Source organism: Ambystoma mexicanum, chromosome 3q (assembly GCF_040938575.1).
Source record: "Ambystoma mexicanum isolate Mex_15411 chromosome 3q, UKY_AmexF1_1, whole genome shotgun sequence".
Lineage (NCBI taxonomy): Eukaryota > Metazoa > Chordata > Amphibia > Caudata > Ambystomatidae > Ambystoma > Ambystoma mexicanum.
The window spans coordinates 951,550,212-951,838,569 of NC_090926.1; positions in this window are offsets into that span (position 1 = coordinate 951,550,212).

Below are 288,358 nucleotides of genomic sequence, written 5' to 3' on the forward strand. Positions count from 1 at the left end.
TTACACGAAAAGCTTGCTGAGTATGACATATGGGGGGGGAGCGGGGGCTGTTAGTCTTGATCCCCTGCCATTTCCACATGCCGTCATAATTCTCAAATCTCATCTAAATTATATCAAAAAGAATTCAGGCCCGACATGCTCCTTTAAACCGAGGACTTTAATGCGTGAGTTAGAACCATCATTTACATGGATGAGGAGAGCTTGCCAATTCACAGATATACTTTGGCAATACCCTAACGGGTTTTCTTTCTTTCTTTCTTTCTTTCTTTCTTTCTTTCTTTCTTTCTTTCTTTCTTTCTTTCTTCCTTTCCTCACTCTCATATGCACATTTCTCGTTGTCATTGTGACTTTCACCCTTTCTTCTTTCATGCACTATCTCCTTCCTGATTTCCTACTTTCCCTTCCTCTCTTTTTTCTTTAGTTTTGTCTTTTTCTCCATCTACCTAAAGCACACTCTTTCTTTCTCTCGTTCGTGGTTTTCTTTTCTACCTCCAACAACTCCTTCAATCTCTCTTTCTCACTAACATTCCACTTCCTTCTTTCAATCTTTATATTTATCTATGTATCGTCTAGCTCTTTTTATATTTTGTAAATACTTTCGATCTTTCTTAAATTCTTAAATAGTTTTGTCTTGTTTTATTTTCTTCTTTCAATATCTCTTTCATTCTTTGGTTCCTTATTTTTCATTTTCCTTCTTACTATTTTAGTTTCTTTATTTCATACGTTCTTCTTCTCTGTGTTTGTTTGCCTTTCCTTTCTTTCCATATATCGATTTTATTATTTCTATTTCTACGTTCCCTTCTCACGTTCCCTTCTCATTTCTCTTTCTTTGTTTCTTTCTTTGTTTCTTTCTTTCTTTCTTTCTTTCTTCCTTCCTTCCTTCCTTCCTTCCTTCTCTCTTTCTCCTCATCTTTCCTTCTCAGTTACACCATTTATTCAATACTTTCTTTTCTTTTACTTTTGCCTTTGTTTCCATCTATCCATTCAATTCTTTCTCTTTCTCTAATCTTAAGTGCCCCTCTATTCTTCCTTTATTTCATACGTTCTTCTTCTCTGTGTTTGTTTGCCTTTCCTTTCTTTCCATATATCGATTTTATTATTTCTATTTCTACGTTTTCTTTCTTTCTTTCTTTCTTTCTTTCTTTCTTTCTTTCTTTCTTTCTTTCTTTCTTTCTTTCTTTCTTTCTTTCTTTCTTTCTTTCTTTCTTCCTTCCTTTCTTTCTTTCTTCCTTCCTTCTCTCTTTCTCCTCATCTTTCCTTCTCAGTTACACCATGTATTTCAATACTTTCTTTTCTTTTACTTTTGTCTTTGTTTCCATCTATCCATTCAATTATTTCTCTTTCTCTAATCTTAAGTGCCCCTCTATTCTTTCTATGCCTTGTATTTCTATGTCTTGTTCTTACGTTTTCTTTGCCTTATGTACATAGACTGTGAAAAGTGGTATATGCTTGTATTGCAGCAAACCCACTACGAGGTCCCTTTGCGGCTCCCTACCTTAACGGCTGGTCTGGACCAGCCGTTAAGGTAGGGACCCACAAAGGGATCTTGAAGGTAATTACGGTACCGCAATTTGCGGTACTGTAATTACCGCCTTCCCCTTTCCCATTGAGCCCTATGGGGCAAAAATGGGAATGGGGAAGGGCCAATGGTAAATGGGGAAATACCGCCCCGCCAACCTTGGAATGGGGTGGTAATTCCCCATTTCACATGGCGGAATCGGTAAGTTACCGGCGTTAACCATGGCGCTGGGGTTGTAAGGAGGGCCATTGTTTTCGGTTTTTACTGATTTTGTACATATGATATCACTATGGTTTCTATTTGTATTTTAAAAATCATGGAAAAAATGGAAAACAGGTCGTTCTCCTGAGTTCCCTTGTCTGTCAATCATTCATCGTAGGCCAATAGCATTGCAAGCTCGGTGCATGGAGAGTGTAAAGGCTACATGAAAAATAGTATGAGCATTCTTCTAATTGCTGACTGCATGCATCTTAGATCCGGGGCAATCACAGGAGCAACCTTGTGCAGTTATGGCAAAACATTGATCGGATTCTGATGTGGAATAACCCAGTTCCATGTGTGTCCTGTAAGGCTGCTTGTGTGTTTTAATTCATGTAATGTTCCATTTAAATATATGCAGAAAGATATGTGTTGCAAATTATATTTTGCTTTTACAGGCAATACATATGGAAACATATAGAAACAACTGTCAAACAAGAAATATGTATAAATACAGACAGAACGTACAGAAAAATAAATAGCATACAACTGGAGCCTTAAGGGTAACAGCAGTTGCTAAAGAGTGAACCATTGTGTTACGCAATAGGCTCCTTGTTACAATACTTCCATCCTTCATTTTGTTTGAGGTTAGAGGAATGATATGCCTTTGCCACACGTCATAGAAAGAGCAGGTATGTGATCTGATTATGCTATTTCGTGATATGAAGTAAGGGTGCCTTCCCGAAAGACAATTGGGCGTTTTCAATACAGTCTTTCAAATCTTTGATTGGATTATCCCTGCGATAAATGCAGAGTTTGCAGAGAAGGGAAGATAGTTAGGTATGATGGAGTGTACAGTTAGCATTGGGAGACGAAAAGAAAGACCGATTGAAATAATAGCAATATAAATTAAGGTGAACATAAGAAAGAAAGAAAGAAAGCGAAAGAAAGAAAGAAAGAAAGAAAGAAAGAAAGAAAGAAAGAAAGAAAGAAAGAAAGAAAGAAAGAAAGAAAGAAAGAATGATTCCTAGATAAAGCAGACAAACTAACAGAGAAACACTCTCGAGAAGGGTTTTCTCAAGAGACAAGCCATCTTGGCATACGCTTTCAGACTCTAAAGAGTGCTCCTCTTCGCACTCAGGCTCAGCCCCTCTGCCGCTCATCCCAGAAAGGAACGGTTCATCCATATATTCAGACCATCAGCCCATCGCCACAACCATCCAAAATGTCCCAAAGATCTAAAAATCAACAACTCTCAACCCCCATCCCAACAGAACCAAATCACGACGCGTGCCGACCGGACAACACAGATTTACCCAGCATTACATACCTCCCTGTTGTCACGTCTGGGCTGATTCCGCACAGTTTGCTAGCACAGTGATATTATTTTACATTCGTGAAAACAGCTAGTGTCATCCAAGTGAGTGTGTGTAGTTCTTTAATGTGACAGGGGACGGGCAAGTTCCTAGACTCACTGTTTATTATTGGCGATTCGAGGCAGCCATCAATCAGTTTAAGGCTGTTTCAGAGTCATGTTTCTGCTGCTGATGGAATCTCATGCCTGTTATTGTCAGAAACTGAGGGAGAGGTCAAGAAGTTAAACACCTGACCTTCCTCCACAATGTCCTGTATGCCACTCAAATGACAGGCCAGGTGTATTTGTAGGCTGCAGGCAAGCCGGAAAAAACTGATCAGCTCATGTCTGCCTTTCTGGAGGCTTACAACCCACCAGAAGTAAGGACATGTTCAGACTTCAACTTTGCCCATGCAGGAAGGAAAGAACCAGAAAACAGGCCTCCTCTATTTACACCCAACGACTCTGGAAACTCCTTCCCTTCAACATCAGACTCGCCCCCACGCAGTTCAGGAAGGCGCTCAAGACCATCCACTCCAAGGAATGGCTCCTCCCTAACACCCATGTCCACTCAAGCCTCACACAGCACCCTGCCTAACAACCCGTGATCTGCTCCTCATTGTCCACCCTTCCCCCCTCCCGGTTGCTTGTAGAAACCTTGCTGCCAAACTGCCCACTCTCCTCTCTCGCTAGCTCCCCTCTCCAATGTTTTTCTGCTTCCCTCTCCTTGTTCTTCCACCTATGACTGTACAGAGCTTCACTGTTTCCCAATGCTAGGTTTCAATAAATACCCTAACAATAATAATTATAGTAATACCACTAATAATAATAATAATAATAATAATAATAATAATAATAAATGCCAAGAACTCCAGTGATAGCCTCAGTTTGCTTGGTTATTGCTTTATAGCCACTCTCCCTGCCCTCCACACACTCTGCGTTTCTAAACTCGCAGATATCTCCACACTTTTAATGTGTATGTATTTTTTCAGGTAAAATCCCATTAACAAAAAATGGTAAAAAGAGGAGTATCATAAGGTGAAGAGCAGAGCTCTTGTGGCAAAATTGTAACCAAAATGTTCTCTATATCATACATCCATCCAGCAGTTAACACTCTTGAAAATCAATGATTAACTAAGTCGGAGAAATGGCCTCATTGTTAACAAAGTGAAAACATACACATGCATTGTTGTTCCACGAGAAAAACAGGTGAGGAGAGACCCCTGCTGGGCACCATTGATCAGCTTGTGCTAATGATTTGTAGACAGAAACCACAGTTGCCTTAGTTTGAGAAAGATATCAAAGACACATATGGTCTTGGGGTACTGATTCTATAGAGGGATCCTTTCACCTCTAGTAAATTGGTTCAAGTACAACTTAAATAAGGGGATTGTGGCTGCTTCGTTATCAGTATGGACCATCTGTGTATATGTCCAATTCTGGCAACATGATCTTGTGGCATTCCAACCACAAACAGTATACCTATAGTTACCATTGCTCACCAACTAACCTGGCAGTACACACTTTTCAGCTCAAAATATAATGGGTAAGGCACCAAAGCAAGTCTGAATGTGTGGCTTCCTTTCTGTGAGTATTCCCGAAATGCTATTGGTTTAAATATATCAACAGTCTTCCTGGAAATATGAATCTTAGTGGGGAAGAGCCAAGCTTTATCATGCTGAGTATTCTAATTTAACAATTGATAAGTTTGCATGGAGAGATAACATTGATGATCAAAAAGTCAAGTTTCAATATGTGGAGGCTCTTTGTTTAATAACAAGTGGATCTGAAATGCTACTGGGAAGAATATAATTGCCTTGTATCTAGAGCAGAATGAATTGGGGGGGGGTACAGTTTTAATGATGAATTAAATAAATGCAAGTTACATTCTGGTGAAGCAGTTATGTAGCATACTAAGGGCATGATTCATATAAAAAGTGCAAAGTTCCCGCAAAGTACTTTGCACCTACTTGAGCATCAGAGTTTTTTTGGCGTGTTCCATGTATTCATGGAATCAAAAGTGCAAAGTAACCTGAAGCATACAAAAAATTGAGTTGTGCCTGGAACGCAAACAACACGCCCCCACACAAGCAAAAACCAGCAACAAAAAACAACCTTTGTGTCTACCTTTTGTCCACCTTGCAGTACCCCGGCGAAACAGTGTGCTGTCTCCACGCAACTAAACGCAGCACCCAGACGAAACTGCGGGCCGTTCCCACGCAACTGAAGGCAGCACCCCAGCATATCAGCATGCTGTACCCACGCAACTCAAGGCAGCGCTCCATACAAAACTGCATGCATTTCTTACGTAACTCACGGCAGCACCCTGGTGAAACTGTGTGCCATCCCCCTGTAAATTAAGACAGCACCCCAGCAAAACTGTGTGCAATCACCACGCAACACAAGGCAGCCCCCCATCCAAACTGTGGACCGTCTCCACACCACTCAAGGCAGCACCCCAGCAAACACCTGTGTGCCATCATCCCTATATTCAAGTCACCGAAACAGTTGCCTTGCCTACACTCCTTAGTCATAGCAGTCCCCTGAAGTCCTGACACCAACACCAACCCCTGACCTCCACCACAACCCCAGGTAGTCCCTTGCCAGTACTCCTCCCTCCCCACACCCCCTGACCTCTTTCACCACCCCCAGGCAGTCCCTGCCAGTATAACGCCTTCCCCGCAAACCCCTGACATTCGACAGAACCCCCAGGCAGCCCCCTGCCAGTACACCCCCCTCCCCACACACCCCTGACCACTGCCACAACCCCCAGGCAGTCCCCTGCCAGTACACCAACCTTCCCACCCTCCCTGACATCTGCCACAACCCCCAGGCATCCCCCTGCCAGTATACCTCTCTGCCCACCCACTAACCTCCACCACAACCCCCAGGCAGCCCCCTGCCAGTACACCCACCTTCCCACCCTCCCTGACATCTGCCACAACCCCCTGGCATCCACCTGCCAGTATACCTCTCTGCCCACCCCCTAACCTCCAGCACAACCCCCAAGCAGCACCCTGCCAGTACACCTCCCTGCCCGCCCTCCCTGACATCTTCCACAACCCCCAGGCATCCCCCTGCCAGTATACCTCTCTGCCCACCCCCTAACCTCCACCACAACCCCCAGGCAGCCCCCTGCCAGTACACCCACCTTTTCACCCTCCCTGACATCTGCCACAACCCCCAGGCATCCCCCTGCCAGTATACCTCTCTGCCCACCCCCCTAACCTCCACCACAACCCCCAAGCAGCACCCTGCCAGTACACCTCCCTCCCCGCCCTCCCTGACATCTATCACAACCCACAGGAATCCCCATGCCAGTACACCCCTCTGCCCACCCCCCTAACCTCTGCCATAACCCCTAGGCAGCCCCCTGCCAGTACACACCCAAACCCTTGTGACCTCCGCCACAACCGCAAGGCAGCATCCTGCCAGTACACCGCCATGACCTCCACCACATCCCCCAGGCATCCCCTACCAGTACATCCTCCTCCCCACACAGCCCTGACCTCTGCCATAACCCCCAGGAAGCCCCCCACCAGTACACTCCTCCCCACTGACCATTGACCTCTGCCACAAAACCACAGGCAGCCCCCTCAAGTCCTGACACCCTCAATACTCACCTCTGCCCACTACCCCAGGCTGCCCCCTCAATTCCTGCCCCCCACCATCCCCACTCACCTCCACCCACTACCCCAGGTTGGCTGCTCAAGTCCTGCCACCCACCACAACCCCCACATACCCCCACCCACTACCCCAGGCAGGCCCTGCTATATCACACCCCTATCAGTTCAATGTTGAACAACTACTTACCTCAACTCCTCCAGCATGCCTCCAAAATGAAGTACACCGGCACACATCCTCCTCCAACCTGAACAACTGGGAGCACTGCTGCATACCTATGTCTGTAGCTCTTTACAGGACTCCCTGGTACATCACACTCAGTTGCACATCAACAGGAGAGCATAAAGTAGCACCAGCTACACTTTGACCAAACCATGTACATGTGACATAGTAATGCAATGTTACATATCATGGGCCATTGCAATGGCTTCAAAACGCTGTTGGAGAATGCCCTTGGAGGACCCAAGTCAAAGACATTGTAGATTGTACTAGGTCATATGTAATGCGTGTGTGCATGGTAGCCTGTAGAAAGGAAGGAAGGCGGGTAGTCAGGAAGGTAGGCAGGAGTAGCAATGTCCCTGCAAGTGACACAAGTAGAACAGGCTATTGTTGGGTGATGTGAAGACTGCCAGCGAGTGTGTGAGTCAAGGAGATGGATAATGTGTTCATAGTGACAGAATAATCAATCATGTGAATATGCAGCATTTGAGTGGCAGATGTGCATCATGATATGAGAGCAGGTAGTGAGTGATTGCAGATCTGTGCGGGTCTGTGGCTATTCTTTGGGAGGGATACAGTGACCGAATAACGAGTACACAAGTGATGAGCTTAGCCCACCCATCCACAGTGAGTCCCCAACCCACGTGACAGTCATAGAAGAAATGCATTTGGAAAAAAACTGAAAAAGTCATTTTGCACATGGACAAAGAGACTGCAAAATGTGTGCTATCAAAATTCAGACACTTGTATTCAAAATATGTACACTACAATAACACCATATTGGAATGGGTAAAAGGACTAGGGATGAAAATAAAATAAAAGTCCAAAATTAAAGCTTACATTAAGAACTATATGCACAGGCATTGGCTCAAATGTCTGTCAATGCTTCCACCAGGGCAAAGTCACACTCCTCATTCTTTGTCTGGTTTTGGGCCTCTGTTCTTGCCTGGAGTGCTTGCAAGCCCTAAACCATCCGCCTCTTCCCACATTTACATCCCAAAAAGCCTCTTTCAGGATGGCGGCCCGCCTCATTGTCCACCTTACATCCACCTTAGTCCTGTTCCTGGCAATGGTTGCCTACCTAGGCCAATGTATCTCCAACAGCCGCTGCCTCTCATACTGTGCTCCGATGTACACCACCTGCCTCAGTCAGCTCCTTTCCTGCTGCCAGATGTTTACCATGTGTTGCCTGATTTGCCTTCTTGGGGTGGAATGATCTTGCATCCATTGCTTCCTCGCAATTCTCATCTGCCGCTGCCTGGCAGAGTGTAAGCTGTGTAGGTACCCCCTCCGACTCGAAGACACATATTGGGGGGGAGGGAGGACACAGCACCTGCACTGGCCTGATGTGCCAGCTGGCCCTCCACTGCCTGTGGCTTTATCAGTGCCTGGGCAGGCACATTTACCACCTCATGTGGCATTTGTGGGACTTCCACCACAGGCAGGTATGTAGGAACAACCAGACCAGGCAGTGTGGGTGGGATTGGTGCACAGGGAGCCGTGGTGGTATGTGGCACAGAAGGCACCCTGGAGGATGACTGCCGTCCAGATGAGAAAGTGGAGGAGAGGGCAACTGCATGCACATGCACCAGCGTACAAAGACCACCCGAGTGCAGTGCAGTTGCCAGTTGCCCAAGAAAGTGGATCATCAACTTGTGATGCTGAGACAGCTCCTCACAAGTACCTGAAACAGTATCCTGAATTGAGGAGGTCTGCCCGACGAGAGCAGCCAGCAGGGTCTGGACCACATCTCATCTTGCCAGTGGTGCAGCCTGACACCCTCCTGGATGCCCCCACCAGACCCCATCGGCTGGCCTTCAGTGGCCTCCTCCTCCTCCACCTCCACCATCCTGATTGACTCGAGAGAGTTGTCTGCCCTCAATGCCCCCCGTGTCTCTGCACCCTGTCCCACACTGCCCAGGTGTCCTCACTACAATCACCTCCTGGGACTTATCATAAGCAGCCTCACCTGATGTCACTGGGCGTTCCCCCAGCCAAGTCGACCTCAGGAGAGGTAGTGTCAATGAGGACTGGCTGGGGTGTGCAATAGGTCTGGTGGCCCGGATACTGCCCTTCCACTCCACAGCAACACTTCTGCACTCTTCACAAGCTGGAGGAACTGTGGAAAATGGGATAAACAACATTGAGATCAGTAATCAGTGCCAATGCATGTGTGGTATACACAACATTAACAGTAACATTCAGTCAGCATGGGTCAACCAGCAACACACACACAAACACACACACACACACACATTATTTGACCATCTGCTGACTGATGATGACTGCAATATCGACCACGAGGAAGAAGATGGACGGACAGGATAGGGACCAATGGGCTGGCATCCCCTATGGAGGAGATGACCTATGGGTAGGTTCTCACGAACCAGCAGAGCAGATTTCTACTGTATGTGATGATGTCAGTCATGACGCTATGTACCTTTTTAATGTGCTGCTCATGCAGATTTTGGCAGAACGTCCCACAGCAGCAGAGTTCTTGGTTGGCGCTTTTTCCGTTTGTATGGAAATAAAATGTGTTATCCTTCCTTAATGGGTTGTATTTCTTCTGGTGTGAGTGTCTGGTGACCTCAAGGTGATCCCAGAAACCCCGCAACAATGGAGGCTTTCAGGCTGCTTCGCTGATGGGGCCGTGCCCACCTGCAGGGACCAGTCCCAAGCGTGCAAAACCGCCAAGGTGTGCAGGAGCCATTTTCACAAAATTCCTGTCTGCTCTTTGGAGCGGGGCACGACTCCTGGGAGAGTGCATGTCGTTATTGGGACCATGTGACAGAGGAGCTCGGGTTAACACGCAGACGTGAGTACACTCCTTGCCAGGGATACCAATGAGGGGTAGAGTGTATGGGGGAATGTGGTTTGCATGAGTAAGAGTGGAGTGTGGTGAAGCTACGAAGCGAGATTTTGTTTTTTAATATTATTATTTAAGAGGATTTTACAGAGGAAAAATAGGAGTGTAGGGAACCTTTCAGAGTGAGGGAAGATGATGGCACAATTTGCTTTGTGACAAGGAGATAATGGAAAAACTAAGAGCTCCACATAATTTGAGGGAGCTCGGTGGAAGTAGTGATTGTTATAAATTGTTATTTTAGCTTTTTTTGGTGTATTACGATTTGTTGTGCAGGAGGCAGAGGCCAGAGGTGGGCCAGTGTTCATAATTTGTTTTAAGAGTGTGTAGTGTGATGGTGTGTGTGTGTGTGGAAAGGGAGAGGAGGTGGTGAAAGGAGTGACAGGGGGCAACAGGGAGGTGGTGACTATGGACTGTTAGCAATCTTTGTAGTAGCAGTGTGTGCACCACATACCAGTAAAGGTTGGGGTGGATGTTGTGTAGTGAAATTGCAAAGATGGGAGGGGGGATGCCACTGAAATATATGTTTAGTACATTACCATTGTATCGAGACAAAATTGAGAAGTATCACAAACAGTGGGTAGTCGAGACACAAGGGGAATGCCCCGCCCCTGGCTAGAGCAGGGACCCCATAATAGAGGGATATTAGGTCGTATGGGCTTGTTCTAAGCAGCAAAGTATAACATTAAACAACTTCAAAAGAGAAAGGAACTACTACATTTATGAAAGATGATAGAGAATGTGGAGGACCCTGATCAGGAGCGGGCGCCAACAATAGAGAGCGTAGCTAGAGATGTAATGTCTGAACAAACACAGGAGAACAAGTCTGTACTCACACACACAGGGCTCTATTCACTCACCACTCGTGCAGCCACAGGATACACAAACCAAACATATGTGCCTACCCGAGCTACTGGCCCACCTCCCTACATACCTATACAGAGTGCTATCCTGCCTTAGAACAGTAAGGTGCAGAAGGAGGTGGAAGAGGCATTGGAGGCTCTATGGGTGGAATTGGCACAATTGATGGCAGCCCAGGGAAGAGGAGGGAATAATGGAAATGGGTTAGATGAATGGAGTGCAGGGGATATTTTGTTCATGTCGGACAGTTCAGCAATAAAGAATGTGCACATTGAGAAGGAGGGAGGCAGCAATGGACACGCAAGAAGCACAGGATATGGAACTGTAAGGTCGGACACGGATACGGACAGGGAGTTAAGCGAAGATCAATAGGATACTAAAGATGAGTTTGAGGATGATGAAGGGAATGAGCAGATGTTGGAGATTACACTATGGGTGAGCAGCTTGTGGGGACCATGGTTAAGGACCAGGTTTGGCTGAGGGGCAGTATCAAAGAAAAAGTGACATTTTGAATGGAAAAAAGGAGGGAAAAATGGTACTCAGAGTCTGTTGCTTCACAGAGGCATAGGCAAGACCCAATGAGTGATCTGGATACAAATGGATAAGAATAATTTGATCAGGCTGCTCCCACCCCTTACTTCTTGGGCCGAGAAGTAGATCAATACTTTCGAAAAAAAGACAGCAAGGATTCCCTTAGTTGTGGGGATATGAAAAGTTTGCTTGTTGCAATAGTGGGGGCCCAAGCTGGAGATTTGTGGGTTAAGGCATGGTATCTGCGGATAAAACTATATGATGACACAAATTGTGGTACACCCTTTAATAACATCAGGGCGCAGATGTGGGATGCACACAGGAGGGGCAGGTTCAGATAGGGAGAGGCTGATTTGGAGGGATGGGACCTTGGGGAGCAGATATGGGTCCCTCATAGTGTTGGAGCTGTGGGAAATGGTGGCTGTTCATAAGGGAGTGTAGGAGCCGACAGAGGGTGGGATATCATCTAAATAACAACTACTGTTCACCACCCCTTTCCCAACCACAGCGGTCAACCCCCAGGCTAACCTCCATACCCTACAAGATACACAAGGCCTACACTAAGCTACCGCCACGACCACCAAGTGCAACACCAACAAATGACACAACCATCAATGCCCCAACAGAACACCATGTATGGGAGTAGCATGCCATCGTCCAATGTGGTGACGAATGGCACTGTCGTACCCTACCGAGTTGAGCGTGCTGGGAAACACCTTCACCTTCCCCAGTACCAATGCATATCTTGAATAGAACAGTCCAAAGAGAACTCTTACATGCCCAGTCCTGTCTATGATAGTCCACCCTGATGAGGAACCCTTAGTGGGTGCTGAGATGGGTAAAAAGCAATTCATCTTTATTGTTGACACAGGTGCCACTAAATCATGCATCAGTGAGGGAAACTTCCCCCTAACAGGTGAAACTCTTGACACACAGGGCTTCTCTGGGGCTGTCGCCACGGTTCCCTACACAAAAGTACCTGACATCAAAATAGAAGGTAAATTGGTGCATGCACCTTTGTTATTCTCTGACAGTTCCTCAGAAAATGTATTGGGGCAAGACCTGATGATTACATTGAACATGACCATTTCTTTTACAGATTAAATAATAGTGTGTGCCACTCCGGGCATTTGGATCCTACAAGCAATGATCATAACACATGCAAGAGTGGAGAGGTTGTAGTTCACGGTATCCCTGTGGACCCTGATTTGTTTGTGTATGGCATAACAGTGCTTCTTGAAGCCATGCCCCATGTTGGCAATGCGTGTTGGTGAGTTTCATCTGATTTCATTTTTCAACCTGTGGTGTCACCTGAACTGGTAGCAGGTACAATTTTATACCTAGATTTGCATGGTCTAGTGATGTCAGCTAAATGGATTGTTTTAATTGGACTAGACTCAGATAGATGCGATTGGCACACAGTGTTGTGTATCAACCCTACAAGGCCCCTCAAAGAAGTGAAAGATGCGTATTTCATTGAAAGTAGACCTGGCAAAGGCGAGATTGTACTTGCAATATCAATCACTTACATCATCATGGTGCAGTATCAGAAAGTGCAGTGTCCATTAATGGCCCTCTTAGCTCCACACCCCTTCACTGACACAGACTTAGAACAGGTCCCTCAGCGATTGTTGACGACAAATGCTCATGATTTTGGGCTCTTGCAAGGATTGACACCAGTTTGAATATCCCTCAAGCCAGGAGTGGTGTTGCCTTGGGTAAGACATTGCCCCTTGTTGAGGAAGACGAAGGAAGGGATAAGAGTCACTATTTTTGCCCTAATAAATGAAGGAGAAATTGTACCTTCTACTTCCCCATGCAACACTGCGATCTACGCAATAAAAAAGGCAAGTTTGAGGTTGATTCTTGATTTGCGCCCTCTTAATGACATTGGGTCTCATTACAAGTTTGCTGGTCCGGTAACTACGGTACTGGTAAGCGTGCCGGTACCGCAGTTACCGGACTGGCAAACTACGAGTTCTGCTCGCAGGTGCCTTTACACCCACCAGGTCAGACCTGGCGGGTGGAACGGCACCCGCGAGAAGAGCATGTTGGATGCACCGGCACCATTCTGAATGGTGCCGGTGCATCCAACCTCCCCGTTCCCATTGAGCCCAATGGGGCTCAAAAGGGAATGGGGAGTAACCTTTTCTGGTCCCTGGCAATGCGGAAATACAGGGTCTGCCAGGGTTGTAATGATCCAGTATTTCCCCATTGCCAGGGGCCAGAAAAATGTGCAAGTTTGGTGGCAGCCTGCTAGTTTTACTGGCAAGGGTACAGCCAAACTTGTAATGAGGCTCATTGTAGAGTCCAAATTTCCAGTGGTCCTACCCTTTGATAATACTTTGCAGCATCTCCAAAGAGGTGACCCACTTTACTGTGGTGGATCTTAAAAATGCCTTATTTTCTGTTCTTCTGCAGCCCGACTCACAGTACCTCACTGCATTTACACATGGGGTATTTGTTTTGAACAAGTGTAATGTGGTTCCCCAGCATTTTCAACATGATACAACAAGCTGATTTAGAGAATATTCATGTGCCAAGTACCATCATTCAATATGTTGATGAATTACTAGTGTACATTGTCAGCAAGCACCAGTGCAGACAGAATTCCATAACATTCCTACAACCCCTGGCCCACAAGGGATACAAGGTGGACAAGGCAAAATTATAGTATTGCCTCCAGGAGGTTCTCTATTTTGCCAATTAATTTCTGTCAATGGCAAAAGAGTAATGCCTGATGGTGCCGCCTCTGTGTGTGCCACCTTAGAGCCCAAAGTAGTGAAGGAAATGCAAACATTCTTGGGACTCTGCAAATATTGTGGGGCATAGATACTTGATTACGCGGATTACACACAATCACTGTTGCATGGCCTTAAGGAAGGTCAGAAGAACAACTGACAAAATAATATGTACAGAAGAGATGTGCACAAACTTCAATGACCCCAAGGAGATTTTTTCATCTGCACAAGTGTTAGCAACCCCAGACTACACGCAAGAGTTCTACCTATTCTCCAATCCTAATGGACAGCTGATGACTGCGGTAGTGACGCAGAAAAGTTCCATAGGCCACAAGCCATTGGCCTACTACAGTGGAATCCTAGATTCAGTGATGCTGGGGAAATTAACCTGTGAGCAAGATCTTGCTGCAGCGGCATTCGCAATTGAAACAAGCTTGACTCTTGTTATGGGGTGCTCCGTAATGTTGTACGTTGAGCAAGCGGTGTTTATCTTAGAACACTCTAAATGCACACTGACTATACAGCGAGCATCCGCATACGAGATAATTCTATCCAGTACAGACATTCACATCGTGTAATGCAAAACTGTTAACCCTGACACTTTCCTGACCAAAATGTACTCTGATGAACACTTGGGCAACTATGACTGTGTAACATTTGAAGGTGAGGAAGATGATATCCCAAAGCACATGACAGAAAACCTGAGGGGGAGGGGGTGATCCTCTTTATTGATGGATCAGCCACAATTGTCCAGGACACAGGTTTACGACACACTGGGGTGGCAGTATTCCGCCTAGTGAATGGGGATTATGAAACACTATTGCAGAAGAGATTACCAATGTATTTCTCGCCTCAGGCAGCTGAGCTCATAGCTCTTATTGAAGCACTAAAAGCATCCCAAGGGTATCATGTGAACATTTACTCTGACTCTGCATACGTTACCACCACAGTACATGCAGGTCTTGCATGGTGGAGGAGAAGGGGATTCAGGAGGGCAGACAGATCTCCCATGCAACATGCTATATTGTTAGAGAAGCTCATACATGCACTTTCCTAACCAGCTGTAGTTGCGGGCGTCAAATGCAATACCTGCATGAATAACATAGATGAGGTCTCACTTGGTAACACTGCCATGGATGCAGTGGCAAAAACCACAGCATGCCACCCAGTCCCTCAAGTGACAGAGTATCCCGTGCTGGCATCTCACACAGAGCAGTTACCCACTCCATACAATGCCCTATCAATTGCACAACTGATTGAGTTACAGGGACGGGCACCACAAGAGGAGAAAGATCTTTGGGTGAAGAGGGGATTTAAACAGTCTTGAACAGAACTCTTCTGGAGACAGAAGACATCAGGGAAAGCGGTGATCCCCAATGAGTTATTACTAGTAGTGCTTGACGAGTTACATCATCCATCACACAGTTCCAAACAACACATTGCAGCAGACATTGAGGATGACTTATTTGTCCCTAACCTACAAAAAAAGTTGATGATCATGGCCACACACTGCACTACGTGTCACAGTTATAACACATGCCTTACACTAAGCTCTATCAGAGGCACCCTGACCAAGGGGCCATTCTCCGAGCTCCAAATTCATTATGTGGACATGGGCTGAATGTGCAACAGATCTCATTACCTCATTGTGGTTGTTTGTCCCTTCTTGCAATGCATGGACACAGGACCTTGTGCACATCCAGATGCTAAGTGCACTGCCAAATATTTAGTGTGGAAGGTTTTCCTTGATGGGGTGTGTGTGATGTATTAAGGTCAGATAACTGCACACCATTCTTTAACTACCTTTTAAGGAGATTTCAACATTACTGGGCATCAGGCATTGGATCTGCACCATTTACCACCACCAGGCTGTTGAGGTTGTGGAAAGGATCAATGACCTGTTAAAAAGGAAGCTATTGAAACTGTGCACCACATTAAACAAGAACTGGGTGCACTGATACTGCTCGCATTATTCAGGTAAAGCACACAGCCCTGGAAAGACCACCATTTATTGCCCCATGAAGCTTTATAGAAGGTGCCAACCCCTGCCCGCTCAACTGAATATAGATCAAATGGTAGGCAGATCAAATATGTTCACTCTCCCAATCATTCTTGCAGAAATCAGGATTAGACTGCCTTTATTTAAGGTAAAAAGTGCACATGGTACTGCGCATATTTGGGTTGGGATGGCCCAGGAAATGAAGGGTACTTTTAATGTGACAAACATTCCACAAGTGCACACAGATACAAGGTGAGAGATGCTTAATTAAATAACTAATAGCTCCCTGAAGAATAAATACAGTGGCAGACAAAAATATATTTCAAAATGGATAACTAAAGTACAAAATGGTTTTGAGGCCTCAGCCAGGTGTGAGGGACTATGAATGATGCCAAGAGTTTTCAGACAAGCAACAGGGGCTGATATATTGGAATTTGTGTTTGGCAGCATCTCACAGTGAGTTAATTAGGTTTGTTAGGTTAAAATTGGAAATTGGCAGAAAAGCCAGCCAGGATTGTGATGTAGCCAGATAAATAAGAAAGCTTAGATACATGTATTTATGTTCATATTTGAAGAGGGCACAGCGTGTGTCATGCTGACTATTCTGGAAGACCAGCTGTATTATTTGGCACCATATAATAGAGTATATCTATTTCTCCAACAGTATAAGGCACTAACTAACGTGGCAGGACCTCATCAATCAGCTATGGAGTAGACATTTGTTCAGCCAAGTCTAAAATAAACGTATCAGTTTTATGCGACAGGGAAAATGTTGCATCATCCAAAAAGAGCATAAAAGAAGGTTAAGGAACAAATATCTTTGAGAGTGTCTTGTCATTACAGCCAATAAAGACTGCTGAAAACTCCCCGGCATCTGATTTTCTGTTTGCCTTCTGTCTGGATCACTGACATGTTCATGGACGCCTGGGGCTTGATGCAGGATGGGGACCAGGTCCCTCAGTTCATGTGGCATCCAACATCGGGCCCTAAAGACTTTCATAAGATTCAGGAACAATGACCCAAGACTCTTTTTCTTGATGGTGGTGTGCTGGCGAACAGGAGGAGATGCCTGAAAAGGTGAGTGGTAAACTGCAGTATGGTCTCATATCTGTCAAGGGCATGTCCCCATGACCGTCAGCATAGCACACCTGGCATCTATGAATTATGGTAGGCATTGCGAAAGACAGAGGCAGGAGAATTGTAATGATTCTAAGTAACTGGAAATGCATGTAGAAATAAGAGAGACCACCTAAAGAGAAGGGAATTGGAGGAAGTCATCTCAAACCCCTATGGGGGTAAGGTGAAACATAAAATGTGTGGTCAGGACTGTATAAGGTGATGTCTTAAACCCTGTACAGGGTAAAAAAGTAAAGGCGAGGGAAGAGGTAATGATTTAAGTTAAGATTGAGGCCATATTTAAGGGTCTGCTAAGTATAGGCAGTCAAATGTGACTTGTCATTATGGAGGACACTCTTTCCATGCACCTATGCAAAACATCATTTTGTTACACTTTTTAAACAACGGATTGACATCAAGTATGGGGTTAAAAATAAATTAAATCAACATACATACAAAATCACATTCATCTCGAGGGGGCGAGGGCAGGAGCCCCCACCAGCCTCTGAAGCCCCAACTACTTTGGAGATCTGCTGAATACAAGCCGTGTTGCCCAGGGTGACCAGAAACCCCAGCACCTGATCGAAGAGCGTCTACAGCGACCTTGCTCCGGTGAGACCTACACTCCCAAAGGCTACTCGGTGCCCCCAAGGTTTGCCAGTCACCTCCATCTACCTTTTCCTGCCTCTGTGACCAGTTTTGTGCCCTTTTCCACCCTGCATTTAGTTTGCCTGCTCTGAAAATTCTGGGCGTGACGCAGTACCATAATGAGGCTCCACAGCGTCCACTGCCTAGCAACCAGCATGCATAAATTGTATAAACATCCACTGGCAGGCAAAAGAGCCAGCCACGACGAAGGCCAGATAAATGCCTTGTTTGCCTTTTTCACCCAGAATCACATACATCTCGGGGTGGCAAGGGCAGGAGCCCCCACCATCCTCTGCAGCCCCAACTACTTTGGAGAGGTGCTGAAAACGAGCCGCATTGCCCAGGGTGCCCGTAATCCCCAGCATCTGATCGAAGAGCGCCTACCGCAACCTTGCTCCAGTGAGACCTGCGCTCCCAAAGCCTACTAGGTACCCCTGAAGGTTTGCCAGTCACCTCCATCTACCTTTTTCTGCTTCCATGACCAGTTTTGCGCCCCTTTTCACCCAGCATTCAGTGTGCCTGTTCTGAAAATGCCAGGCGTGACAAGGCATCATAACGAGGCTCCACAGTGTCCGCTGCCTAGCAACCAGCACGCATAAATTGTATCAACATCTGCCAGCAGGCAGAAGAGCCAGCCACGACGAAGGCCAGATAAAGTCCCTGTTTTCCCCTGTTCGCTGCGGTGAGCCATGCCAATGTACATTGTCGAGGTAAGCTCGTCCTCACACTATCCTGCCATGAACATCCATATATTGCACTCACCCATAGCCGTGTGTCAGACGCTTGCCAACAACCTACAACTTCAGCGATCATGCCCATGCTCAGTGCTCTGTTTTCCGCTATTCGCTGACACTGTCCACTTCACATCGCATGTTGAGACTCTGTCGCCATAGATAAAACACCCCCTGCACTCTAACCTGAATATAAATATTCTTGATCAACCTCTACAGACTACTGCATTCCGATAAAATCTCTAGGCAGATTCAGCCTGCCACTGCCATTACAACGTATTCCGCAATACTGCATACGACACCGCTTTGTGTCAATGCAACTAACCACTCCCTACCTGCCTCTGAGTTGAATCTATATTGCATTTAAATTGATCTAGCCTGAGTGTTCCTAGTGAATGTATTTAAATTGAATATACCAGACTACTTCCTGCCGCCTCTCACTCCCACACTGAAGCATACATTCTCAATCAGCAAAGACACCCAACACATGTCAGAACCTATATCGCCAGCCCAATGGATCCTACTCTTCGCAAGTAAACCTAAGCCCAACCAACCTTGCTCCACCACCTGGAGAAATCACAGATTAAGCTCTAGACCTACCAACCCCTCCTCAAACTCAAGTGAGACCAACCAACCACTGCCCAGGCCGAGCGTTACCAATCACAATCCTAAACCTAATCACGAACTCGACCACTTACCACTTACTCACAAAGACCCATCCAACAATAGGACTAAGGAATCCCACAAAATTAGTGGAGCTTTCATCAACACCAGATATCTTGTAGCCCACGCCACAAAAATCGGTGACATCATCACAACCAATCAGCCTGTTTCCTAGCCGTTACAGAGACATAGCTCCACAAAGCTGCTGGGCCTGCCCTCTCCCTAGCTGTCCCAGAAAACTTAAATATCATCAGAAGAGATAGAGAAACGTCCAAAGGGGGAGGCTTAGCATTCATCTGTAAATCTAATCTTGACTTGAGAACAATTAAATCTAGCACTCTGCTCTCCGCTGAACTACTCACAGTCAAACTACATTTATCAGCCTCTCTCACGGTCTCCATGCACCTTGTACACTGCCCCCCAGGCCCGATAGGGAACTTTGAAGAAGACATAACAATCCTCCTTAACACCAACACCAAACCCAGCTCCCAAACTATTATACTCAGAGACTTCAACCTAGGTTTGAACGATCCCAGCGACACCAACACCACCATCCTAGCTAATACCAGCACAGAAGCAGGCCTCACCATTAGGAAAAATTGACCCACACACACAAAAGGTTGCACTCTGGATTGGATCACAGATATCAACTGCACATCCTGCATTACGAATACAGAACCTTTTGTGTGGACAGACCACCACCTAATCTCATTCACCATTCAAAATAGTCCTCAGACCAATTCGCCTAGACCATTGGCCCCACCTGCCCTAACTAGAAATTAATAAAACGTAACAGTCCCCAACCTCTTATCCCTGATCCAATCCATCACCAACTCTGCAAACCCACCCTCGGACCCAACAGACCTGGTTGATTTGTACAATAATACCATCAACTCTGACATTGACTCCATTGCACCACTTAAACTCAGCAAAGAGAAACCTATAGCTCATTTGAACTCGTTGTTTACTCCTACACTTAAAGCTCTGCACAATGAGAAAAGACACACTGAAGCCAAATGGAAAAACAAACTGACTGACCTGAACAAGCACTGTCTCACCTCTCTGGCCGACAGCTACAAAAAAGAAATCATCCCAACTAAAAAAGATACATTTAACAAAAGAATAAAAAAGCCAGTTCTGGCACTAGAGAAATCTTCTCTATCCTAAGAGAATTTGAATCCCCGCTCACCCCTAGTGACTTGTGCATCAAAAACTAATCTTGGTGCACGGACATCCAAGATGCCCTTTGCAATAAAATAACCATGCTCCAAGAGAAAATTAGCGCTAAGAAAACCACCCTACATAAGATTATCTCAGAAACACAAGAAGCCATCCTGCTAGAAACTACCTGCAAACAGTTCAAACCCAGCCACCATTTCAAGTTCAATTCTATCTCAACTACTGAGGTGGTAAAGATCATCACTTCTCTCAAAGCTTCTAAATGTCTAGGTGACAAATGCCCAGCACCAATTATTAAAGAAGCAGCCTAGGACTTAGCTCCTTTCAATACCACATTCCTCAACTCCTCCTTTAAATCGTGCTCAGTTCCCACCAATATTAAAGATGCCAGGGTATTACCCCTACAAAAAAAAAAACTTAGACCCTAGCATTCCCACCAATTATAGGCCTATCACAACTGTACCTTTTCTTCTAAAAATCCTCGATAAAGCTGCCTATCTCCAGATTCAAGCTTACCTGGAAATTAACATTCTATTGGGTAATCGGCAATCAGGCTTCAGAGCGAGACATGGGACAGAGACTGCCCTTATCGACCTGAAGACCAACTAGGCGATCAGAAAGATCCATCCTTCTCCTTTTGGACTTATTCACCGAGTTTGACTTGGTCAACCACAATGTCCTCTGCAACCACCTAAAATCAGCCACCCATTACACCAAGGAAGCTGCCACTTGGATAAACTATTTTCTGGATAATAGATCTATGAGAGTTTTCTCACCCTCTTCCTCAGCAGACCCTGTACCTATGACATGTGGAGTACCACAAGGTTCCTGTGTCTCTCCAACCCTGTATAACATATTTACCAAGCCCCTCTTTGACATACTTGACAGTTTGGGTGTCTCATATATTAACTATGCCGGCGACACCCAGACTCTCATCCCCATCCAAGTAGACTACGACACAGATGCAACTATGATTAACAAAATCTACTCAACTATACAAACATGGATGGCCACCCATCTCGTATGCCTCAATGATGAAAAGACGGAACTCTTAATCATCGGGTCTCCAATCAGATTGTCGAAACTCTCTCCCCGATACAACTCTGTCATCATCGATGGAATTAAGATCAAAGTCTCTAAGGAATAAAGACCCTAGGATTCTACATGGACTCTGCACTTAACCTCAATAAACAAATTAACTCCACAGCCTCTGCCAACAGTTTCACATGCAAACTAATTCATGCATGCAAACCTTTCCTGTCTACAGATAGCTGCATTATGATTGTGAGGGCTCTAATCCTCTCCAAATTGGATTACTGCAACACCCTATATTTGGGCAACAGTAAAAACGATACCAATAAACTCCAGACACTCCAAAACAATGCTCTAAGATCTGCCCTAGGCATCCCTACAACTCAGCATAGCTCCCAAGTGAGATGATCTACCAACTGTCTCTCTCTCAATGACAGAATCAAGTTCAAAGCACTCAACCCTACTCACAAATGTCTGTCCAACAATGCTTCATTATATTTCATTGATAGATTTTCTAAACACACCTCAGTACGACCCATCAGAAAGGCACAATCCAACAGTCTTAGAATACCCAATTTCAAACTCAAAAAAACAGGTGGCTCTAGCTTTTCAGTCTAGCCAGCACAACTATGGAGCTCGATCCCTGACTCCTTAAGAGCCATCTCTCCCTTCCACTCCTGTAAGACCAATGTTAAGAGGTGGATGCAATCCCAAGACCTGTGACGAAATGTGCATACACTTATCTCTGCACCAAATCTTGTACATTATACCAAAGTAAGAAACTGTAACTAATGTGTCTAATGTAAATATGTACATGTCTACTTCAATATCTATGTAGAGCACATCAGGCCCATGGGCCTGATGTGCTCTATAAAGGAATAAACAATACAATACAATACCTTACAATACAGACAGAGATACAACTCTTGACATATTGGAAACCCGAAAACAATGTAAATCTGATTAACAGAACACGGAAAACGTAAGACCAAGAGTAGGAGATTATGTGGACATTTCTCTGGCTATGAAAGCATGCAGTTAAAAACAATTCAGGATGGGTTGTGAGCCAAAAAACACTGATTCTATTTTTTATTAATGACAGTTTAAACATGGCATGCCCTAGGAGTGAAAAGAAGATAAGAATGCATTTTAAAAGCAGGATATGTGCATGGTTGATAGAAACCACTCATATTGTGTCAAGATTTATGTCTCAAATGGATACAGCATTCTGTTGCTTTGAAGTAAACCAAGCCTCTTTTTCTAAGCTGAGATAAGGGCTGACACAGAGACAGAGTGCTTAATAGTTGCAGAAAAACAGAGCTGCATGCATTCGAAAACAGGTGGTAGTTCTGGTGGCAAAGCAGCTATGGATCAGTTCTGCATTCGAAAGGAGGAATGTGCTATTTTTATTTTAGTAAAGTGTCTTACCTTTATAAAACACTAGCAACATTATGGGAAGCTTAGAGAAATGACAAGTGTATGTATATATGTATATTTACATTGAAACAGAAAAATAAATAAAAAATCATGAAAATATGATTACAATGAGTGGGTATGAGTGGGGCCAGTGCTGATGCATGTATGATCATACATGGAATGAATTGGCAACATAGACAGATTTTAAAAATGTGTGTCTTTTGGTTTATTGGAACAAGATAGTATGTTTTGTATAGTAGTAGAGTGATTTTGGATCAACATTGTTAATAGAGAGAGAATTATAAATATTGACTTCATATTTTGTATCCAAGCTTGTAAGTGAGCCAGGGCTGACTCACACCCTTATGAAATTGTAGCCTTGTACCAGAACTCATTGAACTGACTTTCGGATTGTAGGGGTTTTTATGACACACACATGTAATACATATGTTTCTTGAGTAGGGAAGCTCAGCTCTAGGTCCATATGACAAAACACCAGCTGAAGAAATTGACAATTGGGTAGGTTTTGAAGACAGCATTTATTGTGGTTTTTGTGCATGTTATTTTGAAGCCAGCTGCTAGAAGATTGAATTATACAAGATTATTGGGAAGCTAATCCCTTGTTTGTTTAGTTAAGTAAAGGTATATATTTTGAAATATTGCTGTTTACCAAATAAACTATATGTGACCAAACCATATTGTGAGTTTACTGTTTTACACTATAAATGGTCAGCTGCCATTGCACATATGTGAACTAGGTTGGTTCCATTAGGTAACTTTTTATAATTACACAAGCCACTTCCCATTTTAAAGGGTTTGTTAATTATTTTGAAATTAATGCCAGAAACCTTCTCTGTTAGGCACACACTAGACTGCCTTTGATTTGATAATCTCATTTTAAAGCAATATAGGCGTTTTTTATTAGTGATAAATGGGACATTTTGAAAGAGCATATATCAGAAAGCATGCATCGGCCAATTACACAGATGAGAAAAAGTCAATGCAAAGAAAGCACTAAAAATATATATACACATTGCTGGAAATTAATTGGGGAAAAGGAAAGGTGCTTCGCTAAAAGGTTTTAGTGCGCTACCAAAAGGAAGAGCAGATGCACACCGTTTATTTCGACAGAATTTATAACAAAAGGCAAGGAAGTATGTCAGCAGAAGGAAAAGCGAATGTGATTGCAGAAGGAGGGAAGGATGATGAGAAAGGGAAATGAAAGCACAGGAGAGCCCCAAAGTAACCAGAAGATTGAGAATATTGATAATTACAGATAGAGAGAGGAGAAATGAGATATGCAGCATAATACCATACAGAGTCACAAGGATATTACACATGCAGAATGAAGCATATGCGCCAATGCTACAGCAAATTAAGCAAGCTTCAAGAGGGGGGACAGCATGTCCCCCACAGAACAGCATAGAGCATTAAAAGAATGTGCCCAAGATCACACAATTTGTGAGACATGTAAGTAGTTATGAGAGAAAATTACATTTGAAAGTAGCACATGATACTAGATTAAGCCTGGTAAATATTCATGGGGAATAGCAAGAATTAATAAAATAGAACACCTTTACTCAGCAACAATGTTAAAAGTGCATGGATCAATGCAAACATTTGTATTTAGAATGAGGAAGCAACAAGTAATGAAAGGAAGTACTCTCAAATGCACCAGGGCTAAGGTTACAACACATTATAGGTAAGAAAACATGATATATTTTATAACAAATTAACCAGTGAATTGAGGAAGGATCACAGTAAGTAAGTAGTAGATAACATGCACTAGTTTCAGGGATTTGTTATAAAACACACCAGAAATCACACTGGTATTTCTAAGGCCTGAACATGTAAAGGAGTGTGCCATTATGTTAAATGAGTATTTTTTATATCACAAACACCCTGATTAGTATGATTTTTCAAGAATAAAGCGTGCATTATTTAGAATTCTTGCAGGCTTTGTTTAGATGAAACATATTCATGAATAATTGCAAGCAGGCTGGAAGCTGACAAGGAGAAACAAGGAGGTCTTACATAGAAACACACTGCAGCCCTGCAGACTTTTAGAAACCTTGAGGCGTAGCCCAGGAACAATGAAACTAGGTTGTATACACAATTTCCATTCATTCTATTCATATTTCTCTCACTCTACTCATAACTCTACATTTTGTGCATGAGCAATTAAACCCATTTTAGCCTGCAGGAGCTCTTGACAGACAGCAGGCAGCTGGTGAGTCACTCCATGTGCTGCGAACACCGCAAAGCCTGTAGTCCAATTGTAGCACAGACTGCATTCTTTCCGGTAAGGGAGGGGGAGTTTTTGACTCATATCGTACTAAGATTTTACAAATGTATAAGATTTGACATTACAAATCTATCCAGCTAATAGTTAATTGTGCTTTATATTATAAACAATAACTGCCTGCAATCAGTGCCTGCCCATGTCTGTGTATGTGATTATATTTGCATTAAAAAACCTTCCCAGTGCCCCTCCTTCCCTAATCCATTTTAGAGCCTAAAAGAAGTCAAAGGAAGTATTCCTAATAATAAAGTGCTTGGGGGTGTGGGAAGATCCTAGTTCCTTCCCAACATTCCCCACTTTCGTTACTTCTACAACAACAAAATCATCCCACCCGACATAGCTAGAACCCCAGAAATAGAAGTTTGAGTTTCACTGTTTATTGTATGGCAAGGTGTTTTAGATCCCCCAATTGATACCATCAGCTTTGCACTATTAAGAGCTATATTGACACAACATCGGAGACGGAATTTTCATGTGCAGAAGAGGACCAAGAAGAATACGATAACATGCATTAGTTTTACTGCTTCTCCCAGCCATGATTGGACCAAATCAAAGGCAAGTGAAAGCCAATCCGTATACTGAACTCTGCCGTCTTTCTTCATTTGAACACCTAGATTGTGCACTGCCTTGATGATGTGGGTTAGTGACAAATTCTCAGCATCTTCCAGGGGTAAAAAGTACAGCAGCTGCTTCCCAACTTTTTACACACTCCTTCTATGGCTGTTAGCAAATCCAGCGTGTAGCAATTTTGCATCGTCATGAATCTCAATGCACAGAAATCTACTTTGATGGCACTGAACCCATTCTCTTTGTCATTGGCCAGCTGGACTAGCTCCCATCTGATATCTTCACCCACTTGGCATTAGCAGCTGCTTGTACCCGAGGAGTCAAAAAAGATGAAAAGAAAGTCACTGCTGACCTAAAAAGTCAATACTCATCAGGTGTTCCTCTTCTTTCCCCACTGTTGAAATCATTCTTTTCTGTCAGCATACCAAATTTTTGTGTGATCTGCAATTTTCTTTCTGCTTCTCTAGGTGCAGTAGTGGCGGTTAGCACCTTGACAGGCATTTCTACTCCCTTCAGATGTTCTTCCGGGATTACTAGTAGCACTGAGTGCAGGGTGGCCAGTGAACACTTGCCCCTCTGGGAGGGTGGGAGGTGCAAGTAGGCTTGTCGGCCACAAACCCAGTAGTAATCCATCAATGCTGCCGTACCTTTCATCATATCAGCGATCACAAGAGTGTGGTTGCACTGTGTGTTTACGCCAACAGGAACTGTTCTTTCATTGCTAAAACAAAGTTCATAATCCATATCTCTATGCATTCAATATGGCTTCTCCATTGTTGCAATCCATGATGGACTTGTGATGTATTGGGACCATATTTGTGCACACACAGTCTCTACTTGGGCTATTGATTCTTTGCTGTACTTGATCAGTCCATCTGCCCGGCATGTTACTGTGGTGCCCTGCCATTTGCCGTTGATATGTGAGTAACCTCCCAAGGAAAAATATTGTTCTTGTAGATACTTGCAGTATTTCATGTTGTCATTGCATAGCACTGGGTCTAGATTAATGCTTCTCACCTGCACACTGTGTGCCTGGAATATGTCCTTTATCCTACATAGTGCAAGATATACCAGGCTTTGTACCTCTGTAATATGACCTAGATGTGGAACTAAAACCTTAGGAGCCTCTGATGCATGTGGGATAAGTGCACACACGTAACAGCTTTCGTTGATCACTTTCCTTCCAGCAGTACACATATCGGAGTACCAGCAGTTGGAGGATTCTGAGTATTCAATGTCAGAAATGGCATCACAGCCTAACTCCTTATATAAATCATTTGACATTCGTACTTACCATTTTATTTGTCTAATAAACATGAAGGGTGGGTGGCATAAATGTAGACATGGTTTGATTCTTTATCATAGACATATTCATACTAGCATTATTTTCCAACTGTCCATCTCCCCCTTTTATATGGCCACCCCATATAACAGGCACACCTTCATATACTACAACAACCAAAACCAGTGTCACACAAAACAATGTAATACTAAAAACATATAATCCATAATTCCTAGAACAAATGACATTCATTTTAACCTCATCCCTACATAGCACAGAGGTATGAACACATTGGTCAGGTATCCTTGCTTAACTCTGGAGAGGAGAAAAGGTTATCAAGCAAGAGAGGAAGAGAGAAAGAGAGAGAAAGAAAGAGAGAGAGAGAGTGAGAGAGAGAGAGGGGGAGAGAGAGAAAAAGAGAGAGAGCGAGAGAAATGAGAGAAAAAGAGAGAAAGAGAGAGAGAGGGGGAGAGAGAGGGAGAGAGGAGAGAGGTGAGAGAAAGGAAGGAAGAGGGGTAGAGATGGAGGGGAGGAGAGGGAGACCGACCGGGTTCTGGACCTTCATAATTTGAAAAATCATAAAAATTGAAAAAAGATAACAAATAAAAGAACAATAAAATGAAAAAAGAAAAAAGAAAGAAAGAAAAAAGAAAAATCAGGCATATGCAACTGCGCTCCACCCTGGCATGGATCCTTTACTTAAAATGTTACGTCTTTGGCTATGTCCTTACTCTGTTGATTGAACTTTGCCTTGTCCCAGGTGCTCTTCAGACATCTGAGAGATGCACCCTATGCAAACAGTGAGATGCATACAGAACACCACCTCATATGGACCTTCGATTCTGGGATTGTTCCATAGACACATAAAGTTTTTTTTTTTTTTTTACATAGAACAGCTCCCCAGGCAATAATGGTCCAGTTTTGGCAAATATGTTTTCAGTTGCTGTCCCTTCCGGCGTGTCCTGTCCTTCGCAGCTATGTTGCCCAATCTGTCAAGAGATATATTTGATAGCATGTGTTAGTGCTGTTAAATATTCCCTAAATTCCTCTCCTAATAGTGTCACTGATTGATGTGCATCTGACGCTTTCCTCACAAGGGATATAGGGGTTTGCATGCACCTGCCTGTGACTATTTCATGTGGTGTGAAATGGTGGTCCTTACTGGGCTGTGTGCGTAAACTGAAGAGGGCCAAGGGGAAACAGTGTACCCAGTTTTTCTTTAACATGGAACACAATTCTGACAGTTTACTCTTCAAAAGCCCATTCAACCTCTTCACATTGCCATTAGCCTGAGGGTGGTAAATTGAGCACATTTGATGTTTTATGCCGAATAGTGCTGCGACATGCTGAAATAGTGCATTAGAGAAATGTGTGCCATTATCTGATCTCAATACTTCACACACGCCCCATTGTGGAAACACCTCTCTGACCACGAACCGTGCTGCACACTTTGCATCTGGGTGTGCACATGGTCCCGCCTCCACCCAACTTCAAAAGGGGCAAACCACCACAAAAGGGTACCTATATCCGTTGCACCTTTCCCCCATATCTGCATAATCTATATGCAGTTGACGGAACGGCCCCATAATGTGAGGTAATGCACCTCTTGATTTCCGTAATGTCATCCCTGTGCTGAAACTTTGGCATATCAAACAATGTATTGCTTTTCTGAAATGCTCTCCAGGTGGGTTGGCAAAAAACAGTCCTACTGAATGAATCTCTGCCACAATATGTTGTTTGGAGCTGTAGGAGGGGAAATGTACTTGCTCAAATGCCACAGAGAGTAATTCATGAGGCATCACCACCTTCCCAGAACACTTCTGCCTCCACAATAGATCAGTTGGAGACTATTTGCATCCCCTCTGCAACCAGAGCTCCTTTTCCTCCCCAGGCGCTTTCCCTTGCAACTCTATAATCTGTGATATAGGCAATGCTGTGTATGGTACTGTGGTCTCGCTTTCTAGAGGGGTGTTCACTATATACTCTGTTAACATTGTATCTGAGAGATAGGCTGCCATCTTGGCCGCCTGGTCTGCAGCCAAGTTGGCCTTAGAGATTTCATCTGTGTCATTAGTATGGGCAGCACTTTTAACCACTGCCACAGCAGAGGGCCATGATAAGCTTCAAACAGTTCTTTCAAAAGATTTGCATGCTGCACTGGAGAGCCAGCTGCCCTCTGAAAACCTCTCCTCTTCCACTGAGACAGACCTGCATGCACTGTTGTTGTGACCTATGCTGAGTCTGAGTAAATAGTGACACACTGCCCTTGGGAGGCTCTCAATGCCTCAATGAGAGTGACAAGTTCCGCTGCCTGAGCTGAATAATGCATAGGTAATCTTCATGCTTCTCCCCTATACCACGCACCACTGCCTCCCCTGTTGGCTTCCGTCCTGGTCAATTATTGATGACCCATCAAAATATAGTATCTCCAATTCTGTCAATGCACTGTCTCTAGCTTTGGATTTGCCTTCCTCCTCACCCTCGTATGTAGCACAGTCATGCATTTTCAGGTCATCATCAGTGGATGCCTCTGTCAAAATTGTGGCAGGATTCACCGTCCTACACGTTACTATATGAATATGAGGTTTGGATATTATAATCTCATATGCAGAGGATCTCTGTGTTGTCAAGGTTGATTTAGATCTTTCCAAAATGGTGAACAGTGAATAATCCACAAACAAGGTAACAGAGCACCCCATGACAATGGTGAAACGTTTTTCTATCACAAATGCAGCAGCCGCAAGTGCTTGTTCACACGCAAACTGTCCCTGCATAACTGAGTCGAGTGTCCCACTATAATAAGACAATGGCTTGTGGCCCACTGTACTCTTTTGGGTCAATACTGATGCCATGAGCCGTCCATCAGATTGGGAAAATAAATTCAACTCCTCTGTATAATCCGGAGTTGCTAAAACAGAGGCCATGCAAATAGCTTCTTTCAAGTCCTCACATTTTCTATTAATTTCTTCAGTGCATTCCAATTTACAATTTGGTGTCTTCTGTCCTTCCCTGAGACTTTGTAACAACAGCCTTGTGTAGGCTGCGTAGTCTAGGTTCCATGCCCTGCAATAATTACATAAACCCAAAAATTGCTGCATTTTCTTGACATTACTGGGCGTAGGGGTGGCGCGTACTGCATCTGCCCTATCTGGTAATATTTTGTTCCCGTTTCCAGAAATAAGTTGCCCCAAATATAGTTCCTGCTGTTGGCAGTATTGTAGCTTCTTTTTATCTGCCTTGTACCCTTTGTGAGCCAGAAATTGCAATAATGCAATCAAATCCCTCCTGCGCTGATATTCATATTCAATACATACCAGCAGATCATTCACATACTGGATGATTGTGCTAGGCACCTCAATATTTACCAACTTGGCATGCAGTACTCTATTGAAAATACTTGCACTTTCACAGTAACCTTGGGGCAATCCCGTGTGCTCAAATCGCTGTTGACCATGCGTAAACGCAGTGAGATACCATGAATCAGGGTGAAGTGGGATTGAGAAGAATGTATTCTTCAGATCCACCACTGTGAAGTATGTCACTGTCTTGGGAATGCTGCACAGGATTGGTCCCGGATTTGGGACTACCAGAAACTCCTTCTGCACTACATCATTAAGGAGAAGTAGTTCCTGGATCCTCCTTAAACTACCCCCTGTTGCTTTTTTGACTGGGTATATGGCTGTATTACCCTGGGACTTGGATGGCACAATGATACCTTGCTCTAATAGAGACTGAATAGTGCCTTTTAATCCTTCCTCTGCTTCCCTCGACAACGGGTATTGCTGCACTCTTGGGAGTACTGCTCCTGACTTCAATGTTTTCTGTACTGGGGTCACCTCTCTCAGTAACCATCATGTGGATTAAAAGTCCATAATTGTGCTGGCACATATCACATGTCCTCCTAAAAAAATAAAGACAGGATCACCACTGCCATCAGGGGGCACTGTACCTTCCTATACTGCACCATGATTTCACAGGGGATGCAGATTTCCAAAATGATCTCTCCATTTTGCTCACTGTCCTCAAATAACTCCTCATTTGTCATTTCCTTCAATTGTACTGTCAGATCTACACAAATTACTGTGCGCCACTCCCACCCATCCTGGTCTGTTCCAATCAGGACTACTCTTTTGTCTGACACTACTAGTCATTGCAAATCTAATGACGATATTTTCCCTGCCAGCCTCTCGGGTGGCACCATGGGTGAAAAAATAAAATCTCTGGGCACTATGCAATATTTTGTAGCAATTTGAGGCCCTGCTTTTGCTAATACCTTGATACCATAGACAAATATGTCCGAGACCACAGGAACCCCACGGACTACTGACTCCCTACCATTGCTCGACCTACACACATCCGTGTAGTGGAACACACTACCCCTTGATTTGCGAATGATATAGTTACATTTAGTTTACTGAGCAGATCCCTACCCAACAAGTTAACATGGGAACTCTCAGAATATAACAAGGGGGCTCATACTACCTTCCCTCCCATTTTCATATCCAGCTCCTCAGTGTATGGAAATGTAGACATAGCCCCAGAGAATCCCTGCATGTCAAGAGTTGTACCTGATAATGGAAGGCTACTCTCCATAATGCCTGATTTAGTTGCATCTGAATCTGCCATAAATATAAATTGCTTATTTCCTATTTCAGCCTCCACCAATGGCTCCTCAGGGTGTGCGTATGTCAATAGGATTTGACACGTGAGTGCTCTCTCTGGGCTGTCCTAATCAGAATATGCATTTGCCCCGGGGAATAAAAAGGGCCACACACCTGCCATTGTAACTCCTTGGAATGGGGTGCTTGTTCCCCCAGACATCCTGTTAAACTCACCCTGCTGTTATTTTTTCCCACGTTGCCTTTGTCTGACAGCCCCATAAGGGAACTGTTTTTGACCCCTTCACCCACATTTCTGTTGTTCCATTCCTTGAGGCCCTTAGAATCCCTGCCCTGGAGGCCCATAATTAAATCCCATCCCATGCCTGTTCCTGAATTCTCTTGCGAAATGCCCCCATCTCCCGCAAAACCAGCACTGTCATGTTCCGAATCCTCCTTCCTGAGGCCCTATCCCCCCAAAGCCACCTGATCTTGCTCCTCAAACTGCTCCTCTTCCCCTTGGTGCTACTTCATACTGCCATTGTGGGTTGGGGTCCTGTCCCCCACCCCAATGTCCCTATCCCTCTTCGCCCAATAGTGCTGCAATTGTTGAGTGTCTCCTGTCCTTTCCCCCTGAGCTGGTGCCGTCACTGGTGCTTGGATGACAACCTTATTTAGTTTCTTTTCCAATAGTTTTAACTCGTCCATTTGCTGCTTCTGAGCTGTCTCCCTGTCCTGCTCCTTGATTCTCTTACAGTGGTGGACTATTATACTTTGTACCTCCACCCACCCTTTGGCTTCAACTCCCTCAATTGTATCTAGTGCATTCTGGACCTCTTTTGGTAATCCCCTCGTTACGATAAAGTAGAAAAATGCTACCAAACGGTCCCATTGCCCCCCTGTCTCAACTCTCCACATTTTCTGTAACTTAAGAATAAACCTAACTGGGTCCTCATCATCACCCATCGTACACTGCATTAAAGAATATAATTCAGGGGTATCTGGGTACATCCTTCATAGGGCATCCCATATCCTTGCTCTTATCTCATTAAAGGCTCCTCCATCAAGATCATTATTTGCAAGAGACTTACCCCAGGGTACCCAGTCCTTGTTCTTATTTCCCCAGCTTGGTCCCAATCTATCGCGACCAGTACACTCTTAAGATCCCCTAGTGCTAAAGCTACCCCTGCTGTTTTTTTTTTTTTAATTCATTGATCCATTTACTGGCTACAGCTGTAAACTGGGGGAGAGCTTTAATAAAATAATTATTTTCCATTTGAGGCCATGGCAATTACTGTGGTATCCCTACTCCTTTATACATCTGTATGCCTATTTTGTTTCCTACCCCTTTTTAAGTATTCTTCTGATCTTGTGCTACTACCATTGAATCTGGTCTATTTCTTGGTCTATCCCACCTCACTGCCTCTTGTGGCGGGGGTGGGTTTCTCGCCGCCTCTGCTCCTTGATCTCTTTCTTGCCCTACCTCTTCATTATTTCTGCCACCTTGAACTTCCCATTCATTTTACCTTGCTTGTCCGACTTCTTGTCCCAGGACTGTCCAGACCCTCTCCCCATCATTCTTTTTAGTACAAACATTTCTTATTGCCCCATGGTTGAATCTAACCAAAAAATCTCCTGACTTCCAATTCCTATTTTTTGCACTGGTAACCTTATTTCTGGTGATACTTCTTAAGGTTCTTGTAACCTGACTAGCCTTTCCCGCATGTTCTTAATTCGTTCATATCTGCTTGTGAACCCCCTGGGTACAGTGATGCTATCCTATCCTGATAATCCTGCTGTTGACACTCTCTCTACCACTGGAGGCTTATAGACTGGATTTGTATACCCTACTGCACCTTTAGGCATTACAGGGTATATCCCCTTACATTGGATCTCTTTTTCACCTTTCTGATAATCCATATCCTCGAATATTCACCAGAGATCTAGAATCTCTTTTCTTTTTTGGTATTTTTTCCCCTTATATTTCACTGCTAAAACAATTGACATGTTGTCTAGCATGTTTCTGTTATGGGAGCACTGCTTTGGCCAGGAGCAGGACATCCTCCTTTCTTTGTGTCCAACACCCACTGTTTGTGATATTTATTTATCCTGTCACAATACAGTGGTAGGATCCTATGCATGTTTCATATTGGAGTTTCTTCCCCCATAATGTTGTGTGTATCCCTTATGCTTTAATTAAACCTTACTGCTGTTCTGCGCACGCTGCTGCTTGTTACACAAAAATATAAATCAACCCACTTTTCCCCCACCACCTTTTATGCTTTCCCACTTTGTTTTCACACACACACACACACATACACACACACACAACTCACCCACCTTCCTTCATGTTTTATCACAAAAGACAGCAAGATAATATATACAAAAATAATTGGCTAAGATCCAGGCTCATTCCTTATACCGAGCCACTACTTATTTTCCTTGTATCCTTGTAATACCACCTTCCCATCTTTATTATATGCTGAGAATCCCATTGCTTTTATCGTCATAAAAGAATAATGCATGGTACTACCTTCTCAACCTAATATGGCTGAGGATCCCTTGCTTCCCAGTCTTTGTACGCTGAGGTTCCCTTTCCTCTCAGTCCTTTATACGGAGAGGCTCCCTTTTCCCATTATAAAAAGTAGAAAAACAGAAATATGCGATAATTCCAATGCATAACACACACCCTATCTGATCTATACCTTAAGACATCACCTGAAATCCTATCCAATCCATACCATGACACATCACCAAACGTCCTGTTCAATCTATTCCATTAAACATCACCAAATGGTCCTATTCAAACTGTCATTGACCTCATACTTCATCTATTCATACTGTTATAGATACATGTTCCCTTGTTGTTATCTCTTACAAGAATATACTGAAATGTGCGTCTTCACTCAAGTGTCCCTCAGTTACATAGTCCCAATACTAGCCTGTTTTTCTTTCTGGAGCCGCGCCCGCTTAAGTGAACAGAGAGGATTTCTATTAAAATGGCTCCTACTAAAATGTTTCAGGAAACACGTTTCTTGATTTAGGGCACCAGTTGCTATAGATGGGTGTAACTCCTTCCTGATGACTAGCCTGAGCTTCACAAAGTACAGAGGAAAGACTGAGATCACCTCAGGAATGTAACCATTGTAAGGGCGTCCCTAATTGTAATGGTGCCCCTAATTACACTCACACCAGAATAAATACACCACTCTAAGGAAATAAGGCCAAGAGTCTATCTTGTAAGAATAACACATTTAATTTGCCAGAAATGAGGATGGGGCAAATAACTCTGCTCTGTGAGTGTGCTTCTTCTGTCCCTCATCTATTCCTTTCTCCTGCCACAGTGATGCCAGGTAGGGGTTTATATAATCCTGGCTTGCTGCAGTTGTGTCACTGGAACCGGGCCATGGCTCCATCACAAACCGTCCTGCTTCCATATGAGAGATGGTCCAAAGTCTTCCTCTCTTCATTGTCAGTGATTTCTGTCAGGACATGCTACTTTACATATTGCTACCTTACGTAGAAACACACTGCAGTCCTAGCGACTTTTGCAAACCTTGAGGCTTAGCCCCAGGAAAAACAAAACCATTTTTTAAATATCATTTTCATTCATTCTATCCATATTTCACTTCATTCATGTTTTTATCTGGCCCTATAATCTCCTTTTAAACCTTATTTTCATAATTCTGCATTTTGTACATGAGCATGTAAATCCCATTTTAGACTGCATGGGCTCTTGACAGACAGCAGACAGCAATGAGTAATTTCGTATGATGCAAATACCATTAAGCCTGTAGTCCAATTTTAGCACAGGCTGCATTCTTTCTGGGAAGGGAGGGGAGTTATTGGCTGATGCTGTACTAAGGTTTAACAAATGCGTAGGATTTGACATTACAAATCTAAGCAGCTAATAATTAATTGAGCTTTATAATTTAAACTACCTTTTTTCAGTGCCTGCCCATGTCTGTGTATGTAATTATATTTGCATGAAACAACCTTCACAGTGCCCCTCCTTCCCTAATCCATTGTAGCACCCAAAAGAAGTCAAAAGATATCTTGCCTAATTCTAAAGTGCTTGGGGTTGCAGGAAGATCCGAGTTCCTGCCTAATAATATGCCAAGAAGAAAGAAGGGGAGTGGCTGAAGAAGACAACATCTTTTTCTTTGATAGAACATTTTAAATGTGTTATGTTATCTGTTTTGTCTTTTATTATTTTTATCATAAAGAAGGAGCCAGTGTAACTATGGTGGGGTGAAGAATGACACAACCACAGAGAAAAAGTTTCCTTTGTCACTTAGAAGATAAGCAAACTATGAGGAAAGAAAACATTCAAGTGTGAGCCAATTAGAAGATGGGGCAAGTAAAAGAGAAACAATTATGTATGTGCTTTATGAAATCATGTCATAGACACACCCAGGTATCAGTCAGTAAAAATAAGCATAGATTACACTAAGGTATGCATAAAAGGGAGACAAAGCAGCCATTCATTATATTAGGAAACAAGGACATTCAGAAGCAATTGTTTTCAGGTGGTAGGAGAGCTGTAAAGAAAGCAATATGGTCTCTATAAGGTTTACGTTTGAGGAGGAAGCACTGATGATAAAAATGTACTTATTTTTCAAGAAACTCACTGAGTTTTTATATTACAGATGGACGGGCACACCTGCATTCCGTGTGATTATAGGCAACCAATCCTGCGAGCAGGGAGAAAAACCCACACTGTCATGAAAAGGGTTTTTGTGGGACCCAGCCAGATGCCCCTTTACAACTAAAATGGAAGATTTTCTTTATGAAACTCCCCCATCCTTGTCTTCCCCAGAAACAATCTAATGCCCCCCAACCAACTATTCTATTCGAATCAGAGAAGATTGAGGGTTTGAGTCCTCTGTAGTCACACCCAGTGAAATCCTAAAACACTGGCCTACAAATTAAGAGCCCTTGAACTTGCTGCAAAGCAGCCCAGAGGACAAATAAAATAAAGTATGGATTCAATTGAGAAAGTCCTTGGGCATGGAATTAGGAAATTAAAGAATCGTGTGGAAGATGTCAGATGGAAGACGAATAAGATAAAGACAAAACTGGACGTGCTTGGGGAGAGGGCAGGAACCAAGGAAGTGTCATGGGTTGGGAGGATAAAGAACATGTATATACATTAATAAAATGTTGCACGTGGCAGGAACAGTAGAAAATGGGCTGGTGGGTTCCCTCAAGGAATGCACAAATGTTCTAATGATCTCTCTCAATTCTCATGGTGGCCAAAATAACTTGCTGTGCAAGTTATTGTAAATTTTAATTGATTGGGTAATAGGGGTGGAAACCAGATGAGAGCAAAAAAAGTTACTCTTTTGCGGATATGTACATACAGGATTAAAAGAGGGCTAAACACATGCCATAACCTTTTGACAGAAAAGAGATACATATATATATCTTAGATTAGGAGACTACAATATGTTTGAAGACACTATAGATTCTTTAGAAGTGTTTTTTATGACACCTCCTTTTAGGGAGAATTCTCAGAAATGTGCTAATTCCCTCCACCTTAGAGAACCCCAGCAACTTTGCTGTATTTTGAGGACTTGATTTATTTCAACCTAGAGAGAGTGAGACCATTTTTTCCCCACTCTCTCATGTATTTTAATTTGATTTCTGAGCTTTGTGTTTCTTTTGGTTATGGAGCCTGGCAAACTCCATAGGCATCATCTTTTACACTGTGTCACAGAGCACCTTCAGTGCAGTGCCACATGGAAGTCTTTCAGATTTCCCAAAGGTTTAAATACCTTCTCTGGGATAAACTATTGTTTCCCATAAAAGTGAAGTGAAATTGACTTTACTTACAATTGGAACTTTCTAGACCCAGTACACACTATCTTACAATAGGGTGCTGGAGGGGTTACCTAGTATGCCCTTTGTCTAGCTTCTCGTAATATTTTTATGTTACCCTTTCCTCACTGAATGGTTGATGGCAGTGGTTTCGTTTTAACTACTGTGGTGTGCATTTACTGCTGGCTGCGTTGACAGGTGCAGTAAAGCACCCAAGGGTGCCATTTTTGTCAAAATAGCCCGAGTCTTCTTTTTTCGCCATTTCTTTGTGGAAAGGTCCTTCTTGAGATTTACTTTGCCCACCAAACTAGGTTTGGTCTCATTGTTCGCTTTGCCTTTGGTGGGATTCACGAGTGAAGCCCAACTCGGGCTCCAGGGTGTCTGGGGTAGGCAGGAAGCGAGGGAGGTGCCTCAAATGCACTCTGTAGTGATTGGCCAGCTGACTGTCCGGCAAGGGCAGCCACGCTGCTGGATGACTGACAGCTTGGCTGGAATGAATGGAAGAGAACTGAATAAAAGATGAAGCTTTTGGCTTGGAAGACAGAGTCGACCACTGGACAAAGAAATGAAGTAGATCTTGAAGAGGACACCTGCAGTAAATCTTGTATTGTTGGTTTGCAGGGTGAAGCCCTGCTGCTGTGCTGAAACTCCAAATTTGTATCAACAGAGAAGCTTGTGCAAGGACGACTTCTCCCCATGAGTTGGTGGGACCAATCAACTCCAAAGTAAGCCACTTGGACATCCTTCTCGGAGCTGGTTGAATTTCCACAGAGTTGCTGCTGGAAACTGTATAGCCTGGGAGAGGAACACCAGATTGTGAGTTTTGCTTTTAAGCTGGCCTAGAGCTCCAGGAAGATCCTCCGGACTCCCAAGATGCAGGACTGGCCAAGCCTGCCACCACCTCAACACATTGCGGGACCACAGAAGGAAGGAAAGCCCATCTCGACAGCCAGGAACCACGGTGTTGCTAACGGTGACAGTCCCATTGCAGTGCAGGAGTCCCCAGAAGTCCTGCCTCTTGTCCCCATGACTGAGTGCCAGGAACAGTGAGATCTGCAGAGCTGCACAGGAACAGAAGTCATCTGCTGCACTTTTTCTTCAATTCAAAGGTATTGTACAAAGTGTTGGAGAACCTATCTCTTGCGGTAGAGTTGCTTGCATCTTCTACCACTCACAAGTCTAATGACTTGTGACCCTACATTTGATTCTTCTTTTCTTCAAAGACTTCTAAAACATTGTGCAAAGACTTTTCTATTTACCTACCAGATGTGCTTCATCCTATATAAGACTTTTGCCCATTGCCTTTGGCCTAACCTGTTATACTGAATGACTCTGCTGTGGGGATCCAAAAGTACTTGCCTGCTTAAGAATATTTATAGTTTCTTATTGTTCTAATAAGCTTTTCCTTTTACCAACTTATAACAGTACTCTAAATGCAAACAGTAAGGTATTAATGTCCCCAGCACCCTAGCTATTGAAGTCACCTGAGGGTGTATGTTGTGTCTGTGGGCCATCCCAAAAGGGTCTTTACTGATTTAGAAACTAAGAGTGTACAGCATTGAAGTGTATTTGTGTGTTACTATTATATTGCTCCCTTCTGAAGAAGGCTTATTCTATCTGACTGATAAATACATTAATAATTGTTTATGCAAGAAACCTTGAGTGTAAGAGTTTATTTGAACACTTGTCACTGTGAATCTCTGTGTAACTCGTCTACAGCTCAGATTGACCCCTCTTAAGATAAGCCTGGCTGCTCAACACGCTACCAAAACTGTGTAGTACAAGCTTAAACCAAAGGTCGGGTTTCCTATATCTGTAGTCAGAGTTGTTTGTAGTGTTCCCAGAGGGAACTGCATATAAACTTTGCATAACACCTCCCATGTTGAGTTGCAGATTGCATTGAGGGGGAGGGTGGTAACTGAGATAGGGATGCATAGGTGTACTGAATATGGGGAGAGTGGACACTGGGTGTAGTGGTCAAATATTGCACACTGGTCAAATATCGACCAGAGTAGAGAAATGTATAGGAGGTCCCAACCACTGCCCCCTCAAATGAATATACATAACTCGGTAGGGAGATCAAAGAAGTGCACTCTCCTATCCATTATTTCAGAAAAGTGCACATTCCACTGGGCATATTTGGGTTGGGATGGCCAAGGAAATGAAGGGTACTTTTAATATTACACACACTCCATAAATGCACAAGGATACTTGTCCTCTCTGTATTACAGTATCTATCTCTCTATATGTATCTCTTCATCTTACTTAATATCCCTCCACTGCTTATCTACCTCTTACAATTAAAGATTCCATTTTAGGTCATCATCGCAATGGATCCAGTGACCTCCAACAGTTTGATTAATATTAAGCAAAGTAACGTGTAAAGTACTATGTCAAGATTTTACTATTTGTATATATGTGCAATGCATTACATTGCCAGATTATTTGCAATATTTATGTTTGGTTTAGGAATATATTTGTGATGTCATTTTATATGGGGAGGGCACCAACAGGGAAGTAAGGATGTGAATATGACCAACAAACTTTACACACATGACACTGTGACCACAGACACCAATATTGTCGCTCAACTGAGAAGTGACAGCCCCATTTCGGATACTATTGATCTTAGTGCTCCCTCTACTGCACGTTTCGATTTGATCAGGCCTCTTGAAAGTGTGTATGACATAACTTTAACGTGCAAAAAAAGGCAATTTAGAAAATTTAGATATGATAAGTATAGCGGGCTAGGCATAGACAAAATAGAAAATGTACATCATCCAGAATGTTCAAATAGTTTGTACACATACATGATTTTGAGGGGAAAGTGAAAAGTGAAAGAAAGTTATTATGTTTGTTCATTGATATCAAATGTGTCAGGGGCAGCAAAGGTATTAATGTCACAAGATATACCAATTTTAGAGGCTCAATGCCTAGTTCATCTGGCACTGTATAGGTTGTGAGGCACCTTCCAGTCACAAACTGTGCAATTCGAAATTATGGGTCCTGATCAGCTGCAATGCAAGCAAAACCCCCAAAGCACCAAGGTGTCTGTAGAGGCCATACATGAACTGACGAAGAATGTTGTTCATAGACAGCCAGTGGCAAGAAACATCAATGTGTTGCACAGCAGGGGGATTACTGGGATTCAGAGATGAAGTATTGGCTCAAGTGAATAAAGTGTGTGCAAAATTCTGGAATTAACATGTCACAAAACTAACATGGTTTAAAACAATGAAAATGCCAGTAACAGTGCAGCAGCAAGAAACTCATGAACTATGCTTTTACAATGAAAGAACTATTTTGTGGTGGCTAATCTCAAATGCAATAAAACACTGTTTGTCCCAGACCTCAAAAATGGCACCACAGCAGTAATAGACTACTACTCGGTGTGTAAATAGCAGGCATTCTTGCACCGCCCACCATCATGAGGGGCTATTTCTCACTGGCCACGCTGCACTCAGCAATCCTCGTGATCCCTGAAGATCACCTTGTGGTAGGATCGAAGACTTTGCCTACCGCATCCCCAGCTGAAGCCACAATGGAGCCCGTCAGAAACCTGTTACCAGGCCCCATCTTCTGTGTCTTGCCTGAGTAAGAAAAGAGCAGCACGTTATGCATAAAACGAAGATCTAATTATCTGTTCCAAGACTCCTCTGAATTGCTTGAACAAAAACCAAATAAATATAGACTGGTCAGTAAACAAGACATGTTCTTTGCATCTCTACCTCTACTTCGGGTCCTGACAGCCATGAATGCCAAGTGGCTCCAAATTATGAGGTAGGAGGTCGTACAGTTGGCAAATGAAATGGAACACGGACTCAATGCAATAAAGGTTGAAATTCGTGCTATAGCTTATGGCGATGGACAGAGTGTAATACTGGAAAATGTGCCATTCTTGCGGCAGATTTGTGCCTCCAAATTATGCAGAGAATGGCTACCTGATGCAAATAATAGGAGAACTACAGTCCGTTGGATCACAAATGCAAACTGAAGCTGACATACAAAACAATGACTGGTTTGATGGACTTTTTGCTTGGGCATCAAACTGGATAGGGGCCATTGTGAAGATGCTGCTCCCTGTAATCATGCTCATATTGGTTCTTTTTTGCACCTGCCAATTGGGACTTCAATATTGTGCCAAAGCAGTATGTAGCAGTGCCATGATGATGGTTTCAATTGGGGTATCAAATGTACCCCACGGTATAAAAGACAGTGCTGTGCAAACAGATTACCCAAACAAACCATGCATGGTGGTGGAAGAGCAGTGTTTGCACTCTCCCAGTGCTATAACTACACCCGCACCTGATCCTGAGAATGATACAGAGCATTGTGTCAATCTAGCAGGGGATGGAGTTTGTATATACATGAGGAGAATTCCCAGTCTGACCAGAGTATTACGTTGACCAGAGTATTACGTCATGTATAAAGAGCATGAGTTCCAATGGATGGGTCACCACCTTTTAAGAGGCTGAGCGGTTGGAGGAGGAGAGGCGGTATGGGCCAAATAAAGGTGAGCTTGTTGGGGAGTTTATTAATGTAAAATTAATGAAAGGGGGGAATTTTGGGAAGGGGACATGATCTTACCAGACCCCCAAGTGCTTTGAATAAGGCAAAGGTCATCATCGGTAATGTAAAAGACCAGGGGGAGAGAGGGGCCCTTACAGGCATCTACACAATCATATTATTATACATTTTGTAAGTGTTGTATACATGTGGGAATAACAGCCATCTTAGATACTAGGAGCCATATTGTGATGAAGCAGAAAGCAGAAAGCACCGCAGGCCTAGGCCACAAACATAAGCAAAGGAATAGCTTGTGTCCCAGACACTGAGGAGAATGGCCAGAGCCATACAGATCCATAAAACCCTTAATTGTCCCAAAATGTTGACAACCTGAAGGTCCTGGAAAGAATGTGCCCTGTAAAACCACAGGAGGAGGGGTGTGTGCCTGTGAACAGTGAAATCCCATGGGAAGGAGGGCATGTGTGTCCAGCCCCCACCAGTCCCAATGCTAAATTATAGCACCCAAATGCCCTGGCTTTGGGACCCCCGAATTCCAGTATACCAGATAAGCCCAGACCACTGACCATACACCTGCTGGACCCCCGATCGATCAAAAGATCAGAAAGCCAGGCCTTCCTGGCATCCCCTATGGAGCAGCTGACCTATGAGTAGGGTCTCACCAACCAGCACCGCAGGTTTCTACTGTATGTGATGATGTCACTGATGACTCTATGTACCGTCTTAATGTGCTGCTCATGCAGATTTTGGCAGAACATTCCGTGGTAGCAGAGTTCTTTGTTGGCGCTTTTTGCTTTTGTATGGAAATACAACTTGTTATCATTGCAAGAGGTTTATTGTGCCTTTTTCCGTAGTGGCTTGCATTTTATCTGGTGTGAGTGTATGCGGGACTTTCCTACAGATCTAAATTCTTCTCACTCCAGTGCCCTCTTCTAACATTTCCTTCCCATTGAAGTTTGTCCCTTGTAAACAAGTGCGCTTACGCACAAATATAACATTGAGCACAAGGCTCCAATCTTCATAGGGCTGGACTTCTTAAGTTAGGGATATCCATTTCTGGAGTTGACCATTGTGATAAAGATTGTGTGCCTTCCATCCTTGCAGGTTTTGCCGGGAATCCTCACTTTACTGCATTGACCGAAAGTGACCGTATTATAAGGCATTGACAGGAATCCTATAGTTATGGTGAATCGGACTCCCATAGGAATCCCTCAATATTCTATTGTTAATAACTTTTGATTTGAGTAACAAATTTGACCAAAATTGCAAAAGTGTTTAGGGATGCCCTCTCCAACCACCCCGGAATGCAAAGGTTCATAAAGATACATGATTGGAGCTCTTGAGGAACCTTAGAGGAGAAAGTGGGGCCTCTTTTTGGCATGCTTACTCTTTGTCAACAGAGATGTCCCTCAACAAGGAGTTGTTTTTAGTTCCTTTGAACTTCTCTTTGGTCACCCAGTCAAGGGACCGCTGGCTATGATTAAGGAAGGATGGGATGTAGTCCAAAATGAATGGACTATGTGCTGGTATTGAGAAAGACAATGGGCTTACTGATGGCTCAGGACAGTGACAAGTTGAAGGCTGGTCAGGCCTTGGTCAAACATTGATATGACCAGAAGGCTTCACTTGTAAATGTTCCCCCTGGTCAAGAAATACTGATTATGATCCCATAAGGTGTATGGCCCTACAGGATACCTGGTCAGGCCCTTACAAAGTTGTGGAGCAACTTGGTGAGGTGAACTATTTAGTGAACCTTAGAAGGCCTGGTCAAGCCCTGGAGTGGAGTAAAAGTGTGTTTGCGTGAGGATTCCTCTATCATACATTTCTGGGGCATTTGTTCTATGTCCTGTCACCTTCACTTCCTGTGAAACAAAGGACTCTATGCATCGTATCAGAATTCAAGGGACACTTGTTCCAACTACAGAAATTGGTCCCCTTAAAGCATATGATTCAATTCCATATGTCCTTTACCCTATACAAGACAGAGTCTCCCACTCTTTCTTTGATTCACTATGGACCTTGATGAACTTAAGAAATAATTAATGTGGTCCACTTTTTTTAGAGTTTCCAAAACCCTTGGCAGTTGAAGTAAGGAAGGAGTGCTCAAAGGCAGAGACAAGAACTGCTCCCTACCCACTCCCTACAAGTTTCTAGGGCACATTGGGGGTGACTCTGCCAGCAAACCTCCATGGGCTGAGAGAGCGGTGACTGAAAAAACTCATGTTGTCCTAGAGCCCACTGCAGTGGGATTCACAGCATCTTGAGAGTCAGAAAAGCGAGGATCTCTGTTTTTTCCATCTTAACTGATTTAAGCCACCTTTGAACCATGTTTGACACCTTCAAAACAATGGAACCTTCCAGTATTGCTTTTGAAAACCACTGTATCAAACCACAAGGACATCATATTAAAGAGTGACTAGTTAACCATTGCATCAGTCATCGACATCAACCAGCGGTACCCATCACTTCAAACCAAACCCGATCATTGGGCTGCTGCTGATGATCCCTTTCAACTGCAACAAACAATAACATCTTTGAATATCATTGAGCCCCTGCTTGATTCTGACTCATCACCGACTCATCACTTGGGACCAACATGACTCAACACCTTCAAACCATGTTCAACCCACAATCACAACAATCTGAAACATGGATTGACACCTTTGAATGACCTAATATTGGAATTATGTTTTTTCAAGTTGCAGAATCTCCCTGGTCCGCCTTTGTGGCCCTAGAGACTGGTAACATCCCTTTGACACATATTGCCATCAAGACATAACCTCTTGATCATCATTGTAGCATTTCTCACCTGTTTCCTCCCTTATCCAGAGTGTTTCTACATTTCTGTTGCTGCGTCTTCTGTCTTCTATTACAAGGAGGTATTTTGATAGTGGTTTTAATAGTCAGTTGTATGATTGATGAGTTTAAGTAAAATATATATTGTTTTAGAATCTTGATAGGGACAATCTATTTTTTCTAACAATTGTACTATTGCTTTTGTATTTCTACTGTTTCACATTAACACCCCTCCTGAGAATATAGCCGTTCCTTGGCTCACGTTACGACAAAAGGAGAAGGGGGTGGATCTCTTAGCTCTGCCTGTTTTACCTTTATGATTGGGATCACTGTTGGTTTGTAGAAATGTGGGGTTGAGTGGGATGTTGCAACACTTCCCATCCTTGTACTCTTGCTGAGCAGAAGTAATTTCATTATAGTATGCATATAATCCACTAAAAAGTAAAGATCATTTCCACGCCCCCTGCCCTCTCCCTGTCAGCCTCCGATTGAAAGCACAACTCTCCAAATCAATGAATGGCTATGCTTTGGGGGCATCAGTTATTTGCAAAGAGCCTGGCATGTCCACTACCCTAACGATGAACAACTGGACCCGCAGAGGTACAAGCCAGGCTAGGCCAGGATGGATGAAGTTGCTGGCTCAAGCTTGACTCTAGATTCAAACTACTAGCTTCCTTAAACAAGGGTTGTAACCCACCTGCTCATGTAGAAAAAATGTTTTAGAAATTGGTTGCATGATACTACTCTCAGCACAGAAACCCACTCATGGGTACTGCTTGGAAATTCCCTTCTTTACCTCTGCCTCATGCTGTTAGGAGTCACACAGAGCGGAGCTGCAGCCCGAAGTCAAGCTAACAGCATCTGTTTGTAGGGGTACACCACCCTCTCGTAGTCCAAGTGTCTTGTATGGCAAATTCCCTGACCTTCATGCATCAGCTCTGTTGTCAATCCTTCACCGACGGACTTTCATGGAATCTCTACCTAAGCATGCAGGAATATGGCAATAGGCGCCGAGCCGGTGGGCTATTACCGCCTAAGGTAAAGCCCCTGGGGCCTTAACGGTGTCCCCGGGGCATTACCTTAAGCTGGCAATACCCCGCCGGCAAGACGATTATTGCCATTAGTATTCTGGGGTCTGCAGTCTCGGGAAACCACTTTTCCTGAGTTTGCAGCGCAGGAAGACTAATGCGCTGACAAAACCTTTTCAAGTGGCATTTCTTTTGCCATTTGAAAAGGTGTTGCTGCAGTATGCGTTAGTTCTAGGAAAACTTGAACACGCATACTGCTTCATTAGTACGGAGCAACAGGGCACCATTTTAGGCCAACTTGCTCCGCACTAATGAATGGGAGGAAACTGGCCACCTTGGAAAAGGGAGAAGGTGCCAGATGTATGTATGTGCGTCCAAGGGATTACACTGTGGTATGGCTCGAAAATGTTAAGTGTATCCTGTGGAATGTTGCTGCTGGGTTCTAATATAGAATATATAGAATATAGAATGTATAGAAGCCATCACAACAAACATCCCATCCCTCATGCCTGCACCACAGACAGCAGACAAACCTTGAAAACCCTACTCATATTCTAACCAAAAAAGGGATGGGTGGAAGCTTTTGAATTAATCTGAACTACTGACACTGATCTGGGCAACCTTCCACATCATTTTCAAGCCTGTCTGCACCATTGCAAAACTGTTCCAGCCATATGCAAATTAGTGAGGTACTGCCACCAAGGGGATCTAGCAGCCCAAACTGCTTTGCCAGGTCCCCTCTGCATGGAAACATAAGCAGACCCATACATGTTTTTGCCTGATTGGGCCTCAACAGTGAGGTGCAGCTTGGTTCTCTGTTGCGAAGTAAGCAAGGGACCCATGTCTTACCATCCTCTCTCTCATACAGGGAGACAAACTATAAATCTGAATCACTGGCACAGCTCTGGGTAACCTTACCCACCGACATTTTTTAGCACACTTGCACCATTGTAAAAGCGGTCCAGCAGTATGCAAATGAGTCAGGTACTGCCACCAATGGGAGCAGTGCAGCCCAAACTGCTAGGCAAGATCCCCTCTGCATGGAACACAAGCAACCCCAGACATGTTTTGGCCTTGTTGGGACTCATATTCCACACCTGTCTACCCTCAATACCCAATGCTCTTTTTAAGACACTCTCAACTCTCACAGGACTATTCCAAGGAGCAGCACCTTTCCACTTCACCACTGCCTTCCAGATCTGCAACCTGACTCCCACACAAACTGCCATCTCTTCCACATCGTTCCTATAATCACTTCCTGCCTTTACCTTTCTCTTCTTCTCCTCATCTCTCCTCAGTATGGCACCCACATTCAGAGTCGTATTCCTTACCTTTTCTTCCACAGAAGACCCACCAGGGAATATCCTTTTCTTTCACCCACCAATTCAACTCGCGGCACCCTTGTCACAGCATGGGAGATAACATTTCTACCTCCATGCACACATTGGCCATCAGTAGGTTATCCATTATGCTCCTGATCAATTTCTCCACTGCCCCATTCATTTTAGGGTGTGTAGGGGAGACATGGTATCTGGGGGATCATGCCTCAAATGGCATTTTTGCCTTCGCATGGATAGTAAAAGGAATGAGTACCACTGTCAAACTCATCCCTGACACCCTGATTGCTGCAACTTACAAGTGGACTGATCTTCCTATGGAATTTACCTCATCTCAGATCTTGACTTATTTCTACATGCCACACCATTGAATGAGACAATCTAATAGGATGTATTTCAGACCTGTGATAACCATCCGCAAATATTTTATAGCTTTCAAATTATAATTGTGGCAGTAACACATGTTTATGGCTGTGCGCGTTTGACTACATTCCCAAACCAATTTGGAACTTCATACTAAACCTGAGCCTTGTTAGGGGAGGCTCCGTGGAAATCTACACACAGCAAGCCATTGTCCTAGCTACTTTTTTAGGTGGATATTATAGTGCACAGGTACTTTTGTCAAACCCTTTATCCCTAACCAAGTTCAATCCTGGGGTTGAAGGGGATGTCACGTTTGCATAAGGTAACATCTAATCAAGCACGGTTCCATAAATGTGTTGCCCCTTGCCCCACAAAAATTCCATCAGCAACAAGACTTTACTATTCATTGCTAATTCATGTGGCCCATAGGAGGTACATGACATCACTGGGAACACTTTATCTTGGCTTGTCCGAATGTCAGAAATAATGAGGCAAGGCCAGTATTTAAGAGTGAAGCTGACTGGTGCTATCAATTGGAAAATGCAGGCCAGTCTCAAACACTTCTTTTTATGACTTGAGGTGAAGCGTCATGGAAAGAAATGGGCCCAGTTACACTCTATTACATTGGACAAGTGCACAAGTGGAGAAAGGCCTACTTGGAGCATTATAGTACTCATGTTATTTCAAATGTTATATTAAAGACAGACATTACAAATGGACAGATTAAAAACTGTGGCAGAACACTTGGAAGGGAAATAAATAGTTGTGCAATTGAAAGCTAAAAAGTAGGAATAATACCTGACATTTAAGAAAGAAAATGAAGGACAGAGTGCATACATCAGGGAGAAAGAGACATTAAGTCCATCATGTAAAATGACAGAATGAACAAAGAAGAGCCTATTTCGTTTGGTGTAGAATTGAATACTGCTTCCTTATGCAACTATGGACTATCTGTGTGGAGAGAGTGAATTTATTTCTGTTCATACAGTATGTAAAGAAAAACTGTATTTAAGAACATCAGGTCTAAATGTAAACGGAAATGCAACATGTCAAACATACAGTGCCAATGGGAAATGTTATTCCTTTAGGAACATCCAGGTAACTGGCTGCTGCTGGTTTCCTCCACTGAGCTGCTGGGTATCTGGAATCGAGACCCCGTCCTTTGGGACTGGGTTCACCAAGGCAACCGGCCTGTAAATTCAGTAAAATATAAAGAAATACAAAGCTTGAGATCGAATTTGTGGTGAATTGCTGATAACACAATCAACAGACACAACCTTTAAGGTCAGGTTCCCCATACAAAGTGCATTTAGTGCTGAACAAAGAACCTTTGAAATCTGAACTCCTGACCTGTTGTGGCTGGCCCCACCAAGAAGAATGTCTGGTTGTCAATGAGTTGTTGATAACAGGTCCTGCAGAAGTAATCTTGAGGTCAAGCTTCCCATAAACTGTACATTGAACACTGAGCAAGCCTTTGAAGCCCAGCATAAGAACATGTTAAGATAAACACACATAAACCAGATGGCTGGTCAAATGTCTTGAGAGAAATGAAACTTACAGGGGCCATGTTATGCAATGCCATGTATTAAACATTAAATACAGTAGCAGGGGGTGTCCTATAGAGCCCTCACTGTGTTCAAATTAAACAGGAGAAAAAGCACATTTTGACCCTGTAAAAATGTAATTTTTGTGATGTACATAATTTAAGTTATGTTTAAAAGTATTATATTTGCCATTTTCATACACCTGAGAAATGTGAAACTTGGCACAGGAGAAGTTAATGAAAATAAGGTTCGAATTGGAAATGGTCCAAATTTTAGCCATTTTGACGCAGCAGAAAACTGCAGAAAATGGCAGCTCCACTCAGGAAGGGCGTGCTGAAAAAAAATGAGTATTGTCCGATTCACCATAAAATATCGAACTCCTGAAAATATATATGTATCATCATGGGGTTATTTGAAAGACCTAGGGAGTTATTACCATATGAGATTTTTCAGAACAAAAGATGCACAAATCCTTGTCAATTTGAAATGATGCATCTATTCTCATCTCTCATCCTACATCATACATATCTCTCAACTCCTGGTCCTATCAGCAGGCAGGGGGTGTGGTGGGTGGAGGTGAAAGGAGGAAGCTAGCCAATCCTGACACTGGAATTATTACCAGGTTGCAGTGTTATCCACTATATAAAAGGGCAGGGTTGCATCAGAACTGGTCTTTTTGTGAATTATTCTGCAAGAGAGCTGCTGCTGAACTCTTGCGGGAACAACTAGCAGAGAGGCCTTAATCCTTGCATTGGAGACAGTGACTGGAAACTAGAGACGCTAGCTGGGACCCAAACCAGAGGAGCAGAAGGAGTCTGGGTGCAGGAGGAAATCCTTGTCTGAAAGCCCTTGATCAGACCCCTGCTGTCCTAAGAGGAGCCCTGCTGTTTTCCCTGACATAAGCCTCCCATTTAAGTAGATATTCCAAAGCCACCGATTGTGTGGGGAGCACCTGCTTTTATCCCTTTAAATTAGTGAGTCAAGGGGAGTGTGAAGCTGTATAGGCCCTTCTCACAATGTATTACATCTCACTCAAACTTATTTCCCCATAGAAAACCACCAATATGTTTAAATTGCATTGTGTTGGGAGCAGCCAGCCTTAATCCTTTCCATTAAAGTGTGGGAAGAGATGAAGCTGTGTAGATCCTTAGCACATTTGATTAAAGTAAATGAATGCATTCCCATATAGAAAATCACAGGATGTGTGTTGCTATAATTAGAAACTAACAAAAGCTCATGCCCAGTGTGTTCGAGCTGGTAAAGACTTGGTTGACTGTTTCTGAAATCCTTGACTTCCACATAGAAGGGAGTGAGGGGGAGGGGGGGGGTCAATTATGCCAAAAATAAGTAATCCATAAAACACCACTTTTCAAGACAGTGTGGAGGGTGTAAAACGAAATACCCCATTCGTTTTAAACCAGAATGAAGAGGTATTGTATCTAATATGCATGTGTGTTACAAAACCTACATTTTTCTTTTGTTTTAATTTTTCTGTGACCTCAAACTATGAAGTCCTGACTTTTATTTTCATGGGTGTTGAAAAATGTGTTCATTTGAGTTCCTTTTTCCCAACCTTGCCGTTTAGATCAAAGTTGCAAAATGGTTTTTCCCATTGTATTTCTTTCCCTAATATTGAATTTCCAGTAACAAGCCCAAACGATTTTTCCATTGAATTCCTTTCCCAAACAGTGCCTTTTTAAATCAGCAGCAAAGCGATTTTTCCATTGTGTTCTCACTCCCTGCACTGTGCCTTTCAATCAAAGGGGTCATAATAAATTGAGGCCTGAAGGGTGGGGATTGCTGACAGAAAAGTATGCCTGTGGAACCTGTATTGTATTGTAAATGTTTTCCATTTGTTAAATCGAAATTAAATCCTTTGTAAATTGTAATTGCATGTTTCAAAATGTCATCAGTGTTCTTTGAAGAATATACTTATTGTTGTGATATTTGGTGTTGCCACAGCATTGGTGGTTGATGATAGTCTGTTTGTCAAACATTGATTAAATAAATAAACACATATTCTGACTATACACCGGCCTGGTTCCTAGTCCATTGGTGACACAGGGTATTTGTTGGGGTTGGTTGCATGAGGGGTTGGAGACCTCACCAAATTGAACCTGAAATAAAAGTGCTTTATTGTGCACCACTGTGCTTGGGGGGAAAGAAACTGCCTGAGTTGAGTTTGACCACATAACAAACTGTGACATCCTGAGGGCCGTAAAAAGACCATGCATCCTGGCACAATCAGTGAGGCTATCATGCAATTTGTACAGTGGTCGACTTAATTTTGTCTTCCCAATTCAAGCCTGCAGTGGTTTTCCCACTGTACCATTTTAATGTGCACCACGTATAAGGTCCACTTGTCAACATATACCTGACCATCCAGTAATGTATAGATACTTAGCACATGTCTCACATTCTTGTTGTCCCAATCCACTTTGTGTGAGGTAGCGAGATTTCTTTAACGTTTGCCACTGCTTAGCTACAACTGCAGTCCTTTGTTTACTTCTACGCTAGCCAGCATGTACAAGGGTCCTTTTTCGAATCCCCATCACCTTTATCACTGGCCTGCCACTGCAGCTTCCTCAGCCGCTTGAAACACTGTGCTCATCAAGCAACTTGGCCTCCGTCTCTGTGGTCTGACAATTAATCGCCCTGAGCCGGAATCAGTGAGGCCCCAATCTGTATGCTGTCATCATGGTTCCTCAGCAATGCCAAAGCGGTAATATCTTCTTTTGCAAATACCGCCACCTTCATGCATCATCCCCCTATTCAATCCTTCATCAGCTGACTGTTGGTTTGAATCTCTCCCTATGCATCCAGGAATTTAGAATATCACCTCTAACTTTGACTTCCACCTTCCATGCACTAGCTAATATAAAAGCCATCACAACATTATTTTATTTTATAGTTTGAAGCAAGCACCTATATCAAGAACAGCACAGTGCTTTACAGAGGATGGGTAGCTAGCATTTGGGTTAGCATCGTTTAACAGTAGTGCAGTACCATAATGTGAGGTCTCTGCATCAGTATTGGAGTCCATTGAAATTAGTACTTGGTCAAGTCTTGTTGAAAGAGCCATGTTTTGACAGATTTGTACATTTGGATAATTGTGGGGAATTCTGAGGCGACACTGGCATCGAGATCCATAGGGTGGGTGTATGACAAGAAAAGGATTGTTTGCGGGTGCTCACTTTGCAGACAAGTTGTGATTCTAGCCGTTTGGTCGATTTGCTGCACGAGAAGTGTGTGCCACCAGTAATGTGGTGTTAAGGATTCTAACGGGGCGACACACACCAGACTAGGACTCTTTATACTTGCCTAGACTACAGTGCACAATTAAAACACTTTAACTTTATTTACTATGGATTCAGATTGAGATGACACTCAACCCGTCTCAGACCCCTTGTTACAAATACCCTGGGCCACAATGGACCATGAACCAGGCCGGTGGATGGTAATAAAATATTTATTCATTTTAAAATTCAAACGAAATCACACAAAATTAATATTGGACAGCAATCACCAGTGGGGTGATAATTACATGGTAGATTGATGGAATGCACTTAGTTAGACCTTTGCATGTAAGAAAAACATTACACACTTGAAAAAAAGCAAAATTCACTTTTGAATGGATTTTAAATGGTAACAAAGTTAATGATTTCCCCTACAACACTCCTTCACACCCCTATTAATCAAACTTTGCATGGATGGGAAGGTGTAGCAAGGAGTTAGGTACCCTATGCAGCAATCGGTATTAAAATCCGACCTACTCCCACTGAATAGGAGGCAGAAAAACTGATTTAGCTCACCCGAAAATTGAGCAAAACAGCGAGCAAAATTACTAAATGTTTATTTCCACACTATCAAACAATGTCCTAAGCATTTCAGAAATCGACTTGGAAATGAAAAACACAGTGCAGCCAAATCACATGTTGAAAACTTGCATTTTCTTATTTTTACAGGTTAAAATGTCAAAACGGTTTGAAAAACGGGTTGAATAGGCAGAGTAGGAATGCGATTTTTATGCTAAAGAATAGATATACATCACAGGAGTGATAGGTAAGTGAAAGAGTAACTCTAATTGAATGCCAAGCTGAGATTCCTAATAGGAAAGGAAATTCGGTTTGAAAATAAAAACAGTGGTCAAGAAAAATCGGTTTGCAAGGAATAACAAGTTTTACTTAAACTAGAATTTAGTGACTATATTTTTAAAGAAAGACATGATATACTCGAAGGTTAATTTGCAAGGTTAACCTTCACGCCGCGTTCAGCTCTATATGGGAATTAATTAAATTATTCAAAATATGACTAAGGATTTAAGCAAAGAATGGTAAGGAAGGAAAAAATGACGCTAACACCTAGAAATCAAGGAACAGAATACACAGAGGATTCAGATAAATTAAGCAGTTACTAGTGTACTTTCAGGATTACTTATGGGGTGGAACAAAGGCAAGGTATCAGAATGGGGTATGCTGTGTTTTGCTATGGGGTGGGGTGATACTCACAATCAACACTTGAGTTTGGGATTTGGGACGGCCAACCGTGTTTCTGGACTCAAAGTATCTGGTCACGGCACATCGGCGGGCTCTCCTAGAGTGGGACAGCTGGTAACCACTTGTTGTATAGGCGCGTTACAAATGCCATATCGTATCATAACCAGGGTCTAGTCTCAATGGATAGCGAGGTGCATCCGCTGGATAAAACAGGTGACATGGTCAGGCAGGCAGCGCTGGATAATCCCAATGAGGGTTCCACCACCTTTCTCCTTTCTCCCTGAATTAGTGGGATTTTGATATCGGGTTTAGTTCTGAAGGGTGGTTCTGCTTGGATAGGAGGGCCTCAATCAACTATCCCTTTCCTGGCAGTGGAGTCTGGAATCTTGCAGGGTGAATCTGGAATGCCTGGATCTCGGGATGTGCAGGAGCTTGACAATTCAGAAGAGTGTGTGTTGTCTCTCTGAGTCTCACCTTTTTTTAAGTTGGGTGACATCACAGGATAAACCCTGGGGTCAGGCCTTTGGCTTGACATGCCTCTAACAACTGGATTGGTCAGGGTTTACTGTTACCGCCATCCTGTCAACCGGTTGGGCTTCAAGGACATGATATCTGTTTTATGGCGTGAACTTAAATTGCCTATGCCCTTCCACAGTCATTTTTGGCAAAAATCAGTTATGGTATGAATTGCACATTTTTACAGTTGTAGCATTTTTGAAAATCACATAGGAAAATGACACATTTCATACAGAGTATGGCATTCTGACTCCCAAGTCGCCCTTCTAATAATCTTTCTCAATTTTCAGTGGGAAATATTTCACCTAAAATTCTACAATTTTATGTATGTGTATCTATTATGACAGAGCATGTTTTTCTTAAATTTTAAAGTTCAACCATGTACACTTTCCCCATGATTTTCATTGTTCTGCCGTTTGCGTTCCCTACATACTAGGGACAACTACTATGTCATGTTTTAATGATAGAATAATTGCATTTAAACTGTTAAACTTTCTCATTGCTACGTTGTCCGGTTGCAGTAATAAAAGTTTTAAAGTTTATTAAATAAATTAGTATTTTGCCACAGATGGGTCAGCTTTTGTCGTCCAAATAAAGAGCATTTCATTCCAACCCACAGCCAACTGTCAGCCCTAGTCCTGTGTTGCCATGGAGTTGCCTTTGAAGCTCCCTAGCTTGAGTTTGAGGGGAGGTGCTGATAAAAAAGTCACACCTATGTGTCCCAGAAATCCATTCTGCAAGGCAGGATCACAGCCACGGAGTCTGACAAGGGTGCACGATCCACCACCCTTGTCTATTTGGTACAATGTCCTTTCATCGTGGGATGTTTTTTCGTAGGGTATTTTATCGCACATTTTTTGCTGAAAAAACTCATCTAATTGTTGTTGGGGGGGTTAGAAAAATATATAAATTGGGTGTGGGTGTTCAGCAATATATAAAAAATGAAAGGGGATGGGAGTTTCAGAGGTAACCCCCCAAAAATATTTTTTTTAAAAAATTGATGAGTTTAAAAAATAAAAAATCTGCCGTAAAAAACCTGGCAAAAAATATCCTGCGATGAAATGACATGGAACCGTCTATTCATATGCCTTGGGGCTGGTCCACTGGAAGGGATGTAGATATTGTTCCCAGGAAGCAAATGTCCTTTGAAGCCAGGGCAGGGAAAACCTGTTCTGTGCCTTCAGCACAGAAAATACATTTGTGTATGTTTATTTTTTCTGAACCAGAAATCATATCTGTTGGAATTAAATATCCCATATATGTTTACAAACAAAACCACCCTCACATTTCTAAGCAAGGACAGGGCCTTAATTCAACATTTCACTTTTAAATAGCATTGTTTTGTTTGTCAAAAGCGCATTTTACACGTGGATTAATTCTGATGGGATGTCACTTTCAAATGCAGCTTTTCTTGGTATCTTTATTCTGAGCATGTCCATGGCCATAGTTAATTTCTCTTCCACACAAGGATCCTTTGAAACTGACATGCTAAGAGTGAGAGGGCTTCTTATGAAGAATTTACAGGCCGATTCATGGAATTAATGTGCGCTGAAATGTTCGGCGCAAGCGTGCGAAAGCATGCAAATCGCAGTGCCAGTGCGAAAATCGCAGCGAAACCCGCGCACAGCGATTCATGGAAGTTCGTGCGCATGTAAATCCCAGGAAGTGCGCCAAAATTCTGCGTGGCGCACGCTGGCGCACACATCTCCAAACAGCGTGCGCTACACGCACAGCGAAATCGCACATAGTGCGGCGCACACAACAAAAGTAGGAGGAACAGGGGGCGTGACACGCAGAATGGGGAACAACACGTGAAAATGTGGGCATCACGGGGGAAGTACAGGAGGCAAATGCGCAGAACGCCCACATGCACGTTCAAAACACGTATTCATGGATTCGAACGGGGCTAACGCGTGCACCAAAAAAGACGTGCTAATCCGGAAACACGTACGCCAGCAGGAAGCAGGCGTACGTGGACCCGCGCAGCATAAAAGACAAACAAGCTCAGATGCCAGGATGAATATACCATTCCTAGCAGCAGTGGTCGTGGGATACCGCAGGAGGAGGAGGATAGTCAGGTCCAGAATGGTCACACCCAGGACCAGCCTTTTTGGGATGCCTGATGACCAGGTGTATGGAAGGTACAGGTTTCCACCTCACGTAATACTCGACCTGGTGAGTGAGTGGGAGGATGACCTCCCATCACCCACCCTGTGCTCCCAAGCACTCAGCCCCTTGGAGAAGGTCCTCAATGTACTGCACTTCTTGGCCACTGGATCATTTCAGAGGACAAATGCTATAGTTGGGGGGGGGTGTCACAGGCCACGCAATCACGCTGCCTACACCAGGTCTTGGCCATCATGACTGCACGCCCATCAGCCCGCAGGCACATATACCTGCTCAGAACACCTGCAGAAAGGCAGGCTGCCATCCAGGATTTCTTCGGGGTGGCACAATTCCCCAAAGTCTTAGGTGCCATTGATTGCACCCATGTGGCTCCACGTCCCCCCAGGGCATCAGAGCACATCTATAGAAACCACAAGCACTGGCATTCCATCAACGTGCAGGTAGTATGTGATGCCAAGGGAATCATCACCTCAGTATATGCCAACTATCGAGGGTCCACCCACGACAGTTTTATTTACAGAATGTCAACCCTAAACTGGGACCTAGACGCTGGGCGGAATGGCGATACATGGCTGCTCAGTGAGTATAAATGCAACAGCACATGCATGCATGCCAGATACTGAGTAATGTCACAGCCTCACTAATGATACCCATCACCACCTCCCCAGGGGACAGTGCCTACCCTCTGAACACCCACATGATGACGCCAATTCGGAACCCCACCACGCCACCCGAGGTAAGATACAACACAGCCCACATTGCAACCCGGGGGATAGTGGAGCGCACATTCGGAGTGCTCAAGTCACGCTTTCGCTCCCTTGACTGTTCTGGCGGGCAGCTGTTATACGTTCCCCCAGTAGTGTGCAGGATTATAGTGGCAGCATGTGTCCTTCACAATGTTGCAACATGCCGGGGCCTGCCCGTGGACATGGTGGTGCCCCCATATCCCCAACCACATGCACGCCTGCTGTGCATGGGAGGGGAAAGGGCACGGGGTGAGTCAGCTCGTACGCAGCTGGTGGCCAATTACTTCACCTAATATCACACCCCTGTGGAGTGCACACAGCCCTGGCACATACCAGCTGACAATCAATGATGATGACATAAGGGACAGTCAACTGTCACAACCATACCAGCCTGAGATTGGTCACCTGGAAGTGTTACATTGTGTGCATCCCTACCTACACAAACACCACCAATGCTGTGTCATCAAAAGACACACTTCTATGCTGCTAAATTCATTACCCTTTTGCAAAATACAACATGGCAACAGTGCCATGTCACCCAACAACTCCCCAGCACCGCCACACAACACACCATGGCATGTCATGCTATGTGAGAGCAAACAAAGCAATCCCCAAAACCTGACACAAGTGTCACAAAGTACAGTGTCCCTAATGGAAACTGGCCACACATAATATGCTCCAAGCAATGTAGAACTAACAACACACATGACCAAATACTTACCAACAATACAATGCAGCTACACAACCTCAAACATAGCAAAAACATGACAGTACTAAGTTAAAGTAGTGGTAGTCTTACAACCTGATTATGCCAGCACATCGACCCCTTCCAACTGTACAGTGTTGCTGCCACGCAAATGTGTAAGTGCACTGCTTACAACATGAACTCCATCTCCAAAGTAGACGGCCTTCTGAAGACATGAGGAATGAACCTGCAAATTAGGAGGAAGACATGGATGCACAAGCACATATCAATACACCATGCAATGTACAATACAACAACAATATCCACTAGGAATGTATACACAGTATTGACTACAGACTGTCCACACAGCTCATGGGAGTCCAACGTCACTGTGTAATTCAATGTCACTTGGGCACACCCTTTGCAAGCACATGGAAATGGGAAGCAGGAGGGGTGTGTGTCTCTCGAACCCAAGCATCTAACCCAAACTCAGGACAAGCCTGCTTGTGCCCAGCCGGAATACAGTGGATGCCCACGGGAGCCACACAAGGCAACACACTAAAAAAAAACAAAAATCAAAAATCAAAAATGGCAATGTGGGGGCCAGGGGGGGCACCCAGGAGGTCCGAGGACAGGATGCGCACCAACAGCCACCTGTGTGGATGTTGGGGAAAAAAAACACCTCCATGGGCTCATGGCATGCAAGCCTATGCCAATGTGGGAGAACTGCTGCTGTCACTCTCATCACCCTCTGCTCCTGCCACAGGAGGTGGTGGTGCTATGGGAGGCAGTCCACGCAAAGCCCTGGTATGGTCCTCCATAGCAGCAAACATGCGGGTGTGGAAGGTCTCGTTCTGGAGGATTATAGTGCGGAGATCCCCATGCAGCACCTGACGTGATGCCCGGATCTCATCCCGAGTTGCCTGCATCTCAGCTGAGAGCAAACGTGTGAGCTGCTCCAGCTGCTGTTCTCTCCTCAAGTTAGTGGAAGCCTCAAGGTCAACAAGAGTCTCCCTGAGGTGATGGAGTTCTACCCTCAGGGCTTCCCTGTGGCCTGGGACTCTATTGATATCGATTGGCGTAGAGTCTCCAGTGCCGCCCGTCGGTCCCTGTTGGACGCCAACATGTCTTCCCTGTGTGATTGGCAAATGGAGTCTGTTGCCTGCTGTAGTTGCTCCATCTGCCTTTCAGGGGGGACAATGGAAGTGGCCACCCTCTCCATTGCTTGAGCCACCATCTCAATTGATGCTGCCTGTTGGCTTGCCATACCGTACATGGATTGTTCCCATACGGTATTGCCTGGTGGCGTACGGCCACCGCGTCAGCGGGCACCACACCTGTTTGGGGCAAGGCGATCTGCGCCTTGCTGTGCTGGCACTGCCTGAGGCTGCAGGAATGCATTCCCCCTCTGATCTGCTGGCCCAGGAACAGGATTAGATGTTGTGGAGTGTGACCCTGCATCCGTAACCGCCAAAGGCGGATTTACCAACACTGACATCCCCATAGAGGGTTCTACCCCTGGTGCAGGTGGGTTGGAAAGAACAGAATCCCTGCCAGAAACACTTAACTGCGACGGCACATAGGTCTCATCATCCGAATCAGCACCTGAATAGAGGTCTGGGGAGGTGCACCCAGAGACACCCCTGGACAGAATGGTCAGCAGCAAGATTGGGTTCTCCCCCACCACCACACCACGTCCCCCCCTGGTGCCCGGTCGTGCCTGAGATTCCTCCTGGGTCTGCACCATCTCCTCAACCTCAACAGCATCAAGTGCGTCATCCCCTGCAAAAACATGAAAGACAAAAAATGGAAACAGGCAATAGCACCATAGCACACAAATAGGCCTGACAAGCTACAGAACCAGTACATGATTTACACATGTCCCACATGACTATAACCCTCCCATGCATGCACTGTCACTGATTTGGAAGGGGAGGCAAAAGGCAGACACTGATGACACCAAGATGGAAGAGCAACACATTTGCTGAATGCTGGGTAGCACTGCCATCACACATTGGCCTGTGAGTGGCATGTCCAATACACATACATGACACATGCCATCACACAGATGGCATGTACCATAGCCATGGCACATTCCACAAGTACATCCATATGTCAGAGAATGAGTACTGTCAGCCATCCATGTGAGATGGACATGATGAGATGAAAAATGCTACATAGTGTGACAAAATACGCATGTTCCATACACTGCAACACATCCAGTGTATAAAAATACAGTGATTGCAGGCCGATGTACACATCAATGGTTGTGCACTTCAACATGACAGGAAACAACTATCATGTTCCACATTCAAACAGGCCCCAGAAATTCATGCGATCAGGCCAATACTCAATCAGCCTGAATGGTCAAATCATTCACCTACCAAGGTAACACATGTGGGCCAATGTGGGGTTCACCAATGACAGAAGCATGTCACAAATGTAACAATAGGGCAGAGGAATGTTTAGCAAAAGTGGGAGAATTGAAACAATCAGCCTGAACGAACACTGAAAAATTCAAACAATGTTGTTGCAAGATGCCACTTCAAGGGCAACTGCCGTAATGTTGCGCTAAATTACTACTGTGGGCAGAAGGGATACTGTCACACCCAAATCCAAGGCCGCTGAATGTTTTGGATAAAGCACATGGGTGACCCATACCACTTAGGCACACACACCCTCACCTGGAACTCAATCAGAACCCGTCACCCAAACAACACACACATGCATGGGCACTCACCGGACAATGCATCATAATCAGGTAGTTCTCCCACACCTTGGATCTGTTCCTCTGTGACGAAGGCCCCAGCAACAGACTCATGTTCAGCGAGTTTGTTGTCCTCTTGTGTGGACCCACCACCAGTCACCAGAGTAGCGGCATGATTTGAGGCCAGCTTGTTCTTTGCTCTGCGTTTCAGGTCATTCCACCGCTTGTAGCAATCATCAGCTGTGCGCCTCACAAATCCAAGGGAACTTATTCGGTCGGCAATGGTCTGCCATTGTGCCCTATATTGACCAGGTGTGGTCTTGCACCCTGCAGTCACCAACATTTCGCGGCTATGTGCCGACACATAGGACACAAGTGCATCAAGTTCTGCATCATTAAAGCAAGGCTTCCTTGACGTGCCGGAGTGTGTAGCCGTGTCTTGGGTCTCAGCCTGTCGTGCCAGAGCACCCTTCTTCCTCTTCTTTAAAGGTCGAGCGGAGCCAGAGTGGCTTACGCCGCTCTGGTCAGTAGGGGCAGAATCACCGGTGGACTGGGTAGTAGGAGTGTGGGAATGCACAATGACCATAGGTCTTGATGCAGGCATTGGTTGCAGGGTAATGTTGGCAGGGGGAACGTCAGTTTGATGGACCTGGACTGACACTGTCCTGGCTGGGAGAGTCAGAGCTGGGGCGGATGGAGCTGCAGCTGCCCCTGCAGCCTCCCCACCCTGCATACTTGGGGCAGCAGATGACATTGCTGCCCCAGATCCACGTGGCTTGGTGACAACAACTTGCACCACCACACGTGGCCTAGACTTGCTGACCTGGAAGTCAGACTGGGAGTCATCCTGTGCCAGGTCAGGTGCCACAATGGGCTGGTCCAACAGGGGCTGAGCTGGGATGGTGTCAGCCACGTTTCCCTCAACCATGGGGGGGCATGGGTGTCCCTGATTGTTCCTCCACACATGGGGGTATAAGGGTACCCTGCAAATCCCGTCCACGTCCCCTACCGTGCCCAGCATGGCCACCTTTTGAACGTCGGCCACCTTTGCCTCCCTTACCGCTTGGTCGCCTCCCAACCATGGCACTGATGTTGTTGTGCGTATGGGAGTTGCAGTAAACTATTGTCCTGGGAAATTGGGGGTCAAAGGGGTAGGATACTAGATGGAATTCGTACCCTAGTGCTCTAACAAGGCTGTCTGTGACCCCTGGGGGAAGATGACGGGTCACGCAACGCACAGGCAGCCCAAAATCATGAATTAACATGCACGCAACCCCTCGTAGACCATGAGCGTGAAAAAATGAACCCGCACTACGCTGTGGCACCCAGAAACACAAAAATAAGCGTACGCGTAATACACGCAGCCTACAATGACCTCTGAAGGGGAACGCGATACACGGGGCAAGCACAGTTGCTAAGTACATGCGGAACTCACCGTCTGCTTGGAAAAAGAACATGAAAAATACACGCATGTGCGCGTTGGCAACACCCCCGCCAAAAGAAGAATTGTACGCTGTCTGAGGAGACAGGACAAAAGGAGAAGTGAACTCTGTTTGAGGAAACAGGCCCAACAAAAAATCAGAAAAGAGCTGTCAGAGGTAACAGGGAGTATGAACTACAAACGTTGTGAAGTAATCGCGTGTGAACAGACAAGAAGTACAGATTTCACCCACTCGCTCTCCACAAAAAGCACGTACAAGGAAATGGCGTCCTACACGTAGCTTTTAAAGCGGCCCACACGTACACGTCAGATACACGTGTATGCGGGCCATTTCCTCCAATTACACACAATGACACTCAGACGTGCAGTTTTTCCATGTGTGCTCTGTCATCACGTGCTATGAGGGAAACGGCCGTGCGCATAATTTAACTTACGCGCCTACGCGCTAAGGGCCTTTGGTCAAATGAAATTGTGTGCGTGTGCTGACGCGCTTACACGCTAAGGCCCTTTCCTCGAATTACACACTGACGTGCAATATTTTCACGTGCTAAATCACTCCGTATCAAGCTGGCCACGCGAAAACACACGGAAGACCACGCTCCTGCCCAGAAGGCCGAATTACTGCCCCCTAGAGCCCCAAGCACGCTCCCACCTGCCATCTGCTGCTGCCTGACTGTCTGCTGCCCACGTGCCCTGCCATTTGCTGCCTGCACGTCAGCCAGGGGTGTAGTTGCTGTGACCACCCTTGCTGGAACCGAAGACTCCTGACTGGGATTCCATCGCTCCACAGCCCAGCCCCAGGACCCAGTTGCCCACCCACTCCTGCCTCTGAGGTTTCCATGTCCAGCACATCACCATCTGGCAGCACTGGCAACCCCCAGCCAGAGAGGCAGAGGGCCACCAGCTTCACTACCACCGAAGTTGGTGTCCTGGTGGAGCAAGTCCTGGGGCACTATGATGCCCTCTTTGGAGGTTTGCGCGCTGACAATGAAGGATGGACCAGGATCTGGATGGACATTGTGACTGCCATCAACGCGGAGGGGGTGGCAGTCCGCGAATTACATCATGTCAAGAAGCGCTGGGAGGACTTCAGGTCCAGGACCCTCAACTAGGCCCGGCGCCTCGCTAAGGCAGCGGATGCCAAGGTGCGCCATGGCCAGCTGTCGAACCATCAAATGAGGGTCCTGGAACGCATATGCCCAGCGCTCTACGTCCAGATCCTTGAGAGGCAGACCCATCTGGAGTCGAGCGGTAAGTGTACATGCATGTTGATAGTATGCTGTGCGTGTCGTGGTGTGCCAGTAGTGTGCAGGTGGTTGCACATGTGTTTATGTAGTGCCATGTAGGGATGTGTATGAACATGGGCGTGAGGCTGCCACATGTGAGTCCTCTCAGTTTTGAAACACATTGATGGTGTATGTGTTGGTAAGCATGCTGGGCAAATGCAGGTGTGGGAGCACACATGTTTGAATTTCTGTGTATGTACATTGGCATGGATGGGGCATGGATGGTGGTTCATAATGCATGTATCTGCACTGTGTACATGTGCATGTATGTGTATCTGACAAGGGTGCAACTGTGATGCAACATGGATGCACGTGACACTGATATGTAGAAGGATGAATGGCAGATGTGACATGTATGGCGATCTCATCACTGCAATAGTTGGAGGAGATGTAGACATGCATGTAAGTGTGGTGGCGTGTGTACATGTCTAGTGCACTCCTTGTGTTTCATGTGATGTCAAGCTCACCTTTGGATGTTGATGCTGTTGTATGTGTATGGATGGTGCTGCCTGGTGCAATATTGCTGTTGAAATGTTCATGTGTGTGAGTTAAAATGACATGTGTGTCGTGGAGTGTGATGCCATGTATGTAGTTAAACAATGCCACTCATGTGCAACTGTCATGTGTGCATCAGTCCATTGTACAGTGCCCTGATGCCTGTGTTTTATCTCTCCCTGTCTGCAGCATCAACTGAAGAAGAGGGCGGAGAGGGTGCTGTGGAGCACAGCAGCAGGGATCATCCCGCCAGCCGGAGACGCAAGGCCCGGCTCACCTCCCAGGTTGTCATCTTGTCGGGGAGTGAGGAGACCGGTGCCGCGTCCCAGGCTGCAGCTACTGAGGGAAGGTCCAAGAGGCAGAGGTCGAAGTTGGACTCCTCGACAGCAGAAGGGGCAGCTGAGACCCCACAGGGTCCGACGGAGGAAGATGGCACAGAGTCATCCAGGTTGGTGTGGGGTTTGGTGGAGGAGGAGGCCGTGCAAGTGACAGACACGGTGTCTGGAGGTGGGGATTCCACTGGTGCTAGTGGTGCAGTGCAGGGGCAGGGACAGGAGGCAGCACAGGTCACCGCAGAGGTGCCTGTGTGTAATCCTGTCCCCGATCCTGTGACTGCATCATCCTGCAACAGCAGGGATGCCCACGTCCAGACCCGTTTTCAGGGAGGGGATCCGCTTACAACAACTGGCCTTCCTCTCCCTGCGGTGTGGCTATCCGGGACCGGGTTGAGCCTGTCCTGGGTGGGGTGGCGTTGCAAGGTGACATGCAGTCTTTTCATGAGGAGACTGCACGTCATCTCGAATGGCTCGTTGACCGCTTTGACCTACTGGGACAGCTCACCAGGGCCGGATTCCTCCGTTTGCAAGACCTTGTTCCGACCCCCTCCTCAACTGAACCCCCTAAGTGCCAGTCATACTCCATGCCATCTTCTCACCCATGTATCACCTGGGTACCCTGTGGAGCTGCCTCTGACCCTGTGGCCAGGCTGGTGGAGGACACATCCCTGCCACAGTCGAAAGTCGGACGTCCAGCAGGGGTGGCCACATCAACAACTGCACCCCAGCTGGAGGAGGATGTGCAGGCAGAAAGAGCCCGGGCACAGGCAGAGGCACAGCAGCAGCAGCAACAAGGTGGGAGCCATGATGGCTTGGGGCCTTCGTCATCGGAGGGGCAGGCATCGGCCAGAGGGCAGGATGACCCAGGACTGGAAGTGTCTTCCGTGTGGCAGTGGTTAGTCCATGCTATAGATGCGGAGCGGCAGCGGGCAGAAGAGGCACGGCTCACGATGGTCAGAGCGGAGAACTCCATGCGGAGGACCCTGAGGCGGGCCGAGTGCCTCGAGGCAATTCGCAGGGAGTTGGAGGAGAACATTTCATCGTCCCTGCGATCCCTCGGGGCCATGGAAGAGGACCGCCTCCAGGACATTGAGAAGGAGTTCGATGATGCCCTGGCCCGGGACATCCAAAAGTGAGCCGTCGGACTAGCCCGCTGCCATTGTAAATAGTTTTTAGAGTTAGGTTTCCTTTTCGTTTTCCTTTTATTTGTTGTCAATGGACAATGCCACACACATTTGTATATAGTTATATTTTTAGGTAGTTTCTTAGGTAGGTTTCATTTTTTTAGTTGGGCATATGGACCCTTTACATCGTTGGACAATATATTGATTTATTTTTGGGATTTTTTACACATGGATTAATGGATATTTATTTTGGACAATGGATTGTAAATAGTTACATCATGGATTCATTTGGATTTTGTTTTCATTATGGACATGGAGTAATGTTTTTTTTTCAGGACAATGTATTGTAAATAGTTGGACTTGGATTGATTTGTCATTTTTATTTATCATTATGAACATGAAACAATGGATATCTTTTTTTTAACCTTTTTTGGATTTGCGTTGGTGGAGGGAGAGTTTGGACTGTTATTCTTTCAAATTTTTTGGCATTGCTTATCATTTTCATTCACTCATCTCTTTTCACTTGCTTTTAATTTCATGTTTGATATTTTGGTATGCTTTCATTTCATTTATTTATTTATGTACATAATTTTAGTTCCATGTGTGGGATTTGCTCATTGGGTTGATGCATGTGAAATTGTGGGTTTACACAAGCAATGCCAACCAGTGTATGTGTGTGATGAACATGTGTTGATGTACATAGTTGAGTTTTGGTATGTGTCTTGAGATAGGCATGTCAGTCTGGGGTGGATTGGGAAATCATTGCATCTCAAGAATTGGGTGGCGTGATGTGGTATTTTTTGGTGTAGAAGTGGGCCATGACTGTGCATCTTTATTTCATGTAGGGGGGGACATGAGTGGGGGCCTGCTGGCAGGTGCCCCTGACTGGTGGGGGGTGGGGTGCAGGGGGTCATGAGTGGGGGCCTGCTGGCAGGTGCCCCTGACTGCTGGGGGGTGGGGGTGCAGGGGGACATGAGTGGGACATGAGAGGGGGCCTGCTGGCAGGTGCCCTGCACTGCTGGGGGTGGGGGTGCAGGTGGACATGAGTGGGACATGAGTGGGGGCCTGCTGGCAGGTGCCCCTGACTCCTGGGGGTGGGGGTGCAGGGGGACATGAGTGGGGGCCTGCTGGCAGGTGCCCCTGACTGCTGGGTGGTGGGGGTGCAAAGGGACATGAGTGGGGGCCTGCTGGCAGGTGCCCCTGACAGCTGGGGGGTATGAGTGCAAAGGGACATGAGTGGGGGACTGCTGGCAGATGCCCCTGACTGCTGGGGGGTGGGGGTGCAGCGGGACATGAGAGGGGGCATGCTGGCAGATGCCCCTGACTGTTGGGGGGTGAGGGTGCAAAGGGACATGAGTGGGTGATCAGTAGTGCAAGCTGACATGTGGCTTGTCTGGGGGGCATGCCCATGGCAGATGGGCTGCCTGTGGGACATGACCAGGGGTGCAGGGTAGTCCCCTGTGGTGTGGGCTGCCTGCAGGGGCCGTGAGGGGTATAGATGGAACAACTGGGAGGATCCACACTGCCAATTCACGTGTAGGACTCCCCGCGCACCCCCGAAATTCAGTACACCACTCTGACAGCAAAATCACGTGTGAAACTTCCCGCCCACCCCAGGGATACACATACCCCACTCGCACAGGGCCAATCGCTTGTGAAACTTCCTGCGAACCCCAGTTATACACGTACACCACTCGCACAGGCCCTTTCGCGTGTGAAACTTCATGCGAACCCCAGTAATACACGTACCCCACTCGCACAGGCCCTTTCGCGTGTGAAACTTCCCACGAACCCCAGTTATACACGTACCCCACTCGCACAGGCCCTTTTGCGTGTGAAACTTCCCACAAACCCCCGGAATAAACGTACCCTGCTCCAATCGCATGTGAAACTTCCCGCGAACCCCAGTTATACACGTACCCCACTCGCTCAGGCCCTTTCACGTGTGAAACATCCCGCGCACCCCCAAAATACACGTACCTAGATCCAATCGCATGTGAGACTTCACGCGAACCCCAATTATACACGTACCCCGCTCGCACAGGGCCTATCGCGTGTGAAACTTCACGCTACCCCCAGTAATACACGTTCCCCGCTTGCCGTTTGCTGTTTGGCAGCCCTGTAAACTGGTCCAGGGTTAGCGCAGCCCTTTGCGCTGGATTGGGGATTTTGATGGCTTTTCCTTGGCCGAGGGCGTTCTTGGGGGCATAACTAGCGCTGCTGCAGAGTCGCTGCACCACTCTGCACCGCAGCTGGTTTTGGAGGCAAAAATCCATGAATACGCTGTGCGCAGAAATCGATTTTAGCGCACGCGGCTGGCGCAGACATTCGCACGCGCACTCTGTTGTCTATGAATTACCCCCTAAATTGGGAAAATGTTGTTGCAAAGTAAAGTGTTTTTCTTCATACGGCTTGGAGTGCAGTTCTTTGTTATTTGAAAGATCTTGCCTGGTACAGCCTGTCATTCAGTGACAAATGGCCCCTTTTGCTGGAGCACGAGCTGAATATGAATGGACCTAGCTGGGTCTCACTGGAACAGAACTGTGTACTGTTGAACAGATGAAAAAGGGCATCAGGGCGCATTCATTTTAAAAGACAGAATGTGGGATGTATTGACCCACTCTGCTATACTATGCGGCATCACTGAGTTATCTATTGGTGCAAGTAACAGCAAAAATGGCGGCAAAACTCTTGTGTGCACTAAAACCTCCAAAACCGCATTTTTCAACACACAAAAAGATTGCTGCACAACCTGCCAGCCATGGTGCATGTGTTGTGGCATAGAGCACACGCTGCAGAAAAAGTTCCAGTGGGCTCAATGACAAGCAAACATAGAGTACAGAGGGAGCAGCAGCACTTTGCAAGTGAAACTCCAAAATTTGCCTATAATGACATTTACTTTGGTGCTAAAAATTGAAAATTCCTGTACATAACACTTCTCAACACTCAAAATCTGGTGTGGCGCTAAAATTAATTTAACCTAAGGAAGCATTGTGAATGTACAAAGTCCTGAAAGGTTAAAAGCAAAACATTTTCCAGCAAAACTGGATTGCCTGTGAATGACAGTTCCTGTCAAAAATCTGAGTGCAGCACACTGGGCTCTCCTGATTAGACTTTAAAATTATCTAAACTAAAAGCCTGCCGGATTAGCAAATATAAAAGGATTGTTGATGAAAGAAACACAGATCTCAGATATTTTTGATTCCACAGGTTTAAATCTAAGAATGTAATTAACCTATGTCATCTGATGCAACAAGTTTGTTTTCTGATGGATTTTAAGTCAAGAAACTAAGAATAAATAAATTAGCCTGGCTGGGCCTGCTTGAAGTTGAAAAACAGGTTTTTCCAACGAAGAGGAGGGCCTTTCTCTCAGCAGATACTCACTGACATCTGATAATTGTGGGGTAGTACAGATGTTTGTCTGCAGCCAAAGACTGAACAATGGCAGATACTCCAGGCCAGGAAACGGACGTGTAAAAGGGTCGTAAACTGGCCTGCAGAAGGAAATAAAAAAAAGGTGGGGCTACTCCTTGCTTCAAAGACAGACAAAAGGATGACCATTTGCTGCTAAGAATATATAAAGAACATTTCTTTAAAGACTTATAACTTGCTATCTGAAATGGTAAAAATATAAAAAGGACAGATTTGTCAGTCTAATTTTTGGCTTTACATTTAAAGATGTAGTGGAATTGTGTGACATATTCAGAATGGAAAGGCAATATATGTGATTTTATGGGAACTGTATTTGTGCTGGAATTGTTAAACTTTGCACACACATTCCTATGGTAAACACACATAATTGTGGAAATTTTGAGAAAGTTTGAAAAATGTTTTCATGGTGAAATGGACAAAATGCTGCAGAAAGGCGAAACAAGATCTCACAGCTAAAGGATTTTTAGGAACAGATACTCCACAACATATGTAATCCTTGTGTGTGATTTTTGTAGAGGTTACAAATGTATAAATGTGTAGTTAGGACAAAATTCGATTTTGATACTAGAGGCTAGCACATATTTCTAAGGATTGTAAAAACAAAACCATAAATGTGACATCATCTGTTTTGGATCCAATCACTCGAATGCAAGGCGAAAATGAGGCTCTGATCCAATCCCACTCACAGGGGCGAGTTTAGTTAAGCCGGCCCATACACCCATTTTTGTGATGTCATTTGGAAGGATAAATAGAGACATATGACAACACATAGGGACTCACACACACACGCTCTCATCTGATTCCAGCAACACACTCTGACCCAGCATTCCACATCCAGCATTCAACATCCTTCCAGATCCAGATGCCAAGGACCAGGCTAAGCAGGAGCTGAACCATTTTCAGTTAGGCCTCAATCTTCAAACTAATTCTTACAACCCAGTGAAGCGCTGTGGTGTGAGAAAGCATCCTGAAACTAGCATGCTGAAACTATCTGGCTTGCTACCACAATGTCTGCCTGATGAACTTGCCACCCCGCTGATTTAAAATACCCAGAAACAAGAAGGGGAGGTCCTGTGACGTTCCGGTGACTGGCCTAGCTGATCCAGTCCTGCACCTGATGTGCTGTCTTTCCTTGTTAGACCCAATCCATTGACCAGAACCGTGACTGCCCAAAATCTTAAATCTCAGTGGATTGTGAGTATTAATAGGACGCTAGAGAACTATTGTATATCTTGCATTATTTTGTTCCATTCAGCTTTCTGAACTATCCCTACTTTCCTAACCCGTAACAGTGTCAAAATCTTTATTGCTATCTTATTCTGTCTAGTTGCTAAAGTGCCATTTTCATAGTCATCTTTATTTGTGTAACTCTGATCCATAAGTCCCACTTTGAGTCTTTGGACTGGTGCCGCTGGGGAAGGTGATGGGGATCTGTTACTGAAGTCATGAATCAATCTCAGTGTTTACTTTGTCCCGACTTGGTTGCCTAGCCTGAACGCTCTAGCCTTGAGTAAAAGCGTAAGACATATTTTCAAATTCTAAACTGAAGTTCCTGTCCAAACCTGTGTCCTTATTCTCGAAAAACACCTCTCACTAAAACCTCCATAACTCCCTCAGTTCATGAGATAGAAGCAAAATTTCAACTCCCACTTGTACCTAACATCCTCAGCTAAATTCAACTTAAAACCGAGGGCGAAACAGGGCGGTTGACCCGTTATATCAAAAATTGCATAAGTAAAAGTTTGCAGCAAATTTACCGTTAGCAAATGTTTTTACACGTGTGAATAGCTTTCAATTATTTCCCGCTTTGACTTTGAGATTCCAATTGTTTTCTTTTGATTAAATCATTGCTTTTGTTTGCCTGCATCTGTTCGAAGCGGTTCCCATAGGAATTTATAAGAATTTAAGCATTTTTGAACTTTTTTTGTGTTTTTGCTCAGCCAATTTCAAAGCCATGCTGACAGCTGAAAAGTCAAATCCGTTTTTCTCTTGTGTTTAAGGGGGGAAGGTGGGAGTGATATTCTGTTAGGTCTGTTTTATTCCTGAGTACCTGCTCTCTCCTCACACCTATTTACATTGCCTATTGGTGGGTTGAGGGTTGTTGCAGCGGGAACCCCTAACCATAGTGCTATCTGTTCTAAACAAACACAAAAGTATTCCTTTCTTTGCTGCATTCTTTTTGTGTTCATTACTTGATTCCTAGTGCATTAAAGATATTATTCATTGTTCCTGTCACCCCATTGGTGATTGTTGATACCTATTAAAAATATATTGTGCTTTTAAATTCTAAGTAAATAAACAAATAATTACCTTTACAGCTAGCATGATTCCTGGTCCAGTGTAACTTGGGGGTATTTTGAGAAGGGCTTGATATGAGTCGTATGTCATTCAGAATATTGAATTTATAGATAAAAATAAATAAGGGTTTCATTTGCGCATTACATGCTGGGCGAGACTTTGGTGTGTGCCTGATTGAAATCACTTACAAGAATATTTCCTTTTTTAGTGAAAAGCTTTGGGCTGGCAGCCTAGCAGCGCTGCCTTTGAATTATTTTCTTTTTTGTGCAAATTAACTTTTCTCTGAAGTCACTGAAGAAAATACTGGCAACAGTTATCTGGGTATTTGGTGTTTCATCTCTCCCCATGTGTGGCTGGTAAGACAGCGCAGCCATTATTTTGGTGACTGCAAAACACAGTTTTAAGGCAAGGCGATAGTGCTCAACAGCGCCAGTGCAGCCATTCTGCTGGTGACTTCTGAGATGTCGTTTGATGGTGTACGGGAGTTCTGCTGGGCGGGAAATGTATCTATCCCACAGTGGAGCTTAGCCGCCTGGTATACTGGTGTACTACTTGTTTGTGCTTTGTATATGATAAATGCAATCTTGATCAGTATTTTGACTTGTATTGTATTGTATTCTTTATTTATTTAGCACCTATACACAGGAAAGTGTTTCAAAGTGCTCAAAGAGAGTGGGTACATGTAGACAAAACAACAGTCGCTCAGAGCCCTTGAAATTCGGAGACGATAATAGTCTGCACAGGCAGAGTAAGTGTATAAGATACATTTAACAGTTTTGACACAGAAAAATAGGCCTGACATTGCTTCTGCAGTTTTACCAGTGCAATAAGGGGAGAAGATGATGGAGAACAGACAGAATATATTCAGGCACTTGCATTTGGTCCGTGCAAGTGCATAGACAGTCACAGGGAGGGGAAGGTCGAAGTGCACCCAGTTGGTGGAGACTAGGGTAAGTGCAGAGGGAGCCACTGTCTTGGGTTATTATAAGTGCATTGAATGGACGGTGGGTGTAGGACCTTGAGGCAAGTGTGAGAAAAGACTGGCGGGGATGCCCGGGAACGTTGATATTCTAAGTTACACCAGGCGGCCAGTCAGCAAGCTGTAAGGATGAGGGGGGAGAGATGGGGAGAGCAGGAGAGCTAGTTTAGTGGGGTAGAGGTAGAGTGAAGAAAGAGGAGAAGAGGAATGCCTTGAGGAGTTTCTCGAACTAAAGAAGGTCAGGCTCAAGACAAAGGGTGGCAGTGAGGTTATTCCAGAGGGAGGCAACTGCTGAGGATAAGGATCTCCGTCCAGATCTCTGGTTGGAGGTAGATGAGTAGAGGTAGGTGTGTGGAGGGCTCATCAGGGACACAATTGAAGGTAGAAACATACTAGGCCCCAGACAGCCTTGTGAACAATGCAGAGGGTCTTGAACTTGATATTTGCCACCACAGGGAGCCAGTGAAGGGATTTCAGTGCCAGAGAAATGCGGTCCCTGAGCTTGAGTCCACAGATAAGTCTTCTGGTTCTGTTCTGGATGAGGTGCAGAGGGTGTAGGGCAGATGAAGGGAGGTTGAGGAAGAGGCTGTTGCAATAGTCCAGCCTAGAGAGAACCAAGGCTCTGGAGACAGTGAGCCACTATGGGGAAAGTGAGAAAAAGGTAGAGTACCTCTGAGGATGTGTAGCTGATATGTGAGAGGAGAAGGAGAGAGTGGAGTCGAAGATGACCCCAAGATTCTTTGCTTCGCAGGTGGGTATGGGCGCAGGGAGGACAGCCTGAGTGAAACTGGGAAAGCGGGAGCCTGGGTCCCAATGCAAATGATCTCAGTCTTACTGGCATTGAGGCAGAGGATGTTTGCGGCACACTATGACTGAATAGCAGACAGTCAGATATGAGCAAAGAGGAGGAGGTGGCTGAGGGTAGCCTGAAAGATAGTTGCATGTCATCTGGAATTAGAGGTGAAAATGGCAAACACACGTGCAAAGGCAGTCATATAGAGGTTGAAGAACCAGGGGGTGAGGTTATATCCCTGAAGAATGCTGCAGGTTGAGAGAGCAATAGTCACGAGAAAGGCTCAGAGTTCCACCTGGGATGGGTGGCTGGGGAGAATGGAGATTAGCCATGCCATAGCCTGACCTGTGATACCAAGGGTTTCATGGAGACGTGCGATCAGGATGTTGTTGTTAACCATGTTAAAGGCTAAGGAGAGTGTAATGACTGGGCGAACACGGTGGGTGCTCATGTATTTTAAGTTTATTACGGCGAGCCCGCCGGAAAGGACCGTTCTGCTTAACACCGTCTTTCAACTGTCGCTGCCGTCACGCGAACATAGGTCCTTAGAAAAATAACAAGGACAAGACAGTTTGCGTGATGGCGCGCTCCACAAGCACTAATTCACTCTACATATCTTCCCCCTCAGGAAAAACAACAAAAGTTAGAACACAACTTAACATAACTTAAACAACGGAACATGCTTAGAACACTGTAAAATAAGTAACAAGAAATAAATTCCCAAAACACAAGAAAATTATTTCAATATAAAGAAGAAAACAAAATGTTTATAATCTGTTATCTCCACACCAGTTAACACTAAATATCTAAGACATATAGTCTTTCATCCAAACAGGCTTGTATCTTATTCTTTGAAGACAGCTGAACACATTCTCCACATCTTCAGCAGTTTCCTCACTCCTACTCTCACTTCCGGATACTTGTCCTTCCTTCTCCTGCTCCTCACCTAGACCATACACTTTTGCAATTCTCCCTTTAGACCACACTTCTCCACCTTCCAAAACCACCACACTATTTCTGACCGCACATGTCCTTTTAGGCCCCATAAACGTACTCTCGAGACACTTGTTCACCAACCTGGGATTTTTTATGTATACCATCTCTCCAACCTTCCATTCACGTTCCTTTACTTTTTCCCGGGCATCGAAACAGCCCTTGTTTTTCTCCTGACCCACTTTGATGAGCTTCATAATCTGATCCCTATCTACCTGAACAACCTTGGCCATCCCTAACCACCCGGGACAAAATCTGGTCCCAGTTTCCCTGCCCTTCAGAGACACAAATGGAGAGACTCCAGTGACTGAATGCGGCGTAGTTATATAATTCCAGGTCAACAGGTTTAACACCTCTCTCCACGGCTGTCTCTTCCTCATAGCCAATTGCAATCCCCCTTTCAAATATCGGTTGACTCTCTCTACGAGGCCATTGGCTCTAGGGTGGTACAACACAGTTCTAATATGTCTTATTCCATAACTGTTCAGAAACCTTTTCATTGCTTCTGAAACAAATTGAACACCATTATCCGAGAGTAGCTCTGTGGGCACACCCTCTCTAAGAAATATCTTCTCCAGGAATTTGATCAATTCTCTAGCCGTGACCTCCTTGACTGCGTCCAATTCAATCCATTTTGAATAGAAGTGTACTAGCACAAACAGAAATCTTAACCCTCCTCCTAAACCCTCAATGGGACCACTGCTACTTTGGACCATGGTTGATCCAGGATTTCATTTGGAACCAAGGGAGTCTCCCGCACAATTCTTGTCTTGTCGCTAGTTTGACAAGCCATACAGTCTTTCACCCATCTCACAGCCATTTTATCAATGCGTGGCCACCATTAGCACTGTCAAAGTTTCCTTTTCATTGCCCCTTCTCCTAGTTGTCCCTTATGGGCAAGTTCCATTAGACACGGTCTGACCGACTCTGGAGGAACCACACACTTCCCTCTACTTAACCTGCCCTCATAAATGTTCAAATCTTCCTTGATTTCCCACCATACATCAAATTTCCTATCCAAAGTCTTCCTTTGAGGCCATCCCTCCACAGTCCACTCTTTAATCGACTTAAGTTCCTCATCAGGCTCTTCTTCTTGTAACCATTTCTCCTGACTAACAGCATCTTCCACTTCTGCAACAACTGACTCATTTACTTCCACATCTTTACATTCTTCAAATTCACTGGAAAGGCAATCTGCCATCACATTCTTCTTTCCGGGCAGAAAGCTCACATCAAAGTTGTATCCTTGGAGACCTAAACCCCACCGACTTATCCTAGGTGAGCCCAAGGCCCATCTTCTACTCTCAAATAATTGCACTAAGGGTTTATGATCCGACCGAACTATGAAACGCCTACCCCATGAAAAGTATTTAAAATGGAGAATGGCCCAAAACATGGCTAACTTTTCCCTCTCAATCACTGAGTACTTAAATTCCACGCCTCTCAAAGCTCTCAATGCAAATGCAGTAAATCTCTCTCTGTTCTCCTTATCATACTGCACTAAGGTTGCCCCCAATCCCAACATACTAGCATCCACCACCAAAACACTACAATCCTTGGGATCAAACCTTCCAATTGAAGGCGCTTTACAGACAGCTTCCTTAATACTATCAAAAGCCATATCACACTCCTGAGTACATACAAACGTTGCACCTTTCTTGAGTAACATTCTTAGAGGAGTAGACACCATAGCAAAGTCTTTTACTAATTTATGATAGTATTCGGCCAGACCTAAGAAGGATCTCACTTGGTCTTTGTCTGTTGGTATTGGTGCATTCCTTACCGCCTCCACCAAACATTTCTTTGGTCTCACCCCATCCTCATCAATTTCATGTCCCAGATACTCTACACGCTCAACCGCAATCTTACACTTGTTTCTTCTAACAGTCAATCCTGCCTCAGATAGTCTAGTTAAAACTTGGGTCAAAATGTCATCATGTTCAGCCATAGAACTTGCATAAATTAGCATGTCATCTTGGAACACCACAATATTCTTTATCCCTTCCATAACAGTGTCCATCACTTTTTGGAACACAGCTGCCGCCGAGGCAAGGCCAAACGGCATTCTACAGTACATGAAGGTACCAAAAGATATCATAAACGCTGTCAAGTGTAGACAGTCTTCTTTCAAAGGAATTTGGTGATAGGCCTGAGAAAGATCAATTAACGAAAATATCTTGGCATCCTTAAGTGTCGACAACTTATCTCCAATTATTGGTAAGGGATGCCTGTCTACGAGAATGTTCTTATTGATCTCTCTCATGTCCACACAAAGCCTTATTTCTTCATTTGATTTTGCTGCCACCACTACTGGTGACAACCACTCAGAACCCTCACTTTTTTCTATGATCCCTCTCTGTAATAAGGTTTCAATCTCTATCTTTAGTTTTCCCCTGAGATCATGAGGTATTGGCCTCAGATTATGCATCTTCGGTATGGCTCCTGTCTTCAAACGAATCTCATGTTCAAATTCCTTAAGCTTGCCCAGTTCCTTTTGGAACACCATCGGAAATTCCTTGTCCCATTTGTTTTTAATTTCTGCAACTGAAACTGGTTCCTCTGAACTTGCTTGTATCCTAATTCCTAATTTGCGCTCTTCGCCCCACCCTAAAAGAGACGAGCCTTCTTGTGTTACATATACCTCTGAATCACAACTTCTACCTTTGTATTGAATAGCTGCTTGATATTTTCCCAGAATCTTAATCTTTACATTGCAATATGCATATGGCTCTATTTGGTGCTCCTTCAATTTGCTCACTTCACCTTGCAAGCAACCTTCATATGTCTTTTTTTACATCAATTTCCATGGTGAGCAGCTATCCACTTTCAATGTTACTACTCTTCCGTTCATCAAAAACACATCTGTTGGCGCATTTCCCTTATTAACAATTTCTGATAGTTCTAGCACATGTTTGGCTTGAGATCCTTGGCCAACAACGGAATTCTCTTCTTGTTCTGGAATTTTTCTTCCCGACTCTGTGCTCTGCACTTGCCCGGATTCCCTATATATCCTTGTAAAGTGTCCCTTTTTCTTGCATTTCAAACAGGAAATGTTCCTTGCAGGACAGAACATACTTGTGGATATATGTCGGTCACTACCACATTTGTAGCATTTAATCTCCTTGTTTATACTCATTTTCCTAAATCCTCTCACCACTGCCACCTCTCCTTCTTGTCTGTCACCCTTCATAGTTGACATGTACTTGTGAGTTTGCTCCATGCTTCTGGCTGTCTCCACTGCCGTTTCCAGAGACACATCCTTAGACAGCAATTTCTCTTGTATTTTCAAGTTGTTAGTACAAAGTACTAACTGGTCACATATAAGTGAATCTGTCATTGGGCCGAACTCACACGTGTGGCTCAGAGATCTTAAAGCTGCAATAAAATTCTCTACAGGCTCATGAGGGTCTTGAATTCTTTGAAAAAACTTATGTCTCTCAAATGTTATATTCTTCTTTGCTTCAAAATGAATTTCCAATTTCCTTTCAGCCACAGTGTATTGATCTATCTCTTCTTGTCCTTCTTGTGGGGGCTCAGGCAATCCATCATACACACTACGGCCTTCTGTGCCCAGGTTGTGTAGGAGTGTCGCATCCTTTCTTGCAGGGGCAAACTTTTCCCCACCAATAGCCACTAAATATGTATCAAACAGCCTTTTCCATCTGTCCTACCTTATAGGTGGAGTGCCTAGAAAGATGAGGCGGGGACATGCTTGCTGCAGCCATTCTTGAGTTGCTCAATTTCTAACACCAATGTTCTGTAAAAGTTGTCACAGTTCATACAGTTGTGAATAAAAGTCTCAAATTTGGCTTATGCACTCTTGTACAACACGTATGATCTATTGTTTTAACTCTCTCAGAGTGTTGATCGTCTTTACTGGGACTCTTGATTCTACCTATTGTTATTTCTGTTTGCCAATAGTCGAACCAAGTGGCGGTTGGGCTTGTTTTTACCTCCTTGAGACGTTGAAAGTTGTGTCTATCGATCTAATGGAAATTGTAGTTTAACTTAATACGACATCAACGTCGCTCCCAGCGATACGTGATTGAGTGGACAGCCCCCCTTGAATAAGTACTTTGCGATCCTCCCTATGCTCTCCCTTAGCCACTCCTCACCTTGAGGCTTGCTTCCAATGCAGAGCAGGGTGGGCGGGTCCATGGCTTGACGTCTGATTCGGCTACAGCCTCCATGTGCTTTGCTCTGCTGGGGAGACCACCGTGCTACAGCACTTCTCAGCACCTCTCACTGTGCCTTCTTTTCGGTCGATCTCCGGAGGACGAAGGCCTCCACGGCACAGTGGTGGCTCGTTACTCGAGAGCCAGTCTTGATGAACGTCAGCGTCTCTGGCTGCCATGCTGCTCCCCTCCGTTGCGGGCTTGCACAGATCACCTTGTCGCCATTGTAATGACTGGGCGGACACGGTGAGTGCTCATGTATTTTAAGTTTATTACGGCGAGCCCGCCAGAAAGGACCACTCTGCTTAACACCGTCCGTCAACTGTCGCTGCCGTCACGCAAACGTAGGTCCCTAGAAAAATAACAAGGACAAGGCAGTTTGCGTGACGGCGCGCTCCCGAAGCACTGATTCACTCTACAGAGCGGTCAAGGAGAATGAGGACAGAGGGAGTGTTAGTGTGAAGATTTAAGAGCAGGTCTTCACAGGTGTTCAGAAGAGCAGTTCCGTACCTCTGGATATTGTAAAGCCAGACTGATGGTAATGAAGCAGCCAATAGATTCAGTGTGGCGGGTCAGCTGAATGATAGCCAAATTCTCCAGGAGTTTGCCCAAGAAAGGAGTGATGGATATAGGGTGGTAGTTTTTCAGAATGGAGGGGTAGACAGAGGGTTTCTTGAGCAGAGGGTGCACAAGGGAGTGCTTAACGGCAGTTGGGAAAACTCCAGTGAAAAAGGAGAGATTGCAGAGATCAGTCAAGGCTGGGGTGCTGGAGTCAATATTGTCCTTAATGTTTTTTATGAGGCAGGGGTCCACCTGTTTGTATGAAGCCTTCATAGAGTGGACTTGTCTGGTGACCGCATCAGGTGTGTTGGTTGAGAGAGAGGAGAGGGTAAGAGGAGGGGGCGAAGGGAGGCTCTGGTGTTGGTGTATGCTGTGCAGTGGAAGAGAGGGAGGAAAGGATGCTTTGGGTTTTTGTAATGAAGTGTGCAGCCTGGGCTGAGAAAAGGTCCTGGGTGGGTGTGGCAGAAGAAGAGGCTGCTGCAGGATTGGCCAGTTCCTTGCAGACTTTGAAAAGTTTGTCTATGTTGTTTGATGCCACTGAGATGCAGGCTTGAATAAAGACTCTCTTCCTGGAACAGTTGCAGAGTCAGTATTGCCTTTGAAGGATGCGGAAGGCCAGTTTGTCAGATCGTCCACCCGATGAGTTCAATTTCCGCTGAGCTGCACTACATTTGCATTTAAGGACAGCCAGATTGGAGTTGTACCAAGAGTTGCACTTTTTGGAAGGCTTCAGTCGGATCCAGATTAGAGTTGTATCAAGAGTTGCACTTTTTGGAAGGCTTCATTCAGACCCTCATGGCAGGGACAAGAGTGTCAAGAGTGTTGGAGATAGAGAGGTTGAGGTTAGCGAGGGCTGTGTCTGGGCGGGTGTCAGCCACAGGAATGTAAGTAGCAGAGAAGGTGGAGGCAACGGCAGCCACTGTCACTTTTTACATGGCTCTGGTGACTTTGAAGCCAATTGGCAGTGATGGGTGTGTCGCTGCAAGAGGAGAGTGTCAGGTGTGTTCAGAGAAGAGAGTGGTTGGTCCAAGAGAGAGAGGTAGTGAGTGGAGTACTGAGAGGGATGTCATTAGAGATGAGAACATCCAAGCTGTGGCCCGCATTGTGTGTGGAGCCAGAGGGTAGGATAGATAGGGAGAGAGAGTTACTTAGGTTGCAGAAAGGTCCTGAGGAGTCAGGAGAGTCCAGATGGACATTGAGATCACCCATCAGGAGGAGTTGAGATGAGTAGGAGAGTAGAGATGTGGCCAGTTCAGCCCATTCCGAGAAGAAGAGAGTGGACTGTCCTGATGGCCGAAAGAAGGTGGCCATAGTGAGAGAAGATTTAGGGGAAAGTGAGAGTCTGGAAACTAGGCACTTGAAGGAGGAGTAGGCCTGCATAGTGTGGGATATATTGACCTACTCAACAGCATTGCCCCACATCACTGAGCTGCATTTGCGCAAGAAACAGCAACCTGGATGCGCTGGCTCCTGTGCGCACCAGGAAGTCTAAACTGTGTCTTGGCAGCAACAGAAAAATGGCTGCACCATCTTGCCTCACACACTTCATGCAAAATAGAACACGGGGACACACTGAAAAAGTATACCAGTGTGTTCTGAGACATATATATGGAATCAAAGGAACCGGCTGCAATGTATTGCTGCAAAAGCCCAAAATTCCTTTTCAGAATGAAACATGTTCACCCTTTCAAAACGCTGCTTTGGTGCCAATTCCACCTGTCATTCTGAAACCACTGTAAATAAAACGGTCCAGTAAAACCAACTCTCAGAGAAATCGAAAGCAACTTCATTTTTCACACGCATGGGAACATGTGTTTATTTCTTGACAAAATGTATCCAGGCGCAGCAGTTCAAAGAGACTTTTTACTCTCTGAGCCAGGTCAAGGATAAATGTATCAATACTTTAGATAAGAGTCCTGCTGCAGGGAAATGTACTACAGCTGCCAAGACAGTGGCAATCTGAGGAGCTGCAAACCGAATTAAAGAAAGAATGTGATGAGTTATTAACACATGTTAAAATGGGCTGTGCTGACTGAAGAGAAAAAATGGCCTGTTTAAAACTCAATTGTTAATTAAAGCCTGTTTACCTAGCAATATAAAGGAATTGTGTTAGTGGTGATAATACACATATAGGCTATCTTCTGTCACAGGTTTGTTTAATTCCAGAGTCAAAGTAAGAAATTAAACAGTTTAAAACACATAGGCTGGAGTTGCAAGATCTCAGAAAAACCTGTAATTCCAGTTGCCAGCCATGTAACTTCCAAAGGAAGGGAGATACACCCTAAATCCAGGACAAGTAGGTGTGAAGTGCCAGCTTGAAAAACTTTGTATGGGACAGGACAATGCGAGTTCACAAGCTCGTCAGACATTTGTCTGTTCTCCAGGCCGGGACAATAGCAGTCCTGGGACACTCACCTGTCAAGTGTGAAGGGGCAATAAAACCTTCAATTAAGACTGGAAACCCCCTTGCCTGAAAGGAAATGACAACTGTTTGCAGTTGAAGGAAGAAAAAAAACATGATCAAGTAACAAAGGGACTGCCTTTTGGTGCCAGAGACTAGGTCATAAAGAAACTTTAAAGACTCTTATTTCTGTAGCAAGAATTAGCAGACATGTACAAGTGTGCAGTGTTCAATCTAATTTTGTAGGCCATCTTTTAAAACTTGGTAGAACTCATTGCCGCATGGGGAACAGAAGTTACGAAATATGACAGATTCCCAGGAAAGTATTAATGTGGCAAACATAAGATTTTGTACATGCATCCATGGGACAATTCGAATTTGTGTTTGAAATTGTGGAATTTTAGGCCAAATCCTTAATGTGTAAAATTACCAAATGGAGCCAGAAAGGCAAAACAAGGTCGCACAGACTGAAGGTTTGGGCTAATCTGTGGAGCACATCATATGTAACCTGTGTGTATAATTTGCCAAGAGATTGCAAGTAAAGAAATGTAGGTTTTTGGCAAAATTGGATTTTAAGTAAAGTAAATGTGGGAGTGTAGGGACATTGTAAACTTCACCTCATAAACCTGACATCATCCCCTTAGAAATCCAACCAGCAGAGAGCAAGGCAGAGATTACTACCCTTGCCCAATCCTATTGTTACGGGTGTGAGTAGTAAAGTGTGCCCTTGTCATATACTGTGATGATGACACCTGGCATTATAAAAAAGAGCCCCTGACAACACACAGAAACACACTGATTCCTGACTGATTCCTGATTTCATATGCCGGCATCCTGTCTGTTCCTGTCTGTTCCTGTCTTCATCTTGCATCTATCCATCTAAGCTCCAGATCCCAACCACAACGCCAAGCATTGCTGATCTTGCTTCAGCTTGGCCTCAATTCTAAATTAATCCCAATAACCAAGGGAAACACTGTGGTGTTTTGGGAAGCATCCTGAACTAACCTGACTTGCCACTCACTGCATGCTGCTGCTACATTACTCTCCGGATGCCCTATAATATTCAGTAACCAGAATTGCCAGTCCAGAAGAACTATCCTTTGGTATCCAGTCCATGCCAACTGATTTTGTCGGGCTGTCCTGTGTAGACCAGACCCGTGTGGTGATCCAGAACCAAAATCCAAACTAAAAGTGGACAATGAGTATCAATAGAAACCATAGAAAATCATAGTCTACCTTGCTTTGTCCTTAGTTCTACTCTCTAAGTCATCCTATCCTTATCCTGATCATTGTAATATTGTCAAAATCATTCTTGAAACCCTGCCTTTGATTCTTTGTGCTAGTGCCAACATCTGTAATAATTTTGTCCTGTTAAATCCTGAGCTATTAATCCTGTTTGGAGTGATCAGACTGAGTCCACCAAGGAGGGCGTGGAGGTGCTAGGATTGAACTCACGAGTCAACCACGGGGCTCACTGTGTCAAAACTGATTTCTTTGCCTTTTTCGTGCCTTCATTTTCTCAAAAACGCACCTCACTAGATCTTGCATAACTCACTCAATTTAACAGCTAGATACCTCATTTTACTTGCATATTGTACCTATGATCCATAGCTACACCCCAACCATAATGCACCCGTTTTAATTTAAAACTATTTTGGTAAATTCAGGTGAATTTCTAAAAGTGTGTTAATTTTACAATGTATAATTTTGATTATAGACTGTTTTCAATCTTTCATTCAATTTCGAATTGTATGCTTTTGCTCGATCCATTGCTTGTAATTGCTAGTATCGTTCCTGTGTTGCTCCAGTAAAGAATAGTTTTTGTTTCAAGAGTTACACACATTCATTCATTTATTCAACCATTTCCGAGTGTCATTTTCGTATTGCCAGGGTTTAAAATCCCTTTTTCTCTCTTGTTTGGGGAGGGAAGGTCGGATTTCAATTCTGTTTCTTGTCTGTCATTTCTGATTACCTGCTGCTTCTGTTTATCCACTTAGAATTGATTATTTGTGGGTTGAGGGAACATTGCCGGGGGAAATTCTAACTCCAGTGCTATCTTATCTAAAATCAAAAAGTGCTCATATTCTCTGGTGTTTTGGAGTTGTGTCAATAGAAGGTTAAACTAAGTGCATTGCTTACATTACTATCGTTCTTATCATCCCATTGGTGATTGCTGCCCCATATTAATAATTGTATGATTTCTTTTGAATTTTAACATAAATAAATAAATATTATATTTTCTCAACCAGCCTGGTTCATGGTCCATTGTGGCCCAGGGTATTTGAAAAGGGGGCACGATATGAGTGGTGTATCATCTCAATATTGAAACTAATCTAACATAAGCATTTCAATTGCGCGCTGCATACTGAGCCGAGACTAAGGTGTGCATCGCCTGATTGAAATACTTAACAGTAGGAATGATGAACCCAATGGACAGGAACCCAATGTAGTTTTCATAGAAGAGGGTTGATTCAATCAAATTTCCATGCTCCCATAATCAGACAAGCTGCAGCGTGGTTGACAGCTTTTAGGGGAGACAAATGAGCAGCTGGGACCTTCTCAGGCGAGGATTTCCCCCATCAATGTGCAAGACCACAAGGGCCTGCACCACGGTCTGGAAGTCCTGTGGCAAGATGAAGGGCTTGATTTATTCGAAGGGTAAAGATTCTGGGTCAGGCTATTTGGGCCTTCTTGGCTTTTTGTTTCTGGAAGGACAGGCTGCTGTCAATGGTGAAGCCTTAGGATTTTGCTGAACGTAAAGGAAACAAAAATCACATTTTACCTCATGATAAAGCTATCTGCTCTTTTATTGGAAATCAGTTGATGATCTGCATGCACCATGGCTGTTTATGTGATTAAAACAAACAGCCCCACAAACAAAATGAATCAGTCATCATTGAAATGATCTCTATAGCTTTAAAACGTTATAATAAAAATAAATGGTTTAGTTATTCAGTACAATTGTTATGTTTAATTTTAGCTACACGGTTAAACTATTGGCATGGGAAATAAAGATAGGTGGGAGATGGGATGTGATATGGGACACACACCCTGTGGATGTTCTTTGGCCTTGACACACCATGTAAACACCATTGGCCAGGCTTGTCCCTATGGACAACCCCACTCATTACCTGGCCCTCCTTCCCCAAAACATAAACCCCTGCGATTTATTATGGAACTAGTTCAGTGTTTCTAAGGAGATTTACAGGCCGGTTCATGGAATTAATGTGCGCTGAAATTTTCGGCGCAAGCGTGAGGAAGCGTGCGAATCGCAGTGCCAGTGTGAAAATCGCAGCGAAACACGCGCACAGCGATTCATGGAAGTCTGTGCGTGTGTAAATTCCGGGATGTGCGCCAAAATTCTGCGTGGCGCACGCTGGTGCACACGTCTCCAAACAGCATGCGCTAAGCGCACAGCGAACGCGCACATAGCGCAGCGCACACAACAAAAGTAGGTGGAACATGGGGTGTAACACGCGGAATGGGGAATAACACGTGAAAAAGAAGGCGTAACGGGGGAAGTACTGCTAGGAAGTACAAGGAAGGCCCACACGCACGCGAACCACACGTATTCATGGAATCGAATAGGGCAAACCCGCGCACGGGCCTAAACACGTCCACCACACAAAGGCAGGCGGTAGCTCCCTGTGCATTACAAAAGTGTGCACAAATGAAAAGCATGTGTATACTGAGTGGGGTACGTGTATTACTGGGGTTCGCGGGTAGTTTCACACACGATTGGCCCTGTGCGAGTGGGGTACATGTATTACTGGGGTATGCATGAATTTTTACATGCGAAAGGGCCCTGTGCGAGTGGGGTACGTGTATTAATGGGGTTCGCGTGAAGTTTTACACGCGAAAGGGCCCTGTGTGAGTGGGGTACGTGTATTACTGGGGTTCGCGGGTAGTTTCACACGCGATTGGCCCTGTGCAAGTGGGGTACGTGTATTCCTGGGGTTCGTGGGAGGTTTTACACGCGAAAGGGCCCTGTGCGAGTGTGGTACGTGTATTCCTGGGGTTCGCGTGAAGTTTCACATGCGAAAGGGCAACGCCCGTGCATGATATGTCACAGATGCCCCTAGGCGCTAAGGGCCTTTCCTCAAATTACACGCTGACGTGCAATTTTTGTCACATGCCAAATCACTCTGTATCAAGCTGGCCACGCGTACACACACGGAAGACCACGCTCCTGCCCTGAAGGCTATTTTCCTGCCCCCCATAGCCCCGAGCGCGCTCCCACCTGCCATCTGCTGCTGCCTGACTGTCTGTTGCCCACGTGCCCTGCTATTTGGTGCCTGCGCATCAGCCATCTGCAGAGGTCCAGTTGCTGTGTCCACCCCTGCTGGAACAGAAGACTCCTGACTGGGATACCATTGCTCCACAGCCCAGCCCCAGGACCCAGTTGCCCACCCACTCCTGCCTCTGGGGTTGCCATGTCGGGCACATCTCCATCTGGCACCACTGGCAACCCCCAGCCAGAGAGGCAGAGGGCCACCAGCTTCACTGCCACCGAAGTTGGTGTCCTGGTGGAGCATGTCCTGGGGCATTATGATGCCTTCTTCGGAACATCACGTGCCAACAAGGAAGGACGGGAGAGGATCTGGGATGACGTAGTGTTTGCCATCAACGCGGAGGTGGCAACCCGCGACATCAAGCGCGTCAAGAAGCGCTGGGAGGACTTCAAGTCCAGGACCCTCCACAAGGCCCGGCGCCTCGTGGATGGGGGCCGGGCACGCATGAGTAACATCCAGATGAGGGTCCTGGAACGCGTAGGCCCAGCGCTCCAAGCCCAGATCCTTCGGAGGCAGACCCGTCTGGAGTTGAGCGGTAAGTGGCCAAGCATTGCTGTGTGAGACAGGGCATGTTGCAGTGTGCTGGTAGTCTGATCCTTGCCTGTATGTGTGACATAGGCCATGTATGGATGTCTGTGTGCAGGGACATCATGGTCATGCATGTGAGACCGTTATGTGTGAACCACATGGTTGGTGCATGTGTTTTAATGCAACATGGGGAGCTCTATGCGGAATGCACACATGAAAGCATGGCTCTCTCTGTTCCTGGACATGGAGGGGGGGTGAGATGGGTGCTTATGTCATGTACATGTGTGTGTGCCTGAGAAGTGTGTGTGACTTTGAAATGCCATGGATGCATGTGACTTTGAAGACAACATCTTGGTTTACAGGGGCCCTTCTACATGGATGTTGATGTTGATTGCAGGCGTCGGGACTGTTTCTGCATGTGTGTTGTGTGCATTCACCCATGTGTTGTGAAATGACAGGTTGGAAGTGACATTTGACAGTGCCACTCATGTGTTATTGCTTCCTGTCTAGGGTATTTTGTACTGTACCCTGATGCTTGTGTTCTATGTCTCCCTCTACGCAGTGTTAAGCGATATTCAATCAACACTACAGCTAAGTCAATGCCTAGTCTGGGATGCTGAGGAAAACCCTTATTGATGTATTTGTATGTCCAGTTCAGTACTCTGGATGACAACCCTTGTATAACACCCCCCTCTTAGAACCCCCCTGACCCCACTGAGCCAAGAGGTAGGTTTGTTTTACAAATTAAAAGGTTTATTTGAAAAATTAAACAATATATATATATATATATATATATATATCACACTTTTATAATAAATTAACATCTGATAGTACACTGAGACATATGATGTGGATCCCCAATGGGTAATGTTACAGTGGTACAGTTGATTACTTAGGAGTAGTATAGAGGATGAGGTAGCTGAAAATGCTTTATGGTTTCAAGGATATGCAAGGTGGAATAAAATGCAGTACAGCAAATAAACTTGATATGATTTCAACCAACAACAATGTAATCACTTTTTCTCTGGCAATTCACCCCCCCTCCCACCCCCCCTATGCAATGTAAGAAATGGAATGAGATGGAAAGAGGAGCACACAGTTCTCAGGAATGCAATCAAATACAATACGAAATTCAGTTCCCCCCAAGCAAGCTTAGAGGAAACAGGTAGAAGTTTGAAACACAGGCCCAAAATGCTTTTAAATTTGATGGCAATGGATGGGAAAATGTGCTAACTGATTTTAATTCCCTCTAGAGATTCAGGGCGAGTGAGAGATGCTTGTTGGTATTAGTTCAGGCTCACTTTAGCAATGCTCTATGAGTTATTACCAGTTTGCAAACGGATTTTAACAAAGGAAAGAATGGAGCTGCTATTTTGACAAGTGGAGAAATTGAACCAAATCGCAAATCGCGGTAAATTTCGCGAGTGCGTAAATCGCGATTGCGGTAAAAGTATAAGGAGTAGGTTCGTTGGAAGGCCGAGAATCCCAGCTTTAAAATGAAAGTTAAATTTCTTTCCTAGCCCAAACGGTTCAAGAGAACCGGACGATTTAATAAAGGTAGATTTTCGGATTTAAAGTAAAACTCAAAATGACAGGTGACAGCTTGCAGCTTTAGAATGACAGATGACAGCTCACAGCTTTAAAATGACAGATGACACGATTTCTAGGAGGCAGTTCTACTTAGGTTAAAATAGTTTGAATTAGATTATTTTAACTAAGATATTGGGTTCTGCACAGTTCTGGCGGATACTCACTCCTAATTTTGAAATGAATGGGCCTTGTCACGGATCTGGTAAACTGGACTGGACTTCGGGCGGTTCTGCTCACAGCGTCTGGGTCAGCTCTGCTCTGCTGGTCTAGCCTCTCTGGATACAGCACGGCTCCTGGTTCTGGATGTTTCTATCACAGGGTTCTAGGCCAGAATCAAACAGCTCAGGCCGGCTATTTGAAGAGTTCAATTGCAAAAGATTTTGAGGCCTGCTGACAAATACTTTTGCTTGCAGTGAGCCTTCTTGTTTCAAAGTTCTGTAGTCTCTGTTTAGCTTGGAAGTCTAAGTGTTGGATCTCTGGATGTGAAGTCGTCGGTCAGCATTCTCCGCAGCAAATGGAATTGAATGTCTCTACCTGTCCAAGCAGTCTCTTTTTATGTGTTTTGGAAGTGGATGTGTGCGTGGCATAACTGAGCCTGCCCCTCTCTACTTGTCATTGGCCCAATTCTCCCCTCTCCCATGATTGGGAGAAGGAAATGGATTGTCATCATGATGAGGTCTGTTTATGGGTCAGAGGACCCTCCCCTGGTCAATTTGCCCACAAATCTATATTTGATTCAAATACATATTTCCCAGATACACAATTTGTTGAAATTACATGTACACATTATATATTCCTTATGGTCCATGCTTGTCCGCCTCTGATCTTCCTGGGGGCTTGCATTCAAAAATGACAACATTTTGCGCTTTTTGACTGGTTTACCAATATCGGACATTTACCAAAATTTACACACATGTGCGCATGGAGTATGGACATTAATCGGTGAAGTGTCAGATTTTTAACGTGCAGACATTTGGAGTAAGACCCTATTTTCTGCTAGCAACCCCCCAGCATACACCACAGAGTCCTAACCTCTTAAAACGTGCACAGAAAAATCACAAGAATAATGATATTACTTATATAATTCTGACAAGTCCGCACTATGAGTTATCTATCTTTTTAAAATTATGCTCTGGCCCAGATGGGTGTGGTTTAGGGTACCAAAGCACATGGGGGAAGCTTCTGCCTGTCCCCACCTCCAGCTCGGGTGGCTCCCAGAGGCACTTCTCCTCCCACTTCTCCCAAGAGGAAGCCACTTTACGGCCCCCCCCATATAACATTTGCCTGAGTCCAGGACAAGGCTTAATGCAACCTCTTGCAGGTGCCCCTCCCCTAATCTAATCAGAGATGTGTCAACTCCTTTTGGTGGGGAAGCAGGATGCAGCTAGGCCTGGGAAGCGTGGCTGAGCAGGTTTCTCCTGTCGGGGGTAGTTGCAAAGCAGAATTCAGCTAAATGTCACTTTAGTTCCCAGTTTAAATCAAACTTACAATTTTTACATATGCATTAAATAATTACTTCCTTCAAGTCATTTCAGAATATAGTTTTACATTGTATCCACCTCTTAGCAAGTCTTTCCTTGGCCTGGTTTGGGTTCCTCTGTTCAGTTTTACACAAAGGTCTGGTGGTTTTAAAATGCCGGCTTTCTGATAGTGGTGAGTACCGGTATTGCATCCATTTTTGGGATTAAGAAAATGAATTCCCCACAGTTCTTAGTTGCTTTTTGGCAATCAGCATTGCCATTCCCAATGGTTTCAGGCTACTGTGTGTGTAGCCCAATGGTGGTTTTAGGCAGTGCCCTCCTGTGCTCACAACATAGGCAAAAATGGGTGGCACTATATTCTTCATGTTTTCCCTGTGCACTCTCTGGGGAGTTCTGGCCATCATGATGTTTTCCATGCCAGTACTGCACAGTTTTATGGTAGGGCTTGGATGCATGGGTAAAAACATCCCACAGCAGCGTCAAGTGAAGAAGAGGGTGGAGACGGCGCTGTGGAGCCAAGCGGCGGGGATGCCTCCACAGGGCGGTGACGCAAGGCCCAGCCACCCTCCCAGGAATTACCATCATCCGGGAGCGAGGGGGATGGTGCTTCGTCTGCCACAATGGCTGTGGCGGAAGGGCCGGGTGAGCCCCCACAGGGGCTTCCAATGGCGGAAGACGGTGTGGAGACATCCAGGTTGGTGGTCTCCACAGAAGAGGAGGAGCCCACTACTGAGTCGCACATGGGGCCTGGTGGGGGTAGTACCCCTGGTGCAAGTGGTGCAGTCCAGGGCCAGGGTCAGGAGGCAGCACAGGTCACCATGGAGGGGCCTGTGCATGTCACTGTCCTTGACCCTGTGACTGCACCACCATGCACCAGCAGGGAGGTCCCGTCCCAGGCCCGTCCGCAGGTAGGGGAGAGTGCCATGTCATCTGCCTCTCCACTACCGCGGACGAGGGGTCCCACGAACGTATGGGCTCCGTCCTGGTTGGTGTCGCGTTGCGCACACGTGTCATTCGTGATGACGTGCGTTCTTCCTGGGTGGAGAATGCACGCCATCATGGAGAGCAGCGTCGTGACGTGGCACTGCTGGGAGGGGCCCTGGTTGGTGGGTTCCTACATGTGTCACGCACTCTGGCGGACCTCTCCTCCTCTGTAGAGACTATGCGCCAGTCGTTCTCCACACCGTCTTCCGGCCCAGATTCCACCAGGGCCCCCTGTGGACCTGGCCCGACCAACACAGCCAGTTTGGTGGAGCTCATATCCCTACCACAGTCGGGAGTCAGCGGCCCAGCAGGGGTGGACACCACAACTGGAGACCAGCTGATGGAGGATGTGCAGGCACAATCAGACACAGCACATGGACAGCAGCAGCAGGAGCAGGCTCTAGGTGGGAGCAATGATGGCTCGGGGCCATCAACACCGGAGGGGCTCAGACTGGAAACTAATCTCCATGTTTTCCGCAAAAAACTTAAAACTCTGCTCTTCAAGTAATCCCTGATTAGAACCCTCGCCACTTACTGCTAACTTCCTTATGTGTCAACCTGTCACGTCCAATGTACTATCCTCTTTTGTGTCTCTGTCTCTTCGTATGCGCCCCGATGCTTGCGAGCGGTCGGCGCTCTACAAACAAACAAATAAATAAATAAATAAATAAGGGGCAGGCATCGGCCAGAGGGCAGGAGGACCCAGGAATGGGAGTGTCTTCCGTGTGGCAACGGTTGGGCCAGCAGATAGGTGTGGAGTGGCGGCGGGCGGAAGAGTTACGGCTCACCATGGTCAGGGCGGAGTTCTCCATGCGTCGGGCTTTGAGGCGGGCAGAGTGCCTCGAGGCAACTCGCAGGGAGTTGGAACAGGCCATAAGTGCCTCCCTGCGAAACCTCGGGGCCAGGACAGAGGCCCGCCTCTGGCAAATATACATGGAGTTCGATGATGCCCTGGCCCGGGACACCACAGAGTGAGCCGCTGGACTTGCCCGCCGTCATTGTATATAGTTAGATAGTGTTAGGTTTCCTTTCGGTTTTTCTTTATTTTGGTTGCGCTTGGACAATACACCACGTTTTTGTATATAGTTTTTTATTAAGTAGTATTTTTGATAGGTTTCATTTCATCAGTTGGGCTCATGGACCCTGGATTGTTCATCTGTACATAGTTCATCATTGGATTATTCTCTTTTTTTTATTTTCACCATGGAGCAATGGTTTTCACTTTCTTTTTCCCTTGGATTTGCTTTGTTGGACTGTGACTTTGGACACCATTTCTTTTGGATTTCTTTAGATTATGATTTCTTGTTTTTTATTCTTTTACGGACATGCAGCTTTTCTTGTATTATTCCCATTGTTGTGTGTTGGATTTTAATTACATTCATGTTGTGTTTAATACATTTTCTTCTTCATACTTCGATGTGTGGTATTATCTCATTGGTTTCATGCATTTCATGATATGGGTTTTCACATTCACTTGCACCCATTGTGTGTGTGTGTGACGGACATATGTTCATTTACATACTTGCCATTGGGGTTGTATCATGTAATTGCCTTTTCTATGTGGGTGGATGCAATACTTGGTTGGGTCTTTGGGCTGGGGAGGCTGGCCATAAGAGCCATGATTGAGGATCGTCATGACCTGGGGGCTGGGGGACATGAGTGGGACATGACTGGGGGCCTGCTGGCAGGTGCCCTGCACTGCTGGGGGGTGGGGGTGCAGGGGGACATGAGTGGGGGCCTGCTGGCAGGTGCCCTGCACTGCTGGGGGGTGGGGGTGCAGGGGGTCATGAGTGGGACATGAGTGGGGGCCTGCTGTCATGTGCCCTGCACTGCTGGGGGGTGGGGGTGCAGGGGACATTAGTGGGGGCCTGCTGGAAGGTGCCCTGCACTGCTGGGGTTGGGGGTTCAGGGGGACATGAGTTGGAGATCAGTAGTGCAAGCCTACATGTGGCTTGGCTGGGGGGCATGCCCATGGTGGATGGGTTGCCTGCGGGAAAGGACCAGGGGTGCAGGGTAGTCCCCTGTGGTATGGGCTGCCTACAGGGGCTGTGGAGGGTGTAGAGGGAACACCTGGGAGGACCCACACTGCCAATTCACATGTAGGAGTCCCCGCGCACCCCTGAAATACACGTACCCTGCTGAAATCGCATGTCAAACTTCCCGTGAACCCCAGTAATACACGTACCCCACTCGCACAGGGCCAATCGCAAGTGAAACTTCCCGCGAACCCCAGTAATACACGTACCCCACTCGCACAAGGCCAATCGCGTGTGAAACTTCCCCCGGACCCCAGTAATACACGTACCCCACTCGCACAGGGCCTATCGCGTGTGAAACTTCCCGCGAACCCCAGTAATATGTGTACCCCACTCGCACAGGCCCTTTCGTGTGTGAAACCTCCCACGCACCCCCGAAATACACGTACCCTGCCGAAGTCGCGTGTGAAACTTCCCGCGAACCCCAGTAATACACGTACTCCGCTCGCACAGGGCCTATCGCGTGTGAAACTTCCCGCAAACCCCAGTAATACACGTACCCCACTCGCACAAGCCCTTTCACATGTGAAACTTCCTGCGCACCCCCAAAATACACATACCCTGCTGAAATCGCGTGTGAAACTTCCCACGAACCCCAGTAATACACGTACCCCACTCGCACAGGCCCTTTCGCGTGTGAAACTTTCCGCGCACCCCCGAAATACACGTACCCTGCTGACATCGCGTGTGAAGCTACCCGCGAACCCCAGTAATACATGTACCCCGCTCGCACAGGGCCTATCGCATGTGAATCTTCCCTCGAACCCCAGTAATACACGTACCCCACTCACACAAGGCCTATCGCGTGAGAAACTTCCCGCGCACCCCCGAAATACACGTACCCTGCTAAAATCGCATGTGGGACTTCCCGCGAACCCCAGTAATACACGTACCACGCTCGCACAGGGCCTATCGTGTGTGAAACTTCCCGCAAACCCCAGTAATACACGTACCCCACTCGCACAGGGCCTATCGCGTGTGAAGCTTCCCGCGAACCCCAGTAGTACACGTTCCCCGCTTGCCGTGCTGGTATAGGGTTAGCGCAGCCCTTTGCGCTGGATTGGGGATTTTGATGGCTTTTCCCTGCGCGAGGGGCGTTCTTGGGGGCATAACTGGCGCTGCTGCAGGGTCGCTGTGCCACTGTGCGCCACAGCTGGTTTTGGTAGCTAAAATCCATGAATACGCTGTGCGCGGAAATTGATTTTAGCCACGCGGCTGGCGCACAGATTCGCACGCGCACACTGTGCGTCAGCCGCGTGCGCCACTTGTGCGCTAAATTCTATGAATTACCCCCATAATTGTTATTGACTAAGCAGTCATCAGAAAATAAATGGCTTAACTGCAGCTCTAAATACGCTTCTGGAGTAAATGTCTTAGACCCACTTGATTTATATGCAATATCTTTGTCCTAACATCTGTTCTTTGCGGTGAATTCCCGTTAAAATAACCTTTGACAAAGTTACCATATTGGCTTCTGTGTAAGCAATAGATAGGTCTTTGCCAGGCACTGCCATTATATCCCCAGGTACAAATACCATCTTCCATTTGTTGACATCCATTGGCCAGGTAGTACCATTATGGCCGTTCTCGGAAAAGCTAGTTCATGCCCACACAAATAAAACCACTGTTGGCTTTGCCAGCACCTATTCAGAAGCAGTTTGCTAGAGTTACTTAGGGCTCAGTGGGTTTGGCATTCAGATGCTAATGTGCCATCTGATTTCTAATCCCCAAAACATTTCACAATCAATGCTACGTGGCTAAATAATAACACACACAAATACAGTAAGCGCCAGGCTGCCTGCCCTGCCACCGATGTTCATGCAGCAACTACCCCATTGAGGAAGATTTGAAGCTGCCCTACTTTGAGCCCCGACTCTGAAGGCTGAGCTGCAATCGTCAATAAAATTATGTTTGTAGGCAAGGAGTCAGCTTTGAGCCTCAGTATTGAATGCGTAGGTCGCATGTTGTACGTTTGCCACCGGTTTAATGTCTCCACTTTCAAAGCTCTTCCTTGTGGAGCCTCATCCTCCTGTCACGGAAATCTCAGCCTGTATTTCTGGAAATCACGGAAAACACAGCTGTATCAGATGGCCCGATTTTCTTGCCAGGAGGCTGGGTCTCCTTACCCTTTACCGTCCTCTGCAAAAGGACGACCACCCGGGATCCCCTTCTCACACCCTCTGAAGTGATATTGTGGCATTTAAGTGCCGATTAATGGAATCGTGCGCATTTTTCCCACAGGTCCTGCACGCAGAGGACCAACCTGCACGATGTGTATTCATGGAATTCTATGTGCATTATACCCTATGCATAAGTCGCACCGGAACGCCTCTGTCACGCCTAAACGCAGAGACAAAACAGCCAGAAACTGCCACATCTGCGTGCACTAGACACGCAAATACATGCTCCCTGAAATCAGTGCCTGGGGAGCCCCGCATGCAGGCCTGCACCTCGTGGACCCTGTGCAGGGTCCCCCGTGACTGTCCCCATCACCCCAACAACATGCACAGCATTTATCATAACTCACGAAAACCTGTGTGCGTGCTCCATAAATGTCCCTGCACACTGCTACGCTGTGTGCACCCACCCCCCCCTAGAGTATGATCAGAACCCTGTCTGCTCACACGCACCCCTCAATCCGACAGGCAAACACACCTCGTATTTGCACATCCATCAGGTGAGTTCTTCCACCTGCTTTTGGCTGGCGTAGAGGTCGAGGGTTGTGCGTGTGGTTTTCGCAGGTGGGAGGATGTGCGCTCAAATCCATGAATTTGCTTTTATGTGCGCTGTTGTGGGCGAGCGTGGGACTGCCTGTAGACCGTCCCTTGCCATGCCCACTTTTGGGCAAGTTATTCCCCATTTTCCTTGTCCCGCCCACGTATCTGCACTCTGCGCAGGCCTCGCAAGCGAAGTCCCCTTTTTCCTGCACAGTTTATTCCATGAATCGAGCCCTACGTGTATTACAGAAAATTCCTAATAAAATAAAATGAATACACGTCTTTTACCTACTACACCAGAGAAGAAAGCACACCATCATGAAAGGGCCATGACATCGACTAATCAGCATTACCTTTGCATGCCAACATTGTATTTTTCCATATTGTAAAATAAAAAAGTTAAATAAACAGGAGTGGATGCACATTATGCATCTACAAGACTCCTGGTACAGGCCACTGCGCTTGGAGACATGGGACTGCATGACCAATATATGCAAAATGCACGAGCAATCCGTCCATTCAACCTATTTACCTATTTACCAGCTCATCCGGCTGCAGAAACTTTTTTAGTGAAAGGTGCGTTTGTAAGTTCAGTAGTGTAGGCCTTATTATGCTGACCACAACCGCTGTGCTGTGTAGATGTGGAATCGTCTTATGAACATTACACCTGTTTCTTGACACATATAAACTCAAGCCGTTTGCCCCACTACGCACAGCAAGCTGCTACTGGGGGGGTGGGAGGGAGGGGGCTGGATAGTGTTGGACAGCTGGTCACAGTTGTATCACATCTCTACTGACCTAGAGATACATCTGAAGATGTTTCTATTGGTTATCATTGCTTTCTATGCACAGTTCACTGGTCGCCCAGGCCTTTTAAGCGAGCATTGGCAAAGCCAAAATGATCGGATTGGGAAATCTAAAGGACACGATATTATTTTGTCCATCAGTGGTTTTCCAAAAAACACGGTCTCTCTTCCGTGTTTCCATATTCAGATGCATTGACGTTGATGCTACTTGTTTCTATTGTGTGGTGTTGTTTGTTGCTGTTGGTAAATATATCTAAGGAAAAATCCCGACAAAAAGGTATATGCATTTGTGAGAGAGGGAATCGCTGTGCAGTGCTATGCCCCACAATAAAATGCGAAATAAAATGAATTGCCTAAAATAAGATACCTCGACATCACCTATTGGCTGTTAACCGAGACACTTCACCAGAATCAAGCAAACTGAGTTCAACACTCAACCTCGTGCATCACATGCTACCTAAACTGTGAACAATTTAAGAACCCATGATTTTGGATGCAAAGAAGAAATACATTTGAATTACATTTCATAAAGTCGATTTTCACTCTCCAAATTGGATCAAGTTTCGGTTTGGCCCAGGTGAGGCTTACAACAGGGTTTAACAAAAGGAAGCGGCCAGGTAAGAGTGCTTCAAAATGCCCATCAACAAGAGGAAACATTTTTTTCAAAAATCGTAAGCATCACTGTTCTATAAAAATACAGTGTAGTAATTAATTCACACAAATGTATCACTACTCACGTTTTCACACGCAATGAAAACATGCTCTTATTGCAAGTAGAAGACATTTAAGAATTAGTCTATGAACATCATGATTTAGTTAAGATGCAAAGTCGCTTCATAATGTATTCTCTACATCACATAGCAGCTGGTTATTATGGCTCTATATTATTGTCTGTAACCACTCGGTAATTCAGCACAAACATGGAAAAAAAAATCATCCCTGCACCAAGCAGCATGGAAACAAAAGCATCTTTAAAACGCAATATTCAACAAGTCTCTTCCCAACCTACACTTGGATTAGCTTCTGCAAAATGACTGACACTATAAACCTTGCAGTATTTTGCACTTTTTCCCGCATCACAACGTATATTGCGCCTGTAAAGTAAGTGCTCTGGTAGAGAGCTAAAGCGCTGACTAGCTAGGCCTAAATACAAATTATAAAAAAAGGGTGGCAGTTGGATTGAGAAAGGTGGAGCAGGAAATGTCAAGTACCAACCAGCAGGCCTGCCGGCACGTCAGCAAGTGAAATGATTCCATGGTCAATTTCCAGATTCGTTTTGCTCATCATCATCACTCATCAGTTTCCTTGTCCTGGATCATATTTTCCAAGTCAGGCTCTCATGAAGTGGTGTGAGGATACTAAAGAACTGTGAAATGTTAATTTTGGACAGTTGCATACTACTAGCTGGCACAGAAGATTTTGGGCGAATCTTTATACAGACAGGCAGACAGAATAGTTGCCAGGTTGCTTCTGGGGAGACCATTAAATGGCATTTGTCTATGATTGCTTCTCCCACAACTTGTTTCTGGTTCCACCCTCTTAGCAGCATATGTTATGATGTCCGCCATATGGATTGTTCAATGTTTTGATCGTGGTCATTGGCAACCCCTTCCACACTGTTGTCATTGTCAGTAAAACTGACTGAGAGTTTATTGTTTTAATGATTTTTCAGATCAACGCATGAGTCTGCGTATAAGGTGATGTAGGGGATTCGAGAAGTGCTGTGCTGTAAAGCTAATTTGCTCTGTTATTAGAGTGCATTGCATGTTAAAGTGCAGCATTACATGGCTGGTCATAAGACCATTAATTAGAATTGTTTCCCAGTAACCCTTGCAAAAGCTCCCATTGTATGTCAACGGACATATATGGGCCATGTTTAAATCGAAGTGTGGTGCATATGATCATGTTGGCCGCCGTTTCAGAAGTTGCTTCCCCAAACCATCTTCGGACATCTGGGATTGTGCCTTCTTCACCTTTAAACACTGTTTATTCCCTTTTTTCTTCTAGTTTCAGCTCCAGTTTATTTTCCATTCTAGTCCTTGTCAGAGTTTGATCCAAGCAGAGATCCCAGGGTATTTCATACAGCAATTAAAGCTCATGTAGTACCTTAAAATGGTAGAAGGAGTAATGGCATAAATATGGCATATTTCTGATTGGTTGGATTTGCCACACTGAATTGACGAGCATGCGCATAAGCAGCTTGATTTAGTAGAATGGTTGGTGTAGGTACACAATGTGCAACAGAAGTAGCCACTCTTCAAAACCCAATACGAGATGTTGGACTCAGTGGGAGTATAAACACATTGCAAGTACAATAGCGACCATCACAGGAGCCAGCAGTCATTCTTCTAAGACAGGGGTCTGCAACATTTGGCTCTCCAAATATTTTTGAACACACTGCAGTTTCATCTCAATGCTGAAGGTTTTACCACTGCATGTGTGGTGTCAAAGGGTGTTACAATTAATTTGCATGTGTGGGAATTGTGGGAAACAGAAATATCTAACAATGTCATGGTTTTAAAATTCTTATCAATAACCTGATTCCTCCAACTTCTAAGCATTGTAAATATAATATATCTTTATAGTCTGAGGCATGGGCCCGTTATTGTGGGAAAATGACCCACTGGGTAAGGGTTATTATTTCAAGCAATAATGACCATTCTTGAAGTCCATAAGGCTATTAGCATATGATGGTAGTAACACTCATTATGAGTATGGCAGTGCAGGAACAAAGTGGTGGTAACATAGTTCGCACCACATTTCATACACCGCCATGCTACAAGTTTAACCCTCGAATGGGTGATGACTCCAATTTCATGCTGGAGGAAAATCCTTGCACTTTCCACCAAAAAATCGGCAAAATCGTCAGAATTACTGCTGCACTAATTCAGCTGATATACCCAATGAAGTCCATCGGGCTCCAAATTAATGGAGACTAACACTGACACTGTAATAGGTATTAAATCTGCCAGAGCTAGTGGCTTTAACAGTAATTCCGCTGGGCTGGTAGTCCAGGTTTAGCATTATTGCCGGAATACCGCCCATCCCGTAATGAGGGCCATATGTGTTTTGGAGTTTTGGTTTAGAAGTTTTAAAAAAAATGCTTCTAGAAAACTGAGTTAGTAAATTAAATGTCGCTTTATTTTTGTAGTACTTAAAAAGTGAACAAAATTCCAAGAGTTTTAGCTTTCTCTTTCATGTGTTAAAGAGCATGTTGCATAACAAAAAAAGGTTCTCCAAGAGAGAAAGAGTTTGCTGAAATTATTTCTTAATGGAAATTGCATTGTTGTTGCTATGTCTGCTTCTGAAGACAGAGGGCCTCATTACACGGATGGCGGTAGGGATTTACCGGTACCGGTAAAATACCGGTACCGGTAAATCCCTACCGCCTTACTACGAGGTCCCTTTGCGGGTTGGGGGATTTAATGCCTGCTTTTTGCAGGCGTTAAAATCCAACCCGCTAAGGGACCTCGGAGCTAATTACGGCACCGCAAAATTGTGGTGCCGTAATTAGCGCCTTCCCCATTCCCATAGAGCCCTATGGGGCAGAAATGGGAATGGGGAAGGGCAATGGCGGAAGGGGGATTTAACGCCCCTCCAACCTTGGAATGGGGCGGTAAATCCCCTTTCCGCCAAGGCGGTGCCGGTATTTTACCGGCATGAGCCATGGCGCTAATAGCGCCATGGCTCACCGCCTACCGGGTAATGATGCCCAGAATGTTGAAAATGCAGTCAATACCAGTAGTTGTTGACTGTAGTGTAAACATTCTGATTGGCTGGGAGGAGGTCAATAATGATCACCATAGTGGTATATTCACCTATTTTCATGATTTCAAATGTATCCACCCATTAGGCTGAAGTGGTCAGTCAACCCTTCCAGGATTCCAACTTCTGTTCTGCAGCCTTGGAGCAGATGTCTGGAGTGAGTTCTTTACTCACTTTGGCATACTTTTTGTGAAAAATGTGTTTTACCTTTTTTGTAAAACGTCATTTTACCTGTTTGTCATGAGATTAGCAAAACTTGGAACAAGGTTATGCCATATCTGAACACCGGTGATGGCATATAAGTAACCAGTAAGAAATCAATGCATTATAGCTACAACCCTCTCCCACATCACAGTTCTAACTCCATGAAGTATACCAACATTTAAAATGTTGAACTGGTGCATTCATGGTCTGCAAAGGCTTTATGCCTTCTGCACAGTTGGAGCAGTGGTCAGCCCATCGAGAGTCACAAGAAACTACCCCTGACAATGAGAGGGTGGGACGTTTGGAGGGTATCCCTCAAAGAGACCAACAGCAGAGCGGCATGAAAACATGTGCATTGGTAAGAAGCTTATATAAACCACTCAATAGGGCGATGCTAGTCTGTCTGAGGTGCCTAGCCTTCGACAGTGCACACCCAGAAACACCCAAAGAAACACAGAAGCACCAGGTAAAGACCAGGGAAGAAAGCAACTCTGGGCAAACTGGCAACTCACAGAGGCACGATGAAGTATTGAGCAAGACATTGGCTCAGCACTATCTGATGCATAAAAGGCAGATAACTGCAACAATATTTCCAGGGCAATATGATCAGGAAGATCCTACCACAAATACACCCATCCAAGAACAGTACACCAACATATAGCCAGTGGAACTGTGGGACTGCACAACCTTTGAAAGATGAAACCAAATGGACTAAAAAGGGCTGCCTTGGTTGAAGGGTAACGACTGAGCACCGGGACAAGTAATCCAAAATGAAACATGTATGGAGGCTGGAATCACATGCACATCACCACCACAATGGTCTTTGACCAATGAGTCATGGCCGCTGGTGAGAGGAAATCCCCCTGAATAAAGGGGCTTCATTGAAGTTCCCCTACTAAGTGGTAATTGCCCAAAAAAAAAAGAACAAGTATACAAGCCCAATACACTGCGGTCCCAAGAGTTGCATTTAAGGTAGCCTGAAGAAGCAGGCATGGAAGTTGGTTTAAACAGGTTCCAAAAGGCACAAATGCAGACCCCATCCACAACATTCACCATGTTGCCCATACAGATCCTGATTGCCACTACACAATCTAAAAGACTGAAGGCGGGAGCATAAGAGGGATCTTGGTGAATTTAGAGAATATCCTGTTAAGGATTTCAATCAGGCACACACCCAGGTCTCGGCTAGCATGTAGTGCGCAATGACACCCTTATTTATGTGTGTCTATAAGGTCAATATTCTGAATGATATACCACTCATATCACACCTGTCTCAAAATACCCCCCAGGTCACACTGAGCCAGGAGTCATGCCAGTTTGTAAAGGTAAATATTTATTTATTTATTTTATATTCAAATCACACATACATGTTAATATATAGATATATGGGACAGCAATCACCAAGTGGTGAAAATACAATTCAAAGTAAGTAAATCAATTGAATTCACTTATATAGCGTTTAGGTTAATATTTTCCCCTGCAAAGTATTTTAAGGCACAAATGAGCAATCCTACACAGATGTCAGTGATCAGCAAGTATTCAGGAATGCAAGATAATGTCTAGAGTTTGAAAGCAACCTTCGACCCCCAAACAAGAGAGAAAACCATTTTTGGAAATAGACACTTTTAAACTGACTGGGAAAAATGGCTTTGTGAAATACTGCAAAAGGCTGCAAAAATGTTTAAATGGAGAATAATTCTTAGGAAAGCAACTCTAATCAAGTCCTAACACACATGAGCTAAAAGATAAACAATAGTACACACTTTAGATCAGGATGGCAGTTGAGAAACACTTTGAATGGGAAAAAGACACGTGTAAACTTTGGAAAACTGCAAATTTGCGGCAAAATTTCACTATGAAATATTTGAAAAGAACGAGTCAACTACACTGTTCCGCGATGCGGTTTTTGGTTGTGGATGTAGCTAAGCGTCTTAGGTATCAGTAAGAGTTGAAATTCCGTTTCTATCTAAACATTTGAAGACGCTATGGAGGATTTAGTGAGAGGCGCTTTTGCAAAATAGGCATGAAAATGAAAAAGAAATTTGTTTTTAAAAATGACAGATTGGTTTTATTGTACTATATTACTGACTATGAAAAAGAGAATGCACCACATGAATCTTCACAGTTATGTGGCCAGCATAACCCTTCACGTGGTGGATACTCGATTCCTTTCAGGGATTTACTTTAGTTACTCAAAATCACTAATGACTTAGGGTATTGAAATACAGATGAGAGAACATTTCAGCGCAAGAATGGTTTTGAAGTTAAAGATGGGATGGGTCGAGATGGGATGAGACAATGCAAATATTCCATGGGTCACTGTTCTTCCTATTAATACTTACAGTCCCTTGTAATTAAAATTGGACCATCACGGTTCTGGTCATGGATCGGGTCAGGCCTACCAGCAGCAGGGCACTTCTGGAGGGATTGGATCAGGAGCGTGGTTCTGGTCAATTTTGGACTGCACCTCAGACTGGATTTGGATGGGCCCTTCTGGTCACTGGACACAGCAGATTGCAGGTTGCAAGTTTCATCGGTTAAGCCTTAATGGTAGCAAGCCAGACTGAATCAGAAATATTCTTTAAAGTTTTGGGATGGTTGAATTAGGGCCTAGATAAAAAGAGTTCAGCAATGCTAAGTCAAATCTGAGTCAGCTGCAAGGTGAAGAGTTCTGGACAAGATGAAGAAGTCAGGAACAAGACGTTGTGCAGAAATCTGGATGTGTCTCCTATGTGTTGTGAAGTTCCTATATTTATACTATCAAATTACATCACCAAGTTTATGGTGTGGGCAGAATTTCAAAACACACCCCCACGGCTGTGAGTGGCCACAGGCACTTGCCTTGTTTTGGTTGGCAATCAGAACAGAGCAGTCATCTTTATGATGGAATTTAGGAACTTCCACATTGATTTTGAGCAAAACTTAACTTTTGCACAAATGTACATTTCTAAAATGATGTTCCCTAATAAAATCGGACACATACATTTCACATTTGATGGTCTATACTCACATTCAATCCCCATCTCTGTGCGAGCTGTCTTTCTCATTCTATGGAATTTTATTAATTTTAATCATAACAGTTTGGCTTAATAATTTCTAATTCGGTACATCTCTGGGTGCTTATCAGTGGCTCATGTACATACAATCTTACACTTGCAACATTAATAGTTCTACTACCATGAGGGTTTTTTCGTAACTTTGGTTCCTTAAGTGGTACATGTTTCATCAATGTCTTCAAAGCAAAAGCCTGAAATTAGGTTCGCATCTACCAATTGTCCGATGTATACTTCTTTAGGGTGCACAGTTAAAGAGTTTCAAACTTAACCACAAACACAGATTTAAACACCAAAAAGTTCAATTGAACAGATTTTTATGCCTCTCCTTTCAACAAAAAGCAGCTGTTAGATCCCTTTGATCAGGGAGGGGTGTAGAGGGAAGCATCCTGCCCCTCCCCAGCAGAGCCTGTCCTTTGTTCTTGGCTCAGCCACAAGACAAATGTCTAATGAAGTCTATTGTGCTCCATATGCGAAAACCTCCAGCAGCCATTAGCCTTCCTGTAGCAAGGGGTTGACAAACTGAAGTGTCAAACTTTCCCAGGCTGGCCACTGTCCAATCAGAATTAAGCAGTTACTTAACTCCAATACTGGGTTGCTTTAAAATTCACAATAAAGAGGCTGATTCATGTCATGGAATTAATGTGTGCTGAAAATTCCCGCGCAAGCATGCAAAAGTGTGCGAATCGCAGCGCGAGTTTAAAAATCGCAGCGAAACCCACGCACAGTGATTCATGTAAGTCTGTGCGCATGTAAATCCATGGATGGGCGCTAAAATCCTGCATGGCGCATGCTGGCGCACACGTCTTCAAACAGCGTGCGTTATGCGCACAGCGAAAGCGCACATAGCAAAGCGCTCACAACAAAAGTAGGCGTAACACGAGGCGCAACACGCGGAATGGGGAACAACGCGTGAAAATGTGGGCGTCACGGGGGAAGTACAGGAGGCAAATGCGCGGAACGCCCACACGCACGCCTACAACACGTATTCATGGAATCGAACAGGGCTAACGCGTGCGCCAAAAAAGACAGGCTAATCCAGAAACACGGACGCCAGCAGGAAGCAGGTATACGTGGACCCGCGCAGCATAAAAGTGCACGCAAACAACAAACAAGCTCAGACGCCAAGATGAATATTCCTTTCCTCGCAGCAGTGGTCATGGGATACCGCATGAGGAGGAGGAGGATAGTCAGGGTCAGAATATTTACAGCCAGAACCAACCTTTTTGGGATTCCTGATGACCAGGTGTATGGGAGGTACAGGTTTCCACCTCACATAATACTCGACCTGGTGAGTGAGTGGGAGGATGAACTCACATAACCCACCCTGTGCTCCCAAGCACTGAGGCCCTTGGAAAAGGTGCTCAATGTACTGCACTTCTTGGCCACTGGTTCATTTCAGCAGACAAGTGCCATAGTGGGGGGGGTCTCACAGGCCACGCAGTCATGCTGCCTGCACCAGGTGTTGGCCATCATGACTGCACGACCATCAGTCCGCAGGCACATATACTTGCCCAGAACACCTGCAGAAAGGCAGGCTGTCATCCAGGATTTTTACGGGGTGGCACACTTCCCCAAAGTGCTAGGTGGCATTGACTGCACCCATGTTGCTCTACGTCCTCCCAGGGCAACTGAGCACATCTACAGAAACCGCAAGAACTGGAATTCCATCAACGTGCAGGTAGTATGTGATGCCAAGGGAATCATCACCTCAGTATATGCAAGCTATCCAGTGTCCACCCATGACAGTTTCATTTACAGAATGTCAACCCCAAACCGGGACATAGAAGCTGGGCGGCATGGTGATACATGGCTGCTTGGTGAGTATAAATGCCCCTGCACATGCATGCATGTCAGATACTGAGTAATGTCACAACCCCAATAATGATACCCATCATCACCTCCCCAGGGTACAGTGCCTACCCACTGAGCACCCACATGATGACGCCAATTCGGAGCCCCACCACATCACCCAAGGTAATATACAACACATCCCATATTGCAACCCGGGGAATAGTGGAGTGCACATTCGGAGTGCTCAAGTCACGCTTTCGCTCCCTTGACCGCTCTGGTGGGCAGCTGCTATACGCGCCCCCAGTAGTGTGCAGGATCATAGTGGCAGCATGTGTCCTGCACAACGTTACAACACGCCGGGGCCTGCCGGTGGACATGGTGGTGCCCCCACATCCCCAACCACAAGCACGGATGCTGCGCATGGGAGGGGAAGGGCACGTGGTGAGGCGGCCCGTACGCAGCTGGTGGCAAATTACTTCACCTAAAATCACACCATTGTGGAGTGCACACAGCCCTGGCACATACCAGCTGACAATCAATGATGATGACACAAGGGACAGTCAACTGTCACAACCATACCAGCCTGAGATTGGTCACGTGGAATTGTTACATTGTGTGCATCCCTACCTGCCGAAAGACAACCAATGCTGTGTCACAATAAAATACACATTTATGCTGCATGAATGACTACCCCCTTGCAAAATACAACATGAAAATAGCGCCATGTCACCCAACTCCTCCCCAGCTCTGGCAACCCAACACACCATGGCATGTCATGCAATGTGAAAGCAAACAAAGCAATGCACAAGACCTGACACAAGTGTCACAAAGTGCACAGTCCCAAATGGAAACTGCCCAGATACAATATGCTCCCAGTAATCAATAACAAACAACACAGATGAACAAATACTTACCACCAACACAATACAGCAACACACCATGAAACATTGCAAAAACATGACCGTACTAAGTCAAAGTAGTGGTAGTCTTACAACCTGAAAAAGCCAGCACATCGACCCCTTCCAACTGTAGAGTGTTGCTGCCACGCAAATGTGTCAGTGTACTGCATACAACATGAACCCCATCTGCAAAGGAGACGGCCTTGTGAAGACATGAGGAAGGAACCTGCAAATTAGGAGGAAGACATGGATGCACAAGCACATATCAATACACCATGCAGTGTACAATACAACAACAATACCCACTAGGGATGTACACACAGTATTGACTACAGACTGCCCACACAGCTCATGGGAGCCCAATGTCACTGTGTAAGTCACTGTCACTTGGTCACACCCTTTGCAAGCCCATGGAAGCGGGAAGCAGGAGGGGTGTGTGTGTCACGAACCCAAGCATGTAACCCAAACTCAGGACAAGCCTGCATGTGCCCAGTCGGAATACAGTGGATGCACATGGGAGCCACTCAAGGCAACATACTGTAAAAAAAAAAAAAATCAAAAATGGCAATGTGGGGACCAGGGGGGAGGAGGCCACCCAGGAGGTTTGAGGACAGGGTGCACACCAACACCCACCTGCACACCCCAGTAATACACGTACCCCGCTCGCACAGGGCCAATCGAGTGTGAAAGTTCCCGCGCACCCCAGTAACACACGTACTCCACTCGCACAGGGCCAATCACGTGTGAAAGTTCCTGTGCACCCCAGTAATACATGTACCCCGCTCGCACAGGGTCAATTGCATGTGAAAGTTCCCGCGCACCCCAGTAACACATGTACCCCGCTCGCACAGGGCCATTCGCGTGTGAAAGTTCCTGCGCACGCCAGTAATACACGTACCCCGCTCGCACAGGGCCAATCGTGTGTGAAAGTTCCCACGCACCCCAGTAACACACGTACCCCGCTCGCACAGGGCCAATCGCATGAAAACTCCCCGCGCACCCCCGAAATACACGTACCCTGCTGAAATCACATGTGATGATAGAGTTTTACTGGCGTTTTTGTGGTTCAGAGCCTGTGCGCCATGTACGGGATTTGTGCGCTGTGCATGGTACAGGGGGAGGAGTGGGGGGCGTAACTGGCGCTGCTGCAGGGTCGCTGCGCCACTCCGCGCCACGCCTGTTTTTGGATGCTAAAATCCATGAATACGCTGTGCACGGAAATGGATTTTAGCGCACACAGCTGGCGCAGAAAGTCGCACGCGCACACTGTGCGCCAGCCGTGTGCGCCACTTGTGCGCTGAATTCTATGAATTACCCTGAAAGTCTTTTCTTTAACACATATAAAAATAAGCACAGTTTATAAGGGATTTGGACCTTTAAAAGAATTAAGCTGCTCAAAAACATGCTTTAAATAGGCAAATTTTTAAATTTCTTCAGGAAACAGAAGCACTTTTAAACTGGGTTTGACATCTAATTTTCTTATGCAGCTGTCAGGCAGTGAGGCCTGGATTCCTCTGACTGTACTGGATGATCTGTGTTTTCAGCACACTTTAATTTCAATAGTTCACTTGGAAAATGCATGAAAGTAGTGCCAAAACAGCACTTTAAAGGTTGAAATGGATTAGGAAAACTGTATTTTAAATGAATTTTCGGATTTTAACCCTTCTGTGGCCTTGCTTCTTGTTACAGGTGACAGCACCCACTGGCATTCTCCTGCAGGGAGTTCTTGTTTTGACATCAACTTTGCCTGTGTGTGGCAAGGTGATGCAGCCTTCTTGTGATTTATGTACCATGCACAGTTTTGCAGATTTGGCGTGCATAGGGGTTAGCACATCCATTTTTGGCAGTTTTCTTTCCCCATTGGCAAAGGGATGTAGTAGGGTGCATTGGCATGGGTTGAAATATCCCACAATGCACTGCAAATTTACTTCAGCAACACTGGACCCAGCCCTCCAGCATACCCAGCATGAGAATGACCCCACTCTCCCAACTAACAAAATGGCGCCATGGGAATTACAAGGAGAACATAATTAACCATGTCCTGACATTCTACACATCAGAAACTACCATACTGCAAAGCCAGGCTATCTACCTTCAGCACTCATGGAGTAGGACAGTGGTATTCTAAATGTGGGACTGCCTCCCTAAGGAAGGGATTGCCCATAGGATTTCCAGGGGGTGGGAGCTAAAATGGTAACTGTGTCTAACAGAACATCTTAGCAGATCTGACTTGGGTGGGGTCTCCTTCCTGAAGTAATGGTCAAAGCATGGTCCCCAATGGCCTCAGGTATTGTTGTCTGTAGTTGCTCAATCCCAGGTTTCTGCCCTGTTGCAGGCATAAGGATATTCATCTGCAGTCACACACAAACCTTTGACAGCCTGGTGCTCAGACCAGCCGAAACTCCAAAGATGCCTCATACTAACCAAGCCTGAGGTCGCCAAATCTCCTGAAATACAAGCCCTACGAGGACTCTGGGGAAATCAAAAACTGCATCGTTAGACCCATAGTCCTGCAGTAGTGTCACACCTTTGGAAAACAAATAAAGCAAACCAGTTGGTCTCTGCAGGGTTGACTCCCTGGATGGTAAACTGGCGGATCATGGGATTTGTTAGGCGCAGGCTAGGAGGGTTAACATATGTTTTTGAAAGGTAGAGCATCTTCTTACATTAAGTGCTTTGATGAGGAAGACGGACATGGAGGAAATAGCTGCCACATGCAAGCACCAGCCACAGGAAGTTTGTGAGGGGCCCTATCACGCAAGTGCACACCATACACACATCAAGTTCACCAGAAAGAATCACTACCAAGTGTGAATAACCCTAACATGTGGCAGCATGATGTGAAAGGCAATTACGTCATAACATGTCCAAACAACAGAACTCATTGAAGATGACCGATGCAGTACCTGGCTCTGAGGCAACATTTTCTCCACTGAAATATGTTGTTGCCTTACATATGTTGGAGCACATGTGTGGCCACTGAAGCCTCAAGGTGAAAAACAACAAAGTCAAATTGAGTTGCTTGGGGTTCATTCTAGGTAACTTGACAATTGCAAGCACTACCCAGGCTTCAGTGGTGATGTAAAGGTGCCACAACTGAGGGAGCTGTGGATGATTGCCAGCTGGTAGGACGGCCACCATGGACAAAGTGACTATCACTGTATAAAAGGCAGTCAGATGTGTAGTTGATGACTCATTTGCACATGGACCCAGAACTGGCACTACATTATGATACTTCCTATGGTGTATGAAAAATCTGTGGGCCACTGTATGTGTGTGTCATGAACACACACCCTTCAATGGATCATGGTCCTAAAAAAAATAAGCCTTTATTGCTATTTTTGCCTATGGCACCAATGCATCATTAGCACATTCCACTGCCCATCGGTTAACTGTGTGTAGCAAACACTTAACACAGGAGCCCAAGGAGGATCACTCTGTCTCTTCTGCCCAACATAGGATATAATGCATTATGTATTGAGAGCACAGACATCATGAAAAAGTAGAACATATGTACACCATAAATGGTAAAAATGTCAAAGAAAACGTATGCCTACCAATCCCGCAATATAAAAAAATCCCATAGAAGGATGAACAAACATTAAAAGTCCATATTCTCTTGAAGTGCCACCAATAAAAGGGCCAAGGCCAACTTTTCCACCACAGTGGCCTCCCAAATTTGGGATTTCCTCTCTTTGTGGGGGCTTTTGTAGGCCTCCCTCATCCTTAGTTCAATGTCTAGGGCAGCCCTGCAAGACTCCTCCGCTATTGAAGGGTGAGCACGGCCATGCACTCCCAGCCCTTGCCCTGACAATGTCTGCCTCCCATGCTGCAGCCCTTGTTGACTGCCTTCCCCCTACTGCTGCCTCATATCTTCCAACACAGCCACAACTTGTGTCTGCACCCTGAGCCAGGCCTCCTGCTCATCACAGGCAATGGCTGTGACCTGTTGCATTCGTATAACTGACTTTATGGAAAAGTCCTGCCTTCAGTGGCACAATAACTACCGCTACCTGGCTGTCTTTCTCTGATGCTGTTTCTCCCCCTACACAGATGACCAGCCGCAGAGAGAGAACCCCATGTTTGCACTGTTCTGGACTGAATCTTTCAACACCACAGCCTTTGCCTCTGAATTGACCTCCACCTCAATCAGGGAGAAAGGCACATAAAAATAGGCTGATGGCAGGACAACTATAGATGAGACAAAGCAGATGTGAGATATGGAGGCCCCACTCGAGGTTGCCTGAGGCAGAGAAGTGGAGGAGGAGTCTGAAGAGGTCACCCCGGGATTGTGCATCTGCCAGGGGGGTGACGAGGGTGAGAATATCTCTGTCATGTAGTGCAGCCTGCTCCTGGGTGGCAACCTCTGCATCACAGCAAGCATTAGCCTCCCCCCCACAATCCACATACCAGCGGTAGCAGCATTGTCTTATGGCCGGTCTCTTTTGCCGAAGGACCGGCCGTAGTCTGGGTGGAGGCTCAGAGAAGATACATAATGCTGCAATAGATGGGACAGAATGTTGTGCTGATTCCTTCACAGGTTCCTGCATGTTCACCACCTCTGATCCTCCACCTGACACCAAGGGCAGGCCCTAATGTGCTCCTCTTCCCCCCCATACTAAACCCTGACACGCCAATTGAGGTGTATATTCTCATTGATCCTTTGATTCATGGGAAACACGTCCTTGTCCCTCTGCTACTGAGTGTCCATCAAAATGAACTCCCCATGATCCTCTTTCTCAGCAGCAGTGCCATTGGATGACACCACCCCTCAAGGCACATGCCCCTCCGAGGAGCTAGACCACAAGTGGTGGGCCTAGGGTCTATTATGCCATTGGGCAGTCTTACCCCTGGCCTGCACCTCCTCCAAAGGTGGGGGTCCATCTTCAGCTGCTCGAGACACTGCAAAAAAAGGACAAGAGGAAATAATTGCCTTATTAATCTGAATTCACATGACAATAGGTACAATTATCACATTTCATGGTACTAGCCATCCATAATAAGCCACTTGCCACTTGAATTCCATGCATACACAAACACACCATTACCTACTGGGAAAGAGTAAATCATCCCTAGGCAATGGGTAATGCCAAGTGCAAAGTATGAGCCCTACATGTCTACAGGAAGCCTTAATGTGATGCATTACAATAACATGTCTGAAATGTTCTTGGCTAAAATGCCTTTCTCTAATGATTTTCTGCTGACAGTTTCATAGAAAGGGCCCAAGGCCACATGGACACTTGACCTCTAATTCACAATGTGATGTCTTTCCTTCGTGTCATGAGCTTCGCGGACAGTCCTCGATAACTGTATGTATTAGATATGTAATATTCAGGAGTCTGTGGTGGATATCAGACTTGTGAACCGTCCAAGACACATACACTAAAGGTCACCATGTACCCTGACACATTGAAAACATCTGATTGTTTGCAACATCAATGGAGATTGAAATGTTTACCAGAACTGAGAATGTAAAACAAACAATGTTCATCCATGCATATTATTAACTTCGGACACAATATGCATTCCTGTCACAGTCAGCTATCACAGCACTCCATGGCCACAATCCCTCACATGCATGCATCATGCTGCACCACATGGGTGTACTGTGAAAAGATGACAAGAGGACATGTCCTTCAAGACTACAATTGTGTGAACATCACACCACCTCATTTGTATATAACATAGGAAAAGGACATGCACAAAGGTGTTTTCACAATTACATGTCCACGTGCCTTGAACAGCAGTCAGACTTGTGTCCACTACTTAAGCACTTGTCCATTAAAACCTATGTGCCACTTACCATTATTACATTGTACCAATAAGCCACTATGCAAGTAACATGTTTGAAAACACCCAGTTAGTTGTAGATGTACACATTGGCTCTGCTCATGTAATCTCACCCATGAAATTGTAACAATACAGGAGCCCGCTCACTTTCAGTACCTACCTGCAGCTTGGATCCAGGCCTGCAGGTGAAGGACCTGAGCATGTACTGCTGGATTCACCTTATCCAGAATCCACAGCTCTAACAGTTTTACATGAGGAGAGTCATGAGAATGCAACTCCGCTGTGTGTCCCTCCTCTATGGCTGCCCTCTCCTTCTTCTGACTCTGGATCCACATCTCATAATAGCTCTTCTTGATGTTCTGGACAGTATGGCTTGCCACCTATTCCACGTTGATAGCAGCCATGGAGTCATGCCAAATCCATCGACTGGCAGAGGCCACTAAATGTTTGTCAGCACTGAAGATAGTCTTGTATTTCCATAAGACCTGTTCATTCAGGATGCCAACTACTTTGGCTCAGAAGTTAACAGCACCAAGCCTCACCACATTGATGGTGTCCGATGATGGTGCTGTCATTGCACAGGTGAGGATGTTAGGGGTTTCAGTGGCTCGTGAGAGTACCGGAACAGAGGAGCGGAAATGGAGGTGTGGTTTTTCAGGTGAGGTGGCTAGAGTGAGTAGATGGTGAAATAGTGCACCGTGCACCAGCAGGTGATGACAAGCTGGAGCGGTCAAACATTCACTCCAGGACAGTTGAGGCAGCCAGTATCTAATGACAGACTCCCAGTCAGCAAGAGTTGTCCTGCAGAGAAGGCAGACAAGGCAGTCAGAGGCAACAGTTGAGGCAAGGCAGGAGGGCAGGCACGGTACAGGTGGCATTAGGAGTTCTAAGAGGCAAACATATGTGCTATTAATGGACAGTATGAATGCATAATGCAAAGAAAATGGGTTTACACAAGCACAGTGCAACAGATGGATATGAAGAGCAATTTGATGTTTCACTGCCCAAACACTGGGGTTTCATAACACATTTGCGGGGTGCAAACTATGGGATGTCTCAACCCACTAATCCAAGCCCTGCAACATCACTGTGCATTGCTTGCTGCAGAAGCATCATAATGGCCACTTGAAAACATGCTGCTCGCTAGAAATCACCAGAAAGTGCGCAGTGAAAAGCTGAAAAATAGGCCGCCATCCACTTTTGCCTATGTCAGTGGTAACACAGGAGACCACTGCCAAAACCCATCATTTGGCCGCCCACAGAGCAGAATCATTGCAAAAGAAGCAGAGCTGTTTAAAAAAATATGTTTTTATTTGGTGTCAAATTTGAAAAAATCATGGCTCACAAACCACCCAAAAAGATCCAACCTACCTATTGGGTGGTCAACATCATTCTCCTTCAAGAATCTACATAAATATAAGGTCCACAGAAGTATGTGTTATCTGAACAAAGTCCACTTTTGAGGATTGCTTGCTGGAAGAAATCTGTCAATAATGGGTGTAATACCGTTACTCACCTCCATCAGAAGCCGGCGATTTAAAACCATTTTGTGTAAAGTTGATGATTGAACCCAAACTATGCAAAGAAAGACTTGCTATCAAAAGCCTTAGAGGCGGAGACAATTCAAAACTATATTCTGAAAAGGCTTGAAGTAAGAAATTGTTTGATGTAGGCGTTAAAAATGTGAGTTATATTATAACATAAGACAATTTTTAGACACTGGGTTTAAGAGTAAAGTTTCCCACACTGTGCTTCAAACAAATTCCACACCTCTCCCTGAACAAGGAAACTTCCCACTGCCCTTGGCTAAGAAATTGACAGGCTGGTGTCAAAAGGAACTGGGAGTGGCACCCTGGCTTGTTGCTCTGAGTGCAGACAAAGGAGGCCTTGAGCTGAATAGAAATGCTAATTTGGGTGTGACTGACAACAAACTGCTGGCAGGAAGAAGGACATGTGACCCTCTGAGTCAGCCCATCTCTGGAGGCGGGCCGGATTGAGGATGTGGATTTAACATTGGATTAAATATATGTTTTAGAAACATGCTTATAACAAATTGCACTGAACTGACAAAAATGTGAAACTTTGAAATTGTTAAAATGAAAATTCACTCACAGTTTAAGACTAAGCTGGAATCGGTACAATGTTCTGAGACTAAATCATGGAATTTATTAATATTGTATTTATGCTAGGAACGTAAAAAATTACAGAAATGTGCCCAGATGGGGTGTGCATGCATATATAAAAATTGGTGCAGAATTAATATTGAGAATCCCACCAAAAGCACGAAAAGGTTGTCATTTCTTAACCAAAGCTCTTAGCAATATGAGAGTTGAACAGAAATGTCCCTTATGAAATCTGTCATGTAATTTATGTAGTATTAACAATTTGTGCCTATTGTAAATGTGTTTTTTATGAAAAATGAGATATACTGTACAGAGAAAAGGGGAGGGTCTTTCCCCTAAACCATAAACATGACACAGGATGACACGCTGCTCCTTTCTCCAATCAGGGGACAGGGAATCCTCTGACCTATACGATCCTTAGAGAGTTGGGCATAGAGAATCAGCCTCCCCACCCACTTTGGAAATACATAAATGGGGACTGCTGAGGACAGGCAGGACACACACTTATCCACTTCTCAACCAATTTCTTGGCGGAGCACCCTGCAGGAAGACCCAGACATAGATCCAGAAACCAGACTCCAGAACCAAGCTCTAGAAACAAACTCTAGAACCTTGAAGCAGAGAGGCCTAACCCACAAGCTGAACCTTTTTCAGAGGCCTTCAGAATCTTTTGGAACCTGATTCTAACCCCTAAACCTCCAAGGGGCATCTCGCATTCAACAGCCTGGCTGAGCTGTTTTGCTATTCTAGCTAAGAACCCTGTGCTAGAACCCAGATCCAGACCCAGAGAGCAGAGCTGTATCCAGAACCCATCAGATCCAGTCCAAGATGCCACGCAGACTAGAGTGCTGTGCAGAGAGCAGAACCCATTGCCTGAGACCTGTCCGGTGGTGAGAGAACTCCCAGCCAAAACCTTGACCAGATCTTTGACGGGCCCACTCCATTCCAAAGGCATAGGAGTGAGTATCTAGTCTAGAACTGTCTATAGTCATCTCTTAATTTAAAGTAAACTAATCCAACCACTCTAACCTATCCATAACTGCATTATTGAATCTCTGTTGTCTATCCTAAATTCTTCGTTCCTCCATATAATCCTTGATAATTGTAGCATCAATCATCTATGCGCTGATATTTTTCTGAAGAGGGACAAGTGTTTTGACGGACAGAAGTCAGAACGGAGGTGCCGCTGTTCTGGTGGCTGCCCGTTGAGTGTCTTGCTTCTTCATAGCTCCTTATTATAAGCCTATCCTTGTTGTTAAATCTTTAAAGCACATCTTTCCTTTTGAAATCTTGACTCTGTTTCTGAAAAATCTACCTTCACTAAAACCTTTGTAACTTTTAAACCGCACGTCCTAGAAGCGAAATCTAACTGTCATTTTGAAGCTAAGATCCTAAGCTTTCTAACAAACTTAAAACGACATTCCATTATTGTTTTTCCATAATCGTATTTCACGGACGCAGAAAAGTTGCCGCGAATTGCATTTTGGCTAAATTTCACCACATGTCAGAATAGCTATTTCTTGTTTGCAACTGTTGAATTTCGTTTTCAAATTGATAATCATTCATAATCATTGCTAGTGTTGACCTGAATCAATCCAAAGTAACTCACTAGTGCTGTATCCCATTTAGGGAATTAAAGATATTTTTAGCATTTTTCCCATTCATTGCCATCACATTCAAAAGCATTTTGTCCTGTTTTAAAATCATACCTGTTCTCTCTAAGCTTGCTGGGGTTACTGGGATTGAACGGCATTGTTGATTAACATTCCTGAAACCTGTGTGCCCCCATTTCCATCTCTTCACATTGCATAGTGGGGGGAGTGAGTAGTCACATGGGAAAGAGTAATCATGTTGTCTTTTGTGGAAATCATATCAAGTTTTATTTCTGTGCTGCGTTCTTTCCTATTGTTGCATTTCCTTGAATCCATGTAAAGTATTCTCTGCTACAGTATCCTTCCTATTCCTACTCCTAACTGATTAAAGAGATTGTTGATATTGTAATATTACCCATTGCTGATCACTGTTCATATTCATAAGTGTGCTATTCAGATATTCTTCTGTTCATAAAAGTGTGATATATATATTGTTCAGTTCTTCAAATAAAACTTTTAATTTGCAAAACAAACCTACTTCTTGGCTCAGTGAGGTCGGGGAGATCCAAAGAGAGGGGTGTTATATAAGGGTTCATCATCCAGATTTAAAGAACATTTGACGTAAAAATATAAAAATAAGGATTTCCATTGGGCATCCCATACTAGGCATTGACTTAGTTGGAATGCTAGATTGAAGTCACTAACAGATTGGGGGCTCGTAGCGGGACTTCTGGATTAGATCTACCACTTGTGCATCTTAATACAGTGTGCTAACTAATAGGAGACATAAATCCTATTGGGCGACCACGCTGTGTTACGCAGTAAAAGCACCGCTCGAAAAAGGAACACTCTCAGGAAACGGTCTGTTTTGCAAAATAAAATAAAAAACTTCTGTAAGTCAGGAAGGAAATCAATTTCCAGAATGGCGACATTGGTAGACATCAAGATAGCTAGAGAGCACCTTTTGCATAAGTTGTTTGTGAGAGGTGAATGCGTTAAGCGACTTCAATTCAGCACTCCAACTGAGTCAATGCCTAGTCTGGGATGCCCAAGGGAAGCCCTTATTTAAATATTTTTATGACAAGTTCATAGATCTGGATGATAAACCCTTGTATAACGCCCCTCTCTTTGAATCCCCCTGACCTCACTGAGCCAAGAAGCAGGTTTGTTTTGCAAACTAAAAGATTTATTGGAAAATTAAACAAGATATATATCACACTTTTATAAATAAATTAATATTTGATAGCACGCTTATGAATATGACAGTGAGCAACAATGGATAATATTACACTAGCACACTTTTCTAATTACTTAGGTGTTGGTATAGAGAGGATAAAATAGCAGAGAATGCTTTTATGGTTTCAAGGAAATGCAATGATGGAAAAGAATGCAGCACAGAAATAAACTAAGATGGTTTCCACAAGAGATAATATGATCACTTTTTCTTTTGACAATTCACTCCCCCTTATGCAATATAAGGGGATGGAAGGAGAGCACACAATTGTCAGGAATACAATCGAATGCAATACCAATTCAGTTCCCCCCTAGCAAGCTTAGAGCAACAAGGATGATTTTAAAACACAGGCATAAATACTTAAATGTGATTTGCAAAGAAGTGAAAATGATTTTAATTCCCTATAGGAGATTCAGGGTAGGTGATAGCTACTTAAGATTGGTTCAGGTCAACACTATGGCCCTCATTATGAGGTATGCCGGTAAGGGAAAAACGATGCCGGTATGTAAATACCGGCATCATTTACCGTTACGTAGCATTCCGACCCGCAAACCCGGTATTAGCGGCATACCAAACAACGGTGCCACTAATAGCAGCATAGGCGCGTACGCGCGCCCCTTCAGGGAGCCAATACCGGCATGCCGGTAATAGGGGGTAATTCCAACCCACGTATACATGCATATACCGGCATCGTGAAGCCGGTAATCACGGCCTGCACGATGCCGGCCATACAGGCATCTCAGACCACCCGCAAAGAGCAAGCAAGATACAAGGCACCTGCCACAGGTGCACACAATCCCCACAGGTGGAGTCAAAGGAGGCTGTGCCAGTATGAACTGAACACACCCACACACCACAACTCCCCCAACCCCCGCCCGGTGTAGGCAATGCAGAGTTACCCAGTACAAAAGGAGCACAACTAAACACCACACCCCTTCCTACACCAAAATGCCACCACTAGCATTTGCAAACATGGAGCAGGAGTACCTGCCTATACTGATACAACTACAGCAACAACTGCAACAACAACAACAACAACAACAACAGCAGCAAGAACAGGCAGCACAGAGGAGACACAGGAGGAGAAGGAGTTTGAGACAGGCCCATCCATTGCCACCAGCGCAGCCACTAGAGCCTCATAGGCAGCCAGCAATACCTCTCTCCAGACCCAGCCCATTCAACCCTACCTCATAGCAGATCCACACCCTGTACCTGTTGGACCGTGACACCATCACCACCAAAGTGCACATGATACAGAACGACATTGCCAGCCACATACAAATATGCACTGATATCCCCCCACTACTAAAGGTGGTGTCTGTGCCACACTCCCTAGCCACAGGCACCTACCAACACACAGTGGGCCAGCTGCATGGCATTTCACAACCACTATTTTCATGCATGCTGAACCAAGTGCTGGATGCCCTCCTGAAGCACGCAAGCACCCACATATCACTACCACGGACTGCCCAGGAGGTTGCCGAAACCAAAGTAGGCTCCCATGCACTGGCAGGCATGCCCAATTGTGTCGGTGCCATCGACTGCACCCATGTGGAATTGATAGTCCCCCATCCCATAGAGGCCGTGTACCGCAATCGCAAACAACACCACTCCATCAATGTGCAAATGGTATGTGACTCCAGGAAATCATCACCCATTGCTGGATCAACACATGATGCCATGTTACTGGGTAAATCCACGGTACCCCATCAAATGGAGCGACATGCTGGACCACGTGCCTGGCTGCTTGGTGAGTTGCACAACCATCCCATGGCAGTGCTTTGGGGTACTGATGTGTGGGGATGCATGAGGGGGGGGCAATACTGCACCTGGGTCGGAATAGCCGGTGATTGGAGAATGCATGCAGAGCCAAACACTCCTGACCTGAAACAGTCAAATGGTACATGACACTTCACTGGCCCACATATCACAAATAATGTATATCAATGAGAATAAGTAAGAGGCACAACCAGGCCACCATGGTTATGGCAAGCAATGCATGAATGAACAGGACGGCAAGTGTGGCTATGTGGGCAGTGTGAACATGCATAGTAAATAATGAACAGCATGAATTGGAGTCAAAACATTGTTGCACTACCACAGCATATCTGCCTCAGCATGCATGATTACACCCTGCATCATCTATTGAATGCCAACCAGACTACCACACCTCATGACAGTACAGATTGCACCTAGATAACATTTTTTCATGCTTACAGGGACATGTGCATGGCCACACCAAATAGCTGGTGGCATGACTGTGCTCCCTGAATTACGGGAGTTCAGAGTGACACATACCTATTTGAATCTGCTTGCTGGTGATGGAGGATATCCCTTGAGGCCATGGCTACAGACCCCTGCCCCTAATCCGCAGAATGGCCATGAGGAGGAGTACAATCGTGTGCACACCCGTACCCGTGTTGTCATTGAGCAGACCTTTGGCCTGTCGAAGTGGCGGTTCCGCTGCCTCAGCAAGTCTGGTGGGGCACTCCTATATAGGCCTGAGAAAGTGGCAAAGATCACCATGGCCTGTGTCATGCTGCACGACATGTGCGTCTGGAGAAATGTACCATTGTCACCTGACATTGACATGCATGGGCCGGGTGAGGATGATGAGGACGGAGACGGCGGTCAAGTAGCCCCACTGCCAGTACGTGATGCACGGGATGGTCATGCTGTACGGCAAGCACGAATTCAAGTATACTTCTGAAACACAGGGACTATGAAAGACTTGTGTCAGTCAGACACTGGGCCAATATGAACATGCACACAGGGAATGTTGGGAGTTGAGCACTGAACACCGTAACACATTAAATGGATGCACACGAAAGATAACAATGTCCAGCCATGGATTTTTCTTCTCACAACTTGTGTATTATTTAAAACTGCAAAAATATGCCCACTCCCCCCTCCCAAACCCCACCAACAAACTCCCTCACCCACCCCACAAACCCCAGAAAATACCCCAACAAACTCCCTCACCCACCACACAGATCCCAAATGTCCCCATGTGTGTAACAAACAGTGTTCCCTTCACCAATGTAGTTCTTCACATTGTCATTGGCCATTCTGTTATTTCTTTGAGACTTTTGGGTCTGGGGATGCCATGGCCGAGCGCCGTGCGCTCCTGCGCGTTAACCGCACAGGGCTCGATTGCACCGAGGTGGAAGGGGTTGTTGTAGTGGAGGCGTCTATTGTCAGTCCCATGGCTGGGCCAAGGTGTTGACCCTGCATTTGCGGGATGTTGGCAAGAAGGGCCTGTGTCAGTGACCCCATGCACTCCCGGAATGCACACATAGATGCCTCCACAGCAGCTGTATTGGCTGCAATGGCCCTCATGGCCTCATTCCCAGCGTCGACCTGTCGATGCATGATTTGCAGCATTGACTCTTGGCGGGCCTCTAACCTTGCCAGGCGAGCCTCGAAGGAGGTGTCGGCCGCAGGTGTACTGTTGGCTGGCAGGGTGGTGGCTGGCAGGGTGGTGGAAGGCACCTGCGTGGGCTCCTCGTCCGGGGCACTGTCCTCTGGAAGATCCCAATGCTTGATTCTCCTAGGTCAGAGTCATGGAGACACGGATCGTCCAGGCTCTCAGACTCCGCAGGTGGGTGGGGGCTGGCAATGGGGCTTGGGGTGGGTATTCTAGACATAATTCCAGCCTCATCATCCACCTCTGTGGACACAACATCCTTGGTGGCTGGCGGAACGGCTCCTGTTGTGGGTGGCTGCTGCTGTTCTGTTGCTGCAGGTGCCACCTGCAGGGTTGATGCCTTGCGTGGCACACTGGGTGTTGCTGCAGGCATTTTCTTGGACGGGGGGGGGGTGGCAGTGGCCCTGGTCCATTTGCGTGCACTTGATGTACCTGTCCTGTGTTCCACCTTCCTCATCAGTGCCTGGGAGATAGAAGAGATGCAGGTCATCAGTGATGTTGTCAAATGGCAGCTATGATGTTTTGCAGTGTGATATGTTCATACATTCAAGCATCATTTCATTACTGGTGTGTGGCATTTGGTGTACTGAGGGGACATGTTGCCAATCAATGCATGGCTGGTGGCATAGCATTGGTTTGGTGTCTGTGTGGTGGGTCCCATGGGCATGGTTGGGTCATGTTGCACCTCTGTTGGGATTGGGATTTTCACTCAGCATGCGTGTGGTGCAGGATGTGGCACTCATTATTCTATGCATGTGTTGATGTAGCCTTGGAACATGCATTGCCTAGCCTAGTCTAACTTCAACATCACTTGTGCCACATCATGTTTTGGTATACGTGGATGTGATGGTTCACTCACCTTCCTCTGTGGTAGTTGCAGCGCCGAACTCCTGGTCTCCTATTCCCTCTATGGATTCCGGGTCAATGAATGCACTTGCGGTCTCCTCCCATGCGGTGAGCTTCACCGGGGAGTGTGGGCCACCGCCTGTCGCCATTGCGGCCCTCCTGTTCTCCGCCAGGATCTTCCTGACCCTGGGAGGAGGTCATCCCAGCGCTTCCGGCAGTCACGTACACTCCTTGCGGTGCTCCCCACTGCCAACACCGTCTGAGCGACCTCCTGCCAGACCTGTTTTTTTTGGTTTGTGCCGCATGCTTGAGGTCTGTGCTCCTGATTGTGTCTGCATGCTGTTCGAGGGTGTCAGCAAGCATAGTCAGTTCAGCATCAGAAAAACGCTGCTTCCTCTTCCTTTGGGAGGATTTACTGGTGGCCTTCCACATCCTGCTTCAGTTGTGGCACACAACAACACAAGTGTATTGGTGGTTATGGAGGATGGCAATGGATTGTGTTTTTAAAGATGGCCGTCGGGTCATTTCCCGTTCCGGCGCGATGATGTAATTTCCGGGTCCTTTTTTGCGACCACGGTAATACCGTGCCGGTATTACCGTGCCGGTGTTTAGTGGTTGTTATGATGCGGTTACGGAATGGGTGGTACCAGCAATGCTGGTATAGGGGGGTTGGTGGCCCGTTACCAGCCAGGCGGTTTTGCCACTACTGGCATGGGGTAACGCGTGTGCTCGCGCACTCGTAATCACCCGCTATTAGCGGGTTCATACGAGCACGGACCCGCTCATTCCAGGAATGCTGGTAATGAACCGGTTTTACAGGGGAACTCGTAATGAGGACCTATCAGTGATTCATGAGGGATTATCAGTTTGACAACAGATTTCAGCAGTTGCCAGCAAAAGACAGCGATTTTGAAAGGTGGAGAAATTTGATTCAAATTGCAATTCGCAGCACTTTTTCCGAGGGCGTCGAGCGCGATTACGGAAAAACTATAAAGAGTAGAAAGTCGGTTTAGTGCTTGTGGGAAAGCTGAGGATCTTAGCTTTAAAATGAAAGTTAAATCTCGTTCCTAGCAGAAATAAAGTAAGATTCAAATGGCAAATGACACTTTCACAGGTTTAAAATCACAGAATGGACACACAATTTCTATGCAGTTCTAAATTGGTTGAAATGGTTTGAATTAGATTATTTTAAACTAAGAGATTGGTTTGCACAGTTCTGGCTGGATACTCACACTATACATTTGAACTAGTCTGTCAAGATCTGGTCAGGTTTGGACTGCGGTTCTCTCTGCTCTGCTGGTCTGGACCTCAGGTTCTGGCAAAAGTTCTTGGCACTGCACAGCGGTCTGGTCTGGGTCTGGTCTTCTATCGGCGCTGCACGGCGGTCTGGATACAGCTCTGCTTTCTGGGTTCTGGCACAGGGTTCTTGGCACTGCACAGCAGTCTGGTCTGGGTCTGGTCTCCTATCAGCGATGCACTGCGGTCTGGATACAGCTCTGCTTTCTGAGTTCTGGCACAGGGTTCTAGCCAGAATCAAACAGCTTGCCCGGCTGTTGACTAGTTTGGTTAGGTTGCTGGATTCTGAGGCCTCTGGAAAGGATTCAGCTTGTGGACTAGGCCTTTCTGCTAAAGGTTGTGGAATCTGGAGTCTGGTTTTCTGAGTTCTGGTCTGGATTTGAAGTCGTCCGGCAAAGTGCTTCGCAAGAAAGTGGAAAGAGCAGTCCCTACCTGGGTTTCAGTGGGTCTTTTTTATTTATGTCTTTTGAAAGTGGGTGGGAAGGCTGACTTTCTATGCCCAACCCTCTGAGGATCCTGATAGGCTATAGGATTCTCTGTTGCCTGACTGGGGAATTGAATTGTGAGTCATCCAGCATCCTTTTTATGGCATACAGAAAGAACACTCCCCTTGTTACTTTGCACACAAATCTATTTTTGACTTAAATGCATATTTATCTATGTACAATTTTTCTGATATTATATGTCCAGTTAACATATCTTCTGTAACACCAAACCATCCGATCCCTGTCTTTGTAAGATGTTGTGTTCACTTCTGACAGAATTCTGCCCTTTTCATCCAGAACACAACCTCTAAACTTTTCCAGAATTTACACAAATGTGTGCAAGGAATATGGGCATCAGATGATGAAGTGTCAGATTTTTAACATACATACATTTGGAGTAATACCCTATTTTCCGCTACTACCCCCCTGAACATACCACAGAGTCCTAACGCCTCTTAAAATGTGCACAGAAAAATCACAGGAATCATGATATTAATTATATAATTTTGAGAATTTCGTACTATGAATTAACCATCTTTTAAAAATTATGCTCTGGCCCATATGTGTGTGGTTTAGGTTCCAAAGCACATGGGGGGGTTCTGTCTGTCCCCGCCTCTAAGCTCAGCTGGCTCACAGAGGCAGTGCTCCTCCCAGTTCCTTCCGAGAGGAAGCCATTTACGACCCCCTGATTTAGCATTTGCCTGAGCCACGGAAAGTTCATTGTTCTGTTTCCTGCAGTCCCAGGCACCCCTGCCCTGATTCAATCAGATAGGTGTGATCTCCTTTTGGTGGGGCAGCATAAGGGAGGCCAGGCCTGTGAATACAGTTGCTGGGCAAGTTTCAACTCCTGTCGGGGGTAGTTGCCGGGCAGAATTCAATCTCTTTAAGCCAGGCTTCAGCCAAATGTCACTTTTGTTCCCATTTTTCTTCATTCAAATCAAACTTACAATTTTGACACATGCAGCTAGAACGCTGATTCTAAGTTCAAAACTATGACATTTAAACAGTTGCCACCTATGTGACACTCCAAAGTAAATCACTCATTTATTTTAAACATTTCGATTTTAGTGGCTTTAAGTCCAATTTCACTTAAGCTGCTGACATCCACAGCTCAGCCAGTTTTGTTATTAACATTATTTTAGGCTCTTCATCTTTTCAGATTTGGTATGCACACAAGTCTTCATTCTACCAGACGTCTGCTGGTGTTCAGTAAGATTTTTGAATATCTTGCAATGTTTGAAATAGGCATTTTGAGCTTGCATTTCAGAGAAACAAATATGATTTCAAAGTGCTTTTTGAGCTAACAGGGTCTGCTGTTTTTCATTTGGCCCCACATTTGACTCATGGCGCTTCTGGCCATTCACACTTGCACTGGTGGGTGGCACCCATTTTGGTGTGTGCAAAAACTGCATGGTTTTCCTGGATTCCGGCGCAAATGTGGGTTTTTCCGCCATCTTGGATTTTCTAAGCCCACAGCACCAAATGTTGCAGCATAATAACTTGAGCATGGGTCGATACACCTGACAAGCCCTCCCCGCCCAACTGCACTTTAATTTCGAGTCGAGGTGGAGTCGGGTGCAAAGGATGTTTTGACCCACGCGCTGGGATGTCCGCATCATCTTCTTCCAATTCCGCAGATGGCACAGTTCAGCATCTTTTGCTCCATTGGGGTGGATCGATCGGTTCTCCTCGCCGGTCCTGATGGTAGTTTCGGGCGGTATCCCAGGCCCCTCGGATCTTTGCTCCTGGTCCCCGGGTCGTCCTTCTTGGGCAGTCTTCATGGTTTATCTCTCTTTCTTCTCACCTAGGATGACAAAGCAAAAGCGGCAGAAACATATTCGTAGACATTTCCCCACCACTATTAATGGTGGGGCGAACATATACATTTTATACATCAGGAGACATTTGCATTCCAGAATCATAGAATTGTATAGGATATATGTGGAATATTTTAGGGTTGGACTTGTATTACTCTGGAGCGGCCCCCCCTGGGATTGCAGAGGACTCCTCCAGTTGCTGCAGAGTGTGCCTGGGATGGCAACACTTTAGCTGATTTATATGGACCCACTTGTCTTCCCCTTCCGCCAAACTGCCTTTGGGGATGCGGATCTTGTAGGCGACTGGGGAGATCTTGTCTATAATTTCAAAAGGTCCCTTCCATGTAGGCAGAAATTTCCGCTGTTTGGCCTGGTTCCTTTGGAAATTGTATAGATAAACCCGGTCCCCTGCATTGTATTCTTTCCTAGTAGTCTTCAAATCATAGTGAGTCTTCATGCTATCGGCTGATCTTTCTAGGTTTCACTGAGCATAGGCAAAAGCATGTTGGAGGTGTTTCCTTACATTTTCAACATACTCATGCGTTGTGGAGGCATTGATCAACGTTTGCTCTTGGGTCCTGTAGAGCAAATGCTGGGGAAGCACCATCCTGCGTCCAGTCATCAGCTCAAACGGTGACATTTTAGTTGCAGATGAAGGGGTAGATCTGATGGCCATTAGGACCAGACATAATCGGATATCCCAACTTGACCCAGAATCTGCCACAAACTTTTTTTAATATGCTCACAATGGTTCTGTTGTATCTCTCCACTGTGCCAGAAGAGGCTGGCCGGTAAGCAATATGTAGCTTCCTTTTAACCCCCAGTATCTCCCACATCTTAGTCATTACTTCGCTGGTGAAGTGGCTACCTCTGTCTGACTAAATCCTTTGGGGTAGACCAAAACGGGAAAAGATGTGGTTGATCATCAGGGCAGCTGCTGTCTCTGCCTTGCAGTTTGGGGCCCGGAGACATTCCACCCATTTAGTAAATAAGCATGTCACTGTCAACATGTACTTATTTCCCCCAGAGGAGCGAATCACGGGGCCTATGTAGTCGACTTGCAAATCTGACCATGGCAGTGTCATCCCCTTCCTTTGGAGAGGCGCACGGTGTGTGAGGGATGTTGGCTGAAATTGTGCACACACAAGACACCCCTTCAAGTATTGGTCGAGGTCCTGCCCCATGTGTGGCCAGTATGCAACCTCTATTAAGATCTCAAGTGTTGTATGAAACCCCCTATGACCGGCGGTGTCCGCATCATGGGTGTGACTTAACATCAGGCTTCGGAATGAGGTAGGAACGACCCACTGATCATGGCCAGCTTGGGATTTCCTTACCAACAAACCGTCTTGGATTCAGAACATTTTTGCACATTTCATCAACACTCTAAGGTCCTCTTTCCCAATGTAATCGGTATCCGTCAGGGGAAAGTTCTCAGGGTCCTCAATTTGTTGGTAAAACTTACAAATGATTGGATCACCCTTCTGAGCTGTAATCAAATCAGCATCTGGGGTCTCCTTACTCCATTGTGTAGTTGAAAGATCATTGTGAGCATTTGTCTGGGACCTAGTGATAGCAGTGACCTGGATTTCCCCCAACAGGGACTCAATCTCTATTAGATTCCCTTGGATGTCCCCGGTTTTGGCCAGCTGATCAGCTAAGTCATTTTCAGTTTTGTCTGGTCCCTCTACTTTCGAATGACCCTTGATCTTTTTCCAGTAGACAGTCATCCCATTCGAGGTGACCAGATCATCAATATTTTGGATTAACTTCCCATGTTTCAAGGGTTTGTTATTAGCACATAACATGCCTCTGGTTTTCCAATTCACCAGGTACTCCACGAACGCGTTCCGTACATAATCCGAGTCTGTGATTATGACCAGTTCGCAGAGTTGATGTTGGACAGAAGTGAGGATGGCCTGATGCACAGCCATCAACTCTGCCACCTGACTACTTCAGGGACCAATTTTGTACCCAGCGGAGGGTTCTGGGGACTCATTCGCCCATGCATTCCCTACGCCGGCCACCAGTTCTTTCTCCCTGTTGTTGTCAACATGGTAAGAACATCCGTCCACGTAGACAGTGGGCATTCCCTCACACTTGTCTTCTTCAAAGACTTTATGTGGGGAATTACGGTATGCCTCCATGTTGTCCTTGATTTTTAGACTTTCGTCCTCGAGACAGTTTTCTCTGGCACAATCATGCAAGTCAGCCAGACCTTGCGCGAGGAGACTCTTCTTCTTTTGGCCATATCTGACCTCCACAGGAAAGCCTTGCATTGACAGAATCCAGGAAGTAATTCGGGAATTACTCACATTTCCGGCCTGGATTCTGTCACTTTGGAGATATTGCAGAGTCTGGTGTGGAGTCTCCACTATGATGTGTTCCCACTGGGTAAACGGGCGGTAATTCTTCAATGCCCACACTGTTGCCAGGAGTGCCTTCTCACAATCGTTGAATTTTTCCTCCACAGAGGACAAAGTTTTGCTTGCATAGGAGATTACTTTATTGACCTTGTTGTGCTTTTGATATTATACTGCAGTCAAGCATGTATTAGAGAACCCTGTCTCCAAGAAAAACTCCTTGTTTCTGACAGGGTAAGCTAGGCAAGGCGCTTTCGAGAGGATTCTTTTGAGCTGTCTTACTGCCTCGGATTGTTCTGGACCCCATTCCCACTTGACCCCCCTTCAAGAGATGAATCAGGGGTCTGGTGATCTCTGCATATCCCTCAATGAACTTTCTGCTGTAATTAGTCAGTCCAAGAAGGCTCCTCAGTTCCCGCAGAGTTGTGAAGTGCTTCCACTTTCTTTTCCTGGGGACAGAGACCCTGAGGAGTAATCTCATGCCCCAAGAAATTAACACGGGTTCTACACCAATGTGCTTTCTGAAAGGAAAGTTTTGCTCCGGCGGCCTTCAACTGTGTTAGAACATAACAAATCTCTGCTATGTGTTCCTCCACAGATGAACTTTTGATGAGGACATCATCTACATAAGCCAGGTTACCCCTCGCACCCAGGTAGGGCATGGCCTTATGGAGGAAAATGTTGAATTCATTGCCGGAGTTGAGGTATCCGAAGGGAGTCCAGGTCCATGTGTACTGCTGGCCCCCAAAGGTAAAAGCCAGCTTGTATTGGTCCTCCCGACTGACAGGCACAGTCCAGTATCCATTGGTTAGGTCGATTGCAGTGAATACCCGTGACCCCTGGATCTGGGCCAGCCCTTGGTCAATGTAGGGAAGAGGCCATCTAGAAGTATGGACCCGTTTGCTGAGCTCCCTAACGTCGGTGCAGAGTCTCCACTGACCGTTGGTATTCAATCTTCCCAGCACCGGATTATTGACGTTTCTGTGGACTGGACGGATTATTCCCCGGGACTCAAGGTTCTTAATTATTTCAGTAAGGGACTCCATGGATGCGAGAGGCAATCTATATTGCTTCACAAACACAGGAGTCATGCCAGGGTCCGTGGCAATTATTGTTGTGTGGATGTCGGTGCGACCACAGTCATATGAGTCTACCGCAAAGAGATCTTGAAAATCCAAGAAAACTTGTTTCAACTTTTGCTTCTGTTCCAGAGTCACACAGGCATCAGCTAGGTTGACTGTCTATTCCACCATCTGCCTGAAGCCTGGAAAGACTTCTGGTTTTGCTATCTCAGCGGTCTCCTCCAGCTGGGTGGAGAAGTCCCTGGTCAGGGTGCGGATTCGGACTGGAGGCTTCAGGTGGGAAATACCGCCCTCATGGACCTGGAAAATCACCTCATCCCTTCTGAAGTCACAAGTCACATCTTCCTTACCATAAGGGCAGGAAGTGTACACCAGGAAGTTCCCCCCATGCCGGGTAAAGATCCTGTCTGGTGTTGTATTGTCATCACTGTCACTGTCAAAACAGTCCTTGGGGAATGGTCCTAACAGTTCATTTCCTAAATCAATGGAGAAATGTCGGTCATCAACCGCCATTCCAATAATGGTGCCTGCGGCTAGAGTAATACTCTTTAAGTCGCTGTTATCCACCTCTATTGGAATGGTGTCATGTTCTATGTTGACTAATGGTGTTGGGTTTACCCCTAACCCTTGCTGTTGGATAGAAGCATTTAGATGGAGATAAGCATCAGGGTTTTTCAATTTTTGTGCTCTTTTAACTTTCACTTCCAGGGAGAATTGTCAGGTTCTTTCTGGGATGGTGACTTCCTCTTTAATCTGAATTTCAACTGCATAAGGTAGCAATTGAGCCGAACTAAATGCTTTTTCTGGATCATCAAAGCCCATGGGATTATCCGCTAATCGGGACCAAGCTTTGAAGTTTATTAGGTCCAAACTAATGGCAAAGCGATTGAGAATATCACTGCCTAAGTAAAAGGCGGCAGTGACGTCTCACACGACCCAACAATTATGGACTATGCTCTTGTTGCCAATGGAGATTTTGAGCATACACCTGCTTGGCAGGAGATGTTTGGAATTGGGTGTTTCCAGATCCATTTCCCATTTGTCTATCAGTTTGAATGTGGGAATGGCTGGATCTTTTGGGAGTTGGCAGAACATGGCTTCGCTGATGAAGCTCTTACCGTTGTTCACACACACTCGGGCGAGAACAGAGTCCTTCCCATCATTTAACTGAACAGGGATGAACAACTGTTGTCCAATTTGCTGAATATCAGCCAGGCTCTGAGTTGATTTCACATCTTTCTGGACTATTGGAGGGTTCCATGTAATAATGTGGAGACATTATTGCATGCAACATGCGGGGGACACCCCCGCAAGCCCCAATTTTTTTTGCCCCTCTCCCCATATATATGGTCACCCATATAATATCGCCACAACCTTTTCCCGGCGATATTATTTACGGCGACCATATATATGGGGATAATAATACTTGATACCTATCGGAGTGGGAATGTCTGATTGTGGATTAGTAAAGAATTTCAGAGTGTTTCCTTCCAGTGTGGAATACCACCTTAAACTGGAAGGAAGGTTGATTTTCATAAATAGAGACGTCCCCCCATCACCGGTCTGTTGTCCTACTGCTATTTCTGTCACAAATGGAATTTGGTTGTTCTGGAAGTGAAATTCTACTTGGTCAGATTTTTGTTCAACCATGTGGCATGTGCCGTTTAAACTAACATGGTTGATACTCTGTTTCAATTTTATGGGTCGGCTAGTCTGGGTCCAGAGGACCTTGTTTACACAGTCTATTAGGGGTGACAACCTTCTCAGGTGCCCTAGTAAACAAGGGGTGCCCTCTGGAGTCACTACTATGACCGGGTGTTTCACCTTGTGTCGCCCAATTTTAATGTCCAAATCTGCAGTGCCCTCGACGGGAATTTCCTTCCCGTCAAAGTTCTGAAGTTGTCCAGGAAGAGATGTGAGATGAATTTGGTAATTCTCCCCCCTTCCTGAATTTAGTTCATCAAAGGCCTTTTTGGACAGAAGGGTAGCTTGGGATCCAGTGTCCACCAGTGCCAAAATTGTACCCTGCCTCTGTACTTGAACCCGGGCATAGTATCTTCCCTCCTTCTCTGTAAGGGGGCACAGATAATGCACATTTTTGGACAACTGGTGGGTTAGTTTTCTGGCTTTTGACATGGAGAGAGAAGAGATTTGGGCAGAATTCTGTGGGGAGTCTTGGGAATCTGAAAGAAAAAGGTGGCAACTAGAGATGGGAGAAGTTTTGAGTTCCCCTGGTTCCGGTTCTGGGGCACCCCCCCTTTCTGGAGGCAGTCACCAGGATGGGTTTCAACCGGGGGATTTTGATGCTGTTGGTTCTGGGATTGGATGATGGGTGGCGCTAGCTCAGTCCCCACATCTACCCAGTCTGAATTTGAATCCCTTGGGACCCATTTTTCTTTGGGAGGAGTCCCCCATCTCTGAAGGAGAAGTTCCTTTTCCCAGGATCCTCTGAGGATCCCTCTCCTTCAAATTGGAAGATCGATACCTCCTCCATAAAATGGGTCTGTATGGGTCCTTTGTTTCTCCTACCCCCTCTGCTCCTTGGGTGGCAGACTTTCAGGGGCAGGAGGGACAGGGTGACCTCCAAAAAGGGCATCAAAACTTGTTAGAGCACACCATGAGGGTGGAAGATGCTCTGGCAAAAAAGGAGCAGGCCAGAAGGGACGGGACTCAGGAGGTAACCCTCCTGCAGCAAAGACTGGCCCAGTACTCCAGGACCAACCAGGAAGCACAGAGAGAGAATGAGGCTCTCTGCCAGGACAATGATAGGCTCCAGCAACAGGTAGCCATGCAGGAGAGACTAATAGAGTCTAGTAAGGCCCTGACTGAGGAACTGAAAGCACAGGCTCTTGCATTGCAATAGGGAACAGGGGCTGATAGAGATGAGGTTCGCTGGGAAAGGGAAACACCTTCAGAACTTTGACGGGAAGAAAATTCCCGTCGAGGGGACTGCGGATTTGGACATTAAAATTGGGTGATACAAGGTGAAACACCCGGTCATAATAGTGACTCCAGAGGGCACCCCTTGTTTACTAGGGAATGACCTCCTGAGAAGGTTGTCACCCATAATAGACTGTGTAAACAAGGTCCTCTGGACCCAGACTAGCCGACCCATAAAATTGAAACAGAGTATCAACCATGTTAGTGTAAACGGCACATGCCACATGGTTAAACAAAAATCTGACCAAGTAGAATTTCACTTCCAGAACAACCAAATTCCATCTGTGACAGTAATAGCAGTAGGACAACAAACTGGTGATGGGGGGTCCTCTCTATTTCTGAAAATCAACCTTCCTTCCAGTTTAAGGTGTTATTCCACACTGGAAGGAAACACTCTGAAATTCTTCACCAATCCACAATCAGACATTCCTACTCCTATAGTCCAGAAAGAGGTGCAATCAGCTGAGAGCCTGGCTGATGTTCAGCAAATTGGAGAGAGCAGTTGCTCATCCCTGTTCAGTTAAATGAAGCGAAGGACTCTGTTCTCGCCCGAGTGTGTGTGAACAACGGTAAGCGCTTCATCAGCGAAGCCATGTTCTGCCAACTCCCAAAAGATCCAGCCATTCCCACATTCAACCTAATAGACAAATGGGAAATGGATCTGGAAACACCCAATTCCAAACATCTGGCAGGTGCATGTTCAAAATCTCCATTGGCAACAAGAGCATAGTCCATAATTGTTGGGTTGTGCGAGATGTCACTGCCGCCTTTTACATAGGCAGTGATATTCTCAATCGCTTTGCCATTAGTTTGGACTTAATAAACTTCAAAGCTTGGTCCCGATTAGCGGATAATCCCATGGGCTTTGATGATCCAGAGAATGCATTTAGGTCAGCTCAATTGCTACCTTATGCAGTTGAAATTCAGATTGGAGAGGAAGTCACCATCCCAGAAAGGACCCGACAATTCTCCCTGGAAGTGAAAATTAAAAGAGGACCGAAATTGAAAAACCCTGATGCTTATATTCATGAAAAACCCTGATGCTTATATTCATCTAAATCCTTCTCTCCAACAGCAAGGGTTGGGGGTAAACCCAACACCATTAGTCAACCATCTTCTCCATCCTGAGAGAACTAGAATCCCCAATCACAACCATAGACTCTTGTACCAAAGACAAAGCCAGGTGCACAAACATTCAAAAGGCCTTATGCAACAAAATCACAATGTTACAAGACAAAATATTAGCCACAAAATCGGCCCTCCACAACATTTCCCTCTCCACGCAAGAGACCATCCTTCAGGAACTTGCCGCCAATCAAACTAAACCCCCTAACCAATTTAGTTTCAGAGCCATTTCTATTGCAGAAACTAATAACATCATCATGTCTCTTAAACCGTCTCGATGCCTTGGTGACACCTGCCCAGCCCCAATTATTAAAGCGGCTGCAAATGAACTAGCCCCTTTCATCACATAATTTATCAACTCTTTGTTCAAAACATGCTCTGTGCCAACCAACCTTAAAGATGCCTGGATATTACCTCTCCTAAAAAAGGCAAACCTGGACCTTCTCCTCAAAATCTTAGATAAATCTGCATATCTACAGATCCAATCTTATCTAGAGATCAATAATCTACTAGGAACAAGACAATTAGGATTTAGACCGAGACATGGAACCGAAACGGCTCTCCTTGATCTTATAAACCAACTAGACGAGCGCAAAGATAGAGGAAACATCTCTATTCTCCTACTCCTAGACCTATCAGCTGCCTTCAACCTGGTAGATCACAAGGTACTTTGTAATCACCTCAAATCAGCGGCCAACTTCTCCACAAAAGCCACAGCATGGATAAACTCATTCTTGGACCAGAGAACCATATGAGTCTCCTCACCTACATCCGCAGCGGATCCAGTCCCCATCACCTGTGGAGTCCCTCAAGGGTCATGTGTTTCCCCCACTTTGTACAATATTTTTACAAAGCCTCTCTTTGATATATTGGACAAACTAGGGGTCTCATATACCAACTACTCTGATGATACTCAGATCCTTATCCCTATCCAGGGGGACTATGAAAAGGACACCAGCCTCATAAATAAAATCTACCAAATCATCCAAACCTGGATGGCCACACATGGCCTATGTCTTAACGACGACAAGACCGAGCTATTAATCATCGGATCTACCATTAAACTTAACAAATTACCCCATCTGTACAACTCCATCACGATTGATGGTATCAAAATCAAGGTAGCCAAGGAAGTTAAAACCTTAGGATTCTACTTAGACTCAGCTCTCACCCTCGACAAGCAAGTAAATGCCACAGCCTCAGCAATCAGTTACACCTGCAAACTTAATCACGCATGTAAACCATACCTTTCCACAGACAGCTGCACCACCATAGCGCGAGCCCTCATCTTCTCCAAATTAGACTACTGTAATGCACTGTACCTAGGCACTAGTAAACATAACATCAACAAACTCCAAACCCTGCAGAACAGTCCCCTTAGAACAGCCCCACGTATTCCCAAAGGGCAACACATATCTGTCCATAGAAGAACCGTCAACTGGCTGGCCATCAATGACCGTATCAAATTTAAAACTCTGAACATTACACACAATTGTCTGAACAACAAAGCACCTGCATACCTCACAGAAAAATTCACAAAGTACATGTCCAAATGACCCATCAGAAAGGCCCTCTCAAACAGCATCAAAATCCCCAACTTTAAACTGAAAAGAACTGGTGGATCCAGCTTCCCAGTTCTAGCAGCTCAGCTCTGGAACTCCATCCCAGGCGCACTCCGAGCCACCCCCTCCTTCCATGTGTTCAAAGCTAATGTCAAACTCTGGATTCACACCAACGACTGCTAAATGCCTCAACTGTACCAAATACTCTGTACATTTACTGTAAAATACTGGAAACTGTAACATATCCTACATGTAAGTTATCTGATATTGTAACATAAGAAATGCTTGATACATGATCCTGTAACATAAGAAATGTAACATATTTAAGTACCTGTAACCTAAGATTTTATCTTTGCAAGCACCCAGTGCTTACCGGCCAGGTGCGCTCTATAAATAAATAAACAATACAATACAACATAGAACAGGACACCATTCCAATAAAGGTGGATAACAGTGACTTAAAGAGTATCACTCTAGCAGCAGGCACCATTATTGGAATGGCGGTTGATGACCGACATATTTCCTTTGATTTAGGAAATGAACTGTTAGGACCAATCCCCAAGGACGGTTTTGACAGTGACAGTGATGACAACACAACACCAGACAGGATCTTTACCCGGCATGGGGGGAACTTCCTGGTGTACACTTCCTGCCCTTATGGTAAGGAAGATGTGACTTGTGACTTCAGGAGGGATGAGGTGATTTTCCAGGTCCATGAAGGCTGCCTTTCCCACCTGAAGCCACCTGTCCAGATCAGCACTCTGACCAGGGACTTCTCCACCCAGCTTGAGGAGGCCGCTGAGATAGCGAAACCAGAAGTCCTTCCAGGCTTCAGGCAGATGGTTGAAGAGAGAGTCAACCTAGCTGATGCCTGTGAGACTCTGGAGCAGAAGCAAAAGTTGAAACAAGTTTAATAGGATTTTCAAGATCTCTTTGCGGTGGACTCAAATGACTGTGGTAGCACCGACATCCACACAACAACAATTGCCACGGACCCTGGCATGACTCCAGTTTTTGTGAAGCAATATTGCTTGCCTCTCACATCAATGGAGTCCCTTACTTAAATAATTAAGAACCTTGAGTCCCGTGGGATAATCCGTCCAGTCCACAGCACCTTCAATAATCCGGTGCTGGGGATATTGAAGCCAAACGGCCAGTGAAGACCTTAGGGAGCTCAACAAACGAGTCCATACTTCCCGATGGCCTCTTCCTTTCATTGACCAAGGGCTGGCCCAGATCCAGGGGTCACAGGTATTCATCGCAATAGATCTGACCAATGGATACTGGGCTTTACCTGTCAGTAGGGAGGACCAATACAAGCTGGCTTTTACCTTTGGGGGCCAGCAGTACACATGGACCCGGACTCCCTTCAGATACATCAACTCCAGCAATGAGTTCAACATTTTTCCACATAAGGCCATGCCCAACCTGGGTGAGTGGGGTAACCTGGCTTATGTAGATGATGTCCTCATGAAGAGCTGAACTGTTGAGGAACACATAGCGGAGATCCGTTATGTTCTGACACAGTTGAGGGCCACTGGAGCAAAACTTACCTTTCAGAAAGCACAGTGGTGCAGAACCTGTGTTAATTTCTTGGGGTATGAGATTACTCCTCAAGGTCTCTGTCCCCAGGAAAAGACAGTGGAAGCCCTCCAGAAACTGAAAGACCCCACAACTCTGCTGGAACTAAGGAGCCTCCTTGGTCTGACTAATTACAGCAGAAAGTTCATTGAGGACTACGCAGAGATCACAAGACCCCTGATTAATCTTTTAAAGGGGGGGTCAAGTGGGAGTGGGGTCCAGAACAAGCTGAGGCAGTAAAACAACTCAAAAGAAGCCTCTCACAAGCGCCTTGCCTAGCTTACCCTGTCAAAAACAAGAAGTTCTTCTTGGAGACAGGGTTCTCAAATACATGTTTGACTGCAGTATTATATCAAAAGCATGACAAGGTCAATAAAATAATCTCCTATGCGAGTAAAACTTTATCCTCTGTGGAGGAAAAATTCAACGATTGTGAGAAGGCACTCCTGGCAATGGGTAGGCATTGAAGAATTACCGTCCGTTTATCCAGGGGGAACACATCATAGTGGAGACTCCACACCAGCCTCTGCAATATCTCCAAATGGACAGAATCCGGGCCGGAAATGTGAGTAATTCCCGAATTACTTCCTGGATTCGGTCAATGCAAGGCTTTCCTGTGGAGGTCAGATATGGCCAAAACAACAAGAGTCCCCTCGCGCAAGGCCTGGCTGACTTGCATTATTGTGACAGAGAAAACTGTCTTGAGGACGAAAGTCTTAAAATCAAGGACATCATGGAGGCATACCTCAATTCCCCACACAAAGTCTTTGAAGAAGACAAGTGTGAGGGAATACCCACTGTCTTTGTGGATGGATGCTCCTACCATGTTGACAAAAATGGGGAAAAAGAACTTGTGGCCGGCGTAGGGAAAGCCTGTGTGAATGATGCCCCAGAACTCTCCGCTGGGTACAAGATTGGTCCCTGAAGTAGTCAAGTGTCAGAGTTGATGGCTGTGCATCAAGCTATCCTCACGGCTGTCCAACATCAACTCCACAAACTGTTCATAATCACAGATTCGGATTATGTACGGAACGTGTTTGTGGAGCACCTAGTTAACTGGAAAACCAGAGGCATGCTATGTGCTAATAATAAACCCTTGAAACATGGGAAATCAATTCAATATATTGATGATCTGGTCTTCTCGAATGGGATGGCCATCTACTGGAAAAAGATCAAGGGTCATTCTACCAGACACAACTTGAAGTGACCTAGCTGATCAGCTGGCCAAAACCAGAGCCATCCAAACGGATCTACTTGAGATTGAGTCCCTGTTGGGGGAAAACCAGGTCACTGCTATCACTAGGTCCCAGACAAATGCCCACAATGAACTCTCAACTGCACAGTGGAGTAAGGAGACCCCAGATGCTGATTTGATTACAGCTCAAAAAGGGATCCAATAATTGGTAAGTTTTATCAACACATTGAGGATCCTGAGAACTTTCCCCAGACGGATACCGATTACATAGGGAAAGAGGACCTCAGAGTGTTGATTAAATGTCCAAAAATGTTCCAAATGCAAGATGGGTTGTTGGTAAGGAGATCCCTAGCTGGCCATGATCAGTGGGTGGTCCCTACCTCATTCCGAAGCCTGATGTTAAGTCACGCCCATGATGCGGCCACAGCCGGTCATAGGGGGTTTCATACAAAACTTGAAATCTTAAAAAAGGTTGCATACTGGCCACATATGTGTCAGGACCTCGACCAATACTTGAGGGGGTCTTGTGTGTGCACAATGTCAGCCAACATCCCTCACACACCGTGCACCTCTCCAAAAGAGGGGGATAACACGGCCATGGTCAGATTTGCAAGTCGATTTTATCGGGCCAGTGATTTGCTCCTCTAGGGGGAATAAGTACATGTTGACCGTGACATACTTGTTTACTAAATGGGTAGAATGTATCCCGGCCCCAAATTGCAAGGCAGAAACAGCAGCTGCCCTGATGATCAACCACATCTTCTTGCATTTTGGACTAAACCAAAGGATCGAGTCAGACCGAGGTAGCCACATCACTAGCGAAATAATGACAAAGATGTGGGAGATACTTGGGGTCAAAAGGAAATTACCCATTGCCTACCGACTAGCCTCTAGTGGTGCAGTAGTGAGATACAACATTACAATTGTGAGCATATTAAAAAAGTGTGTGGCAGATTCTGGCCAAATTGAGATATTAGATTACCCCTTGTCCTGATGGCCATCAGATCTACCCCTTCATCTGCAACTAAAATGTCACCATTTGAGCTGCTGACTGGACGGAGGAAGGAGCTTCCCAGCATCTGCTCTACAGAACCCAAGAGCAGACATTGATCAATGCCTCCACAACTCATGAGTATGTTGAAAATCTTAGAAAACACCTTCAACATGCTTTTGCCTATGCACAGCGAAATCTAGAAAGATCTGCAGACAGCATGAAGACCCACTATGACTTAAAGACTACTAGAAAAGAATACAATGCAGGAGACCGGGTCTACTTACAAAATTTCCAAAGGAACCAGGCCAAACAGCGCACATTTTTGCCTAGCTGGAGGGGCCCTTTTGAAATTGTAGACAAAATCTCACCAGTCGCCTACAAAATCTGCAACCCAAATGCAGTTTGGCAGAGTGGGGAAGATAAGTGGGTCCATATTAAACCACTGAAGTGTTGCTATCCTAGGCACACTCTGCAGCAACTGGAGGAGTCTTCTGGAACACTAGAGGGGGTCACATCAGCTCCCTAGAATTCCAACTATAAAATATTCCATCTATATAGTCAAAACATTACCAATAGAAAAATGTGTCCTGATTTGTCAAAATGTATGTGTCCGCCCCACTACATAAATGGTGGTGGGGAAATGTCTACAAATATGCTTTTGCTTTGTTATCCTAGAATTGATAATATGGAGACTAAAACCAAGGAGGACCACCCAGAGACCGGAAATAAAGATCCAAGGGGCCCGGGGTATCGCTCCATACTCACATCAGGACTGGTCGAGGAGAACTGGTCGATCCACCACTGATGGGAGAAACTGATGAATTTTGCTTTTGAACCAGAAAAGAAAAGAAACTGATCATCCCAGTCTCGCGACTTCCCATTGATGGACGATCAACACCAAATCGCAAGGAGGGGCTTGTGGGATGCATTGACCCACTAGTCTCTGCCCTGCAACATCACTGTGCGCTGCTTTCACCAGAACCAACAGAATGGCCGCAAAAAGCCCTGTGCGCAGGGAAACCGGAAAAATTGGATGCCAATCTACTTTGCCAGTGGGGAACAGGAGGCCACATTGCCAAAAGCTGTCATTGGGCTGCCCAGAGATGGAAATGGAACTACCTGAGAAGGCAGTGCTTCATTGCAAGGAAACCCAGAAGTGCTCTAAAATCCATTTTTCCTTGGCTGTTGAAATTGCAAAATAATGGTTCCCAAACATCAGAAAAGATCCAACATCCTTGATGGGTGTTAACCATCACCTTATTTAAGGAATCCACATAAGCACACTATGTCAGGAAAAGCAGAATCTAACAGAGAATATTTACATTAAAAAGTGTACTTGTTTGTGGAAATCTGTCAGAATATGGGCGCAGTACCACTGGCCGCCAGTGTCACAGCTGTCATTTAATTACAATGGCAGTTTAAAACTTGTGTATTAAAATCAAACTGTTGAAAAGAAGTGACTTGCCATCAAAAGCAATATAGGTTGCCGCTATTTAATCTGTATGTTTTAAAAAGACTGGAATTAGAGATCTGTTTGCCTATTTTGAAATCAGAGTTTATTTTATCAAAGACTAATTTAAACAAGTTGGTTTTTAAAGTGAACTGATACCAGCCAGAGGACTTCAAAGCACATTCCACAGTTTGCTCCAACAAAGGCAGCTCTCCTGCTTCTCAGCAAAGCCAGGAAAACTCAGTTGGATGTTAATGGAGGGGGGAGGAGATTTGCTCTGCTGTTCTGAGGAGAGACAATAGACTTCCTTGACTGAAAGGGTATGCAAATTCAAGTGACAACAGAAACCCCTGCCAGCAGGAAGAAAGGCCTGGATTGCTCTTGGCCCAGTAAAACTTTGGGGGCAGGCCAGACAGATATGTGTATCCGTAAACCACAAAAAGTATATTTTTGAAAAAGACTCACAGAGAACTGTGCAAAATTGTTAAAATCTTTAAATTATGGTGTTGTTAACATGAACATTCCGGTCAATTTTTGAAACTACTCAGAACTCTGCTATGTTCAGAGACATGACTACAGAAATTGTGATTTTGTAGCAGTTGTGATGATGCTAGAAATATGACACTTCACACAATTATGCCCAGATTTCATGTGCATATATGTAGAAACATGTGGACAAATCTGACATTGGGTATCCAACCAAAAGCGCAAAAAACTGTCAAATCTGAACGGAAGCTCTCACTGAGATGGAAGTCGGATGGATACTTGCTCCACTAAATCTGTGATGTAAATATGTTATTGCTAGCAAGTTGGTAATATTGTAAATATGTGTTATATGAAAAATAGATTTACTGTGCAGAAACAAAGGGGAGGGTCTCCCTGGATTCTAAAATACAGCATCATCATGGCACCAGATTTCTCAAATCAGGGGAGAGGACAGACCCTAACCAATAGGATCCCTAGAGGGTGTGCCTAATATAATTCAGCCTACCCACCCCTTTGGGAAATACATAAATAGAGACAGCTTAGGACCTAGAATGACAGACAGATTCACCCATCAACTGATTGCTGGCGAAGCACTCTGCAGGAGAAACCCATATCCAAGACTCCAGAACTTTTGAAAACAGAGAGGCCCAATTCCCAAGCTGAACCCTTCTCAGCTGCGTCTTTTAAAATCCTGAAACCAGATTTTACCCCAGACCTCCAAGGGGCACCAAAAGAACAGCCTGGCTGTGCTGTTTCTGCTTTCTTGCCAAGAACTCTTTCTAGAATCTAGAGATCCAAACCAGTAGAGCAGAGCTGTAACCAGATAGCTGTGAACCAGAACCAACCCGTCAGATCCAGTCCAGAGTGCCGTGCAGTGTCCATAGTGCCGTGCTGAGGCAGAATCCGAGCACCCTGAATCCTGTCCGATGGGCTAGCAGATTTCCAATCCACAAATCTTTGACCAGATCCCTGACCGGTCCATTCCAAACAGTAGTAGTGAGTATCTATAGCATAGAATTGTCCCTATCATAAGTAATCCCATCCAAACCCATTCCATATCCAGAACTGCGTTGTAGAAAATCTTTTGTTTTTCCTAAATCTTTCTCTCATTCCTATAGTCCTTTGGTAATGGTAGTGATAATATCATCTTTGCACTAATATCTTTGCTGAAGAAAGACAAGTGTCTCGGCGGACAAAAGCCAGACAGAGGCGTCACTGATCTGGCGGCTGTATCGTTGGGTATCTTGTATCTTCATAGACTTCCTAGTATAAGAACCCTGTTTGTCATTTTTTTAAAAAGCACATCTTTCATTTGAAAATGTTGACTCTTTCTGAGAAAAACTGACCTCTACTAAAACCTTCATAACTTCCATACCATGCATGCTAATATCCTACGCTTTCCAACAAATCCAAAACCACATTCCAACTCCTTCTAGTTGTGCCGCAATCACCAACCAACTCACCACTGGTTACATGCAAACACGCACACACACGTGCGTGCACATGTACAGAGACTCACACACAAACCTCCTCCTGTCATGGCTGTTACATCTATGGGAATCCCTACATTTGCCTGTATAGGTAAGTTAGTCATGTGCTGGTCCAAAGGTATGAGTAATGCCTGCTGATTAATAGGATTTTGGATACAAGTAGTAGAACAAAGTAGCAGAGCCTCAGAACAAATAAATGAACAGGTTCCCATCAAAGTTGATCTTTTGGCTAGCAAACACTAGGTGTGAATGCTAAAAAAACACCTACATATCAGATATTCGATACATGTATTTGCCACAGTCCTGAAATGAGTACTTAACAAAAAGCAAAATATACATACAGGGGCACTGATCACTCCTTTCCAAGTGACTTCTGAGACTTTAAATGGTTTCTTTTATTTGGGGATTTTATTAAATTGACAATGGATCTTAAAGTGTACTAATCCCTAGTGTTTTGCTACTTAGTCAATCAGTGGAATGTTTGAAACATTACTAACAGGTATATCTTGTTCTTAAAAATACACATCACTGGATGTAGGATGCCATACCTGGCATTAGGTTGCTTTAATGCAGGCCTAAACGCTAGTAATTATTTCCTCCTAGCAGCTGTAGCATTCGAGACATCCTGGGAGATGAATATCTTTTTACCGTTCCAGAAACGTTGCTTTAATAGCCTAACTTTCTCCATTATGAGTGTTATATGTGTGTAATCCAGTAAAGCAAAAATAGGAGTTCTGGGAGGATTGTTGAAGGGCTGTCTGTAATTAATAGGGCCACTCCGAAGAGCTCTTTGGATATTAAGTTGTGCTGATGCACCTTTACATTATATCTCCCTGGTGGTCCGTGGTGTCCCTGTGAGGTGAAGAGCTTATTTTTGCAGTTGTTTTACCCTAAATGGTTGTGCGTCCAATTTTCAGGATCCAATTGACTTGAGGCACTTTATTCAACATTATAAAAAGGATGAGATGGACACCTCAAGAGCACCTACTTGACTTTTCAAATAACAAGACCACAATGATCTTAAATTATCACATTATTAATCCTCCGGAGTGGGGTGTGAGGGAGGTTGTCACCTCTGTGGCCCTCTAACCCCCCATTTATTTTCCATTTTTCTCAACATGGTTTGGTGTGGATTTATTGCTATATTTCATATATATATCCATGTTATGTTGACTGTGTTTGTCTCCCCATACCCTTCATGTCTCTTCCCCTTCATGTTCCTACCCTATGCACAATTTCATTAATCTTTATTATGGATGTTTCACAAATAATTACTTCTGGTTGTTGCTGCTTTGATGGTTGTTACTTCAATAATAAGTTGTACTATGTTTTACCATTGCTTACTTGTACAATTCTGTTCTAAACCATGGCGCTTAATGTATCATCTTGGGATGTCAAAGGATTACACAATCCTATTAAGAGACAAAAAGTATTATCACACTTTAATAGAACTAAACCGTCAATATCATGCATTCAAGAAACACATTTATTACAAGCAGAAGCTGCCAATCTTCAACAACATTGGGTTGGGCAAATATTTTTCTAGTGCAGCCGATGGTAAGAAGAATGGTGTGGTGACTCTTGTGAACACATTGTTTGAATGTAGGGTTATTGCTAATGAATCGGTTGATCATGGAAGATGGGTACTTGTTATTGAATCTGTTGAATATATAATTTTGAATGTATACGGCCCTACATCACCAGATCCTCATTTTGAAAAAACCTTAGAAATCATGTTCTACACTCTAATCCAAATAAGTTAATGGTTAATAGTTTTGTGGCGACTGTAACAAAATTGTTGATCCATTTCTGGATAGAAAATCTAATGTTTCAAAAATACCAAATCTCACTCACAATTTACCAACTGAATTGGGCATTATTGACATTTGGTGCATCACTCACCCCTCAGATTTAGAGTACACTCTTTCTCTAACCTTCACAAAATGGCCTCTAGACTAGATTATATTTTTATATCAAAATCTATGACTAGCTCCCTATTGCATGCTAACATTGAATGCATTACGCTCTCTGATCATGCAAATGTACATATTCAACTTACCTCACCGCAAAGTTCATACAAATCTAATAGATGGAGGTTTAACTCGTCCCTCTTAAAGGATGAATCATTCACAACCTATATAACTCAGCAACATAATCAATTTTTTGCTCATAACTGCAGAAGTCAAGATACTTCTATAACCAACAATTGGGATTGCTATAAGCAGTCCTTTGCGATCCATTATATCATTTGCTGCAAAAGAGAACAGGTTACTTAAACAAGAATCGGACAATATCCTTAAACAACTCAAAATCCAGGAATCTTTATTTACACATACCAACTCAGAAGCTATTCTAAATAACACCATTAAACTCAGAGTACAAAACAATAAAATTACCACATAATATTATTGTGCCAATCTCCTAAAATACAGAGGACAATATATCAATTTTCTAATAGATCTAGTAAGTCTCTCGCTTCAGACCATAAATTTAGAAAAGAGAACGCTAGAATTGCTATAATTAAAGATCATGCTGGTAATAGGGCCTTTCCAGACAAATAATTCATTAAGTCTTCACTGAATTCTATAAGAAGTCATACACATCAGAAACACCTCTCAATAACACACACGTTGAAGAATTTCTTCAGCGCACTACATATCCAAAGATCGACCTTAGGAGGTCAATCTCCTATATACATAGTACTCCTATATTTTAGGATGAAATTGATAAAGCTATAAAATATCTCAAGAAAGGAAAAGCACCAGGGTCAGATGGCTTTCCTATTGAGTTTTTTACCCACTTTAAGCAACTCTCACTGCCCAAACTCAATGAGCTTTTCTATCATTTCATTACAAACAATAAAGCACAAGGCTCCTTTTTGGAAGCTATGCTAATAGTCTTTCCAAAACCCAACAAAGATCTGGAATTATCACAGTGCTACAAACCTATTTCCCTCATTAACACAGATTGCAAGATCTTTGCAAACATTTTGGCAAACTGACTTCTCCTCTTATTACCTGAACTAGTTAAACATGACCAAGTGGGTTATATTAAGGGTAGACTCTCCTCCTCAAACATTAGACTTGTCTTGAACATACTAGACCATGTCCATAGATCCAAAGACCCATATGCTGCAGTCTCAGTTGATGCTGAGAAAGCATTTGATCGAGTAGTGTGGAACTATATGTTTGAGGATCTTAAATAGCATGGTTTTGATTCTACCTGTATCTCCCTTATCAGAATACTCTATTCCAATCCCAGAACCACCATTCTCATCAATGGACATATGTCCCCATACTTTCCTCTATTTAGAGGTATATATCAAGGTATTTAGAGGTACATAGCAAGGTTGTCCACTTTCCCCACCCCTGTTTATTTTAGTCTTAGAGCCATTCCTAGAAAGTATCAGACAAAATGTAAAGATAACAGCAATTCAGTGTGGCAATATGCAGTTTATGCAGATTAAAACAGCAGCACATGATGATGACATCTTGCTACTATTGAACATCCAGATCTCTGTATACCACATCTTTTAAGCAACATTTCACTATTCTCGTTCGTATCAGGATACAAATTGAATGTGGACAAATCAGAAATTCTACCCCATAACGTACATTGTACTAAAAACTCATACCCTAGCATCAGGTATGAGATGGTGTCCAAATGCTTTAAAACATCTAGGTACACACATTTCCAACTCAATTAAGGAGATCATTACACTCAATACTGCACCTATGTTGTCAAAAGATCAAAGAACTCACTAATTCTTGGTCTCCCTAATTTTTGTCCTGGTGGGGTAGATTGGAATCTATCAAAATGATGCTATCTCCCTTTATTATGTACTTGTTATACATGCTACCACTACCTCTTTCATCCTCATTTTTCAAATCCTTTTCTTGTCTGACTAAATTTCTCTGGGGAACTAAGAAGCATAGACTATCTTTGTGTAAGCTTAAATATCCACAAACATTTGGAGGAGTAGAGTTTCCAGATTTTAGGAAATATCATATGTCCGTTTTCTTGAAGCAGGTACAATTATGGTTCAGGCATGTACCTTAATGGCTATGCCTATAGAGAGCTATGGCATCCCCTTCTATGTGGCCGACTGCTATCTTATTAAAAATAAAAACAGATGCATTTACATGCACAAGTACCATTTTGTCATCTCGTTACCTTAGAATATTCCTGTTCCCACATACTCCAAACCCTATCAAATATACCTCATCATACCTTTGGTTTAATAAGTTGATTAAAATAAAAAAATAACAACATCCATCTTTGGGGACAGTGGCTCTCTCGAGGCATCAAATATTTATATCAAATTTTGATAATGCCATTCTATTTACTTTTAATGAACTTGTAAACAAATGTAATATTCCAAACTCATATATACGGCAATATTTGTTGATCATTTATGCAGTATGGAAAATTACGATTTTCTCATATGTGACAATATGCCTGTAGATGTTGAGAGATTACAATCAGTCTATAATTCCATCATGACTGCTTCACTCTTTTATACAATTCTTTGAGGAACCCCTTCGGTAACTGCCATGCAAAACTGTCTCCAAATCTGGCAACACAACTGTGCTATATCAGATGACCAAATACAATGGCCTCCATTATGGAAACATATATCAAGAGTCACTACCTCAGCGAGCCTATTACAAAACATATTTTTCCGTAATCATAGATATTTCATCACTCAGTTGTTAATCTTCAAGGGTGGTATCATTGTGGATGACAACTGTTGGAGTTGGATATTTATTCTGCAGTGTGATTTTTGCTCACGGTCTTTTTATTGGAAATGCCTACTCTACGCCTGCACCCAGCCTACACAAGGATAGTGTGAACTTGTTTAATATTTTCATGCTGATAGCCATCAAGGCGATAACATCCAATTGGAAAAATGTGAACACACATCATCTCAAGATTTGGTGGAATTCAACATGTAATATACATAGATTAGACAAATGTAATGCCTATACCCCCTCACTACTACCAAAGTATGATAAAAAATGGAAACATTTTATAGAATGTTTGACAAATGTCACCTCCGATTAACAGATATCCATACAGTTCAATTCTTGCACTTAATCTGTATCCATCCTTTCTATTTGTCAATCACACCCACCCTTTTGTATATGTTCTGTTATGTCTTGTCTCGTCTGTAATGTATGTTTTAAACCCCTACCCCACACATCAAAATACTTTGGTCTCATTACCCCTTTTAGCCCTGTATCCATGCAAATATTCTACTATCTCAACTGATCATCTTTAGATGTTTTATTGTTTACTCATATATTCTAATCAGTTGCTATATTCTATAATTATTTTATTTATGCCTTGTATGGTTATTGTTAAAAATAATCTTTAAAAAATAAAAATAAAAAAGACACATCACACAAGAAACTTTGATGAGGGCATTATGTCTAAAAAGCAGCTCCTCCGCAAGTCTCTGAGATATTCATCAAGAGATATGAGGTTCACTCAGATGTCCAGGATTTGCAAAACAATGATAGTTAGATTTGTATGAATTGGTTGAAAAAATCACAAACTCAATCATTTTTTGACAGTAGAAATATATGCTCCGCGAGATAGGGAGGAGATATTCTAGTATGTTTTGCGTATTGGTAAAGCATTTAGAGTAATATTCTTTACTGGCCAAACTAAGTCCACTTTCTGATACCTGGCAGCATACTGTATATATGATGCCTTTGGAATAAATCCTTCTTGAGTCAAAAATTAAATATCTATTGATTATAAGAGTGAACCTTAAGGTAAATGATATCAAAGCTAAAATCATATAATGTCAAAGCTTAAATCACCCAAATCACCCAAAGCACTAGGGTACGGAGGCCAAGAAACTGCAGAGGTAAAAAAATGTCTTTTGGTTTTACTCTTTCATGTGTCAATGTGGTTCAGTCGGGTGTAATGCCGGTTACCTGGATCAAAGCATGTCTGTTACCAATCTGCAAGAAAGATAATTTAATTAATACTATGAACTATCACCTTTTTGCTTTTCTTCTTGGAGCAAGTAATATTTTCATGTCCCTTCTTCAAAAGATCCTGCGCTGAGGCCCTGGAAATATTGCCCTCGGCACTGTATGCCAACAGTTTATAATGGCTTAATTGTGTCCACAATGACCAGGAACGTTTTGAGACCAGGGAACCTTCTCTTTCATAGACTTTGTAAAGTTTACACCAGCCCTCGCTTTATTGCCAATTGCTATGGAACAAAATGTGTCCATTGGTCCTTGGTTTCTTAAAATGAATCATTTTATAACACTCCAGGCCAGAATATGTCCATTGGCCCTTAAAAATGAATGACATTCGTGCAGAAAACCAGGTTCCGAAGTATCTTCAACTTTTCCTGTCAAAATATAATCGAGATAAGTTCCTTCGGATAAGACTTAATGTGCTGCCGACCAAAGAAATTTTGTTTTTAAGGCATAATAACAACACTTCTAACAACACTTGTTGGTTCTGTGATAAATGCGTCGATTCGCTCCATCATTTGGTTGCTGAAAATCCTGTGCTAATCGCAGAACCAACTGTTGCACTAGGGAAGTTTGCTCCGTGCATTCATGATATCAAGGAGTGGTGATCCTCATTAATTGCTGGTCGCAACTACATGTTAATATGTGCAACCATTGATTACCTCGACAAATTAATAGGAATAGAAGGAGAAAGCTTAGAGCGATTGGAGATGTTGACTAAATCATGATTGGAAATCTAATTTTCTTTTAAGATGCAAGGTATATTAATGGCATTGATCTGATGTGAAACTTTAATTCTTTTGTTGTCTTGGTAAAGCTTTGACAATGTTTTTCTTTTTGTAAAAAAGTTTAATGTGAAACTATGATGAAAAAATAAAAATAAAAAATAAAAATGAAATTAATCATTTTATAGCTCTCTAAGCCAACGTTAGGATCCGTTTGAATTCGTATCCGTTTATTTGGAGCCAGTAAAGGGGAAGAGAGAGGGAGAGAGAGAGAGAGAGAGGGCGAGAGATAGAGAGAGAAAGAGAGAGAAAGAGAGAGAGAGAGAGAGAGAGGGAGAGAGAGAGAGAGAGAGGTTAGTTGTAATATTGTAATGTTTTTCAAATACTTCGTTTCAACACAAAACCTCACAAGTAAATTACATTGTTGTAGCAACTTAAAGTTTTCTTTTTTCATAAACACATTATTTTACTCTTGGCTAACACAGCACAAGCAGATCGAACTATTTATATTACAGGGCCTGTGGTAGCAGCCCTGTAGTCATGGTTAAGTTGCTCAACTCATAGAAAGAGCACTTTTTGGCCTGCTTATAACTTTGGTGCTGCTTGACGAATCCTCACATATTTTTGCACAAAAAAGTATATGGCCACCTTAAAATGATTTTGCAAGGTTTGGTGCAGTTTCTTCCAGGGGCAGGCAAGTTATGAGGGGCCCAACATAAACACAATGTAAAAACAATGTTGCTTGCGCCTAAAGCACAAACCGCTGTACGTATTTTTGCTGAACTTGTGCAAAGGCGTGCTTTAAGAAATTGGGTGTATATCCATTCAGTAGTTTAAAAACAGAAAAAATAGCCAAAAAGTTAGTTGAAAAGAAATAGTGATATCTGGGTCTGGTCCGTATATTCATTTCCTGATTCGGAGTCCATGGATAGCATGGATAGCTCGGGACCAATCAGAGTACAGAGTGACGTTCACAGACATTGTATGCGTTTGCTGATTGGTCAAAAATGTGAGGTGCGTCAAAACATTTGAAACGGTTGCCTTGTTGGAGTTGCAGACTGTGCAAGTTGTCCACCTACATTGCTGTAAAAGCACATAAAAAAACACAACTTTACACTTGTAAAAATAATTAATCTCTGGAGAGGAAAGGGGTTATGAGAATGCGATGGGATAAGGCCATAAAAAGCCACACATCTTTTTTTCTTCTTTGTTACATCATCAATGACATTTGTGATGTCATCTTTGATGTCCTGGGTGTTAGTATTAGCAGTGCACAGTGGTGGTGGTGGTTATGGTTGCTTATGTCACCATAACTGACGAATTTCTGGGGGTTTTCAGTTTTACTTGTAACCATAACATCCCTTTAACAAAGATTTTTCACTGATCTCTATATAGATACATTGTTTGTTGTATTATTGATTCATTATTTTGTTCTTTATTTTTTTTAATATTACATTTTCTGTAGTTTAATATGTAACCAAACAAGGAAGACCCAAGGGCGGACCACAGTCAGAGGTGAACTAACAATGTTTTTCAAGCCATTGCCATAGCTTTTAAAAATAAGCCAATGATGACATTGAATACCTAATTTTCAAAATATTTAGTGCAGTGCAAAGTGCCTTTGCGCAGTAAAAGTACACTCTGCGCTGTGCTAAAAAAAACAATTTCCGATTCACTGATCGGTCCTTACCTAGTGTGTGCTTTGTACGGCACAGAGCGCAACTCATGGAAAGGGACAGTGCAACCAACTTAATAAGGGTGGGGCAGAACATGCAAAATCACCATTGAAGGCAGAACATGAGGAAGAACATAGCCGTGGCGAAGGAGCCACTGTGCAAACAACAAAAACGCCATTTCAAGCGTTAAGGAAACTTTATTCACAGAAGCTATCGGGCAATTGTTTGGAGTCCAAAGGAGAATGCACATTTTATGATCTTACTGCCACTACATTACATTACACACCGCAAAGCAAAAGCACAATGAAATCTCATGTATAAAAGCGCAATGCAGCCCGATATAACATAGGACTTCCGCAATGCCGAAACCTGGATTGCTAGCACTGATCCTACTACATGGAAGAAGGAGAAGGAGGATGAGTTGGAGGGTCTGAGTGTTCCATCCACAAACTACATTATTTAGGATTAAAGATGAGGAAGTGTATGGAAGATAACAATTCCCTCTCCATGTCATCCAAGATCTGGTGAGGACGTGGGAGAACAACCTGATATCACCCACCATGTGATTGCAAGCAGGGACACCCCTAGGGAAAGTCCTAAGATCACTACACTTCCTAGCTACTGGGTCATTCCAACACACTGCAGCCATTACTGGGGACATATCACAGCCCACACAATCCAGGTGTCTACACCATGTACTGCAAAGCATCCATATATACATGTCACTCACACTGCAGGCAAGGCAGAAAGTGTGCCAGGAATTCTAAACAGTTGCACACATTACATGGGTCCTAGGAGCCATTGGCCATTGACTGCATACATGTAGTGATGCAACCCCCACCAGAGACAGATCACATATATCACAACTGGAAACATTGGCATTCCAACAATGTGCAGGTGATCTGTGATGCCAATGGACACATCATACTTGTCAATGCCAACCACCCAGGATGGACTCATTCCATCTACATTTAATGCCATTCATTCAGTTGCCAAGCCTTTGCATCTGGAACCTTTGGAAACACCTGGCTTCTAGTTGAGTATCAACTATTATGCACACACAAGCAGTCACACAACACACAATTAAAGAAGAAATGACAATATCAGACGCCCCATCACTTCTACAGTTCAGAAAAGAGCTCTTGAAAGAATGGCTCCTCCTTAACACCTAGGTCCACACATTCTGCACTCCCCAACATCTCTTCTCTGATTCCATCACTGTGTTCCCTCCTATGATTGTAAAGCACATTGTTGCTCCCTGAAGGTAGGTATGTGCACAATAATAATAATTATAATAATAATAATAATAATAATAATAATAATAATAATAATAATAATAATAATAATAATAATAATAAATGCAGACAATAACCATTTCCCAGTGCTTACCCGCTCTCACCATTTCCGTGGACACCCATTAGGAATCCAGCCACCTCATAGTGAGGCAAGCTACAACATAGCACACATAGTCAGTAGAGTCATAGTGGAGCGCACATTCAGACTGCTCAAGTCATGCTTCCACTCCCTTTGCCACTTAGGTGGTGTATTGCTATATGCACCTCCTGTAGTATGCAAGAGTATAGTGGCTTGTTGTGTCCTGTACAATATTGCCACATATTGTGGCATAGCAGTAGAGCTGGGCCACCACCCTCATCCACAGGCAGCTTCCATTCCCTCAGTTGGCCAAAGGGCACTGGGACAGGACATATGCAATCAGAATGTACTAACAAACCTCACCTGAACTGCAACCCCTGTGGAGCACACACAGTGAAGCCACATCCGTGATACCCTTCAATGTTGCAATCGGTCAAATCTAGCTCTCCCATGACAACACAGTGACAATGTTCACCTGTGAGAGGCAAACTGTTATTGCCCCGTGACATGAACACCACAATGCCGAACATCGACATCCACAACATCAAGGGCACAACCTGTCAACATAGGTATAGCAAGTGGAAACAAAGGTATCCTTGTCACAGGCACACAATACTAAACAGAGTCAAGCCATCCCTCAGCACAATGTCACCATAACATGTGCTCCCCTGAGAGGCATGCACCACGTGCAAGAAAGCATCACCTGACTTCCGTCTTCATGATGTCTCCCTCTGCACCATTGCTGCTGCTCCTGCCCACCCCCGCTCAAAAAGGGTCAACTATCACAACATGAGGAAGCCATCCACAGGCACAATGTCACCATACCGTGGCATTCACAAAGTGCAAGAAAGGGCTCACCAGATTACTGCCATTTTGATGATGTCTCCCTCTGCACACTTGCTGCTGCTCTGGCCTACCTCCATAGACCACTGTCATGCTCATGCTTTTGCAATTGTGAAATTCAACTGCTGCTCAACCACACCACCTACATGCATGTCTCTGATACCCTCATCAGACCCCGTCCAATCCTGAAGATGCTCTCCAGGAATATCAGAAAGCAAACTAGCCAACCACAGGATAAATAAGCTTAAATAAAAAGGCACAGTAACCGGGACACACACAACATGACACATGGCACATGAAAAGTACATACCAGCCTTCGACACCTGCACCTCACCATCAATGCACCCCACACTGCACGCATCACAAACATATTTGCATGTCAGTAGGATCATCCACCTATGTTAAATGTGACAGTCAGCTGTTTTTCTTGCCCATGCAACATGCCCAGGGGTGGACTGGCAACCAACAGAGACCAAGGAAATGATCCCCAAAGGGACCCCATATCACACTTCAACTACAAGGCCAACCCAATAACCATGAGAAAATGTTGAAACACCACACACATGAGGCCCAGGGTGTAGAGGCCTACCGTGAAATTACCAGAGTACCCAATAGGCCAGTCCACCCCTGATCATGGAGTGGCTACAGGACATGACACATGGCAGGAGATCGAGTGCAAGGTTGACATTACAGAAGAACACATGTGGAATGCCACACAATAAATTAAGCTACTGCATCAGCCCTCACGATAAGCATGTGCACAGGAACATCCCAAGGATACTGTCTCCAACCAGCAAGTCATGGATGTGCACTCTGCAACCAAAAGCACATGCATAGTTGATCAATGAGACATGCACACACACAGTCAGGTAGACCAACTTCCATATTCAGTGACAGTGATCATCAACCAGACATCACCACATTACATTATCCATGCAAACCCTACATGTTTAACATCATGCCACTATTGGGGTGCAAATTTCACCAGCCATGAAAAAGATTGACAGTTTACAACCTTACCTGGTGGTACAGCTGTGGTGCTGTGAATCCCTTACCACCTCAACCTAACACTGGGCCTCCGTATTGGTGCCAGGAGGGCCAGTGTCCAGCAGAGGGAGAGGGGAATTGGGGGAAAATAGAATGCTGGGGAGTTCTCTCAGGGTGTGTGGGTACTTGATGAGACAAACTACCTGATATAACAGAGGACATGTGTTTGTAACAACTAATGGAGCCAGTCATACAGACTGCACATATAAAAAACTATGTGGAATGGAATGTGGGAGGCTGTTGCAGTCCACAGGACCTTGTCAGTTGACTCCATTGAGCATGGCCGCATGTCCAGTCTCCAGCTTGAAAAGTCCTTGAGAGTGCAATGTTCCTGACAAGAGGGAAACATTATTATGACACAGTCCTTGCGGACACAAATAAAGTATAGTCGACCTAGGAAGTGGGTAAAAAAACAAATACAGCCATTTGGGAAGAGGACAAACTTAGAGGTGGGCAACAATCCAAATGGAAAACAAAAATAGTCCACCAAAAAGCACGCCCCCTCCACGGGCTCATGGACATAAGGTTGCATGAAGGAGAGGTAGTGGCAAGAGGATAGGTGCCTGTGTGAACATGGCCAATGGAAACACCTCCTTGGTTCAACTTGGACCACCATTTTGTGGTGGATCCTCAGATCATGCACTCTGACCATGCAGTGCCAAAGCCTGGCCCTCATTGGGTACAGTTAATCATGAGAGGGATACATGAATGAAGGTCCCAATTGCTACAAGGTTCTGTACATCGCGATTGGCCAAAGAGTCATTCTGCATCCTAACCCTTGACGTCTTTAACTCAATATATCAATTTCTTGATGGCTGGATTTTCTTGAAGCCAACATCTCTACCGGCATGCATTTACTCTGGCCTTTTGCATCTTTATGGTAGGATTTCCTACTGGCCAACATCTCCACATGCAGTGTTTTGGTCAAGGTATCCATCACCTGCCCCTGGTAGTCCCTGGAGTCCAAAAACCCATGCAGGGATTGCATGCGAGCTGAACCATCCTTGCAAATCACTTGCCACTGTTGTTGCATGTCCTTCTCCACTCCTTGCACAATATGCCGAGTTCATTAGTGTGGGCAGCAGTTGAGGGGATGGCATTTTCAGTCAGGCGATGGATTTCCCTGTCCATCTCTTGCACGACCTTGCCCAGTTTGACACTTGCAGACAACAACTTCTCCTACCCCTCTCCGAGTATCTACCCGGCACACGTCCTCCACTAGTGTGAGGTCTTTCAAGCCGGGATGCCAAAGTCCTGGCCTGTCACAGTGAGTGCACTGTCATTGGCTGGCTGTATGCAACCCGCCGAATGACACCAGCCTCCGTTCCATTATGGGCAAAGGAGATTTTACAGACACTGAATCCACCATTGACAAAAAGGCTTCCCACTGCCAGCGCCACTGTTTCTTGGCTCTCTTCTCTCCTCCTCCGACTCTGCAGCCTGAAGGAACTCAAGGAGCATCTTGGCATCTGGATTACTTATTGGTGGACCCTCCACAATGTCCCTCAGTATGCCCTCCACATCAGATTCAGTAGCATCATCAGAAGAGTCTGCAGGCCTGCTGATGATGCTCTGCAGCATGAGGGGATTCTCATCAGACACAGTACACCAGGCATCTTCATTCACTGTGTCATTCATTACCTGCACAAGTAGAACTACCTGGATGAACAGGCACATGTACATTGCAATGCATACAGACACAATAGGGCAAACCACACATACATCACAAATTGAAACTAGGATCACTGTAAATTGAAATGCACAGGTCACTGACATCCGATGAGCTGTGCAATAATGTTGGCGCATATTAGGTGCAGCATCATGCCATGGATTGGTTAGGTGAATATACATACATACACACAGACATGTATGAGAGTGGAAGTGCTACCAGTGGACAGATGGCGGTCAGTGCATGATTGCTGAGCCCCTACTCTACTTCAACCCTGTCTACTTGCAACATATGGAAGAGTCACTGCTACTTATGAACAAACCTGCAAGTAGTCATATATTTGGCATAATCCCCATCACCCCCTTTGCCACATTGCCCTAGGTCAGATACTTGATAGACACGCACACATGCATCTGAACCATGTGGGAGGAGAGTGAGGGATGGACATGAATAGTGTGCTCTTTCATGGCCACTGAACCATTGACACTCCGTATGTGGAAGGATATCACTCACACATCTCTTGGCCAGCGTCTTTGCACTAACATTGTCATTCATCCATGTACACCTGAGGCCAAGGCCAGTGTATGGATTGTTTTCGTGTTATGCCATGTGAGTCCTAATTTGCATTCACAATGCGCTATCCACAAGCATGGCAATGTGAGCGTTTTTCGATGAGATGTGTCTTGCATGTCTTTGCCACATATAGGTGTATTGGCGTAGCAGTAACTTTCTGTATACATTGATGTGTACTGTGAGATCAATGTCAACTTGACACCAAGCATCCACCTCCAGGAGTGCACAACATGTTATGGAAATGAACATACTACACTTACTGCAGTACACATGGATGGATGATGAGGATCCCGGCCAACTGCATCAAAACATTTGACAGCATATCATGTGTAGATTGAAGCACATATGACATGCACACATGGCACACATCTGATGTGGCTGCATACGTGTCCATACCTCCCTCGCCAACCATTTTCTCAATGCTTATGAGTCCACTAGCAACCTCTTAAAATGGAGCCATCTCATCCACATGTGATGTTCCAACTCCAGTTACCTGTACAGAAGACACATTCCTGCCGAGCTTCTTCACTTGAGGTCAGCGATCCTCTTGTGGACCTCTTCCGCTCTGTGCTTCTCTACACCACGGGCATTTATGTGGTCTTTGACCTCCAGCTACATCCTCTACCACTGGGCACTGGAAGGGTACCGCCAGGTAAGGAGTATATGTCGACCAGGTGTTTGTGGACATAATCAGTGAGGATTGTTAGCTCCTCAAATGAAAAGTGCTTCTTCCTTGGTGGCCCCTTCTCCTTGACCTGTGCCTCTTCGTGGGATGCTGCCTCTTCCTGGTCTGCAGGCTGACCCCTCTTAGCCCTAGTGAACCTTAATGGTACAGGGCCACCTATTTTTTTATTTTTTATTTTCTTTATTTATTTGTTTATGGTTTATAAAAAACCTTTACAACAATTGTTACAAATCTCATATAAGAACATCATCATTAATCCTTATTAAAAATTATTTACAATCAACTGAAAGATAAAGATTTACATTTCCATTTAAAATCATCACATAAAAGGTTCCATGTTATTTGAACTGCGTGTTACTCCTTTAACATTACAATTTTGGAGTCTGTAAATGTCCACATATTAACCTGATACTCAAACAAAACTAAATTATTAATAGTACCTACTAGGGATTTTAACATCTTATAAGTGCATAATGTAAACATTTTATCAACCTTAATACAAAAGCATTGCAGGCACCCACATGTCCTGCACCCAACTTTTTTGGGACTAATTACAAGGTTGAAACTAAATTGTCTTCAATGATCCATAGTAAGTGTGCCAAAGCAAAACTTAAAAGATTATAGTTTCCTACCATCATCCTTCCCCATAAAAATTCCAAACAGTCAACTGAATTGAGATTGACAAATTTCATTATGAGATTTGTCCGGGCTACTCTCAATTGATGGCATTGAAGTACCAAGTGTTTTAGTGTTTCCAGAGGCTCTGTAAAATTACCAAATCTGCGCTTCACATGCTGCAAATTCATTAATTCACCATCCCAGTGCCTGCATCGTTCTCTCGTTCTAAATTCGTTAAATATAAAACATATAAAATACGTACGTGTATTCTTACAAGGGAAGATGCTAATGTATGGGCAGCAGGGCATTCTCTTATGCGTGAATTTTTCATATTCAGAAAACATAGTGTAATTCTTTAACTGATCCAATGTGCAAATTCAATCCTTCTCGAATAGTTTCTTCTTTACAAAAGCTGGTCTTGAACAAAGATTGTTATTAGTTACAGAAAGGTTGGCTAGCAACCTCTGCATTCGTATTTAAAATTGATTCAGAGAGTCAACCCTTTTGGACTCGATAACTTCCTGTAAATCTTGGTATAGGGAGTTTTTAGGTGGTTCCAAAATGTTTGCATAGTTCATTAAAGAACGCCACACTGCCCTACATAATAACAATATGAGGCCTAATTTGTGGCGTATTATGCAATTTGGTATAGAGAGTGCTAGAATCAAGGCACCGTTTATTAAACACCCCTGTAAAGAATCAAGTATGGAGCTAACATCGAACAAGTACAAATCCAAAGTATACAGTATCACCGCTTGAACTTTCATTATCAAAAAATCACACATCGGAATTAAAGAAAATCTGCAATATTTGGCAAAAATTAACTTTAACTGAAGATTAAACTGAAGGTCAGGCTTTCTGCTTGAGTCTGTCTTTCCACAAATGACTAGAGGAATTATTGCTCAAACAATAACCAAGATAAATAATCTCTGACATTTGAAAAATTACCTCTACTTCCATTTAAAGACTTTAAGCTTCCTCCCGGCATTGAACACAATTGTGCAGTTTTTTTGCATTAGGTGTTAAGTTCTGAGCATGGGCATATATCTCAAATGAATGAAACTTAGCCTGGAGTCCCGCTGGAGTGGCATCTAGTAGGATTATATCATCAGCGAATGCAAACCAGTGCATTCGCAATGCTCCCATTCTCACTGTGTTCATTCCCATACCTTTCCATTGTTTCTCTAGATCGCAAATATAGAGATTAAAAAGTGTCACTGCCAAATTGTAGTCTTGTTTCAGGCCCATATATGTTCTTTTGGGCTCAGGAGAGCACCATGCCTGGTAACCGTAACTTTATATGCTGTATGATTATGTAGCATTGCGATCCAGTGAATCAAAGGTGTTGGAATGCCTACTCCTGCCATTTTGATCCATAGTAGGTCCCTCACTATGGTATCAAAGGCTGGGAACATGTCTAAACTAGCAACATAAACAGGATAGGCACCCTTCTTTTTAGCCCCAGCCAGTACATGTGCCATAATGGGAGCATTCAATGCTGTACCCATTGGCCTCCTGAATCCAATTTGGGATTTTGATAGAATATTGTGTTGTACTATAAACTTATCCAAATCATGTAGAACCAAGATAGCAAACATTTTAGTGACAGTGTTGGTTCACTGAACGGGAATTGAACCCGGGCTATGGCGGTGAGCGTGCCAAACCCTAGCTACTAGACCTATAGGCTCACCACCATGTTTAGTAGGTGGGCCCTTCTTCTGCCCTCTTCCCCGTCTTTGCCCTCTCCCTCTCCACAGATCCCTCCCACTCATGGGGTGGTTTGGGCAAGCTGCCCATAAAACATTGCCCAAATATCTGCTTGAAAGCCCCAAACAGTCTCCTGCCCCGTGCACACCAGGAATTGCACATAGCACCTCCTAACCGTCTCTGGCACCGCGTACATCAAGACATGGGCATTGCACCGCTAAATGTCTCTGCATCCGTGGATGCAAGGTGGGCACATCATAGCATTAAGCGCTTAGGCATGCTGCATGCGGCACATGATTTACACACATAGGCCCCTTCACACTGCTGCCTCATATGGGAGACCCATTTCTCCTGCTTTGTGCCATTTCTTGCCTCTTCCAGCCCTGTATTGCCTCCTCCTGCTGCCTGGTAGACTGTGACTGGCTGCTAGCAGTAGAACTGTCTTTGAGGGCCTGGTATTCCCTCATAGCCTGTTCTCCTGTGGCTCTGCTGTCAGGCACTGTGACCATCTCATCTGCCATTTTCAGACTTCCACACCTCAGAACCACTACCACAACTCCACAGCAGGCATCATTAGGGCCCAGTTTCCACCCCCCAGCCTCAAGGGGAGCCATGTCTGGTACATCGATAAACACTATCACAGCGGGGGTGGGGGATGTCAACTTCACAACTTCATTATTTGGCACCCTGGGTATGAAGGTCCTGTCACATTCCAATGCTCTCTTCAAACCACTGCAGCAAATTGGGATGTGTGGGCATCAGAAGATCTCAGGATCCAGAGCCTGGGGAAGGCGGCACTCAAACCAGGTGCTTCCTTGGAGGTGCACTGTGCAGGCCACCATCGGGTGTCACCCCTTCTCCTATGGTTCCTAAAGAGGCTTAACCAACATGTCCATGGCCAGGTCCATGACCACCATGCACAGATCCAACCTGCTGGTGAGTACCCACAGAGTTAACATTTGAACAGAGTTTGTGTGTCCTGCAGGGGTATGCATGATTTGAGCAAGTCTGTTCCTTACATGGCATGTGTGTTGCACAATTCTTAAATAGCATGCAGCCTCATGCCAATGCTGGGTATATGTGATGGCACACATATGTGAATTGGACAGGTGTGTGGATGTGCTCTGTCAGTTCTTGGTGATAAACCTTACTCGTGAGCATGCAATGTGAGATGCTGACAGCAAGGCCTCAGACAAGACAGGAACAGTGGCCAGATTGAGACTTTGTGGTCATGTGAGGTACATTCATGCAAATTTCCGCTACGGGTTGTCCAATTGCACGTGCTGATTGTTTGATCCAGACTCAGCAGCAGAGACTGGCACATGTGTATGGATGTGTGGTAATGGCAAACTAGGGCATTTGTCTATTTGGGATGGCATTGTGATCTGTCAGGACACTGAATGATGGGGCAGACATTGCATGTCATCATGACATTTGCTGGGGTTGGGAGAACTGCGTTGATGCTTGATTCTCAGCAGCAGGTTCTGCTTTAATGTTGTACTGTCAGGACTGCATGTTGCTAGATGTAGTTGAATGGAGGTTCACCTATGCTGTCATAGACACATGTGGCCAGGTGCCTTCCCATGGCCCTGCCTGTAGGATACACTTGGTCACTGCAGCACTGGTATTGCATTGTGGAATGAGTTGTGCCATCTGTATGTGGCTACACATCAATGTGATGGGTTCACATGTGCATGCCTCGTCATTATGATTTGTCTTTTTTCCTACACTTGTATGACTGTATTCATTCTGATTGCAGGGCATGGGCCTGTGTGCGTGGCACTTGCTGGTTGACTCATGCTGACTGCATACTACTGTTATTTATGTGGTGACCACATGCATTGGCACTGTTGATTGATGCCTATGTTCTTTGTTCCCTTTTCCACAGTCATTGCGGCTGACCTAGAGGGTATGCACTGTGCTATGGAGCTGAAAGCCTGGGAAAAGGCCTCCTGATCCAGGTGCAGACACCTGGCATTCCCAGTTGTGTCCACCTCTTCTGAGGCCAATGTGGCTGGGGGAATGTCCCATACATTGGATAATGTTGTTAAGGATTAGTCCCAGGATTCCATCATTGTGGTGGACACCATGGCAGCTGTAGGACAGGGTGGTGGTGGCATTGCCACACAGTGGCCCCACACCATGGAGACCTCATTGGATGTACCTGGGCTGATGAAGTATAAGGAGGAGGAGGCAATTGCAGGCCTGTCCACAGTAACACGTGGGGATACAGAAGGGAGTGTTCAGGCGCCACACCATTCCCTGAGACAGGAGGATGTGCAGTCCACAGTAGAGGGGTCAGCACAACCTCCTGTGCCAGGGTCATCTGCTGCAGTAATCCCACCTTCAGTGATGCCTCCACCCAGACAGATGCTGCACTTCCAACTGATGTGGCCATCTAGGATGAGGTGCTGGCCCTGCTGATGGGTGGCTTGAGACAACAGTTTCTATGCATGATGCTGTGCAAGCATCTCTTGAGCTGCTTAGAGCATCATGTGTAGATGGGCCACCACCTATTACAACCGGCAGCAGCACTTCTTTAGGATAATCTTTCGGGACAGGCCACTGCAGTTCCCCACACCTCCTCCTCATCTGTGCCCCTGTCATCCTCCACTAAGACCTCCATGTCAGTTACTTCCTGTGCACCTGTCTCACCATTGCCCAGTCTGATTAGCATGTGTCCCTGGCAAAGGTTGAAATCCAATCGATGTCACATGAGGTGGCCACTGACCCTGCCCAGGAGCCTAAAGGGGAACATGCTGTGGAGGTACATCAGGCACTTGAGAGCCATGACAGTGCTGTACTCTCTCAATGCAGACTGTCATCAAGTCGGAGGGAGAACCTGCACCACACATGCAATGCCATGCAGCAGGAGATGGTGATAGTGAGCAGGCAAATTCTGTAGGGCATTGCCAGTAGGAGAGGGAAAGTAGGCACTAACATGGTAATGCAGTAGGCATGACAGTGCCAGCAGGCTCAGGTGTTGGTCCAGGTGTACTTTCTGAGGCAGCAGGAGGAGGAGAGGCAGCCAGTATTTGATGCAGAAATAGCCAGGACAAGGGCCTGGACTAAGGTGGAAGAGAGGTTGACATGGGTGTGTGCTGCCATCGTGGTGGAGTCTTTCAGGGCAGCAGAGGAGATGGAATCTCAGATGAGGGAAGCCCTGCAAACCCTCCAGGTAGAAACTGAGGGCCACCTGCAACCAGTGGTGGATATTACAGTGGACTAGCCTGCTGACTCATGTACATGTTTCATTAGTTGTACCTTTCCTTTTTTATTCTTTTTTTTGAAGGGAAACTATTCCCTTTCCCTTTTTTTTACTTAGTTTTTATTCAGTACATATTGATGTCATAATTCAACCACACTGTTTGCAGTCTCTTTTTCCATGTGTACCTTTTGTTTCATTATGTCCTATGGCTGTCATGTGGGTGTTGGGCACACTCTGTTGGTCATATTTTTACTGTGCTATTTGCTGGGGGACATGTGAGCATGGTTTATGTGTGTGTGTGATGTTTGTCACGCTTCATCCATGTTCGATGAACATATGTGGTGGATTGTAGATGTGTGGAGGTGACATGTTTTGGGAGTCACATGTACCACAACTTTGTCATGGCATCTGTTAATTGCTTACTTCCATGCTCTGCAGTACAGGCATGTTGCACATTTGTGTACATGGTGTACGTGGGTGTGTGATTCATGTAAGCTGACAGGCACTTCATTTGTAAGTATGTTCATGGGTGTTGGGTAATGCTGTGGGTTGTTTGTGGTTGGCATGTTGCTGTGACTTTGACTTTGACATGTGGACATGTTTTTCACATGCAGGGGTGCGTCCATCAGTCAGCTGGAAGTGGCAAGGGATGGTTGTCTGATGCCATTCTATGTGCTGCATGTTTGGTGTTGGTGTGTCAGTGTTGGTTGAGTGAATTTTTGATTGTATGTCTAATGGTGTCAATGTGGGGATGCATTTGGTGATGAGTGAGATGTTTCATGATGGTGTTTCTGGTCTCTCATTGGGGATGGGTACTAATTTCTTCATGTGTATTTCCACATGTTCAACAAGGTTTAGATATGTGTTGTATCTAGTGATGGCTCATTCACTTCTACCCATTCACTACTAGAGGTACAGTTCATTGTATGTTGTGTTCCTTTCGGGCCTACTGATGTTTTGATGTCCCTTTGGCATGTGCTTGTCAATGTGTATGTTCTCACACTTCATTCACAAGCATAGCTCATTGAAATTGGGGATATTGAGGAGAGATGTGGCCTCACTCTGGATCACTGGGCTTCACACATCACATGTGCACTACATAACGTGTACATTGAGGGACCAAAGTCTAGATGCTCTAACAGTCTGGTTGACCGTTGATATGCAGTTGAGTTTGATCCAACAGGGAGTAATGGAAAAAGTTACAGTCCTGGATTCAATATGCTGCTCCCAGGTGTTCATGTTGGAGGAGGATATCTGGCAGGTGTACTTCATGGTGGGCCCAGGCCAAGGGAGTTAAGGAAGGTTGGTGCTCCACATTGGACTGGGACGAGGACAGACTTGTGGGTGATGTTTTAAATAAGGGATTTTGTGCCACATGTCATTGGGGGGACTAGGATGAGGACAGACTTGTGGGTGCTGCTTTAAGTTAGGCGCTTGGGGCATAGGTCAGTGGGGAACTGGGAGGTGGACAGATTTGTGGATGCTGCTTTGTGTTAGGGGGTTGGGGTACTGGTCAGTTGGGAACTGGGACAAGGGCAGACTTGTGGGTGCTATCTTGGGTTTGGGGATTGGGTAACCAGGCCAGTGGGGCGATAGGACTGGGGCATACTTCTGAGTGCCACTTGGGTTTGGGGGTTGGGGCACAGGTCAGTGAGGGGACTGGGATGAGTGGGGACTTGTGGGTTATGCTTTATATTAGGGGTTGGGGCACAGATCAGTGGGGGACTGAGACGAGGTCAGACATGTGTGTGCCACCTTGAGTTTGGGGGTAGGGCACAGCTCAGTGGAGGGACTGGGACAAGGGCAGAATTGTAGGTGCCACCTTGTGGCCAGGGGTTGGGGCACAAGTCAGGGGGGACTGAGACAAGGGCCAACTTGTGGGAGCCACCTTGTGTTCTGCGGTTGAGGCACAGGTCTGTGTGGGGTCTGGAACAAGTGTGGACTTGTGGGTGCTTCTTTAAGTTAGGGGGCCGAGGTGCAGTTTAGTGTGGGTACAAGGGTGCTGCCTTAAATTAGGGGGCTGTGGTGCAGTTTAGTGGGGGTATGCTGCTCTGCATTACGTTAGGGGGCTGAGGTGCAGTTTATTGGGGTATGCAGGTGTTGCCTTAAATTAGGGGGCTGAGGTGCAATTCATTGGGGTAGAGCGGTGCTGCTTTATAGGGGGCTGAGTTACAATTTAGTGGGTGTACATGGATGATGTTTTAAGTTAGGGGAAAGGGTGCAGTTTAATGGGGGTTCTGGTACTAGGATGTGTTGGTCGCATGAGTGGAGTGGGAGTAATGGTGATTGCTGGTAATTAATTTTTGATTACTTTTTCCATGGGTCCGTTGCACTGGCTGCCTGACACTGTTATGTTTTGCTTGTGATGGGCGCGTTACAGTTGGTACGTGTTATTCTTTGCATTGCAGGTTTTTGCACGCATTTAATTCAATGAATTGGCTCCCAGCGCTTTTCTTTTTGTCCACACAATGTTCTTTCTCGCGCTTGATTTTTTGTAAATTAGGTCTTCAATGATTTGCATGGACACACCATGCTTTCTGAAGGCATCACACCACTTGAAACAGACACATCTGCTTTAATAGCATCTATTGTTAAAGTGACAATGTGCGAGCAGCTGAAAAAATAAAAACAATAGAGACAGTGCAATAAATACCCAATAATGTAAATTCATACTAAGCAATGAAACCACATTGCATCCTTTGAATGTATTGGGAACCTAAACCTGCGCATTAAAAACATGTATCTAGATGTTGTCCTGCATAAGCTTGCAACTACAATCATATATATGAATTGATGCTACAACACATGCTTTTGAGGTAAAGTTTTGACTGGGCAACAAACAGATATGCAATTTGGATAATTGCCAACAATTGAAATATACAAACATGGCCTTATCTGTAGCAATAAAACAGGTCTTTTAAAATTGCATATAAAAAATGGTTTGGATATAAAAAATGGTATGCCTCAATAGAATTATCTTTGTTTTGTTTTCCTAGCCAATCTCAACACGTTTAAGTTTTACAAAACACCTTTTAAAATGTATGAAAAGATACAACTGGTTTGATAAAAGGTTTTGAAATATGTTTTACTGGCCAATCTAACTTTTTTAAACGCACAATAACTTTTATAACATAAATAAGATCTGGCCATCTGCCAAAAAGCTATGCAAGCCGCTAACAGGTATGTGTTGAAGTTGGTGTTAAAAATATATACATATTTGCTGGACTGGTCCTAAACTCCTTCTTTCCTGGGAAAGGGTATATTTTTATTAACTTACATATTGGTATTTGAAAGACTATCACAACTTGCGTAGCTGTCATTTTGAAACGTGTTGCAGTCAAGAAGATCTGCACATATGACAGTACCAGACCAGACAGCATGTTGGTGAACAAAGTAGTTTTTCAATCATACCTCTTGTCAACATAAAACTTAACATCTACTTACTTGGATGTGAAGCACTTTCAAATTGAACACAGGTGTATGATGAACTGAATGTTCCTTAAAATGTTATCAAATAACAAATATTAGTTCAAAGGACAGTATAGTGTTCTTTTTTCTACTTGATACTCCTGATGTACGGAAATGTCCATACCATATAGATGCTGTGGTGCTGAGAAGACCAAGTAATCAGGAAGTGTTTTTGCTTGAATAATCACAAATGGGCTAATGTTGCTTTTCAGCGTAATTTGATGCTGGGGACCTTGTACGTATAAGGATGTAGAAGCATGTACACTGTCTTTTGCCTTCTACATTTGCACTCCGCTGTACAAAGTGAGTACATGTTACCTGGCATGCCAGGTAGTGTTTATTTTTGATTGTGAGCACTGCTTTCCAAGCTCACGCGCAAGGCTCTACAATAGAACCATATGGGGTTTGTCTGCTTTATGCTGATGTGTGCATGTGTAATCCATGTAGTGCATATTTTACTCACCTGTGCATCAATTATGCATTGCCTAAGTATAAAGAATGAAATGCAAATGTTCTACATATTGGCTTCCTCTTTATCTTGGCTGCAAATCCTTTCCAGTGAATATTGTTTCCAACAGACATGTGGCATACTTTGCAGCAATTGATGGCCGCCTTGATCCTTTTGCAACACTTATACTTTGATGACTTGGGTGTCAATTTAAACTTTAGAAAATTGTAGTAAATCTCTTCGCAAATGGGTTTTTGCCAACTACATGGGGGGTGTACATGGATGCTGCTTTAAGTTACCGTAGGGGTTCAGCGGTGCAGTTTAGTGGGAGTTCTGGGACGAAAACTTGTTGTTCGCAGAAATGGAGTGGGAGTAATGATGATTGCTGGTAAGTAATCTTTTATTATTTTTCAACACATTTTATTTTGGAGGTCCAGAAGATCTGCATATATGACAGTACAAGACCAGGCAGCATGTTGGTGGCCAAGGTCGTTTTCCAATCATACTTCTTGGTAACTGTAAGAGGATTCAATTCAACACTACAGCTAAGTCAATGCCTAGTCTGGGATTCTGAATGGAAACCCTTATTGATATATCTTTATGTCCAGTTCATGCGTTCTGGATGACTACCCCTATGTAACACCCCTCTCTTGGAATACCCCTGACCCCACTGAGCCAAGAAGTAGTTCTGTTTTGCAAGTTAAAAGGTTTATTTGAGAATTTAAACATTATATATATATATCACACTTTATAATAAATTAATAATTGAATATCACACTTAATCTGATATGATAAAGATTAACAACGGAGAATCTGGCACTAGCCCACTTCTTTATAATCACTAAGGAGTTGACATGAAATGGATAAGGTAGCACACTGGTAAATAGGGACAGAAGAATAATGTGGTAGAGAATGCTTTATAGGGTTCAAGGAAATGCAAGGTTGAATGAATGAAATGCAGTATAGAAGATAAACTGATATGGTTTCACAAAAGACAAGGTAATCACTTTCCCTTTGTGGCAATTCACCCCCCCTATACAATGTAAGGAGATGGAAGGAAGAGCACACAAAGGTATACAATCACAATGTAATACAGAGTTCCAGTTTCCCAGCAAGCTTAGAGGAGAATAGATATGAGTTTTACACAGGCTCAAAATGCTTTAAAATGTGATAGCAATATATTGGAAAATGTGCTAAAATGATTTTAATTCCCTCTTGAGGTTCAGGTTGAGGATTAGTTGGTTTAAATAAGTTCAGGCTTACTTTAGCAATGTTCTAGGAATGATTGGCAGGTTAAACGAATTTTTGGCAAATGAAAGCAAGGAAGCTGCTGTTTTAACACGTGGATAAATTTGCAAATTGCGGTAAAATTCACGAGTGCGTCTTTCGCGTTTGCAGCAAAAGTATAGGGAATAGGATTGCGTTTCTAGGTTCGTTGAAAAGCCAAGATTCCCAGCTTTCAGAGGAAAGTTACTGCAAGTCTCTAAGACAAACGGTCACGGAGATATGAGCGATATGGTAAAGGTCGTTTTTCAGATTTGAAATTTTAAAAGTTCAAAGTGACAAGTTACAGCTAGCAACTACAAATGACAGGTGAAAGCTTTGAAAATGACAGGTGACAGTTAGGAGACAGTTCTGGTTAGATTAAAATAGATTGAATTATATTATTTTAACTAAGAGATTGGTTCTGCACAGTTCTGCTAGGTACTCACAATATATTTTAAAATAGGCCTCGCCACGGACGGTTTCTGCGCACAGCGTCGGGGTCAGCTCTACTCTGCTGGTCTGGTCTGGGTCTCTGGTTCTGATCAGGTCTGTGGGTCCGGATACAGCGGTCTCCGGTTCAGCTGGTCTCTCTCTGGATACAACACTGCTCTCTGGCAAATGGCAAGAGTTCTTGCAAAGAATTCAAACAGCTCGCCTGGCTGTGATAATGGCAATGATTTGAGGCCTGCTAAAGAGGGATTTAGCTTGTAGTTGACCTCTCTGCTACAAATTCTGAAGTAAAGTCTTGGTCTCTGAAGGTGGATAGATTGAAGTCTCTATGTTGGCTCTCTGGAGGTTGATGGAGGTAAAGTATGGATTTTCCCGGCAGAGTGTCCCGCAGCGGATGGAATAGCATGTCCCTATCTGTCCTGACTGTCTGCTTTTATGTGTTTTGAAAGTGGGTGGAGAGGCTAGCTCTCTAGACCCTACCCCTCTCCACTTGTCATTGGCCACTTCATCCTCTTCCCCTTGATTGGGGGAATGAAATGAAGTGTCATCATGATGAGGTCTGTTTATGATACAGAGAACCCACCCCTGTCAAATTACACACAATCTATATTTTGACCCAAAAGACATATTTGCACAGGTACACATTTGTTTAAAATTACATGCACCCATCACATATCACAGGAGGTATACCCTGTCCAAATCTGCTCTTCCTGAGAGCTTGCATTCAGAAATGGCAACATTTGCACTTTTTAACTGGTTTTGCAATATCGGACATTAACCCAAATTTACACACATGTGCGCAAGGAGTATGGACATTAATTGATGAAGTGTCAGATTTTTAACATGCATACATTTTAAGTAATACCCTCTTAACTGCTAGCTTGCCCCCAGATCATACCACCGGTTGTAAAAACCTCTTAAAATGTGGGCAGAAAAATCACAAGAATTATGGTATCATTTAAATAATTTTCACAAGTCTGCTCTATGAATGATCCATCTTTTTAGAGTTATGTTCTGGCCCCAAAGAGGTGTGGTTTCCCCCCAGCACAAGGTTGAATTTCTGGTTTTTCCAGTTCTGCCAAGCCAGCTTGCTCTCACAGGCAGTGCTCCTCCCCTTTCCTTCCAGGAGGAAGCCACATTTACGACTCCCACCAATAAAACATTTGCCTGAGTCAGGACAGGGCTTTGTTCAATTTCCTGCAGAGCCCAGGTAATTCAATCAGAGAAGTGTCATATCCCTTTTGGTGGGAACAGCAAAAGGCAGCTAGGCCTGGGAACACAGCTGTTGTGCAAGTCTCAACTCCTGTCGGGGGTAGCTGGAGGGCAGAATTCAGTTCCTTAAGCCAGGCCCCAGCTAATGTCACTTTTAGTTACCCAGTTTTCTGCATTCAAATAAAACTAACCATTTTTACATATGCAGCTAGAATGCTGATTCTAAGTTTAAAACTATGACATTTAAACAATTGAAACCTATGTGACACTCAAAAGTAGGTCACTCATTTCTTTTAAACATTTAGATTTTTAGTGTCTTTCAGTCCAAATTTACTTAAACTGCTGAAATCCACAGCTCAGCCAGTCTTGTTATAAACCTTCAAGTCACTTCAGAATATAACTTTACATTGTATCCACCTCTCAGTAAGTCTTTCTTTGGCTGCTTTGGGTTCATTTATTCAGTTTACACAAATGTCTGGTGGTTTTAAAATGCCGGCTTTCTGATAGTGGTGAGTACTGGTAATGCAACCATTTTGGGGATTTCTCTTGGATTAATGCATTCCAAACAGGAATGGTTCTTACATGGTAGTAAATCCTTGCTTAACCCTATTAGTGCCCATTGGAAAACACTCAGTGCCATGCTATTTTCTCTGATTCTTAGCTGTTTCATCTCAAATTGCTGTAGCTCACTAGAAATCGATAATACTATAGGATAACCATACATTTTTTGTTTCAGTATATTTTTCTCTAAAAAATGAGCCAAAAAGCACACGTTTGTGTCACACCCTGAGGTCACATGACATGATTCAATATCACTGTAAAGAGTATATATCACTGACGACAAAGGTAGCACTTTCAGAAAACTATTTTTTTCAGTAGGTAGATGGGCAAATTTCAAGTATATTATGTTTGCTGTTCAGACAAAAAACTGAAGTTTCATGTTTTATTTTATTTATTTATTTTTTGGGGCTTAGGGTAAGTGCATCCCATGAGTGCCAAATGTGAACTTTTTTTCCAATCCACAAATATAATGAAAAAAGTGAAAGGAAAAGACCAATAATTTAGAAGCATCATTAGGGAAATCAGGTTTTACTTAGTAGCAATATGATGCAAAGGAAAATAAATATTCTCAGAGGTTCTGGGTAGTCTTACATACATTTCAAAATGGCCGACATTGTTTATTTCCCTTGCTGTTTTCCCTGCAAGAATCTCTATTTCAGAACTGGAACTCAATAAAGTCTAGTAAATGGTTTGTTCTGTTATGTATGTTTAGTCAGCAGACAATTTTCGAACGTGTTATATCTGTATGTGAGCCAATGGCTCACAGAGTCTTTGTATCTGACCTTTGACCTTAAAATGCACTACATTCAATGTTTTTGTCATCATATCTTTGTAACCCTAGTTCTGTTTGTCTTAATTGCGGTGTCTTTTGAAAGTTAATGACATGTTCTCCATAATCCATTGTCTAATATGTAGAGAGGTTATGACATTTGACCTTTGACCTCACAATAATCAAGTGCAAAGTGCTTTTTTTGTTAATTGTTATACAACTGTGGTACCGATTTTGACAAATCAGGTGTCTTTTCGAAAGTCCTGATTTGTGCTTTTTAATTTATGGATCAGAAAGGGCCTCTGGTTTTGTTATTTGACCTTTGACCTTAGAATCTCTCACCCAAAAGTGTTTTTTTGTTGTTGCTCTGCTACCATTTAGCACATTTATATAAAAGAGGTGTTATTGGAACAGTCATGTTGGGTACTTTGACTTGGAGGCATCAAGTGGAGTGTAGGCGGTATGACAATTGACCTTTGACCTTAGAACGAGCACTTCCAAAGTGTTTTTAATTTCTCAGCAACCATTCATTTGATTTAGATGTGTCAGGTATCACTGTAATGGACATGGTATGTGCTACTCATCAATGGGGCAGATAGTCAAAGTGGCCTTTTTGTTTGACCTTTGACTTCAGAAAAAAGGATTGTAAATATGATGTATTTGTTTAGTTTTGACAATTTTTGAACAGTTTTAGAAAAGGGTGAAGCCAACAATAACGTATTTGTATGTACTATCACATCTATTGGATACATAAGTCAAGTGGAAATTATCATTGACCTTTGACCCCTAGAACAATTATTCTCAATGTGCGTTTTGCTATTGCTTTGGAACTGGGTTCGATAGAGACAAATGTGGTGTCATCTCAAACCCATGGTACATTCTTTCGTATAAAAAGGTACAGAAGTTTGAGATGCTTTGGGATTTGACCTTTGACCTCTAAATCATTCAACTAAACGTTTTTGTTTGGCTACGATGTAGAACGTTTACACATGAGGTGTTGTTAGAATGGTCATGTACTTCGTCTTCTATGCGTCAAGTAGGGCATAAGGTGGTAGGAAATATCACCTTTGACCTTAAAATTAGCATTTGTTTCCTTGCAATGTTATTTGCTATTTCAATTAGATCAGTAGGATCACCTGAGAACAAACATTCACATTTGGTAAATAAAGTGCTTGCACATGTGGTAAATACTCAATTGTGTCAGTGGGGTCGCCTGAGAACAAGTGCTTTTATTATGTGGTAAATAAATACTCAATTAGATCAGTGGGATCACCTGAGAACAAGCGCCTTCACAGTTGGTAAATAAATAATCCATTCTGTCAGTGGGGTCACCTGAGAACAAACACATTCACATTCAGTAAATAATCATTTCTATCATTGGGCCCACCTGGAAACAAATGCTTTTGGTAAATAAATAATTGATTCTGTCAGACTAGCATCCCCTCGATACTGGTAGCTGTTTACCTAGCTCAAGGGCGTACAACCTTAGGACACCAAACCTCTCGTTGATCCTCAGGTGCTGTTTCTTGAGGATCTATGGATGCGGGTGGTCCATCCCTAGTCACCGAGTCTGGCCTTGGCAGGTTTTCCTCTTGGGTTTGGGAGCCCCGTATCGGCACACCCAAACCCTAATATTTCTCTCCTTATCCCAGATTGTTCGGCGGGACCAGTATTTGTATCCTCGCTTCCATACCAGTAGCCCAAGGCTAAACCTTCAGCACTTTCATCCCCTTCCTTGTATTCGGTACTGGCCGAAATGTCTGAGGGCCTTGGGGCTACTTCAGTGGTTGGAAGCTCTGTATCTTCGGCATCTCTCTTCTCTCTTGACTTGGAGGCTACAGACGGTACAATACATGGGCATGCGGGTTGTAGGATTTCTCCATGCAGTGGCTCCTGTTGAAGACTTCTGGTGCTCCTCTCACTTGGGGAAAAAGGAACTTCAGCAACAGTCGGATCCATTTCCACACTATCCCCATATGGGCAGGAGATGATTTCTGTGGAGGGTCTTCACATCCCTCGGGGGCCCTTCCATTCTCAGTCTGAACACAGGCAACCATGTCAGCTGTTGCCCAATCAGATAAGGCTGCACCTCCCAGCGATTGCCCAGTTTGTTTTGCCCTCTCTTCCCTAAATTCCTGATGAGCACCCGATCCCCTGGTTGCAGGTTGGGGAACCAGACCTTATTATCATACCTCTTTTTCTTCAGTTGCTCATCCAATTTGGCGTACTTGAGGATGTATATGAGTGGGTTGTTGTCTGTTCTTACTGTGAAAGTAGCCCCATACAGGTAGTCATACAGTTTCTCAGACACAGCCCACTTCAGGGCCAAAAACTCCAGCCTATGGGTGGGGTAATTCAATTCAGAGGGGTTCAGCCGGCGGCTGGCGAATGCCACGTACCTGACAGTTCCCTGTTGCTCTTGATAGAGTATGGCACCCAAGCCATAAGAACTGGCTTCACATGTACAATATAGGGCAGGTGCAGATCAGTGTTTGCCAGTACCGGTGCTTCAGTGAGAGTTTTCTTTTTTTAACTGGGCAAAGGCTTGTTCACACTTCTCACTCCAGGGCAGAACAAATTCCTCTTTAGGATGATACAGGGACATGGACTGCTTCCCCCGGCTAGCCGTCTTCTTCTGTGGGGCTGGATAACCCTTAGTCAATTCCGTGAGCAGTCGGGCTATGTTGTTGAAGCCAGGCACAAACCTTCGGTAATAATTGCAGAATCCCAGGAAACTTCTCATCTCTCGCCCGGTTCTGTGGACGGGGCCAAGTCTTGATGGCTTCCATCTTGGTGGGGTCCACACTCGCTTCCTCAGCGCACACACAAGGCTAATATACTTCACACTGGTGTGGCAAAACTGGCATTTTTCTAGGGATACTTTTAGCCCTTGCTGTTGAAGATGATCCAAAACCTTCAGCAACATTTGGTGATGTTTTTCCAGGGTCCTCCCAAACACGATCACAATGTTTAGATAAACCAGCACCTCAAGTTCATGTCTCCCCACTGTTCGTTCCATCAAGCGTTGAAAATGTGGCTGGCGCTCCCGATATCCCCTGTGGCATTCGGGTAAACTGGTAAAATCCTAACGGGCAGATGAAGGCTGTCTTCTCCTTTTGGTAACATGGGAATCTGGTAATACCCACTCTGGAGATCTAAGACAGAAAACCAATTGCTCCCAACCAGACAGTCCAGGGCCTCATCCACTCGGGGGGTGATATATTGATCTGGCACATTTCTGCTGTGTAGCCGCCGGTAGTCGATGCACAGCTGCACATCTTGGTTCTCCATCAGGCCTCCAGGCATTTCTTCACCTTCAGGAGCATCCATCACCAATCTCCTGGAGCAGTGTTGCCTTTGGAGACGTACACGGCAAGGCACCATGATTGTCTGACCAGGCGGTATGTCAAGCTGACTGTGGTTAGTGGTGTTCACTTCTCCCACAGGACTGTCAGGGTGCACCACGTTCTCCATGCTTTTCTTGGCATGCTGGGTGCATTATCAGAGAATGTGCGAACTGCGGACCTGCCATCTCCATACACTTTCTGTCTAAGGTACCAAACAGGGCAGAGTTGGTCCCCATGACCAGGTTTACCTCTGGATACTGGTTCTTGGTGGTGCATACTAATGCTGGGGCGGTCAACGTGGTGCTTACTCCAGCCACCTCTTGATTTAGATGGATCTTTACGCAGATGTACCCCAGATATCGGCAAGCGGCATCGCCGACTCCCATCAGATTACACCCCTACAGCGGTTCTGACATATGTTTGCGATAATAGGGCTCATAAACAATATTGATCTGGGAGCAACTGTCCAGTAGTGCTGTAGTCCTTCACCCTTCAATCTCAACTGGGATTGTCATGGGTGGCCCAATCAAGCCCTCAGGAATGGTTCTTGATAAATTGGCCTGAGTTCGTAGTCTGTTGCATGTCGCTGGTGACATTTTCTTGGAGTTGCAGAGCTCATGGACTAAATGAAGATGGTCAGGTGTGGCACCCTCCTGAGCTGTAATTTGGTGCTTTGTAGTACGTCAGAATGTTGTGCCTGTATTGATGTATGGGAGTTATTGCAGTGGGGCTTACTCCTGTACTCGAGGTTCTAGCTGCTCCTCGGCTACAACCACCTGTGCGTTTCCCAGCAATGCTCGTGCTGGAGTTGGTTTAAATGCAGTAAATCGAGCAGCTACTCGGGCATAGTCTTGGTCGCACAGACGAGTTGAGTTGCTGTTATCCCCACATCGATAGCAAAATCTCCATGGTGGTATCCATTACTTGCAGGGAAGTCGGATGAGTGTGCGCAGGGACTGAACCGTCTGTAGTGCAGGTCCTCGCAATGCCTCTATCACACGCCTCCTTTTTTCTTGATCTGACACTGTACAATCATGTAGCGTAAGTTGAGTGAGGTCAACCCACACTTCATACCCCTCTTCTCCTTTGGGCACCAGTTTTTTGCCTGAAAAGGGGCGCAACCGGGTGTATGCTCCATGTTCATTCATCAAGGGCAACAGTGATTGTCGCTCCATAGTTACTCTAAATGCTTCAGCCACCACAGCAGCAATAACAATGGCATCCTTGGTGGTCGTAGCTTCTGGGTGGAGAGCCCAGCCGTGGGGACCACTTGACGCTGTGCCACCGACGACCGAAGCCGCCCGCTCCTTGCCTAAGAACATTTGAATCGAAGGACTCCCTCGTCCGCATCGTCGACCGCTTCATCCTGCCGGAGAAAGTCAAGGACGACCAACCTGCCGAGGAGAAATCCGCCAGTGGGTTTCCCGCCACCCGAAGACCACAAAGACTCGAACGACTCGACGCCCTTGCTAGGCCACAGTTTGTTTGTTTGTTTGTTTGTTTATTTATTTGTATGGCTCACCTTACCCAGGGGCAACAGGGCGCAGGCAAAAAGATAATTCGAAGCTTACAATGTTACAGAAATATACAGTTGAAGTAAAGAATATTCAAGGATTACAGGAATAGGAAATATACAAATCTTCATACATAAAAAAATCAATATCTATACAGGAGAGAAATATACAGGTGTGTACAGGGCTGTTAGAGGCGAGGGCAAGGCCGCAAACAAGGGTATCAATATCTATACATGGGTATAGAAAGTGCAACTAAGTACAGGGGTTATTGGAATTCAGGTGACTGATGAGGTGCCTTCTAAAGTGCAAATATGGTTGATCAGCTCTTAGGTTGTGTGGCAAAGAGTTCCAGAATGTGGCAGCTTTCACCGGGAAACTGTTGCCACCAATGGTGGAGAGTTTGAATCTGGGAATTATCAGGCAGTTTGAATTGATAGATCTTGTTTGTCTGATGGAAGACTTTCTCTTTACCTTGTCCATCAGATAACTGGGGGCGGCATTGTTGAGGGCTTTATGGGTTAGGGAGGCCAACTTTAGTTTGATTTTGTTGTCTGTGGAGAGCCATTTGTGTTGGCGTCTGGTGGTGGAGATATGATCTCTCTTATTGATGCCGAGGGCAGCTCTCAAAGCATTATTTTGTAGGATTTGTAACCTGTGGATAATAGCTTTGTTAGCACCGCTATAAAGGGCATTACAATAATCGAGCCTAGATAGTATGAGTGCTCTTGCCAGGATCATACAGCTGTCATTGGATAGGAATGGTCTGCCTGCTCTTATTAATTTGCACGTATACGCAGTGGTGGATGCTAGTGAGTTGACCTGTTTAGTGAATGACATAGTGGCATCCAAATAAAAGCCGAGGGTTTTTACTTCCCTGGATACTTTGATAGAATTACCATCTATGTTAAATTCGGCATAATCAAGGCCTAGTTTGTTGATATTAGCAGGGGTACCCAAAATGATGAGCTCTGTCTTGTCATCATTCAGGCATAGACCATGAGATGCCATCCATGCCTGAATGATGAGATATACCCTATTCACCAGCTCTCTGTCCTTACTGTGATCCCCTGAAAGTGGGAGGAGAATCTGGGTGTCATATGCATAGTTAGTGTAGGTGACACCCAGATGGTCCAGATCGTCGAACAGGGGTTTAGTGAAGATGTTGTATAGTGTGGGGGAGACGCATGAGCCCTGCGGGACTCCGCAGGTGATAGGAGAGGGGTCTGCTTCTGCTGAAGGGGAGAAAAATCTCATTGTTCTCTCACTCAGAAAGGATTCAATCCATCTGATAGCTTCTGGGGAGAAATGAGCAGCTGAATCAAGGTGTCTGCAGAGGACCTTGTGGTCGACGAGGTCGAATGCCGCAGAGAGGTCGAGTAGGAGGAGAAGTGCTGTCTTACCCTTGTCCCTCAGATCATCAATTTGGGTTTTCAGATCAATGAGGGCTGTTTCCGTGCCATGTAATGGGCGTAAACCTGATTGTCTAGAGCCTAGTAATTTGTGTAGTTCTAGGTATTTTTGAATCTGGACATAGGCCAAGATTTTCAGTAGGAAGGGTACCGTGGTGATGGGTCGGTAGTTGGTGGGGATGAGAGGATCAAGCGTCTGCTTTTTGAGGAGGGGGAGCACCCAGGATTGTTTTAAGTTGGAAGGAATACTGCCTGAGGAAAAAGAGGCGTTTATGAGTTTAGAGATAAAGGGCGACAGGTCTCTGGCTGCGTCCTTGATTATGTGTGCAGGGCAGATGTCGCCTTTACAGTTTGAGGGTTTAAGAGAAAGAATAATTTTCTCAACCTCCAGGGTGGTGGTTTTGGAGAAGGTGAATGAGTTAGTGTGTGTACTTGGTAAGGCGTTGGGCGGAGATGTGGGAGAGTTAGTGAGGTTTAAGGAGTCTTTTTTTAGTTGAATTTTGTTTTGTAGGGTGTTTATTTTATTTGCTAGTGCCTGTTGGATGTCTGTGCACCAAGTCTGGTCCTTGGTGCAGGTGTCGGGTGTGGCAATGGGTGACTCAAGTTCCTTCAGTATGGAGAAGAGCTCCTTCATACTTGAGTTGGAGTTGGCAATGCGGTTGTTATAGGAGTTCCGTTTAGCTAAGCAGATTTCAGCTTTGTAATGACGAGAAATCGTGTCAAGGATGGCTTTCTTTTCACTGGAGGGACATAGTTTCCAATCAGCTTCACATTTTGGCTTTTTTAGACAGAGGGCTTTGAGTTCAGGTGTGTACCATTTATTTAAATGGGTTTTTGGCTTGCTGGTGCGAAGTTTGAGTGGGGCAATTTTGTCCATGGTAGTTAACATGATTTTATTATATTCGTGAACTAGTGTGTTGGGATCTAGATTGTCTGACAATGCGTTTAGGGTTGGAAGGATGGCTGGGATGATTTTTTCTACTGAAATATTTTTCTTATTTCTTGTGAGGCAGGGTGGTGCCAGTGGCACGGTTGTGGTAGGTGGTCTAGAGGTCAGTAGTTTAAATGAGGCCAGCGAGTGGTCAGTGCAAGGTAGTGGTGTGGTGGAGGAGATGACCGCTGAGCAGTTAGCGTCAGCAACCCAGTCTAGGGTTCTTCCCTTCAGGTGGGTGGGTAGGTTAACTTTTTGTGAGAGTCCGAGTGATGAGATCGTGTTGGCTATGGTAGAGGCATGTATGTCTGCTGGGTCGTTAAACCCTAGGTTAAAGTCACCTAGTAGCAGTAGTTGTGAGGTGGTTTTCACATTGTTGGAAATTAGGTTATGCAAATCTTCCTCGAAAGTCCCGAGTGGACCAGGTGGTCTGTAGATCAGGTGGATAGTGAGGGATTGGGTGTTGTTTATAGGGAGTTTGGCAGTGAGGGATTCGCACGATTGCAGAGTTTGGGTCGGGGCTAGTCTGAGAGCTAAACTTTCTTTGGATATGATGGCGATGCCACCGCCCCGGTTGCCCACCCGGTCCTGCCTGGATATGGTATAGCCATCTGGGATGGCCAGCATTAGAGACGGGCCTGCTGCATTGTGGAGCCAGGTTTCGGTTAGAGCAATAAAATCTAATTTATCTTTAATAATTAGGTCTGCTATATCAAGGGCATGTGCGACTAATGATCTAGTATTGAGGAGCGCTCCTTTGTAGGAGTGTACATCCGTTTTTATCGAGATGTTTGTATGAGCGATAGATTTGGACTTGGTTGTGGGGATAGCAGGGCCTTTGGTGGAGCTTTTGGCTTTGCATTTGGATTCAGACAGGAGTCTTCGGGGCGGCTCATATAGTTTAGAGAGTCTAGCACGAAGTTTGTTGTTTCTTTCGGTGGTAGGGCAGGGGTGGGAGGCAGGGGTTATGGGTCCTGACTTGCGATGATACCTTGGGCAGGAAGGGTCAGAATAGTAACTAGTTATGTAGGAATCGTTGGTGAGACTGGTGCCTGGCTGGGATGGGGGGGCTCCTGAGTCGGTATCCTGAATGGGAATGTCTGAGGATGCAGGTGTGGCCATCGCACAGAAGATGAGTAATATAGTCAGCATTTTCTGCAGTACTGCGCTGGCGTTGTGTGAGCTGAGTGGGAGTGGCAATATGGGTGCTATCTAGGAGAAGGGGTATAGGCAGGAAAGATAGGGTAGGGTGACAGTCTGAAGGTCCGGCTACAGGTCAGTGGAATTCAGGGTAATGGCTAAGTTCAGTGTGCCGTAGCGTGGCGCAGTATAGTAATAGAGCAGGGGATAATGCGATTCGGTGGTATGGCAGTTAGGACACAGGGAATGTACAGTGGGGAGACAATTCAGACCAGGGGAAAATGCAATATAGTGATATGGCGATTCAATGCCGTGGCTGTACAAAGCAGGGCGAGAAGCAATACAAACACGTACAATTCAATTCAGGGCAGGGCAGTACAGATGCAGTATGCAGATAGGGCAGTGGTACCTAGGTTCAACATTGGGCATATGGCACAAATACTAGATTCCACATTAGGCATATGGCACAAATACAGTATGCAGGTAGGGCAGTGGTACCTAGATTCCACATTAGGCATATGGCACAAATACAGTATGCAGGTAGGGCAGTGGTACCTAGGTTCAACATTGGGCAAATGGCACGAATACTAGATTCAACATTGGGCATATGGCACAAATACAGTATGCAGGTAGGGCAGTGGTACCTAGATTCCACATTAGGCATATGGCACAAATACAGTATGCAGGTAGGGCAGTGGTACCTAGGTTCAACATTGGGCATATGGCACGAATACTAGATTCAACATTGGGCATATGGCACTAATACAGTATGCGGGTCACTAGCATTAAGGAACAGCTCTGGTGCTCGCAGGCTGGTGTGTAGGTGAGTAAGTTCAACGATGAGGAGTCACATGAGCAATAAGTGAGTAAGGGGAATAAGGGTGCCGTGGGAGTGCTGGAGAATTGCTTACCAGGTAGTGGCCTCGAAGCGAGGTCACGTTGCGCTTACACCGTGTGGCTTGCCTGCCTGTGAGGGCCAGGGGGACTGGCAGACGGCAGCTCCGGCAAGCAACAGGCAAGAAACAGGAAATGGCCTTGCAGTTGTGGGCCTTGGCCTTGCAGTCGTGGGCCTTGGATGGAGTGGGCCAGCTCCGCCTGCCGGCTACCAATCAGGGGGTTAAGGGTATTGCCGGCCAATCAGCTGCAGCATGTGGCTGATGTGGGCCTGGTTAGGCTCTCTGGTGAGCAACAAAGGGACGGGCGGCCATCTTTGAATGTGGTGGGGCGTGATGTACCTGGGTGGGGGACAGGTGCAAAAATAGCGATTCCCGCTATTTCAGGCACGGCAGCCTGTTTCCATCTCTGAGCGTCGGTGCAGCTTCATTTATGGAGGCTCCGGCGCTCGTGGGATGGATTCGCAGTGTGTGGGCGCTCAGGCCAGCGCGTTGCTGTGGAAATTCGGCGCAGGTCGAGCGGCCTGCAGGAAAGGTGCCCCCTGCTCCTGCAGTGGCTGGGCCTGGACAGGGAGCTCCTGCTCCTCGGTTGAAGGGGTCTTCACACTCTTGCGGTCCAGAACTATTGTCACCGAGGTGCCCCGCAAGCCTCTTCCTTGCAGCACGCAAACGCTCCGTTGTCGACGAGCACCGCTCGGATCGAAGCTGCTGCCTCATCTACGCTGTTCTACCCCGTTCACTGTCGGACTGTCGATTCCCGACGCCGAACGCCGAGTTCCTCTACACCTCTCGACGCCTCTCAACGATCCGTGGCTCCTGCTTTAAAGGGAGTCACTCAAGCAGGATCTGTCGACGCCTCTTTGAAGAACTCTACTCCACAAAGGTACATTGGGGGGGGGGTAAAAACATTATAGAAGGAAATAAGACTTATAGAACAATATATGAACTGGGCTTGTGTTATATCTTTATTTTACAGGTTGCCCAGGTGGGGGGATTTCAACACAGAACTGTGTCTAGTGTTAGGGGCCAGTATTCTGCCTATTGTTTCAACCATCTTGCTTTCCTTCCTCTCTATTGCTGGTTTCACTTTTATTGATCTGTGTGACATTGTTACAGTTTTGTTGATGCACTTTAATGAGATCTAATACAAAGGGTGGTACCACTTTAGAATTGTATATTTTTGCCATTGTTGATTTTCCTGAGTACAAAGTGAGTTATTGTGATAAGTGTCCATAACCTTGAATATTGATTCTATAAAGACTGTGTTCTAACCAAAACTGTGTGTGGACATTCCTTTGTGGGGGCTTGGGGCACACTGTACTTAAGAACCAGCCTGCATCACCTCTTGAGAAGCTAGGCCTTGATTGCTCGACCACGTTTACCAATAATAGAGAATCTTGGCTGGGGTCCTCTGTGCCTCTCCTCTACCATATAGAGAGCAGAAGTACAGACCCCCCTACCAGTCTTTACAAAGGGTTCCAGGGGAGTACACATTTTTAAACTGCAGATCTTGTGGGCTGCAAAATCCTTCCACCATAATTCCACCATGACACGCATTGATTACAGTGAGGAATCATGGGAGTTGTAGTAAGATAAGTAAGATCTGCAAGGCAATATGTTGCAGATCCCTACTCTGGGCTTAGTTACCGCCTAATTTTAAACACATTTCATACTTTTAAATGCATTCCATTTCTGTCATAAGCACCACAAACAATCATTGTGAGAGTGGCTGGCCAATCTTAGACACAGCTGGGATCACGGATGCGGGCAAAACCCCCTAAGGAGTTAATTTACACTTCTCTAACTTCAACAGTTAAAGCATCTTATTGACCAAACATGTTGGAAAGATCATTATGCACATTTTGCCCACAGAAAATATAAACGAGAATAAAAAGGTATGCACTTGCTCCTTTGATGCTATATATATATATATACATATATATATATATCAATTTACCTACAACAACAAAAACAGAGCAATAGAGAACCAATACCAATAGTGTTGGCAGCATGTCAGGCCGCACAAACTAGTACAGTGTAAAGTCTCCTATAACAGGGTGACTTTCCTCTTGAGAGCACAGCGTCTCAGGTCAGAAAGGGGGAGGAGCTGGTTGGTGCAGTGCTCACTCCTATGCTGCAAGGAAAACACACAAAGAATTGGTCGTCACCCACAATAAGACTAAATTACTACCACACAAACTTATCAATAGAAGATCGCGATGTTCACACAATCCATGAGAAAACAACAAAATACAATACCAAGTTACTAGTCGGGAAGTCAATCTGAAAGCAGAAGACAGGCGAAACTAAGTCAGAAAGAAACAGGACTTCAGGGGAGTTTGCCAGTGCCAGGAAGGATTATTCAGAAGCAGGTCCTAGACGGAAATCAGGTCATGAAGCAAGAGAAACAAAAAGGCTTGAAAAAGCCAGAACGCAAGATTCAAGAGCTGGTCTCGGAATGAACGTGGGTTAGGAAGCAATGAGGTTTTTAGCGCAATATTTACCTGTGGTTTAAAATGGTACACAAATTCATAGTGCTCTATTGACTGCTTGGTGACCGCGAACGTGTTGTACACACCATACCCAACAACCCCAGTTTATATGAAATAAAAACACACTCTCTACAGAAGACCACCCTGCCTTTCCATCACACTCATCAAATGGGGTGAAAGTAGGGAAAGATCCTTTTGTGAAGCTTAACCACAGCACATTGGAAGACCAGTGGGTGACTGTATATGGTGTTCTAGTCTCTAGAGGAGTATGCACACGTTAAGTAATTGTGTATGGTAAAACAAGTGAGAAACTGAGTAATTAGCCCTCAGACACCCATCAATCTCCCACACCCATTCCCACCCACCTCCCTCAACTCCCCACACCCATGCCATCCCACTTCACGCATGCCCTCCCACCTCCCTCAAACCAGCACCAAACTATTTTAAGAAATTACAAATTGAAACATAGATTTTGAAAATCAAACTAAGATTACTGCGAGCAACCAGTAGATTACAGATATATTTAGAAATGCATTAATTAAAATACTGCAGAGGCCTAGTGTAGTGGTGAGCCCTGGTCTGTGTTGTTGGATGTAGAGGAGACGATGCCCGGTTCTACCTGCAAGGGGAAAAACAGCTGCAAATATTTTTCTGTGGACCAGCTGTCCAGGGGAGTGCAAGCAGTAAATTTAGGCGCTCCGATGGGCAGGTTGGATAGATGCAAACTGCATGGGCCTAATCTAGTGGCAATCCCTGGTCTACTGTGTTGGGTGTAGAGAAGACGATGCCCGAGTCCACCTGCAAAAAGACAGATGCAGAGATTTTGCCGTCAACCAACTGCCCAGGGGAGCGCAAAGTGGGAGAACTCTCTGCCCATCAGGCACTCCGAGGGGCAGGTTGGATAGATGCAAACTGCATGGGCCTAATCTAGTGGCAATCCCTGGTCTACTGTGTTGGGTGTAGAGAAGACGATGCCTGAGTCCACCTGCAAAAAAAAGACAGATGCAGAGATTTTGCCATCAACCAGCTGCCCAGGGGAGCGCAAGGTGGGAGAACTCTCTGCCCATCAGGCACTCCGATGGGCAGGTTGGATAGACACAAACTACATGGGCCTAATCTAGTGGCAATCCCTGGTCTACTCTGTTGGGTGTAGAGAAGACGATGCCTGGGTCCACCTGCAAAAAAAAGATGAATGCAGAGATTTTGCCGTCAACCAGCTGCCCAGGGGAGCGCAACGTGGGAGAACTCTCTGCCCATCAGGCACTCCGATGGGCAGGTTGGATAGACTCAAACTGCATGCCCTAATATAGTGGCAATCCCTGGTCTACTGTGTTGGGTGTAGAGAAGACGATGCCCGGGTCCACCTGCAAAAAAAAGACGAATGCTGAGATTTTGCCATCAACCAGCTGCCCAGGGGAGCGCAAGGCGGGAGAACTCACTGCCCGTCAGGTGCTCCGATGGGCAGGTTGGATAGACGCAAACTGCATGGGCCTAATCTAGTGGCGATCCCTGGTCTACTGTGTTTGGTATAGAGAAGACGATGCCTGAGTCCACCTGCAAAAAAAAGACAGATGCAGAGATGTTGCCATCAACCAGCTGCCCAGGGGAGCGCAAGGTGGGAGAACTCTCTGCCCATCAGGCACTCCGATGGGCAGGTTGGATAGACACAAACTACATGGGCCTAATCTAGTGGCAATCCCTGGTCTACTGTGTTGGGTGTAGAGAAGACGATGCCTGGGTCCACCTGCAAAAAAAAGATGAATGCAGAGATTTTGCCGTCAACCAGCTGCCCAGGGGAGCGCCAGGCGGGAGAACTCACTGCCCGTCAGGTGCTCCGATGGGCAGGTTGGATAGACGCAAACTGCATGGGCCTAATCTAGTGGCGATCCCTGCTCTACTGTGTTGGGTGTAGAGAAGACGATGCCCGGATCCACCTGCAAAAAAAAGACGGATGCTGAGATTTTGCCATCAACCAGCTGCCCAGGGGAGCGCAAGGTGGGAGAACTCTCTGCCCGTCAGGTGCTCCGATGGGCAGGTTGGATAGACACAAACTGCATGGGCCTAATCTAGTGGCGATCACTGGTCTACTGTGTTGGGTGTAGAGAAGACGATGCCCGGATCCACCTGCAAAAAAAAGACGGATGCAGAGATTTTGCCATCAACCAGCTGCCCAGGGGAGCGCAAGGTGGGAGAACTCTCTGCCCGTCAGGTGCTCCGATGGGCAGGTTGGATAGACGCAAACTGCATGGGCCTAATCTAGTGGCGATCCCTGGTCTACTGTGTTGGGTATAGAGAAGACGATGCCTGAGTCCACCTGCAAAAAAAAGACAGATGCAGAGATTTTGCCATCAACCAGCTGCCCAGGGGAGCGCAAGGTGGGAGAACTCTCTGCCCATCAGGCACTCCGATGGGCAGGTTGGATAGACACAAACTACATGGGCCTAATCTAGTGGCAATCCCTGGTCTATTGTGTTGGGTGTAGAGAAGACGATGCCTGGGTCCACCTGCAAAAAAAAGATGAATGCAGAGATTTTGCCGTCAACCAGCTGCCCAGGGGAGCGCAAGGCGGGAGAACTAACTGCCCGTCAGGTGCTCCGATGGGCAGGTTGGATAGACGCAAACTGCATGGGCCTAATCTAGTGGCGATCCCTGGTCTACTGTGTTGGGTGTAGAGAAGACGTTGCCTGAGTCCACCTGCAAAAAAAAGACAGATGCAGAGATGTTGCCATCAACCAGCTGCCCAGGGGAGCGCAAGGTGGGAGAACTCTCTGCCCATCAGGCACTCCGATGGGCAGGTTGGATAGACACAAACTACATGGGCCTAATCTAGTGGCAATCCCTGGTCTACTGTGTTGGGTGTAGAGAAGACGATGCCTGGGTCCACCTGCAAAAAAAAGATGAATGCAGAGATTTTGCCGTCAACCAGCTGCCCAGGGGAGCGCCAGGCGGGAGAACTCACTGCCCGTCAGGTGCTCCGATGGGCAGGTTGGATAGACGCAAACTGCATGGGCCTAATCTAGTGGCGATCCCTGCTCTACTGTGTTGGGTGTAGAGAAGACGATGCCCGGATCCACCTGCAAAAAAAAGACGGATGCTGAGATTTTGCCATCAACCAGCTGCCCAGGGGAGCGCAAGGTGGGAGAACTCTCTGCCCGTCAGGTGCTCCGATGGGCAGGTTGGATAGACACAAACTGCATGGGCCTAATCTAGTGGCGATCACTGGTCTACTGTGTTGGGTGTAGAGAAGACGATGCCCGGATCCACCTGCAAAAAAAAGACGGATGCAGAGATTTTGCCATCAACCAGCTGCCCAGGGGAGCGCAAGGTGGGAGAACTCTCTGCCCGTCAGGTGCTCCGATGGGCAGGTTGGATAGACGCAAACTGCATGGGCCTAATCTAGTGGCGATCCCTGGTCTACTGTGTTGGGTATAGAGAAGACGATGCCTGAGTCCACCTGCAAAAAAAAGACAGATGCAGAGATTTTGCCATCAACCAGCTGCCCAGGGGAGCGCAAGGTGGGAGAACTCTCTGCCCATCAGGCACTCCGATGGGCAGGTTGGATAGACACAAACTACATGGGCCTAATCTAGTGGCAATCCCTGGTCTATTGTGTTGGGTGTAGAGAAGACGATGCCTGGGTCCACCTGCAAAAAAAAGATGAATGCAGAGATTTTGCCGTCAACCAGCTGCCCAGGGGAGCGCAAGGCGGGAGAACTAACTGCCCGTCAGGTGCTCCGATGGGCAGGTTGGATAGACGCAAACTGCATGGGCCTAATCTAGTGGCGATCCCTGGTCTACTGTGTTGGGTGTAGAGAAGACGTTGCCCGGATCCACCTGCAAAAAAAAGACGGATGCAGAGATTTTGCCATCAACCAGCTGCCCAGGGGAGCGCAAGGTGGGAGAACTCTCTGCCCGTCAGGTGCTCCGATGGGCAGGTTGGATAGAAACAAACTGCATGGGCCTAATCTAGTGGCGATCCCTGGTCTACTGTGTTGGGTGTAGAGAAGACGATGCCCGGATCCACCTGCAAAAAAAAGACGGATGCAGAGATTTTGCCATCAACCAGCTGCCCAGGGGAGCGCAAGGTGGGAGAACTCTCTGCCCGTCAGGTGCTCCGATGGGCAGGTTGGATAGACACAAACTGCATGGGCCTAATCTAGTGGCAATCCCTGGTCTACTGTGTTGGGTGTAGAGAAGACAATGCCCGAGTCCACCTGCAAATAAAAGACGGATGCAGAGATTTTGCCATCAACCAGATGCCCAGGGGAATGCAAGTGGGGAGAAGTCACTGTGCCATCAGGCGCTCCAATGGGCAGGATGGATAGATGCAAACGGCATGGTCCTACTCTAGTGGCAAGCCCTCATGTAAATGATAATTTTACAACGAGCAGACAAACCGGAGAACATTCATCACATTCATAGAGCAAGAAGAGTGCAGGTAATAAACTCGGATTCCCAGTAAGTATACCATGCTGCATTAAAGGTCACCACATGGTGCCCACAACGTAGGTATACCCATCTAGTCACCGACTTACCTGGGAGTTGATTTCAATGATCTTCAACTCTTGCCTGCAAATTGATCTGGTTGTGTGCGTAGACATCCGCAGCCACCGTTCTCAGTGAAGTAATTCCATAAACATAGAGAGAAGAAAAGTCAGTCTTACAAGAGTGGCACAATCCCTCCCCCCACCCACTTCAGTTGATTTCAGTTCTCCACACTCAGCAGGCTAACAGTTCAACCAATTGCATATACACCAACAAGGAGTCCTCACTATTCCCAAACCCTCACTTCACCCCAAACAATTGACGCACCTTCAAATCTCCAATTACCTTACACTACACACAGCTAGAGGCCACCAATCACTTGGTAATTTTATACCTTCCAGTACACAATTAAACTTGGCAGACTTAACTTGGAGAAGGATAGATGGTGGAGGCACAAGCATATTGCAAAGTGTCAAGTATACACTTGATGGAAGACAGTGGAAATGGGGCGTGCAAAAGGTTCCCTTGAGTACCTATAGCTTTCATAATCAAGTGAAAAAAACCAACATACACTTTCTGGGGCTGGTAGCCTGAAAGTAGCAGCATATTTGTTATTGTATGATATCATATGGCATTTATAACACGCCTATACATAAGTGTTTAAAGGTGTGAAAGTGTGCAAAGTGTATATACACCGATTGCCCTCAGACATCAAAACAACTCTACCCTGTAAGATATTCGCAGTCTAATAAGCTGACACTTTAAGACCAATCCAGTAATGAGAATTGTTGTGGATGGAGTGAGAGGAGCAGCCTTGGCACAGGTAATAAGCCACGACCACCTCTAAGTATTTTTAAGACCTAGGCACATTCGTCCTTCTTAGAACCACAACATAAATGCAACAAAAATAGAAATATCCCACGATCCGTAGCATGCCATGTATTGATCAAATAAAGCATGGGTATTCCCAGAAGATCCTCTGGTCCACCCGTTTAATTTAGTAACAGGATGTCAGCATTTAGGTTGCAAGCTGCTAGCCAGCCATAAAAAGGTAAATTGCTTCCTTCATCAACACCGTTACAGTAAGTGCTCGGTAGCCTAATTTGCATGAGCACAATCAGTGTTTTACCCATGCAATGTCCTTGATGCTGCTAACCTTTAGGTACATAACCCACCCCGCCAAATGAAAACATGGGTGGGTGCCACCATTCTAAGCCCTGTTACTACTGAGGTTGAAGTCCTGTGAGTTGGTTCAAATATTAGCATCCCCTCACACATGACCCCTACTCCAGGGTCACTCGCAATGTCTCCACGACACAACTGGCTGGTGCAGTGTACAGATGTTCCTTATCTGGAAGAGTTGATGACTGCCCAACGGGACGGAGGCAAACCCAGTGAGGACGATCTGTGAACCCCAACCATGTAATGACATAAAGTTTGAGTGGTTGACAACGTCCAATATTGGGAGAGGTTGAGCAAAGGCAATCCTTTGCTTTATGTTTTTAGTCTGCCTTCCTAAAAGGGATGGTATACCAAAACATGAGTTGACTGCACACTGCGCCACAGGCAACCAAATGCTGCACCCATAAATACAGTTGTAACACTCAACTTGAAAAACATGAGGAATCAAGCACTCGATCTCAGGTTTCAAACCTGCAAGGTTGAAGGTCAAATCATTCTTACAAACTCCACAAAGAATGCCCGCAGCACTACATTCATGCACTGGTTACACTCAGCTCTGCCTAAAACATGTTATGTTATGTTAACGGTACTTATATAGCGCACCGTCACCAACGGAATTGGTCCCCAGGCGCTCTGGAGGATCTGTAAATGAGAAGGTGGGATGGGTTAGTAAGGTGAAGAGGGAGTAGGATAGTGAGACGAGTGGTGTACTGTTGACAGCTTCAACTCGGTAGACACCGGGTGCTGAGCTTTGGTGCAAGTATTGGATCGGTGTCAGTCCGCGTGTGCTGTTGGTGCGACTTATGTGTTGTTGGAGTGTGGTGAAGTGCGTGCAGCTTGTTGTGCGAGAGATGGTTGTGTGAGTTTTTTTAAGTATGCAGAGAGTTTGAGTTTATATTGGTTAGTGGGTTATTTGACATTTAACCTGCAAGCATTCACAGTTCTGTCTAAGTGTAGCACCCGCTGACCTACACAATTCAGTCTGAGTGTGGCACTCACCAATCTTCACAATATTATTCAGGTACCGCACAGGCCAATGTTCACAACTCTATCCAAGTGTGGGACATGCTAACATTCTCATTTCCATTTAAGTGTTGTGCTTGGTAATCTTCATAATTCCGTCTATGTGTGGCACTCGCCAACCTTCACAATTTTATCTAGATGCGGCGCAGGGCGAAGTTAGGAAATCCGTCTAGGCCAATGTTCTCAATTCTAAGTGTAGCACATGCTAAGATTCAAGTTCCATCTAGGTGCGGCATCTAACATTCACAATCCTGTCTAGATACGGCGCAGGCTAATGTTCTCAATTCTAAGTGTGGCACATGCTAACATTCACAATCCTGTCTAGATGCGACGCAGGCTAATGTTCTCAATTCTAAGTGTGGCGCATGCTAGCATTCGAGTTCCATCTAGGTGTGGCATATGCTAACATTCGCAAACCTGTCTAGATGCGACGCAGGCCCAAGTTAGGAATTACGTTTAAGTGTTGCACATGCTAACATTTACAGTTTCTTCTAAGTATGTTGCTTGCTAATACTCTTAATCCCAGCTAGATGTGAGGCAGAGCTAGGAATTCTGACTAAGTGCGGCGCATGCCGACATTCACATTTCTAACATTTCAATTGGAGTTCTATCAAGTGTGGTGTATGCTAAGCCTTCCTAATTCCATCCAAGTAGGCAGATGCCGACATATACAAACCTATCTAGATGCGACGCAGGCTAGCGTCCACAATTCCCTCCAGGTGTGAAACTTGTTAATATTGACTAGTATGTTAGGATGCAGTGCAAGGCAACATTTCAAACACTGTCATGGTTGATATCCGGCTGGTGGTCACACAACTTTCTAAGTATGCATGGGCTAAGACTATGGCAGTCTATGTTATGGGAAAGGTAAGGTAGAGTGGCGGGGGCTTTCTTGTGTAGAGTAATTGCTCTACACCCCCACCATGCCACACTTACAGTTTTTGTTGGTGTCTGTTAGCTGCTGGCTTCCTTGGCTTCCCCTGCAGACACTTCTTGGAGCCACCTCTGTCGCTGCCGCCCTTTGCCTTGGGACCCTTAGCCGCAAGGGCTGCCGGGCAGAGGGCTGCCCTGGGGTGTCCTTGATGAGGGTGCAGAGAGCCAATCAGGGCGCTTGGGAGGTGGGGAAAAGTGAGTCCACGAAGCAGGGAGGCCCGGCAAAGACCACGCTACGGCCTTGCACTACGTGCTTTTAGAAGCACTGGGCATTATTTATTTTGTGCGCATGGGGTGGTGCACTCATGGTGTAACAATGGTACGCTAATGATCCAATATTGTGTACATGATGTGACACTGTTCTCATGAAGAGATGACGTTGTGCTTATGATATAGTGAGGAACATGAGAAAACAAACCCTGCATGCTGCAATCCAAACCGACCCTGACAAGGCCCAGTTCTTGGAAGTGAAACACTTCATGTAGGGTGCCACATGACTCTGTTAAAATAAAAATCCCAAACAAACATTTGGGGGTGCCTGCTCCCCCAAATGAAAACATGGGTGGGTGCCACCATTCAAAGCCTCGTAACTGCTGAGGTTGAAGTCCTCAGAGTGGGATCAAATACTAGCATTACCTCACAAATGCCCCCTACACCAGGGTCACCTGTGAAGGCTACACGTCCGTAAAAATTCCCTAACACATGTCACTTGCTCAAGGACACACCCGAATGAAGGTGGATCAGGGAATGACATCCAAAAGCACAGTTTGTCCCACCCCCAATCACCCTAATGCATGCACCGGCCTACCTGGTGCATACCCCCCACCCACAGCAGGTCTCTGCTGCCACCTTCCACCCCACTCTCCATGGCACACTGCAGTCACCACACTGGTCTTTCGGGTACTCTCTTACCTGGCTGTACTTGGACTCCTGGTCCAGGGAGTCTTCTCAAGGCCATGGAGGTGCTGCAAGTGGCTCCTGCCCAGGGTGTTCCACTCATCCGGCTTTGGACTTAGATAGGGGGAATCCTTGTTCACTGCGGGAAGAGAGACAAGACAAAGGTAAGTGGTTTAGAGGATTGGGTGAAGCCTCTAAAATACCCCCCCCAGAACTGCCATGTGATTTCAATAAGCCCCTGCACACTGCCACATGCTTTGGTCACCCACCCTTGCAGGTTTATCTAACCCTCGCTCTGTTGCATGCCTCTGAACTCATGCATGCATGCCCCCCAGTCAAGATTGCATGTCAGGAGAGTGATTAGAGGGGTAGGTGTAGGGGATACAAGTCAGAACACAGCTAACTCCTGCAGCCACCCGGATTCAGTCATGACTGAGAGAGTTAATTGCTTTTAACATTAAAGCTTCACCAGAATAGCCTCATTAGAATGTTTCAAGAAGTTAGATGCCCCTGCACAAGTAGGTTTGCCCCTCCTCCCACAGTCTCTGAGGTTAGCCCTGCTCCCAACATTTGAAGGGGTCATCTCCCCTCCTGAAATGTTTTGCAGAACAAGTAGTACATGATTAAAAACTGCCGTGCAACATGTTTTGGATTTGATGTGGTCGTGGCAGGGGATAACTCACAGAAAGGTGCCATGATTCAAGTGCTTAAAAATCGGCAAATCATTAACAAACCTACCTCACATTGATGAAAGGATGTCAGTGGCAGGATCCCAGCAGCCTCTATACAGTTACTTGGATGGGTCGCTGGTGTGATGCAGTTGAACTCCTAGGCAGCAAAAGGGACCATCTGAGAGAATCAGAAATCATATAATTGGCAATGCTGACAATACATTAGTCCCTTTCCCACCGCATTGTACTACTACACTAAGTGTTCTTCAAGCAATAACCCATTGTCATAACTGTTTTACAATCTTGAAAGAACACCTGGTTATAAACCACTCTCGTATGCTAGCCTAAAGGGTATTACAAACAAAAATGAAACAAACAAGCATTGGCAATGCCAACAGTTTGGGCTGTTGTGTAGGAATGGGAATGGCACTTGCAAGGCACTGCAGTAGTGGAATTAACTGACCATTGATGGTAGCAGGTGCAAAATGGTGCAAGTACCAGGGCATCTAATGGCAGTGCCTGGCAAATGCATAATACTTATACACAAGCCAACATGTTGACTTTGACAATGCTTGTTTTTAACAGAACTTCATTGAAGGACAAGCTTAAGGGAGGTGGACCAGGGGTAGAAGGGACAGGTGACACAGATGGTGGAAATATGGTGACATGGAGAGGAGGCGCAAATGACACAGAGAGAAGGGATATGACACTGAGGAGAAGGGAAAGTGAAAAAGAGGTTGAACATGGGGAGGAAAGGGACAGGTAACATGGGCAGGATGAGAGGCTGTGGCATAAGGGACAAGGAACAGGGGACAAGAAGCTGAATATGTGGCAGGTGACAGGGGCAGAAGGGGCTGGTGACATGGGCAGAAGAGGCATGGGAAAACAGTGTGCTTGTGACATGGTGAGGAAGGGGCTGGCAAATAACATGGGGACATGGGCTTAGGCCATGGGTAGGGTGAAAGGCTGTTTATAACGGGTGTGATGGAGCAGATGGCATGGGGGAAGGAATGTAGGTTATAAGAGGGAGAAGGGGAAGGTGACAGGGAGGAGAAGGGGCAGGTGACAGAGGACGAAGCAGCAGAGGTGTATGGGAGAAGGGAATGGGCACATATCAATAGGAGAGCTGACACAGGTGAGAGAAAGGATGCTGGCATGAGAGAGAAGAGACTGGGAAAGAAGAAGCTGGAGTCATGGGGAGAAGGGATAGGTATCATGGGTGGGGGAGAAGCTGAGACACAGCGAAAAAAAGAGGTGACAGGAAAATGGGGAAGAAGTGGCAGGTGACAGGGGAATAAGGAGCTGATGACATGGGTGTGAGTGAAGGCTGACACATGGGAGAAAAGGCAGATGATACAGAGGGAGACAAGAGGGAAGAGGCAGGTGACAGGAAGAAGGGGTACAGGGAAAAAGGGATACAGGGAATAGGGGGAGGGTGACCTGGAGAAGGAGGGTCTGGTGACAAGGGGGGATGGGTAGATGACATTGTGAGGAGCAGCGAGGGGCTGATGGAGCGGTATAAGGGCGGTGAGGGGTGGACGGAGAGGAGCGGCGCCAAATGGGGGCTCGAGGGACTGATGGAGAGGTGTGGGGAAGCTTGGGACTGAAGGTGAGGTGCTGGGGCAAATGGTGACAGTCAGGATCTGATGGAGAGGTGCTGGGGCAGCTTGGGACTGAAGGAGAGGTGCTGGGTAGGTGGGGGCAGTCAGGGGCTGATGGACAGGTGCTAGGACAAATTAGGGAAGTCAGGGGCTGATGGAGAGGTGTGGGCAACGAGGGACTGAAAAAGAGGTGCTGGGGGAAATGGGGGCAGTCAGGGGCTGATGGGGGGCAGCTTGGGACTGTAGGGGAGGTGCTGGGGCAAATGGTGGCAGTCAGAGGCTGATGCAGAGGTGCTGGGGCAAATGAGGGAAGTCAGGGGCTGATGGAGAGGTGTGGGGCAGCTTGTGACTGTAGAGAGGAGCTACGACAGGTGGGTGCAGCGAGGACCTGATGGGAAGCAGCTGGGCGATAGATGTGGGGCCAGTGAGGAGCTGAGAAAATGTTGATGGAGAAGATTGGGGCACTGAGGGACAGTGAGAGACTGATGGTGTAATGCTGGGGCTGGTGGAGACAGCAAAGGCCTGATGGAAAGCTGTGCGGCAGGTGTGGGCAGTGAACGGCTAATAGAAAGGTGTTAGGGCATGGGGAGGGCGGTAAGAGGCTTATAGGGAGGTGCAGGGGTAGGTAGACGGGCAGAGCATTGATTGGGGTATTAGAAACTCAGGCAGGTTTGGGCCTTATTCACAGAAGTGTTTTATAGTGGTGCAATCCCATTGACAAATGCTTTGTGAATCAGGCCCATATGTGTTCTTAGAAATCATGGTAGCAGGGGCACGGTGGTTCTAGAAAGCAGCCTGCATTGCAGTGAGATATTAAGTGATACCAAGTAGTGTGCAAGTGAAAATAAACGAAAAGAAATCATGCTTCGCCAGTCGTTGCACAGATTTGCAGCATCCAGACAAACCAGCAGCATATCAATGCAGTCTTTATCTGTAGTGCGCCTTGTGTTGCTTTCTTTCCATGGGCACCACGTTTAGGTACGGGCCATTTTGACACACCGCTGTGTCCCCAAAGCCCCCTTCGGCACGGCAACAGTGGGGCAACAAAAATCTTGCCCCAGCTCATTTGGCGCGACGGCTATTTTGGCGCAGCGGTCCGATACTGAAATTAGCGGCTGCTCCCAAATAACCCTTGCACCAAATTAGACCCGTTTTGAAGAAAACAAATCAAATCCTAAGTGTGACACAAACATCAGCAGCACTTTCTGCTTTAGATATCGCAATGTGTTGTTAACTGGAAGCATCACAGTTTGTTCGAAGGAGAAAAGGGAACACGTGCAAAAGCAAGCTCATCCCCGGGCAGGTGAAACTAACAACTTCCAACGTAAAGTGCACAGATCTTCTCTGGCACACGTGTACTGTGCACTTGAAACGGACATCCCTGAATTTAAATGTGGGGTGCTATAAAAAAAAACAGGGTAGTGACACTCACCGGGCAATGGATAAGAAACCCCCATAAACAGGGAGACACCCACACAACATAGAAGCGAAAACAGAGAGGACCTCAACATGTATTTCCGACATTTATTTTTTTAAACTGCAAAATACATGTCCCTTCCAAATACTACTGACCTCTCAAGTGCACTTGTATTGCACCCCTGCTCAGGAGGTTGTCAGGGTTTGCACTGGCAAAAACAGTCAAACATGGCGTGTGCCTAAATGTCCTGCTGCAGCCTGCACACGTTATTAGCAGAAGCTTTGAACGATGCAGTGGTCAGTTCCTGCCTTTCAGATTGAAAAGCAAAGTTCACATGGATCAAATGAAAAAGCTGCAAATGCTGCAGTCTGGGAAGTGAAATCGGCGAGAAAATAACTCAGATATCAATTCTCAGACAGCATTTGCAGAATCGATGAAAGCGTGAAATCACTTGCCGTTGATGACATTATAAATGAATAAGTAATCTCACTTACCTAAACATGTAAAATAACGAGATGGCAGCAAAAACAATAACGGCTCCAGTCTTAGTCTGTGCACGTGCAGGAAAGCAGGCCTGAAAGGGAGGGGCTGGGTGCGGCTGTGAAAGGGCAAAACTATCTCTGGCCCGTTTCGGGGGGGGAAGCAAAAAAAAAAAAAAAGAGGACTGCGAAGCCAACGAGGGTTTTCGTTGTTGTCATTAGTTTCACAGAACATGTACATTTTTTTCTGAGTGAGTCTGTGGTTTTGCAGTTGTGGAGCTGCAATAGCCCTGATCTGCAGGGACACATTTAAAATTGACACAAATGGTAGCGTCCACAGGGACCTGGAGGAGTGCTGGAACAATTGTACCTCCCACTCCCAAATACAGAATATTAATCAAAAGGGCGTGTATTTGTATTTGAGGGTCACACATTGGTTGAGGAGACGAGGAAACTGTAAAATACAACTCCCACTGAAGGGTGGTGCTTCTCTCTAATCACGGCAGAAGCAGCTCGAATGAGGCGCTCTTTGCACCTGCATTTCCCTCCCCCAATTACATATTATGTGAAATTGTGGTAGAGGGTGGGGTTATAAAGTATGCTGAACTGCTCTGCATTGGATAGGAGAGATGGGGAAAACAGAAATCTCCTCCCATTTGGAGATGAATCATTCTGCCGACGCTATCGGCCCAGCACTTAGATTAGCATGCCTGGGCCGATAGAAACGGCCCGTGGCACTTATAAGGTTAACATTGTTTTGATGGGGCTCCTTACAGTAAAATGGTTATGTGGAACCCCACAAAAGGGTTGAATCTTTAAAGTGGTCCGGTGAGCCACGATTTCAGCAACTTTTGACATCAATAACAGTGGATTTTGTTAACAAAGATCTTTCTTTACACTGGTGAGTGGCAAGTGAGGTAACCATTTTAGTGTGCGCACAAACTGCGTGGTTCTCCTGGATTCTGGCGCACTTGTGGGCTTTTTGGCCATCTTGGGTTTTCTAAGCCCACAGCACCAAATGTTGCAGCATGATAGCTCAAACGTGGGTCAGGACACCCAACAAATCCCCCCACGTGACTGCCCTTTGAATTTGAGTCGATGGGGAGTCGGGTGCACAAGGGTTTTGACCCACGCACTGGTCTGTCCGCATAATCTTCTTCCAATTCTGCAAATGGCACAGTTCAGCATCTTTTCCTCCATCCGGTACTGATCGATCGGTTCTCCTCGCCGGTCCTGATGGGAAGATTGGGCGGTACCCCGGGCCCCTTGCGTCTCTGCTCCCGGTCTCCGGATCGTCCTCCTTGGCCAGTCTCAAGGTTTTCTTTCTCCTAGGACGACAAAGGAAGAGCGGCAATACCTATTCATAGACATTTTTCCCCCACCATTGATATAGTGGGGTGGCATATGAATTTTAGAACTCAACAGATATGCACATGCACATTTTTTTAAATTAAGAGACAGGAACACATAAACTTGAGAAACACAGAATTTGATAGGCTATATGTAGGATCTTTTAAGTTAGAACTGAATTAATCTGAGACAGTATCCTCTAGGATTCCAGAGGATTCCTCCAGTTGTTGCAGAGTGTGCCTGGGATGGCAACACTTCAACTGGTTAATGTGCACCCACTTGTCTTCCCCCTCTGCCAAACCGCCTTTGGGGATGCGGATCTTGTAGGCCACAGGGGAGATTTTGTCTATAATCTCATCGGGTCCCTTCCATGTAGGCAAGAATTTTCGCTGTTTGGCCTGGTTCCTTTGGAAATTGTATAGATAGACCCGGTCCCCCACCTGATATTCCTTCCTGGAAGTCTTCAGGTCATAGTGGGTCTTCATGCTATCAGCTGATCTTTCTAGATTCCGCTGAGCATAAGCAAAAGCATGCTGAAGGTGTTTCCTTAAATTCTCCACATACTCATGAGTTGTGGAGGCATTTATCAGTGTCTGCTCTTGGGTCCTGTAGAGCAAATGCTCAGGAAGCACCATCTTGCGCCGAGTCATCAACTCAAATGGTGACATTTTGGTTGCAGATGAAGGGGTAGATCTGATGGCCATTAGGACCAGAGGTAATCGGATATCCCAACTTGGCCCAGAATCTGCCACAAACTTCTTTAATATGCTCACAATGGTTCGGTTATATCTCTCTACTGCCCCAGAAGAAGCTGGCCGGTAAGCAATATGCAACTTCCTTTTGACCCCCAGTATCTCCCACATCTTTGTCATCACTTCACTGGTGAAGTGGCTACCTCTGTCCGACTCAATCCTTTGAGGTAGACCAAAACGGGAAAAGATGTGGTTAATCATCAAGGCAGCTGCCGTTTCTGCCTTGCAGTTTGGGGCTGGGAGACATTCCACCCACTTGGTAAACAAGCATGTCACAGTCAACATGTACTTATTCCCCCTAGCAGAGCGAATCACGGGGCCTACGAAGTCGATTTGTAAATCTGAGCATGGCAGTGTCATCCCCCGCATTTGGAGAGGCGCGCGGTGTGTGAGGGACTTCGGCTAAAATTGCGCACACACAAGACACCCCTTCAAGTATTGGTCAAGGTCCTGCCCCATGAGTGGCCAGTATGCAACCTCTCTTAAGATTTCCAGTGTTGTGTGAAACCCCCTATGACCGGCGGTGGCCGCATCATGGGCGTGACTTAACATCAGGCTTCGGAATGAGGTAGGAACCACCCACTGATCGTGGCCAGCTTTGGATTTCCTTACCAGCAAACCGTCTTGGATTCAGAACATTTTTGGACATTTTATCAACACTCTTAGGTCCTCTTTCCCGATATAATCGGTATCCGTCAGGGGAAAGTTCTCAGGGTCCTCAAGGTGTTGGTAAAACTTACCAATAATTGGATCCCCCTTCTGAGCGGTAATCAAATCAGCATCAGGGGTCTCCTTACTCCATTGTGCAATTGAAAGGTCGTTGTGAGCATTTGTCTGGGACCTAGTGATAGCAGTGACCTGGATTTCCCCAAACAGGGACTCAATCTCAATTAGATCCCCTTGGATGGCTCCGGTTTTGGCCAGCTGATCAGCTAAGTCATTTCCAGTTTTGTCTGGTCCCTCTACTTTGGAATGACCCTTGATCTTCTTCCAATAGATGGTCATTCCTTTCGAGGTGACCAGATCATCAATGTTTTGGATCAACTTCCCATGTTTCAAGGGTTTGTTGTTAGCACATAACATGCCTCTGGTTTTCCAATTAACCAGGTGCTCCACTAACCCGTTCCGTACATAATCCGAATCTGTGATTATGACCAGTTCGTGGAGTTGATGCTGGACAGCAGTGAGGATGGCCTGATGCACAGCCATCAATTCTGCCACCTGACTACTTCGGGGACCAATTTTGTATCCAGCGGAGGGTTGTGGGGACTCATTCACCCATGCATTCCCTACGCCGGCCACCAGTTCTTTCTCCACGTCGTTGTCAACATGGTAAGAGCATCCATCCACATACACAGTGGGCTTTCCCTCACACTTGTCTTCTTCAAAGACTTTGTGGGGGGAATTAAGGTATGCCTCCATGTTGTCCTTTATTTTTAGACTTTCGTCCTCGAGACAGTTTTCTCTGGCACAATCATGCAAGTCAGCCAGACCTTGCGCGAGGGGACTCTTCTTGTTTTGGCCATATCTGACCTCCACAGGAAAGCCTTGCATTGACAGAATCCAGGAAGTAATTCGGGAATTACTCACATTTCCGGCCCGGATTCTGTCGCTTTGGAGATATTGCAGAGGCTGGTTTGGAGTCTCCACTATGATGTGTTCCCCCTGGATAAACAGGCGGTAATTCTTCAATGCCCACACCGTTGCCAGGAGTGCCTTCTCACAATCGTTGAATTTTTCCTCCACAGAGGATAAAGTTTTGCCCGCATAGGAGATTACTTTATTGACCTAGTCATGCTTTTGGTATAATACTGCCGTCAAGCACGTATTAGAGAAACCCGTCTCCAGGAAGAACTCCTTGTTTCTGACAGGGTAAGCTAGGCAAGGCGCTTTTGAGAGGCTTCTTTTGAGTTGTTTTACTGCCTCGGCTTGTTCTGGACCCCATTCCCACTTGACCCCCCCCTTCAGGAGATGAATCAGGGGTCTGGTGATCTCTGCGTAGCCCTCAATGAACTTTCTGCTGTAATTAGTCAGTCCAAGGAGGCTCCTTAGTTCCCGCAGAGTTGTGGGGTCTTTCAGTTTCTGAAGTGCTTCCACTTTCTTTTCCTGGGGACAGAGACCCTGAGGAGCAATCTCATGCCCCAAGAAATTAACACGGGTTCTACACCACTGTGCTTTCTGAAAGGAAAGTTTTGCTCCGGCGGCACTCAACTGCGTCAGAACATAACGGATCTCCGCTATGTGTTCCTCCATAGATGAACTTTTGATGAGGACATCATCTACATAAGCCAGGTTACCCCTCGCACCCAGGTCGGGCATGGCCTTATGTAGGAAAATATTGAACTCATTACCAGAGTTAAGGTATCCGAAGGGAGTCCGGGTCCATGTATACTGCTGGCCCCCAAAGGTAAAAGCCAGCTTGTATTGGTCCTCCCTACTGACCGGCACGGTCCAGTATCCATTGGTCAGGTCTATTGCAGTGAATACCTGTGACCCCTGGATCTGGGCCAGCCCTTGGTCAATGTAGGGCAGAGGCCATCGGGAAGTATGGACCCGTTTGTTGAGCTCCCTGAGGTCGGCGCAGAGTCTCCACTGGCCGTTTGGCTTCAATATTCCCAGCACCGGATTATTGAAGGTGCTGTGGACTGGACGGATTATTCCCCGGGACTCAAGGTTTTTAATTATTTCAGTAAGGGACTCCATTGATGCGAGAGGCAAGCGATATTGCTTCACAAACACAGGAGTCATGCCAGGGTCCGTGGGGATTGTTGTTGTGTGGATGTCAGTGCGACCACAGTCATATGAGTCTACCACAAAGAGATCTTGGAAATCCAAGAAAACTTGTTTCAACTTTTGCTTTTGTTCCAGAGTCACACAGGCATCAGCTAGGTTGACTCTCTCTTCCACCATCTGCCTGAAGCCTGGAAAGACTTCTGGTTTGGCTATCTCCGCGGCCTCCTCCAGCTGGGTGGAGAAGTCCCTGGTCAGAGTACTGATTTGGACCAGAGGCTTCAGGTGGGAAAGGCAGCCCTCATGGACCTGGAAAATCACCTCATCCCTCCTGAAGTCACAAGTCACATCTTCCTTACCATAGGGGCAGGATGTGTACACCAGGAAGTTCCCCCCATGCCGGGTAAAAATCCTGTCTGGTGTTGTATTGTCCTCACTGTCACTGTCAACGCAGTCCTTGGGGATTGGCCCTAACAGTTCATTACCTAAATCAATGGAAAAATGTCGGTCATCAACCGCCATTCCAATAATGGTGCCTGCGGCTAGAGTAATACTCTTTAAGTCGCTGTTATCCACCTCTATTAGAATGGTGTCATGTTCTATGTTGACTACTGGTGTTGGGTTTACCCCTAACCCTTGCTGTTGGAGAGAAGCATTTAGATGTTTGTAAGCATCAGGGTTTTGCAAATATTGTCCTCTTTTAGCTTTCACTTCCAAGGAGAATTGTCGGGTCCTTTCTGGGATGGTGACTTCCTCTTTGATCTGAATTTCAACTGCATAAGGTAGCAATTGAGCTGACCTAAATGCTTTTTCTGGATCATCAAAGCCCATGGGATTATCCGCTAATCGGGACCAAGCTTTGAAGTTTATTAGGTCCAAACTAATGGCAAAGCGATTGAGAATGTCACTGCCTAAGTAAAAGGCGGCAGGGACGTCTGGCACGACCCAACAATTGTGGACTATGCTCTTGTTGCCAATGAAGATTTTGAGCATACACCTGCTTGGCAGGAGATGTTTGGAATTAGGTCCATTTCCCATTTGTCTATCAGTTTGAAGGTGGGAATGGCTGGATCTTTTGGGAGTTGGCAAAACATGGCTTCGCTGATGAAGCTCTTACCATTGTTCACGCACACTCGAGCGAGAACAGAGTCCTTCCCATCATTTAACTGAACAGGGATGAACAACTGCTCTCCAATTTGCTGAAGATCAGCCAGGCTCTGAGCTGATTTCACATATTTCTGGACTATAGGAGGGGGAGTTTCTGATTGTGGATTAGTATAGAATTTCAGAGTGTTTCCTTCCAGCGTGGAATACCACTTTAGACTGGAAGGAAGGTTGATTTTCAGAAATAGAGAGGACCCCCCATCACCAGTCTGTTGTCCTACTGCTATTACTGTCACGTCTGGAATTTGGTTATTCTGGAAGTGGAATTCTACTTGGTCAGATTTTTGTTCAACCATGTGGCATGTGCCGTTTAAACTAACATGGTTGACACTCTGTTTTAATTTTATGGGTCGGCTAGTCTGGGTCCAGAGGACCTTGTTTACGCAATCTATTAGGGGTGACAACCTTCTCAGGCGGTCATTCCCTAGTAAACAAGCGGTGCCCTCTGGAGTCACAACTATGACCGGGTGTTTCAACTTGTGTCGCCCAATTTTAATGTCAAAATCTGCCGTCCCCTCGACGGGAATTTCCTTCCCGTCAAAGTTCTGGAGTTGTCCAGGAAGTGAGGTGAGAGGAATTTGGTAATTCCCTCCCCTTCCTGCATTCAGTTCATCAAAGGCCCTTCTGGACAGAAGGGTAGCTTGAGATCCCGTGTCCACCAGCGCTGAAATCGTACCCTGCCCCTGTACTTGTACCGGGGCATAATATCTAACCCTCCTTCTCCTCAAGGGGGCACAGATAATGCACATTTCTGGACAACTGGTGGGCTAACTTTCTGGTTTTGGACATTGCAAGAGAAGAAATTTGGGCAGAATTCTGTGGAGAGCCTTGGGAATCTGAAAGAAAAAGTTGGCAACTGGAGATCAGAGCCATTGTGGGTTCCCCTGGTTCTGGTTCTTGGCCGCCCCCCCCCTTTTTGGAGGCAGTCATCAGGATGGGTTTGAACCAGGGGATTTTGGTATTGTGGGTTCTGGGATGAGATGATGGGCGGCGGTAGCTCAGTCTCCATATCTCCCCAGTCTGAATTGGCATCCCTTGGGACCCATTTTTCCTTGGGAGGAGTTCCCCCATCTCTGAAGGAGAAGGTCCTTTCCCCAGGATCCTCTGAGGATCCCTCTCCCTCAAATTGGAAGACCTGTACCTCCTCCACAAAGTGGGTCTATTTGGGTCCTTTGTTTCTCCTACCCCCCCTCTGCTCCTTAGGAGGCAGACTTTCAGGGGGAAGAGATTTTGTTTCCGGTTCCTGGGTTTCCAGGGGCTGTTTACAAGTGAGGAAGGAAGCTTCCTCCAAGGCTTTACACCCCCATTCCCTTTGTGCCTCCTCCCTGGGAACCGGTGAGTTATCGGGGTGCTGCCCCGTCATTGTTCTGGAGCACCAGGTCCAGAGTTGGGTGCGTTCTGCGCCGGCATGCCGATCTGAGGGTTCTGCTGAGCCCTCAGTATGTGACCCAGATCCCGCGCCATGTTTTGAACCTGGCGCTCTAACTGGGAAACCCGCTCAGGCTGATACGGGGCCCTGTTTTCTCCCCTGGGCTGATCCCGGGAAGGGTAGCTATCCCTTCTTTGGTAGTACCCCTGGTTGGGAAGATTTGGATACCCCTCCACCCTTGGCCTCCCCTCTCCCGGATTCGGTGTCTGGGCTCAGGGAATTTGGGAAAGAAGGGTGTAGGATTTTGGGGCTGGAAGTTGGGTGGATACCTGGGGAAGAAGTTCTGCCCAGGGTTTGGTGAGTTTCTGCCCTCCTGTGAGAAGTTGGGAGGGAAGTTCTCTGGGTTAGGTGCTTGGCTGGATCCCCCCCCTTGGGCTGGAGGAGTCCACACATAACCCAAGATGGGTCTGTTTCCCTTGTAACGGGGGCTTACATAATCAGGAGAGCGAGGGACCCCATTTGTGGGGCTGCCTCCCTGGCTCCCTGTCTGTGACTGGCCCGAGGACCTTCTGGGCCTAGCATTATTAGGTGCAGGTAGGTTTTTAGGCCCCCCCATCTCCAAATCTAAAACGGGGGTGACCTTTACCTCTGCCAACTTGGCAGCAGCAGGGGTGTTGTTGGCTTTGGGGTTTTTGGGCGCATTATTTTTATTTTCTATTGGCTTCTGCACCTCATAGATCCGGGTCGCCTGTTCAATGACCCAGTCTAAAGATCTTTTCTCGTGAAAATCCCTCACGAGCTGGGTCATTATGTATTTGGGCAAGGCATGGAAAAATGTATTAATAAATTCTCTGCTATCCGTGCGCACCCTTCTTGTGGTCTGTGCAAAAGCACGCTTTAACTCCTGCACAAATTCTTGTGGGGCCTGATCCTACCCACATTGTAAATTGTAGGCTGCCTTGCGAGCCTCTTGAGGATTTCTATGAGTAGAAAAATGTTTCAAGATGGCCGCCTTCTAGGTGGACCATCTTAAATGATTTTGGTCCTCCAGCCCCGCAAAGAATCTGGAGTATTCCGGGGAGAAGGTCCACTTTACATATTGAATACAGCTTTGGCTGTCCTTCAAATGGAAAGTCTCCATCATTTGCTCAAACAACTCTAAGTGCTCCCAAACAGAATACTTGGCGTTCTTATGATAATGCGTGATGACGCTCCTGATTGCCTTAATCTGCTTTAAGGGGTCCTTAAGCAAGGCCCTTTATGTCTTATTGGCCCTTTTGGTCCGGGTAACCCTGGTCCATTCATCTTCTGACTCAGAGGCACTGCTCCCAGAGGTTCCCGTCTGTTCTTCCAGGTTTTCCCGGATTCTGCGAGCCTGGGAATGGCTGGCAGAATGTGGGGACCTGGTCTCCTGTGTCCTGACCCGCTCAGAGGATTCTTCAGATCCCTCCTTGCTGCCAGGATTTGATGGGTACCCCCCCCACTGACCTAACTGGGCAGAGGTTTTCAGGATGCCCTTAATGGGCCTACTCTCCTGGGATTCCCCATTAAATTGCACTGTGCTTGGGTGCCCATACCCGGATGCCCGCCCCTCCATTCCTGGGTGGTACTGGCCTATGAGCCCCATGCTTCTGGCTGGATAGTAATCTGCCATCCCTGTGGCCCTGTGCTCATGTGCGCCAGGGGACATGGGGGTGGCAGAGTCCAGGGACTGAGAGAGATAAAGGCCTCTGGTACTAGGGCTCCTGGGGTTATGCTCAGGAGTTTCTCTTTCCCATCGAACCTCATCTCTATCCGCCCCTGCTCCCTGTTGCAATGCAAGAGCCTGCGCCTTCAGTTCCTCAGTTAAGGCCTCACTAGACTCTATGAGTCTCTCCTGCATCGCTACCTGTTGTTGGAGTCTAGAATACTGAATGAAAACCCTTATTGATATATCTTTATGTCCAGTTCATGCGTTCTGGATGACTACCCCTATATAACACCCCTCTCTTGGAATCCCCCTGATTGGTCCTGGAGCACTGGGCCAGTTTTTGCTGCAGGAGGGTTACCAGCTGAGCTGTGTCCCTATTGGCCTGCTCCTTTCTTGCCAGAGCATCCTCCACCCTCCTGGTGTGTTCTAACAAGTTCTGGTGTTCTTTTTGTAGGTCACCCAGCCCCTGGAGGGCCAAGTGATTTTCTTCTGTTTTTCTTTTTAAATGGCAGACTTCCTGGCCTAAGGCGTCTCTTTCCTGACTAAGAGCCTGCATTTGTGCCGCCAGGTCGTCCCTCTGCCTTTGAAAGGCACCAGCTTTCTGGCGTTCTTCATCAAACTCTGCCTGGGTATCCAGGTCTTTCAAAATCAGCTTGTTGCTCTCTGCCTTCACTCTATCTAGATGACTTTGCAGGGTGGCTACCTGCTCCGTGCATGCCCTGTTAAAGTCTGATTGTTGCTCCAGCTTTTTCTGGCTCTGCAGTAAGGAGTCCAAACTGTCTTGGTGCTCCTTCTGCAGGGCCAGAAATCTAGTATCCTGGTCAGCCTTTTCCTGTTGCAGTATATCCATGTCCTCTTTTATTTTAATGATATACTGCCTACTATCATTTTCTGACTCCTGGCTCCTCTGCCGCCTCTGCTCAGAAGAGTCCAGATCAGATTGGGCCTTCTGTAATGCCAGCAGTTGCCTACTCGCCAGATCTTGGCCTTCAGCACATTTGTCCTGCATGGCTCCCATATGTAAATATAAATATGCCGCTACCCTGGCAATCTTGTTGTGCTCATCCTTGGCCTTAGAGGACATATATAGTTCACTCAGGGCCACATGTAAGGGACCCCGGTCTCTCCATATATCTGACCCTGTTTCCGTGATCTGGGGTGCGATTGCTTGCAACCAGACCGTCTGGTCCTGATGAGTCCACTCACCTCTCACAAATAGCTTATGTAAGAAGTGCTCTCTGGCTATTTTCATGTCTACCAAGGTCGTCATTCTGGAATTTGAGTTCCTTCCTGACTTACAGAAGTTTGTATTTTATTTTTGCAAAACAGACCTTTTCCTTAGAGCGTTCCTTTGAGGAGTGCTTTACAGCGTAACACAGCGTGGTGATCCGACCGGATATGTGTATCTGGTCAGCTGGCACACTGTATTAATCTGCACAAGTGATAGATCTAATCCGGAATCCCGGACGAACCCACAATTTGTAAGAGGATTCAATTCAACACTACAGCTAAGTCAATGCCTAGTCTGGGATACTGAATGGAAACCCTTATTGATATATCTTTATGTCCAGTTCATGCGTTCTGGATGACTACACCTATATAACACCCCTCTCTTGGAATCCCCCTGACCCCACTGAGCCAAGAAGTAGTTCTGTTTTGTAAGTTAAAAGGTTTATTTGAGAATTTAAACAATATATATATATATATCACACTTTATAATAAATTAATAATTGAATATCACACTTAATCTGATATGATAAAGATTAACAACAGAGAATCTGGCACTAGCCCACTTCTTTATAATCACTAAGGAGTTGACATGAAATGGATAAGGTAGCACACTGGTAAATAGGGACAGAAGAATAATGTGGTAGAGAATGCTTTATAGGGTTCAAGGAAATGCAAGGTTGAATGAATGAAATGCAGTATAGAAGATAAACTGATATGGTTTCACAAAAGACAAGGTAATCACTTTCCCTTTGTGGCAATTCACCCCCCCTATACAATGTAAGGAGATGGAAGGAAGAGCACGCAGTTCAGGTATACAATCACAATGTAATACAGAGTTCCAGTTTCCCAGCAAGCTTAGAGGAGGATAGATATGAGTTTTACACAGGCTCAAAATGCTTTAAAATGTGATAGCAATATATTGGAAAATGTGCTAAAATGATTTTAATTCCCTCTGGAGGTTCAGGTTGAGGATTAGTTGGTTTAAATAAGTTCAGGCTTACTTTAGCAATGTTCTAGGAATGATTGGCAGGTTAAACGAATTTTTGGCAAATGAAAGCAAGGAAGCTGCTGTTTTCACACGTGGAGAAATTTGCAAATCGCGGTAAAATTCGCGAGTGCGTTTTTCGCGTTTGCGGCATAAGTATAGGGAATAGGAATGCGGTTTTAGCCAAGATTCCCAGCTTTCAGAGGAAAGTTACTGCAAGTCTCTAAGACAAACGGTCACGGAGATATGAGCGATATGGTAAAGATCGTTTTTCAGATTTGAAATTTTAAAAGTTCAAAGTGACAAGTTACAGCTAGCAACTACAAATGACAGGTGACAGCTTTGCAAATGACAGGTGACAGTTAGGAGACAGTTCTGGTTAGATTAAAATAGATTGAATTATATTATTTTAACTAAGAGATTGGTTCTGCACAGTTCTGCTAGGTACTCACAATATATTTAAAAATAGGCCTCGCCACGGACGGTTTCTGCGCACAGCGTCGGGGTCAACTCTACTCTGCTTGTCTGGTCTGGGTCTCTGGTTCTGATCAGGTCTGTGGGTCCGGATACAGCGGTCTCCGGTTCAGCTGGTCTCTCTCTGGATACAACACTGCTCTCTGGCAAATGGCAAGAGTTCTTGCAAAGAATTCAAACAGCTCGCCTGGCTGTGATAATGGCAATGATTTGAGGCCTGCTAAAGAGGGATTTAGCTTGTAGTTGACCTCTCTGCTACAAATTCTGAAGTAAAGTCTTGGTCTCTGAAGGTGGATAGATTGAAGTCTCTATGTTGGCTCTCTGGAGGTTGATGGAGGTAAAGTATGGATTTTCCCGGCAGAGCGTCCCGCAGCAGATGGAATAGCATGTCCCTATCTGTCCTGACTGTCTGCTTTTATGTGTTTTGAAAGTGGGTGGAGAGGCTAGCTCTCTAGACCCTACCCCTCTCCACTTGTCATTGGCCACTTCATCCTCTTCCCCTTGATTGGGGGAATGAAATGAAGTGTCATCATGATGAGGTCTGTTTATGATACAGAGAACCCACCCCTGTCAAATTACACACAATCTATATTTTGACCCAAAAGACATATTTGCACAGGTACACATTTGTTTAAAATTACATGCACCCATCACATATCACAGGAGGTATACCCTGTCCAAATCTGCTCGTCCTGAGAGCTTGCATTCAGAAATGGCAACATTTGCACTTTTTAACTGGTTTTGCAATATCGGACATTAACCCAAATTTACACACATGTGCGCAAGGAGTATGGACATTAATTGATGAAGTGTCAGATTTTTAACATGCATACATTTTAAGTAATACCCTCTTAACTGCTAGCTTGCCCCCAGATCATACCACCGGTTGTAAAAACCTCTTAAAATGTGGGCAGAAAAATCACAAGAATTATGGTATCATTTAAATAATTTTCACAAGTCCGCTCTATGAATGATCCATCTTTTTAGAGTTATGTTCTGGCCCCAAAGGGGTGTGGTTTCCCCCCAGCACAAGGTTGAATTTCTGGTTTTTCCAGTTTTGCCAAGCCAGCTTGCTCTCACAGGCAGTGCTCCTCCCCTTTCCTTCCAGGAGGAAGCCACATTTACGACTCCCACCAATAAAACATATGCCTGAGTCAGGACAGGGCTTTGTTCAATTTCCTGCAGAGCCCAGGTAATTCAATCAGAGAAGTGTCATATCCCTTTTGGTGGGAACAGCAAAAGGCAGCTAGGCCTGGGAACACAGCTGTTGTGCAAGTCTCAACTCCTGTCGGGGGTAGCTGGTGGGCAGAATTCAGTTCCTTAAGCCAGGCCCCAGCTAATGTCACTTTTAGTTACCCAGTTTTCTGCATTCAAATAAAACTAACCATTTTTACATATGCAGCTAGAATGCTGATTCTAAGTTTAAAACTATTGCATTTAAACAATTGAAACCTATGTGACACTCAAAAGTAGGTCACTCATTTATTTTAAACATTTAGATTTTTAGTGTCTTTCAGTCCAAATTTACTTAAACTGCTGAAATCCACAGCTCAGCCAGTCTTGTTATAAACCTTCAAGTCACTTCAGAATATAACTTTACATTGTATCCACCTCTCAGTAAGTCTTTCTTTGGCCTGCTTTGGGTTCATTTATTCAGTTTACACAAATGTCTGGTGGTTTTAAAACGCCGGCTTTCTGATAATGGTGAGTACTGGTAATGCAACCATTTTGGTGATTTTTCTTGGATTAATGCATTCCAAACAGGAATGGTTCTTACATGGTAGTAAATCCTTGCTTAACATTGTTTTGATGGGGCTCCTTACAGTAAAATGGTTATGTGGAACCCCACAAAAGGGTTGAATCTTTAAAGTGGTCCGGTGAGCCACGATTTCAGCAACTTTTTGACATCAATAACAGTGGATTTTGCTAACAAAGATCTTTCTTTACACTGGTGGGTGGCAAGTGAGGTAACCATTTTGGTGTGCGCACAAACTGCGTGGTTCTCCTGGATTCTGGTGCACTTGTGGCCTTTTTGGCCATCTTGGATTTTCTAAGCCCACAGCACCAAATGTTGCAGCATGATAGCTCAAACGTGGGTCAGGACACCCAACATAAAATAAGATGTAACCGTTACTTACTTGGATGTGAAGCACTTTCAGATTTAACACAAATGCATGATGAACTGAATACTCCTTGCAATGATCCCAAATAACAGATGTTAGTTCTGAGGACAGTATAGATTTTTTAATTTCTTTTCTATTTGTAGCTCCTGATGTACAGAAATGTCCCTAACATATCGAGGCTGTGGTTTTGAGAAGGCCAAGCCAGTCACGAAGTGCTTAGTATTTGCTTGACTAATCACAAAGGAGCTCATGTTGCTACTGAGCATAATTTGATGGCGGCATGGCTACCCCCTTACCGGGTACCGGTTCTGGGTTCCTTGAATGCCATTCCAACCTTGGAGGGCCCGGTAATTCCTCATTCAAGGAACCCGGACCCGGTACAGCCCCGTTCCCATTCGAGCCCCCATAGGGCTCAATGGGAATGAGGAGAATGCTAACAACGGGCCCGTTAAAAACGGGCCCGTTGTTAGCATGTTGGTCTTCTCGCAGGACCCGCTAAGGAAGCCTCCGCTCGCGAGGAGACCTCGTAATAGGGCGGTAAGGGGTTGACGGCTCTGGCACCTTTACCGGCGATGTTAACCCCTTACCGCCCAACTTGTAATGACCCCCAATGTCATTTTGGTGTGAATGCTGTAGTATGTGTATGTTGGAGAGGAAAAGGGAGGCAGAATCACAATTTACGATCAGCAATCTCAAATACACCTTAAAAATGAATGAAAATGTAGTGTAACAAAAATTCAATGCGTAAATGTTTTCCACATGATTTCTATGCATTGAATGTGCATTACGCCTCAAGGATAATGATCTCCAATATACTTAGATCTGCAATAGCCAAGGCCACTTTTACACTGTCACGTTTACATAGCCAGTCACAATGAAATACATTGGAATACATTCAAGTGGCAAAAGATAGGCTTAACAGTCGGAACTCCTTCATTCAGGTTCAAAGGCATTTTGATTGTTTTCGAAGGTGGTGGCCGGGCGTGTAATGGGAGATATGTTTCTGCCTCCCTTTTACAGACTGCATTAAAAAACAACTTGGCTCAACACCAGCATGGGATTTTCATGGTGGCGTTAAACTAATGATTCCCTAGTTAATCCACTTACTTTTTACACCAGCAAAATGACTTGAAGATCACTGTAAATGCTGCCAGTTGTCTGGCAGAGTTTACTCATGTTGTACGGTGGCATGCAAAAGAGCAGCGTAAAGAGTCTTCCATCATCACTTCTCTTTTGCACTCCAAAATGCAAATTACAAAAATTGCCAAGAGGGGTCCGGTTTGCAACTAAGTGCAAAAGTAAGCATCTCCTGCAAGCAATTTACACACACTTTTAAAGTGAGCTCCATTGTGTGTTTAAGAAGGAGTTTATAATATTGGAATAACAGGTTTTGGGAGCTTGATGGATATTGTCATTGAGAGCCTATAAGAGAGTTCCACTGAAAACAGAAGTGCCTTTTATTTTTCTTGATGATTGAGGTCTCCTTGAAACCTTGCCTGCTATAGCAATACCAAGATGTATTATATATGTATTATATTGCCTGGCTATATACATTTGAATTGAAGCTACTCCAAGCTGATTGGGCACCTAAACCCTCATCAGCCTATCCTCAATGACGGCAGGCGGAAGCCAGCCCTCAGAACGAAGAACGGAGAACAAAGACTCCTGTATGAGCCTGTCAGAGCATAGAGGTGCCCACACTCCATGCCGCCGTTTGCAAGACCTGACACCATCCGATCTAAATGCCTAGAGACGATAACAATGAATGAGTCACCTGACTGTTGCCCTTTTTCCATACCCTATCGATCCCCAGGCCCTGCACAGGTATATTGACTGCATTCTCACTGTAGCATATCCACAATACTACCTGAGTCACATCCTAGGAGCCTGCAAAACCACCTGGGGCGTTGCTGCTCACCTCCTTTAATATCATGCCAAGGATATTTATTTATTTATTTACTCACATTTTTAAAGCGCTCACATAGCCCGCGGGCATCAAGGCGCTGTTACAGGAATTGTTTGTTATAGTTGCATAATTGTTTGTCTTAGTTTTGTAAAGCACTTTAATACCCAGAGGTTGCTAAGCGCGGACCCTGGGATCGAACCTGTGTTGCTTCGTGTCGTCTTGCTTCCAAGGCGAGCACGTTGCAGTTGAGCTATCCTCCCAGGACATATAAGTATCTCAGTCTCACCCTGGATTTTAGGCTGAATACTGCATGCATGCAGGCTTACCGGTTGCCCAACAGAACTCTACTGCTACGTACATTACCGGCTCTCTCAACTTATTAGCTGACACCAATTCAGGCACCCACTATTGCATACATCTAGATCTAGCTGCAATTACCAATGTGCTAAGCTAAACGTGTATGTACTTTCTATATCTGGCTCCATCTTTACGCATTGTGCTTTGTGTGCCTTACTATGAGTGTTCTGCTCTATATGTGGCTTTCATTACGTTATATGCCTACGACTTACCCAGATAACAAGCTGCAATTTACATTGCACGTGTTATTGTAGTATAGCATAGGCCTTTGGCTTACATGCAAATCTATTCATGGCAGTATACCACATACTCTACTGAGTGGGTATACTCTCTATGTGGCCATATTGTGTTTCTTATTTAGGACGTACACCTTACATACACTGTGTGACCTACATTTGCATGCAATTTTGAAGGTTAGCTTAGGCCCTGACTGCTCTCAAATGTAGCTACGCCTATGCACTGCCTGCCCTACTGCAAGTAGTCTGATTTATATATGTTTTCCTTTGCAATACACACTTCAGACTTATACCTGCAACAATGTGTGAACTATATCTTCGTGTTAAGTGGTAGCTTATTATAGGCTTTGGGAGGCATTTAAAAATAGCTATGCTCGTGCACCGTGTGCCTTAAGGTAAGCTCTCAAAATTAGGTGTACTTTTCTTTGTTGCACATAACTAGAACTTACACACTCACTATATGCACTCCATATCTAGTTCTTGTATCTGAGTCAGTGCAGACCTAGGTCTACACTTAAAAATAGGAATGACTCTATGAGTGTGATCAGACCAAACTCAATGCACAGTAAGGATCTCCCCATGACCCTTACGCTGAATCGCTGAATCGCTGAATCGGTGTGAGTCGCAGATCACAATAATCAGAAGGACACATCTCTCCCATAGCCTGCACAGACTACAAATGGCACACACACTCCCTAAATCACATAATATTCCACCGACCTACCTCTTACCAAAACTACACCCCATAACATATCTGTGCACCCCTGAAGGGAGCATTCCCATGCACCATGTGGGATATATTGACCCCCTCAATTCATTGCCCCACATCAATGAGCTGCATTTGCGTAAGAAACAGCAACCTGGCTGTGCTGGCTCCGGTGCGCACCAAGACCTTAAAACTGCATTTTGGCAGCAACAGAAAAATGGCTGCACCATCTTGCCTCACACACTTCAGGCAAAATGGAACAAGGGGACACACTGAAAAAGTATGCCAGTGTGTTCTGAGACATATATATGGAATCAAGTGAACCGGCAACACTACATTGCTGCAAAAGCCAAAAATTCCCCTTCAGAATGAAACTTTTTCACCCTTTCAAAATGCTGTTTTATGCTATTTCCATCTTGTGCATTCCTGCCAGGCCCAGGATAAGTCATTGTGCCTCAGAAAAACCGGGCATAATTCCTGGATGACAGGTCCTGTCAAAGTATATTAGAAAGATATCAACAAGCAACTTTCTTTTCACCTGCAAGGGAACACGTGTTTATTTCTTGACAAAATGTATCAAGGTGCAGCAGTTCAAAGAAACTCTGATCCAGGTCAAAGATAAATGTATCTATACTTTAGATAAGAGTCTTGCTGCAGGGAAAATGACTACAGCTGCCAGGACAGTGGCAATCTGCGGAGCTGCAAACCGAATTAAAGAAAGAAATTATAGCAGTTTTTAACACATGTGGAAAAATGGGCTGTGCTGACTGAAGAGAAAAACATGTCCTGTTTAAAACTCAATTGTTAATGAAAGCCTGCTTACTTAGCAATGTAAAGGAATTATGTTTGTGGTGATAATACACACATAGGATATCTTCTGTCATAGGTTTGTTTAATGCAAGGCCCAAAGTAAGAAATTAAACAGTTTAAAACACATAGGCTGGAGTTGCAAGCTCTCAGTAAAACCTGGTATTCCAGTTGCCGGCCATGAAACTCCTCCAAGGAAGGGAGATACACTCTAAATCCAGGACATGTAGGTGTGAAGTGCCAGCATGAAAAACATTGAATGGGATAAGACAATGAAAGTTCACATGCTCATCAGACATTGGTCTGTGCTACAGGCTGGGACAATAGCAGTCCTGTGACACTCACCTGTCAAGTGTGAAGGGGAAATAAAACCTTCAATTAAGACTGGAAACCCCCTAGCCAGGAAGGAAATGACAGCTGCTTGCAGTTGGAGGAAGAAAAAAAAACAGGATCAAGTAACAAAGGGGCTGCGTTTTGGTTACAGAGACTATGTTATAAAGAAACTTTAAAGATTTTTTTTTTCTGTAGCAGAGTTAGCAGTTGTTAAATCTAATTTTGTGGGCTATCTTTTACAACTTGGTAGAACTCATTGCCGCATGGGGAACAGAAGTTGGGAAATATGACCGATTCCAAGGAAATAATTAATGTGGCAAACATAAGATTTTGTACGTACATCCCTGGGGACAATTCACATTTGTTTATACAATTGTGGAATTTTAGGCCAAATCTTTAATGTGTAAAAGTACCAAAATGTGTCAGAAAGGCGAAACAAGGTCGAACAGACCTGAGGATCAGACTGAAATATGAAATATGCGAACTGTGTATATAATTTGCCAAGAGATTGCAAGTGAAGAAATGTATGTTTTTGGCAAAATCGGAATTTTAAGTAAAGTAAATGTGTGAGTGTTGGGACATTGTAAACCTCACCTTATAAACCTGACATCATCCCCTTGGAAAAACAACCAACTGAGAGTGAGGTGGAGACTAGCTCTCCTGCCCAATCCAAGTAGTTTAGGGGTAGGCGTAGTTAACCCTGCCCAGCCTCTACTGTGATGATCTCATTTTGCATCATAAGTAAGGGTCCCTGACGCACACACAGACACTGATTCCTGATTTCCTACTCTGACACCCTGTTCCTGTCTGTTCCTGTCTTCATCTTGCATTTACCAATCTAAACTCCAGACCCCAACCACCAGACCAAGCATTGCTGATCCTGCTTCCTCTAGGCCTCAATTCTAAAATAATCCCAATAACCAAGGGAAACGCTGTGGTGTTTGGGAAGCATCCTGAATTAACCTGGCTTGCCACTCACCACATGCTGCTGCCATCCTGCTCTCCTCATACCCCATAGTATCAAATAACCAGAGTTGCCAGTCTAGAAGAACTATCCTTTGGTATCCAGTCCATGCCCAGCTGTTCCTGTCCCACTGATTTTGTCCGGCTGTCCTTTGTTAGACCAGAGCCGTGTGGTAACCAGAACCACTGACTGTCAAAAATCCAAACTAAACGTGGACTGTGAGTATCAGTAGGAACCATAGAAAACATAGTATACCTTGCCTTGCTTTGTTACATCCCAATCTCTAAGTCATCCTATACTTATCCAGATAACTTGTAATATTGTCAAAAATCATTCTTGAAACCCTGCTTTGATTTCTTGTGCTAGCGCCAACATCCTTAATAATTTTGTCTTGTCAAATCCTAAGCCCCTAGCCCTCTCTCAAGTGATCAGACTGGTTCTGCCAGGGCGGGCGTGGAGGTGCTAGGGTTGAACTTACGAGTCAATCCCAGAGCTTACTGTGTCTCAATCTGGTAGCCTAGCCTGAATGCTCTAGTGTCGAGTAAAACGGTCCTTGTCAAAATTGATTTCTTGTCCTTTTTCGTGCCTTTTTTTCTCAAAAACGCACCTCACTAGATCTTGCATAACTCAATCAATTTAACAGCTAGATACCTCATTTCACTTCCATCTTGTACCTGTGATCCATAGCTTTGCCATATGTCACCCGTTTCTTTTGTTACAAACCGTTTTGGTAAATTCAGGTGGGAATTGCAAAAGTGTGTTACATTTCCAACGTGTCATTTTTATTATAAACTGTTTTAAATTTCCATTTAATTTTGAATTGTATGCTTTTGCTCAATCCATTGCTTGTGATTACCAATGTTGCTCCAGTAAAGAATTGTTTTTGTTTCAAGAGTTTTATACACATTAATTGTTTTATTCATCCATTTCCGATTATCATTTTTATCATTGCCAGGGTTCAAAATCCGATGTTATCTCTTGTTTGGGCAGGGAAGGTCAGAAATCAATTCTGTTTCTTGCTTGTCACTCCTGATTACCTGCTGATTCTGTTTATCCACTTAAAATTGATTATTTGTGGGTTGAGGGAACCTTGCAGGGGGAAATTCTAACTCAAGTGCTATCTTACCGAAAATCAAAAAGTGCTCCTATTTCCTGGCATTTGGTAGTTGTGTCAATAGAAGGGTAAACTAAGTGCATTGCTTACATTCCTATTGTTCTTATCACCTCATTGGTGATTGCTGCCCCATTTTAAAAAATGTATGACTTCTTTTGAATTTTAAAATAAATAAATATTATATTTTATCAACCAGCCTGGTTCATGGTCCAATGTGACGTGGGGTATTTGAAAAGGGTGTGTGATATGAGTGGTGTACCATCTCAATATTGAATCTAATCTATCAAACATAAGCATTTCAATTGTGCGTTGCATACTGGGCTGAGACTAAGGCGTGCATCGCCTGATTGAAATCCTTAACAACTAAGAACATTGGAACAAATCCCACACCATTCCTCACTCAACCCCATGCCCTACTAACCAGAGAAACACAGTCCTAGCTTCCTGCACACACTCCTCTGCCAAAATTGCTCCTCACCATTAATGTCCCCTGCCTGAAAAAATGAATCTCCCTCCCATGGAAAGCACTTACGCTCCTCCACCTATCTTCAACACGCGCCCAAGTGTTGTAGTGCACTTGGGAATGGGGAAACCTTTTTTGGACAGTACCCACACTTCAAAGAGAAGTCTAAAAAAGTGAAATCTTTGAAAACCAACACTGATGACACTTCTGATACAGACACTACTACTCATATCAAGGGAGTCCTCATCAATGCCAGATCCCTTCCTGCACATGCCTTGGACATTGCAGACCTCATTGAGACCAAGGATCTAGACATCCGCCTGATCACTGAAACCTGGCTGCACCCAGCAGCTAGTCCAGCCTTCTCTATGGCTATCCTGGAAGGGTACACCATCTTCAGGAAAGATAGAATTTTCTGGGATGGAGTGCCGCTTATCGCAAGAAACGACATTAGTCTAAGAGAATCCTCGGACCACACATTCCCATCTTAAAATTGCACTCTCTGCCACCTGCACCCTTACCCCCACCTTGTTGATATACCACCAGGCCCTCTGTCATCATTCGAAGATGATATTGCCAACCTCCTGCCAACCAATACAAAACCTTTGTCCAAAATAGTCATCCTGGCAGACTTCAATTTGGGCCTAAACGACCCAACAATCTCCCACATGTCCCTTCTTGCCAACACGATAGAAACTCAAGGCTTCACTCATCACATCTCCCACCCAACACATGCTAAAGGATGAACACTGGACTGGCTAGCTGACTTCAATTGTTTCACCAATATACTAGTCAATAACCATTGCCCATGGTCCGACCATGTCGTCATACTATTTTCTATCGCAGTAATAACCAGCCTGACAGGCCGACGCAACTCACTTCATCAACGCAATCAAAAACCTGCGGAACATCAACCCAGACAACATGCTCCCACTGCTACTACCAATAACCCGCTATCCACTCACTAACTACTCCGTCCCTACCTCCATGGTGACCTTCTACATTGAAACCGTCCTTGCCGCCATTAGCAAAGTTGCTCTCCTAAGCATCCGGAAAATGAAACCTATAACTCATGCTAACTCCTGGTTCTCTGCGAACCTCAAATCCTTGCGCTATGTAAAAAGAACGGCTAAGTGCATTTGAAAAAAAAATCATCCTTAAATGTAAACAAGGCACACTTCAATTCCTTGGCCATAGAATACAAGGAAGCAACCATGAAAGACAAGGGCAATTCATACAACCAGAGAATTGAAAATGCTCAATCGTGTACCAGGGAACTCTTCTCTATTCTTTGGGGGCTTGAATCTCCAATACCTGATCAATGTATCAAGGATAAGCCTTAGTGCTATAACTTCCAAATCACCCTTCCCCAAAACAAAATCAAGGCCAAAAAATCCAAACTCTCCCGAGACACTCCACCAGCTTAATCTCCCATGGTGTCTCAGCCCATCACCAGCAAATTTGAATTCACACCTGTGTCCACCACGGAAACTATACAAATCATTAAAGGTCTGAAGCCCTCAAGATGCCAAAGTGACATCTGCCCGGCAACCCTAATTAAAGACTGTGTCAAAGAGCTTGTGCCTTTCATCACAACCTTGATCAATAACTCCTTTGCCTTCAGCAAAGTGCCTGATAACCTGAAAGAAGCATGGGTACTCCCATTACTCAAAAAACCCACACTGGACCCCAATGTCCCTACCAACTACCGGCCCATCACTAAGGTTCAATTTCTCCTGAAAATACTTGAGAGAGTAGCCTACCTACAGATACAAAAATTCCTAGCATCCAAACATCTCCGAGGCCTCCGACAGTCAGTCTTTTGCCCTGGCTATGGAACAGAGGCAGCACTTTTAGATCTCAAAATCCAAATGGACCAAATCAAAGACAAAGGGGGTCTAGCAATTCTACTTTTGCTGGACCTATCTGCAGCGTTTGACCTAACTATAATATTATATGCCAACACCTCACTTCAGCTGCTCACTTATCATCCAAAGCTATAGAATGGATTGAATAATTTCTCTCCAACCGTACAATGAGAGTTTTCTACACCTCAGCCACTGCCAAACTTGCCACAGTCTCCTGTGGAGTGCCCCAAGGATCATGTGTCTCACCAACCTTGTATAACATGTTTCCCAAGCCTCCTTTAGACTGACTAGACACATTAAGTGTCACGCATACTAATTACATGGATGCCACCAACATACTCTTACCAATCTATGGATCATATGACATCTATTCTAACCTGTTAAACAAAATATACCTACCCATCCAAGCATGGATGGCTTAGTTTAGTTTAGTTTATTATTTGTATAGCGCCGCCTGGCCATGGGGCATCCAGGTGCTTGGCATGGTTACAGAAGTAGCCAAGAGATTACATGTTCGATAGATAGACAGTAAAAGTTGTTGCGACATAATAAGAACGTTACTGATAGTATACACAGTTATCATACATTTGCAAGATTAGAGAATGTACAGGATAAGCAGGCATTAATTACAGTAACTACAATGATAGGTTGGAATTCTGGGCTTCTTTAGCCTGTATCCAGTTTTTAGCATTGTGTCTGAATCTATGAAAGGAAGGTTCGGATCTGAGATTAATAGGGAGAGAGTTCCACAATTTAGTGGCAAGCACAGGGAAGCTTGTGCCGCCTGCTTTTTGGAGCTTGAATCTCGGGATGGTTAGGCAGTGTGATTGGGCAGATCTGATTGGGCGGGCTGCGGTGTGGTGTGTGAAATTATCTGATAGATATCTAGGTGCTTGGTGGGTTAAGCATTTGTGAGTAAGGGAGAGTGTTTTATATTCAATCCTCTGTGGTATGGAGAGCCATTGACCGGATCGTCTGGCGTCCGAAATGTGTTCATGTTTGAGTATATTCAGTGCTGCTCTTAGTGTGTTATTCTGGATAACTTGCAACTTATTCATGTTCTTTTGGCTAGTACCCAAGTACAGGGTGTTGCAATAATCGACTTTAGATAGTACCAGTGCTCTTGCTAGGGTGATGCAGTTGTTGGTCGAGAGGTAGGGTCTGCTGGCGTTGATGAGTTTGCATGTGTAGGCGGAGAAGGATGAGATAGCATTGATTTGTCTTGTCAGAGTGAGAGAAGAGTCAAGCTAGATCCCAAGAGTTTTGACACTGTTGGAGACGGTCATGTTGTTGCCGTCAATGGTGAAGGTCTGGTAAAGTTGTCAAGGTTTTTGAGTCTGGATTGGGTGCCTAGGAGCAGAAGATCGGTCTTATCGTCGTTGAGGCATAGGCCATGTTTGGCCATACATTCTTGAATAATGGATTAGATGTTGTTGAGTACTGTGTTGTCGGTGGCATAGTCTCCTATTAGTGGGATGAGTATTTGAGTGTCATCTGCATGGTTAGTGTAGATGACACCCAAGTGGTCCAGTATGTAGAAGAGGGGTTTATGTAAAAACGTTGTAGAGCGTGGGTGAGACACAGGAGCCTTGGGGGACGCCACATGTAACGCGGGCTGGTTCAGCAGCAGCTGTCGGGGCAAAGACCCTCATGGATCTATTGTTCAAGAAGGATTGAATCCAGGCATTGGCTTTGTCAGAGAAGTTGGCTGCTGAGGCTAGGTGTTTGCAAAGAATGTTGTGATTTACTAAATCAAAGGCAGCTGACAGGTCGAGGAGGAGAAGGAGGGCTAGCTTGCCGTTGTCTTTTAGGTTGTCCATTTGTGTCTTGAGATCTAGCAGGGCTCTCTCGGTGCTGTGTTTGGGCCAGAAGCCCGATTGTCTTAGGCCTAGTAGGTTGTTTTTCTCTAGGTGGCTCTGGATTTGCAAGTAGGCGGCTCGGTCGAGGATTTTTAGGAGGAAGGGCACTGTGGTGATTGGTCTGTAATTAGTAAGCACGCTAGGGTCTAACGTGGGTTTCTTGAGTAGAGGTAACACCCAGGAGTCTTTGAGGTTGTTGGGTACTATGCTGGAAGTCAAGGACGTGTTGACGAGAGATGTGATAAAAGGGGCAAGATGTTTGGCTGCGTCTTTGATGATTGGTGCAGGGCAGATGTCGCCTTGGCATTTGGAGGGTTTTAATGAATTGATTATGTCTTCAACCTCGGTGATAGTGATGGTGGAGAATTCAAATAAGTTATTTCCGTTCAGTTGTGAGTTGTGGATGGGAGCGAAGGCTTGTCTGCGAGTGTGAGACTTTCTTTTTTTAGCTCTATTTTAGCTTGTAGCATGGCAATTTTGCCTAGGAGTGCTTCTTGTATTTTGGTGCACCAGGAGGTGTCTTTGGTACATGTGTCTGGGATGGGGGATGGGGATTCAAGGTCTCTTAGTATATTAAAGAGCTATTTGGTATTGGATTTGGCATTGCAGATTCTTTCATTATACATGTTTTTTTTTTGTTTGGATGATAGCAGATTTGTATGTATTGGAGGCTGTGGAATACGATATTTTATTATTGGCGGATGGAGACTTTTTCCATGCTGATTCAGTTTGTCTTTTGATTTTACGGAGGGATTTCTTAGTTCGGGAGTGAACCAAGAGTTGAGATGGGCTTGGGGTTTGTCTTCTTAGTTTGAGTGGTGCTACAGTGTCTATGGTTTCGAGAATAGTTGTATTATAGAGGTCTACTAGCTTGGTGGGGTTGGTGATGGCGTGTGAATAGTCGATAATGGGTTGGAGTAGAGGGAGGAGTTTCTCTGCCGTGATGTTTTTGCTATTTCTTGTAAATGTGGGTGGGGCGTTGGGAGGGAGCATATTATTTTGTTTGTTTTTATTGATGGTGAAAGTGATCAGATGGTGGTCGGTCCAGGCGCATGGTGTGTTGGAGAGGATAGTGGTGTTACAATTGAGGTCTGCTATCCAGTCAAGGGTGCGCCCTTTGTTGTGTGTGGGTAGAGTAATGCGGTGGGCGAAGCCTAGTTCAGAAATGGTGTTAGTGATGGTGCTTGCTTTGTCGTCTTTCATGTCATTGAGTCCGAGATTGAAATCGCCTAGGATCAGTACTCGAGAGTTGGGTTTGGTGTTGTTGGAGAGCAGGAGGGCTATATCGTCGTTAAATGAGGATATGTGACCAGGCGGTGTGTAGATGAGATGGGTGGTGATTGTGCTTGTGTTAGTAGTGGCTAGTTTAATGGTAAGTAGTTCTGCAGACGGGAGTGATTGGTTTTCTATGTGTCGTATGTTGTATGTCATATGCGGCTCATCATGGCGCAAGACAAGTTATGTCTCAATGATGAGAAAACTGAATTACTCATCATCAGCAGCCCATCGAAATTGAAGAGTCTACCGCAACCAATCAACTCATTCAACATTGACGGCAACATCATAACTGTAGTCAAGGAGGTAAAAAAGTAGGTGTCTATATTGACTCCTCACTTACCCTAACAAGGAAAGTCAACGCTATTGTGTCCTCAACAGCCTACACCTCTAAACTGATTAGAGCCAACAGACCCTTTTTATCTAGAGATAACTGCATCACTCTGGCCAGACCACTTATCCTATCAAGGGTTGATTACTGCAACTCCCTTTTTGCTGGCTCTAATGCCTGAAACATTTACATGCTACGAATTGCTATCGGAGCAGAACTCAACATCCCCAAGCATGAACTCATCACCTCAGCCAGACGTAATATCCACTGGCTCCCGGTACGAGACTGGATCAAATTCAAAACCCTCTCACTTACACATAATGCCTCTCCAAAAGTGGCCAAGCCTACCTGAGAAGTCAATTTTCAAAAACCCAATCCAATAGACCTATGCGCTCGACCTACGCTGGCCTTGTTGCTATCCCTATCCCTATGTTCAGATGACAAAAGGCGGGTGGCGCTAGCTTCCCTTTGTCTGCGGACGAACACTGGAATTCTATGCAATTAGCTTGAGGACAGACCCATCGCTATGGTCCTTCTGCAAAGGCCTAAAAACGTGGCTTTTTGCCCAAGATATCATCTAACTTAATGCTGGTCGCATCACAGGCTGCCATCAGTTTTTACTTATGCAAAACGGTCTGTACCCTCTGCATTCCACATTCTATACACTTAATGCAGTGGCTGTCCGTATCTAATGTAATCAATGTATCTAATGTAACCAACGTAACCAATTACCGTCTCATATGACCGTATCTAACGTAAAATAACACTGTAACTTGTAACTTGCTATTCTTGTGGCCGTTGCGTGCAATGACTGTGACCTGTTGTCACAAGCACCTACTCTACTCCACAATTGACAAACTTGATATAGAGGTTGCCTGTAACTTATGTAACCCAGCTAACTAATTACCCCATTCATATGACCTATAACTAACTCAAGATAACATTGTAACCTGCTATCTGCTTCCCAGGGGACCTCTCTATGCAATGACTGTTGGCACAAGCACCCTTTGTAACCGAATTCTTAAGCACAAGGCGCCTAGATGCCTTTGGGTTATGTGTGCTATACAAATGTCAAAACAAATAAATAAATAAAGACATTACCATGCATTATAGTTAGGCTGCCTCAGGGTATATTTTCTTCCTCATCAAACGTCATGACCTCTCAAAAATATCAATGAAAAATAACTTTGCCAGACATTCCAAGGATACCGTTATATAAGCCATGCAGTGAAGAGTTTACTATATTGTTTTGTTCATTGAGCTCCCTGTTCAACAGGGCTGCTTTTGCTTTATGTTGGGCAGCCATGAATATTTCAGCCCGCTTGCAGGACAGAAGCCTCCCAACGTTATCCATTCTGCAGGGGAGACCCTGCTGATATTTAAAATAGACTGACGTTTACGTGTATCGAATCATGTGTTCTTTGCATCAAATTCGAATTGAAATTCAGATAGTTTGCCAAGAGCAGTGGTGGGGTGAGGAAATCCCATTTCATACAAGTCACCTTTTTCTGTGCAATATTAGCTTTGGCTTCCCTTGTTCTGATTATGGGTCACTCTTATTACCAGACAAGTCAGAGGATATGTGCACAATGTCTGGGTGCAAGCTTAGTCTTGACACACTGCTTTGTTTGCATTAAACCTTATTTTGAATGTGGAGTTATTATTACTATGTGCCCGCCACCTTAAAAAGGGGATGGGGGAAGGTTGCATATCTTCTAACACAGCACATTTGTACAAAACTGAGTTCAGTCTACCGAAAGAACACCATTAATTTGGCTTATAGGGATTAAGAGAGAGCTCTGGGTGTCCAGCTTGTCACATGAGATCCAAATCTGCGTATCGGATCCATGTACTTTACTAGAACTCAGATGTATTGCAACTGGCCATACCTGTTATGGCACAGATAGATAATTGGCTGATATTTGGAGAGACCCCTAAGGGTTTTGCTGATAGACCACTTGATTATTTGGGCTAGAGGCAGAGGTCAAAAGGTTATTGAACACCATAGTCTCCCACTAATCCTATGTGTTTGACTTGAGGAATCTTTTTCGTCATTGGATAAAAAACCTTGGTCAACACCCTTTAGGATAACAAGAAACAGGTGGGCGAGCTACCAACGTTCACTGTTTACACTAGGGAAACCCATAAAGCCAACGTGCCTGCAAATCCCTGGCAGACACTCTGGAATTATGGGTGGAAACACGAGGAGACTTCCAAAGGTCAACGACGGTCCATGACATCACTCTAGGAAGGACCGAACCAGGGAAATAGGTTTTAAAATCGCGAGACAGGATTGACTGCTGGATTACACTTTTTCCGTAAGGTTTGTTAGACAGTCTAATTCTGCAGACCTGTGTGTGTGATTTTAATTTTAGTCCACACATCTACACCTGTACGGAATAGGATTTCCAAACATTCATAAAATGGAAATAGAAAGAGATATAAGGACAGGACAAACTGAATTATAAATATAGTGCAAAATGCACACAATTATCTGCAATCACCATCACACACAAACACAACCACAATCTTATGTATTCATGTACAGAACAATCGAAGGAACGAATATAAATGAAAAATGCAGAGCAAAATGAATGATATCCTGCAAAATGTACTAACCAATATGCTGTATTGCATAGCTGTTAGGTCCACTGTCCATGCTTAGTACGGTTGGAGAGACAAAAAGAACACATATCACAAATTGACAGATATTCCACAAAATTGCCACACTGAACACCATGTAAAGCCACCATACATGCTCAGTAGAATAGGAGGGACAAAATAACTTGAGGAATATACTTCGGTATTAACGATTCTCTGCAAAACTCACAAGGTGGACCAACATAAATGAAAAATATACCACAGAATGAAAAAGATCTACCACAGCAAACACCCAGCAGCGTCACTGTGCACCTGCAGTGAGATTAGAGTGACACAATTAAATGAAATATATTCTGCGGAATTCAATATATTCTGCAAAACAATCTGCAGCCCCCAGTAAAAAATAAAAAAATAAAAAAAACACTCTCTCTCTCTCTCTCTCTCTCTCTCTCTCTCTCTCTCTCTCTCTCTTATTCAGTCACGCAGAATATGGTCAAAGTGAAGAAAACACATATTTTGAATTAAATCATGACCTCTGTCAGTGCTATGAACAACTGTCCAGAGTGTCATTGTTTTAGTGTGCCATGGCATTACAGAAAGGGGAAGACCATATTCAAGCCAGGGTTTCTCCCACCCTATGTTACTTCTCACTGATGATGCCCAATAAGTCCAACATATGTTTGGGTTTCCTGCTGTCTAGTGCAGAAGGGATGTGCCCTAGCAGATCAAGCTGGATGGTACTTTTTTGGTTGGCACAAAGCCCCATTTGCATGTGGTCCTTGTAGCACCACTTACAGTCCTTAAATTGCATGCTTACAATATTGGTTTGTTTGTTTGTTTGTTTATTTTATTTATATAGCGCTCCAGACCCAGAGGTAAAAGGGCGTTTTTAGACAGGACAGGTTACAACAAAAAACAATATACATGTGATTTGCAGTTATACATTTTGTGCGGTATGTACATTATATACAGTTTGCCTTGTTATAATTAGAATAACAGCAGTGTCGTCAGGCATATGAGAAAGAGAATGGTAGAGTTAGTTTTTCTCCAGTAACCAACCAATAACTTGTATCCTGAATGGTTGAAATGATTCAATTGATTTAATGTTCAATGGTGAGGTATTCCAGAGTTGAGAGGCCAGGACCGTGAAACTGCAACCTCTGGCTTTTTTTAAGGTGAATCTGGGCACTGTAAGGCATAGAGTATTGGATGATCTAGTAACTCTGCTGGCTGATTTCAAGGTGAATTTGTAGGTGAGATAGAGTGGGGCTAGATGGTTTAAGGCTTTGTAGGTGAGGCATATGGTTTTAGGTAAATTCTTCATTGTATAGAGAGACATTTAGAGGATATTCTGGTGGAGGAGATGTGCTCTCGCCTAGGGATGTTTAGTGCAGCTCATAGCGCATTATTTTGGAGTACCTGTAATTTGTTGATTACAGATTGGTTGGCGCTTAGGTAAAGGCTATTGCAGTAATCCAGTTTGGACTGTATGAGAGCCCTAGCCAGCGTGAGACAGCTATTGGTGGATAAGAAGGGTCTACATGCTTTGATCAATTTCCCAGTGTAGGCAGTGGCTGAGGCAGTCATATTAACTTGTTTGGAGAGGTTAGTATTGGCGTTGAGGTAAAAGCCAAGGGATTTCACATTTTTAACAATGGGAATTGTGCTACCGTCGATGATGATGTTGTTGTAGTTGGGACTAAGTTTTTGCAGGTTGTTAGGTGAACCGACAAGGAGAAGCTCAGTCTTCTCATCATTCAGGCAGAGGCTGTTTGTGGCCATCCATGCCTGAATGTTGGAGAAGATTTTGTTAATCTGATGATGTCAGCACTGTAGCTACCTGAGATGGTGAGGAGTGTCTGGGTGTCATCTGCATAGTTGGTAGAAGGAACCTAAGCCCTAAAGCTTTAAACATCAGGCAAACGTGTATTAAATTGTAACTTAAACTAGCATCACAAACTCATGCTGATGAAGCACAGAAATATTTCTTTGGTTGCCAATGGAAGACTTACATATGCTAAATAAGACTTAAAATATTGTATGGAAGAATTGAATATGCTACCCATCTTACAAGATTCTTGAAACCAATTACAATAATTATCCATGTAATTAAACAAATCATAATCCAAATAGTGTTGCATTGAGTGCTTGACCAGTTCACTATTATGGTGATGCATGTTTTTTTGTTCAAATAAATTGACACACAAAATAGACACACTGGGCCTCATTACGACCCTGGCGGTCCTGTAATGAAGGGTGCCGGTACGGGACCAGCACCGTTCATTACGGGATGCCTAATTACGAGGTCCCCTAGCGGGACCCAGAACAGATGTCTGATAAAACCAGACATCCTTTTCGGGTCCTGCGAGGGGACCAAGGAGCAAATAACGGGCCCGTTATTAACGGGTCCGTTATTAGCTCCCTCCCCATTCCCATTGAGCCCTATGGGGGCTTAAATTGGAATGGGGTTGGGTTTTTCCAATGAGGACTTACCGGGTCCTCCATGGTTGGAATAGCCTGGTAAGTCCTCATTGGAGGAACCCAGTACTGGAACCCAGTATGGAGGCAGCCATGCCCCTATTAAGGGTATGGCTACCACCATACTCGTAATGCGGCTCACTGACTGGTACTGCCGAAAATGATTCGCAAAAGGACTTTCTGAAACACAACAAGCAAATTAATGTTTCAAACATGGGATTGAGCAACCAATATCCAAAGCAATCGAATCCTTGATAATCCAATGTGTAACATAATCATCATTTGTGCCACAGTCTAACCCAACATTTTAGTGGTTTAAAATTAAGGAGGTTTGCAATATAACCTAAACCTGTATCAAGATACAAGAGGTAACTAAGGGCACCCCCGACGCCACAAATAAACAACGCAGGAAATCATGTTCCTTATGTTGTATAAGGGAAGCAGTTGAGCAATACCTGATCTCCACAGCATAACTTGCCATAAAATAGATGTTGCTAAATAAATTGATCACATTTTATCCAGGGGCCACACGCCCAAGTTCTTTCCAGACCTCAACAATTCACCATTCATTTGTGCTAAATTCATGGCGAAATCTGAGATATGAGCACCCAGCTCTAGGTACAAGAATTCATTAACACATTTAAGTTTGATGAGTGCATATTTAATCACTAGTAATGTACCCCTGCTGCTGCCTATACACATTAGCTTTGACTTATCAGAATTGAGACAAGATCCTGAGCAGCCATTAATTGCACAAAACCATTAACTAGGGACTGTAATGCTCTTGGTGTACAGGTTACTAAAACTACATCCTCAATATATGTAAATGTGAAAATATTTCTGCCTGCTAACTTCATTGTGTCTGATGTTATAGCACAAAGTTCATCAAATAAATAATGAATATAGATGTTAAACAACAGTGGTGCTAAGACACACCCGTAAACTACCTCTCAGGCCAATTGAAAAGCTGAAGACAGCTCTCCAGAGTGAGCAAGAAGGACCCTGTGACAGTGAAACTGTCATGCAAATCTACCAGGATGGAAAGAAGACACTTAAGGAACTTAATTCCATAAAGGCACCAATATTTAGGACAGCTATAACCAAGAACACATTTGTCACATTTGTCAATGATCGTTCTGAGGTTAAGAAATTGGTCCACATTACAGATTCCTTCATGAAAACCATACTTCTCAGCAAGAATATCATTGGATTTAAACAATTTAGAGATTCTAATAAAGAGCAATCTACCAAACCACAAAAGAGAATCTACCAAATCAATTAAAGAGACACAATTCCTCCCAGTGTATGAAAACCTTTTAATCCTGGCTGTGTCCACAATATATCACAGAGTGTTTGCAGAGTGTTCCTACCTACTGCAGTGACTGGGAGACCGAGCTTGCAGTCCTTGAGGCCGTTCGTGCCTCACTTCTTTTCCTGAGTCTGTCTTCAATGGCTGTTGCAAACATCTTCAAAAACTCCACTCCAGCCGCAGAGCGTCATGGAATTTTTGCAGAGTAGTCCTACCAGCTTGAGTGACTGTGAGACCAAGCTTGTAGTCCCTGAGACTGCGCCGTTCCACCCTGTTTTTCTTGAGTCTGTATTCAGTGGCTGTGCAAACATCATCAAAAACTCCACTTTGGACACGGAGCATCACAGAGTGTTTGCAGAGTGTTTATGGGAGGGTTAGCAGCACCTGCGTGACTCTGCTTGAGGAGATACTTTATCTTGCGGCACAGAGTCTTATTTGGACCAGAACAGAGTGCAGCGCATCCGGAGTCAGGTACGCCTTAATGAGAATGCTATTGCAATGGATGTTTTGAGCGGGGTCGTTCTCAACCATATGGTGTTGGCAAAAGCATTGGATATGCTGCTCCCAGACAGCATTCCATCTAGCCAGGATAGTGCTTTGGCATTTAAGAGTAGCATAGACAGGTAACAAAACGGGTGCATGCGTTTTAACCTCCCTGGCCCTATTTCCCCTCCCTGCACTTCCCTGGTGGAGCTGATTACGGACCTTGCAAGGGAGCGATTCCTCCATACAAATTTGGTGGCGGAAAGCAGCTTGACTCCTTTTTCCGCTGAGCAGGATGGGGGATCTCCTATACAATCTCCTTTCATAGATACTCGGCTTCTGCAGGGGTTGGGACCAAATCCAGTTCTGAACAGTAATTCCCAGGGCTCATGTGAAAAACAAGGGAAGGGGGTCAGCCGGACCCTAGGCTGTAAAACAGGCCACCAAGATAAGTTTCTCTAACTCTGACGTGGGAATGCTTAAGTTCCAATTTGAAGCCAAGGTCACTTCTGGCTTTGTGCCCCAGCAATCGGAGGGCAATCCCATTGCTGCACCTAAGAGTCAACCTTTTTACCAGGACCAATGGAGGATTGTGCAGAGTGATCAGAATTTGAAAATGAAGTGGCAAATTCAACTAGTAAAACCTTCCTGCCATACCTTCTGCACGCTCGTCAGCCTATGGAGTAAAGGTTCCAGAGAGCAGCCTGAGGTTTGATCTAGATAATGCAGATAAGTCTCTCTCCCCACACATGCAAGGGGTTATCTTGGTGGATGCGAGAGGGCTATTTAGAGGTTGAGATATCAGGGCCTCAGTCAAAATCCCCTGAAGTGCTAAGATGTTCAGAAGTCTCTGATTCCCTGGAAAGAAGAGTGATCTGTGGATCTAGCAACAATCAGGAAAAGTGCTATAATCCCTGCTCACTTCAGGGGTCCATCTTGTTGGACTCAAAGGAGGCTCCCATGGAAGACTCAAATGTCATACAGACCAATAAAAAGAGGTTGCACAACACAGACCCTCTTCGCTGTGAGTTGGGCCTCTCATCGACACAAGAGGGATCCAACAGGAAAGAAGATGATAGATCAGGGAAGGGGGTGGGAGGGGCACCATCTAAGGATCCAAGGGCGACCAAAAACCTCGAGGACTCCTCTGACTTGGATGACCGTGAAATCTATGAAAGGAAACAAGAGAAGAGCCAAAATTCCAGGCAGTTGTCTACCCATAGATGCCAAACTCGAGTCTTTAATTCTGAAGAAGCCTCCATCAAACCGACCTGGGCGGTAGAGATGCAGGATGCTATCACCTCAGCAGTTACAATAAATCATGGCCCCCTTTCTCAAATGATATGAGAATCTGAGCGAAAACTATAAAGATCAGTCTACTCTGATAGCCCTGATGAATTCTAAATTAATATACGTGGAATCCGTCATGGAAGCTCTATGAGAGAATAAAGGGAGAGAAAAGGAAACATAAGGTATTATCCTCAAATCGCTGTTAGATCTCTTGCAGGACGCTAAATCTGACAAGCGTATATTTTTGGAGGGTGTCAATGAAATTGCCTCATGGTCTAACATCTCTAACCAGCAAAATGAGGACCCCCTCAAACAACCAAATTCGACTGAAAACTAGGCGGGATTACTACCACATGCACATCTGCCTCCTCTCGCTCACAACATGGCATGAATACCTCTACTAAAATCTGTTGAAATATGATGCAAATGGGCAATGCCTCAGGACATTTCCTGTCAACTAGCTATCCTAGCACATTGAAGTTCATACGGAAGCAATCAGTCAGTGGTTCACTGAACCCTGAGGAAGCAGACTTCTCATTCTCTTCAGCTGACTGTCACAACAATCCTTTTTCTATCTTCAAACAAAGGAAAATAGAGGTGCTAAGAAAGAAAACCGGCTGAGGCAAACAGGTCTGCAAGTAAAATAATATGACTAAACTGAACATAAGGAATAATTGTGGCTCCAGAAACTTCCTTAGAAAAGGGCCAGTCCCCCCAGTCTCCAAACAAATAAGTAAAGAAGAATCGAAACTGAAAGATGTGGCTAGGAATCAATCTAAACCTTTGCAGGAACCAAGTCCTTCTAGGAGTCTAAACAGATTGGGAGAAGGGGATAGTGAGATTGAAGAAAGCATTTTGGAACTACTTGACTTGCCAGTCTATGGAGAGGATGAGCTATCGGAAGTTAGAGAGCCTGTGAGCAAGATTCAAGGTTTTGCCATAGATGAAGATAGAGAGGTGTGCCTGCCCCCCTCAGGGATGCAAGAAGATGTCTCACACTTCATGACCTTGAGTGAAAAGAGGGAAAAGTGCAGGCCTAAGGCTAAACTATTTGCCACTGCGTCATCACAGGAATCTATAATGAAGTCCCTTCTCATAAAACCAAAGCAGGATCGCTTATTTAAGGACACAAATGCCATGGATCATGCAATGCTCGAGCCTTTAACTCACCAGGGAAATCAAACAACAAGGCAATTGACAAGAAAATGGTTGGTTGGGACCCACGCATCACAATCACATTGGAGAGAATTCTGAGATCTGAGGATGGCCTATTATTGAATAGGTAAATAGTAATGAAGCTTTTGCAACATATTCCTTGACTGAGAGTGAGAGTGATATGGTCAGAAGATATAAGGGTTATGAGTTTCCCATATGAGAAAATAAACAACCTAGTGGTATTGATATTAAATTCTGCGTCCCTGACCACCTTAATCCTCAATGCAAGTGACGACTTCTGAGCGCTGGGATTTGACATTAAGAGAAATGAGGCTCCCCAAAATCATCATTAAAGAGGGCGGGGGGGCATTCTGCCCCATGAAGTGCCTATACTTTTGACTCTATACTCTTGACTCACCAACGATGCCCCTCAATGCTAAGAGACTGCTGTGGTCCGATAAGGACTCAAATTAACATTTGGCCCCAAAGCCAGATAGAGGTAACAATAATAAATATCCTCAAACAGCAAATAAAGAAACGGAACCCATAAACAAGTTTTGGATCACTATCAAGGTTTGAGCCATATCTGATCCAAACACTATTGCAGCATCTTATACAGGAGTTAATCCACCCTCCTTGGAAGACCTGGCATCATGGAGCTGGATTATTTGTGTGCTTGCTATGAAAGCCCGGAATTACGATCTGAGGCAAAAGTCCCATACAAATTTGAAAATAGGGATTTGGAAAACTAGGGGTTTCAGGCATATTTTTAATGAGAAGCAACAACCAATGGCAAATATGGATATAATATGTACCCAGGAATCCTGGCTCAAAGAACCCCCTCTGTTGGACGGATATGTAATTCTACTAAACCGTGCGAAGGGGGAACCTTGTGGAAGACCCTCTTCCGGCCTTCTATGATCAAAAATGGGATAGATATGACAGTCATGAAGTCATAAACCAGACCCCTATATCCAGATCTCATTAATAAAACTGGTAAGAAAGATCCCAAGAAATAATGACCTCCTCCTCTTACTAAATATTTTTTGGAATTTGACGAAAGTGGAGGGAGATTCATTCATAGATCTGGTAATGGATTGGATTGATCAGATGTCTGAGAAACACTGAAACATCCAAAAAGTGATTTGCAGGGACCTTAAAGCTAACTGTCTGGAAGAAGACCGGGAGGACTTTGTGACTAAAACCTCTAACAAGGACAGAAAAAGTTGTTGGGGTAAAGCCAGAATGGAAGATATGGTGCTGAGAGGCAGACATAGACTACATGGTAACATTGAAGGCGATATACCGGCTGCTCCCACTTGGTCCAACGGTACCAAGAAAGACATGTTGGATTATTTTTTCAGCTCAGAAAATTTGCTGCAGAGCATTTCGTCACTAATGGAACAAGCTGTTCCTCATAGTGATTATGACCCTGTCATTGTTACTATTTTAGAAATGAAACAAGAGCTCAAGACCAGCTGAGCGGAAAAAGTTGAACTAGAGGGAGGACGCAATCAATTGCGGATCAAACCGAAGGATATCCCAGTGCTAACAAAAGATTGGAAAGAGTGACAATGTCAGGAGGCGCTATCATTCAGTATGATCAGATGTTATTGGCTTTTAAATGACAGCAATGACCAGCACTTGAAGCTCACATTTAAAGCAATCCATACATACGACGCTGAAAAAGCTAAACAAAAAAAGATAGTGAGAACATGTTTTCTGTCTTTGAAAACCTTAAAACAGACCAACAAGAAGATGTTGCTGCGGAAAACAAGACACCAATATAAGTATTGGCATAAGTCATATAGAGCAATACTCCTTCAAAGGGATGCAGCGACTATGTATGCTAAAAACCTTGGGTAACTCAAATAGTAGAAACCTATAGCAATTATTAAATGAAAGAGGGGATACCACGGACCCATGTCCTCCCAACCCAATTGTGAAAAGAGTATGGTGAGAACACATTAAAACGCTATTTGAAGATATAAATAATAGCAAAAAGGGAACAGAAATAAAAGATAAAGTCTCACAGACCTGGAATTTGGAGTTTAAAAGAGAAGAACTCGAGGTGCTTATTAAAAAAAAACAGTCAATCACGAGCACCAGGGCCTGATGGTATCTCGAATGCAGTGTTAAAAGCAGCTTCAGAACATTGGTCCAAATTCTGCGAGATTCTATTCAGAACAATAGTGAAAATGGGCAATGTTGCAGAATCATTGAAAATGGCAGTTGTGGTCCCTATTTTTTAAAAAAGGAACCAGATGCGACCAACAAACTACGGCCCCATTGCACTCCTAGACGCTGTTGGGAAAAGTTTTACCACGATACTTCTAGAACATTTGAAATAATGGATTAAGACGACCAAATCCTTTGACAATTGACAGACTGGATTTGTAAAAGAAGTGGGTTGCAGTCTCAACCTATTTCTACTTAGCCTCCTAAAGAAAAGATTGTACACAACAACCAAAAAATCTACATGGCTAGTAGTGATCTTCAGCAAGCATTTGAAAGCAAAGAACTAAGATCGGTCTGGAAAAAATTTGAATCCAGTGGCTGCCTGAATGATCCATTAGATGCCATGAAAGAGCTCTACTCATAGACGTATATGCAGGTCAAATTGGACCATCATGGTAACTTGTCAAAGAAAATCAAAACTACCAAGGGGTTAAACAAGGATGCCCATTGGCGCCCACTTTATTCAGTTTCTTCATAGAAGACATGAAAAGGATTCTGAATACTAAATATTTCCACTGAAATTGAATGGCATAGAGGTGGGCAGACTTCTATATGTGGAGGACCTGATCCTCTTGGAGAAGACTAAGATTGGCCTGCAAAGGTCTCTAAACCAGCTATTGAGCTATGTGACCAACAATTACCTGAAAATAATTGCTGCAAAGTCAGAGATTATCTTATTGGATGACGCCAGTGGAAGGAAGAAACTTAAAGAAAGCTGGCTACTGGATGGGGAATGATTGGAACCAATTAAGGAAATTAAATAATTAGGTGTCTTCGCTAAGCTCATCGAAGGGAGAGAAAGCTTGGATGGATGATTTGAAGCTAAAAGTAAAAAGACTGACTGCACAAGGAACGGCAGTGGATAGAATATTTGGGAAATTCTCGCTGCAACCCATAATAACTTTTTATATTTTATACACAAAAATGAAAACCAGCCTCTAGCCCAGTCCTCGGGCTAGAGGCTGGTTTTCTTTTTCGGCAAGAGCTCTGGGACCGTCTTGAGGGTTCCTTTTGGAAACGTATCTTACGATTACCAATGACAACACCCATAGCTGTGATTTGGCACAAATTGGGGCTGATATCATTATGTGCCGAAGTCACATGGAACAAGCTGATGCTATTTATGAAGGCAAACGTTAGTGATTGCACTGCCCAATTTGAATTACTTGGAAATGCACAAAACAAGAAATAAGGACTGGGTTTTGAATTAATGGAAATCAGAGTGTGACCTAATATTGAATAGTCTTCTGTTAATACCTTATCTAACAATCCAATGATTGTAAAGAAGATACTTTGGGCGGATGATTGGCGGAAAACAGAAGAACTGATATCAATGTCATTAACACACACGATTTCAGTGGCTAACTGTGGGGAAATGAATATAACTCCACTATACCTGGAAACATTTCCACATCACAAGCAATGAGATCTGCTATTGACATTCAGACTTAACATACTCCACAATAAAACTACTCTGTAAAGGTATCATAGACACCAGGGTTCTATCAACTGTCGCCTTTGTGAGCTGGAAATTGAATCTTTGAGACATTTGATATTATTCTGCATGAGATTGAAAGACCTGAGTCCGATTCATCTATATGTCCCAATATCTGCTTTAGGGAGATCTGATGCTGAGAAATGGTGGGAACTCATATATGGGTGTCAAAATAAAAGAATTAACTTTGTTACAGTAAAATTCTTAGAGGCTGTCTTAAAAAAACTGTGGGAGATGGATGTAACGGTTTAGATTTAAATTCTATACTTCTATGTAGCGATATGGGAAGAGGGATTGGCAATTGTAAAGGAGGGAATGGAAAATTGTTATTATTTGTACAGGCTTGGAATACAATAGAGAAAAGTTTGTAATAAATTAAATACACTAATAATAAAACAAATACATCCCAGTATCCTGCCAGTGAAAATATACATTGTTTATGTTGGCTGTGCCCAATAATGTCAATATTGTCACTGTAGGAATAACTATTAAATTTCTGCCAATATACCCCAGCATTTCCAAATGAGAACTCTCCCATTTTGGCTTTGCTTATAATAGTGGAAATGCAACTGCAAGGATATATTTCATGGCTGTTTTTCCACATGTTTTCAAATTTTCCCCAATAAGAAAATGTGCTTTGGGTTTGCTCGCAATTACATTATTAATTCCATGCCACTGTAAGAAAATATGTCCTTGCAGGCTGTACATAGTCCAGTATGTTCATATAAAACCCCTGTTGTTGCGATTCCCCATAATGACAGTACAAATGCCATGCCAGTGCAATAAAATCTGTCTATGCCTGCTGTGTCACTATAGGCCAGTATTGCAAAATAGAACACTCAAGTTGGTGTTGCCCAAATTGCAAGTGATAATGCCATATCATTGTAAGAACACGTGTACATGTCAGCTGTGCCATTATGGGATTGTTTCCCCATGTATGAACACTTACTTTTGTATTGTCCATAGTGTCAGTAATAATGCAATGCCACTGCAGAAAGCATGCCCTTGTTGGCCATGGACGTATATGTCAGTATCTGTCACAGCGTCACTCCTCTTACGGCATTGTGCTTACCTTTCAAGGAAGGTTCATTGGTGCCTTCGGGACCGCATTCCATGAGGTCAGTGGTGGCCGTGTTTGATCCACGGCTCTGTCTTCTGGGCGTGTCGTCTAGCACACGTCATTCATACACAGGCGACCAGCAGCCGGTTTCTGTGCATGCACTGTCCATACTGTTTGTTGTGGTTTTCATGGTAGTCAAGAGGTAGCTACTAAACCTCACTCTGATCTGAAGGCAATATAAGGGAACTCAACGCTGTAACCCACATGGCCAAACTTTGACTGCCTTGTGGGAACTGATGCTCCATTCTCTGTTCTCCTGCTTTCTAGACCCTGAGCGTGGCCCCACCTTCTCTTTTGCCAGCCTGCCTTGAATCTCTTTCTGGGAACCCTCCTGTGGGTCTGGCTCTGTACCTTGTGTGTCCCTCATGTTTCTTACTGCCTTCATTTTTTGATTCTTACTGGGGCACCCACGTCAGTGCTTGCACTGTTCTGGCACCACACACATTTTATGGGGGGTCCTTCCTGTGGTGCTGAGAGAGGACTCCTGGCTTCTGGCTGAGTTTTAGTGCTTGAACAAGGGGGCCGGAGTGAGCTTCCTAACCATACCACATCAGGAGCATGGGGCGCCGGAGCTGAGGGTAATCTGGATGACAGAAGATCAAGACACATAGTTACACAGGATTCCCAGGAGCGCACCTTGACTTTATCCGACACAGTAACTCTCATTTCTTTCTCACAAAATGACAATAATAATGCTATAGCAGGCAAAGAAGGCATCACCATGCTGGTTGTGCCAATGAAGCTCTGTATCCCCCACATAAGAATGTTCATGTAGGGTCTGCCGTCAATGCCAGTAATAATATCATGCCAATGTAGAAAAGCATGCTGTCTGTTACAGAGTTCTATTGAGTAAAGGTGAAATAACCTGATCCTTTAGATGTGTATTACCATAGAATGATGCAGGAAATTCTGTTTCTAAAAGGGAGGACTTCCAATCAGACCATACTTTCATAAAGGGTTGATGCTAAAATGATAATGCTAACATTGGCCTTTGCAGAGGTCTACAGAGATCTTCAGGCTCAGATCTGCAGAGGCACAGGGCAGGTATAAGAGATCACATCAGCATTCCAGCCTGCTGCTGAAACACAGCGTTCCCATAAGCAGAGATATTGTTTTAACCTTCTACACCTCTTATCTAAATTATAATAATTCCATGGCTTACTAGGTATGGTGGCAGGTGCATCTATACATATTATCCATGTCTGGCTGTGGGATGGTAACTGCTAAGAGTACACAATAACACATCCACAGCAGATTGGCATCACACTAGTGAGCAGGGTCCAGATATGACATACCTGATATATATTGGTGTCTTACCTGACCATCTCAACAGTTCCTGTGTGGAACAATAACCAGTTTACTGCCTCTTTGAATCACCTCCACCTCCAGGAAGGGTATTTCCTTCCCTCACATAGGAAATTCCCCCAAGTGTTCTGACGGGAACCAGTGCTTCAGAGGCAGCACAGGCATTCATAACAAAACCACTCTCAGCCCAGGGTGCTGCCCACTGGATTACCATAATGTCAGTAGGCATGGGAAGAGAGTGAAGTTAGTAAGAGAGGTGAGGTGAGCTAAGAGGAGGGTACCAGAATGTTGGTTTCTGTAAGAGCTCTCTTCCTTGTCCTGCTCCCTGAATATCCTTCAGGCAAGGTACCCTGGTTGTGATGTCATAAATCAAAAGGCACTTGTAACATCAGTCTGGATTGGACCCCTTACATCAGACTGCCTCTCTTTTTTGATTCGTTCTTGAGCCATCAAAAGAAGAACATGCATACACTTAACCTATTTTCAGAGTCCAGTACATTTCAAAGTCCAAGGCAGAGGAGCCCTCTATCCCATGACCATCTCCAAGTAACAAGTGTGGTGTATTGCTGCTGCTCTCATCCTTCCCCCACTGCTCAGATGTTTTACTCCTACTACTCTTGTCTCTACCCTTTAATGTTACCACTCCTCCCACTCCACTTCACTGCTTCCTTCTCTTGTACTATTTTTCCTCTCACTATTACAGTCCTTTGGTGTTCTAGGGATTTGCTGCTTTTGGATGCAAACTGGCCGGCAGACTCTGCTTGTCTCACATTGGGGATTTCCACGTTGTAGTGGTGTGTCACTTCAGGTTCTCTGTCTCTCTCTCTCTCTCTCTCTCTCTCTCTCTCTCTCTCTCTCTCTCACTCTCTCTCTCTCTCTTTCTCTCTCTTTCCCTCTCTCTCACTCTCTCTCTCTCTATTTCTCTCTCTCTCTCTCTCTCTCTCTTTCTCTCTCCCCAGGCTCCTTTTGTGATTGTGTCTGTGTGGTGCCGTGGCTCTCTCTGCTGTCTCATTCTTTCAGTATGGCTGGCATGCTTAGTGTTCTGTTTTCTCTTACCCACTGACATTCATCAGCTTGGTGGATAGAAAACATGTGTGATCATTTTTACTTAGAGGCATGGCTGGTGTCAAGGAACTGTATACAATGGTGTCGGTAGCAAAGTAGGAAGTTTGCACTTTCTGAGAAGGAAATGTTTGCACTTAAAGAATATCTGTACACCAATATATAAAATGGTCTAATAGCAAAGTCTAAATCTCCTGGAAGCGCATCCTTATTTGTAGTTCCTAATAAGGATATGGAGTAGATACGCCCATTTCTGGATTGCAGAGGTCTCAATAAGGTGACCATGGAGGACAAATACCCACTTCCCTTAATATCAGATTTTATAGTGGTGGTCCATGGAGACACCTTATTCTACAAATTGGACCTTAGAAGAGCCTACCACCTGTTCCAGATAAAGGAGGGTGATGAATGGAAGACGGCTTTCCGGACACCCTTTAGCGACTATCAATATTGGGTCATGCCCTTCGGCCTTAGAAATGCTCCAGCTATTTTTCAAAGGTACATGGACCACGTCTTCTCCAATTGATTTGTCATGCTTTGATAGTTAATCTGGACAATATTCTTGTGTTCTCCAAGACCCAAACCTGTCACAGTTCGGATGTCAGAAAGTTCTACATTGGTAAAGGCTGAAAAATGTCAGTTTGAGGTATCATCGGTGCTCTACTTGGTTTTTCATCGCTCCCTTGAGGTGGTTTCTATGGACAAAAGAAACATGAAAGCAGTCCTGGATTGGCTGGATCTCTCTTCCAGAAAGGACAAACAACATTTTTTACAGCTGGAAAACTTTTATCGTCTGTTCATACTGCACTTTCCTGAATTTGTTCACTGCTAACAAACCTCTTGAAGGGTAACCAAACATTTATTTTGTCTTTTGACACCACCCATCCTTTTCTACATTGAAAGATTCCCTCACGACCAGATCTAAAACAACCTGATCCTACTCATCTCTTTATTGTGGAGGTGGATGCTTCTAATTACGCTATAGGTGCCATATTAAAACAAATGCACAATGACTTACAACAACCTTGAGTGGCATATTAGTCATGAAAATTGACAGACTCAGAAATTAATTATTCCATCATCGAAAAAGAACTATTAACAATTAACGTTGCCTATAAGGCATGGCGCCCACACCTTATTGGGCTCAACATAGGGTGTATCTCATCATCCAGGCATGGATGGCTACTCACGGTCTATGCCTGAATGATGACACAACTGAGTTAATCATTCTGGGCACACATTCCAAGCTCAAAAAATTAGACCAGGATTACTCTGCCTTTGTGATCGATGGGAACTCTATCAAGGTGGCCAAGGAAGTGAAGACTCTTGGCTTCCATCTAGATGCCACCCTCTCCTTCAACAAACAGGTGAACTAGCTGGCATCAGCCACAGTTTACACATGTAAGCTCATTAGAGCAGGTAAAGACTTTATCTCTAATGACAACTGCATGATTCTAGCTAGAGCCCTCCTTCTATCTAGACTCGATTACTGCAACGCCTTGTACATCGGGACAAATAAACCCATCCTACATAGATTGCAAATTCTACAAAATAACGCTTTGAGAGCAGCTCTTGGTATCACTAGACGATCACACATTTCTAAGATAAAGCTTAACAACACTGGCTGTCGACCCAAGACAAAATCTTACTAAACGTTGCTTCCCTCACACACAAAGCCCTGAACAACGCGGCTCCTCCCTATCTAACCTATAGATTTGTAGAAAGAAGATCTTCCAGACTCTCAAGAATCTCCAATGCCAACACACATATCATTCCTAGATTCAAATTGACCAAGGCTGGAGGCACCAGCTTCCCCGTCTGGGCAGCCCAAGTATGGAACTCTCTCCACCACACTCTACGTGAGGAGAAATCCTACCTTAAATTCAGATCCAACTACATCAACCATCTGAAACAATTCATCAACTAGCCAGTACCACCTCCACCACCCTACTGATATATTACCTGCAAAATGTATAATATTTGTATATAATTTACTGTATTACTGATACAGCCTGTTTATATTTCTAGTATTATTTGTAATTATGTAACTATGTAACCTATGCCTCGCATATCCTGTATTGCTGCACCTTCTTACCCCCGGGTCTGGTGCGTATTATAAATGAATAAAACAAACAAAACAAACAAACAAACATCAGTTTGAAGTGAGGTCTGATCACAGAAACCTAGACGTACTACAACAGACTAAGTGTATCAAGGGTCAACCGGCTTTATGGGCATACTTCTTTGCTCAATATGACTATTTTATCACAACTATCCCTGGCTCTTCTGATCTCATTGCTAATGCCCTTTGCCAGAGAGACGGAAATGATGCAGTTGATACCCTGTGATCTGGCCACATCCTGGAAGGGAAGCACATTATATATGAGATCAATACATTCCTATTCGGTGTCCAGGCTTCTCATGAGCTCTCACTTTGCAATAAATCTTGCCCGGACTTACATAGCCACCTAGGATACCTGTTCAAAGATCAAAGCTTGCACCCACCTTCGATCACAGATCAAAATCAGGTTCTTTCTTTCTGCCATGATAATCCTTTGGCTGATCATCAAGGCAACATGGAACCTGGTGGATCAAAACCTATGGTGGCCCTTGACAGAGAGACATGGGAGATTATGTGTCTTCCTTCAGTGTTTGCACCCAACAGAAACTTCTTTGGAATTCTCCTATTGGTAAAATGCTTCCTCTATATTATGGAAAAATATTACCACAGACTTTACAGTCAACCTAATACGTTCTTGCAGCCACAACGGTATTATGGTGACTGAAGATTGACTCACCAAATTAGCTATTTTCGCTCAGATTCGCAAGCTAACAATGGCAGATACTATGACTTACGTCTTCCTCACAGACTTATTTCGACTACATGGATTACCAACCTCTATAGTGTCGGATCGTGCTACACAATATACTAGTCACTTATGGACTGCATTGTGTAGCATACTTGTTAATAAGCGGAACATGTCATATTGACTATCACCCATAATCTAACAGGTGCACAAAATGCTGGAATCAGACCATTACACAATAAATCTTTTGTATCTCTTACATCACACAAAATAACTGCTTTAGAATGCTCCCAGTGGCCGAATTCACTTACAATGACACTGTTCACAGCTCTACTAATGAAAGTTTGTTTTTTACCTACAGGTACCATACCCAGGCATTTCCTCTCCAAATCCCTTCAATGCCATCTGTGTGTGCTCACATTGAAGACATCCTATATGGTCAAGCTCAAGCAAAGGAATTCCTACAGGAATCGCAGGACTCAATGAAGAGGACGTCTGATGCCCATTGATCCCTGGATTCAGCCTACGACATTGGTGATAGAGTATGGTTGAGCTCCAGGTATTTACTTGAAGTTTACCAAAATTTGGCTACAAGTAAGTATTCGGCCGAATTCTGGCTGAAAATGGGATATTCGGCTTCAGATGAATACTTAATTTTCATCAACACTGGATTGTTTCCCTTACAAAATACATTAAGTGCTGCTTTGACTGTGCATGGAATCATTCAGGAATCTCTTGTTAATCATTTAAAAGGATCATTAAACAAATTCTTCTGTCACTTTTATGAATGAGAACAGATAGAAAGAAGGTCTGAAAGTGCAAACAAAGTTCCAGTACTTCATGTGTTGGGCAGGCAGACTGTAATCAGGTGGTTTTCTATGGAGGGGTGAGTTGAAGAAAAAACGTTCAATATTTTGATTGTGCAATGATATGTCTCTGGTCTCCACTGTATATTGTAATTGAAAACCATTGAACTGGAACAATAGTTTACAACGTTGCTAGTGGACAATGTTATTTTCTTTAGGAGCTTATTGATTTGCTGATGACCTGTGTGAGTAATCTGAAAGTTGCAGATTCCAAGCCCACCAATTTCCAATACAAGTAATATAATTCAGTGGATTAATATAACTGCTGCAGGTATCCCAGGAAGTTCCGAGCCCAGAGTAAAATAGCTTAGAAGGTAGTGTGGCTGCAGCAAAGAACTGTATTCAGCCTGACGGACAAGGTTATGAAGTCAGTAGGATGGCTCTGTGGGAAATGCAGAGATGTGCTCCTAATATCGAAAGATAGGTTACAATTCATGCCCTCATGTTGACAAAATGAGTCCCTTTGGATTAGTGCCAGTTGTTATTAAAGAATGTGTCTACCCAATAGATTGGGAGTTTTACAAAAAATATTATTAACCAAAATGACCCAGTCTATATAAACCGAAATATTCCTTCCAACATTTAAGACTTAAAAATGAAGGACATTTGTGTAATAAAGATGATGAGATCCAAGTGTACAGTTTAGAAATATTAAACCAAATGTATGTACAAGTGGAACAAATAAGTAAAATAATCTTGCAAACACCATTTAAATATCTGAAATTCAGCGCTGTCCCTTCCCTATAGGATCATCCAAGAACCATGGAGGACTTGTTACTTTTTTATCTGGCATATTTTGCTATGCGTCAAAACGCCACTCGTTTACCCCACCCGAAAAACTGAGAAAAAACTACCTATTAATGAAAAGACATTTTTCAAATGTCACATTTCCTCTTAGTACCAAAGGTAGAAAGCACGGCTTTAGCGTCACCAAGGTTTGTGTTCAGTAACACTTCAGCAGTCAGCAGGGTGCTAACTGATGTAATCACTCCTTTTATGTTTCAAGGACTTGCAGGATCCTGAAGTAAAAAATGGGCAGGCTCGAAAGGAGCATTTAAAAGCATGAGTAGAAACATTCCAGTCTCCCTGCATGCAAACAATACATATTGTGCTGTTATTGAAATGTTTATATTCTGATAATGTATACCTTTCATGGTTTACACAAACATCTTCTGTAGACAACAAAGAGGAGAAATGCAAAACCTAATGGATGTACATATTTTAAAGTGTGTTTTTAATTTAGAAGTGTTTTTATTGTATTTCTTTATTAAAAAGCCAACTATTTGGCTATGTATTCTGCGCTGGCCGAATACTTGTCCAATCTTGTGGTACTCGGCTGAATACCTATATCTTCTGTCCGGTACACCCCAAATATTTGCCCTCACATCTAACCCCAACCATGTTTTCTCCAAAGTATTTTTGAACCTTTTGGATATTTGCAAGATCAACCCAGTGACTTTTCACTTATGCTTAACTCTAACTTGACACATGATTCACCCTTCCTTCCATGTGTCCCTGCTATGTCCCTTTGCATCTAGCAGGTTTCTGTCACAATGGTGCACCCCAATTCCTCTGACGGGTGAAGATGGGAATACTGAATATGTGGTATGGTCCATTTGTGGTTTGCAGTGCCATTATGAGCGTGTACAGTACCTGGTGGACTGGGAATATGTCTTGGGAACCCACCAGTAACATCTTGGCCCCTGTCTTGTTTTGTTGATTCCACACCTTATACCCTGGCAAGCCTGGTCTGGATGCCCCTCAGAGGGGGCAGACTCTAATTGTATCCCACAAGGTGCCCTACTGCAATCGGCACATCTTATTTGCCAATGCATGGAGAAAACCAGCATTCCCTTGCAAGATGGCTGCCTCCATTGGGCAAAGGCTAACCCACAAAAAGGTGCTGCCTTCATCTGTGGATGTAACCGGCCGTGCAACTGATCAGACTGTTTCCAGTAAGTCATCTACGGAAACTAAGACCACACCTGACTTCTAAAAGCTCCATGTTCCTAGACAGACACATTGTTTTTCTGAGTAGTCTTTGACATTCTTGTTCTGGGCTCTCTTGCCTCTATTAATTGGTCCTTCTTCTGTATGCTCCTGATCTTTCCACCTGTGTTTTCCTCGCTCCTTGTTGTCCCACTGTGTCTGACATTCGTACCAAGGCACACGTGTTCTCACAGAACCATTTTCTTCAGTATGTGTGCCATCGTATCAGAGTGATTCTCATTCTACCTCATCTACCCTGGAGTCATCTCAACACTACTACGCACCTTGCATCCATGACCTGTTGGGTCCTCATCATAATCATGTGGTTTTCTGCCTGAAGTGCTTTTTCCTCCATTTCATGGAGTCCTCTTGGGCACCACCTGCCACAGAGGGTTTTTTGGAACTTCGCCCTTGGGCATGGAGGATCCAAAGAAGAACTGGCCTTCTTCACATAGTTCATAGGCACATAGTTCTCAGGGCAGGGTTGGACCATCTTCTTGTAATGAGCTGCCACCCTGGAAATGTCCTGCCCCCCCACCCCATCCATACCTGTTTATGACAGGCTATTACAAGATGGTAAAGCCCATCCCGAAGGACAATATCACCATAATATAACATTGGTATGTTGGGGGGATATTGTAAACAAAGTGCCTGGAAAGGGCCTTACCCAGATTTGCAAGGGGTGTTGTTTCTGTGTCAATGATCTGCATACATTAGTGTATCCCATAGCCAGTATTCCACCACCACAATGAACACTCCATGGTCCGATTCAACTTTACAACTAATGTCCTTATTAAACCAGTTTTTGTCATTTTACCATATTACACTGGCATTGAAGCCCTGGGTCGGCTAGCTGCAACTGGTGTTATCATGTGTCAACCCCATGATACACCCTCAGCTTCGCTGTGGGTCCATAACTCGTATATGGACAGATAACACCTATCACAGACCTCAGGTTTTAATACCACATTACCACAAACCTCACAGTGCACAGTCAATCAGCATGAGCGCAGCACACAGAAAACCTAGCAGCAAAGGCCCATGTTCCCTACTTTACTGAGTCACTGGTATACTGAGTCACCCTGCAACCTTTTCTGTTTGCTACCAGTCGTGAATGTCTTGTGCTCGTAACCTAGCCCTCCTCTTTCATGCAGAGGCCCATGCATATCTGGACTTGCATCAGGATATGCTGCTGAACGCCGAATGCATTTTACTACACACACTTTGGATCGGGTCCTCTTGCGAATCGGGGCAATGTTTGTGTGCCGTGTGCAAAATGACAAACCTGGAAATGCACTCATCAGAAGTTTCAAAATTCAGTAGTTCTCCACTTCTGCTTAGGTAGGTGGTTGACATCTTTGTAACCGTGAAACCAAAGTTATAGTATGTTTGTGTCCTTTGGCACAATTAGGCCTACTTGACATTATTTAGAAATAAAATGGCTCCAAACTGAACATGTGTATGCATCCCTGTCCTGCAATGGTCAGTACATGCATCTTATGCTCTTACTTATGACTATTTCAGACATTATTAATTAATTAATTCATCATTTATTATGCGCGCTAAATACCGGAAGCCAGTCTCTAAACGCAGAATTTGAGCCTGAACTGCTCTGCATTGTCTTGCTAACATAAGATAATAACAATAATAATGACCATAGTATTAATATGATGATGATGATGATGATGATGATGATGATGATTATTATTATTATTATTATTATTGCTTTGGGAAGCACCAATCCACTTTACAATTCAGAGGGGGAAGTAAAGGATGAAGGGAAGCTTATCACAAGGGATCTCTACAAGGGAATGGGGGGTTAACAGTGGGGAAGAGGCAGTGCGAGAAATTTGGCAGCAAGGGATCTACATTTTACCAGGGAGGGGGACATGGGAGAGCAGATCACCAAATCAAGGTTAGGTTTTGAGTCAGGAAAATGTGTCAAGGAGAAGCCATTCCCTATAGAGGATGGTCCTGACCTTCTTCTCGAAATATAGAAGTGAGGGGACATGCATGGCATTGAAAGGGAGAAGGTTCAAGACTTTGTGGGCATAGACCCAGAAGGCCTGTGTTCTGGTTATTGACTTCCTACACTGGCACATGTCCTTTCTTCTGGTGGACCATATGTTTCCAGAGATGCTTAACTCCCAACCAGCCAACGTGGGGGCTAGCAGTGATGGCCTTGAAGTTGATGCTGCAAGATTTCGAGGTGATAAATGCTTGAAGCCGGAGTCATTGTAGTTTGATGAGGGTTGTGGGTGATGTGGAATTTGCATAGACCTCTCATTAGTTTTGCACAACATGCAAGAGACATCTCAGGGGTGTTAGGTTGGTTACCAGAAAACCTTCTAGCAGGGCACTGCCACAATCCAGGTAGGAGAGGAGCAAGGAATAGGTAGCAGTACTGAAGTTGTTTGCTCGGATGAGGGACAGTTGGTACCAGGTTGTGCATGTCGTCCTTGCTATATTTTCCTTGTAGGAGAGGTGTATGCCAATGTAGACCCAAGGGATCTGTCACAGGTGGTCAGCTCTCAAAATGAATAGTGTAGAGGGAGGTCGTGATTTCTGAGTGTACAGTTTTGTTGGTCATTAGTAGGATCGATCTTGTAGAGAATGTGCATCAGGTGAGTGCTGGACATCCAGGACTGGATCAATGTGAGGCTAGCATTGAGCCTGTAGATGTCTTCAGTGGATGATATGTTGAGGTAGAGCTGTGTGTGTTCTTTGCATTGCTGGATGAGCATGCTGCATGGATCCAGGAGGGTTTTGGGTGGTTGCGTGTAATAGTTGAAGATCAATGGGGAGAGAATGGCTCCTTGCAGGATTCCACAGTTGGTGATCTGGATTAATCCATCTGGAAAAATTGGTGGTGGGTAGCGAGATAGAACTTGAAACCCTGAGAGTGGTCTCTTTGATCCTCATGAGGTGGTAAAGAATGTTGGTGAGTGACTTTTGGTCTACTGTGTCAAACTTGGCTTAGAGGTCAAGGAGAACCAGGAAGCAACGGGGGGCAGTGTTGAAGATGTTAAAAACATCTGAAATCACCTTGAAAATATTTGTTTACATGCTGCATCTAGGTCTGAAGCCCCCTCAAAAAAAGAAATCCGTACTTTATTTCAGTATTTTGGGTTTGTTAAAATGTTATTCTCCATGTTTTGGTTTGATAAAATCACATAGATCCGGTTGTAATCCACAACAGCACCTTTTGATTTGGCAACATAACGTAACATCTGTACAAACGTAAATATTTCCCATCTGGAAGGTCATATTTCTCCTGTGAAAGCATGAAGGGGAGCATGCCATAGACAGACCACACCTGATGCCAATATAGTATTCCCTGACCCACCCACTTAGGCCAAAACAAGGGAATGCCGGCTAACGTGAAGTCCTTATTATGCCAAATGGGGATCAGCATGTAAGGCTGAATTGCCTTACCTGTCACAGTTACCCAAGTTCACAGAGATTTGCAGGTAATTGTGACTGGTCCAAGCTTCTGACTTGCAGGCTTGGCTAAGAGCTGTGGGATGTCAGAAGTTGTATACAGGGATGCCACTGCCAGAACAAGGTAAGGTCTGCCTCTGATTACCACCCTGCCTCCTGATTAATCACACATAATCACACGTGCATTCAGGTATCTTTTAAATTTGAGAACCCACCCCTCCATGTGAAGTATGGAGTTGTAGCATATTATTAGCTATTCTCGGTTTATTCTCCCTCCACAGGAACCTGCTCAGCATCTTCTCAATGAAGGAGGATGGTCACTCTACTGGGAGCATCACTTCCATTTGAGCCGAAATCCCTCTATTGTTGCTCTATAGCAGCATTTGTTAAGGGGCATGACTTCTGTGCTATCCACGTTAAGCTTATAACCTGATATCACAGACTAATGTGATTCTTCTATTAAAATGGGTGGGATGGAAGTTTGCAGGTCCTCGAGGTAAAATAAGAAATCATAGGCATAGGCTGATGTTTTAATGGCAAATCCATGGGACCCCACTCCCTTGATGCAGTCATTATTGCATACGCATTGTAGCAGGAGTTCCAGGGAGAGTACAGAGAGTATTGGGGAAAGAGGGCAGCCTTGTTTTGTGACTCTTACCAAGGTGAAATAATAGCAAAAGAAGATCCCATTTACAAATACTGTAGCTCAGGGATGCCACTATAATGGCATGACTAGGGCAGTTAGTATTGGGACAATCCCGTGCCAACATAGCATATTCTCCAAGAATTTCCTTCCAACCCTATCAAATACCTTTTCAGAATCTAAAGTTACTGCAGCCCAGGGCCATCAGAGCTTTTAGCTAAATATAAGATGTCGAAGAAAAGGCAGGTGTTGGCAGACAACAATCTGCCTTTAAGAAAGCCTGTTTGGTACTTATTTATTAATTTAGGTAGCAGGGGTTCAAGTCTCATTGGTAAGATAGTGTCATAAATCTTTGCCTCTGCATTAATTAATTAAATGGGTCTATATTTTTGTGGATCCTTCCCGGGTTTAGGAATTAAGTGAATCATGCTCTCTTTGAAGGATCCAGTGGGAGCAGCCTCAGAGGGATAAAACAAACAACAGGGATTTCAATTTGGGGGCAAGCAGATCAACAAATGAAATGAGTAAACAAAATCTATAGGGAGCTTTTCTGAAACCTGAAACAGGATTGTCTGGCCTCAACATGCCTACTGTTTATTATGGCGGGGTTATCGCTGCTCGTTTCCACCAAACTAGGCTTATCCCGAGTGGGCAGTGGAGGTGTAATGTTCATTGGGTGTTCTGAGGTGTCCTCCATAAAGCTCCATAGGTCTGCTGGATCCTCAAAGAACTTTAAGAGGCCCATAGGGGTGGTGATTGCCATCTTGGCAGGGGCCAAGAGTCCTATTGTAGCCCTCTGTGGTTTAATACTCGGTGCATGGACAAGAATTTCTCCCTTTTGAGTATTGTCCGTTTTAAGAAATCTTGTGTAATAAAGATATGTCATCCTTCATATCACAACTGGTCCATCTTCATTTTAGCTGCAAACAGAATTTGGATTACCTGGGGGTATCTGAGAAGGTATGCAATCATTGGTCTAGGTTTAGCATAATGGGCCATGTCTCTCACCCCCGTTCAATGCACCCTTTGGATCTCCAATTGGGATGTGAAGTTAAGTTGCAGGACACAATGGATCAATTTTTACAGCTACATAGCAGGATCAGTGCCCTCGATTTTCTCAGGTAGACCAAAGATCTGAATATTAGTTCTCCGATTTCTGTCTTCTAAATCTATAACATTTGTGAAACATTTGTCCCTAGGTTGCACACTTTTACTTGGTGGTGCTCCAGACCTTCAATCTTGTCCTCTAAATATGAGATCCACTGCTCAGCATGTTCCATACTCCCAGTAAACTGGCTCATTCTATTCTATTCCCACAGGATGGATGTTATTTCATCCTGTACATTCTGAGTTGCATCTTAATTGAGGTCATTATTTTCAGAATGGTGACAAGCTCTGCCAGAATCAAGCTGAAGTAATTTTCTGGTGTCTCTGGCACCCACACCGTAGAGGGAATATCCTCGGTCATCACTGGTTCCCCTCTCTTCCTCTCTGTGTATTTTATGGATTTTCTGGAAGCCATACTAGATTCTGCCCCATGTCAAACTGTTCCTTGTTATTTTTTATGTACCAGTCTTTCGATATCCGTAGGGTGAGTGAGATGAACAGTGCTTGTGGCTCATAGAACAGCTATGCACCCTGCCAGAAGCTCCACACCAAGATGGAAAAATGTTTAGGCCTCTGGACTAGAAGGCTGAACACTGAAGAAGGACTTCCAGTCCCCTTCAGCCTCCTACTTGATATGCACATCTCCACTGGCTCACCACCAGACCTTGGGGTTCAGTGCTCCATCAATCACGGAGACAGGCAACTCTCTGCCGCACTGCAGGATCCTATCTCAGGCCACAACCCGCTGCAGTGTAGCCTCGCCAACCTTCCCTCCTCTGACCATGTGTCTGCTCTCATACTGTTTCCATACTGCCACAACCAGTGTCCCCAAGGATCTTGTAGGTGCCACACTCCAGCGATCGGTTGCTTAGCCCACCAGAAGTGCTACAATGTTGTTGGGGTGATCTCCCGGGGGCCGGCAGAGCCATCCACGGACCTCCGGGGCTGGGGAGGTCCCAACTCCTCCCGCATCCCAAACGGAGTATGAGACACACACACAAGGAGCAAGGCAACAACTGCTGTTTATTAAAGTAACGGCAGGGATACGCTCAGTCCATATGCATCCAGAGTGGCTCTCGTTGTTAGCCAGGCTCGCAGGCCCTTTTTACTGCAGTATGACGCACTACTTGCGTCACCTGGGAAATTCATCACAAAACCTAGAGCTGCTTCGGGTTGGTTCCCCAAGTGGTAGGGTTAGTATAGATCCCCTATGGGAAGAAATGTTAGTGGATGAGGACCGGTCAGGTGGTACACTTGGGTTGTCCCTAACAGTTGTTACATTGGAATTGTTACAAGGGGACTTTTGGGGATTGGCTAAGAGTAATAGCGTCAGTGATGAGCCCCCCTATATTCTGATTGTTTCTCCCATGAGCCCCCAAGCCTGGGACATCATCATTCCCAGCTCGCGGTTCATCTGACATTAGCAACAATGTGCAACTATGTGTTTGTGGGGACAATGGACAGGTCTGCTTACGGGCTGGTGAACAGGTCTTTCCCATCGCTGTAGGTGTCCAACTTGCTGCTTCGTTGTTGCAGATTGTGTCCCAGACGTGGGACCCTGGCGGTTCTCTGTCTCGTAGGCTTGGCACCTTGTCAGTTCGGCTTAGTCACGTGCGGGGAGACTGTAGCTGGAGTAGAATTATGAGCATTAGATTTTGTATTTTGTCTCTGAGGGCTTGGCACCTGTAGGTATAACCTTGGCGCTGGGTGCACGGCATGCAGGTTGCAAAATCATCGCAGGGTGACAGAGTGTCATACACAGCAATAGATATACATGGTGGCATCTTCATAGTGATAGGTAGCAAGAAAGCATTGGCAAGCATATACACAAGCTCTTCAGGCGTCTTGTGTTTCTGCAGTGCTGTAGAAGGCCTATGTGAAAAATAACAATGATGCATGTCCGTGGATATGTCAGTCCGCTACGTCATAGCACTGAGTATATTCTTCGTGTTGGTTGGTGTGTGAGTGAACCAGTGTGCATGGTGGTACGTGTGTTCTTGTCTGTTGGCTATGTCATCATGGCATCTCTAACGATGTGAATACTTGTGGCTGTTGTTCTAGTCGAGCTGATCCATGTTGCAGGCGTCGGCTTGACCAAGCCGTACTATTGGGAATATCCTTTGCATATGCATGTTTTTGAGGCAGGGCACTTTGTCATCTGGTAAATAAGCAAATTCCTCTTGTGGGGGGTGCCTGGGCCGTGATCCCCTAGGCTATGGTCTGGATGAGATCAGTGGGAGGTAGTTATCCCATTCTCCCACTTCAGTCCCCCCTCTGGTCGACTTGTCGACCACAAAATCATCCTTCTCCTTATCTCCTTTTACTCTCCATACTTTCGTTATTCCAGCCCGGTGTCCATAGTGGTTCACATGATCTTCAAATGACCAGTACATATAAACGTATCCGCCACCGGGTTTACAATATACCCATCTTCCAACATAGCTCCTCGCGTTCCTCGGGTTCCCCATCTTCACAGATGTTTGCGCAACCTTTCTCTTTCTTGTATAATCATGTCCATGTGCTTGTCGTCTTCGGCTGGTAGCAGGGCGTGCATGCCTACCATTTCCATCATCTCATCTGTCGTACGTTCTTTTCTTGCCTTCAAAACCCTCATTCCAATTAACACGGTCTTTCCTACTAATAAACAGCCAACTATCAATTTCAGTCCATCTGACAGCCATGAGGGCATCCATGACCATAAAAAGGAGAACCAGCTGTCATCTTTCTTTACTCCTTTACATTCTTCAACAATTTTCGAGTGCATCAGGGCAAGTTGTGATACTGTTCAGTAAGCGTTCCATTGTCTGCCTCATTAGAAGGGTTAAATGTGCAACATGATTGTCCAATTTTTGCACAAACCCCTCCTTCCATTGCCATGAGGAGGTCTAGCAAATATCTGTTTTGTAGGGCTACCATACGTACCGCCCTCAGTTCTTCTTTTATTGCATTAAATCCATTGATTGTGGAATTAATTGTCATCATTAGCTCCCATTGGGTTATCTGGAGCCACTTTGCGTTTGCATATGCCTGCAGTCCTGGGTGTATTATTGATGTGAAGAACATTGCTGGTCTGCTAAATAGTCTGTGTTCTGGTGGAATGGCAGTGAGACCTGTTTCCGATCTTCCCCACAGGTATCTTCCCGTCAGTGGTTCTCCTTGTCTTTTCACTCTTGACAGAATGTTTGTGTCATCATTCTCGTCACTTTCTTTAAACATCACAGATCTTTTCCTCCTTTTGTCTCCTTCGTCCATCTTGGGGAAGTTGGCCATGTTGACATGTTTCTGGGGCACATCCAGAGATGGTACGTTGATGTGTACCATAGTGCATATGCCATTCCATGATGGAGGTAATGTGTGGTATGCTCTATTGCCGCAGGCCCAATAGTGGTCCATTAGAACTGCTGTGCCAGCACCCCCTCTGGTATCAATATTGTACTTTTACAGTTGTTGTTATTTCGAACATCAACATCGCTGTTGTGTTGATAGCACAGTGTGGGTGCAGTTAGCGGTAGTATAGTTATTGGATCTTCATCTTTCTCCAGACATTTTAACAGTGGTACACTTTTCACCCACTCCATCCAACACTTGTGGTTTGTTTCGTTTATTGAGTTCGCATTTTCGTTTGTTACCATATTGCTCCCCACCACTCTCTCTGTCCATCCTTCATTTGTGTATATCTTCCCATATATTACAATAAGAGCTCTTTCCCAGCAACCTTGTTCAACAGCAATTTCACTTGCATACCAATCACACGGCAGCTATTGTAACGTTACTTTCTCCGTCTCTCATTTTTCAGGGCCATCCGTTACATATCTGAACCCTTGAGTGTGTAGGTGGCAGCTGTTGCACATTTTAAGTAATTTGATGAAGTTATTTTCATATGGGTATGAGTCTCTTTGTCAAATGAGAAAGTAAATAGTGCCTCCTATTACAATGAATATGTGTATATTGGCCTACGCCAAGCGGCAAAATGTCGCTTACAAAGAAATCCGTGTTGCAAGGTCCTGACCTTAAAATCAATGCAAGCCGCCATTTTAGGTCAATCCGCCATTTTAGGTTGCTTTGTAAAGTCACCCTGTGAGTTAAAATGGTGGACGATGTCATTCCGAAATACAACATGGCCGTCTTTACCTCTGCATGTAGCTAATATGTAACTTGCCTGCAGGCCACTTGTTGAGGTCGTGAACTGAGACCTTGTCCTTCGTTGACCTGTGTGTAAAGGATTACTCATGCAAAGAAACCAATCCACAAGCATATGTTGAGAACAATGAATTCAAATACTGAACATAGAACACTTGTTTAACTACATTGTATTAATGTTTGAGAAGATCAGCATGGGAAATCCAAGAACACACAGTTGCCATGTATGCTTGTTGATATATGTATTAAAAGCAAACCAGTTACATGTGGATATGCGAACTAGGTATGAACCCTAGATCAGTAATGTATTAGAGGAATATTAACCCGAAGAAGGGTTGGACATCGTGTTCGCAAATAGTATAAAAGACTCATGAATTCTAATGTACTGCGTCTCTCACTGAACACATTGAACCACTCTGGAGTTCGCTGTGTTGCACTGAGGGCCGATAGCTATCTGATTTTGCTCTGTTCTTCGTAACTGGATTCAGTATAAAATAAAGTACTTTGTATGTTCCTTTGTAACCCGTGTTCGGTGTATTTCCCTTTGGGGTACTCAGCCTCGATATTTTGATTTTGTTTTCACATCTTGTCTTCCATTGCAATGATACCATTGTCCCTTTAAGTCGTCCTTTTGTTTGGAACAGTGCCATATATATCAGGCATTCAACTGTCCTTTCCGGTACTTAAGTAGCTACACACGTCCTTGACGGGCTCATGGCGTATGGGATCAATGAGCACACATAGCAGTTGTCCTTAGTTGTCTGCTTACCAATTTTGGACATGTGCTGATACCACATGTTGTTCATGACGTGTGCTGAATCTGTGAGATATGTGTCAATCCCATTATTATCTCCATATGTGCTACGTTTAACCTTATTCCCATTACCTCTTGTGTTACTTGTTCCACCTGACACCGTACCTGTTGCAGCTGTGGGAGGGGGTAGATTAGTTTTAGGTGCAGCCATAATTCAAGAAGCATAGTATGTCTGCCAGACAGAGGCAGCAAGTAGACCAGTGATGATTTTTACAATAGCTAATATCACCAGCATTTTGTGCTTACCTTTGCTGCGGTCCTGCAGCTAATTCTTTGTGATGCTAAAGGTGCGCGTCTGAAAATCTCTAAAAGATATGTGTTAAGGTGTTAGTTGTTAAGCTCTCCCTATCAGGTAGTCATTTAATGCCCAGGCGAAAAGTTGTTCCCACGCTAATCTCAGTGACCTATCTCTCAGAGCTGGTAGGTGCTCGTGGAGAAATGGGAATAATTGTTCTATGGCCAAAATGAACGTGTTGGAATATACACATATCCTTCTCTTCTTTAGATATTTTGGTCTTTTTATAGCGTATACAAATTGATGTGACAAAGCTTCCGGGGTGTTATCGTCTGTGGGTAGCATTTACCCAAGGGCAAAATGCAATGTTAGTTTCTTCACTTTTCCTTATACAGAAACAGTTGTGTGCAGTACCTGCATGTGCAAAACAAAAAGAGAGAGAGAACATGCACGTGTCTACAAATGTGGTGCAACGTAACAATTTGTAAGGCAATGTCCTTTATTTGGGTAGTGGCAAGGGCGGGCTGGCAGGGGAAGGGTTTTGTTTGACCTGGGATCTCGTGACCATGGGGTGGGCTGTGCGCAAATGTCCAAGGGTGTTATAGTCTGTGGTTGGGGAAGGGTCAGGGGCAGTGTCACAATTATCTTTTGTTTCAGCTTCTGCTGTATTGTCCTTTGTTGTGGTTGTTGTGGTGTAGGCCCTGTCATCAATGCAAGGAAAGGTCTGGTCTTTGAAGGGCTTGACGTCATGTAAGTGGTTCCACACTTTCTTATCACGGAGCTTTACAGCTCGAGGAGCTACTTCTTCCAACTGGCGGGGCCCAGTAAATCTGGGGCAGTTCCACCTGCGATTGAAGTTGCGGAGGAGAACGTGGTCTCCTTCGGCAATCGTACAGTTAGCTTGTTCTCCTTGCTCCTCGTTTGTTTCTTCTTGTCTAGTGGTTTTCGACCCGCCCCGCGTGCGCTCGAGCTGTTGAGAGATAAAGGCGACACTAGTAGTCAAGGAAGACACATATTGATACATTTCATCACCAAAAACATTTACAGAGCTGTCATAGTCGATCAAGGCCCTTGATGGTAGTGTTAGTGGAAGGCGCAGCTGATGTCCAGTCACCACCTTGTGGGGTGTGAGGTGGTGATCTGACCCTGGCCTATTCCTTAGCTCAAGCAGAGCCAAGGGGAGGCAGTACAACCAGCTTTTCTTAGATGTCTGTTGGATCTTTGCAATTTCTTCTTTCAGGAGGCCGTTCAGACGTTCACAAATACCATTAGCCGGCAGGTGATATGCGCATGCAAACTTGTGTTTGATGCCAAGTAGTGCAGTTATGTGTTCGAACATTTAATTTGCAAATTGCCGGCCGTTGTCTGACCGCAGCACTTCGCAAACTCCCCACCTCGGGAAAACTTCCCTCACTAGAAATCATGCTGCTCAGAAGGCGTCTGCATGAGAGCAGGGCCCAGCCTCTATCCACCCCAAAAAGCCCATACTTCTACAATCATGTATCTGTGTCCTTGACATACATTGATCATGTCAACGTAGTCAATGTGCAGGTGCAGGAAGGGTCTTTCTGGCCGGGGTATAGTACCTTTTATCACTTGCAGCATTTGACCGGCTGTGAACTGTTGACCTGTTAGGCATTTGCTGATAAAGTTTGCAACATGTAAATTTAACTCGGGACCAAACCAGGCCTCCTTTATTCGTGCTGCAATCACTTCCTTTCCTGTGTGTGCTGGATGGTGTAGCCCAGCCAGAGCTGTTTTCAATAGGGCTAGGGGCATCACTACCTTGCCTGTATTATTCTGACACCATAATGCTTCGGTAGGGGACACTGTGCACCCTCTTTTGACCCATAGCTCCTTTTCCGCCATGGGTTCTGCTGCCTGTAATTCCATTATCTGTGTTTCAGGGATGTGAGTGTATCCCTCCTTCATTAGCATCTGTTTTGCTCCCACCCTCCCTTTATGTTCTTGTTTTTCTGGGAGGGTCCACATCTCACCAAAGTATGCAGCATGTTTGGCATGTGCGTCTGCTGTTTCATTTCCTTTGATATAGGGTCATCCCCATTAGTGTGTGCTTGACACTTCACCAGGGCTATTTTCCTAGGGTCATTAATTACTTCAATCAGTTCAGCAAGTAGTACGGCATGTTGTACTGGGGTACCATCAGCTCTTCTGAACTCCCTTCGTTGCCATTTTATTAACCCTGAGTGTACTGTCGATGTGACATATGCACTGTCTGAATATGTTGTTACTCTTTTATCATAGCTCTCTTTTAGTGCCAGGATCAGGGCTACTAGACCTGCCGCTTGGGCTGAGTAATTTTGTGGCAGCTGTACACATTTTACTGGTACATCCATCCAATCCTCTTTCAGCCTAACCACTGCTGTTCCTGTCCTTCTAACCCCATCACTCTGGTCAATTGTTGAGGACCCATCGATGTACATTATCTCCCCCCCGTAGGGCATTTTCCTCGACCTTTCTTGTGCTGGAGTAAATTTCGATGGCCTGTGTGCAATCATGTGCGTAGTCACCATCTTCAACTACCTCCATTATAAACCTGGCTGGGTTTACATTGCTGCACCTTACAATTGTTAATTCTGATCTAGATAAAGGTATTTCGTGGCCTGATGCTCTCTCTGTGGTCAAAGTTGATTTGGGCTTGTTCAATATTGCAAAGAGGGCGTGTTCCACAAATAGTGTGGTGGGGCACCCCACCGTTATGGATGATGATTTTTCCACCGCAAAGGCTGCAGCGGCCAAACTCTGTTTGCAACGGAAGTGACCTAAAATTACAGGATCCATGGGGTCCCTTGTAAAATGCTACAGGCTTGTGTCCCATGCTTATCTTTTGTGTCAGTACTGCCTTCATTACTGCTGAGTCGCAATGTGAGAAGATAAAACATTGATGGTCATAGTTTGGAGTGGCTAGTACTGGTGCTGTTGAGATGGCGTGTTTTAATTCGTCAAATGCCTCCCTGAGGGCCTCGAGCAGGGGTCCTATGTATGAGCTGCAATCAAAAACCCATGCCCTGCAGTAGTTGCAAAGGCCCAGAAAGTGCTGCAGTTCTCTCACTGTCTGTGGTTGTGGTGTGTGCGTTAGTGCTTGTGCTCTTTGTGGTGCAATGCTCCTTCCATTCTGTGAGATGAGCTGACCAATGTAGAGTACCTGTTCTTGACAGTACTGTAGCTTTTCCTTGTCTACCTTGTACCCCTTCTCAGCCAACATTGTGAGTATCTTAATTGAGTCTTTCCTACACCTTTCTTCTGTGGTGCTGCAAATGATGATGTCATCTACGTATTGGAGCACCGTGCTCTCCATCTCGATGTTTCCCAAATCCATTTGTATCACTCTGTTGAAGATGGATGGTGACTCACAGTACCCTTCGGGCAACCTTCTGTGTTTCCATTTTGTGTTGCGGTATTTGAAGCTTGTCAGATCCTGTGAGTCTGGGTGCAGAGCTATCAATAAAAAAGCATTTTTGAGGTCAATCACGGTAAACCGTGATGCCTCTGCTGGAATCCCACATAGTATGGTAGCCGGGTTAGGTGCTGTGGGGTACTCTGCCTCTACAATGTGGTTAGGTCCTGGATAAAACACCAAGACCCTCCTTTCGCTTTGCCTACAGGGTACACAGCAGTGTTGCAAAGTGATTCTGATGGTAATAGTATACCATTGTTTATTAGGGTGGTTATTGTTTCATATATGCCCTCATCTGCCTCTTTTGATAGTGGGTATTGTTTCACTCTTGGGCATTGCTCCTTTTTTCAATTTTATTTTCACGCCACCAATGCTCTTGATGCAGCCAACGTCATATGGACTGGTGGTCTACAGTGATGCTGGTAGAGCTGCCATGTTTTCATCTAAAATGGGACTGGTGTAGGGGCAGGTGCCTTGAGTGCCATTGCCATTTTCTGTGCCACCTGCTTGTATGTTACCTTCAACCAAATGTTAATGCTCTTCCCAAACACCATCTCTCCCTCTCCGTTGTTTGCTGAGAAGAGTTTCTCATCAGACGCCTGTGTAAGCCTGCATTCCTCTGCCAGTGCTATTACAGCTCTCCAAGCTCTCCCTTCCCTGTCCTGGGCATGTACTGTGATGTAGTCGGCAGTTGCCATAATGCTTTCGATGCTCACTGAAATTATTTTCCCCTCAATTTCACTTGCTGGTGTCTCTGGCCTGAATAGGTATGCTGCTGGCCTCCTCCAAATCTTTCCCTCAATTCCAGGCAACCATGCAATTGCCATGTCTCTCCCATATTGGAAGATTTCTGAATCTACAGGCTCAGCCCTGGCCACTGTTTGGCCACAGCAAGCCTGCAGTATTTGTCGTGCTGTGAGCATGTTAATTCCTGGTGTAGAGCAAATTATGCCCTTCTCCGTGAAGGAGATGGTCATATTGAACCTGCTCATTATGTCCCTCACAAGTATGTTTACTGGTGACTTCTTCGTGTACAGGAGTAGGAGAGACATGTCGTGATCGCCTATAGATAAAGAGATGTTATCATTGAAGGGAACCAACCCTCGAGCCCCAGAGAATCCTTGAGTGTGCATGGCTTCACATGACAGCTTAAATTTACCCTCCCTTATGCAGGACCTAGTGGCCCCGGTGTGAACTAGGAAGGACATTTTTGACACCTATTGCTACCTGTATGCGTGGTTCCTCCGCAGTATTAGGTGTTACTGATAGGATGGGACACATCAAAGACATCTGTGGGCTGTCCTATTGTCGATATAGTGACTGAGCGCCTCCTGTGTAAGGGTTGTGTCCCAATATTGTCACCTTCCCCAGCTGTGTCTGCTGTAGTGGTTCAGCAGTTGTTGATATTGCATTGCCTGTATTTGTGTAAGCTGCTGTGCCGGTTGTACTTGATGTTGTTGCGTTGCTGTCGTATGTTGCTGTGGTGGTGTGCATGTTTGTACCTGCTGCTGTGGTTGTTGCAGTGGCGCTTGTTGTTGTGGGAGGCATTGTTGTATTCCTTGTTGCTGTTGGTAAGCTTGTTTTTCCCCCATAGGCCCTTGCTGCCCTTGTTCCCCCCAGGCTGTTGGTGTGGTCCTCATCCTGCAAGTGTGTAACATGTATCCCACCATCCCGCAAACCCAACATATGGGTGGCTCCCTAGCTTGCCAAGGGAAACTCTGCATGTTGTCCTGGTACTCTTGTTGTCCGTTTGTGTAGCAGCCCCGGAACGCTCCCCCTTGCTGTTCTGCAGGTTGGCCATAGCCCCTCCCTCTTATCATGCCGCCCCTCCCTCTGTAGTTGTAATAGTATCGTTTTCCCATTGGCATATATCCTCCTCCTGCGTTTGCCGTGGCGGGGGGAATCTGCTGTGTTATAATTTGGGCTGGCTGCTGTTATTGTGCTACCTGTTGTTGTGTGTTGTCTTGTGCAACCGATACTTGTGTGGGGGTTGGTGTCACTACCATGGGCCTTGTTATCAGTGCTCCTTCCATTGCATATTTAGATAGCTTTTTCTGCACCAATTTTGCCTCCTCTGCCTTTCTATCTTCCTCCTTTTGTTGCATCTTTTCCTGCCACAGCCTGCAGTGGTGTACTATGGTTAGTTGTATTTCCGGCCAGCCCTTAGCTTCCATCCCCACTATTTTCTTCAGCTGTCTCTGTACTTGCTCTGGGAGCCCTTGTACTAACATATGGTAGAAAATTGCAAGTGTTTTATCCCACGGCTCCCGTGTCTCCAGGCGCCATTTCCCCTGAATCACCTGGATGTAATGAACAGGATCTTCATTCTCACGCATCTTGAGTGACGTTATAGCTCCTATGTCTGACGTGTCTGGGTACTGGACCCTTAGAGCCTGCCACAGCGCATGTCTGCAGTTGGCAAATAGCACTCCATCGTGTGATGTGTCAGTTGTAGTGATCCCTGGGAAGCCTGCCTTTTTTCAAATGTCATCTGCAGCATCCCCCAATATTGATATTAGGAGTCATTTCATGTCCTCTACTGCTAGTTTTTGGCCCGCAGTGTGTTTTTCCATCTCATATATCCACTTCCCTGCTCCTGCACTTGGTGATGGGAGTCTGCATTTAATATTCTCTTTATCGGCATGCTTCCAGGGGACATATAGTGGCCTGGCCCCTCCCCTTTCCAGAAGTGGCATTAAATTGTACCCCCTCATTTCCCCCCGTGCCCGTGGGGTTATGGCTGTCTACTCATCCTCTTCCTCTGTGTCGGGTAATAATAATAATAATAATAATAATAATAATACTAATAATACTAATAATACTAATAATAATTTGGCATTTATATAGCGCTACGAACCCTCAGGTATATGAGCACTGCTTATTATTACCCATGGTGTGTGGTGCTCATTTATCGACCTCGGAAGGATGAAAGGCTGAGTTTAGCCCCGCCGGGATTCAAACCTGCGTTAGCAGGCTCTGCACGGATGTCAAAGCGAGCGCTCTATTCGGTGTGCACTTGACCGGTAATTCTTCAATCATATCAATATTACGGTTAATTGCTTTATCGTCCTCTTCATTCTTCCGCCCTCTCCTGTTACCTCTTCTATCACTGTGGGCTTTCTTACCCATTCTTCCTGCGTCCTGGGAGGTCCCTAAGTCTGTTGATATACGGGGTGCGCGCAGGGGTTGGTGTCAGTGAGCGTGGTGCTAGAGGTCATTTTAGAGTGCGTTGCGTTTGTACCGGTGTCGGTGTTAATAGTTGTGACGCTCTCCTTGCTACCTCTTTTTCCTTCCCTTCACCTTTCGTATCTTCTTCCCTCCTTTCGCACAACCATGGTGACTCATGGTTGGTGCGTGTAATGTACAGTTTCTCTAAACTTTCCCCATTGCCATCTCCTCCACTTCTTCCTAAACATTCTTCCTCCTCGCTGCAAAATCCATCAGGAAAAGACAATCCCCACTCTGTGCATTTTCCACCCACTGTCACCGTCCTTAGATCTATTAAGTCTGCTTCCTTGTGCTCTCCTCCTTTTACAGCTGCCGGTTGTGTTGACGTTGTAGCCACCTCTAAATCCTGGCGTGTGTATGTTCTTACACCGTGCTCCACCCTCCTATCTCCACTCTCCTCATCCTTTTTTCCTATTATTTCACCACCTATTTCCGCACTCTTCCTTTTTAGTTCTTCCAACACCTCTGCACTTACCTTCGCTAATATCCTCTCTTCCTTCCTTTCCCATTTGGCCTGTTCCCTTTTTAATATGCTCTCTATTACTTTACCTTCTTCATGTTTCCAGGCACTTTCAGATAGTATTTTCTTTTTCCACAGTCCGTATGCATCAAGAGTGGCTCTCGTCGTTAGCGGGGCTCGCAGGCTCTTTTTACAGCAGTATGACACGCTACTTGTGTCACCTGGGAAAATCATCATAAAACCTATCGCCACTTCGGGTTGGTTCCCCGATTGGTAGGGTTAGTATAGATCCCCTATGGGAAGAAATATTAGTGGAAGAGGACGGGTCAGGTGGTACACTTGGGTTGTCTCTAACTGTTGTTACATTGGAATTGTTACAAGGGGACCTTGTTGGCTAAGAGTAATAGCGTCTGTGATGAGCCCCCCTGTATTCTGAATGGTTCTCCCGTGAGCCCCAAGCCTGGGACCATCATCGTTCCCAGCTCACGGTGCACCTGACATTAGCAACAATGTGCAACTATGTGTTTGTGCGGACAATGGACAGGTCTGCTTACGGGCTGGTGAGCAGGTCTTTCCCATAGCTGTAGGTGTCCAACTTGCCGCTTTGTTGTTGCAGATTGTGTCCTAGACGTGGGACCCTGGCGGTTCTCTATCTCGTAGGCTTGGCACCTTGTCAGTTCGGCTTAGTCACGTGTGGGGAGACCGTAGCTGGAGTAGAAGTATGAGCATTAGATTTTGTATTTTGTCTCTGAGGGCTTGGCACATGTAGGTATAACCTTGCAATTGGCGCACGGCATGCAGGTTGCAATGTCAAATTGGAAATTATATCGGACCTCCTATTGCAACGAATATATGTATATTGGCCTACGCCAAGCTGTTGTAAGCCACTTGCGAAGAAATCCGTGTTGCAAGGTCCTGACCTTAGAATCAATGTAAGCCGCCATTTTAGGGCAATCTGCCATTTTAGGTTTGCTTTGTAAAGTCACCCTGTGAGTTAAAATGGTGGACGATGTCATTCAGAAATATAACATGGCTGTCTTGACCTCTGTGTGTAGTTAATATATAACTTGCCTCCAGGCAACTTCTTGAGGTTGTGAACTGAGACCTTGTCCTTCGTTAACCTGTGTGTAAAGGATTAGACGCGTCAATGAAAATAATCCACGAGCATATGTTAAGAACAATGTATTCAAATACTGAACTGAGAACACTTGTTTAACTACATTGTATTAATGTTTGAGAAGACCTGTATGGGAAATCCCAAAGTACACAGTTGCTGTGTAGGCTTGTTGGCATATGTATTAAAGGCAAACTAGTTACATGTGGATATGCGAGCTCAGCATGAACCCTAGATCAGTAATGTATTAGGGGAATATTAACCTGAAGTAGGGTTGGATATCGTGTTCACAAATGGTATAAGAGAGCAACGAATTCTAATGTACAGCGTCTCTCAATAAATTCACTGAACCACGCTGGAGTTCGATGTGTTGTACTGAGGGCCGATAGCTATCTGATTTTGTTTTGTTCTTTGTAACTGATTCAGTATAAATTAAAGATCTTTGTATGTTCTTTTTGAAACCCGTGTTTGGTGTATTTCCTTTTGGGGTACTCAGCCTCGATATTTTGATTTTGTTTTCACAGTTGGCACCCGAATAGGGACCCTCAAGATTGATTCCGGATTATCTAAGGTTGACCCTCGCTATAGGACCGGGATCAGACGGTGTGACAAAAAGGGGCCCCACTGAACGAGACGCATCACCTCAGCAGCGCTGCATGACCCGATCCCTGGACGATTAGCTTGAGGTCCCTGAACGGCATCTTGACGAGGGTCCACTTATTGAGGCGGGCAGATTTGTCAAAATCACCAAACACGAGGTAAGATTAGTTAGGTAATATGCTTTGAAATCTGATTGCACCTCCTTAGGAAATCGATCAGGTGAGTCGTGACCCGACTCTTAAATAATCCTGATAATTTCATTTTGGCGTATTGTATCTGCAGACACAATTATTGACCAGGTAACACCAATAATTTGATATGCCTGGGAAATTGTCTACCTGCTTCAGGGCGTTATTCCGCAGTGATTGACAATCTTTGGAATTTAGCCGTCCGGCACCACAGGAGGGGGCGCGGGTATGTACTATGTACTGTAAGCATGGCATTGGAAGTATAGTGTTTAATGATATTTGGCACAGTCAAACCAACCATGCCTCTGTACTTCAGTGGCCAATCAATGGTAGTTTTGAAATCCCTCGTATTAAGTATTTAGAGTCAATTCTATTAAAGAAAAAGGCTAGACCTGCAGCATTTGATGTTTTGCAGAATTGGAAAAAAGAAGCATTGCAGCAACTTAAAAGTAGAGAAAAACATGCGCGCCGTCATAAAACGAATGCCGAAAAAGCATTATTGTATGACCAAGATAAACATTCTGAATCGACTAGGAATATGGATAGGGCTTTCTCACTTGGAATACAGAAAATCTATCCTTCTAAAGACCTTTATGTTTCTGATGAATTCATAGACAAATTATTAAATGAACGAATGCCTGGTGCCTCTGCGCCACCTCCGTATGTTCTTCTTCCTGCTGCTTTGCCTCTTCCTCATGCTATTCCTGCTCCTCCTGCAGTTGTTCCCGTTGTTCCTGATCCTCCTAATGTTCCTCTTCCTCCAGTTCCTCCACCTCTTCTTATCGCACCAATAAAAATACCTCCATTGAATCTGCCTGCTCCCTCTCTTCCAAGTGGTCTTATGCCACTTTTGGTCGATCAAGGTGCGGGGTCGAAGGTTGTCACTCACAATACTGTACCACCAGAGAAGAAACGTGAGTTGATTGCATGGGCTAAGCATTGTATGGAGAGGGATGATCAAGCTATGTTTTTCCCACACTTTTTAATATGGATAATTTTCCTGCAATTTTTTTTTTTATTGAAGGTTTAGGGATTCATTTATGTGTAATGTGGGGCAAATTAAATAATGAAGATCTACCGCAAGGGTTAAGGGATCTAAATTTAGCGTTTTCAAGAGACACTGTGGAGAAAGTAAATGAGCATGTCGAGAGGTTATTTGAGTATAGAAAGGAGTTGGAAAGGTTACAGAATGAGGATGACGAGGGGGAAAGTATGTATGTACAGAAACAGTTCCTTCCTTGTTGAAAATCGATATCTGAGGCAGCACGAATTTGTACGAAGGACGCGCTTAGATGGATTTCAGATATGTCGATAACTCCTGTTGAGGTATATGACACATATAGTCAGTACACGCCAGAAATGCAGAGGAAAGTGGTACAGGTAATGATAGAGAACCTACAGGATGATTGTGTAAAAAGAAAGATTAGTTGTCCCACAGAGTTATTGAGTATTTATAAGAGAGCTTTTTCACTTGACACTTGTCGACTGCTTTGGCGCTCGACTTAGCTCTGTTGCTTAGTCAGCATTCAGAGGCACCTACATCTCAGTTGCCTATGAGAGAGGTTCCTCCGACATTTGTCCCGAAGGTTGAGGTTGCGGCCGATACTGCACAGGGTATAGTCACTGTGAACATTCCTGCACATTATGTATCACAATTTGTTCGTGTCCCGTTCTCAAGACAGGAAGTGAATACTATTAGACAATCTATTCCTGACATTAGGAAAAATCTGACAGGATTCTATAAAGAAATAGAGTCTGTCTTGCAGTCCTCAGTGTTCACCTTAGGCGATATTGATTTGTTATTTCCTGTACTCCTGCCCATAGATTTGTGGAAACAAGTTAGAACTATAGACGACGTGCCAGGGTTGGGAGATACATGAGCGAATATAACTAGATTCAATGGAGAAAGGCCAGCTGGTGAAAGACCGCCCCAGGTGATACTAACTTTCCCTGATAGAATCATTACAAAATTAAAAACTATAATTCCTGAGAAAAAAAAATCATTTGGGACAAACTTACGGCCTGTGTCCAAGGGAAGTCTGAGGGTGCTAGCGAGTTCTTTAATTGGTTCAAACAGGTATTCTCGGATTTCAGCAGACAAGACTTAGGCACAGGGTCTGGGAAAAGGTTATTTGTGGACAAATTTGTGTGTGGATTGCTGCCTGACATCCAGTCACAAATTATGTCTTCTGAGAGCGCTTGGCAGGCGAAGTCCTGCACATGGCTCAGTACTACGAGAATTGTGTCAATATTGAAAAAGATAAAGTCGAGAAGCGAAAAGGTGATTTAAAGACTAAAGTACTATTACAGCAAATTGTTAGAGGCCCCAGAGGAGGTAGTTTGCAGATTAGAGGTCAGTATATTCCGCAAGGGAATGTGCCCTTGGGTCCTATGAACATTAACCAGTGTGCCTATTGTCAACAAGAGGGTCATTGGCGTGTACAATGCCCCGTCCTTCGAATAACACATTTGGGAATATGGGTAGATGATCCAGAGGTCGCCCGGGTCTAGGGGGCACTGGTAGAGGTCAGTTTGCACAGGATCCTCAGCAACCTTTTTCACAGGATAATCAGACTTCGAGTGCGGATACTAGGAACATATTTGATCATCCTTCTGCTGCACATCTATCTGAAGAGCTTCCTTTTGATGATATTCTGTTTTGTTACGATGGCCCGAAGCAGGGTTTGGAACCTACACGTATTCCCGTCAATCAGAAAGGTCCCTACCTTGAAATGGTGGTGGGCAATAGGAAACATCAGTTTTTGATAGATACTGGCGCACAGAAGTGTTCCATTGATCATTCTCGGTTCCAAACATTCCACTGTCAGGGCAAAACCAATGTTTCTGTAGGGTTTTCTGGCACACCAGTTGTTTGTCCAGTTTCTTTGCCGGTACCTATTTCTTTGGGACCCTTTACGGAACACTGTACATTTCTGTGGACTTCGAATTGTGGAGAGAATTTGCTGGGCTTGAACCTGTTAAAAGAATTAAAGTGATTTATTGTTCTTCTGATAGAGTGCGCATGATGATTTTACCACAGCAATTTTCTGTCTCGCAAGTCTTGACTAGACCATTTCCGCCAGAATTCATTGATGTACCAAAGAGCTTATGGGCTGTTGACGACAACGATGTCTGTGTTTTACAGATTGAGCCTGTTAAGATAGTTTTGAAATCTGGAATTGAGCTGCCACGCATTCCCCAGTATAAGATTTCAGTTGAGGGCGAGCGAGCTTTGAAAAGCATTGTTTCCGATTTTGTGCATCACGGGGTGATTGAGGAAATTTCAGGAAGTTTGTGCAATAGTCCGATTTTACCCGTGTACAAAAAAGGCGATAATGCAATTCCATTCCGTTTCATAATTGATTTACGTGCCATTAATAAAGTCGTCGCTCCGCAGTTTCCAATTGTGCCTGATGTGACGACAATATTTAACCATGATTCCAGCTACAGCTACTTACTTTAATGTTGTGGATCTAAAGAATGCTTTTGTTAGTATTCCTATACACAAGGATAGTAGATACTTGTTCGCGTTCACCTTAGGGGGACGCTCGATCACACTTACTCGGGCACCTCAAGGATACACAGAGAGTCCTAGCATCTATAGCAGGGCTTTGAAAGAACAGCTTGATACCCTCGAATTGCCCTCTACATTACATTACAATGTACATTGCTTCAATATGTTGATGACTTGCTTTTAGCTGCTGACTCTGAGAGCGCCTGTAAGGAGAGCACTGTATTATTGCTTATTCATCTAGCTAAGCATGGTCACAAAGCTTTGCTTAAAAAGTTTCAATATTGTTGCCAGGAGGTTGCCTATTTAGGCTATCTCTTTTCAAAGGAGGGAAGAAGATTGACACCTGAACGTATAAAACACTTTTCTGGCATGTCTGTCCCAAATACACAGAAGGAAGTTAGAGCCTTGATAGGTAAGGTTTCTTACTGTAGGTTGTGGATCCCAAATTTTTCACTAGTGATCAAACCGATGTTGGCTATGACAAAGAAGGGCATTTCTTCGCCATTGCCGTGGAACGCGGACACCAGCAATCGTTTGATTTGCTCAAGATTGCATTATGCTCTGCTCCAGTTTTGGGCACACCAAACTATGAAAAGGCCTTTGTGTTGTTTGTGCATGAATGTGATGGATGTGCTTTGGCTGTATTAACGGAGGAACATGGAGGGAAGAATAGGCTGTGCGGTTACTTTTCTTCCGCCCTTGATCCTGTAGCATGCGCTTTGCCAAGATGTTTGCGAGCTGTCGCTGCTGCTGCTGCGTCTGTAAAACAGAGTGAGGGAATGGTCCTAGGCCAAGATCTAACCCTGATGGTGCCTCACTCTGTAGATGTTCTACTGAACCAAACCCAAATGCAACACCTCACTTCAACATGGTTGACGAGATATGAATTGATCTACTTGGCTACTCACATCCAAATTAAGAGGTGGGGTGTTTTTAATCCTGCTGAACTCCTACCTTTCCCGCAAGATACTACTTGCGGCGATGAAGAGTCACATGACTGTCTGTAAATTACCGAACAAGTGACAAAGGGTAGAATTGATTTGAAAGACACTCCTTTGGATAATCCACAAGGAGAGCTGTTTTGTGATGGCTCCTGCTTCAAATTTCCGGATGGTACATCCAAAGATGCTTATGCAATCACCACATTAAGCAAGGTCATGGAAACCAAGAGAATCATGCATAACTCTGCGCAGGCCGCAGAGATTATAGCATTGACCCGAGCTTGTGAACTTTCCGAAGGGCTTGCAGTAAACATATATACTGATAGTCAGTATGTCTTTGGGGTGTTTCACAACTTTGGGAGACTTTGGTCAGAGAGAGGGTTCTTAACTTCACATGGCACTAAGATCCAACATGGCTCCCTAATAGTACAACTACAAGTACACCTGCTCTAATCGCTTGCGCTCCCCATTCAGTCAGCCGTTATGAAATGTGCAGCACATGGAAATATTACAGATGACATAGGAAAAGGGAATGCTTTTGCTGATCAGATAGTTAGGCAAACTGCTACCGATCTCCGTACGGAGATGTATGTTTCAAGGGAGACTGTGAATGCTTATGCAATGGATGAGGGTGTTGGGTCTGTACGGGATAGCCAAGCAGATGCCACGTTAGAGGAATCCAAGAGGTGGGCTGAAGGCTTGGGGAAACTTGATGATGACGGGTGTTAGGTGGACATAGTTGAAGGGAAATGGCTACTCCCCGACATGTATGTAATGATGATGGTCATCATGGCCCATGGTCCTACGCATGTATGTGCCCAGAAAGTAGCGAAAATGTTAGAGAAAGTTTGGGTAAACAACACAATTTCAAAAACTGCCCAACACTATGTTCAGGATTGCATGATTTGCCTACAACAAAATGTGGGAAAGCGGACAGAAATTTCAAGGGCAAGTTTTTGGCCACCCTCTGTCCACTTTGAAATCATCCACTTTGATTTTATTGAAATGGAACACTGTACTAATATGAAGTACGCACTAGTGGTCATCTGTGCTTTTAGTAAATGGGTTGAGGCTTTCCCTGTCAAAGATGCTACAGCTATGACTACGGCGAAAACCATGTTAAAAGAGTATTTCCCGCAGTTCGGGCTACCAAGAGTCATCTGCTCGGGCAATGGTCTACATTTGTCGCTGCTGTAAATCTGCAGATATGTGCGGCATTACAGATCGTCGGACTAGTAGAAAGACACAATGGTATCATCAAGAACAAGCTTGCTAAAACGTGTGCCGGCACTAAATTAAAATGGGCGGACGCCTTACTGATCGTGTTATTATCCATGCATACAACCCCTCAAAATAAGACTGGGCTCTCTCCATTTGAGGTAGTAATGGGGAGACCTGCTAATATCTGGAACCTTCCTAAATGTAGATCATTGAGAGATGTTGAAAATGTATTACTTTTAGATTATTGCAGCCAGTTGACTAAAAACCTGTATTTGAATTATCACCAGGTGTGAGAGGCTTTACCTGTGGGATACGAGGGCCCGGGCCACAGCATACGGTCTGGAAGCTGGGTGCTCATCAAGGCATTTGAGCGCAATTCCTGACTTGCACCTCGCTGGAGGGGCCCATTCCATTTCCTGTTGGTCACGCAAATGGCGGTGCGGGTTTCTGGAAGAAAGAATTGGATCTACGCGTCGCACGTCAACAAACTTCCTCACCCAGTGCCACACGATACAGAAGAAACAGAACCCCTCGCTAACGCTGCAACCAACGATCCCAAAGGAGTAGATCGTGCTGAGAGTGTATCTGAGAATCTTTCTGAGCCTGTGAGGCTTGGGAAACCAGCCATTTCGTCTCCACACTCTCCAAAGGTTTTGCTTCCGTAAACTGCTGTTTCAAATTCGGCATCTTCATTTGTTTCTGATACATTGCTTCCGACGGGAAGTGATGATACATTGTTTCCGGATCAATCAGTACCGGGAAAAGCAAGGTACAATCTGCGTCCAAGAAAATAGACTTACGGCACGGTTTTGCTGTGCATCTGATAGACTTGTGGCACGGTTTTGCTGTGCATCTGATAGACTTAAGTCACGGTTCAGCTGTGCATTCGGAGAAGGAAAGGATTATTGAGGGCTTGTTTTTGCCCAAATTTGAGAAAGGGGATTCTGTTGGCTAGGGTTGTAGAATGACTAAGAAGTCGCGCAGCCGGGAGGTCGCCAGCAACGAACATTGGGGGTTTCCATTTGAAGACTACAATGCATGCCACCGCTACCGCTCATATGGGACTTGTAAATGATTGTGTGACCAACTGGGACAATGGACAATGCACCTGGGCCCCGAAAATGTATTGCTGTGTTTTTATAATGATATTTGGCTTTATAATAGTCACTGTCCTGGGCTTATGGTACTTCGAGGAAATGCATCCTTTAGATTCCTTGTTACCGACTAAAAATGTACCTACTGTTCCTACTCCCTTTGTATATTTACATACTTTGTCCCCTAGGGACTCCCAGCATAGACAAAGGTACCACAATAATACTCTGCTACTTATCATGAATGCTACGCATGCCATTTTTAATAAGTCTAACTGTTGGGTCTGCTCACATTTACCGCAACACGGGGATAAGGGGCTAGGTTGGTATATTCACCCTTTACCTTTAACAAATGCTTGTTATGCTTCTCTTAGAGCACTGTTCTTTGGCCGTTGGAACGATAGCATCTTGGGGAACTTTGATGGCACTAATTTGAATAGCTTTGAGAAACTTGTTGTGACTCCCCTGGGATTCTCGCTTTTCGCAAATAGGAGTAGGCCCAACATTGCTTCTATTAGGCCTTCTGATAGACTGTCTCGTCCTTTCCAATCCTTGATTTCCTTACAGAGAAATGGTACTAAGTCAATGGGAAATTTTAAAGGTTGTGCCAACATTGCACATTTGACTGAGGAAGAAAGACCTTTGTATGTAGGCTAACCTGTCTACTTTGTTTGCGGTAATATAGCATTTCCATGGTTGCCCAGGGATTGGCAGGGAACCTGTTATTTAGGGAACCTGTTACCTGGGGTGTTTATAGTTAGTACAATAGAAGTTTCAAAGGCTCGTCCACGGCGGGACGAGAACGGTGACACTCCAGCACAAATCTTGGGAGACATAGCAAAATCAGTGTGCCATTTTGGGGGCAAATAGTGAATTCTGAAGATATCAGAAGACTGGCGAGAGTACTGGAGAGAACTATCAACCGGACCACGGACATACTCTATAATATGACATTAGAACAGAAAGCGATAAGACTAGTAGCACTTCAGAACCCGGATGGCATTAGATGTCATTCTGGCTGAACATGGTGCAGTGTGTAAATTTGTGGGGTCCGCTTCCTGTGTTTTCTGCCAGATTCCTCCCCAACTATCTTCAAGGCAATACAGAATCTGCATGTCCTTAGTTCAGAAGTGCATGTTCCCGAGGGAAATTGTGATCTTACCGCTTGGTTTTGGGACTTCTTGCGATCTTGGGGTTGGAAGTTACTTTCGGGCTTACTGATCCTTTTGGGAATTGTGTTGTTCCTTTGTTGTTGTATTCAGTGTCTACCTAGAATATGTTCGATGCTAGGTCGATGGTGCGCACAAGCGATAGGTACGATAGGACATAAAGTGTATGCCCCAGATAAAACTTCCAAGGAATACGTGTTAAAAGAAATTTTAGCGAATGACCTGATGGCAATAGATATTTCGGGCAGCGATTCAGGGTGCATGGATGATGATGCATGGAGTTATTTGCAAGGAGATCCGAAGTAGTTTAGACTTTGCATAGGCCAAAAGGAGGGTTTGTCAAATGGGAAATTATATCGTACCTCCTATTGCAACGAATATATGTATATTGGCCTACGCCAAGCTGCTTGTAAGCCACTTGTGAAGAAATCCGTGTTGCAAGGTCCTGACCTTAGAATCAATGTAAGCCACCATTTTAGGTCAATCCGCCATTTTAGGTTCGCTTTTTAAAGTCACTGTGTGAGTTAAAATGGTGGACGATGTCATTCCGAAATACAACATGGCCGTCTTGACCTCTGTGTGTAGTTAATATATAACTTGCCTGCAGCCCACTTGTTGAGGTCGTGAACTGAGACCTTGTCCTTCGTTGACCTGTGTGTAAAGGATTACTTGTGTCAATGAAACTAATCTGCAAGCATATGTTAAGAACAATGTATTCAAATACTGAACTGAGAACACTTGTTTAACTACATTGTATTAATGTTTGAGAAGACCTGTATAGGAAATCCCAAAGTACACAATTGCCGTGTAGGCATGTTGATGTATGTATTAAAGGCAAACTAGTTACATGTGGATATGCGAACTCGGCATGAACCCTAGATCAGTAATGTATTAGGGGAATATTAACCCAAAGTAGGGTTGGACATCGTGTTCGCAAATGGTATAAAAGTGCAACAAATTCTAATGTACAGCGTCTCTCACTGAATGCACCGTACCACGCTGGAGTTTGCTGTGTTGTACTGAGGGCCGATAGCTATCTGATTTTGTGTTGTTCTTTGTAACTGGTTCAGTATAAATTAAAGATCTTTGTATGTTCCTTTGTAACCTGTGTTCGGTGTATTTCCTTTTGGGGTACTCAGCCTCGTGGCCATGGCTGTGGGCTCTCGTTGGGGCTCGTTCTGCATGGTCAGCACTTGTATTTCGCTCTGAGAGGATTTTCGTTTGCGAGGCTGCTGCCTGGGGACTCTTTCTTGTGGCCTACTTGGGCCTAGTTTGTGGGTGGCGGTACATAATCCATACCGTGGGGGTCGCAGAGTGACAGTGGGCCTCATTACGACCCAGGCGTTAAGGGTTAACGCCGTCGTTAACCCTTAACGCCTATTCTGATTTTAACGGCTGCTTTTAGCAGCCGTTAAAATCCATGGCACTAACCTGCCATGATGCTAATTACACCACCGTAATTTACGGTGGCGTAATTAGCGCCTTCCCCACTCCCATTATGCCCTATGGGGCAAAAATGGGAATGGGGAAGGGAAAATGGGAAATGGGGATTTACCGCCCCACTCACCTTGGAATGGGTCGGTAAATCTGCCATCCACCATGGTGTAAACTTAGTTTACACCATGGTGGTAAAGCTGGCGCAATTAGCCCCTGGGTTGTAATGACCCCCAGTGTGTCATACGCAGCATTAGATATACATGGTGGCATCTTCATAGTGATAGGTAGCAAGAAAGCATCGGCAAGCATATGCACGAGCTCTTCAGGCGTCTTGCGTTTCTGCGGTGCCGTAGAAGGCCTATGTGGAAAATAACAATGATGCATGTCCGTGGGTATGTCAATCCGCTATGTCATTGCACTGAGTATATTCTTCGTGTTGGTTGGTGTGTGAGTGACCAGTGTGCATGGTGGCACGTGTGTTCTTGTCTGTTGGCTATGTCGTCATGGAATCTCTAACAATGTGAATACTTGTGGCTGTTGTTCTAGTCGAGCTGATCCATATTGCAGGCGTCGGCTTGACCCGAGCGTACTAGTAGGCATACTCTACGTATATGTATGTTTTTGAAGTAGGGTACTTTGTTATCTGGTAAATAAGCAAACTCCTCTCGTGGGGGGTGCCTGGGCCGTGAACCCCTAGGCCATGGTCTGGATGAGATCGGGGGAAGGGTGTTATCCCATTCTCCCACTTCAATGACCAGACGGAAAGCATGCAAATTAGGCATGAATGTAACACTTATACCGCGTTTAAATTAGCATGTTGGAAATTGTGGCACAGGGTAATGGCTCTCAATTCACCTTTTTGCAGGTTGCTGGCCTCACATCAAACATTTCCAAAATGGTTATCTGGAGTCCCAGAGCACAGATTATGTGCTATTGACAGGTATAAATAAAGCAAGATCACCTGTTGAGAAAAAGGCCATTTAAGTCACTGTAATGCCTTGGATTCTTAATGGCAAGTCATTCCAGGAGTTTGGCTTTGAAGTGGAGATTGTCAATTGGCATATAATTGGAATTTTGCTTTTCAGATGTTCCCTTTTTAAGGGAGGGGTAATAGTTGTTGTTTTCTGAGTGGATACGAGTATACCATAAGTGAGTGACAGACTGCAGAAGCCTGTGCTGGTTTGTATTCTGAATGATCACGACTCCTTGTAGAGACGAGAGGGAGTAGGATCACCTAGGGAATGGTATGCATATGCATAGCAGCTAATGAGTTGATGAACAGTTGCTGGGTTTCCTTAAGGGTGAGGTTGGCATTTGATGTTGTTTGGAGGGAGGTTTTTTGCTTTTGTTTTAGTCTTTTCAATGAAGAATAAGGATGTGCTGTTTACGAATTGTTGGGTTCCTTCATCATAGCAATGTTTAGCTTTTCTTGTGTAGATCCAGAACAGTTCTCTAGTCCCGTAGGACTGCATGGAAATGGGGACCACGATAGCACCAACACCGTTAACAACGGTGCCGGTGCTTCTGTGAAATTCTGCGGGCGGGTGCTGTTCTGCTTGCCAGGTCTGACCCTGGTGGGAAGGACAGCACCCGCCCACAGAGTTGTACTGTGCTGGTCCGAAACACTGGTGCCGGTAGGCTTACCGGCACCAGTGTTTCTGGTCCGGCACAGTTGTAATGAGGCCCAATGTTCTTATATTAAGCAAATAAGCAAGTTGTTCAGCTAGTTTTCATACACATATTGCATTGCTGTTGGGTTTTTATGCAGTAGTGTCCTTTCGGTGATGGCTTCTAGTTGAACATGCACCTATTTCATTTTTATAAGCAAATTGTTGTATGCCACTTTATATTGGCCAAAGAATTGTCTGTCTATCCCCATCAAACATTTTCACAACAACTTCACATTGTTCTCAGAAAGATGCCAAATGACTTTGGGTCTCATTATGAGTTGGGCGGTATTCCAGTGGTAAATCCAGCGGAATACCAGCCAATGTAATTACTGTTACCGCCACTTGGTCCTGGTGGATTTACCGATGGATTACAAGATGTGGTGGCAGTGTTAGTCCCCTTTAATTTGGAGTCATAGTATCACAGCGCGGGAAAAGAGTCAGAATATCCATTACCGCCACATTTTTCCCTACACCAATATTCTCATAATAAGCCACACTGTCCCATTTCCAGAAGAAGATTTCCCTATGGCCCTATAATCTTAATATTGTATTCCAGCCTTTGATCTATAACACATCAAAATGACCCTGCAAGAATGTTCATACCTCTTTCACATTTTCGCATGACATCTTTCATGTTTCTCCTAGAAGATAGCCTGATGCTCCATCACATTTCCCCCTGAAAAATGACAAATACCTTTCACTTTTACCCTGTGAGATTTCTCCAACTTTATGACCCTTTCACTGCACTATCTTCTGCAAAATACTCACACACACAGATAGATATAGATATATAAAGAAATGCAGACACACACACAACAATACTTCCTCTTTTGTATTGTGGTTTCTGACCTGCACATTCTAAAACTCCGAAACTGCCCTTCTCTGTAGTACTAACTCTGTACTTTCTGTGCAACAATCTAATTTGTTCTCTTTTCATATTCTTCTTCAACAGGCAGCCAAATTACACTCCATACTTCCCATCCACATTTGGCATTCGTGGCTCTGTCCCACAATGGATCCAATAATACTCATCTGATCATACTTGTTCCATTTCCTGGGCCAGTACGTAGTGCCACACCATATTTCTAGGGTCATTGGTTCTGCTCTCGGTCCACTTCTCTTTTCTCTCTACACTATTCCTTTTATCTCTCTAATTTCCTAAATGAATCTCTCCTCTCACTTACATGGGCCCAAATCTTGTTTTATTTTCCATCCATAACTGACTCTCTCTATTCCACTCACAATGCCTTTCTTCTTGCTGATCAAGCCTGGATGAATTCTGATTTTCTAGATCTTAACACATGCAACATGTAGGTTTATTTCTTAATGTAACACTCCCCTCCCCCACTGTACACATGTCTTTCTTTTTACCATTCTCTGCTTTCACTATTGTTCTAGGCATTAATCTTGGTGTCAGTTCTGGACCCTGCTCACCGTTTTTCACTTCATATCTCGATTATTGACCATTGTTGCCTTTTCAACTTATCATATCTGCAAGGCTATGTCTTCCCTTTTCCTGCGTATCTATTCTCTCGTACTGTCCAACCTGGGCAATTGTTTGGCCCTTCTGCTCTGCTTCCAGCCAGCTTACTCCACTATGCGTGATCTTCAATGCCAGTATATCCATTATTTTCAAACTTCCCTCAGATACATCATTTTCTTATTCTCTTCCCTTTCTTGCCTTATGATTCCTGTCTTCTTTATCGTTTCCTTTCCATTATTTGTAAAGGTATGCATGGTCTTGCCCTTCACAATTTTGCTTCTCTTTTACCTATCTCTTCACCTTATCGAATGTTGCAATTTCAAAACCTGCTTCTTCTTCTTGTTCCTAAATGACTTTGTGCGAAATCCCACTTCTGCTCTTTTTCTTACTGGCACCTGATGTGGGTATATTTATAGGGCAACAATCAATCAAAGGTGCCACACCAATATACCTGTTTAAATAGTTCAATGTGGCCCTGTCTACCTTACTCCATGGCACAAAACAAGGCTTCCAGACAACAAGTTGAGCCCAATTTGCTGTTTTTAACTAAAACTCAACAAACCCCTTTCACAATAACATATACAATTTCTTTATTTTTTTATTTTTTTGTGGTTTAGTTCATAGGAACTTTTCACACATTACATAAAACATTTCCAGTGATAAAATAAAATGAGAAATAAAATTAAAAGAATAGAAAAATAACACTTAGATATTAATAACATTGAAATGATAAGTACATTTGTCTATTCATTTTAAACAAGTTTCTATTTTTAGTTGTTTTATAAACTTGGGTACTGCTACTTGAATGATAGTTAGTTTGGAATGAAACAATCTTTCCCACAAATCTTGGGGTGTTAGGATGGTATATTGGTCAAATAATGGTTTAATTAGCAACCATTACTTGATCATTAAAATGTTACATGTCGTTATTAAATGACATAGTGTCTCCTTGCATGTTGGAATATTGCAGAATCTGCAATATGACTGCTCTTCTTTGATTTGCCGCCGTTGACCCATTATATGTCTAGTTTTAATCACATTGAATCGAAAGCTCACATAGATTTGTCTATATTCCGGTGCAGGGAATTTCAGCAAATATTGCTCAGTTGTTTTAAATGCCTTCTCGATTCTTGCGATTTCATGATAGGTGGTATGGTTTTTGCATTGTTCAGTGGTACGTATCCAATCCATATGCCACAATTAAAATGTTGCTTTGTTGGGATTTGCAATCAATGTCTCTGCAGTAATATCTGCCATTACAGTTTTTGCAAGTAAACACCATTGGCACGGAAATATATGATCACATGCAAGCATATATTCAGCTATAACACTAATTAATTGTTAACCAGTAGATTTCATGTGTGTACTGTTTGTTTCTCTGTAAACATCATTTTGATGTGTGGCAGATGAAAATGAAATGCTGTCCTCTCTGTTTGACAGTGATATCTTGCCTTACATATTTCTGCACATGGCTGCACATTTGCGCCTAGTATAGCAAGGACAGTTCATTGGTCTTGGTGCTGTATTTACCCCACTGTGGTGAAGGAGATGAGAGTTGGGCCACCTCAAGCCATGCTCCCACCAGTTCCCAATTATGAACAAAGATAAAAACTAAGAAATGTTCAATGAACTGTTAGTGAACAACTAATAATCACATGGCCACCCTTAACAGTAGATATGCTGTGCAACACAAGTAGGGCACAATGTAGTTTACACGTCTAGAAGTAGGGGGTTCCAGTGGATGTAGATAGGTTACTCAAGACCTGCAATGAGCAGTGTAGCCCTACTATCATCTCTGTTGCCGCACTGCCCACTACAACTACCATTGGTGTGTGAGAGCCTGTGCTGCACACCAATATGCTCGCAGCCGCCCCCCCAACATTGCTGGGAGATTCTCTCCCTGTGCCTCATTACATCAAGCAATGTGATTGGCTAAGGGCAGTAGCATTGTTTAAATCAGAAGAAAGCAAGGCTGGCTGGGACTGCTTCTGTAGGCTGGTTCCAAAGGCCTAGGACCCCTGCTTGGGCCCAACACCTTCACAAGACCTGCAACAAGCAGTGCATCCCTACTGATATCTCTTGGGACGCACTGCCCTCATACATTGGTGTGTATGAACCTGTGCTCCACCGCAGTATGGCCGCTGCTGCGCCGCCGACATTGTCAGGAGATTCTCTCCATGCGCCTTGTTACATCCAGCCATGTCATTGGCTAAAGGCGCAGCATTATTTGAATCAAAAGAGAGCCAGAAGGCGAAGTCAGCTGGGCCTTCTTCCAAAGGTCGGTTCCAAAGGCCTACAACCCCTGTCTGGGCCTGTTTGGTCTTGGTCTGGTTGCTGGGTTACGTCTATCCTGCCAATCTGCTCTTGAGGCATCCCTGCACCTTCCTCTGCATCGTTTGTGCCATTTCCGCAAACATGATGTCTCCACTGCTACACCCTACATGTCCTCCAAAGATTGTGAGCTAAACTCAAATGGACAACTGGAGGCACCCCCAATGCGCATCTTTCACAAAGGTAAGAAGGGTAGTGCTGTTGCAAGCCACTCTTCCAGCCCTGTGCATACCAGTAACATCAAGGCTTGCTTCTTGGCTTACTTATTGACTCCACTCCTGCTCTATCCAATCCGCAAAACACATTCTGGGGAGCGAGCTGCATTGCTTCTCCACATCGCGCCATGTGGACCCATTATGTGACATGTTGCATGTCCGGATGGCATACATCAACCCACATCACCTAACCTACCCATCCGGTGCAAGCCTACCACAGAGGGTGGGAACTATCCACTTCTAATTATGACATTGCTTGACCTCAGCACAGTTGATTTAAGTGCCAGCCCCACTGGGTAAGGCTTTGCTGGTGTGCACCCTACAACTTACTCTACACTATTCTTATGATTGCAGCGCTGTAATCTCATACGCCCATCGTACCTCAGTATGGACCCAGGGAGCAGGGCTTGTTTCCTAATATACCTTATTATACAGGATCCTCGTCATTCATGTACCTATGTTTAACTATACTGTAACTGTGTATGCTAGAAATTATCTAAGATTTACAACCCCATGACACCCCTGCTGCCTCAACTATCACTGTGACCAATCAGCAACTGTTTAAACTGCAACTGTTTCAGTCATGAAACCCTCCAAAATACCTCTACTGCCCACACACTTTTCACATACTTCAGCACCTCACACATTTTCGCTTTTCCAACATACCCTCCTGCTCCTAGAGGTGCAGTTTTGCCAGAATGTGCCCCCACACAAATGTTACCTGTACACCTGATGTAGCCCCCCATACCAAGAGGTGAAGCATCACCATTCTGTCTATTCACTCTGTAACTCTTAAGCGTGTTTTCTGCACTTTGCAACTGTACATTGCACATTCTGGAACTAGCACCTAGATGCCTGTGGGTTTTGTGCACTGAAGTGAATGCAAAAATAAAATAAAATAAAATAGACCAGCAACAGACACAAAGAACATACACCAGACACAAAGAACACTAATATTACGGAGAGAAAACCAAAGGTCCACCATTAATCTACCAAAACCAGCCGGCCTCAATTCTAAAATACTGCATCCAGACATAAATTGCTTAGCACACAGTTTTTCCAGGCCTCACAAAGCCCAGACAGTGGCACAACACCAAGATCAGTGAGCAGAAGGCAGGGTTGCACGATATGCTGAAACCATGCAAGATAACACAGCATACATTTATAAGGTTCATCAATTTCATATGGTAGCAGTGAAAAATGTGTCTATCCTTGAATCTCAGGTGCAGGTAGCTTACCTTGATTGAACACGGGGCAACCAATACAGCCATTGTAGGAAAGCACATGATATGATATGATGTGATGTGATAGGTTATTTATAACGCGCTTAATACCCAGAGGTTTCTAAGTGCGGACCCGGGAATCATACCTGTGTTCCTCTATGTCGTCTTGCTTCCAAGGCAAGCTCGTTGCCTCTGAGCTATCCTCCCGAGACATCCACAACCTGTGTTCCTCTATGTCGTCTTGCTTCCAAGGCAAGCTCGTTGCCTCTGAGCTATCCTCCCGAGACATCCATGTAGAACAGTAGGGAAATCCCAATACATGGTTGAAATGATTTTAACGCAGCCGTCCCTCTCCACATGATTGAAACAATGGTCATTTATTCAGGGCCCAATTAACCTTCCACTTTCGTAGCATGTCCAGACCCCGACCCAAGGTCACGAACAGGATGCAAGCATGTGAACGAGTTGGCTGTGTCCCTTTCACTCGATCATGGCGGTTCACCCACTTCACCTTCCCCACCATGTGTCATGATACCGCATAAGAGTGTCCAAGGCTAGATGAGCAAATGACTGGCCAATCAAATTATGTTTTTCTATCAAATTTTTGCAGTAGAGTGCCAGCGAAAGGCAAGTTAGAGCAAAATGATTTATTTGTAAAAGGATGTATCTAGGAGGAGTTAGTAGTTGTGAAAGAACCAATTGGAAAAGTGCCAATTGGAAAAGTGTTCGCTTATAGATAACTATATGTTCTATAATCTAACAACAAATCAGAGAGTAGACTTTTTTATGATTACTAACATGATGTCAGTTATGACAGATTCCATGTGTAAGATCTTTTTTTCCCTAGTGCCATTTTGAGATTGTTTTTTGTATCTTCTCCCAGCAGCTGTCTGTATTCAAAACAAAGCAGGGTTTCTTTGTGCGCAACAGTTACTCTGTTGTTGAGTTTTCTTTACTTATATTGATATTTGTGTACACTGCATCCTGGAACTCTTTACCATATCCATTAGATTCTTCCATTCTTGTATTAAAACTCATTTTCTTCACACCTTGTTATAATTGTGTCCTACTGCAGTGCTAACTGCTTCTATTTTTTGTACCGTTTTATTTCATAGTTACCTGCTATGGTGAAAGTGCTTTATAAATCGATAAATACGAATAACAAGTAACATGTTCCAACACACACACATCTGAATACTCAAACAAAATGTAATACTTTACTCATTCTGGATTGATGCATGCAACAATGTCCTAGTATAGTAGTACTCCCCAAGTAGAAGAAATCATACAGATGTATCTTCTACTACTCTACTAGAGGGCAGAACCCACATATGTGACCTAAAATTGCTTTTGTCATTTATCCATAGAGCCCTCACCAATACCCTTGAGGGCCTGACACTATTTGCCACCAAACGCCTCAGATGTCCTTCTGAGGGCAACATTAAATGGTAACACTGATAAAAGGCCAAACTGTAATGCACGTGTTTTAATTCTACGATCCGCAAAAGGGAAGGAAATTCATTATCATTAAAAACAAGATACTGGCCCTCATTACGGACATGCCACTCTGGAAAAAAGTGGCGGCATCAACGGTTACCGCTACCTTTTCTGGACCGGCATACTCTGAGTCTCTCGGCAGGGGCAGCGAACTGCCGGCAGGCCTGACCTGCCGGTAGTTCAGGCCCCTGGCGGCAGAAGGTTCACTGAAGCACTGCCACGGTTACTAACAGTGCTGGTGCTTCAGTGTTCCCATTCCCGTGGAGTCCTATCGACTCCACGGGCATAGAAAAGTACTGTTCCGCTGCTGCCTGTAATATCCTGCCTGCGTATATTACCAGGATATCGAGTGGTGGAAACGGTAAACTGAGGTTGCCGGTAGGCGCCTACCGGCAACCTTGTAATGAGGGCCACTATATATATAACACCAAGAAATTGATACAGCAGGTAGCACAACTATAATAATGCCCCAGTGTAAATTCTCCGTCTTGCATGTCTCTCCTGTAATTTACTTCATCTGGATTCACAGCTTCAATTCCTTAATCTGCATGTTTCTGCATACGAATCATTGCACATGCATGCTGCATGGCTGGTGTAGCAGAGTCAGAAACAGTAGACAGTATTTCTGGGGGTTCATACGCCTTTTCCAGCTTCCTTCCCTCATAGTGCTGCACCCTAGACACATTGAAGAGTCCCACGAAAGTTTGGTCCAGCTATCTGAGCTGCCACCATATGCTTGTATGTTGCAGGCAGTGCTCTCAACATTAGACTGTTGCCCGATGGCCCCTTACAGATCATATTCCCTCTGCACCTCCTTGCATAGTGCTGCACCGCATAGAATGCAGCTAGTTCCCATGATACATTCGGTCCATCTGTGTCGTATTGTCTGTGGGCGCAAACATCAGACTGAGCCAAGCATTAGAAGGGAGGCTGATAGGTCTGCAGGCAGGCAGGCTGCTGTGCAGAAGAGCAGCCAGGTGTGCTCAAGGCTCCGCCTTATTCGGAGCCAAATGCTGCCCATTGTAGAAGAGTTGCAAGTGGTATTGGAAGCAGTAGTTGTCAAAAATGAATTTGGTACAAATGAAAAGCTTACTCAGAAGTCAAAATGAAGGACATAAATGTAACCCTTGTATGGGACAATGGGGGTGTTTGCATGGGAGAGCTATGTTATGCGTCTCGTAATTATCCTTGCATTCATTTGTTATGGTCCAGTTTCCAGTCCTGCCACAAGGTGGCAATGATTCTTCAGAGCTGGCAGAGTACAGTAAAACAAAAACAAAAAATGCTAGTACATAAACCGTAGGTGCTCCACATTCTGAAATATGTCAAGATACTCGCATGCTGCAAAACCTGTTTTACTTGAACCGGATTTGAAGGACAGCCTGTAAATTAAGAAATTGTTTAACATAAATGATTTGGATTTGAATTGGCAAGTAATTGCAAATGCTAATCGCAAACATCGATTAGACTTTCATCAATTCATTCATATAGAATTATGTTGAGTGCTATCATTAGTACTCAAGTCCTAAAAAAAAAGGTGGGGATACTCATTAACATATGCAACAGGAAGGGACATCACCAAAAATAAACATAACCATCAGTGAAAAATGCACATTTCATTCCATTGGCCCTGCCTAAAAAAAATCAAGCATTGGCAGTGCAAATAGTTTTGACGATTACTGTTGTTCTTTGCATTTTGCATTTATAGACCTAAGGTTGCAAGTAGGAGAGTGCAAGGCTTCAAAGGAGGATGCAATAAGGGGTGCGGGTGTGCAATAGAATGAGAAGGGGAATAGAGCAAGGGAGGAAGCCATTGATAGAGGGTGCCATCGATGATGAGTGAGACAAACACAAACACACACACGTGTAATTATTTAAGGATTTGAGTAGTAATACACGGCCCCTTTGGTTAACCTCTCTGCACTTGGGTAAGCAATGGAGGATATATGAGCAGGGCGATCCCACAATGTTTGAGTCTGATGCCGGGTGCTTTATGCTCCGAGGCTACACTCTCCTCCTGTCCTGTCCTCCCAGGGTGTTTTGAATGAATAGATAAGCCTAGATGTGCTAGGAGCCGTCAAGGTTACAGCACATGCACAATACACATATACATACTGGGCCTCATTACAACCTAGGCGGTAGATGGTTAACGGTGCCGGTAGAGCTGCCTCAATACGTGGTCTTCTCGCGGGTCCCGCTAAGGACGTCTGGTAAAACTAGGTGTCCTTAGCGGGACCCGCTAGCAGACCAGGATGCTAACAACCGGCCCGTCATTAACCAGCCCGTTGTTAGCATCCTCCCCATTCCCATTGAGCTCTACGGGTGGTCAAATGGGAATGGGGATGTACAGGGTCCGGGTCCCAGGAAAGGGAATTACCGGGCCCTCCAAGGTCGGAATGGTCGAATGGCCCAGTAATTCCCTATTCCTGGAACCTAGACCCGGTATCCGGTACCCGGTATGGGAGTAGCCATGCATGCTAAAAGCGGCATGGCTACCTCCATACTCGTAATGAGGCCCACTGTGTATGTAAGGGGTAACTATAAATGCACCTCCAATACTGCCTTCAACAGGTTCTTGTGATGTAAATAATACATCATTGGGCCGAAGTTTGAATGGTTTGTACATGCCGCAAGAACCAGACATGGCATGTTGTGCAGTAAAGTCCACCTGCTGCATGTTACTGTTTTCGAATATGCAAGGCTTCCCACTGGTAGACATCAGTAATTAATGGAAATTACATAATCCACATACATTACTGGGATTAATTTACAATCATAACGTCATTTGCATGATGTATTACTCCTTAAACTACTGGTAATTCTGTGCATCTATCAATCGATCAATCTTTCCGTCCATGTGCTGATCTATCTGTGGCATTGTCTGTCCATCCATCCATCTGTGTACCCATCTATCGAAAAGGCATTCACTCTCAAGTAAACGTGTTGTTGTGTGTGTAAACACACACGCACACATTGTCTTAACACATCCTTGAACATGGACCGATGCTGTATCATAATTACATTATTTTGTGTAACCTGCCCCTGTGCTGCCGTTTGTCATATTGTATTAATGTTGCCCCCTCATTACCCCACGTGACGTTCCCCATTCACACCCACTGGTTTTCCCTATAGCCTAGGATGCTGTCCCTTTGTGTTGCTCCCCTCCACTGTGACCTCCCCTGTGACCTGCCGCCCGTCGGTATTCCTATAAGTACCACCCACAGTGTTGCTGTTGAGGGGGCCCGACACGCTCTCTGGTACAAGCTGTGCTGTTACTGTGGCAATAAGACCTGAGGCGGTGGCCCAATACCCCCCAGGTAATGCGTAGCATTTGATCAAGCTTAGAGGCCGTTTGGTTCCCGTCGAAGCACTGCATGTATCCTTTCAGTGCCTGCCCTCTTGCTACACCGTGCAACAGGCAACGTGTGCTAGACAGATGCACCTTGCTTGAGTGACTGAAACATAACAACAACATAGGTCATTCATTATTCTTCTGGTGGACACAGAAATACCAACTGCAGAATAAACTCATTAGCAAAAAGTTGTGCATACCAAACTGGCGGCAGCTCCACACAGAGAGACTGAACAGGGTGGATTGATGCCCATGCATGCATGGAGGCAGCTCCACAGAGAGAGAGTGAACAAGGGGAATTGATGCCCATGCATTCATGGTGGCAGCTCCACAGAGAGAGTGAACTTGGGGGATTGATGCCCATGCATGCATGACGGCAACTCCACAGAGAGAGAGTGAACACGGGAATTGATGCCCATGCATGCATGGTGGCGGCTCCACAGAGAGAGTGAACAAGGGGAATTGATGCCCATGCATGCATGGCGGCAGCTCCACAGAGAGAGTGAACAAGGGCAATTGATGCCCATGCATTCATGGCGGCAGCTCCACAGAGAAAGAGTGAACAAGGGGAATTGATGCCCATGCATGCATGGAGGCAGCTCCACAGAGAGAGTGTGAACAAGGGGAATTGATGCCCATGCATGCATGGAGGCAGCTCCACAGAGAGAGTGAACTTGGGGGATTGATGCCCATGCATGCATGGAGGCAGCTCCACAGAGAGAGAGTGAACAAGGGAATTGATGCCAATGCATGCATGGCGGCAGCTCCACAGAGAGAGAGTGAACACGGGAATTGATGCCCATGCATGCATGGCGGTGGCTCCACAGAGAGAGTGAACAAGGGGAATTGATGCCCATGCATGCATGGCGGCAGCTCCACAGAGAGAGTGAACAAGGGGAATTGATGCCCATGCATTCATGGCGGCAGCTCCACAGAGAGAGTGAACAAGGGGAATTGATGCCCATGCATGCTTGGCGGCAGCTCCACAGAGAGAGTGAACAAGGGGAATTGATGCCCATGCATGCTTGGCGGCAGCTCCACAGAGAAAGTGAACTTGGGGGATTGATGCCCATGCATGTACGGTACAAGGTCCTTTCATCGACAGCTATTTTTGTGACATTTTTTTTTACGAAAATGTTTCATCAAAAAAACCTGTTGAAAAATATAGAAGGGACATATAAAGGGTTAGGGGGTTGGGAATAGTAAAGGAACGATAGGGGTGGGGGTGTTTGTGTGAGGAACCCCCCAAAAATAAAAATAAACATTTTGAGTTTTTTTTCCAGTGAAACATGTTTGTGAAAAACGTCGAAAAAATAGCTGTCGATTAAATGACATAGAACGGCATGCACATGTGCGGCGCTTGCAGGGTGAAGAGAGGGGCTCCCAGTGATAAGACTGGCATGACTGACATTATATGCGCCTGAGCTTCCAAACCCCAATATATCTAATTCTCCACCTACCGAATAGCCTTGGACAGACAGCAGAGATCTTAAAATGGCCATCCCATACATCATATACTGCAAATCTGCTGTAATCCGGCCAAAGTCCATTGCTTTTCACAGGGCATTGTGGCACGCTAAAAACACACAACATGAAATGGGTGGCTGCCTGCACTTCCAGGTGGGGCTTTTTTTTTAGTTCAAATGACCTGTGTCGTCTTGTCAGCAAACAGACCGCCATTGTTTATGAAAGTGAGAAAGTGGAGCGCAGGGCAGGCACATAAGTAGTGTGTTAGTTTCTGTATGTGTTGTGTGGAATGTGGACTACTCTGACTAGGCCAGGCCTTAGGGGGGGCGAGCCGGGTGACTGCCCGGGGCGCCATGCCCCCCAGGGTGCCATTAGCCCCACCACACCAGCTCGGGGGAGTCTTTCAAGGGTTCCCCCGAGCTGGCATAGAGGGAGAAGGCGCAGCAGGCAGGCACATTCAATGTCAATCTGGTGCTCAGCACCCAATTGTCACCAAATGCGCCCCTAAGCTGCGGGTGCCTTCACCAACAAATTGTTATTTAATGTGCCCACTGCAGCGGAACGCTTTTAGGAACAATAGGGTGCTGATGCACCCTATTCATAGAATTACCCCCTCGCCGGAGCGTGAAGGTTTCAAAAAGTAAAAATAAAAACAAATAAAAAAGTGACACTCTGTGGCCACGCCCTCTGTTGACCAGGGGCGCGCGAGGAAGGGGGGGTGCCAATTTGCCCATGGCACTTCTGCCCCTAAGGCCGGCCCTCCCTCTGAGAGTTGCCCCTGATGCTGCAATCAACACCGGAACGCTGGTGACCCGGTCACCGGAACGGCAGTTGTCTGTCCGGGTAACCTCCCACCTGCTGCTGGGCCATGTGGTACAGCCCTGCCTGGGTCCACCGGCTTTGAGGAAAACCCGGTGCTGAGGGAGCTTCATAGTAGCCCCCTACAAACCCCCACAAGAAAATAGAGGAAACTCAATTTCCAACCAGTAATGTTGCGTTCAGGGAATAATGACAGGCTCTGGTCTTCTCTTGCAATATGCAGTGATGCAGTTGGCCATACACTAACATCGGGACGCAAACGTGGCACACATGCATATGACGTCCTGCTTTGTTCATGGAAAATGTTGAATAGAGAGTGAAAATACTGATAAGGGAGGCCTGCCTCAGTCTCCATCTCAGAGATCACTCTGCATTGAAATTCACACAGACACATGACATGTGACAGTACTCATTGGGAGAAAATACGTTAAGCAAGCCACTATTAGATTACATACACTTAGTACAACAGGAATGGACACTTAGTCCATTGGGAATTATCTGGCAAAGCATTTCCAGTTGTCATGCCAGGTGTTGCATGTCACCCCTGCAGGGGGACATGGTATATTCCAAGATGCGTGTTGTGGTCACATGGGTCCCCCATGTGACCACGTTAATAAAATAGACGAGCTGCTTCCGGCTCGTCAGTCAAGACCAACGAGACTTCGTGGTGTGTGTGTGTATTTGTGTTGGCGCCATGTTAGCGCCATGCTGGCGCCTCACCACGTGTGCTGGACCCAAGGACAGGGCCCAGCTCTAGGACGGTGCCCCTGCCGGGCAACGCCATCCGGATGGTGCCCCTGGCGGGCAACGCCGTCCCTGTGTGTTCCCCTGGCCCGACTCACAGTGAGCGTCACCGGCCTGGGTGCCCCCAGAGCCGGTGCCGCGGAAAGCCGGGTGCCACCAGGCCACGTGCAGAGCTCCGGTGTCCCCGGAGTGGGTGGGATGAACCCCCACCCCTAATCTTGCGGCATGATCGCCGCACCTGTGTGTGCACTGTCGGGTGCCACCCGACCGAGTATGGGGCTGCCCGGTGATTCAGAGCAGCCCCCAACAATGGTGACGAAGGAGTGGGCCCCGTGTGCCCTGAAGTTGTTAAGGTGTGGCGGGCCCATCTCCATCTGGGCCCGCATAGAAGATGGCGTGGCAGGCCCGACTCCAACTGGGCCCGCAAAAGGAAACGTGGACGGTGAGCTGCCTGCCCCGTCCCCCCGTGGGAGACGGAGCATGTAGGCGGCTGCGCCGCGAGAGGGAGAGCGATGTAGCCCTGGGAGGAGGGGCGGCTGCCCCCCGTGTGCAGGAGCATTTGCGGTGTCGGCTGCGGGTGCAGCCCCCCCCATAGGAATTGGCTGCGGCAGTGGGCACCGCTAGGGAAAGCGAGGAGGGAGAAGTGTGCGGGCTGTGCCGCAGTGAAGAACGCCGGGCTGCCCCTCCCCCACCATGGATGCGGACTCTGCCGCTATGGGGGAGGCGAGAGATAGGTGAGCGGCGTCGGCTGCATGAGAAGGAAGGTCTGTCCCGTCGCCGCCACCAGGAGGGAGGAGGCGGTTCTCCCACTATTCCATGTGGGGAGTGAATGTTGGGTGGCGTCGGCCGCAACGAGAAGCACGGCGCCCCCCCACCCCACTCACCGCAGCAAAGTGAGCCTGCCCCCATCGGGTGAAGGCGGACCCGTCCCCATCAGGGCCCGCGAGCATGCGAGGAAGTCCATGGCAGCCCCCAAGTGCCCAGGGCATGCCACGGCGGGAAAAAAAAATGGAACAATGGAGGCGCTGCCCCTTCCCCGCCAGTGAGCCACGCGGAGGAGGAGCGGTGAACATCGCTGCATCATTGTGATGCGGGCCCAGCTTCAACTGGGCCCGCAAAGGAACTGCCTGCCCCATGTGGGGGTGAACCTGCGGCGTCGCCGCACCGTGAGGTGGGCTGTCTGCCCCCCCCCAACAGAAGGAAAGCACGCAGCAGTGCCCCTCAAGAACATGGGCCTGCCGCGCAAAAAAAAAAAAAAAAAATGGGAAGAAAATGATGATGCAGGCCTGATCCCAACAGGGCCTGCAAAAGGTAACAAAGGAGGCGGGCCAAGCACCAGCTGGGCTCGCAAGGACAAGGGAGTGTTCGCTCTGAGGAGCGGGCAAAGGAGCTGTCTGCCCTGCCCCTACAGGCAATGGAGTGGCATCCGCTGCAGTGGGGCTGGTCAGCTGCCCCTCCGCTGCCCCCGCTCCCATCTGAAAGGGGACTGCCCACGAGGGTGTGTGTGCCCGCTCCGAGGAGCAGGGAAAAGAGGTGGGGGGGCCGCCGCACAGCTGAGGTGGCCCCGGTCCAGGAGAGGGGCGGGTACCACCCAACAAGTGGGGTGCCCCTCTCTCAAGACCTACGAGACTCTGTGGTGTGTGTGTATTTGTGTTAGCGCCATGCTGGTGCCTCACCACGTGTACTGGGCCCAAGGACGGGACCCAGCTCCAGGACGGTGCCCCTGCCGGGCAATGCCATCCAGACGGTGCTCCTGCCGGGCAACGCCGTATCTATGTGTTCCCCTGGCCCTGTGAGTTGGGCCAGGGTGGCGACCCCGGCCTGGGTGCCCCCAGAGCCGGTGCCGCGGTAAGCCGGTTGTCACCCGGCCATGTGCGGAGCTCCGGTGTCCCCGGAACAGGTGGGATGAACCCCCACCCCTAATCTCGTGGCATGATCGCCGCACCTGTGTGTGCACTGTCGGGTGCCACCCGACCGAGTATGGGGCTGTCCGGTGATCCGGAGAAGCCCCCAACACCAACCAAGAACGCTGCTTCTTGGAATCCCATTTCTTCTTGTTGAAGTTGTGTTGGCAATATTTGGTGGCTTATGCCACCAAAAAGCGCCAAAACCAAACAAAAAAATACACAGGGTGAATGAGCATTTTTCTCTCAGAAAATCATGAACCCACAAACAATTGCTGGCCGTACTCCAGGAAAATATCCACTCTTTGTCTAAGTACAAAGGATATGCACCCTTTGAATCCAAGAATCTGTACAAAAATATTGCTTGAAAAGTCGCAACATGAGGCACTTTAGCTGTGTGTCCTTAACCTTCCATGTGGCCTTGTCGGGGAGTGTCGGTCTTCGAATCTGACTATCATGCTTCGATTCCCATCGTCTGCATTGTTCATGAACACAATATCATAAATACAATTAGCACAGTAAGTTAATGTTACTAATGGACTCTAAAACAGCCGAGGGAACAGCGTCCACCTTCTATAGAAAGTGGGCGGCTAACGCCCATTCGCATTTTCCCCTTACCTGGTCACGCCGCATACCTACTAGCTTTTCAGCCAGGCCAATGCTGTAAAAGATGTTTCTTTTGCAAATATGCTGCAATACTTAGTTGGTGAAATAATGGGATGGCTAATTTGCATACGGAATGTGCAGTATATGATATCAGAGAATGTGATGTCACAGGGCGAACATACATATTTCTCTCTTACCACAAATCAGTAATATAAATTCAAATAAACAGATGAGAAAGGAAACACTAATGCTTAGGTTTAGTAATGGTATCCAACTACTTTTGTAACCTAACATCAATGTTTCTTTCCATGTCACAGTGCATTCCTGAGGGTGCATCAGTTTTCCCCACCATAATGACAAAGACAAATGCACCAGAATATAAAGTGGTTTTAGACTAAGTGATAACACTTGTGCTCAGATCTTACTTGGCATTGGGCATCTTGATATTTCTTTAATCTTCCTTACAGCAATACTTCCAATATTCTAAGGACCCTATTCAATAAGGGCACTGATAAGGTCACCTGATTTGACTGAAAATTTTAAACAGTCATGAGGCTTGTGTTTATGCATGGTTATGCATGATGCATGTGGTTAGTGCAGGAATATTATTTTCTTTCTTATTAAACATGCAGACATCACACATATTTTTAAATGATCATTTTACAGATGAATTGTTTTGTCCCCGACCGGGGGCTTTGTGTAAGTGGGGTGAAACTGAAGGTCCCTTTCACATGAAAAGCAGGATTTTCTAACACTGACACAAAAACAGTTTTGCATGTGTGTTTACAAGTAAAAACTAAAGGGCCATTTGAAAAAGGCTTGCCTGTCATACCAAAAGGAAAAGGAGCATTTTAATCCGCAAAGGAAAAAACATTTCGAAGGTCACTTTCACATGAAAAACATAATTTTTAAACACTGTCACAAAAACGTCTTTGCATGTGTGTTTGTAAGTTAAAGCAGTTTACATGTGAAAAATGTTTTCTTGCTGACATAAAAATGTCATGGAAAAGGCATGGTGCGTATTGACACAAAGTAAGCTATGTTATGTTTTGCATGCAAAATACCAGCAAACATTTGAAAAGAAAACACCCCTTTGTTTCCTTGAAAACGTTTCTGTAGGCCCAAGGCAAACCCTTTGCTTGATGTGGGACAAATGTCACAAAGGACTCCCCCACGGAAAGCCTGGCTTACACCCCATTTCCCCCAGATTTTTTTTTACAACTGGAATAAAAGGTGGTCTGCCTGAAAGGTGTTGTCTCAGAAGTTTGGGCTGTCTCTGCAGGATAATTTACTTTGGCTGATGCATGACCAAAATGTAAGCAGGATGTGTGAAAACGGGGGATAAAATTAAGGGAGGCTGTAACTTCAACTTCAAAGTGCAAGCTTCAAATACAAAGAGACTAATACAAACTCTGGTTAAAGGTTGGCCCAGAGTGGCAAATTGTGTGGAGACAGGGAAGCTTATATTTGCACATATGGAGATTCCCTTTGTTTAAAAGGATTATTATCATTTAGGCATTTTTATAAGCATTGTTTTGGGAATTTACAGGTGATTTTGGTGATATAAAATGCATCCACCTACAACTCAGGGAACTGTAATGCCATCTAAAATGAGTTTCTGGCTGATTTGAAAATGTTCCAAATTTGGGAGTTGGTGAATGGGTGGAGGGTGAAATTATGGGGAATAAATTGCATGTTCCTAATGGTTATACTTTTTGTGAAAATGGCAGTAAAATGCAACACAGGTGTGCAATATGGTACAGAATGTGCTGTCATCTTATGTAATTCCCCTTCATTACCTTGCAAGTACAAATATGA